Below are 280963 nucleotides of genomic sequence, written 5' to 3'. Positions count from 1 at the left end.
CATGGTCCGTTGACCTGTTGTGGCGATAGGTGGACTGCAGTGGGTCACGGCAGCTGGGTAGACTGGATGTAACGCGTTCCATAACTAGCTTGTGAAAACATTTCATGATGGTGGATGTCAAGGTCACTATAAGATAATTGTTTAGGCATGAAGACTTGTATTACTCAGCTCTGTGATGATGGTGAGTTTCTTGAAGCAGGTGGGTACCTGAAAATGTAGTAGAGAGAGATTAAAGATGTCCGTGAATACTCCCGCTAGCTGGTCTGTGCAGCTACTAAGGGCACGGGCAGGAACAGTTGATCGATCTCCACCATGTACTGATTGCTATTTTGTGTTGAGAAGGATGTCATCTTGATATTCAGGGTTGGCAGCATAATGACTATTATGTCAGAAGTATAACACAGACACTAACAGTTCTGAAGCCATGAGAGACCCAGTGGCATTGTTGAATTTGAAACTCTTGTCTTCCCTCAGGGTATCTTCCATCATAGGCCACTCTATGCCCCCTATAAGACCACAGGCAACACTTTAATCTTAATAAATCAAATAAACCCTCTGGATGAAGTTGCTTTTATGGTCAACCTGAACACTGATAGAGTGAGTTCAGTGATTCATGAAGAACTCCAAGTTGTACAGGGAAGTCCAAAGCATTCCACAGTGGCATGGCAGGGTGACATGGTGGTGCAGCGGTAGAGTTGCTGCCATACACCACCAGAGACCCGGGTTCGATCCTGACTGCGGGTAGTGTTAATATGGAGTTTGTCCGTTCTCCCCGTGACCTGCGTGTGTTTTCCCCGGGAGCTCCAGTTTCGTCCCACATTCCAAAGACATACAGGTTGGTTGGTTAATTGTCTTGGTAAAATTGTAAATTATCCCTAGTGTGTGTAGGATAGTGTCAATGTGCAAGGATCGCTGGTCGGTACGGACTCGATGGGCCGAAGGGCCTGTTTCGCCGCTGTATCTCTAAACTAAACTAAAAAAATGTGCCATATGTTGTGCCATAACTTCAGGAAAGCAGGTAATTCTGGAAAATCCAGATGCCCCTCCTAGTTCATCTCAGTCGAGAGGCCACATCTCCATAAACATAGAATATCAATAGCTTCAGCAAATATCAAATTGAAATGTTATGCAAATCAACCTCAGATATCTGGAACTAGCTTACAGTCGAGTTCAAGAAATACCAGCAGCAGCAGCATGACACAGTAGTACATTGTGAAGGATTTACAAGTACAGAACTGGTTGTGGATGTCAGCAAAAGTCTCTGGGATGAAGAGTATTTAAAAAAAATATATATTTATAATGAAGAGGCAGAGGAATTTTCTTAGCAAGAGGGTAGATTTGGAAATATTTTGCCGAATTTTCCCTGCAATGTTTGAAGCAACATCACACAACGATTGATATCATTTGATGCATGACTGGCAGTGGAACCACTTCATCGTAGAGAACTTGCCTTTAGACTTGTTTAGGAATTGCTGAAAGGTGGCCAAACACAATAAAAACACAAGAAAAGACACAAAGTGCTGGAACAAACTCAGAGTCATGCAGCATGGAAACAGGCCCTTCGGCCCAACTTGCCCATGCTGACCAAGATGTCCCATCTACGCTAGTCTAAACCTGCCTGCGTTTAGCCCATATATCACCAAACCTTTTCTACCAATGTACCTGTCCAAATGTATTTTAATTGTCAAAAATTGTTAGAATAACTCCTTTACACTTTGCCCTATCACCTTTAAAACTATAGTTTCTAGTGTTTGATATTTTCATCGTGGGAAATGGTTCCGATTGTCTACCCAATCTATGCCTGTCATCATTTCCTATACCGTATTTCCCGGCAATGATGACGCACCTGTGTCGAAGACACACCCCCATTTTGAGTCGCTAAATTTTGAAAAGTAAAAAACAGACATTCACGGTGGTGGCGGCTATTTCCATTCGCCATGGTGGCGGTCATTTCCATTGTCAAACTCGCGTTGTCTGATCCGCGAAGGAGTCTGATCCGGCCCGCGGGGTGATTTCCCCGATGCCAGAGCGGGCATGAAGTCGCATTTTGCCCCTGACCTAAAATGAGGTAATATGAGTATGACACACCTGATATAGGCCTATGAACAGCCTAGCCTTCGGCCTCCAAGCCACAGGTAATTTTTCGGGCCTTATTTTAGGGTAAAAAATAGCGTCTCATTGCTGGGAAATACGGAACTTTTACCAAGTCTCATGTTCAGACTGATTATAGTAGAGGGAAGAAAGCATAATGCGAGCTAGGAGCAGGACAAAGCCTGGTAAGTGATAGGTGGATACAGGTGACAACAGGTTTGTTTGGCAGATGAGTGGACAAAGTCCAGAGATGAGAAGAAGACAAAAGGCAGTGAGATAAGGAGAAATAGCAAGAAGTGGCATCCAATATGAAGTCAGCGGAAGGGATATAGATGGAAGGCAATGGTGGACAAGGAAAGGGTGGTATTCGGTTATTTAGCTACAATTGGAGAATTGAATGTTCATGCCATTGGATTGTAAGCTGCCCATGCAGAATATGAGGTTACGGTCCTCCAGTTTGCATATGGTCTCAATCTGGCAATGGAAGAGGCACAAGACAGAAAGGTCCGTATGGGAAGAGGGTTAAAATAGTTAGCAACGGGAGATCCGAAAGGCCATGATGGATCGAGTGCAACTAGTCGGTAAAACAGCCGAGATTAAGCTTGGTCTCGTCGATTTAAAGGTCAGGTCAGAAGCACCAAATCCAGTAAATTAGGTAAACGGAGGTGCATGTGAAGCTCGGTTAAACCTAGAAGGGCTGCTGGGGTCCCTGGGGGAACGGCATTTAGAACAGGTGTTACGTCTCCTGCGGTAGCAAGTGAAAGTACCAGGGGAGTGGATACTTTGGGTGGGAACGGATGAGTGAAGTGTGTATGGAGGAACCAACTGCAGATGCTGGTATAAACCAAAGCTAGACAATAAATGCTGGAGTAACTCAGCGGGACAGGCAGCATCTCTGGAGAGAAGGAATGGGTGATGTTTCAGGTCGAGACCCTTCTTCAGACGCAATCTCTAGAGAGAAGGAATGGGTGACGTTTTGACTCGACCCGAAACGTCACCCATTCCTTCTCTCCAGAGATGCTGCCTGTCCCGCTGAGTTACTCCAGCATTTTGTGTCTATCTAAGGGATGGGTGAATCAAGGAGTTGCGGAGGAGGTAGTCTCTGCGGAAAGTAGAAAGGGGTGGGGATGGGAAGATGTGAATGCTGGTGGTATCATGTTGAAGATGGCGGAAAGGTCGGAGAATAATGTGTTGCTTCCGGATGCTGGTGGGTGAAAGGTTAGGAACAGTGGAACTCTACTCTCATTCCGTCAGGAGGAAGAGGAAGTAAGAGCGAGGACGCAGGACACAGAGGAGACATGTGTGAGGGATCCATCAATGATAGCGAGGGGGGGGGGGGGGGACCACTTTTACTAAAGAAAGAGGACAATTCAGATGTCCCATCTTGGGGTGGAAGTGCAGATGCGGTGGAAGTGGAGACGGTGAGAGGAGGGAATGGCATTGTTACAGGAGACCAGGTGGGAGGAGGTGTTGTCAGATACCTGTAGCAATCAGTGGGTACATGGATAGGATGGGCTTAGAGGGATATGGCCAAATGCAAGCAGGTGTAAGTGGGGCTTGTTGGTCGGTGTGGGCTAGTTGTGTACCATTGTTTCACCTCTCTGTGGAATTCTCTGCTTCAGAGGGCAGTGGAGGCAGGTTCTCTGGATGTTTTCAAGAGAGAGCTAGATAGGGCTCTTAAAATAGCGGAGTCAGGGGATATGGGGAGAAGGTAGGAACGGGGTACTGATTGGGGATGATCAGCCATGATCACATTGAATGGCGGTGCTGGCTCGAAGGGCCGAATGGCCTACTCCTGCACCTATTGTCTATTGTCTCTCCAGCATTTCACCCCATCGCAGTTTCCCCTTGTCCTCACCTGCCACCCTTGTCCTCTCCCTCTTCAACTTATATTTGACTTTTATCTTTTTATAATTCTGATGATAGGAGATTAAACCCGAAACATGAAGTCTGTTCCCTTCCCGCAGCTGCTTCCTGGTGTCAAGACTGAACTCTCAGTGTGAAGAAGGGTCTCCACCCGAAACGTCGACCATTCCTTCTCTCCAGAGATGCTGCCTGTCCCGCTGAGTTACTCCAGCATTTTGTGTCTATTTACTGTGAAAACCAGCATCTGCAGTTCCTTCCTAAGAACACCTGGTCTGCTGTGTGTTGTCAACATTGTCGGCGGTTTCAGACTTGCAGCTTTTATAACTTTCGAATGGAACCCTTTAGAATGTGACTGTACGGGCATTTCTAACAACTCGTGTTGATGGAATCGGTGTTTGAATTAACACGGTTACAATTATTTCTGACAATTAAGAGGGAAATAAACAAACAAATCTGCAGCCTGGCATCCGTTAGATCTATTATAGTTCCACTCACTCATGTGTAATAGTTGCTACAATGCCCCATGCATGTTCGGGGGGCATGGTTCTTACACCAAGCGCTTTAATTGGATGTTGTCAAGCCGACGGCTCGCTATTTATGGAGTTTTAACTAGAAAAACACAGAATTTAAATCATCCTCATCAGCCAAACGGACCTCAGGGTTGATGCAACCAATTACAACCGAGCAAGGGGATTTCAACTATAGGATCTTTGATTTGAACGGCGATGAACCTTGACGTGCAACTGTCGGGGTGAGTGGGTGAGTGGACCGGCGGAGACAGCTTGTCACACACAGCCAGGCCAGGCAAGGTGAGGGTGCCCGGGGTGCCGGCTCAGACACAGAGCTGCGGCCGCTGGACATCATTCAGCCGGAGGGCGGAGGCTGAGAGACGGCAGGAGTGTGAGTTGGGGAGACTGGAGGAGGGAGGGGGGGTAGTGTAGGTTGGAGAGACGGGAGGAGGGAGGGGGTGGAGGTTGAAGACAGAGAGACCATGACTGCAGATCGGGATAGAGGAACGGGTGCGTAGAAATGAAGAGATGGCTTGTGTAATGTTCAAGGGAATCGAAGATGTACAGTTATAACGCAAAACAACCTCCCGAAGGAAATATAAGAATAGTCTGGAGAGATATAAATGTCGAAGCAGTTGTTGTGTGGGATATCCATCGAGATCGAAAAATTTGTGTACACCAAACTAATGATAGTCCAAACGAGTTCGATGTTATGTACCAAGAAGTTAATGGAAGGAAAAAACCGCACACATATCTACTGGAGTTAGGTGAAACTTGCATACTTAAACCCTTCAGGTGTTTTTTTCAAAGTTGGGGGTGATTCCTGAGAAACAGTGACGGAAAGAACTACAGATGCGGGTCAGGCAGCATCTCTGGAGAGCAGGAATGGGAGACGTTTCGGGTGGAGACCCTTCTTCAGCCCCTCTTCAGTAAAGTGTATCGATTGATGGGCACGAATTTAAAAATAGTAGAAGCATATAGCGGTGGAATAACGAGAAAGGGATAAACACTGGGCAGTGTCAGTTCGAAATTGAATTGTAGACGCCAACTACAAGCAAGGGTGGAGGTAAAGGCAGCTGATCGTTCATGGTTGAGATATTCCAGTTTGTCCAGGCGCTTAGACGAGTTATACAGTTACAAGACGACTTTGAAACTAGTACAGTATCTAGGGTGTGGGGGGGGGGGGGGGGGGGGGGGGCGGAGAAAGAGGGGATGCAAGGGTTACTTGAAGTTAGAGAAATCAATATTCATACCGCTGGGTTGTAAACTGAGATGACTATGATTTAAGGTAGTCATGTCAATTGTATCGCGGGAGCACACGCACACGCACACACCCAGGTATTAACACGCGAGGATCATGTCAAGTTAAGGGGAGGCAAAGTTGGTCAACTTCAATGTAATTCACGGCAAAATATTCTTGTTAGAGATCTGAGGATGGGCTTCTCCCGCCCGAATTGCGGGGTTGAAAGTGACCTGGAGCGGGGCCTTACATCGCCCGAGGCGGCTTAAACAGCCGCGGGACTTGCTAGCGCCCGCCGGGGGCTCCAACATCAAGACCCGGAGCAGGGCCTTACATCGCCCGGCGCGGCTTTAAATGGCTGCGGACTTGCTAGTGCCCGCCGGGGGCTTTGACATCGGGAGAAGAATGGAGAGCAGGGGAGAGACAAGACTTTGCCTTCCATCACAGTGAGGAGGAGATTCACTGTGATGGATGTTTGTGTAAATTGTGTTGGTGTGTGTCTTGGTTCTTTTCTTGTATGACTGCAGAAACCAAATTTCGTTTGAACCTCATGTGAGGTTCAAATGACAAATAAATGGTGTTGTATTGTATATATAGTGTGTGCGTAATTACAGGGAACAGAGGAGTGGTTCAAGATTTGCTTTGTGCAGATATACGTAACATTAATCCTTTCCCTGTTCATATTAAATGCAATGATATTATGAGTGATCAAGTTGAGGAATTGAACTTGCATTTCGCACTGATTATTCGCACAGAGAGAGAGAGAGAGAGAGAAGCAAATATTGAAAACTTTTTTTGACATTTTCCCACCCATTTCTCCCAACAGACAGAGATGTCAACGCTGACTTTTAAAAACAAGCTTGTCACGTTTTTGTGTTGCAAGTTCTGTGATCATATTTTGTGTGCCCGAGGTATGAAGGCAGTCCTGCTGTCCGACTCTGACGTGGAACTCTACTCCACCGATATCCCCCCTACAAGGTAAGGATCAGACCGTGACATTGCTCCCATTGTGCTGTTGAAAACACAGTTGGAAGACACAAATTTCCTGCCCCAGGGAGTCATTAAAACAAATCGCAAATTCGATTTTAAAGGGCAACATACTGGAGGAAGGAATAGATTATTCAGAATCTACTATAATAGAGTCAGATAAAGCTGTGTGGAGAACTGTGTGTAGTATTTTAAAAACAACATAGACTGGTTAAGCCTTATGGCCTGTTATCTCTGCTCTAAATTCTATGTAATTATTTCTTCATCTTTTTATGCTTAATAATTTGATCAGCATGGATCAGAAATTTATAGTGTTAACATTATTAGTCCCAGGGTCATACAGCACAGAAATAGACCCATCAGCCCTACCTGTCCGTGCCAACCACGGTGCCCAATCTATGCCAGTTCCACCTGCTACATTTGACCCATGTCCTTCAAAACCTTTTCTACCCATTCTCCTGTCCAAATGTATTTTAAATGATGTATTAGTACCAGCAGTGTGTCCCTTGTAGCCACCACTCTTTATGAAAAAATTGCCACTTCGGATTCTGAAAAAAATGTCCCCTCTCATACAGCGTGGAATCAGACCCTAAGGTCCAACTTGCCCACACCGACCAACATGTCCCATCTATGCTCACCCTACCTACTTGTGTTTGTCCCATATCCCCCTCAACCAGTCCCATCCATGTACCCATCTAAATGTTTTTAAACATTGGCGATAGTACCTGCCTCAACTACCTCCTCCGGTAGCTCATTCCATACATCCACCACCCTTTGCGTGAAAATGTTACCCCTCCGTTTCCTATTAAATCTTTCCCCCCCTCACCTTAAACATATGTGCTCTGGTTCTTGGTTCCCCTACACTGGGCAAGAGACTGAGTCTACCCGATCTATTCCTCTCATGATTTTGTACACATCTATAAGATCATCTCATCCTCTTGTGCTCCAAGTAGGTCGGGTCCTAGCCTGCTCAACCCCTCCCTAAACCTCAGAGGTGCCTGAGCTGAACACAATACTCTAAATGCGGCCTCACCACTGTCTTATATAACTGCAACATGACCTCCCAACTTCTATACTCAATACTCTGATTGATGAAGACCAAAGTGCCACCAGGTATTTGACCACCCTAAATACCTGTGGTGCCACTTTCAAGGAACTATGCACCTGCACTCCTAGATCCCTCTGCTCCACAACACAACCCATAGCCCTGCCATTCACCGTGTATGTCCTGCTCCTGTTAGACTTCCCAAAATGCAACACTGCACATTTTTCTGTATTAAATTCCTTCAACTATTCCTCAGCCCACCTGCCAAATCGATCAAGATCCTGCTGCAATTTTTGACAACCATCTTTACTATCGACAAAACAAACACTTCTGTGTCATCTGCAAACTTGCTAATCTTGCCCTGTACGTTCTCATTGATATAGATGACAAACAGTAACAGGCCCAGCACCGAGCCCTGAGGCACACCACTAGTCACAGACCTCCAGTCTGAAGAGCAACCTTCCACCATCACCCTCTGCTTCCTTCCATGAAGCCAATGTTCTATCCAGTCAGCTATCTCTCCTTGGACCTCATGCAATCCAACCTTCCAGAGCAGCTTACCATGTGGAACCTTGTTGAACGCCTTACTGAAATCTATACATACAACATCTACAGCTGTGCCTTCATCAATCTTTTTGGTCACATCATCAAAAGTCAGATTCATGAGATATGACCTTCCACGTACAAAACCATGCTGACTATCCCTAATCAGCCCTTGTCCATCTTGGTGAATGTATATCCTATCCCTACGAATACTCTCTAGTAACTTTCCAACTACAGATGTTAAGTTCACTGGCTTGTAGTTCTGAGCATTTTCCCTGCAGTCCTTCTTGAAGAGAGGCACAACATTTGCCTCCCTCCAGCCTTTATTTAACGATGACTCGTAAATCTCAGCCGGCGCTCCTGCAATTTCCTCTCTAGTTTCCAACAGTGTCCGCGGATATATCTGATCAGGACAGGGAGATTTGTCTACCTTCATACACGTCAGGACCTTCAGCAACTCCTCAACCATGATACTGACTGTGATTCACTTACCTTTTAATGGTGGTTTATTGTTACACGTGCGAAGTGCAAACGTCCAACAAAATTTTTTCCTTATCAGTCCAGTAGAGTATCACCATGCCACTCCAGATTAGCAGTTGTAGTGACATAGTCCAGTGAGCCCGCATGCAAGAAGTGCCATGTACGGCGCCATTTTCCAAGTCCAAGTCCAATCCAGTTGTTTAGAACGGTGCCCGATTCAGGCAAGCCCCAGGCTGCTGTAGGCCTCCAGTCATCGCCTTGCCTTGGTCAACCAGCAACCAAAGTCCTCTCCTCGCCCGTCCACCTTTGTTCCCTGAGCTGACCTCGAGGGCGCAGTAGGCTCGACCCTGGTTCCCTCTCCTCCCGACCTCTCTCCTCTCCCATCCCTGTGCATTCACCCTATCTATTCCCCTCTTTATTTTATATTTCATTAGTAATAGTCAGAGAGCGATATAACACAATATCAGCCCATTGGTCCCACTCCAATGTGACCAAGTTGCCTAACCGAGCTAGTCCTGCACCTGAAGAAAGACACAAAGCTGGAGTAACTCGGCAGGCAGCATCTCTGGATCGATGATGTTTTGGGTCGAGACTGATCCCTGGGATGGCAGGACTGTCATATGAGGAAAGATTCAAAAGACTAGGCTTGTATTCACTGTAGTTTAGAAGGATGAGGGGGATGATCTTATAGAAACATAAAATTATCAAAGGACTGGACAAGCTAGATGCAGGAAAAATGTTCCCAATGTTGGGCGAGTCCAGAACCAGGGGCCACAGTCTTAGAATAAAGGGGAGGTCATTTAAGACTGAGGTGAGAAAAAACATTTTCACCCAGAGAGTTGTGAATTTGTGGAATTCCCATGCCACAGAGGGCAGTGGAGGCCAAATCACTGGATGGATTTAAGAGAGATTTAGATAGAGCTCTAGGGGCTAGTGGAATCAAGAGATATGGGGAGAAGGCAGGCATGGGTTATTGATTGGGGACGATCACCCATGATCGTAATGAATGGCGATGCCTGCACCTATTTTCTATGTTTCTATGAGACCCTTCTTCAGACTAGTCCTCCACTTGGTCCATGGCCCTGCAAACCATTTATTTCTATGTACCTGTCCAAGTGTCTTTTGAATGCCACAACTGTACCCACTTCTGTTACTCCTTTGACAGCTTGTTCCTCATCCACACCACATCCTGTGTGAAAACGTTGCCCCTCAGCTTCCTTTAAAATCTTTCCTCTCTCACCTTAAACATGTGCATTCTAGTTTTACATTTCCCTACCCTGAGGAAAAGACCTTTGTCTATGTGCTCAATGTATTTCGGGTTGGGCAAAAAGTCACTCAAAACAAGGATAAGTGTTGTGGGAGTTAAGAGCCATAACTGGCCTCCTCATCCAGCATCAGAATGGAACTAAATGCTTTGGATGTCTTGACATTTCTTAAGCATACCCAAGAGAGTTTAATTATCATATGTCCCAACAGAACAATTCAATTCCTACTTGTCACATCTTAACAGGTCTGAAAAATGCAATTCACACAGACAAATATAATAATTTAAAAAATCAATACATTAATAATTGTAATAGTAGTGCCAAAAAAGTCGGTAGAGCAACCAAAGGCACAGTTCATAGTAGCTGAGGTTAATGTTGTGTGGAGTTCAATAGTCTGATGGTTGCTGGGAAGAAGCTATTCTTGAACTTGGTAGCCATGGTTTTCAGGCTCCTGTACCATCTTCCCATGGTAGAACCTAACCTGCAAAGTAACCTGGAAGGTAGAAAATTGTTGGTTTTAAGTTGCAAAGCAGGTGGGATAGAGAGGACAATGGAGATATCTGTGACAGGTTAAGGCAAAAGTTGCACTAGGAATAAGTTGTAGAAGTCCTCTGGTCAATGGATTTATGGAAACAGATCGAGTTATAATGCATAGTATTGTGAAATGCACACCGCAGAACATGGCTAGCATATCAGGCTGAGCTAATGAAGTAAAACAAAAACTGACCAATATCATGGATGGATATCTTGCTGCAGAACTAGGCCATTCTGATAGATAATGACAAGATGAGCTACCTGAATGCGCAATATTCAATAATGAAACCAGGAGGCTGTGATGTGCCCTTGTGGAAGATGAGGAGCTGGTCCCTTAGGTTTGGTTTTGGCCTCGTCACAACAGTTCAGTAAACAATGTCTGTTTGAACTCCACACCCCTCTCCCAGACCATAGGTATAGCTATGGGAGCTTGCATGGGCCTGAGATACATCCATCTTTTTGTGGGTATGTGGAACAGTTTTTGCTTCAGTTCTATGTGGGCCTTTCCTCACAGCTCTATGTCAATGACTACGTAAATGCCGCTTCCTGCAGATCTGAAAAATGTCATTACTCTTATTCCCAATTTCCATCCTGTTCTCATCTTAACATGATCCATCTCTGCCCATTATAGATCTCTCTGCCTCCAGCTCAGAACACCAACAATAATTTTACTGACCATTTCTGCCGTAAATTATCCATCTATGATATTGGTTCCATTTTCCTATCTCCATCAGGACAGCCACAGCCTTGGAATTCATAACATTTTACGGTTCTTAGTTTGTTTTATCACCTTCTTGCTGTTCCTATTAACCCAATGACCAAAGAACCTTTACAACCTGTCCCTGTGAGTACTATGGCCTCAACCTGTCACATTGTCCTATTCACCCCATCCATTCCTCCTCCACCCAACTCTGCAACGTAAAACTAACTTGTTCTTTTCTCTTTCCCACTTCTGAAAAAGGTTCCTACACACAAAACATTAAGTCTATTTATTGTTTCAGACACATTTCCTGACCTGCTGAGTTTCCAGCATTTTCTATTTAATCAAAATATTAAGGATCTTTGGGCGCAGAATTAAAACTGTAGATTGATGGTGCATGTGAGCCAATCACACACAAGCCAGCACCACTAACTCCACCCCTCCATAACACTTATACTAAGCCCCATTCCCGGCACTTCAGTTCGAGCAGCCAGAATGTATTGATAACCTGTTGTACTAAGTGCTGCTAAGTGCTCATTAAAGATGTGTTTAAATCACACAATGACTTTGGCTCATGTTTACAAAAACGTCCTGAGTTTGTACTATTACTAAAATGCAAATGACTTCCATTTTGTTCTGCTCTCCTCACTGGATGTGTTTCTATCTACACCTGCAAATCCTGGGCTTCGATCCAAACCCTCTACTCTTTGCATATGCTCCAAAGTGAGTGTCACACCTATTGTCAACCCACCAGGAAATACTGTTGGATGCTAATTGGGAATCCCAGGAACAGTATAAAAGCACACCGGCCCAGGACAAATTGGAGAACCAGCACCTCATATTTAGCTGGGGTAGCTTACACCCCAGCGGTATGAACATTGCCTTCTCTAACTTCAAGTAACCCTTGCTTTCCCTGTCTCTGCTTTCCTAGTACTCCAATCAGTCTGACTGTCCCCTGAATTAAATGTTATCTCTATATGCCTCATTTAATGTACATAAATGTGAAGTTATCCACTTTGGTGGCAAGAACAGGAAGGCAGATTATTATCTGAATGGTGTCAAGTTAGGAAAAGGGGAAGTACAATGAGATCTGGGTGTCCTTGTACATCAGTCACTGAAAGTAAGCATGCAGGTACAGCAGGCAGTGAAGAAAGCAAATGGCATGTTGGCCTTCATAACAAGAGGAGTTGAGTATAGGAGCAAAGAGGTCCTTCTGCAGTTGTACAGGGCCCCGGTGAGACCACACCTGGAGTATTGTGTGCAGTTTTGGTCTCCAAATTTGAGGCAGGACATTCTTGCTATTGAGAGAGTGCAGCATAGGTTCACGAGGTTAATTCCCGGGATGGCGGGACTGTCATATGTTGAAAGAATGGAGTGACTTGGCTTGTGTACACTGGAATTTAGGATGAGAAGGGATCTTATTGAAACATATAAGATTATTTAGGGATTGGACACGCTAGAGGCAGGAAACATGTTCCCGATGTTGGGGGAGTCCAGAACCAGGGGCTACAGTTTAAGAATAAGGGGTAGGCCATTTAGAACGGAGATGAGGAAAAACTTTTTCACCCAAAGAGTTGTGAATCTGTGGAATTCTCTGCCACAGAAGGCAGTGGAGGCCGATTCTCTGGATCCTTTCAAGAGAGAGTTAGATAGCGTTCTTAAAGATAGCGGAGTCAAGGGATATGGGGAGAAGACATGAACGGGTGGATGATCAGCCATGATCACAGTGAATGGCGGTGCTGCTAACAATCTTCCTTGAGCAGTGTCCTCTTTGATGTCTCGTTCTCACACTTCCTTATGTCTGTGTCTCCCTCTCCCCTGACTCTCAGGCTGAAGAAGGGTTTCGCCCTGAAACGTCACCCATTCCTCCTACCCAGAGATGCTGCCTGTTCCGCTGAGTTACTCCAGCATTTTGTGCCTATCACCGGTACTATTATCCTCCTTGACACAACTGAAATTATTTACAGCAGATATCCACAGTGTGGATGTAGTTGTTATTTTGGTGTGAATACTGGTGGAATGAACTAGAGGCGTGGTGGGCATGTCCCACTGACTGACACAGATTGCGGCTGTTACTTTATGCTGACTTGTTCTAAATTATAGGGCTGTGGACTTTATTGGAAATTGCTACTCCACAGAAAGCTGCAAGTGTAAAATAAAGGATATTGCATGTTTAAAATGGTAAGTCTGTTTTTATCTGCAATTTAAAATCTCATATGAATAGCCCTGGAGGAATAATGTCTGGATTCTGATGTTGCCACATGACAAGAATAACTAAATTGCTTCATCCTCAAGTAAAGTCACAGTAATTCCACCAGATTTATCAATGCTATCTGGATCCTGAAGGGATTTAGAGGTACACCATGGATACAGGCCCTGTGTACCACCGTCCATGCCAATATATACAACAGTTCAATGTTATCCCACTTTTGCATCCTACACACTGCGGGCGATTTACAGAAGCCAATTAACCTGCTCATCTTTGGGATGTGGGAGGAAACTGTAGCACCTGGTGAAAACACACATGGTCACGGGGAGAACGTACAAACTCCATACATACAGCACACATGGTCAGGTTAGGATCAAACCCAGGTCTCTGTTGGTGTGAGGCAGCAACTCTACCGCTGTGCTGATATTTCAGGCAGGTCCAATATTTCAATTAGGTCATAGCTGATCCACATTTAATCCATCTAGTTTTCTCTGTTCCATTACTCCTAATTCCATAGCATAAGAGAGATCAGCTCATTTGTCTTTTACTTTCATTTAAAAAAACAATTTGGCCCATTGTCTACGCCATTCAATCATGGCTGATCTATCTCTCCCTCCTAACCCCATTCTCCTGCCTTCTTCCTATAACCCCTGTCCCCCATACTAATCAAGAATCTGTATATCTGCCTTAAAAATATCCATTGACCTGGCCTCCACAGCCGCCTATGGCAATGAATTCCAAAGTCTCACCACTCTCTGACTAAAGAAATTCCTCCTCATCTCGTTCCTAAAGAAACGTCCTATTATTTTAAGGCTCTGGTCTTAGTGGAAACATCCTCTCCACATCCACTCTATCAAGGCCTTTCACTATTCAATAAGTTTCAATGAGGCCCCCTCTTCCTTTTAAACTCCAGTGAGTACAGGCCCAATGCTGTAAAACATTAATCATATGTTAACCCACTCATTCGTGGGATCGTTCTCGTAAATCTCCTCTGGACCCTCTCCAGCGCCAGCACATCCTTCCTCAGAAATGCGGACCCAAAATTGCTCACAATACTCCAAATTGTACAATATTCCAAATTCCCTTTCTAGTGAGAAGGAAGTCCATGTTTGGGGCACTATCCTTTATTGTCAGTGAGCATGTGAGGAAATACTGACAATCTCAGGCATGTCCGAGCAGCTTCGTCCTTGTCTCAAGGGAGGAGGCACGACGAACTCGGGCTGTTCACGCTTGGCTCAAGAGGAGGTGCTGGTGGTTTCAGGCCCGCCCTGGCAGCCCAGCTTATGGGCTTCAAGGAGCTGGCTCTGAAATCTCAGGCTTATCCCTGCAGTGCACTCTTGATTCAGGAGGAGGTGATGGCGGTCTCAGGCTTAACCTGGCAGCTCAGTCTTTGCCTCTGTGTGTGGGCGCGGTTCTTCGTGGGCATGTAAAAGACAATGATGGTCTCGGGCGTGCCCCTGCTGCTTAGACTTGGTCTCAGTGGAGGCTCTGGTCATCTAAGGCTTCTCTCCGCAGCTCAGTCTTGTCCAGACAACAGCGGCACTAGTGGCCTGGGGTTTGTCCCAGTGGCTCAGCCAGGGGTGGCACAGCGGTAGTTGTTACCTTAGAGCACGAGAGACCCGGGTTTGATTCGGAATATGGGTGCTGCCTATAGAGGGTTTGCACGTTCTCCCTGTGACCGTGTGGGTTTTATCCGGTGCTTCGGTTTCCTCCCACATTCTAAAGACATACAGGTTTGTAGGTTAATCTGCTTCTGCCAATTACAAATGTCCCTAGTGTGTAGGATAGTGTTCGTTTATGGGGTGATCACTGGATGGTGCAAACTCAGTGGGCCGAAGAGCCTGTTTCCAGGCTGTATACCTCCTTTTGGGAGCAGATGCGGCGTAGTCAGAAGGATTGAGATTAGTGGATAGCTATTCAGTTATGCATAGCGGCACAAATTGCTCTTATTCTCTTAGCAAACTGAGCAGTCAGGCATAACTTGATAGTGAATCATATCTTAATTAACTGTATGGAGTTCTTTGCAAAGTTCAGGAATATTTCACTTCCTTGTGATTTAGCTTTTAGCGATACAACATGGAAATAGGCCCTTCAGACCACCAGCGCCACGCTGACCATTGATTATCCATTCACATTAGAACTGTTATCCCACTTTCCCTACATATTGGAGGCAATTTACAGAGGCCAATTAACTTGCACTCCCGCACGTCCTTGGGATGTGGGAGGAAACTGGAGCAACACAGGGAGAACGTGCAAACTCCACACAAACACAACTCAAGGCCAGGATTGAATGTGAGTCTCTGGCGCTGTGCGGCAGTGGCTCAACCAGCATAGTTTAGTTCAGATATACAGCATAGAAACAGGCCCTTCGGCCCATTGAGACCTTGCCGACCAACATCACCCGCACACTAGTTCTCTATCCTACGCACTAAGGCCAATTTACAAAGGGCAATTAACTTACAAGCCTACACATCTTTGGAATGTGGGAGGAAACCGGAGCACATGGAGGAAACCCAGGCAGTCACAGTGAGAATGTACAAACTGTATGGACAGCACCTGAGGTCAGAATTGAATTGAGGTCTCTGGTGCTGTAGGACAGCAGCTCATTCACTGCACCACTGTGCCGCCTTAATTTAGTATTATCCAGTACAAGCCTGTGAGGTTATAAATTAAGGCAAAGATTCCTGAGCATTTTAAGAAAAAATCTAGTTTTCCTTTGTGCGTGCTTTAATATTCTGCTTGCAGTATGTAGTGAATATATGCTCTGCATTGATTTTCAATTTGTTGCTGACAAGAAGGTCATGATTCATCTTTCTGTAAATGTAAATGGACATTATTGCAGTATCTTTTGCACCACCATTGAAACAAATCTTGCATGCTCAACATGCTCTTCTTACTTTCAGTGGCAATGCCGTTGGCTACCATGTGGTCGTTCCATGCAAGTCTTGTTTGCTCTCCTGTAACAATGGGCATTTCTGGATGTTTCACAGCCAGGTGATCTATGCTGTCAATAGACTGGATTCTTCTGGTAAGCACATTGTCAGACTAAGGGTGGAAAACTGCAGAATAGTGCCTTTATTGTTCAGCCAGCTCGTGCTGTACCCGTGCAGGGAGATGGCAGCCTAGTTATTGTTTATCAAAATATGAAATATTATTTTGTCTGTCACCACGACTTTAAATATTATTGCATTGCAGAGATTTAAATGTTTGCACACTATTGTTTTCTGCGTTCCTAGTTATCTTGAGAAGCCATCTGCTTTAGCAATGATTGCTTCCACTGACATAGCATCACATTCCTGAGACTTTCATGAACTTTTATCTTTGTGGATATTTATAGGAATGTAAATGTGTGATGGTATCACGACATCTCAGATGTTTGTAATTCTATTTCTGAGTAATGGACGTCTGGCTGACCATGAAGAGCTCCCACTTTCAGGATTCCAAGATGAAGTAAACTACTTACTGCTGGGGCTACTCCTTGGAGTATATTTTATTTTACTGGTTGGTCTATTGCTGATGGAGAGCAGGCAGTAAATCATTTGGCAAAAATGATTAATGAACGGGAAACCAAGTGAAAAACCTGTTGAATATCAAAGGTTCTAAGGTTCAAAGGTCAGTTTATTGTCACGTATCAGTTAAGGTACAGTGAAACTCAAGTTACCAGACAGCCATACTAAAAATAAGCAACAAGACACACAACTACATAAAAGTTAACATAAACATCCACCACAGCGGAGTCCCCACATTCCTCACTGTAATGGAAGGCAATAAAGTCTAACTGTACCTTAGCTGGTTAAGTGACAATAAACGCCAACTTGAACTTTATTGTCCCGTGGTCGGGGCAGTCGAACCATCCGCAGTCGGGGCGATCGAAGCTCCCGCAGCCAGCGAGCGAAGTCCTCGCGTCTGGGCGAACGAAGCTCGTGCGGCTTGGAGCTCCCGAAGTCAGTCCCTAACGGCGAGCTCCACGATGTTAAAGTTCGCAGGCTCCCGCAGTTGGAGCTCCAGTCTGCAGTTTGTGCTATTGGTGCTTTGAGCAGGGAGAGTCGGGGCACTATAATTGATAGCAATGTTTATGGGGGCAAAATGTTTAAAAATAATAATTCCCAATTCTAGATGGAAGGAGATAATTCGCCTTGGTTATAATGCCTTCCACTGTCATCTTGTCTTCCAACACACAGTGTCATCTTGTCTTCCAACACACAGTATTCCTGTTTACCCAGTTGCCTACCGTTACTGGTGAAGTGATATCTTTGAGACAGACACAAAATGCTGGAGGAACTCAGCGGGTCAGACAGCATCTCTTGAGAAAAGGAACAGGTGACGTTTTGGGCCGAGACCCTCCTTCAGACAGAAGACATTTAGTGACCCAAAACATCTCCTAGTCCTATTCTCCAGAGATGCTGTCTGTCCCGCTGAGTTACTTCAGCTTTTTGTGTCTATCTTCAGTTTAAACCAGCATCTGCAGTTCCTGCCTGCAAATGATATCCTTGCATGAGTAAACATCTTTAGTCAAGGGTGGAGTGTATCATGGGTTTTAAAGCTCAACGGTTTCCATGCGCAGTTAAGGCATTCAATAATGAGATAAGAGGCAAAGTTGCGAATGGAACTCAGTGAAGCAGAAAAAATAATATTTTATTTCATCCAATCAAACCCATAAATGTACTACCTGTAAGAACACAAGAGCAGCTTTTCTCAATTTGCAGGCAATTGAATGGGAACATAATGTTTGTTTGGAGCAAATGGAAATGGAATGATCCTGCAAATGTTTTTCATTGAAATCTGGACATATTCCAGATATTTACAATGTTGCAACATTTGGATGTTGGATAACATTTCCACTTATTTTAATCACCATTTCACAATGGTTCAGTTCCAAGTGTAAACTGCTTATTCGTCCAAAATTCCTCAACTTGAATATTTCAATTTGAATGTTAGTATAAAATGTGCATAGGAGAAGGAATGAACAGCAGATGTTGGTTTATACCAAAGATAGACACAAAATGCAAGAGTAACTCAGGGGGATAGGCAGCATCTCTAGATAATAGGAATAGGTGAGGTTTCAGATCATTCTTCAATAGACAATGGGTGCAGGAGTAGGCCATTCGGCCCTTCGTGCCAGCACCACCATCCAAAGTGATCATGGCTGATTCAGATTCAGTTGGATTTAACCTCATGATTTTGTAGTACTGAATGTAACATGGGGTGGGGTGATGAGGGGGGGGGGGGGGGCCGGGACAATGACATGTTATAGAGGCATGATGGCTGAAGGACAGCAGGACGCACCAATAATCAAAGGAAGAACACTGGATGCGAGTGGTGATGGAGATTTGCGTCCAGCTGCGGTATGAGAGTGAAATATAGAATTAAAATATATATAATAGTGTAGATAGACACAAAGTGCTGGAGTAACGCAACAGGTCAGGCAGCATCTGTAGAGAAAAAGGACGTGTGGTGTTTCAGATTGGAACCCTTCTTCAGACTGAGAGTAAAGGGGAGGGAACTGGAGGTATGATAAGGCCAGAATGACCAAGGAAGGGTGGAGCCCATAATGGCCCATTGTTGGCTGAGGAAAAGGTGATAACGAAAGGACTGAAGGGTGCGAACAGTGGAAATAGTATGATGACCAGGGTGGGGGAGGGGGGGAGAGAAAATTATGCAAGAGTTACTTGAAATTAGAGAAAGTTCATACCCTGAGCTGCCCAAGCAGAATATGAGGTGCTATTCCTCCAATTTGCTTGTGGTCTCACTCTGACAGTGGAAGAGGCCCAGGACAGAAAGGTCGTTATGGGAATGGGAAGGAGAGTTAAAGTGTTTGGAAACTGGAAGATTGTGTAGGCCAAGGCAGATTGAGCATGTGTTCGGCGAAATGATCGCCCATTCTGCGCTTGGTCCCACCAATATGTTGGAGCCCACACCTGGAATAGAGGTACAGTCGCTGAGGATGGAGGAGGTGCATGCGAACCTCTGCCTCACCTGGAAGAACTGACAGCGATCCTGGATGGAGTCGAGGGAGGACAGGCCCGTACGAAGCTTTCCAAAAAAGGGGGGTGGCATTACAGGATTACAAAAAACTTAATGTGAAATAGTGTACATCATGAGCGCAAAGTGTGAAGTCCCTCGATGCCGGGATCCAGGGCCCGCTTAAGGGTCCTGGAAGCTCAGGGGTTTTAGATGCTCTCTGATGCATTCTGAGCCTTATTTTGGAGCATTTTTGCACCAAATGTATGACCAATATTTCTGAAATTAACAGGAATCTGAGAGGTAGCTTTTTCACACAAAGGGTTACTGGGTGTATGGAACGAGCTGCCAGAGGAGTTAGTTAAGGCTGGGACTATCCTAATGTTTAAGAGACATTTGGACACGTACATGGATAGGACAGATTTAGATGGATATATGGGCCAAACGCGTGTGATTGGGACTAGTTTAGATGGGACATGTTGGTCCGTGTGGGCAAGTTGGGCTGAAGGGTCTGTTTCCACACTGCATCATTCTATGACTAAAATGTGAAGAAGAAAAATGAATGTAGATAAGTAGAGCAGATTTAAAAGAGGAGTGAAATGTAAAGGCAGAGAGAGATTTATGAGTGGAAAGGAACATAGGAAAGGAGAGGGGAGAGTGGGCTTGGGCAGATGGGTGAAAGGAAAATAGACACAAAGTGCTGGAGTAACTCAGTGGGTCAGGCAGCATTTCTGGAGATTATATTTCGGGTCAAGACCGTTTTTCAGTAATATTCATGATGCGGCATGCATAGACATTCGCGAATGTTACCTAAACCATCGTGAGCTACTTTGTTACGGTGCTTGCCCTCTCCTATAATGTCTCTGCTGCCTTGGGTGATGCAGGACAGGACACGAGCTTTGGGACATGGTGTGAAGCTGTTGCAGTCTGTCCCAGCCTGGTAAAAACCTGGATGGAGTGGATGTGGAGAGGATGTTTCCACTAGTGGGAGAGTCTAGGACCAGTGGCCACAGCCTCGGAATTAAAAGACATTCCGTTAGGAAGGAGATGAGCAGGAATTTCTTGTCAGAGGGTGGTGAACTGTGGAACTCATTGCCACAGACAGCTGTGGAGGTCAAGTCAATGGACATTTTTCAGGAGGAGATTGATAGATTCTTGATTGATACGGGTGTCAGAGGTAATGGGGAGAAGGCAAGAGAATGTGTTTGAGAGGGAAAGATAGATGGAGCCATAGAGTGATACAGTGTGGAAACAGGCCCTTCGGCCCTGCATCTGCACTAGTCCCACCTGCCCACGTTTGATCCATATCCCTCCGAACCTGTCCTATCCATGTACCTGTCTAACTGTTTCTTAAATGTTGCGATAGTACCCGCCTCAACTACCTCCTCTGGCAGCTTGTTCCATACACCTACCACCCTTTGTGTGAAAAACATACCCCTCAGATTCCTATTAAATCTTTTGCCGTTCATCTTAAACTTATGTCCTCTGCTCCTCGATTCACCTACTCTGGGCAAAAGACTCAAACATATCTATTCAAATCATGATTTTATACACCTCTATTAGATCATCCCTCATCCTCCTGTGCTCCATGAAATAGAGTCCCAGCCTACTCAACCTCTCCCTATAGCTCTGGCCCTCTAGTGCTGGCAACATCCGCGTAAATCTTCACTGTACCCTTTCCAGTTTGATGACATATTTCATATAACATGGTGCCCAGAACTGAATACAATACTCTGAATGCGGCCTCACCACCTTCTTATGCAACTGCAACATGACCTCCCATACTCCATACTCAGTCCCGCTGAGTTACTCCAGCACTCTGTGAAACGTCACAGAACAGGTCAAGATTAGCAAGTTTGCTGATGATACAGATGTGAGTGGTTTTGCAAATAGTGAAGATGGTTGTGAAAGATTGCAGCAGGATCTGGATCAATTAGCCAGGTGGGCAGAGGAATGGTTGATGGTTGCATGGTTCCTTGAAGGTCGTTTCGCAGGTACATATATCAGGTGGTCAAAACGTATTTTGGCACTTTGGCCTTCACAGGTCAGAGTATTGAGTATAGAAGTTGTGAGGTCGTGTTGCAGTTGTTTAAGACGTTGGTGAGACCGCATTTAGAATATTGTGTTCAGTTCTGGGCACCATGTTATAGGAAAGATGTCAAATTGAAAAGAGTACAGAGATCCCCATCCTGGATCAGTCCAATCAGGGTTGCGTCGTCCGCAAACTTGAGAAGCTTGACAGAGGTATCTGTGGAGGTGCAGTCATTGGTGTGGCGAGAGGAGAGGGGAGAGTACGCATCTTGCGGTGCTCCTATGCTGAGCGTTTGCGGGTCCAAGATATGCTTTCCCGTCTCACATGCTGCTTCCTGTCTGTCGGAAAGCTAGTGATCCACCGACAGAGGGGTTCAGGCACAGTCAACTCAGAAAGTTTGGAGCGTAGTAGCTCTGGCACAATGGTGTTGAACGCAGAGCTAAAATCAACAAACAAAATCCTCGCATAGGTCCCCTAGCGGTCTAGGTGCTGGAGGATGAAGTGCAGGCCCAGATTGACTGCATCATCCACAGATCTATTGGCCCAATATGCAAAATGCAGAGGGTCCAGCAGAGGGATTGTGATATTTTTCAGCTTGGCCAGCACAAGCCTTTCAACTGTCTCCATGACTACAGAGGTCAGTGCGACATGCCTGTAGTCATTAAGACAAGTAATCCTTACCTTTTTGGGTGCAGGGACAATAGTGGAGACTTTGAAGCAGGCAGGGACAGTACATCTTTGCAGGGACTGGTTGAAAATGAGTAATTGGGTGTGAAGTGTTGGTGGGGGTGGGAAAGGGTCCATTCATTTCATTACTGGAGTCTTGCCTTAAGTAGGTGTGAGGTGGTGAATGGGAAGGAGAGGGTGCAGGGTCCATTCTTTGCAGAATGGGGTCTGGCTGTGTTTGTTGGGGAGGGGGTATAGGGTTATGTTTCTGATTTTCAAACCTGCAGTAAAACTCATTCAGGTAGTTCGTCAGCTGACGATTGTCCAAAGAGCGGGGGGCTTTCCTCTTATAGCTGGTGATTTCTTGCATGCCCTTCCAAACTGAAGAAGAGTCACTAGCTGAGAACTTGCTCTTCAACTTCTCAGAGTACCTTTCCTTGGCAGCTCCGATTCCTCTTCTCCGCTCTTTATCGATTAGGCTATCTTTTAACTCTTTAACGATTAGGCTATCGGCTTGATGCATATTTGACCCCACCCCCCTCCCCCTCCCCCCCCCGCCCGATCTCGAAATGGAAATGTTACATGTGTATATAATGATCCCATTAAAATGTGTATTTATGTCACAAACTATGGAATTCATATTTTTCAGTATTATTATCAAGGAAAAGAAAGCAGTTCCAATTGTTTGATATTATTTGATATTGTTTTAAATTATTCATATGGAGGAGAAAATATAATAGCTCTAAAACCTACCTTAATTTTGCAATCTCACTAGAGAAAATCCCCCTTTCCCTCTCCCATCTCACTCTCCCCTTCCCCGCTCTCTCTCCCCCTCCCACATCCCCCCCATGGGCCAAGCGGGGGTGGCGTGGGCCCAGTGGGGGGTCAGCGAGGTGGCGTGGGGTCAGCGGGGGTGGCTTGGGCCCAGCGAGGGTGGCGTGGGCCCAGCGGGGGTGGCGTGGGCCCAGCGGGGGTGGCGTGGGCCCAGCGGGAGAGGCTTGGGCCCAGTGGGGGTGGCTTGGACCCAGCGGCGGTGGTGTGGGCTGAGCGGGGGTGGCGTGGGCCCAGCGGGGGTCAGCAGGGGTGGCGTAGGCCCAGCGGGGGTCAGCAGGGGTGGCGTAGGCCCAGCGGGGGTGGTGTGGGCCCAGCGGGGGTGGTGTGGGCCCAGTGGGGGTGGCTTGGGCCCAGCGGGGGTGGTGTGGGCCGAGCAGGGGTCAGCGGGGTTGGCGTGGGCCCATCGGGGGTGGCGTGGGCCCATCGGGGGGTGGCGTGGGCCCAGCGGTGGTTGCGTGGGCCCAGCGGGGGTGGTGTGGGCCCAGCGGGGGTGGTGTGGGCCGAGCAGGGGTCAGCGGGGTTGGCGTGGGCCCAGCAGGGGTGGTGTGGTCCCAGTGGGGGTGGCTTAGGCCAGTGGGGGTGGTGTGGGGCCAGCGGGGGTGGCTTGGGCCCAGTGGTGGTGGCTTGGGCCCAGCGGGGGTGGCTTGGGCCCAGCGGGGGTGGTGTGAGCCCAGCGGGGGTGGTGTAAGCCCAGCGGGGGTGGTGTGGGCCCAGCGGGGGTGGTGTGGGCCCAGCGGGGGTGGTGTGGGCCCAGCGGGGGTGGTGTGGGCCCAGCGGGGGTGGTGTGGGCCCAGTGGGGGTGGTGTGGGCCCAGCGGGGGTGGTGTGGGTCCAGCGGGGGTGGTGTGGGCCCAGCGAGGGTGGTGTGGGCCCAGCGGGGGTGGTGTGGGCCCAGCGGGGGTGGCTTGGGCCCAGCGGGGGTGGCTTGGGCCCAGCGGGGGTGGTGTGGGCCCAGTGGGGGTGGCTTGGGCCCAGCGGTGGTGGTGTGGGCCGAGCAGGGGTCAGGGGGGGTGGCGTGGGCCCAGCGGGGGTGGCGTGGGCCCAGTGGGGGTCAGCGGGGGAGGCGGGGGTGTGGTGGCCCAGTGGTGGTCAGCGGGGGTGGCGTGGGCCCAGCGGGGGTGGCGTGGGCCCAGCGGGGGTGGCGTGGGCCCAGCGGGGGCCAGCAGGAGTGGTGTGGGCCCAGCGGGGGTGGCATGGGCCCAGCAGGGGTGGCGTGGGCCCAGCGGGGGCCAGCAGGAGTGGTGTGGGCCCAGCGGGGGTGGTGTGGGGGGAAGATGGCTTGGGTCCAGATTCAGCCACTCCCGCCCGGCGATGGGAGGACAGTCTCCTGGTCATCAGGCAAGCCGTTGGTGAGGCTCCGATGCCGCGGATGGAGTCGCTGGACCGGACGGGCAGACACCGCACACCTCCTCCCCCCCCCCGGGCCCGGAGAAATGGGCACTCCCTTGTCCCACGGGCCAGAATTTCTTTCCGATTTTTTTTTTGCTTCTTCTTTTTTTTTTTTTTTCCCCTCTGGATTTTTTCTTACTCTGGGGGGGAAAGGGGGGTGCGGTCGCACCCAAAGCACCCCCCCTTCGGACGGCCATGGAGGAGGTATAGGGACAGGTGTTGCATCTCCTGTGGTTGCAGGGGAAGGTACCTGGGGATGGAGGTGATTTCAGTAGGAAGGGACAAGTTAACCAGGGAGTTGCGGAGGGAGAGGTCTCTGTGGAAAGCAGATAATCGTGGGGATAGGAAGATGTGACTAGTGGTGGGATCACTTTTATCTTGATGTATGAAATAAATACTGAAGGGAAAATTAATGTCACTACTAACTGTGCAACTCATTTGATTTCAGGTGTTGATTTCCTTCTGTGGGGGAACTTACCCGATACAGAGGATGATGAGGATGAATATAATCTATCTGAAGAGGAATTCATCAGATAATGAACTGAGAAGTCAAGACATTTCAATTTCGGTGCTTTCCAAATATTCTGTATAAGGTACCTTGACGTTACCTCAAAGTTCCTAAGTGCGTTGAATCCACTGTAGTGGGGAACTGCAGTTAGTGGACCAGTGTGAGCTTGTTTGATACTCTCTTCGCCAGGAATATATGTGCTTGTGCATAGACTGATGAGGAACAAGTGTGCACCAAGCCTATTTGCTAAGTTGTGGAAATTTTGCAAATCTGTTGGGAGAAAGCAAGCATAGAACTTTGCTTTTGATAGTAGGTTAACTTTGGTTGGACTTACCACTGGACACGAACATGAATGACAAGCGAAGAACCTTGTGATTGCTGGAATCGGGAAAATACCCTGCCGCTTCTCCATAATGTTTCAATGATTTTATGCAATGTAATATAATAGCTCTTTAAAAATATTCTATTTGCACTGAGAAAACATCTGAGATGGAGAATTTATTTTCATAGGGATTTATTTATTTTGAGACCAACTTTTTCAGAGATAACTTTATCAGATTCATCATGAAATTCGCAATTGTTGCCCCTCATTCAAGAGTTATGGCTGTGCCGAAGAAAGAACTCCATTAAAAAAAAATTGCTCCACGACACAGGGACAGTGCGGAATTTTCTCATCATATTTTCAATGGAAGAAGCAATGTAAACCTGCAAAACAATGGATTCATGATTAAATAATAAATTTGGACAGTTTGAAATGCTGCATAATCTTGTCCATCCAGATCGCAACCCAAACCTGTTTTGGCTACTTGATTTCTGGCTTTGAAAGTCACTTTGGGCACCATGACAATAATGTGAAGGACATGTAAAAGCGGTAAATATTCAGCAGATGAGGCAACATCTGTGTAGGGAAAGCAGCGTTAATATTTCCTTGCATCATATATCCAGTAATCTATTTTATAATGGAATAGAAATTGCTGATCAACCCAAGAAGGACCATAGCAACAGCATTTAACTGCTGTGTCTACACTGGAGATGCAATAGAAATGTATTTTCTATTCTCAAACCTGGTATTCAGGTTTGAATTTTTCGACACATTACCCGTTTATGTGGGTATTAGATTTGCAAATGACACTTCAGCTTCAATGAGACGATTACTGACAATGGTGAATGAAGGACAACTCGATACACTTTACTGTATTTCATCTTGTTATTTTACCAAAAAATACATAAAGGGAAAAATACAGAGAAATAAACATTGAGAAACGCTTGCCCAGACTAGGTGAATCGAGGACCAGAGGATGTAGGTTTAATGTGAAAGGGAAAAGATGTAATAGGAATCTGAGGGGTAACCTTTTCACACATGGTGTGATGGGGGTATGGAACATGCTGCCAAAGGAGGTAGTTAAAGCAGGTACTATCCCAATGTTTAAAAATCAGTTAGACAGGTACATGGATAGGACAGGTTTGGAGGGATATGGGCCAAACGTGGTCCAGGTGGGGCTAGTGTAGCTGGCTGGTGTGGGCAAGTTGGGCCGAAAGACCTGTTTCAACGTTGTATCACTCCATGACAGTTATTACCTAGTTTTCTTTGTTATATGAAATGTAATTAGCCACACATGTTTTTTATATTTAATATTAATGGCAGCAATGCAAACCGGAAAGAGAATTAGCTTGGAACTTTTCTGAAAGCTAGCTTTCTTTATGTTAGCTTTACATACACTTTCTGTGGCAGGCAAGTTTTATGTATGTGCCTTATGTACATAGCTTATGACAAAATGGTCACTCACCAATTTATCATTTTGACTAAGTCATGTACCTGGCCCATGCAAAAATGTTTTCCACTAAGGGCTAAAATGATTTCATTTATTGTATGAATGAATAATGTCTGTGTGTAAAGTCCAATATACCTATCCCATGAATATGGGAATGGAATATGTGATTAGTTTGAAACTGTAAAGATTACAATTATTTGTACAAAGATCTATCAGGCAATACTCTTGCATTATTCACAGTGTAATCAGAACAGTTTTGCTGTCAAACCAATTTTCTTTAGTTGTTGCATTGCTTCACAATTTACACAAGATCTCCATCTGTATGTAAACCAATCAAATACCGTAGAATACTGCACACAATCCTCTGGGTTTTGTAATCTCACCTCAGCTCTTTGGAGGATGCCTGTGCCTGTCAGACCGACTTCTGTCCTTTCAAACCATTAGTAAAGCTGGGACAGCTTGTTGATTAGTTTAGCTCAGAGATATAGCGCGGACACAAGTCCTTCGGCCCACTGAGTCCGCACTGACTAGCGATCCCTGCACATTAACACTATCCTACACACATTAGGGACAATTTAACACTCATACCAAGCCAATTAACCTACAAACCTACAAACCAGTATGTCTTTGGAGTGTGGGAGAAAACTTGGAGAAAACCCATGCCGTCACGGGGAGAACATACAAACTCTGTACAGACAGCACCCGTAGTCAGGATCAAACCCGGGTCTCTGGCGCTGTAAGTGCTGCAAGGCAGCAACTCTACTGCTGCGCCACCATGCTGCCCGATGCTCATAAAGAACAAAGTGCCTTTATCTGAAGTTACTTTTGGGAAATCTGATATAAATTAAAAGCTGAATGCTTTGTGTCGATAAAAATTCATTTGTGTTTAATAGAGCAATGAACAATCTGCTGGAGGAAGTTAATGTTACAGGTCGAAACTCTGAATCAGGGCCAGATTCCAGGATTCCTAGTCTCTGGTTTCTCCAATAAAGTTAACTAATTTAAGACAAGAAAAGTTGTGAAAGAAATCGGCAAAAGATATGGACCAGCGGTTCCAGGTTTGTTTCCCAATTTGTGTTAAACCAGGTCACTAGTAGATATGTTATCAGTGTCACAGACATAGACATAGAAAATAGGTGCAGGAGGCAGGGCTGCCAACATTGGGTGAGAGTTGAGAGTGAGAAATTACGAGGTAGCATTGCGACCGGGGGGGGGGGGGGGGGGGGGGGGGGGGGGGGGGGGGGGGGTGTGGATGGGAGGAGGGTGTTCAGGTTTTTTGGGTTACGGCCCGTGTGCCTTAGGTTGCCGCACCCTGTCCTAGATGTTTGGCCTCATTGTGGTCCTCCCCATGTTTTACAACCGATTCACCTGGTTAGTTTTATCTCCGGCTGCTTCTTGTTGTCGGCGGCTGCAGATCCAACCAAGTAAGAAGAGAAGAGAAGAGATGCGACGTCGCTCACAGCCGCCATCAGACGCGCTTCCACAGACCGCACAGATCGTTGTGATATGTCGCAAAAAGACAAACTGTGCAGGGACTGAAGACAGCGTGAGAATTCTGTCATCAGCGTGAGAATTGGCTGAAATGCGTGACTCTCACGCTCAAAGCGCTCAAAGCGTGAGTTGGCAGCCCTGTCTAAGGCTAGGATGTGACAACAGATGCACAGGGAGACACATACACAAAGGAAGACACACACACACACACACACAGGGAGACAGACGCACACACACAGGGAGACAGACACACACACACACAGGGAGACAGACGCACACACACACAGGGAGACAGACACACAAACACACAGGGAGACAGACACACACACACAGGGAGACAGACACACACACACACAGGGAGACAGACACACACACACACACAGGGAGACAGACACACACAGGGAGACAGGCACACACACACACACACACAGGGAGACAGACACACACACACACACACACACACGGAGACAGACACACACACACAGGGAGACAGACACACACACACAGGGAGACACACACACACACACACAGGGACACACACACACACCTTTCCTTCCCCCCTCCATCCTCCCCCTCCCTCTCTTTCCCCCCCTCCCTCTTTCCTCCCTCCTCCCTCTTTCCTCCCCCTCCCTCTTTTTCCTCATGCTTCCTCTTTCTCCCTTTTCTCCTTCCCTTCTTTCATCCCCTTTCTACATTCCCTCCCCTGTCTCTCTTTGCCTCCATCCCTCCCTTTTTTTTCTCTCCGTCTCTCTCTCTTTCTCCCCTCCCTCTCTTTCCCCCCTCCCTCTCTTTCCCCGGCCGCCCAATGGAATTCTGGCGGGCACGGTGTTGCGTGGATTGGCGGCGCTGGCGCTGCCGTGTGAGTTGAAGGGCAGGAGGGAGGGAGGGAGCGAGGTTGCCGCGGCAGCCGGAAGCGCAGCGCTCGCAGACGGCTCACAAAAGCGCTGGCACCCGCTGCCCGGGACCGACGCGCTTCCCCAATCCGTGCAGATCGCTGTCATGTGGCGCAAACTTGAGACAAACTGTGCAGCAAAGATCCTATAGCTCCGCTACAGCTCCGCTATAGGATCTTTGCTGTGCAGGGACTGAAGACAGCCTGTCAGCGTGAGAATTCTGTCTTCAGCGTGTGGGCATGAGAATTGGCTCAAATGCGTGAGTGTCACGCTCAAAGCGTGAGAGTTGGCAGCCCTGAGGAGGATACCTTCGAGCCAGCACCGCCATTCATTGTGATCATGGCTGATCGTCCCCAATCAATAACCCGTGCCTGCCTTCTCCCCATATCCCTTGACTCCACTAGCCCCTAGAGCTCTATCTAACTCTCTTGTAAATCCATCCAGTGACTTGGCCTCCACTGCCCTCTGTGGCAGGGAATTCCATAAATTCACAACTCTCTGGGTGAAAAAGTTTTTTCTCACCCCAGTCTTAAATAACCTCCCCTTTATTCTAAGACTGTGGGCCCTGGTTCTGGACTCACCCAACATTGGAAACATTATTCCTGCAACTAGCTTGTCCAGTCCTTTTATAATTTTATATGTTTCTATAAGATCGCCCCTCATCCTTCTGAATTCCAGTGAATACAAGCCTACAGAATGATGAAATGGAAGTAGAGACTCTGAAAAAGGGTCTCGACCCGAAATGTCACCCATTCTTCCTCTCCAGAGATGGTGTCAGTCCCGCTGAGTTACTCCAGCATTTTGTGTCTCAATGATGAAATAGAATATTGTCCAAGTCCCTGCAGCTGCTTTCTAGTTTGCACATAACATAAATGAGTACACTGAGTTCCCCTGTATACCTGCTCACACCCACCCCCAGTGCAGTGCAGTGGACAAGGTGCCAGGGCATGATGAACAATAGTGACAGAATGGTAAGGACGGCAAAGTGGCGCAGCTGGTAGAACAGACTCAGGTTCAATCCTAGCCTCAGATGCTGTCGGTGTGGAGTTTGCACGTTCTCCTGACCACCTGGGTTTCCTCCATATGCTCCAGTTTTCTCTCACATCCCAAAGACGAGCGGGTTTATGGTCAATGGATCTCTGTTATTTGCTCCTCATGTGTTGGGAGTGGATGCAAGAGTGGGATAACATGGAACTAGTGTCAATGGGTGGTTGATGGTCAGTGTGGACTCAGTAGGCCGCACTGTCAGTTTTCATGCTGTATCTCCACATTAAACTAAACTAACAACTGAATAACTATGAATTTGGAATGGAACCTAGATTATTATAAAGACAGGATGGGCCCACAAGTTGAATTTATGAATTGTAGCAAGGCTAGCTTTGATGGTATTAGACAGGAACTTGCTCCAGTTGATTGGAGCGAGTGGGTTGTTTGCTGGCAAAGGATTGTGTGGAAAGTGGGATTCTTTAAACAGTGTGATATCAAGAGGTCAGTGCATGCATGTTCCTGTTAGAGTGAAGGGCAAGGAAGAAGGGCGTATGGAAGCTTGGAAGATGAGAGAAATTGAGCCTTTGGTCAGGAAAAAGGAGGCACGGGACAGGTATAGGCAGATACAATCTAATGTATCCTTGGAAGAGTTTTGGGAAGTCCCCATGGACACCGTGTGTTCCCTCTCGCGGGCACAGACGTAGGCCCGGAAAAGGGGCAGGCAGCCGACCCTGTTGCGGCCGTCGACTACCCGCTGCCTGGACCCGTGAATGGCCATCTTGGCCAGGCCCAGGAGCAGACCGACAGGGAGACCCCCTCCCCCTCCCTCTCTCCCGACCCTCCCCCCTCTGTACCGGGTGCCCAAATATCAGGAATGTGGGCTTAAATGTAGCCAAAACTTGGGGTGCAGCCCCTTCAGAGTCGAACAGGGGCTGCAACCTCTCACACTCCATGTAGACATGGAACACGGTCTCTTCCTCGTCGCAGAAGTGATTGGAAGTGGTAATTGTATTGTGCAATATCCGACACGAAGATTCTCCTGCAGGACTAGTTGAACTAATAATAGTCAACTGGTCATGCAAGACAATACAATCACCACCTCCAAATATGTGCCACATTTATTTTAATAAAAATAAAATTACTAACGGAGTGGATAGGGAAACAAAGAGCAAATGTAGATTTATATTCACAATCTAAAGGGCCTGTTTCCATGATGTATAGCTCTATATGAGCATGCATCCACTCACATCTATATCAGCCAGGACATTCAATTAGAAGTCTTGCTTTGCCTCACAACTTAAAACATTGAGAAAATAAACCAAATGAACAACAGCTCATCTAATTCTACTCCATTGCTGATATAAAATGGTCTCTTGCATCTTTCTGCATTCAAAATAATTCTCACACTTTGGGAAGTAAGAGAAAATTCGGGAGAGAATGCTCTAGTTACTAGACAGTAATGTTCATTTATGTCACATTTTAATGTGAAAAAAAGTCCAAAGGAAATTTGCAACACAATTTGGAACATTTAACTGAGGTTTGGGATATCTTTGTCAATGAGACGGTTTTTAATTAGTGCTTAAGAAGGGACTTTGAAGAGAGAATTCCAGAGTTTGGGCCCTGAGCAGTTGAAGGCCCGTGGAACTCCCAGGAACAATCCAGATGGCAGAACTGGATCAAAGAAATCAAAGAAAGGCCCGAAGGGTGAATGTTTCAAACTGGAATTTCCGTGCTGAACTAGAAGCTAATTTAGATCAGGAAGAACAGGCTGCCAAATGGTCGGAGAGTTTCGGGGACAAGGCCCCAGGCAGATTTACTCAATGTACGCACACCAGAAGCAAGATTAATTTTTTTTACGTGACATAGAAACATATGAAACAGGAAAAAAAATTGTAAGTAGAAGCTGCAGCTAAGAATGTCCAGTGGCTGGAACCAGTGAGCAGAGACACTGCCGGTTAGCAGCAATAGTCCCGGTGAGCAGTGGGCGTCCTAGGTCCCTTCCCGAGAGCTGGCCCCACGCAAAAAGAGCCGCCTTCCCGAGATGCCCGGCGTGCTGTTCCGTGATGCGGAGAGACGTTCACTGTACAGGCTGCTCCTGCACACTCTACACTTCCTCGCCCTAGTCGTCCGTCCAGACACGCCCTGGCGGTCTCTCTATAAGGAAGTCCTCCCCCTTTACACCGGGGATCTGAGGTGGAGAGTGTTACACATGGCTGTGGCCTGTAACAGATACTTGAGCCGGTTCACGGACTCGCCAGCCGTATCAACCAGGAACAATTAGAATACCCAGAGAAGACAGCCCTGGGTGGGCAAATTCCACATATGCCCCCAAAATACACAAACACTCAGGCATGTGGACAGTGCCAGGAGAAATACCTCCATTAAAGCCCATTGTGTCTGAATGCAGCAGAGAATCTTACAGGGGCTGCAGAATACATTGACTACTTTTGCAACCCACTTGCTCCATCTGCAAAGATACATAGCTCTTCACATGAACTCCCAACTGTACCCACTGATGCTGTTCTCTTTACCATGGGACATCAATCCCTGTACACTAACAGAAATAGTCAGGGACATACAAGTGGCACATAATATCTTGAAAAAACACAAATGTGACAGATCAAATAAATGAGACTTCCAAGCAAACTGAGGGGAATGTTTGCCTCAATTTACGCCAACATTTGGCAATATTGGAAGAGACTCACCTTTGCAGACACTTCCGGCAGCATTGGACCCAATTGTGAGATCCTGGCTGGAGGGGAGAGGGGAATAAATTGATTGTGGCAATGCAAACAAACTAAACCAAATGTACACTTAGACCAACTCCAAATACAACATTCATTGAATGAATGGGGCTAGATTTGTAAACCGTCATGCAACTTAAAGTGCTATGAATATTAAACTCTACATTCCCTTGTAACATGAGCCAACTATGATCACTTTAACCAGGGAATATAACTAGGTCCAAAATAAAAGTGCTGGATGTACTCAGCAGGACAGGCACCATCTGACTGATTACAATGGAATGATCAGATTACATTTTGGCCCAGGACCCTTCTGACTGATTAAATAAGGTGGAGAAAGCTGGAAAAGAGATGGTGGGTCAAATCCTAACAACTGTAGGTGTTTATAGGAGATGGGATTATTGGGAGGGGGATGGAGTTGGTCACAAAGACTAGAGGTGAGAATGAGACAAAGAGATGTCAATTTAAAATGCAAAGTCAGAGTGAGGGATGTCGGTGGAAGGTGAACGCGGGAAATAGAAGGTGTATGAAGGAGGGTAAAGGAGCAGGGTGACTGGGATGGTGGTGGGGAAGTGTGCACATCAGGGTGGAGAGGGTGAAGGGAGAGAGGGCGATTCCTGTGAGAGACACAAAATGCTGGAGTAATTCAACGGGCGGGACAGGCAGCATCTCTGGAAAGAAGGAATGGGTGACGTTTCAGGTCGACACCCTTCTTCCGTTCCTTCCGACACAGGGCGATTCCTGCCATTGACACACTCAACCCCCCTCTTCTAGTTCCACATTTTGCAATTATCAGTGTTCCTACCCATCCCCTGTGCCATTACATCCAGATACCTCCGTTTTCACATTTCACTCTCGTTTTATCTGCAGGGCCAGATTTAGATGAAGAGAGGCCCTAAGCTGTTCCACTTGTGAGGCCCCCTCCCTCCGCGTTGGTTTTCAGCGCTGGCGGCGAGGCAGCGACCGGACAGCCATGGCGGCCAAATCTCCCACAATTCAAAGCGGGGGAGAAAGTGCCCAGCGCCGACCAGTTGCTGTTGCAGTGCGCATGTGCAGGGCGGCCGATGATGTGCTGGCCGTGGTTGTGCGCATGTGCAGGGGGAGGACGTGCAGGCCGCAGCAATGCGCATGTGCAAGGCGGCCGGCCGTGCCGGCAGATGAGGAGCGAGCAAAGCCCGGCGGGCAGCGGGGTGAGATGTAGAGAGAGAGATAGAGTTGAACGGTAGGTGTCCTACCTTGGCCGGAGGCCCCCCTAGACCTCGAGGCCCTAAGCTTAAACTTGTCTAGCTTATAGGTAAATCCAGCCCTGCTTATCTGGCATCTTATTTTTCTCTTTTAGCCTTTGTCACATACCCCAATCATCCCAGCACAAAACCACAAACAGCATACAATAAACCCTCATTTTAACAGACCATGGACAAGGAATGGTGTCCGTTATCGCTGATTCAAGTCGTCAAGTCACAGGCGAATGGTATGTTAGCATTCATAGCAAAAGGATTTGAGTCTAGGAGCAGGGAGGTTCTACTGCAGTTGTACAGGGTCTTGGTGAGACCACACCTGGAGTATTGCGTACAGTTTTGGTCTCCTAATCTGAGGAAAGACATTCTTGCCATAGAGGGAGTACAGAGAAGGTTCACCAGACTGATTCCTGGGATGTCAGGACTTTCATATGAAGAAAGACTGGATAGACTCGGATTGTACTCGCTAGAATTTAGAAGATTGAGGTGGGATCTTATAGAAACTTACAAAATTCTTAAGGGGTTGGACAGGCTAGATGCAGGAAGATTGTTCCCGATGTTGGGGAAGTATAGAACAAGGGGTCACAGTTTAAGGCTAAAGGGGAAATCTTTTAGGACCGAGATGAGGAAAACTTTTTTCACACAGAGAGTGGTGAATCTGTGGAATTCTCTCCCGCAGAAGGTAGTTGAGGCCAGTTCATTGGCTATATTTAAGAGGGAGTTAGATGTGGCCCTTGTGGCTAAAGGGATCAGGGGGTATGGAGAGAAGGCAGGTACAGGATACTGAGTTGGATGATCAGCCATGATCATATTGAATGGTGCAGGCTCGAAGGGCCGAATGGCCTACTCCTGCACCTATTTTCTATGTTTCTATGTTTCTATTTATATAGCACATTTAAAAAAACAACTCTCGTTGGCCAAAGTGCTTTACATTTATTATAAGAATAGTATAAACAAACAAACTACATACACATATACATATAGCCCTCGCTCAGTGGACGTCAGGAAAGGCTTGGGAGTATAGATAAGTTTTTAGTCTTGACTTAAAGGAGTCGATGGTTGTCCACTAAAACCAAGCAAGAGATTATCATTGTACAAGTAGTAGAAACAAGGAACTGCAGATGCTGGTGACTGCACAAAAGGATAAAGTGCTGGAGTAACTGAGCTAGTCAGGTAGCATCTCTGGAGAACTCAGATAGGTGATGTTTTGGGTCAAGACCCTTCTTTAGACTGTTGGTCTGGAAGTACAGTAGGTCTGGAATCCAGGTGAGGTGGCGAGGATGGGCTGGATCATGGAGGCCCGCAGGTGAAGGTCAGCGGATGCAGGCATGGCTTGGAAGCAGCTCAGGAAGCCTTGCGGGTTGGGCATGGTGATGGCAGCCCAGCCTAGTGGTGAATGTCAGGAGGTCTGTCTGCTATAACCAAAATCACACACAAAATCTGTAAAAATGTGGGATTTTTGTATTTAAGTAAGTAAATAAGTAAGTAAGTTTATTGGCCAAGTATTCACATACAAGGAATTTGCCTTGGTGCTCCGCCCACAAGTAACAACATGACATACAGTGACAGTTACGAATGACTCAGAAAACACTGAACATGAATAATAATAAAACATTATTGATAAAACACCATTGATCAAGCATGTGAACCAACAAAATACCAGATCAATGGGAGGCTAAGAACACCAAATTGACAGAGTGCATCTATCATGAGACCAAGGAGATTAGAGACATTTTTAGGAGGCCTGCAAAGATCTCGGTGCACCAACTAAAAACAATTAAATCAACTGGGATGGACAACCCCGTGTGAGGAAATGCTACACTCCAAGGTAAACACAAGGGCCTGGAGAAATGACTCCAAGAAACTCTATGTTTAAGAAAGAACTGCAGATGCTGGAAAAATCGAAGGTAGGCAAAAATGCTGGAGAAACTCAGCGGGTGAGGCAGCATCTATAGAGCGAGGGAATAGGTGACGTTACGGGTCTCGACCCGAAACGTCACCTATTCCTTCGCTCTATAGATGCTGCCTCACCCGCTGCGTTTCTCCAGCATTTTTGTCTACCCAAGAAACTCTGCTGTCTTTTTTTATGCAGCAGAGAATCCTACAGGGTAGCAGAAAACATTGATTTTACTTCGGAGTCACGTGAGTGACTACGTGAAGAACCCGCCAGGACGCATGCGTGTCATATCGCTACACGCATTGCGAAACGACAGGCGGGGTGGAACGACGTTCCCCCGCAGCGGCAAGTTTAAAAGCCGGGACCGACAGGTAAGTGGTTACTCTCTTGTGGTCATTATTGTTCCCATACTGTTTCACAGGTGGGGAAACGATGGACAAATCGAAAAAGTCAACCAGAGCTGCGACAAAGCTGGAGGGGGAGGACCGCGGAGTTGCGGGCAGCCAGCAGCGGCCGGCGGCACAGGAATCACCCGTAATGGGATCAGCTGTGCCCGACTTAGCCCCCGCACCGGCCAGATCAACACCGCGGCCGGGCGGGAAGGCAAAAAGAAAAACAAACAGAGCCGTTGACTCTGATGAGTCCGACTTTGAGGAGCCGCGAGCGGCCAGCGACCTTGCGCGCTGGAGCCGGATGGAGCGGCTCATGGAGCAAATGCTCCAACGTGACAGACTCCGGGAGATGGAGTCTAGTCACCGTGGGTCATATATAACACCCACAGCAGCACCTTACGTAGGGCTGCACAGTGCATCTCCCTCGTCAGAGGGGAATACTGGAGGTCAATTCTGGGCTGACCCCGAAGAGGGGTTTGCTGAACAAACTACAAGTATGCAGGGGGTGCAGGAAGGTGAAAATCTACTGGACATGGTGTCCAACTACATACAGCCGGATCAGACTGGACGAAACCTAGAACAGAAACTAGCTGCCAGCATTGATGTCCTGTCATTCAAGCAACTACAGGAACAGGCTGTGATGGACACCACTGCCAAATATCTGGCACCAGGAAATTGCATATCCCTGAATGTTCCAGTCGTGAATAATTGTATCTGGAAACACGTTGGAGCAGCAGTTAGAAGCATGGATGTCAAGCTCCAGAGAATACTAAAACTACTAACAGCAGGGATCACAGCATTCGCTCGCACAGTGGATGGGAAGGAAATGTCGCAAGAACAACAGGATGCACTGGCACTATTCTGCAATACGCAGTATGAAATCAATAGTATCAGAAAGAGTGCCATCCGACCTGCCTTAAATCCAAAATTTGCAGGCCTGTGCAAACCTGGAGACACTAAGCCACTAATATTATTATTTGGTGGAAACCTGCCCAAGCAGGTTAAGGAGCTCGATGAGGAGGCAAAAACCCTGGGGCTCATAAAGGTGACAACAGCAAGGACCTCCCACAGCCACAGACAGCACCCTTACGCACCCACCAGCAGAACAGGAGAAGCTGGTGAAAGCTCAAAGGCCGGGCGTACAGGACAGCGGTCTTTTTTAGGCCATGGCCCAGACCGGCCTTCGTGGAAAATGCGCAAACCCAAACCCAAACCGGACACGGCGCCTCAACCTCCTCGAAGACCACACAGGAAGAAGTAAACCTTCCACAAATAACCATGGAGGTAGGTGGGTCTGGTCCCTTACAAATTATAGGAAGTGTGGATAATACACATATTGGTGGGAGATTACACTTCTTTTGGGAGGCATGGAGTGCATTGACAACAGACACTTATATCCTAAACAGTATCCAGGGATATACCATTGAATTTGTGCACAGAAATAGCCCCCCAGTTCAGCATGTACCGAACCGAATGTTCGTACTTTCACGAAAAGAAAAATTAGAAGCACATGCTGAACTGGTGGGACTTCACGCAAAGGGGGTAATTGAAAAAACCCAACACGATTCTCTGGAATTTGTGTCTAATATCTTTACCAAAAACAAAAAAGATGGTGGTTGTCGCATCATCATAGATTTGACCAACTTGAATACATATGTGTAATATATTCATTTCAAAATGGAAACCTTTGTTACTGCCAAACAATTGATTTCCAAAGGCTACTTCATAGCTAGCATCGACTTAAAAGATGCTTACTATTCAGTGCCTATACGGACTGACCACAGACGTTATTTAAAATTCAACTGGATGGGGCAGCGCTGGCAGTATAGAGCTCTACCAAATGGATTAACATCAGCCCTCAGGCTGTTTACAAAAATCTTGAAACCAGCCCTAGCGTTTCTTCGGAAACAAAAACATATGATCATGGCCTATCTAGATGACATATTGATTGTGGGCAAAACTTTGGAATTAGTCAAACTAGCTGTATCAGCCACCAAACAATTGTTTGTGAAACTGGGGTTTATCATCCATCGAGTTAAATCTAAACTAACGCCTTCCACCATAATGGATTATTTGGGGTTCACTATTAACTCAGTTCACATGTCGGTGACTTTACCAAAGGACAAGGCTACAATCTTAACTGAGGCCTGCAACAACCTCATTGACATCATTGATAAATTGAGCGGTGGGCGGCGCGACTCTCGTCAGCAGCGGCCTCTGCAGTCCGTCTGCGTTTTTATTATTTTATGTCTATGTTTTTATGTAGTTTTTGTTATTTTTTGTTGGGGTATGTGTGTGGGGGGTGGGGGTGGGGTGGGAGGGAGGGGGTAACTTTTAAATCTCTCCCTGCACGGGAGACCCGACCTTTTCTTTGTCGGGTCTCCATTGTCGTTGGGGCTGCAACGAGGAGCGGCCTCCAACAGGAAGACCGGGGGCTCTGGTGCCGACTACTCACCTCACCGTCGCGGAGCTGGCCGAGTCCAGAGCGGGTGGAGCGGTGGTGGAGTGCTGCTGCGGCCCGACCTCCGGAGGTTCGGAGGCTGCAACTGCGGGTCTGGCGGACGGCGGCACCGGGAGCCCGCGGGTCCCTGGTGGGAGACCGCTTTTCAGGGCTCCCGCAACGGCGACTTCTCCCGCCCGAATTGCGGGGTTGAAGAGCCCCTGGAGCGGGGCCTTACATCATCGCCCCGCGCGGCTTGGAATGGCCGCGGGACTCTGCGAGCACCCACCGGGGGCTCTAACATCAAGAACCCGGTGTGCGACCTTGCATCACCCGGCGTGGCTTTAATGGCCGCGGGACAATTCGCCATCGCCCCCAGGGGGCTTTGACTTTGACTCTGACATCGGGGGGGAGAGTGCAGTGGAGAGATAAGTTTTTTTGGCCTTCCATCACAGCAATGTGATGGATGTTTATGTAAATTATGTTGTGTCTTGGGTCTATTTGTTTGTAATGTATGGCTGCAGAAACGACATTTCGTTTGGACCTCAAGGGGTCCAAATGACAAATAAATTGTATCGTATCATATCGTATCAGTGAACCATCTATCAGATTGGTAGCAAGGGTGATTGACAAAATAGTGGCTGCTTTTCCAGCCACACAATTTGGACCTTTGTATTATCAAAATTTACAAAGGGCAAAAATACAAGCACTCAAAATTAATGCTGGTCATTTCGACAGACCAATGAAGCTACCAATCAAAGCAATTATGGAATTAAAATGGTGGAGGGATAACATTCGGCATTGTTCTAGCCCTATTATTATCAGCAACCCCTCAGTGGTGCTACAAACTGATGCCAGTGCGCTTGGTTGGGGTGCAACCAATTCCATCTCCAGCTGTGGAGGTAGATGGAATGCACAGGAGGCATCATTACTACAGACATTTGGCATAAACTACCTGGAAATGTTGGGTGCGTTCTATGGCCTAAAGTCATACTGTTCTGGAATATATCACCAGCATGTTAGACTACAGATTGACAATACCACCGTGGTGGCATATATTAGCCATATGAGTGGAATCAAATCGACATCATGTGACAATCTGGCTAATACAATTTGGCAATGGTGTATCCAGAGAAATATTTGGATATCAGCTACTTACCTACCAGGTAACCTAAATTCAGTGGCAGACACCAGGTCACGCAAATTCAATGAAAACATTGAATGGATGTTGGATATAAAACTATTTGCTGAAATTGTAGCACGGTATGGAACACCAGATATCAATCTATTTGCATCTAGACTCAATCACCAGTTACCAAACTATGTTTCTTGGGATCCAGACCCTGGGGCATCTGCGATAGATGCTTTTTCGCTGCATTGGGGGAAATTGTTTTTCTATGCATTCCCTCCTTTCTGCCTCATCAGTCGGGTATTACGCAAAATACAACAAGACTCGGCGTCTGGTATTTTGGTAGTGGCCGATTGGCCTACTCAACCATGGTTCCCTGTGATACTCGACATGGTCTTAGAACCATGTATCACCATCCTGAAACGACCAGATTTGTTGGTTCATCCCGTAACTGGGGATAGCCATCCATGTCAGAAAACGACAAACTTATTAATTTGTAGAGTCTAAAGAAACCTCTACTGGAACTGGGACTGACGGACCAAACATTGAACATTATCTCAGCGGCTCACAGGCAGTCCACCAAAAAACAATATCTGGTATACATCAGGAAATGGGAGATATATTGTCACAGAAACAACATCACCTACAGCTCGATGAACATAACGTCTGTTCTGGAATTCCTGGCAGGCCTCCATTATGATGAGGGGCTCAGTTACAGTGCCATTAACTGCGCCAGAAGTGCCCTTTCAGCATATCTATGGCGAGGATCAGAGCGTCATTCTGTTGGGACTCACCCCCTGGTAACCAAACCTATGAGGGAAATTTTTAATATCAATCCCCCAAGAACCAGGTACTCTCAAATATGGGATGTGAGTATTGTCCTAACGTTGCTAAGGAACTGGTCTCCAGCAACAGCTCCATCCCTGCAAAAACTGACGCATAAAACAGTCATGCTGATGGCTTTGGTCACAGCACAAAGGGTACAGTCTTTACATAAGTTAAGGCTGAACAATATGACTTCTTCAACAAGAAATATAACTTTTCATATTCACGAATTAGTCAAACAGAACAGACCGGGATCATCAGGCCTCAAAATAGAATTTAGGGCCTACCCTATAGATGATCGTCTCTGTATAATAAGACATTTATTGTTATGTATGGAGAACACCAAAAACATCAGAGGCAATGAGATGGCACTACTAATCATCCACAAGGAACCTCACAAAAAAGTGTCGGTTCAAACTATTTCCAGATGGCTGAAACAGGTTTTAACAACAGCTGGGGTGGATACTAACATATTCAAATCTCATTCCACCAGGGCTGCAGCTACATCAGCAGCTATGGAGTTGGACGTACCGGTGGACCAAATCCTGGAGACAGCAGGATGGTCAAGGGAAAAAACATTACAACAATTCTACCATAAACCAGTGGTTAAACCTGGAACTTTTGCAGAATCAATTTAAAGTTTTGTAATATGATTTCACCCCATAAAATAGGGGCTATAATTTGTTGTTAATAAATTTATCATGGATTTCAATGTCGGATTCATGTTTAAACATGTTAACACAATTCCTCCTTTAGTCAATTAAGGCAGATGTGATGCATGGACTCGTTTCCACGGCATGAAATCACAGAGCTTTGAAATCTTCACGTAGTCACTCACGTGACTCCGAAGTAAAATAGTAAGATTAAACGAGAACTTACCAGTTCGAAGTTTGATCATTATTTTATGAGGAATAACGTTGAGGGATTACGTGCCCTCCGCTCCCACCCTTGATCATAAAGTTCAACTGGTAACCTCTTCTCTAATCTTACTATGTTCAGTCATTCCTGTCATCTGTGATTTCACACCGCTGCTTTGAAGAATGACACGCATGCGTCCTGGCGGGTTCTTCACGTAATCCCTCAATGTTACTCCTCATAAAATAATGATCAAACTTCGAACTGGTATGTTCTCGTTTAATCTTACTATTAGACTTTACTTTTAGAGTAGAGTTCGAGCACAAACAGACCCTTCGACCCGCCGAGTCCACGCCGACCAATGATCACCACATACACTAGCACTATATTACACACTGGGGACAATTTAACCAAACGCAATTAACCTACAGCAAGTCATTATAGTGTGGGAGGAAACCAGAGCACAGGGAGGAAACCCCTGCCGTCATGGGGAGCGTTGTGTTCGAGGGCTAAATAATTCACAAACTACACTTGGTGTACAGAACCCGAAGTGGATTTATGACAAGCCAAACATGGCTGCCACTAAAACCCTCCAGATCAAAGATCCCAGTATCTTTGCTCCAGATCCCCCAGGGACCCTCCCTGAGGAAACATTCATTTCGAGACAGAGCCCTCTAGTGGTGACTCCAGAACACAACAGGGAGGAAGTATAAATTCTGTAGAGACAGCATCTGTAGTCAAGTTTGAACCCGAGTCTCTGATTTGATTTGATTTGATTTGATTTAATTTATTGTCATTGTCTTCAATGAAGAGACAACGAGATTATTTTTCCCTTACAGTCATACAAAAAAAAGTAAATAAAAAAAACACAAAACACAGAACACAGTAGTCCACAACACAAACATCACCACAGCAGCACCAAAGTTCCCCACTGTGAGGGAAGGAACCAAAGTCCAGTCAACCTCCTCGCCGATGTTCCCCAATGTTCACCCGTGGTCGGGGCCTCCCAAGCACCCCGCAGTCGCCGCTATGGGCGGCCCGATGTTCAGGCCCCTCTCGCCGGCCACCTTCCACCGGAGTCAGCGACTCCCGATGTACACAGGCCGCGCTGGGCGGAGATTCGTGCTGGCGACCCCCGGCAACTCTACCGCTGCACCACCATGCCGCCCAGATTACTTTCTTCAACTGACACACTAATACACACAGCTACAAAGATACAAGCCACTTCATAGAAATACTGAACTCCCTGCCTGTTTGCTGTAGTCTTTACCATGGACAAAGAATCCTGTACACAGACAGCTGGGAACATAAGTTCAAGATTAAGTACAAGCAGTACAAGATATTTTGGTGAGGAAACCTGACCATGACAGATCATATGCTATTTTAACCAAAATGACAAAGAATTGCTTTGAATTGAATGAATCTGGCTGACAAATTGAAGGAAAAGTGATGGAGAATGGACAGTCCAGCCCTCATACATATCTAGCAGCACAGGAAATATCAGCCCTTCAGAGGAAGTAGATTCAGCAGTGCAGACATGTAAACAGACTAGAACAATTCGAGGATCTGAACTATAGGGAGAGGTTGAGTAGGCTGGGACTCTATTCCTTGGTGCGCAGGGGGATGGGAGATCATCTTATAAAGGTGTATAAAATCATTAGTGGAATAGATCGAGTAGATGCCCAGCGTGGCGGAATCGAGGACCAGAGGACATAGGTTTAAAGTGAAGGGGAAAAGATTTAATAGGAATCTGAGGGGTAACTTTTTCAGGCAACTGAATCATCTTCTTCTTGCGTATGGCGTGCACAGCCTAAAGTTGCGGGACAACTTGTTCTATTTGATCTTATTTGATTGTGCTCGCCAGGCTGATTGCATTTGTTGAAACAGGGCGTACCACGTGAAGGTTGCAATCTCCCACCCCAGGCAACTGAATAAACCGACCACAACCACAGAGCAGTACTATCCACCTCTTTGGTGACTCTCGGACTATCCTTGATGGGACTTTGCCTTGCACTAAACATTATTCCCTTATGAATCTATACACTGTAAATGGCTTGATACAAATATAGACTGAGATAGACGCCGAAAAACTACAATAGGCTGAATGGAAGTGACACAATTAATAAATTGCAATGAGACTAAAACAAGGCTCACAAATATGAAACTCTGTTTTCTGTTGCAGTTCAGTTCGATGTCACGTGTATCGAGGTACAGTGAAAAGCTTTTGTTGCGTGCTATCCAGTCAGCAGAAAGACAATACACGATTACAATCGAGTTCTGCAACACCCTCTCTTGCAGCTCCCCCTCTGTGATTCCTCCTGCATTCCGGCTCTGCGACCACATTTTAACCCAGACCCGCCATTCTACATTTCCTTGATCACCATCTGCTTGGATCTGTTATTTATACACCTTGCCCTTCCATATCTCCAGTTTCCCTCTCTCTGAACTCTGACTCTCAGTCAGAAGAAGGGTCTCGACCCGAAACGTCACCCATTCCTTCTCTCCAGAGATCCTGCCTGACTCGCTGGGTTATTCCAGTATTTTGTGTCTATCTTTAATCCAGTGAGCATCTGCTGTGTCAATAATTATGTTAATCCACCAGAGGGCAACCTCAGCTCTGATAAAATGGAAACGTTTAAAATGGGCAATGAAGTGTTAGATATTTAAAAGTGTTATTTGTAGATGATAACATTGAAACATAGTGAAGTTAATGTCCTGAAGAAGGGTCTCGACCCGAAACGTCACCCATTCCTTCTCTCCAGAGATGCTGAGTTACTCCAGCTTTATGTATCCATTTATAATTTCCTGTGGTCCTGCAGCACTGGTGACAGTCCGTCCTAGCCTACATTTAGAGAAGATGCCTGGACCATTCTGATCATCGCTTCTAAACATAGGAAGTATAATCCATGTGGCAACATGCTGCACAGTAGAGGGCCCAATAATTGCTGGCCTAATTTAAATATAATGAAAATATTTGTTTTTGCTGCCTCTTAACCTGCCACTCCACATTGCCACACCTATAACACACCTGTCCACCATGGCACTGGTAGCAGTGACAAATGCACAGTGAACTGATCGCCATGGGGTTAGAGGGGCCAGTGTGATGGCTAGTGACAAGTTTTATGTGAACATATAGTTGTTGTACTCAACCACCCCAACCCCAAGACATTGGTGCAGGATCTCGTTGGGACAAATTCATGGGCTCAACCATCTTCAGATGCTTCAACAGTGATCTTCCTTCATTCCCAACATCGGAAGTTTGATGCCCTGGCATCCTAGCGAGTTTCATTGTCTGTATCACATTTCCCCCTAGCCCATAGCTAACAATGGAACATTTCCTTGATCATCTTTTTTACATATCGTTAATTCCTTTGTTCTATATCTCTTTATCGCTGTCTATATCTCTCGTTTCCCTCTCCCCTGACTCTCAGTCTGAAATAGGGTCTCGACCCGAAACGTCACTCATTCCTCCTCTCCAGAGTTGCTACCTGTCCTGCTGGAGTGACTCCAGCGGTTCTTTTTGTCTATCAGCAGCAGTGTGAATGTTCGCTAATCATTGCTCATTGTTCATTTCCATTTACCCCTTCTCAGTAAATGAAGCATTCCGCAAGGCAACATTCAGGCACAGGCTGGAAGGTAGCAAGTAATGTTTACACCATAACATGTGTCACTCAATGACAATTTCCAACAAGGAAGACCCTGACCACATCCCATTGATGTCCAATAGCATTACCAGAGCCAATTCCACCACCATCAACATCCTCAGCGTGGCGATGAAGCAGGATCTCGACTGGACCAGTTATGTATGTACTGTGGCTACTAGAGTGTGGCTACTACTGTAGTGTAGTGACTCACTTCTTGACTTGCCAAAGCCTCTCCACCATCCACAGACACATTTAAAACACAATGCAATCATTTCCACTTGCCCAAAAGAGTGCAACTTCAATAACAATCAGGGATCGCAATCTAATACAGGACAAGTCAACCTACTTGATCAGTACCCAAACCACCCCAAATATTCATCCACACCGACGCTGTTCATAAGGGATAGGAGCAGAATTAGGCCATTCAGCCCATCAAGTCTACTCCGCCACTCAACCATGGCTGATCGCTCTCCCTCCTCAACTCATTCTCCTGCCTTCTCCCCCTAACCCCTGACACGTGTAATAAACAAGAATCCATCTATCTTCGCCTTAATCCACTGACTTGGCCTCCACAGCCTTCTGTGATAATTAATTCCACAGTTTCACCACCCTCTGACTAAAGAGATTCTTCGTCATCTCCTTTAAAGGAACGTCCTTTTATTCTGAGGCTGTGACCTCTGGTCCTCGACTCTCCCACTAGTGGAAACATCCACTCCACATCCATTCTATCCAAGGCCCTCACTGTTGTAAGGTTATTGTCGGGTATACCATCAGCACGATGCTTGATGGAGCTACACCAGAAAAGCTGCTGTGATGGAAGAGGATGGTTTCCCACAACCTCAAGGGTGAGTACGGACGGCAATAAGTGCCCTTTAATCTTGATAAAAATGTAAACAAATAAATAAAATCGTAAAAAAGCCTCCCCTGTTCGGGGATTAAAAGGTAGAAACAAATACCAGTGATGTCCGCATTCTAAGAACGCGTTAAAAAGGACCATCTGTAAAGTCCTGGGGTAAGCATGAAGAGCTAAGTGACGTGTAGGGAGGAACTGCAGATGCTGGTTTACACGGGACAGGCAGCATCTCTGGATAGAAGGAATGGGTGATGTTTTGTGTCGAGACCGCTCCTCAGTCTGAAGAAGGGTTACTTCAGCATTTTGTGTCTATCTTAAGAGCTGCGTGATCTCGTCTTGGGATTGCAGAGAACAGATCCTGCAGCAATTAGCAAGCTGCGATTAGAGATCGTCATTTGCGCCTCATTTACGCGTCATATGTAAAATAGGTCGACGCGTCGTAATGCGCGATGATGCGCGCAAATCACACGTCATCACAGCCGTCTGGTGTGCGTGACGTCATTAGAATACCCTGCGGCACGCGGCAGGACGTTGACGCAAGGACGTAAGGACGATGACACACGGTGACGTAACCAACGTGAGACGTTGGGATGCCAGCGTACGACGCCAATGCATCATACGTCACGCAGGTGGCGCGCGAGGATTTTGTTCCTGTACTAAATCCTGGGGCGCCATGCGATGCCGTGCGCCACCGCATACGATTCCACACCTCACCATGCGCAACGCATGCGCACCCCACGCATCACGACGTGTCAACCTAATTTACATATAATGCGTAAATGAGGCGCGAATGACGGCCGAGTGGGACAGGCCCTTAAGTTGTGTAAAATGTGCATGGAACACTTGTCATTTGTCCCTATCACTGTAAAAGTGATTCGTTAGGACCAGTATTTCCAAAGTAGATTCAAATCATTGTCTTGTAGCTCTTTAGCAATGTAAGCAAATTTGAAATAAAAAAAACTAGTCCGCTTGATATGTGGATCCCACAGGTAGGTGATACCTCTGCAGTTTACTTCCTAATTTGGGAGTGGCAGCACGGTGGCGCAGCGGTAGAGTTGCTGCCTTACAGTGCCAGGGACCCAGGTTTCATCCTGACTATGGGGCAATGGGCTAAGTGTTCGGCTGGCAACCGGAAGGTAGCCGGTTCGAATCCCGCTTGGAGTGCATACTGTCGTTGTGTCCTTGGGCAAGACACTTCACCCACCTTTGCCTGTGTGTGAATGTGTGTGAGTGATTGGTGGTGGTCGGAGGGGCCGTAGGCGCAGATTGGCAGCCTCGCTTCCGTCAGTCTGCCCCAGGGCAGCTGTGGCTACAGAAGTAGCTTACCACCACCGAGTGTGACTGAGGAGTGAATGAATAATGCGATGTAAAGCACCTTGAGTATTAGAAAGGCACTATATAAATCCCATCCATTATTTATTATTATTATGGGTGATATCTGTACGGAGTTTGTACGTTCTCCCCGTGACCTACATGGGTTTTCTCCGGGATCTTTGGTTTCCTCCCACACTCTGAAGACGTACAGGATTGTAGGTTAATTGGCTTGGTATTAATGTAAATCGTCCCTAGTGTGTGTAGGATAGTGTTAATGTGCGGAGATCGCTGGTTAGTGCGGACATGGTGGGCTGATCGGCCTGCTTCCATGCTGTATCTCTAAACTAAAATAAACTAAACTAAACTAAACTAAACTCAATTTGCAAATAATTTTTCATTAGGGCTAACACTAACACTAATTTTCACCCTCACATCAATACTATAAAACCTCAGTGGGAATTTCAGTGGATTGCTAAAGAAAAAAAGATTAATTGGTGGTTTAATTAGTTAGCGACGTCTAAAGATCAGAATGGTTATAGGTTTGACTAGTTTGCATGTAATACTTTGATCGATGTCGCCACATGTGGTATTGACCAACACTGTGAAGGATTAAGCAGCTAATCTCGCCACGTTGTGTAATCTTTGCCATGGGAACACTTTGTCATTTTCAGCACACTGTGTGCAACAACAACCACAACCACTTCCACTTATATAACATCTTTACTGAAGAAACACGTCCCATGCCAATTCACAGGCACATTATCAAAGCAACATTGACACCGATCTACGAAGGAAATACCGGGGTCAATGACCAACAGTTTAGATAAAGAAGGGTCTGAAAGGAGTTACACAGCTAGACGTCTAGAGGTTCAGTGGTGGTAATGTTGAATTTTCCAAATAAGCCTTAATCCATCATCAATGGAATCATAGAGTTCCACAACACAGAAACAGGCCCTTCAATGCCCATTGTCCATTTTGTCTCTTTTGTCCATTTACACAAATACCATTTTTCTGCATTAGAATTGTATTTTCAAATGCCTTGCCTATTTATCTTTTGTTCTAAATCCTATGTCAATTGAAAGACCACTAAGTATATATATCACACACCATTTCTGATATTATTACTTCCGGCTCTATGCCCTCTAAAGCCTCCAACCTTGTTGTTACCCGGCACCGAACCGCCCGATTTTATCTTCACCCCAAAATCCACAAACAGAACTGTCTTGGCAGACCCATTGTTTCTGCTTGTTCATCCCACCAAATTAATTTCCACATTCCTTGGCTCCATTCTTTTCCCCTTGGTCCAATCCCTCCCTACCTATGTCCAAGGCACCTCACATGCTCTTCGTCTCTTCAATGACTTCCGTTTTCCAGGCCCCCACTCCTTCATGTTTACTATGGATGCCCAGTTACTCTACACATCCAGCTCCCACCAGGAAAGTCTTAAAGACTTCCGTTTCTTCCTAGACTGCAGAACCAGCCAATTTCCGTCTACCAATACTCTTCTCCACCTAGTGGAGCTGGTCCTTACCCTCAACAACTTCTCCTTCGACTCCTCCCACATCTTCTAAATCCAAGGAGTGGCTATGGGCACTCGCATGGGCCCCAGCTATGCCTGCCTCTTTGTAGGGTACATCGAAGAATCCCTGTTCCACGTGTACACTAGCCCTAGCCCCGGAACTCTGTTTTTCAACAGAGGAATAGGCTAGTAAGATCATGCTCTTCCACCTGAACAACATTTTTCTCTCCTATAATCATCTCTCAGGCCTTTTTATATGTACATAAAGACAAGGTATATATACACACATACACACATACACACATACTCCCTTGCCTCGCCCAACTTATTGGAAGAGGCAAGGGAGGAGATTACAGGGACTTGATGAAGATCATCTCTAACCATAGGCGAGGTCCCAGCGGACTGGACCTCTGTGTTGTTCATTTGTTTAAGAAGGGAAATAGAGATAATCCAGGAAACGATAGGCTGGTGAACCTCATGTCAGTGGCAAGGAAGCTATTGGAGAGGATTATCCGGGATAGGACTTACTTGCATTTGGAAGAGAATGGCCTTATTGGGGACAGCTAAGATGGATCTGTATGTGCTCGGCTGTGTCTTACTAACTTTTGAGGAGGTGACGAAGGTGATCGATGAGGATAGGGCGGTGGATGTTGTCTATGTGGATTTTAGTAACACATTTGATAACATCGCACATGGTTGACTGATCCAGAAGATTAAGATACATGGGATCCATGATGACCTGGCCATTGGATTCAGAACTGACTTACTCATAGAAGACAGAGGGTTGTGGTGGAAGGACAATATTCAGGCTGGAGGTCTGGGACAAGTAGAGTTCTGCAAGGATCTGTAGTTGCGATGTATATAAATGACTTGGACGTACATGTAGATCTGTTGGTTAACAAGTTTGCACACGACACAGGCTGTCAAACTACACATCAGGATATAGATCAACTACAGAAATACAGGAGAAATAGCAGATGGAGTTCATTCATGATTAAGTGTGAGGTATTGGACTTCAGGAGGTTGAATGTGAATGGAATGTACTCTGTTAATGTAAAGACCCTTAACAGCATTGATGTACAGAGGGAGCTTGGGAACCAAGTCCATAACTCACTGATAGCGGTGATGCAAGTAGATAGAGTGGTAAAGAAGGCATGTGGTATGCTTGCCTTCATTGGTCGGGGCACTGAGTATAAGAGCCAGGAAGTCATGTTGCAACTATAGTCTGAAGAAGGGTTTCAGCCCGAAACGTTGCCTATTTCCTTCGCTCCATAGATGCTGCCACACCCGTTGATTTTCTCCAGCACTTTTGTCCACCTGCAACTTTATAGGATTTTGGTCAGGCTGCATTTGGACTATTACATGTCATTCTGTTTACCCCACAGGAAGGATGTGGAGGCTTTGGAGAGAGTGCAGAAGAGGTTTATCAGAATACTGCCTGGGTCAGATGGTATTAGCTAGTGAGAGCTTGGACAGACTTGGGTTGTTTTCACTGGAATGTTGTCAAAGGCAAAAGGTTTAGTTCAGCTTTAGACAGACACAAAATGCTGGAGTTACTCAGCGGGACAGGCAGCATCTCGGGAGAGAAGGAATGGGTGATGTTTCGGGTTGAGACCCTTCTTCAGGCTGAAAGTCAGGGGAGGGGGAGGTTGAGATAAGGAAGTGTAAGGTGTGAGAACGAGGGGGTGGAGATGGAAGATGAGTTTATCTCTGGTTTAAACCAGCATCTGCAGTTCCTTCCTACACATTCAATTTAGTTTAGTTCAGTTTATTATCGTCACATACCAAGTAGAGTCAAAACCTTTGTTTGCATGTTATCCAGCACTAGTATGGGTGCTGTGGGCTGAAGGGACTGGTTTCCTGAGGGCTAGTATGGACATTGTGGGCCAAATGGATTCTTGGGCTGGCGGCTCAGTCACTCAAGCCTGTTGTGCTGGCAGTTGACTCACTCGCGGCTGGTGGGCTGGCAGTTGACTCACGGCTATTCCTTGAAATTCCATTTCAAGCAGGGTGCAAGGCCACCAAATTCAAGTGCAGTTTCATACCATTTCAAGCAGGGTGCAAGGCCACCAAATTCATGTGCAGTTTCATACTATTTCAACCAGGATGCAAGGCCACCAAAGACAGCGAGTCATGACCTCTCTCTCCCCCATCTAACAGAGACTGAGCCACGCTCACACTGCCGGGTTTTATAGCCCCTCCCACTCTCCCACCAGAAGGGGCGTGGCCTTCATGGCATGATTGACAGGAGGGAGAATCTCAACATTTTTTAAACACTAATAACTTTTATTTTTCACCGATGGGAAAAATCCTCGGCACCTGATGAGCGGTGGGGGTCTCTGAGTAAGATGGCCAAAAATCACAGCCGTACCTGGTAGCGTTTTTTCTAAAATCAATATAAAGTGCAAACAGGAAGTGGTCAAGATTAGACTTTTAATTATATAGAAGGCAAGGCAACTTTAATTGGGCTAGGCAGCTTTAGCATTTTCAAACCAAAGGCAAGGCAGCTTTAGCATTTTCAAACCAAAGGCAAGGCAGCTTTAGCATTTTCAAACCAAAGGCAAGGCAGCTTTAAGGGCCTGTCCCACTATACGAGTTTACCCAAGAGCTCTCCCGAGTTAAAAAAAAAAAAATCAAACTCGTGGTAAGTACGTAGAATGTATGTAGCAGGTACGTTAGAGCTCGGGACGTCTCTTAGCGGCTCGTAACGGCAGGTACTCGGGAAACGCGACAAGCTCGTGAAGTTTTTTCACATGTTGAAAAATGTCCGCAAGAGCCCCGAGTACCTACGAGCGGTTAGTACCGTAATTCTACGAGTTTTAATCAGGGGAAACCCGGGAGAACTCTTGAATTACCTCGTACAGTGGGACAGGCCCTTTAGCATTTTCAAACCAAACGCAAGGCAGCTTTAGCATTTTCACACCAAAGGCAAGGCAGCTTTAGCATTTTCATACCAAAGGCAATGCAGCTTTAGCATTTTCAAACCACAGGCAACACAGCTTTAGCATTTTCAAACCACAGGCAACACAGCTTTGGCATTTCCAAACCACATTAAGGGCACCGACAGGTCAGTAAAACCACTCACAGTTTAGTAGACATGTGTTCAGTGTTATTCACAGCTCAGACTGAGAATTGCGACCTCTTGCTCCCCCATCTTGCAGAGACTGACTGAGGCACCTCCACACTTCCGGGTTTTATAGTCCCTCTGGAAGGGGCATGGCCTTCAGGAGAGAGAATCTCAATATTTTAAAAACATTAATAAGTCTTTTATTTTTCATTGATGGGAAAAATCCTCTTGTCCTGACCAGCTGAGGGGGACTCTGAGTAAGATGGCCAAAAATCACAGCCGTAAGTGGCAGTGTTTTTTCTAAAATCAATATGCAGTGCAACAGGAAGTGGTCAAGAACAGCCTTTTAGTAATATAGATAATGTCTGATTAAAGATAGTCCTGTATGTAGATGGGAGGTCAGGACCACACTCTAACTGACAAGAGGGCACAGCTTTAAGGTGAGGGGGAGGGTAGTTTAAAGGAGATGTGTGAAGATTTTTACACAGATGGTGGTGGGTGCCTGGAATGTGCTGCAAGAGGTGGTGGTCGATGCGGATGTGACAATGGCATTTAAGAGCCTTTTGGACAGGCAAATGAATATGCAGGGAATGGGGAGATATAGATCACATGCAGGCTGAAGAATTTAGTTTAACTTGGAATCATCTTTGGCATGGATATTGTGGGCTGAAGGGCCTGTCTTGTGCTGTACTGTTCTGTCCCCCTCCCCCCCCCCACCCACCTCCATCTCTTGAGTAAGTTAAACTATTATTGTTTTTGGATTACAGCTGTTTTTTTCCCAGTTGGAGCATTATCACACCCTAAGTTGGACAATAAAACCAACTTGTTATCTTATGCACTGAAGGAAGTTAAATGTTATTTATTTGCTGACATGCTCATGTTTCTAACGTATCTCACCTAAATCAAAGCAAAGTGCATGTTGCAATACCGACTTTGTGTATGCTCTTCGACAAAAGTTTACTGTGTTTAGCCTTTGACTGATAATTCAGATAAGGGCTTCTGGTTTAATTAATGAAGATGTATAAGTAAGTAAGTTTATTGGCCAAGTATTCACATACAAAGAATTTGCCTTGGTGCTCTGCCCACAAGTAACAACATGACATACAGCGACAGTTACGAATGACTGAGAAAACACTAAACATTAATAATAATAAACCATTAATGATAATCGTCATCTAAGATCAACTTGGTGGTTTTGGTTATTTGGAGTGATCGAATGTATATGTGGTGATGTTTACTGTACAACTGGCTGGTAGGCACTCACTTGCCTTCTTGCATTCCCATTCATCCCGTTTAGTTTAGTTTAGAGAAACAAGCCATTCTGCCCACCGAGTCTGTGGTCCCCGCACATTAACACTACCCTACACACACTAGGGCCAATATTACATTTATACCAAGCCAATTAACCTCCAAACCTGTACGTCTTTGGAGTGTGGGCAGAAACCGAAGATCTCGTAGAAAACCCATGCGGGTCATGGGGAGAACGTACAAACTCCGTACAGACAGCACCCGTAGTCAGGTTGAACCCGGGTCTCTGGCGCTGTGAGGAGTAGCTCTACCGCTGCGCCAGCGTGCTGCCCGTGGAGTCAGGGCGTCATCAACACTGGGTTCTTGCCCCAATTCTGCAGTTACCTAGCGTGACCTTTTATGTCTCGTCTCCATGGGTTTACTATCTATGTGGCTCCCCTTGGGAAACCTGCCCAGGTGCAGCTCACTTTCCACTTTGACGTTAACGACAAGTGCTTCCACCTCACCATTAGCTCTCTTGACCCTCTTCCTGTTTCTAAATTGTCAGATAACTCGTCTCACACGAAGCACCAGAAATGTTCACCAACTGAAGGTCATTTTCCTCATTTATGGTTCCCAACTCACTCCACCAGTCCGCCTGGGCCTACATGATCTCCTGGTTGCCAAACGCTTTAACTCCCCTTCCCATTCCCACACTGACCTTTCTGTCCTGGGCCTCCACCATTGACAGAGTGAGGCCAAACGCAAATTGGAAAAACAGCATCTCATGTTTCGCTTGGGCAGCTTACACCCCAGCGGTATGATTTTTGATTTCTCTAACTTCAAGTAACCCTTGCATCCCCTCCTCCTCTCTCCGTCCCTCCCCCACCCTACTAGTTGTACTAGTTTCAAAGTCATCTTGTTGAGTCTCATTGTCTGTAACTCGTTTTCACCTAACCCACAGCTAACAATGGCCTGTTATCATCCTTTCTCATCGTTACTATTTTGCATATTATATCATAAGTGATAGGAGTAAAATTAGGCAATTCGTCCCATCAAGTCTACTCAGCCATTCAATCATGGCTGATCTTTCTCTCCCTCCTAACCCCATTCTTCTGCTTTCTCCCCATAATCCCTGACATTCTTTCATTCATTTGTTCTATGTCTCTACATCACCATCTATCTTTTGTTTCCTTTTCCCCTGACTCTCAGCCTGAGGAAGGGTCTCGACCCGAATCGTCACCTACTCCTTTTTGCCAGAGATGCTGCCTCACCGGCTGAGTTATGGGCCTGTCCCACTTAGGTGATTTTTTCGGAGACTGCCAGCAACTGTCATAGTCATTGCAGGTCACTGACAAAACGGTGACTGGACCCTCCTTACGACAATGTCTACGACAATGTCTACAACCATCTACCTCCTAGTCGACGTCAAGCTACCGCCAACCGGCGACCCATTAGGATGTCCACCTACGACAACTTACGTCCACAAGCTACGACAAGGTAAGACAATAAACAATAGACAATAGGAGCAGGAGTAGGCAATTCGACCCTTCGAGCCAGCACTGACATTCAAAGTGATCATGACTGATCATCTCCAATCAGTATCCCATTCCTGCCTTCTCCCCATATCCCCTGACTCCGCTATTTTTAAGAGCCCTATCTAGCTCTCTCTTGAAAGCATCCAGAGAACCTGCCTCTGCCTGAGGCAGAGAATTCCACAGACCCACCACTCTCTGTGAGAAAAAAGTGTTTCCTTGTCTCCGTTCTAAATGGCTTACTCCTTATTCTTAAACTGTGGCCCCTGGTTCTGGACTCCCCCAACATCGGGAACATTTTTCCTGCCTCTAGCGTGTCCAAACCCATAACAATCTTATATGTTTCAATGAGATTCCCTCTCTTCCTTCTAAACTCCAGAGTGTACAAGCCTAGCTGCTCCATTCTCTCAGCATATGACATTCCCACCATCCCGGGAATTAACCTAGGGAATTAACCTATGCTGCACTCCCTCAATAGCTCTCTATCCATGTCAGCACTCTACCCCCAATGCCATGTGCCTTAATTTTGCCTGCTAATCTCCTATGCGGACCTTATCAAATGCAGTTTTGCCGACAATTCAGTTGCCGGTGCCTGTCGCCGGTTGACGTAGGTAGTCACCAATGGAATTCACCGAAGCCAGCACCGGCGACAACCTACGTCAGGCTACGATTGTTGGCGTCAAGCCCACGTGCGCCGACTGTCGCCGAAAAGTCATGAACATTTCAAAATCCAGCGGTGACCAGAAAAAAGGTACGTCTCTTTGGGCGACTGAGGAGACCATACAGGCGACACCCCAGCGACCATGTGGCGACATCCTAGTCGCCTAAAAAATCGCTTAAGTGGGACAGGGGGCATGACCCCAGCATTTTATGTCTATCCACCATTCGGATGCCGGTTTTCTAAACCTAAACTCAGGAAGTGGGCCTGTTCTGTGCTGCATGGTGTATATTTTATTATTATTATCATCATATATATACAGATTCAGATTCAGATTCAACTTTAATTGTCATTGTCAGTGTACATTAGAGACAACGAAATGCAGTTAGCATCTCCCTGGAAGAGCGACATAGAATATGATTTCAATAATATATATATATATATATATATATAACACTGCACAGATCAGGCCCAATTCCAGAGCATATATATAGACATAAAAAGCTGGAGTAACTCAGCGGGTCAGGCAGCATCTTTGGAGAGAAGGAATGGGTGACGTTTCGGGTCGAGACCCTTCTTCAGACCTATATACTGTATACATAATAATACATATGTGTGTCTACGTTCCATCATTGCTTCCTTTAATATTTGCACCTTTATCTTTTCCCACGTGCTTGGCTACGTTGAGGTGAGAATGATGCCTGCAATTATATTGCTGGGTCAAAGACGCCATCTGACTGTGACCTGTAGTAACTGTGTCTTACACGGCGCCTTCCTCCCCGGACTACAATCCCCAACAACCTTCGCCCGGGCTCGCTGTCAGTGGCGAGTGCAGGTGGTGATCAGCTGGAGGGGGTGAAATCTGCGCCAGTTTCACTAGAAATCCACTGTGCCCGGCGGGTTAGTTTCCGAGTTGAAACCCCGGGCGTTTAGTGTGCGGCGCGCTAGGAGCTTCTGACTTCAGTGGGTAAGTGAGTGATCGCTGAATGGTTACAATTCATGAAGTGTCCCCGGAACAGAAACGGATAGACTGCAAGCGGCCACATTTGTAGCGACGCCGTTACCATATTGCCAGTGCGAGTAGCATTGATGTTTACACCACTTTACTTCTGCCCTACACTGTTTCGCAACATTCAGCTGAAGTTATAAATTAGATACAACTCTCGGGGAGGGAGACCGATTGTAGAAACGATGGGAATCTTTGGCATAGCGGGGGTAAAGAGTTCCCAAACAATCACAAAGGGGAGTTGGAGCCGCAGATCGAGGAACGACTCCTTTTGTTGTTTCATCTGCTGCTGTGTACAGATCGGAAATTTGCAAAGGCGACTATTTATATTCCACAAGATGGCTCGCATCATGCAGACTATTAAAGGCAGCGACCTCTAGAGATTGTGTAGGAAGGAGCTGCAGATGCTAGTTTACACCGAAGATAGACACAAAAAGCTGGAGTAACTCTGCGGGACAGGCAGGCAGCATCTCTGGAGACAAGGAATGGGTGACAGTTCGGGGCGAGACCCGTTTCGGGTTTGAAGAAGGGTCTCGACCCGAAATGTCACCCATTCCTTCTCTCCAGAGATGCTGCCTGCCTGTCCCGCAGAGTTACTCCAGCATTTTGCGTCTCTCTTCGACCTCTAGAGATTGTTACACGAAGCAGGCAATCTTTGATAGAAGTCAAGGGCAGGCAACTAGCAGAATCTGTCAGTGGGTGCATTCCTCCACGCCCGCTCCGCTTCACAAGATTCACAAAGTGTATTGTCATTATAGTTGCGGCTGCAGCGACGTATTTTAAGTTTAGGCCCGAACCCTCCTGTCGGAAGTTACGAGACGCCCAGTTATGTTGTAGACTGCGCGGATAATGAGATCAAGATCCTGCTTCAGGCAGCAGCGTTCACCATTTGAGAAATCTTCAACGCTGTTCAGACACTTCTAAAAGCTGGGGAAAGAGCAACATCACATTTGCACACACATGGCCCCCCCACATAAAGGACAGATAGTTCGATTTCTTTCAGAAAAACAAATGTTCTGGGGGAAAATGTATGCATTGTTTGACTCATACCTGAAATCTGGGAATGTTTTAGACCAGGATATCTCTTTCCAAGTGTTTTTTATTTCACACACTGCCTGCAGATCAAGTGGTATCTGTGGTTGCAGATAAGTTCATTATTATCTGATTGCCAGAATGGTAAGCAGTGAACTAGATGGGGAGTTCTGGTAAAACACTGCAATCTACATTCCTATAATTTGATTTTAGAGCAATTTGTTAAATATTGACCTGGACAATGATGAGAGCTCCCCGCACATGGAATCATTACATCGTTTAAAGACCATGCTAAAATAATTATGCTCACTGTTTCCATTTTAACCTGGACAAAGGAGTAACGACAAGGACAAGACTGATATCAGGTCTTCTTTACCGAATCTGTCAAATGGTTGCAGATTTGAGACGTTGATTGTTCTTCCACAGCTGTTGCCTGGGTTTTTCCAGCTTTTTCTGTTTGAATTACTGCGATCAGATGGCTCATCTTCATGGGATGGACTTCACCGTGTGAGATGTGTTGGGATGCTGGTTTAAACCGAAGACAGACACATAATAACTCAGCGGGACAGGCAGCATCTCTAGAGATAAGGAATAGGTGACGTTTCAGGCCGTTGGTGGTTCAGGTCGATGATGTTTCATCAGTTATTGATTTGAAACAGTGACTGTTTCTCTCTCTCTTGCCAGAAGTGGCCTGACCTTTAGTTTTAACATTGGTGTTAACATTGCTGTAAGCCTGCACCATAGGATTTGGTTTTGCCTGTTGCTCTCCCTTGATTCTGGCTTGTAGATGTTTGTCGTTTGAGGCTCCAAGTGCTGCCTGTTCTCAGATCATCCACACATGGTTGCAAGCAGCATCACATAGCTTCCTCGTATCCCTTTCCTACACAAGGAGGCCTTATCAAGGCTAGCTCTTGGACCAACTGCATCAGTCCCATTCCCCATTGAAAGTTACCACTGCATAGGTTCCCTGCAGCCTGTTTGTTCTCTTTCTGTGCCCATCCACTTTGTCTTGATCTCACTGCACTAGAGGTTATTTATGGTAGGCAGCAAACCTGGATCTCGAGGGAAACCAGAGCATCCTCCCAAAGCCCACATGGTCACTGGGAAATGTGTAATCTCCACACAGTCAGCACCAGTCAGGATCAAATCTGGGCCGTTGGAGCAGTGTGGCAGTAACACCATCTTTGCTATTTAGAATTTGGGGCAAGTAAACTGGATAATAATGTAGAAAAATGCTGTCGAATGCTAACAAGAAATATGTACAACTGTTTAAAATTTTCAGGAAAATATAGCATGCTAAAGGAAAGAATGAATTCAATCTTAGTGAAACATCAGGGATAAATAAAGAATTGGAAACAAAACAGAGATTAATAAAACACTGCATAGACCTAGCATTTAATAATAATAATAATAATAAATTTTATTTAATGGGCGCCTTTCAGACATCTCAAGGACACCTTACATAGTAATCGGAATAAAAACATATAATCGGAATATAACAAGTAATAAAGACATCACAGAGACACAAATTAAAAACAGAATTCAATCCAAAAACAGAAAATCAAAAACACAGTGTGAAGAGAGAGCAGCGGCAGCCAAAGCGCGCCAGCGTCCACTCTCCCTTCACGGCAGCCATCTTGGACACAGACCTACAGGACTACAATTAGACAAAAAATTTAGACAGCAGGGGTAAGACAAGGAGGAGTACAAAACCATTCTATGTCAAGCCATTTTATGAATTCATATGATTAATGAATACTGAACAAAATAGAACGTTCCACAAGCACGTTAAAATTAAGACTCAAGCTGGGAATTGGACAACTGAAAGATGGGCAATAAAATATCACAAACATTGATAAAGAAATGGCAGAAATACTTAATAATTCCTCCCGTTACCAGAGAGATGTTTAATTGGACACTGAACTGAAGGCAGAATTTAAATGAACATATAAAACATTTAACACAAAATGCAGATAAATATTTAATGAACTGGTCTAACATGAAGGAGAATATGAGTCTAATCCAGTAGAAGTTACAACCATTCAGTTGAAAAAGAAGGAGTCGGCCCAGGCATCCCTGTACATCAGGATCACTTCATTCCAAAAAGGAAGAAAGATTCTAATGGGAGTTAAAGGCAACCATGGCTGACAAGAGAAGTTAGCGATAGAATAAAACTAAAATAAAAGATGTATAACACAGCAAAGAGTAGCCGGAAGCCAGAGGATTGGGAAACTTTCATAGGACAACATAAGGAAACAAAAGGAGCAATACGGCTGAAAAGATGAAGTACGAGGGGAAGCTGGCCCGGAATATAAAGAAGGACAGTAAAAGCTTCTTTAGATATGTTAAGGGGAAAAGAATAGCAAAGTCAAATGTGGGTCCCTTGAAGGCAGACAAGGGTGAAATTATTATGGGGAACAAGGAAATGGCAGAAGAGTTGAACAGGTACTTCGGATCTGTCTTCACTAAGGAAGCCACAAATAATCTCCCAGAAGTACTGGAGGACAGAGGATCTAAGGGGGTAGAGGAACTGAAAGAAATGTTCATTAGGCGAGAAATAGTATTGGGTAGGCTAATGGGACTGAAGGATGATAAATCCCCTGGGCCTGATGGACTGCATCCCAGGGTCCTCAGGGAGGTGGCTCTAGAAATAGTGGATGCATTGGTGATCTTTTTCCAATGTTCAATAGATTCAGGATCAGTTCCTGTGGATTGGAGGATAGCTAATGTTATCCCACTTTTCAAGAAAGGAGCGAGAGAGAAAACGGGGAATTACAGACCAGTTAGCCTGACTTCGGTGGAGGGAAACATGCTGGGGTCAATTATTAAAGATGTAATAATGGGGCATTTGGATAGCAGTAAAAGGATTAGTCCAAGTCAGCATGGATTTATGAAAGGAAAATCATGCTTGACAAATCTTCTGGAATTTTATGGGGATGTGACAAGTAAAATGGATGAAGGGGAGCCAGTGGATGTAGTGTATCTAGACTTTCAGAAAGCCTTTGATAAGGTCCCGCACGGGAGACTGGTGACTAAAATTAGAGCACATGGTATTGGGGGTAGGGTGTTGACGTGGATAGAAAATTGGTTGGCAGACAGGAAGCAAAGAGTAGGAGTGAACGGGTCCTTTTCAGAATGGCAGGCAGTGGCGAGTGGAGTGCCGCAAGGCTCGGTGTTGGGGCCGCAATTGTTTACCATATATATTAATGATTTGGAAGAGGGAAGTAGGAGCAACACTAGCAAGTTTGCGGATGACACAAAGCTGGGTGGCAGTGTGAACTGTGAAGAGGATGTTAGGAGGTTGCAGGGTGACCTGGACAGGTTGAGTGAGTGGGCAGATGCGTGGCAGATGCAATATAATATAGATAAATCTGAGTTTATCCACTTTGGCGGCAAAAACAAAGGGGCAGATTATTATCTCAATGAGGTTAGGTTAGGTAAGAGGGAGGTACAGCGAGACCTGGGTGTCCTTGTACACCGGTCACTGATGTACGCAGGTACTGCAGGCAGTGAAGAAAGCTAATGGAATGTTGGCCTTCATAACAAGAGGATTTCAGTATAGGAGTAAAGAGGTTCTTCTGCAGTTGTATAGGGCTCTGGTAAGACCACATCTGGAATATTGTGTACAGTTTTGGTCTCCTAATTTTAGGAAGGACATCTTTGTGATTGAGGCAGTACAGCGTAGGTTCACTAGATTGATCCCTGGGATGGCGGGACTGTCATATGAGGAAAGATTGAAAAGACTAGGCTTGTATTCACTGGAGTTTAGAAGGATGAGGGGGATCTTATAGAAACATATAACATTATAAAAGGACTGGACAAGCTAGATGCAGGAAAAATGTTCCCAATGTTGGGCGAGTCCAGAACCAGGGGCCACAGTCTTAGAATAAAGGAAAGGCCATTTAAGACTGAGGTGAGAAAAAACTTTTTCACCCAGAGAGTTGTGAATTTGTGGAATTTCCTGCCACAGAGGGCAGTGGAGGCCAAATCACTGGATGGATTTAAGAGAGAGTTAGATAGAGCTCTAGGGGCTAGTGGAATCAAGGGATATGGGGAGAAAGCAGGCACGGGGATTGATTGGGGACGATCAGCCATGATCACAATGAATGGCGGTGCTGACTCGAAGGGCCGAATGGCCTCCTCCTGCACCTATTTTCTATGTTTCTATGTTTCTATAACGATTCATTCGAGAACAGTACAATGCTAGATGCTGGAGAGGCACTGCAATACAATGCTTAAGAAGTGAGATGGACCATGTCCACAAAACTACCAAGTAGGAAGTTTAATATAGGTTGTTGGAAAAGTGTTCCCATTTTTAATCAGATGAGAAAATACAATATTAAGATGAGCAGCAAAAAAGGAAATGGGGGAAAAAAGACACATTTAACTTTATCTGAAAAACAAGTCTCCATTTGATTTTTAACTGTTTATTATGATACGATATGATATGATACAATAGATATGATATGATACAATAGAACTTTATTTATCCCAGGAGGGAAATTGGTCTGCCAAATTGGTCTTTATAAAACACAACAAGATACATGAAAGATGAAATCTAAGTGATGAGTGGAAAAGTCCAGGATTGGGGATGCGCATAGTTTAGGGGGGGGGGGGGGGGGGGGGGGGGGGTCAGTCTACCCCATGACAGAAGGGGGAGGAGTTGTACAGTTTAATAGCCACAGGGAAAAGGGATCTCCTGTGGCATTCTGTGCTGTAGCTTGGTGGAACCAGTCTGTTGCTGAAGGTGCTCCTCAGGTTGATATTCTGGTTTCCTTCCCATTTACCCACCTTTATTCTATTCCATTACATTTTAATCTCACTCACCACATTATCATTGTTTTTGTTTAATTGTTTCACCACTAATCTCTCTTTTGGCAGCACTGAGTTAATTAAAAAAAAAACTGCATTTGTGTAGCACCTTCCTTGGACTGCTGAGGAAGTAGAAGCATTATGTGCTTTCTTGGCTGTCACCAGTTTGGTTGGTCCACCACAGGTTGTAGGTAATATTCATGCCTAGGAATTTAAACCTCTCAGCCATTTCTACTTCAGAACCATTGATGTACTCCACAACACTTCCTGATGTCAATATCTAGCTCCTTCATCTTGCCAACATTGCGGGAGAGGGTATTGTCCTGACGCCCTTCAGACCACTGAGTCCATGATGACCAGCAATCACCCATCCGCTAGTTCTATCCTACATACTAAGTACAATTTACAGAAGCCAATTAAAGGGCCTGTCCCACTTTCACGACCTAATTCACGACCTCTGCCGAGTTTGCCCTTGACTCATACTCGCAACATGGTCGTCACGAGATCGTAGAAGGTCGTAGGAGGTTGTAGGTAGGTCGTAGCAGGCCGTGATGCTAGTCGTAGGTACTCGTGGCATCAAGTAGGTTGTGGTGGTTTTTCTAGCCTGATGAAAAATGTCCACGAGTAAAGAATTAGGTCGTGAATGAGGTGAAAGTGGGACAGGCCCTTAACACAAACCTTACACATCTTTGGAATGTGGAAGGAAACTGGGGCACCCAGAGAAAACCCATGTGGTCACAGGGAGAACATGCAAACCCCATACAGGCAGCACCCATAGTCAGGATGAACGTGGGTCTCTAGCTTTGTAAAGCAGCAACTCTACCACAGTGCTCCCCCCTGTATTATATATGCTTCTTCCTATACACTAAAGATTGGAGATAGAATGAGAAAACTGATGTCTTTGCCCCAGAACTGGGGACTCTTCAGTATTTTTGAGAAATATCTATTTATCTAAATATCCCGTCTCTTATCTGGAATGGGTCCCTCTCACCGACTCATGGTGATTCCTGGCCAATGACAACTCAAAGTGGAGAAGGAGCATTTGGGACAGAATTGAGCAGCAGGAGCGTGGCAGAGTCACATATAAACTGTAGAAGGAGCGCACCACCTCCCAAAGAGCTGAGCTTCCTGCCCCTTCAAACATCACAAGTTCCACCAGTGTAAGGGTTTGTCGTTGCCGCGGCAGCCTCACCAATCTTCTCAGAGTCAAAGCAGGTCATCCTTGACACTGAAGATAGACACAAAATGCTGGAGTAACTCAGCGGAACAAGCAGCATCTATGGAGAGAAGGAATGGGTGACCTTTCGGGTCGGGACCCTTCTTCAGACTGAGAGTCAAGGGAGGGGGAAACGTGTATGGAAGGGTACAAAACATTGGACCCTTGGGCGGCACGGTGGTGCAATGGTAGAGTTGCTGCCTTACAGCGCTTGCACATGATAACCAGACCCGGGTTCGATACCCGACTACGGGTGCTGTCTGTATGGAGTTTGTACGGTCTCCCCGTGACCGCGTGGGTTTTCTCCGAGATCGTCACTTTCCTCCCACACTCCAAAGACGTACAGGTTTGTAGGTTAATTAGCTTGGTATAAATGTAAATTGTCCCTAGTGTATGTAGGATAGTGTTAATGTGCAGGGATTGCTGGTCGGTGCGGACTCGATGGGCCAAAGGGTCTGTTTCTGCGCCATATCTCTAAACTAAACTAACTAAAGGTTGGGTCTACAGTTCCTTCCTGCAAATTTCATTCTTGATACTGAGGGACTGACTAGTTTATCACTAAAATGAAAGCTGTAAGGTTAAGAAAATCTAAGAACTAGCTATTTGAATTGAAATCATACCCTTCCTCAGCAAGTAGGCAGCCGACAGTGTTGTTGTGTGCACCAGGAGCTGAGAGAAAGTACAACAAGTACAGAGGATGTTGTTCACACTGGAAGAACGTTGTTTATGACGAAGGTTGAGATGAAAGGGAACATCGATTATGGCGTTGGCAAAACGCCATGGTTGCGGATGAGGACAAGTTTTCACAACAGTACAATCTTATTAAACTGGAATGTGCTGCCTGAAAAAGTGCTAGCTTCAAAATGGAAGCAAATGTTACAGAGCTCTGCGGATAAAATAAGCAGTGTGGTGTAATGGAGGCAATGGGACAAATGGCCTCTAATACTGTACCATTCTATGGTCTGCCAGCAGAGTAATGAGTATTAATTGCTGCAATTGATCTGGACAACGTGCAGACAGTTGAGCCTCCATTTACACAGAGGTGACATTCTTGGAAAAACACTATGTAAATAGAAACTGTAAAATGATACAAGGGTCAAAGGGGAAAAAACCTGCTTTACTAGATGGATCCGTGTAACTTGGTGACCAAGCTGGACTGATTGAAAACTCAATGAACTCATAAAGTAAAGGGACACAATTAATGCTGGTCTGGCTATCACGTAAGATTCAGGAAGTCATGATTCAGCATTAAAGGGACTTTGTCCAAATCACATTTAGAATATTGTGTGCAGTTCTGGTCACCCCATTACAGGAAGGATGTTCAGTTTAGCTTATTGTCACATGTAGCGAGGTACAGTGTCAGACTGGGTCTAAAAATATTGGTTGCCAGGTGACAAAGGGGGCCCACTTCATCAGGGGCCCACTTGATATAGGAGGCCCACTTCATCAGGGGCCCACTTGTCATCGGGCAAGCTGACACCCTGGCCAGTCCGCCACTGGCGAGGTACAGTAAAAAGCTTTTGTTGCGTGGTCTCCGGGAAGCAGAAAAGCAATACATGATTACAATCGATCCATTTACAGCACATATAGATACATGATAAGGGATTTGAATATGGTTTAGTGCAAGGTAAAGCCAGCAAACCAGCATGTAGAGGCTTTGGAGAGGGTGCAGAGAAGGTTTACCAGAATGCTGCCAGAATGTCGTTTGGATTGGTGGGTATTAGCAAAAAGGAGAGTTTGGACAATCTGCGTTGTTTTTTCTGAACCCCAGAAGTTGAGGAAAGACCTCCATAAATTGAAGAAGTCAACACACTTTGGTGGGGTATTGGTGGCTGTGGAATGTGGCTGAGAATGAGAATACTGCTCAATGCCTTGGTTCAATTGCAAAACATAATTTTTGGCATTACGTAATTGTAAACCAAATTCATTTCCTGAAATAAGTGACCGCTTCTGTGTCGTTTCATGTTAGTCGGAAAATTTGGGAGGGCACATCCTGACATGAGTGGGCCCATCCTGACCGAGCCTTATCTGGTGTTGCCTTACACTGACGTGAATTGTGAAGTTGGGGGGTGAGGGGAGTGGCTTTGTGGCTGGCTCATGTACTTCTTGGACACGGAGGAAGGCTGTGGCAAATTGTGTGTGTATGATTCTTGGCAACAGTGGTGAGCTGCTGTTTTTATTGTCTATCAGGCTATTAAACACTACAATAAGCTCTGAACTTCAATTGACTTTTATTATTATTATTATTGCACTACTATTGTTTGTTTTTTGAGTATATGTGTGTATGTATACATATATATACATATGTATGTGGATATATATATATGTGTATGTGTATTTGTGGGTATGTGTACATATACACACTGAACTTTTTTTCTCTCTATCTCGTTTATCATATTATTTACAGTGTACTATGTTTACATATTCTGTTGTGCTGCAGCAAGTAAGAATTTCATTGTTCTATCTGGGACACATGACAATAAAACACTCTCTCTACTGGTCTCTTTCACCTTGAGAAATGATTCTTTCCTAAAAGAAAACAACATGTCAAATACCTGCAGGATATCTGAGGCATGCTGACTGATGCAGGCCTTCACGCAGTGTAAACCTGCCTCGTGTTAAAGGGGGATTGTGGTTAGTTGAAGACATCCATGTAGTTCCCTATGTATTGATTTTGTGCAGGAGGGCGGGATTTAGAGTTTTCACAGCCGATCTGTGCTCACTGCCTTTATCCAATGTATCCAATGTATCCACCAACCAAATTGTTGTAGTATAAATGTATTCATAAACTATAAGAGTCCTAGAGTCATAGAGTGATACAGTGTGGAAACAGGCCCTTCGGCCCAACTTGCCCACACTGGCCAACATGTCCCAGCTACTCTAGTCCTACCTGCCAGCGTTTGGTCCATATCCCACCAAACCTGCCCAATCCATGTGCCTGTCTAACTGTTTCTTAAATGAGGGAGAAAGTTTGAGATCTTTATCATTCTTTTTTAAATAGGACTTCCTGATTTCATTTGATATTGCAATGCAATTATCCAGAATTCTTGCCACTTTAATTAAGAGCATGAAAATCGCCAATGTTTTGCAGTTTGGATGAAAGGTCAGCAATTTGAAACGCTGACTGTTCCTCTGCCCACATCATGTAGTCCATCATGCTCAGACCCTCTCACATTTATCTGGCATTTCTTTGGTTTGCTGTTTGAGGAACTTTGCAAAGCAGAACACAGTTGCCACAACTAGGACTACATTTCAAAATGCTGAAATAAGCGGAGTGCTATCCTGAGATTTTGAAAGGCAAAGTGTACATGCTAGTGGTTCTTTCATTTGTATATCAAATAAAATATAGTGAGGCAAGAATGGGAGTAAAGCAGAGGATAAGAATAAAGTAGGCAATGTTCCGCTGAATCAGGAGAAAGTTCAGAATGTGGAAACAAAGAACTGAAGATGCTGGTTTATACCAAAGATAGAACAGTGGGTCAAGAAGCATCTCTGGAGAACAAGGTTGGGTGACGTTTCCAGTCACCCATCTTTTTTCTCCAGAGATGTTGCTTAACCCACTGAATTACTCCAGCACTTTATGTCTATTTCTGAGACAGTTTGGCAGAGTAGATACTAAAATGAAGAACCTTACATTAAGGGGCATAGTTTAAGAACAAATGGTCAGCCACGGAAGACTGAAGTGAAGAGACATTTCCTCTTCTCGGAGGGCTGTGAATTCTTGGAATTTTGTGTCCTAGGACAATACAAGGTGAAGCTTAAGATTGATACACAAAGCTGGAGTAACTCAGCGGGTCAGGCAGCATCTCTGGAGAAAACGAATAGGTGACCTATCGGGTCGAGCCCCTTCTTCAGACCATCCAGAAACATCACCTATTCCTTCTCTCCAGAGATGCCGTTTGTCCTGCTGAGTTACTCCAACATTTTGTGTCTATCTTCGGTGTAAACCAGCATCTGCGGTTCCTTCTTACACAAGGTGATGCTTATTGGAAAGTGAAATAGGTAGGGCATATAGTGTAAATGGTAGAGTGGTAAGGAATGTTGGTGAACAGGGAGACTTAGGAGGCTGTCCATCATTTCCTGAGATTGGCTAACCTGTAGAAAGAGTGGTGAAGAAGGGAGATGCATGCTTGCCTTCACATGTTGGGTCACAGAGCACAAGATTCGTGACATCAGGTTGCAACTTGGCAAAATAATGCTTTGGATGCACAGTGCGGATATGGAGGATTATCACTATACACTACACACACTATAGGGAGGGTGCAAGAGCACAGACGGAAGTCACCAGGATAGACACAACAAGCCGGAGATGCTGTCTGACCTCAGTGGGTCAGGCAGCATATCTGGAGAAAAGGAATAGGTGACGTATCGGGTCGAGACCCTTCTACAGGATTCACCAGGACGCTGCCTGGATTGGAGGGCTTCAGTTATGGGGAGAGATTGGGTAGGCTGGGCTTATTTACTCAGGAGTGGAGGCTGAGGGTTGACTTGACGGAGATATGAGATGACAAATGGGGTAGATAGAATATTTTTCCCATGAGTGGTGACAATAGACAATAGGCAATAGGTGCAGGAGTAGGCCATTTGGCTCTTCGAGCCAGCACCACCATTCAATGTGATCATGACTTATCATCCACAATCAGTACCCCGTTCCTATCTTCTCTCCACATCCCTTAACTCCGCTATCTTTAAGAGCTCTATCTAACTCTCTCTTGAAAGCATCCAGAGAACCAGCCTCCACCGCCCTCTGAGGCAGAGAATTCCACACACTCACAACTCTCTGCGTGAAAAGGTTTTTCTTCATCTTCGTTCTAAATGACTTATTCTTAAACAATGACCCCTGGTTCTGGACTCCCCCAACATTGAGAACATGTTTCCTGCCTCTAGAGTGTCCAAACCCTTAATAATCTTATATGTTTCAATAAGATTCCCTCTCATCCTTCTAAATTCCAGAGTGTACAAGCCAGCCGCTCCAATCCATCAAAATATGACAGTCCCGCCATCCCGGGAATTAATCTTGTGAACCTACGCTGCACTCCCTCAATAGCAAGAATGTCCTTCCTCAAGTTTGGAGACCAAAACTGCACACAATACTCCAGGTGTGGTCTCACTAGGGCTCTGTACAACTGCAGGAGGACCTCTTTGCTCTTATACTCAACTACTCTTGTTATGAAGGCCAACATACCATTCGCTTTCTTCACTGCCTGCTGTACCTGCATGCTTACTTTCAGTGACTGATGAACAAGGACCCCCCAGATCTCTTTGTACTTCCCTTTTTCGCAACCTGACAACATTTAGTGGAGCGGCTGGGCTTGTACACTCTGGAATTAAGAGGGATGAGAGGGAATCTTATTGAAACATATAAGATTATTAAGGGTTTGGACACTCTGAAGAAGGGTTTCGGCCCGAAACGTCGCCTATTTCCTTCGCTCCATAGATGCTGCTGCACCCGCTGAGTTTCCCCAGCAATTTTGTGTACCATTTAGATAATAATCTGCCTTCCTGTTTTTGCTACCAAAGTGGATAACCTCACATTTATCCACATTAAACTGCATCTGCCATGCATCTGCCCACTCACCCAACCTGTCCAAGTCACCCTGCATTCTCATAGCATCCTCCTCACAGTTCACACTACTACCCAGCTTTGTGTCATCTGCAAATTTGCTAATGTTACTTTTATTTCCTTCATCCAAATCATTAATATATATTGTAAATAGCTGCGGACCCAGCACTGAGCCTTGCGGTACGCCACTAGTTACTGCCTGCCATTCTGAAAGGGACCTGTTAATTCCTACCCTTTGTTTCCTGTTTCCAAACCAATTTTCTATCCATGTCAGCACTCTACCCCCAATACCATGTGCCCTAATTTTGCCCACTATCTCCTATGTGGGACCTTATCAAATGCTTTCTGAAAGACCAGGTACACTACATCCACTGGCTCTCCCTTGTCCATTATCCTGGTTACATCCTCAAAAAATTCCAGATGATTAGTCAAGCATGATTTACTCTTCGTAAATCCATGCTGACTCGGACCGATCCTGCTACTGCTATCCAAATGTGCTGCTATTTCATCTTTTATAATTGACTCCAGCATCTTCCCCACCACCGATGTCAGGCTAACTGGTCTATAATTCCCTGTTTTCTCTCTCCCGCCTTCCTTAAAGATTTGAACAACATTAGCTACCCTCCAATCCACAAGAACTGATCCTGAATCTATAGAACATTGGAAAATGATCACCAATGCATCTACAATTTCTAGAGCCACTTCCTTAAGTACCCTAGGATGCAGACCATCAGGCCCTGGGGATTTATCAGCCTTCAGTCCCATCAGTCTACCCAACAGCATTTCCTGCCTAATGTGAATCTCCTTTAGTTCCTCCGTCACCCCAGATCCTCTGGCCACGAGTACACCAGGGAAATTGTTTGTGTCCTCCTTAGTGAAGATAGATCCAAAGTACATGTTCTACTCATCTGTCATTTCCTTGTTCTCCAAAATAAATTCATCTTTTTCAGTCATTAAGGGTCCAACTTTGGCCTTAACTATTTTTTTCCTCTTCACATACTTAAAGAAGCTGTCCTCCTTTATATTCTTGGTTAACGTACCTTCATACCTCATCGTTTCTCCCTGTATTGTCTTTTTAGTTATCTTCTGTTGCTCTTTAAACATTACCCAATCCTCTGGCTTCACGCTCATCTTTGCTACGTTGTACTTCTTCTCTTTTATTTCTATACTCTCCCTGACTTCCCTTGTCAGCCACGGCCACCCCTTACTCCCCTTGGAATCTTTCTTCCTCTTTGGAATGAACCGATCCTGCACCTTCTGTATTATTCCCAGAAATACCTGTTATTCCTGCCAGGGTATCTTTCCAATCAACTTTGTCCAACTCTTCCCTCATGCCTCCATAGTCACTACCTCCTAAATGCTCCTTTACGTCTAGTTCCATTATCAAATCCGGTTCATTGCACAACACTAAATCCAGAATTGCCTTCTCCCTGGTAGGCTCCAGTACAAGCTGCTCTAGGAATCCATCATGGAGGCACTCCACAAACTCCCTTTCTTGGGGTCCAGTTCCAACCTGATTTGCCCAGTCTACCTGCATGCTGAAATCTTCCATAACAACTGTAGCATTACCTTTTTGAACTCTTGATTCATGAATTGTAACTCTTGTTTCAACTCCTGATTAAACTTGCACCCTATATCCAGGCTACTGTTTGGGGGCCTGTAGATAAGTCCCATTAGGGTCCTCTTACTGTTACAATTCCTCAGTTCTATCCATACCTTGTGTCTAAAACTAGAGAGCATAGATTAATGGTGAGAGGATGTAGCTTTACAAGAAACATGAGGTTATGTTTTTTTTTTACAGAAAGTGTGGTTGATATCTGGAACTGGCTGCCAAAAGAGATGGAGGAGACTGATATAATTACTATGTTAATTGGACATTTAAAGAGACACTTACATGGATAGGACAGGTTTGGAGGGATATGAACCAAGCGCAGGCAGGTGGGACTAGTGTAGCTGGGACTAATGTTGGCCATTGTGGGCAAGTTGGGCCGAAGGGTCTGTTTCCACACTGTATCGCTCTATGACTCTATAACTATGACTTACATAGGCCGGGTGTAGATTAATACAGACCTAATGTGGGCACATGGGATTGGAGAGGAAGGCCAAAAATGTCGGCATGGATATGATGGGCTGAAGGGTCCGTTTCTCTGTTGGATGATAACGCCATGATGCTGAGTTAATGAGCGTTTCCAAGGGTGTGATACCAGATTGAGTTTTGAACCAGAAAGGACTCAAGGATGGTAGGAATCAGGGAGCCCGGCCTCAGATCACATCTGGCAGCATTGCTAGGTTGGGGAGTAAGTGAGTTACAATTTCTCCTTATATCTGCCATGGAGATTCGAATAATCAAAGATAAAGGGATGAAATAATTGAGAATAAGTGACTAATTTCATTTGGGCAAAGTTCACAAACAGATTAAAGGCATGATGTGGACACTTCCATCACTTCACAGAGGTTTTGGTCCTAGAGTATTTATTGGTGATTATGATTAAATTAATTCAAATCCTCCCACCAATTACTGTGGTATTTTCTTCGCTATGAACCATGATATCTTTGTTCAAAAGTATTGGTCCAGTAAATCATCTGCACAGTGCCAGAAAAAAAATGTTTTGTTTTGCTGAAACATTAATGCAGCCTTAAACCCCTGTCCCACGGTACGAGTTCATTCCAAGAGTTCTCCCGAGTTTGCCATGATTCGAACTCGGAGATTTACGGTAATGGCCGCTCGTCGGTACTCGGGGCTCTCGTGGACATTTTTCATCAAGTTGAAAAATTGTCACGAGTCTTCCCGTGCTTACCTGCCGTTAGCGAGTCTTCCCGAGTACCTGCCGTTAGCGCTAAGAGACGTCCCCGAGCTCCGATGTACCCGCTACGTTCATTCTCCGTGCTTACCACGAGTTAGATTTTTTTTAAACTCGGGAGAGCACTTGGAATGAACTCGCACCGTGGGACAGGGCTATAAACCAATGTTATGGATGTTTCTGAGGGAGTTAATGCCTGTCACTAATTGTGTAGGAACAGTTTGGAGCGATATTTTTATTTATCGATCGCCTAATGACATTCTGCCTCAAGTACCCTTTGAACAAGGAAATGAGCCCCTGTGCAATGGGCATCCTGAATACCAGCTCACACACTGCCAACTCTCTGCAAAATTAATCTCAAATCAACTGACCCAAACTGGACCTCAGTCTTTAATCTCAGCCGGCTGCCCTTCAAAACTGCAGGACCAGAAACACAAGTAGTTCTGTAGAATGGGAAATGGTTCCCTGATCATTAGATGAGAAAGGATTCTCATCATTTGGTGGAAGAGGTGATACCAAAAACCTCCAGCCAATCTCTTAACAATAAGCAATCTCTGATCAAAATCTGCTGCAGCAGCAAAGTCTACCAGTCTACCAAGGTTAATTCCCGGGATGGCGGGACTGTTATATGCTGAGAGAATGGAGCGGCTGGGCTTGTACGCTCTGGATAGCATTGGTCTAACATCGGTAGTGGGGAAAATGCTAGAGTCAGTTATTAAAGATGGGATAGCAGCACATTTGGAAAGTGGTGAAATCATTGGACAAAGTCAGCATGGATTTATGAAAGGTAAATCATGTCTGACGAATCTTATAGAATTTTTCGAGGATGTAACTAGTAGAGTGGATAAGGGAGAACCAGTGGATGTGTTATATCTGGACTTTCAGAAGGCTTTCGACAAGGTCCCACATAAGAGATTAGTATGCAAACTTAAAGCACACAGTATTGGGGGTTCAGTATTGATGTGGATAGAGAACTGGCTGGCAGACAGGAAGCAAAGAGTAGGATTAAACGGGTCCTTTTCAGAATGGCAGGCAGTGACTAGTGGGGTACCGCAAGGCTCAGTGCTGGGACCCCAGCTATTTACAATATATATTAATGATTTGGACGAGGGAATTGAACGCAACATCTCCAAGTTTGCGGATGACACGAAGCTGGGGGGCAGTGTTAGCTGTGAGGAGGATGCTAGGAGGCTGCAAGGTGACTTGGATAGGTTGGGTGAGTGGGCAAATGCATGGCAGATGCAGTATAATGTGGATAAATGTGAGGTTATCCACTTTGGTGGCAAGAACAGGAAAGTAGACTATTATCTGAATGGTGGCCAATTAGGAAAAGGGGAGATGCAACGAGTCCTGGGTGTCATGGTACACCAGTCATTGAATGTAGGCATGCAGGTGCAGCAGGCAGTGAAGAAAGCGAATGGTATGTTAGCATTCATAGTAAAAGGATTTGAGTATAGGAGCAGGGAGGTTCTACTGTAGTTGTACAGGGCCTTGGAGAGACCACACCTGGAGTATCGCGTACAGTTTTGGTCTCCTAATCTGAGGAAAGACATTCTTGCCATAGCGGGAGTATAGAGAAGGTTCACCAGACTGATTCCTGGGATGGCAGGACTTTCATATGAAGAAAGACTGGATAGACTCGGCTTGTACTCGCTAGAATTTAGAAGATTGAGAGGGGATCTTATAGAAACTTACAAAATTCTTAAGGGGTTGAACAGGCTAGATGCAGGAAGATTGTTCCCAATGTTGTGGATGTCCAGAACAAGGGGTCACAGTTTAAGGATAAGGGGGAAGTCTTTTAGGATCGAGATGGAATTTTTTTTTCCACACAGATAGCGGTGAATCTGTGGAATTCTCTGCCACAGAAAGTAGTTGAGGCCAGTTCATTGGCTATATTTAAGAGAGAGTTAGATGTGGCCCTTGTGGCTAAAGGGATCAGGGGGTATGGAGAGAAGGCAGGTACAGGATACTGATTTGGATGATCAGCCATGATCATATTGAATGGCGGTGCAGGCTCGAAGGGCCGAATGGCCTTCTCCTGCACCTATTTTCTATGTCTATGTTTCTATGATTTTAGAAGGATGAGAGGGTATCTTATTGAAACATATAAGATTATTAAGTGTTTGGACACGCTAGAGGCAGGAAACATGTTCCCGAAGTTGGTGGAGTCCAGAACCAGGGGCCACAGTTTAAGAATAAGGAGTAAGTCATTTAGAACGGAAACGAGGAAACACTTTTTTTCACAGAGAGTTGTGAGTCAGTGAAATTCTCTGCCTCAGAGGACGGTGGAGGCTGGTTCTCTGGATACATTCAAGAGAGAGCTAGATAGGGCTCTTAAAGATAGTGGAGTCAGGGGATTTGGGGAGAAGGCAGGAACGGGGTACTGATTGGGGATGATCAGCCATGATCACATTGAATGGCGGTGCTGGCTCGAAGGGCCGAATGGCCTACTCCTGCACCTATTGTCTATTGTCCCTCCCACATGGTCCCCTCACTCACAATACAATACGGTTGAATGAATGAATGAATGAACAAATGAATGAATGAATGAATGAATACCTTATTGTCACATGTGACAAGTCACAGTGAAATTCTTTTCTTGTATACTCAACGTATGCAAATAGTCGCCAATAATGGCCCTTACAAAGTTACAAAGTTACAAAGTACCCCCGCGTCAGGTCCCCTTTTGTACTTCCCTCCCCCCTCCCTCATGGTGGTCCCCCCACGCTGGGTCCTCCTTTGTTCCTTCCCCTGACAGCGGCGTCCGCACTCCCACGTGGCCCGTCCTCTTCCGTCCATCAGGTCGGCGTCATCATCGACCGTCGCACCGACCTCTCCACTATCGCCGCCGGGTCCTCTCCGGACGCCTCCGTGGCGCTGACCCCGGCCCCAGCCGCGTGTGCCGCAGACTTAGTTGGTCGCGGGTTTCGTCGACTCGTGAGGCTCCACATCCGACCCGCGAGGCTCCGACGTAGGCTTCTCAGCGGCTTCTCGGATACGATACGATACCACTTTATTTATCCCAGAGGGAAATTAGTCGACCACCAGTCAAAAGATACAATTAATAGGATGTTGCATTATAATAATAATGAAATTTAAGTGACCAGATGCAGCACAGCACTTATATAATATGTGGATGACATGTATATGACTTAATTCTGTCACTGATGACAATCTCAGATGAAGTTCACACAAACATCTGGTTGCATCTCAAAGTCAAAGGATCAGAACATTTGCCTCAAGACCTGCGTAAGTTTCCTCTTCTGACACCAAAGACACTTTGTTGCTTATGGGCCTGCGATTTTTTAGGCGACTACAGGCAACTAGTCTGTGCCACATGGCCGCCGGCCGGTGTGTAGCCACATGGTCTCCTCAGTCGCCCAAAGAGTCGTAGCATTTTTATGGTCGCCGCTGGATTTTGAAATGTTCAGAAATTTCGGCGACAGTCGGCGCCCGTACGCTTGATGCCAACGTTGCCTGACATATCCTGACGTAGGTGCTATCGTCAGGATGACGTGGCTTGTCACCAGGATGACGTAGGTTATCACCGGTGCTGACTTCGGTGAATTCCGTTGGCGACTACCTACGTCAACTACGTCAACCGGCGACAGGTACCAGCGGCTGAATTGTCCTAAGGTGTCCCGTTGTCGCTGACAAGGTCGTACCTTGTCGTAGCTTGTCGCCGGTGGACGTAGGTTGTCGTAGGAGTGGTGGTAGGTAGGTAATAGGTCGCCGGTTGTCGGTAGCTTGCCGTAGGTTGACGACGTCTAGGTGGTAGGTTGTCGTAGACATTGTCATAGACATTGTCATAGGGGCGTCCAATCACCGGTTTTTCGGCAACCTGCTACGACTAAGACAGTCGTCGGCAGTCGCCGAAAAACTTGCCTAAGTGGGACAGGCCCCTGACTTTGTTGTCTGTACCATCCTTTCAACCTTAAAGCAGCATTGACAGCTCACTGACGCTGTTTTAGAAAGACCTTCAACAACAAATAAAATCATAAAATGCATTAGCACCAGTTGTGAAACAGCACCACTGCGCTTCCTTGTGTAACACGACTCCATTTCAGGAGCAGTAAGCATTAGAGTTTACACGTTCGAGTGCCTATCAACACAGCTCTGATTTCAGGAAGTGCTCATTCAAAGACTCTCCAGAATACACCAGTCCTGTGGTTACTGCTTGATGAGTGAGCGCATGCTACAATGGTGGCAAGTAGGGGTGCCAGACTCTCCCAGGGAGAAAATACACCAGGACACCATGTAAAGGACACTTGGCCATGAAAGCAGCAGAGAGGACTTGAGACCCTGGATCAATGTCCTTTGAAGAACCCTCTAATGCAGGGTGCGAACACAAAGAATTAAAATTGACTAAAAATGGTGTTCCCCCACTCTGCCTGCAGAGTTCTTTATTGACTTCTGCAATTCAGTAGTAAGCAGTAAAGAAAAAATGTAGGAAGGTCCTGGGATGGAAGGCATGAGAGATTAAATGACAGTAGCTGATGGTGCAAAGCAAAGGAGGGCGGTAATGGAACATGTGATCTGGGTCAAAAAGAGGTGTAAATGCAATGGTAAAATAAGGTCATAAGTGATAGGAAGAGAATTAGGCCATTAGGCCCATCAATTCTAACCCACCATGTAATCATGGCTGATTATCTCTCTCCCTCCTAACCCCATTCTTCTGCCTTCTCCCCATAACCCCTGACACCCATACCAATCAGGAATCTATCTATCTCTGCCTCACAATATCCATTGACTTGGCCTCCACAGCCTTCTGTGGCAAAGAATTCCGCAGATTCACCACCCTCTGACTAAAGAAATTCCTCCTCATCTTCTTAAAGGAACGGCCTTTAATTCTGAGGCTATGACCTCTAGTCCCAGACTCTCTCACTAGTGGAAACATCCTCTCCACATCCACTCTATCCAGGCCTTTCACTATTCGGTCAATGAGGTCCCCCCCTCATCCTTCTAAACTCCGGTGAGTACAGGCCCAGTGCCGTCAAACGCTCATCATATGTTAATCAAAATGATTCTGCGCAGCTACTGTTTGAATGTGGTTATTGTCTGAACATGTTGAATTTTTCCAGACTCCAGCTGTAACGTGCCTCGTCAAGAGAGTCGTTGCTGTTCCTTGTGTTTTTGCAGGGAACCTGTTGGAAGTGAAGTGGGTGGTTTTGCAGATAGTGAAGATGGTGGTGAAAGATTGCAGCAGGATCTTGATCGATTGGCCAGGTGGGCTGAGGAATGGTTGATGGAATTTAATACAGAGAAATGTGAGGTGTTGCATTTTGGGACGTCTAACAAGGGCAGGGCCTACACAGTGAACGATAGGCCTCTGGGTAGTGTTGTAGAGCAGAGGGATCCAGGAGTACAGGTGCATGGTTCCTTGAAGGTCGAGTCGCAGGTAGATAAGGTGGTCAAAAAGGCTTTAGGCACTTTGGCCTTCATCCGTCAGAGTATTGAGTATAGAAGTGCGATCTCCCGCACATTAAAACTACCCTACACACATTTACATTTACAAAGCCAATTAACCTACAAACCTGTGCGTCTTTGGAGTGTGGGAGGAAACTGAAGATTTTGGAGAAAACCCATGCAGGTCACGGGGAGAATGTACAGACTCCATACAGACAGCACCTGTAGTCACGATCAAACCCGGGTCTCTGGTGCTGTAAGGCTCTATCGCTACGCCTCCGTGCCGTCCTAAATACTAATTTCACCAAAGAGATTGTTTGTGGCCCTGAAGGCTGGAAGAGGACAGGTGTTGTAATCCTTCACTGGAATCTGAGAGCTTTTGGGGTTGATTGAAGAGCAGGGCAATGTGTCATTGAAAGATCGGGTCCATCCAGGCTGCTGAAAGAGGAGGAAAGTGTGGCAGCACCTCACTGAAGTTGATAGAAATACAATGAATGAATGTGAAGTCTACACTGTACCCACATATCTCTCTGTAAGGCTACCTTTATACATCAGTAAACATTCGCACATCTTTATCACAGCACAACTGTAGCACTTACTTTCCTGCTAGTCACTTACATCTTTCTCATTGGAGTTCAATGCATTAACTGCACAATAGGAAGACAAGATAAGCCATTGGATGAGCTAAGATAGACACAAAAAGTTGGAGTAACTCAGCGGGACAGGCAGCATCTCTGGAGTGAAGGAATGGGTGATGTTTCGGGTCGAGACCCTTCTTCAGACATGAGCTATTTGCCCACCTCCTTGATTCAATCTATTAGTGTGATGCTGAACCTCGAATTGTTTGTTTGTTTATTTGTTATTTGTTTATTTGTTTCTTTAATTATCTAACCACCCCCCCCCCCCCCCCTCTATTCCTGTTCTGGTCCTTTCATCTTCGCCCATCTAATTATTCTTCTCCAATGAAGTGTGAAGAACAAGGTTTCATCTGCTAATGGGGAATGGTCACAGCCTTGCAGGTTAAATGTTGCTTCCTGCAATTGACAATTACAACAGCAACTGTTAGACTCTGAGACTTGGGCCGACTTGGGGTTACTGACCATCCCGCGGTCTAGGCATAAACTCACTTTTGCGGTTGCAGCAACTAGACTATGGAACAGCATCCCTCTTCCCATCAGAACTGCCCCTTCCATCGACTCTTTTAAGTCTAGACTTAAAACTTGTGTTTCTTGTGGTCCTCTGAGGGAGTGCTGTATGTATGCATCTATGTATGTGTTTATGTATGTATTGTTAGATCTATGTACCGCTGTTTGTAGCACGTTAGTACCTGCACTGGTGTAAAGCACTTTGGTCATCGAGAGTTGTTTTTAAATGTGCTATAGAAATAAAATTGATTTAGCGACTTACAGTGTCAGACCAAGGTTCCATCTTGACTACGGGTGCTGTCTGTACGGAGTTTGGACGTTCTCCCTGTAACTTGCGCGGGTTTCCTCCACGATCTTCGGTTTCCTCCCACACTCCGAAGTTGTACAGGTTTGTAGGTTAATTGGCTTGGTATAAAATGTAAAATTGTCCATAGTATTTGTAGGGTAGTGTTAATATGCAGGGAGTGCTGGTCAATGCGATGGGCCGAAGGGCCTGCTTCAGCGCTGTATCTCTAAACTAAACTAAACTAAACTAAACTAATGCTTCATTGCATGTGAGGAAGCCTGGATTTTCCAGGAGTGATCAGGGTTTACAAAATGTTTTACCCATTTAATCAGTTGCTAGGATCACAAACCTCCAGCAAAATTGGAGAAAATTAAGATTGAGCTCAAAACAGTGTTAAAGGGTGAAGTGTGAGAATAATCTTGGTCAAAATGAACATGACCTTCCACATTTTAAAATGAATGAATGTCACTGAACATATTTTGGAAGCTGGGCAGTTGCGGTCTCTCTGCTATAATAATAGATAATAGACAATAGACAAGAGTGCAGGAGTAGGCCATTCGGCCCGTCGAGTCAGCACCGCCATTCAATGTGATCATGGCTGATCGCACACAATCAGTACCCCGTTCCTGCCTTCTCCCCATATCCCCTGACTCCGCTATCTTTAAGAGCCCTATCTAGCTCTCTCTTGAAATCATCCAGAGAACCTGCCTCCTGAGGCAGATAATTCCACAGACTCACCACTCTCTGTGAGAAAAAGTGTTTCCTCGTCTCCGTTCTGAATGGCTTACTCCTTATTCTTAAAGCCCTGTCCCATTGTACGAGCTGCTACATGATGAAGCATGAAGTTCCCAGTCTTGCTACTGCGCAGGCTGAGTGATCATAAGGTCATAAGGAATAGGAGTAGAATTAGGCCATTTGTCCATCAAGTCTACTCTGCCATTCAATCATGGCTGACCTATCTCTCCTTTCAAACCCCATACTCCTGCCTTCTCCCCATAACCTCTGACACCTGTACTAATCAAGAATCTATCTATAAAAATAGTCTTAAAAATATCCACTGACTTGGCCTCCACAGCCTTCTGTGGCAAAGAATTCCACAGATTCACCACCCTCTGACTAAAGAAATTTCTCCTCAACTCCTTCCTAAAAGAACGTCCTTTAATCCTGAGGCTATGACCACTGGTCTTAGCCTCTCCCACTAGTGGACACATCCTCCCTACATCCACTCTATCCAAGCCTTTAACTATTCTGTACATTTCAATGAGGTCCCCCCTCATTCGTCTAAACCCCAGCGACTACAGGCCCAGTGACGACAAACGCTCATCATATGTTAACCTACTCATTGTTGGGATCATTCTTGTAAACCTCCTCTGGACCCTCTCCAGAGCCAGCACATCCTTCCTCAGATATGGTGCCAAAAATTGCTCACAATCTTCCAAATGCGGCCTTACCAGCGCCTCAGCATTCTTGTTTTTGTATACAAGCCATCTTGAGTTTGCTTTCTTTACTACCTGATCAGCTTTACCTGCACAAACTTTACCTACACAAACCCTGATCAGCTTTACATGTGCCGTTTCAGTTTATCTGAGACCCCCTTTCCTCTTTCTTACATTTTTCTCCCATTACTGACAGTGGGTGTGACTGCTTGCATCTGAGGAGTTCCACAGCCAAACAAACAGCCCTTCTTCATTGTAGACACAAAATGCTGGAGTAACTCAGCGGGTCAGGCAGCCTCTCTGGAGGGAAGGAATGGATGACCTTTCAGGTCGAGACCCCTCTTCAGACTGAGAGTCAGGTGAGAGGGAAACAAAAGATATGGAAGGTTAAGGTGTGAAAATGAGAAATCAAAGGGGGCGAAGTTCAAGGCAAATGTAAAACAGATAATTGTTAGCTCGGGCTTCCCGTTCGTATCTCTCTTTTCCCTCTCCCCTGATTCTCAGTCTGCAGAAGGGTCCCGACTAGAAACGTCACCCTTTCCCTCTATCCCGGGGCGCTGCCTGTCCCGCTGAGTTACTTCAGCTTTTCATTCGATCTTTGATGTAAACCAGCATCTGCAGTTCCTTCTTACACTCACAGCCTTTCTTCATTTGTGAGTTTGACATTTGAAAGGTCAGTTTTAATTTTGGGATCATTCTATAGAGGGTGACAGGCAGAAGCAACAGTGGAAAATATCTCCAGTTTCTACAGCGTCTTTCTAAAGAAGGGATCCTCAAAACCCTAATCCATGAAAATGTGTGGGTAACTTTGAACAGCGATGTGGGTGGATTTATTTTCCACCTCTTTCTATACTCCCTATACAGGAGAGTACATTGAAGCTATACAGGGCTGCGTGGCCTGGTTCTGCAGGACTGTCATATGCTGAGAGAATGGAGCAGCTGGGCTTGTACACTCTGGAGTTTAGAAGGATGATAGTGGATCTTATTGAAACATATAAGATTGTTAAGGGTTTGGACACGCTAGATGCAGGAAACATGTTCCCGATGTTGGGGGAGTCCAGAACCAGGGGCCACAGTTTAAGAATAAGGGGTAAGCCATTTAGAACGGACACGAGGTAACACTTTTTCTCACAGAGAGTTGTGGGTCTGTGGAATTCTCTGCCTCAGATGGCGGTGGAGGCCGGTTCTCTGGATACTTTCAAGAGAGAGCTAGATAGGGCTCTTAAAGATAGTGGAGTCAGGGGATATGGGGAGAAGGCATGAACGGTGTACTGATTGGGGATGATCAGCCATGATCACATTGAATGGCGGTGCTGGCTCGAAGGGTTGAATGGCCTACTCCTGCACCTATTGTCTATTGCTGTAACTCCATTTACAAATATGCCAATGACATCACCATAGAATCATAGAAACGTAGAAAATAGGTGCAGGAGTAGGCCATTCTGCCCTTCGAGCCTGCGATATGATCATGGCTGATCATCCAAAATCAGTATCCCGTTCCTGCTTTCTCCCCATATCTCTTGATTCCGTTAGCCCTAAGAGTTAAATCTAATTCTCTCTTGAAAACATCCAGTGAATTGGTCCCCCACTGCCTTCTGTGACAGAGAATTCCACAGATTCACAATTCTCTGGTTAAAATTTGTGAATTTTTTCCTGCATCTTGCCTGTCTAATCCCTTAAGAATTTTATATGTTACCATAAGACCCCTCTCATCCTTCTATGGTATGGTCTGACTGGATAGCACGCAAACGAAGATTTTCACTGTATCTTGGTATACTTGGCAACAACAAAATACATTTTATTAAGAAGTGACAGGAACAGATAAACACCTGTAGGTGGATATTTCCCAATGGAGTTCCCTGGGGAAGATTGGGAGCGCACCAGTTAGCCTCACCTCACCACTTGTTTTTGATGAGGCTACAAACAGTTGATAAATGCTTTTTAACATTTGCGTTTTAATGCTTTAATAACCAGATCTTTGAGGTTATAAGTTTTGGCACTTTTTCATTTGATAATACTTTTACGAGAAAGCTCATTAGATGGATTTCTATGTAAAAGTCACATAAATGTGTTTACTACCGTTTATATTCTAGAATGCGTCCTCAACAAGTTGTGCCTGTGGGACCTGACAGTGCCAGCTTGGCACATGCCCTGCAGACTACCAGGAAATCACTGCGTGAAAGGATTTCAAACCCTAGTGTGACATGATTGCACTGAGACAAAAAAAAATAGGGAAGTGGGAGGAAGATTTAGCTGCACTGGCCAATGTGAAGGAGAATCCTGTAAGAGTGACTCAGGACATAGCAGTAGATGAAACAACCAGAATAATTAGGAAGGGTGGGCGGCACGGTGGCGCAGCGGTACAGTTGCTGCTACGGGACGACAGATGGCACAATGGGCTAAGTGTTCGGCTGGCAACCGGAAGGTAGCCGGTTCGAATCCCGCTTGGAGTGCATACTATCGTTGTGTCCTTGGGCAAGACACTTCACCCACCTTTGCCTGTGTGTGAATGTGTGTGAGTGATTGGTGGTGGTCGGAGGGGCCGTAGGCGCAGATTGGCAGCCACGCTTCCGTCAGTCTGCCCCAGGGCAGCTGTGGCTACAGAAGTAGCTTACCACCACCGAGTGTGACTGAGGAGTGAATGAATAATGCGATGTAAAGCGCCTTGAGTATTAGAAAGGCGCTATATAAATCCCATCCATTATTATTATTATTACAGTGCTTGCAGCACCAGAAACCCGGGTTCGATCCCGGCTATCGGTGCTGTCTGTACGGAGTTTGTAGGTTCACCCCGTGACCGCGTGGGTTTTCTCTGAGATCTTCGGTTTCTTTCAACACTCCAAAGACGTACAGGTTCGTAGGTTAATTGGTTTGGTATACAGTGGCTTGCAAAAGTATTCATACCCCTTGAACTTTTCCACATTTTGTCACGTTACAACCACAAATGTAAATGTATTTTATTGGGATTTTATGTGATAGACCAACACAAAGTGGCGCATAATTGTGAAGTGGAAGGAAAATGACACATGGTTTTCAAATTTTTTTACAAATAAAAAACTGAAAAGTGTGGCGTGCAAAAGTATTCAGCCCCCCTGAGTCAATACTTTGTAGAACCACCTTTCGCTGCAATTACAGCTGCAAGTCTTTTGGGGTATGTCTCTACCAGCTTTGCACATCTAGAGACTGAAATTTTTGCCCATTCTTCTTTGCAAAATAGCTCAAGCTCAGTCAGATTGGATGGAGAGCGTCTGTGAACAGCAATTTTCAAGTCTTGCCAGAGATTCTCAATTGGATTTAGGTCTGGACTTTGACTGGGCCATTCTAACACATGCATATGCTTTGATCTAAACCATTCCATTGTAGCTCTGGCTGTATGTTTAGGGTCGTTGTCCTACTGGAAGGTGAACCTCCGCCCCAGTCTCAAGTCTTTTGCAGACTCTAACAGGTTTTCTTCCAAGATTGCCCTGTATTTGGCTCCATCCATCTTCCCATCAACTCTGACCAGCTTCCCTGTCCCTACTGAAGAAAAGCATCCCCACAGCATGATGCTGCCACCACCATGTTTCACAGTGGGGATGGTGTGTTCAGGGTGATGTGCAGTGTTAGTTTTCCGCCACACATAGCGTTTTGCACTTAGGCCAAAAACTTCAATTTTGGTCTCATCTGACCAGAGCACCTTCCTCCACATGTTTGCTGTGTCCCCCACATGGCTTGTGGCAAACTGCAAACAGGACTTCTTATGGCTTTTTTTCAACAATGGCTTTCTTCTTGCCACTCTTCCATAAAGGCCCGATTTGTGGAGTGCACGACTAATAGTTGTCCTGTGGACAGATTCTCCCACCTGAGCTGTGGATCTCTGCAGCTCCTCCAGAGTTACCATGGCTGCTTCTCTGATCAATGCTCTCCTTGCCCGGCCTGTCAGTTTAGGTGGACGGCCATGTCTTGGTAGGTTTGCAGTTGTGCCATACTCTTTCCATTTTCGGATGATGGATTGAACAGTGCTCCGTGAGATGTTCAAAGCTTGGGATATTTTTTTATAACCTAACCCTGCTTTAAACTTCTCCACAACTTTATCCCTGACCTGTCTGGTGTGTTCCTTGGGCTTCATGATGCTGTTTGTTCACTAATGTTCTCTAACAAACCTCTGAGGCCTTCACAGAACAGCTGTATTTATACTGAGATTAGATTACACACAAGTGGACTCTATTTACTAATTAGGTGACTTCTGAAGGCAATTGGTTGCACTGGATTTTATTTAGAGGTATCAGAGTAAAGGGGGCTGAATACTTTTGCACGCCACACTTTTCAGTTTTTTATTTGTAAAAAAATTTGAAAACCATGTATCATTTTCCTTCCACTTCACAATTATGCGCCACTTTGTGTTGGTCTACCACAGAAAATCCCAATAAAATACATTTACGTTTGTGGTTGTAACGTGACAAAATGTGGAAAAGTTCAAGGGGTATGAATACTTTTGCAAGCCACTGTAAATGTAAATTGTCCCTAGTGTGTGTAGGGTAGTGTTAATGTGCCAGTATCGCTGGGTCGGTGTGGACTCGTTGAGCCGAAAGGCCTGTTTCCGCGCTGTAAACCTAAACTAATCTAGGAAAGGTTTTTACTTCAATCAAATCTATTGCCTTTGAAAAAAATCGCCTACTCATCTCTACCTTCGCGCCTCACCATGTTCCTAATCCGAGTTTCTCATCTTTATCCCTATTATCCACTTTCTCACCTAGTCGTCATATCTTTCATTTCCATAAAATATTCCCTGGCCACTCCCTCTTCTCCCCTCTCCCATCAGGCACATGGTATGGAAGTGTGAAAACACACACCTCCAGATTCAGGGACAGTTTCTTTCCAGCTGTTACCAGGCAACTGAATCATCCCACAACAACCAGAGAGCAGTGCTGAACTACCTCATCGATGACCCTCAGACTATCCTTGACCGGACTTTGCTGGTTTTACCTTGCACTAAACGTTATTCCCTTATCATGTATCTGAACACTGTAAATGGATCCATTGTAATAATGTATTGTCTTTCTGCTGACTGGTTAACATGCCACAAAATGTTTTTCACTGTACCTCGGTACACGTGACAATAAACTAAACTGAACTGAAGCTCCCTCTCTGCTCTGGGCTGCAAGGCTCTGCTGCTGATGGAAGTCACGTGAAAATCTTGCTAATTAATCTACTGATTAATGAAAGCTGCAGACACCAGAGACTGCAGATGTTAGAACTGTGAGCAAACGTAAGCTGTTGGGGGAACTCAGTGGGTCAGGTGGCATCTGTGGAGGGAATGAACAGGTGACATCTCGGACGGGAACACTCTTCAGACTAAATGTGTAGGAAGGAACTGCAGATGCTGGTTTAAACTGAAGATAGACACCATAAACTGGAGTAACCTAAATAGATCAGACAGCATCTGATCCATTTAAGAGACCCTTCTTCAGACTGAGAGTCAGGGGAAAGGCAAACGAGAGATATAGATGGTGGTGTAGAGAGATATGGAACAAATGAATGAATGATTTGCAAAAATGTAAAGGCCCTGTCCCACGATGCGAGTTCACCCAAGAGCTCTACCGAGTTTAAAAAAAAAATCAAACTCGTGGTAAGTACGTAGAATGTACGTAGCGGGTACGTCGGAGCTCGGGACGTCTCGTAGCGGCTCGTAACGCTAACGGCAGGTACTCGGGAAATACGGAAACTCATGATGTTTTTTCAACACTGTGAAAAATTTCCAAGAGTTAAAAAGTACTCGTGATGAAGTACCATGAGTTTCATTTTTTTTAAACTCGGGAGAGCTCTTGGGTGAACTCGCATAGTGGGACAGGGGCTTAACAATGATAAAGGGAATAAGACCATTGTTAGCTGTGGGCTGGGTACGGACAATGAGACTCAACAAGACACTCTTCAGTGATGTAGTAGAGTGGAGATAGCTGGAAGAAGGAGGTGAAGGGTAGGAATGGGGAAAATGCTGGCTAGTGATAGGATCCAGTTGAAGAGCGGTTGAATGGCAGCTGTGTCTGGCGGGAGAAAGAAGAATGGATATGGTGATGATGAGCGTCAAGGGAAAGGTGGGGGAGAAGGAAAACCTTTTCTGCTTGGAGGAGACTGAAGAGGGGAGAGGAAGTGGATGATGTGGGGAGGGGAATGGAAAGAAAGGTACGTGTGAAGAGGGGGATGCTGGACAGTTATTGGGGGGGGGGGGGCTAAATTGATGATGTTCCATGTTCATGTTGTTGGGGAGGAAGCCACTCATGTAGAATATCAGGTGTTGTTCCTCCAGTTTCACGTGGCCTCACATTGGCAGTGAAGGAGTTCCCAGACAGACAATCCGGTGTGGGAATGGGATGGGGAATTAAAATGGCCTGCAAGCAGGAGATGCAGACAGCCCTGGCGGACAGACGCAACTGTCGGAGGAAGGGTTGCCTTGTTCATGTTGGTGTTGACGGTGTGATTAAGGCCGGCGCTCACTAGCAGACAAGGTGGAAGAGTCTGACTCGTTTTCTTAAGCAAATAAATGCTTTTACCATTTGCCTTATCATTTGGAAACTCCTGAATAGCAAGCTGTTCCACTCTACAGAGTGGGTGGAACTGATAGATGAGCTTGCGGCTGCTGAGAAGAATCTCTGAGTTTGTTTTATTCTGCTTGCCTTTGTCCTGAGTAGAAATACTTGGCGTCAAGTCTCTGTGGCAACACACTTGCAACTAGAGCAATATCTGCTGTATTTGCTCCACGTAAACTTGTGGAAGAGTAGTCCACAATTTGATTTCTCATGACATAACTACCAGCTCCAAGCTGGTTCTCAGAACAATCGCATTCTCCCACCCATTCCTGGGTACCTATCCACTCTTGTATGTCCATTAACTCCAGCCCAACACCCCCCATCTAACTGGCATGGGTAGTTTACAATAGCCAATTAAATCACCAACCTGAATGCTTTTTGTGACGCCCAGTCAGGGCCTTTTGCAGCCTGCCTATCCTCGTAGCAAGTTCAGCCATCGCCTGTGCTGATGCAGACATTAATAACATTGGAGTGATGGATGAATGGGCCTTTGTTGGCGTTAGGATACTAGCAGAACTTGGTATGCTTCTGAATTTATTCAGACTGTACGATACACTGAAAATTCACTTCGATGTGCTTCCTGAATGGTGTTTATTTCAACATTTACCCCACTTCTGATTTTTTATCTTCCAGTCTGGCTAATTATGACTAGGATAGGCGCAGAATGCTGGAGTAACTCAGCGGGACGGGCATCATCTGTGGAGAGAGAATGGGTGATGTTTCGGGTCGAGACCCTTCTTCAGACTCTTGTTATGACTCTTATCCCACGTCTAATCCCAGGCCAAGCAATTGCACTCTGTGACCAAACTGCCCAGCGGGTTAAGCCCAGTGAGTGCAAACTGGGAGAAATGTAGTGAGTCAGCAATTGAAATCAATTGGAGGGATGAAATGAGTGAGCAATGTTATGATTGGATTTTGATTATCGCACAGGGGAGAATGGAGAATGGAGAGATATTGTGTTGTTGCATACTTGGAATTTTATGCTGAGTTTACAGCAATTAGGTGTTTGGACAGATACATGGATAGGAAAGGTTTAGAGGGATACGGGACAACATGGGCGTGGCTAGTGTAGATGGGACATCTTTGTCGGCGTGGAAAAGTTGGGCCGAAGGGCCTGTTTCCGTGCTGCATAGCCTCTAATAAAACGATGACTGTTATCATTTGATGAAAGTGGAGACAAGAAAGCATTTATGTTGTGAAGTTAATCGCCCAGCTGCTTTCTGAATAAGTGACAGTATGCTGATGTACAATAGGAGTTTGTTGACTTATGGAACGTAGAAGTGTGGGCGCTGAATTCTAAAAGGATGTCATGAGGCTGACCAATAACAAGGACAGCTCAGCCCCTGTGAATTATTTTGCGAAGAAATATGATTTATTTTGTAATTTGAACCAAGCAATTTAAATACTTCCCCAAGGTAGAGGATCTGAGAACAGAAGGTAAGGTCAAGAACAGAGGATATAGGTTAAAGGTGAGGAGCAAGAGGGAGTCCGAGAAATACATTTTCACCTAGAGACGGATTGAAATCTGGAACATGGTACACACAAGGTCATAAAGTAAATGATGGGAGCTGAATTAGGCCATTCAGCCCATCAAGTCTGCCCCGCCAATCAATCATGGCTGATCTATCTCTCCCTCCTAACCCCATTCTTCTGCCTTCTCCCCATAAGCCCTGAAAAGTTGATGAATGTAGGTATTTGCAACATATAAGATGCATCTGGTAAATGACATTACTATCAACAAGTTGAGCCATAGATTCATACCGCACGGAAACAGGCCCTTCGGCCCAATTTGCCCAAGTCGACAAAGATGTCCCACCTACACAAGTCCACCTGCCCGCGTTTGGCCTTGATACCCCTAAACCTTTCCTATCCATATACTTGTGCAAATGTATTTTAAATATTGTTGATAGTACCTCCCTCATCTACCTCATCAGGTACCTCATTCCATTTGCCCATCACTGTCTGTGTGAAACGCAATGGCAGCGTAGCCACGGTGGGCTGAAGGGACTGTTTTTATGCCGTGTGACTTTATAACAAGAGGCCGCCTTTGTATGAATCCCATTTGACTCAACGGATCAATATTGCAGCCACCTACTAGTGGGGCATCTAAGGTGGATAATATGCCATAAAGTGCTGTAATTAAAGACATCTATCTCTGGCCCGCACTTCATTGAAGGACTTCTCTTAATAAGGGTTGCAAGGTCATCAGATTTAATCAATGTTCAGTTTGAAATGAAGGGTAAACCCAGGAATGAATGGAGTTATGGTACGGTGACTGATTTCCTGCATGTGATCACCCACCAATCAGTGACTGAGGGTTTTGCCCAGAGGGGCTGGTCTTGTGTGTACCAGCGTGTGGCAGATATACACTCAAGCATTGAATTCAAACATCATCCATAAATATTTCAGCCTCTGGGAAAGTACTTTCGACTTGGCTTGTGTTTATTTTACAATGAATGGAATTTCCACCAGGGGGCAGTATTTTATATTTTTCAACAAGGCTGAAGTTGGTCAAGAGATTGCCAAATAATGGGGAATTCCACAAGCCCTGTGTGTGTGTAGCCAACCTGCAAATGTCTACATTAGTGTTCGCAGGCTTGGCTTTCGTGCGCCTGGCCTTGCTTCTGAATAGGGTGATTTCACGAAAGGTCACTGGAGCGTAAATCCCCACTCACGTGACCGAAATTTTTAACTGGGGGACAAGCGTCACTTCCGGTACATGTTAGTGGATGGGAAAACACGCACTTTCACACCCGTTAAAAACATCGAAAACGGCCCAAAAAAAAGATAGAAACTAAGGTAAATACAAGAGGGAGCTGAAGGGGCCAAAAAGGCAGAAATTGATAGCGGACATTTTTCGTGGAGATTTAAAGATCCAAAATATCGGGAATTATCGCGTTTGCTCGCTGTATTTCATCAAAAGTAAGGCATTATTGACTTTGTTATCTTTTTCATTTGTTAGATGAAAAGTATTAAAAGTTAGAAATCCGTCAGTAAAATTGCAAAATCGCCCATGGTTCTTGGGTGGGTTTTAACATGCAAAATGAAAACGCTTCTGAAGCTCCATTTACCATTTAAATAATCGTAAACTATCAATGCGTTTGGAAATCAATTTTACTCAGATGCAAGCTAAGGAATGGGATAATTCTCAGCTGTTGGGAAATATATTCTGGCAAATAATAAAATCTCCTGATTTTGTCCAACAGCTGAGAATTATCCCATTCCTTAGCTTGCATCTGAGTAAAATTGATTTCCAAACGCATTGATAGTTTACGATTATTTAAATGGTAAATGTAGCTTCAGAAGCGTTTTCATTTTGCATGTTAAAACCCACCCGAGAACCATGGGCGATTTTGCAATTTTACTGACGGATTTCTAACTTTTAATAGTTTTCATCTAACAAATGAATAAAGATAACAAAGTCAATAATGCCTTACTTTTGATGAAATGCAGCGAGCAAACGCGATAATTCCCGATATTTTGGATCTTTAAATCTCCACGAAAAATGTCCGTAATCAACTTCTGCCTTTTTGGCCCCTTCAGCTCCCTCTTGTATTTACCTTAGTTTCTATCTTTTTTTTGGACTGTAAATTTAGGTAGCTGTTCCTCACGGTCACCCCGACTGGCTCACTTAATTGCAGCTCAAAAACGGGCCGTTTTCGATGTTTTTAACGGGTGTGAAAGTGCGTGTTTTCCCATTCACTAACATGTACCGGAAGTGACGCTTGTCCCCCAGTTAAAAATTTCGGTCACGTGAGTGGGGATTTACACTCCAGTGACCTTTCGTGAAATCACCCTATAAAGCAAGTTTTCATCAGAGCATGTTTTCATTTAGTGAAGCAGGCACTTGGGAGTGATGGAGGTGAGGGTTTGGACACATTGGAGAAATTTTATGTTCAAATGACATAGAAGCAGAATTAATCCACTCGACCCATAAAGACTCCTCCACCATCAATCATGCCTGATCTATCTTTCTTTCTCATCTCCATTCTCCTGCCTTCTACCCGTATCCTTTGACACCCTAACTAATCAAGAACCTATCAACCTCTGCTTTAAAAAGACCCAATGACTAGGCCTCCAGAGCCTATGCAGATGAATGTTTGATGGCTCTGGGCCTCTTCTCACTGGAGTTTAGAAGATTGAGGGTGGACCTCATTGAAACTTAACGAATAGTGAAAGGCCTGGATAGAGTGAATGCGGAGAGGATGTTTCCACTAGTGGGAGAGTCTAGGACCAGAGGGCACAGATTCAGAATAAAAGGATACGAAGATTTATCGATAATATGACTGACTATTCCGTCTTGGTAAGAGGTGTTTACAGATCATTTTCAGTGTTCAACCTCATCACTTCATGAGATATATTAATGCTAAAATCTCACTTTTCTCCAAATGATTGAATTTGAAAGCACTGTGTCTGCATGGGTTTGTGGCTGTTTTACATTCAGCTTTTCATCACATTCAAATGCTTGGATTGGACCAAGTGAACAAGATAAAACATTCTAAACCTCATGCACCCTGGAACAGTGCCCCCCTCCCCCCCTCCCCCCCCACGCCAACTTCCCGCAGTGAGGTGCACCCTCTAGAACATTCACTGTGGAGAGCTGCACCCTCTAGAACAGTCCCCTGTGGCGAGATGCACCCTCTAGAACATTCCCTGTGGAGAGATGCACCATCTAGAACAGTCCCCCGTGGGGAGGTGCATGCTCTAGAACATTCCCTGTGGAGAGATGCACCATCTAGAACAGTCCCCCGTGGGGAGGTGCATGCTCTAGAACAGTCCCTGTGGGGAGGTGCATGCTCTAGAACATTCCCTGGAGAGAAGTGCACCCTCTAGAACAGTCCCTGTGGAGAGATGCACCCTCTAGAACAGTCCCTGTGGAGAGGTGCACCCTCTAGAACATTCCCTGTGGAGAGATGCACCCTCTAGAACAGTCCCTGTGGAGAGGTGCACCCTCTAGAACATTCCCTGTGGGGAGATGCACCCTCTAGAACAGTCCCTGTGGAGAGATGCACCCTCTAGAACAGTCCCTGTGGAGAGGTGCACCCTCTAGAACAGTCCCTGTGGCGAGATGCACCCTCTAGAACAGTCCCTGTGGAGAGATGCACCCTCTAGAACAGTCCCTGTGGAGAGGTGCACCCTCTAGAACAGTCCCTGTGGAGAGATGCACCCTCTAGAACAGTCCCTGTGGAGAGGTGCACCCTCTAGAACATTCCCTGTGGAGAGATGCACCATCTAGAACAGTCCCTGTGGGGAGGTGCATGCTCTAGAACATTCCCTGGAGAGAAGTGCACCCTCTAGAACAGTCCCTGTGGAGAGATGCACCCTCTAGAACAGTCCCTGTGGAGAGATGCACCCTCTAGAACAGTCCCTGTGGAGAGGTGCACCCTCTAGAACAGTCCCTGTGGAGAGGTGCACCCTCTGCAACTTAGAGACGGCACTGCTTGGAATCAGCTGGCCAATGTGTCTGTCGCGTGTTGAGTGTATTTTGTGCCTGAACTGAGTTGGCACAAAGATAATTTCAAACAGTGAGCTGGCTCCACTGCCAGTGTGTGAGGCTGTCAGCTGCAGTGGGTGTCAGGTTTGCTGAGTGTCTGATCGGGTAGCACTGAAGCACTGATCCCCGCATTGTGCCCCATGGTCTTTGGCAGTGCGGAGCTGGGCACCACTTTGAGCGGGAACGAGTTGACCCCATTGTCCCACGGACAGCTGCAGATGTAAATTCATCAAGGACCCCTTTAGTCTACAGCAAAGAGCAGCATTCAGGCGGTGGCTGCTTTGACTGCTGCTTTGACTGCTGCTTTGTGAGAAAGCATTTCCAGTTAATGTGCGCCCTGCCGACACTCCCACTGACTTCCCGCTGATGTGTCCACTCACCGACACTCACTTCTAGATAACTTGTAAATGGTCCTAGAGTCTCTCGGTATTGGCAGAAAAAAATAGAGGCAGGTTACAACTGGAGGGAATATCTTCCCTCTCCCGGGCCCAATGAACCCGTGAGGAGTCTCAAGATGATTTTTAAACATGTCTTTCTCTGTTCCCGTGCACCGTCTCTGCGAGAGACACGGCCTGGTGCTGGGATGGGAATACGCCAAGGTGAAGCAGCAGGGTCGGGGCCTGACACACACAGGCTCACCGTTCTCACACAGTGCAGCAACACAGTGACTGGCCCTCACTCTTCATGGCGTCTCGGGTTGAGACCCTTCTGATATGGTTCGATTGTAATCACTTCCTCGATCTGGAGGTTCTGGTCAGGATAAGAAGGCAGCTATTTAAGACTGAGTTGCAGAAAATAATTTTTTACTTGAATAATGAATCTTTAGAATTGTAAACACCAGAGGGCTGCAGATGTTCTATTGCTGTACATTTCTAAGACTCAGATGGGGTGGGTTTCAGACATGACGTGCTTGGAGGGGGAAAGTGGTACTACAGTAAATTCCACGATTGTCATCGATGGAAGAGGAGGCTTGTGGAGCTTTTGTGTGGAAGGAACTGCAGATGCTGGTTTACAGCAAAGATAGACACAAAAAGCTGGAATAACTCAGCGGGACAGGCAGCATCTCGAGAAAAGGAAACTCTTTGGGTCGAGACCCTTCTTCAGATCCGAATCTTATGGGACGTCTGAGGGTCTTCAGGTCTGAAACCTGAAACGTCACCTATTCCTTATCTCCAGAGATGCTCTCTGTCCCGTTGTGTTTCTCCAGCTTTTGGTGTCTATCTTCGGTTTAAACCGGCATCCTACCTACATATTCATTCTTCATGTCTCATTTCTCACTGCCTCCCGTTGTCCTTCTCTCTGGCCTTTTCCTCCTCGACAACTCTATTTCTCATTTCCTTCATTCTGAACTCTTGTTTCTTCCTTCTCTCTCCGTCTTTGCTCCTGCATCAGTTTTTCCTCAGGCCCACCTGTCCTTCTCAGCAACAGTTCCTCTGGGTTGCGTCTCCCTGGATTTTGTACTTTTTGCCACTTTTTATCCTTTATGTCCTGGACTTCCAGAAAGCATTTGATAAGGCCCCACATAGGAGATTAGTGGCACATGGTATTGGGGGTAGAGTACTGACATGGATAGAGAAGTGGTTGGCAGACAGGAAACAAAGAGTAGGGATTAACGGGTCCCTTTCAGAATGGCAGGCAGTAACTAGTGGGGTGCCGCAAGGCTCGGTGCTGGGACATTTTTCTTTTTGTAGGCATGATTATTCTTTCATCTCTTCATCACCGGAGTCCCCTCTTCGCTCCATCTAATTTACTATTCGTCTATTCCAGTCTTGGTTTCACATCTCTCTGTTTATATGGCTCTATGTCTCCCGTTCCTTTCAATGTGTCAAGTAAGATGACTGTCCGTGAAGACATGGAATTAGTTCTTGCGATGGTTTCCCAGGGTGAAATCATAAAGGGGCAGGGGACGAGAATGTGTCTAGGGGAACATTCCTGTGGACTCGTGGTATCTAGTGTTGTCTGCTGGTTCCCCTCTCACCCATCCTGTAACTCCCCATCCCTCCCATACCCACCCCCCTCACTCACCCACCCCCCTCCGCCCCTGTGCCCCCTCTCTCCCCTGCCATAATCATCCCCTCTCTCATTCCACCTGTACCCATTGCCCTCTCACACACATCCTGCACCCATCCCCTCTTACGCTCCACCCATCCGCCTCTGTCGCCATTCGCTGTGCCTGCCCTTTCACCACCTATACCTGCCCCCTCTCTCGCCCTCCCCTCCCCTGCACCCTTCTCCCTCACGCTCCCCCTCTGTAGCCATTGCTAGCCTGCCCCTACTAATCATTCTCTCTGCATCTCATTCGTCACAATAAACTGTGCCAGTTGTCAGTGCTTAGAGTTTGCAGTGAGGGAAGGAGAAGGATTGTTGTTTTCCCATTGCTGTTAATTACCAGCAAGATTTTGGTTTGTCATAAAGATGGAACTTGGTTAAACAGCATGCTGAAGGACAACGATGTAATATTCATTGTATCGACTTGGGCTCCATGTGACTCTGATGGCCTGGACCATTCACTTCCCTCTAAAGTTGCTGAACATGTCATTTGGTTGCTTCAGAAATCCCGTAAAGAATGACTGGCGGACCGCAGCAATTCTAGAATGATGCCATTGTTTTCCCCGCGGTGACCAGTGATGTCAAGGAATCGCCGGTCTTGCAAATCGATGAGAAAACCTGAAATCAAAACGGAAAGTGCTGACAATACTCAGCGCGGTACACAGCATCCCTGAAGAGTTTGAACTGGTTAACTTCAGAGATCAATGACTTCACCTTAAAACTGTACAAAGCTGGAAATGTAACTAATTTTAAGGAAGCAGAGAGACTGGGAAATGTGGAACGGGGCATTAGTATTATCTCCCTGAAAGCTGGAATAATGTCAAGAGGATAAATGGCCACTGTGAAAGAACAAAACGTGAACTCTGTAATAGGGTGGAGCAGGCGTGAGTATCAAAAAATAATAGAACACGTGTCATATAGTCAGTGACCATTTGGCCCATTCAGTCTGCACCAGTCATGATGGGCAATGAAGCTGATTCTGGCTTCTCAAATGAACACCATAATCCTACAGGTCGAAGTGCTTTTGATCAATACCCTGTTTCATGATCATGCCCTGTTTCATGATCAATGGCCTGTTTTTAACCTGTATCCTGTATGAAGTATGACCCATGTCTAGTATGACGTATGATCAGTGCCCTGTATGATGCATGACACATGTCCTGTATGAATTATGACCCTTGTGTATGTGTGTGTGTGTGTGTGTGTGTGTGTGTGTGTGTGTGTGTGTGTGTGTGTGTGTGTGTGTGTGTGTGTGTGTGTGTGTGTGTGTGTGTGTGTGTATGTATATCTATCTATATAACGGAAAGTCTCATCTTGACCACTTCCTGTCTGCGCTGTATATTGATTTTAGAAAAAACGCTACCATATATCGCTATAATTTTTGGCCAACTTACTCACAGTCCTCCTTCACTGAGGCAGCCCTGAGGATTTTTCCGATCGATGAAAAATGTAAAAGTTATGAGTATTAAAAAAATCTTGAGATCAGCTGTTTGGTCCTCTCGCCTGCCAATCATCACGATTAAGGTAGGGGGAGGGGCAGGACTATAGAACCCCGGATGCCTGGACGTGAGTCAGTTACCCTGGAAGATCGCGAGGGAGAGTCCACAACTGTGATTCTAAGCTGTGAATCAACTGAACTGTGAGCCTGCAATATACTTGCAATAAATGATTTGTTAGCCCTTAATGATAATGCAATGAGTTGTTTGGAAATTTGGTGGCCTGCACTCTGCTTGAAATGCTATGAAATTGAATTTGGTGGCCTGCGCTCTGCCTGAAATGGAATTTCAAGGAATAGCCGTGAGTGAACTGCCAGCCCACCAGCTCTGAGTGACTGAGCTGCCAGCCCACCAGGCCTGAGTGACTGAGCTGCCAGCCCAAGAATCCATCCGACCCACAATGTCCATACTAGCCCTCTGGAAAGCAGGCCTTTTGGCCCACAACACCCATATTAGTGCTCCAGAAAGCCCCTCCCCCCTCCCCCCCCCCCACCTGGCCACCAATATTGAAATTTTTGCCCAACTAAACTCGTTGAAAAGCGACATAATGTTTTTGCAGGAAACACACATGAAACAGCAAACACAAATGAGATTAAAGGCGAATTGGATAGGCCAGACATACTACTCCTCATTTACTTCTAAATCTAGGGGTACGGCTATTTTTATTAGAAAAGGTATTCCTTTTAAATTAAAGAATACTATATCAGATAAAGAGGGAAGGTATATTATAGTTTCGGGAGAAATTTATGCAACCCCACTAACTTTGATAAATATTTATGCTCCGAATTTTGACAACCCCCAATTTTTTGATAAAATTATAGACATAATATCAGAGTTTAATGTGATAATAGGGGGGGACTTTAACTGTGTTTTAGATTCATATCTAGATAAATCAGCAAAACAAAGGAAGAGTAATTTAAAATCTAAGACTAGCGAACTTCTAAATACATATATAAAAAAAACTAATATAATAGATGTATGGAGATCTGCTAATCCAGTTGGAAGGGAATACTCATTTTACTCTTCGGTACATAAAACTTATTCAAGAATTGATTATTTTTGAGTGGATATGAAATTATACCCAACATACCACATTAGTAGTATCTCAGATCACTCTCCGTTGACATTTTCAGTAAAATTTGAGGGAATGCCGGGTAAAAAATTTTTTTGGAGGTTTAATACACATATTTTAAATGACGTGCAAGGTTATCAATATTTAAAACAACAAATGAAACGTTTTTTCGATACAAATGATACACCAGGTACTTTGCCTTCTTTATTATGGGAAACTTTTAAGGCATTTATGAGAGGAATTATAATTTCATATCAAAATTTTCAAAATAAAAAGAATAAGACAGAACAAATGTTGTTAGAACAAGAAATCAGGGAGTTAGAGTTAGATAATGCTAAAGATTCCACGACAGATAAACACAATAAGATAATATTACTGAAATTTAAACTTAATCGAATTTTATCGGCAAGAGTAATAAGACTATTCCAAATGACAAAACAGGAATATTTTGAGTTTGGTGACAAACCACATAAGCTTTTAGCTCGCCAATTGAAAAAACAAGAAAAGGAAAATACTATAACCAAAATTAAATCAGAGAAAGGTGATTTACTAATACTACCTAAAGATATTAATAATAGATTTGCTCAATTTTACCAAAACTTATATACATCTAAAATTAAAATAAAAGATAGTAAAATAAAAAAAATTCTAGATAACTGTACTCTTCCAATACTGGACCTTTTGGAAAAAGAGGAACTAGGAGCTCAAATTACAATCAAAGAAAAATCAACGACCCCTTATTTATTTAATTTATACTCCCATGCTTTTAAAGAAAACAAACTACCTGAAACACTATCAGAATCAACTATTACGCTTATTCCAAAAAGAGATAAAGATTTAGAAGATCCGGGCTCATACAGAGGTATCACTTTTAAATACAGATCAGAAAATTTTAGCAAAGATTTTAGCAAGAAAATTAAGCAAATATATTAGTAAATTGATAAACCCTGATCAAACGGGGTTTATACCTAAAAGATACTCATTTAATTATCTGAGACGTCTGTTTAATATAATGTACTCGCATAAAGTAGAGGAAGAAGATATATCAATTATTTCATTGGATGCAGAGAAAGCATTTGATCAGGTAGAGTGGCAATACTTATATAAAGTACTACAAAAATTTAATATGGGAGAGAATTTTATAACATGTTGACATGTTAACACAACACCCATATTAGTGCTCCAGAAAGCCCCCCCCCCCCACTGGCCACCAATATTGGAATTGGTGGAGAGGTGGAATATTGCGTTGAGGGACCAGCCCTCCCAACGGGTCCCACTTAGGCGAGTATTATTATAAAACTCTGATCTTGGATGTTTATTTGTTTGCTTGTGAATCACATCTTCTAGAAAACCCGACGCGCTAATGGTGAAATTTTTACATATTCTGGTAGAGATTTACCTCATGATGTCGAAAATTGCCTCATGTGAAAATTGGATTCTTTATTTCCCGACTTTTTACGGAAATTGTTCACCAATCTGCGATCTTTTTTGAAGTTAACGAGCTGAAGAAAGCTGGATGACGTCACAAGTGCCTCTGTGCTCATCGCGGCCAGCTGCGCAGAGTTTTCAATGCGCAGAAACTGCGAGTTACATAAACTCCCCCCCCCCCCCCGCATAACTCGGACTTGGCCGGGCGTCTACGAGCCAGCACCACCATGCAATGTGTTCATGGCTGATCATCCACAATCAGGTGGATTGTTCCTGCCTTCTCCCCATATCCCTTGATTCCGCTTGCCCCAAGAGCTCTCTCTAACTCTGTATTGAATGCATCCACTGCCTTCTGAGGCAGAGAATTCCACAAATTCACAACTCTCTGGGTGAAAAGGCTTTTCATCATCTCGATTATTGAATGGCCTACCCCTTATTCTTAAACTGTGGCCCCTGTTCTGGACTCTTCTAATATCGGAAACATTTTTCCTGCATCTATCATGTCCAATCTCTTAATAATTTTATGATTCTATAAGATTCCCTCTCATCCTAAATTCCAGTGAATACAAGCCTATTCACTGGCACTCTTTCTTGGCCAACCTGCGCAAGATTTTCTCTCAGTTGTTCTTGCATCCAACTCCCATCGACACTACACACGGTCCAGTTATGCATTCATTGTTTATTGCATGGCTGTCCAGGACTTTCACCCTTGCCAGAACTTGCTTGACTTGCTGAGTTAAGTCTCTCAGTTTGCTATCTTGATTTTCCAGATCAAGGGCATTGACAGTGGACATTCCAGCACTGTAGGCTGTGCCTACATCATTAATTATACCTCTCCTCATATGGGCCTTAGCTTTAAGCTCCCTCTTTTTGTTCTTCCCCACTTCTTGCTCAAGCAATGTTTGTATCATTGGAATATAGATATATATATATCTCGGATTGGAATTGGACACCATTCATTCAGGTAACTGTCTACCTGTGATATCCAACACAGTGGGTACCAGTTTGTGTTGTATGTTGTCGTATAGGACTTTACCTGCTCCTTTCAAGATTAACCTATGTTGTGGTCCATCTTTTGTATTGGGACATATTTTGAGGTTAGCAGGGGTGATTGAAAAGGTAGATGGGATGGCTGAAGGTTCAGCTGGGGTTGAGAGGGGGAACATAAAACAGACATCCACTTGCCTATCGGGTGTCCCAGTCTTCATGGTAGCTCTGCATACCCCATACCATTTTCTGTACCATGGGCAGGCCCATTATGCCAGGGCCAGAAGTACCCTATAAAGGAAACAACAGCTATATTGGTGTTTCCCTGTCCACAATGTGATCCTACAATTGTCATTCCAACCTTCTCTCCACCATCGCTGACCTAACTTTGGATTTTTCACACGTTGGATTGTGTCTTCATTAATGCATTTACCACATAGTGTATCCGGACCAGAATAGGCCAGAATGGTCCCGCCTCTGAGACGCAACGCCTGGATTAAATTATATATCAGTCCGACATCGAGCTGTTCCGCCCTTGATCAGTATCACGCGTGTTATCACCACAATCAACGACTTCACTTTGCAGAACATCATTTAGCTGTAAAGCAAGAGCAATTTCTGCTTGTATTTACAGTTCTTGGAATGGGCTAATGAGACAATATTCTAATACTTCTTGCACATTGCCTTCTGTGGGCAGGTTGTGTGATGGGGATGTGTGGCCATCCTCCCTAGTTTGTTCCACTTGGGGTACGTGTGACGGTGGTGAATGGACGGGAGATGCGGACAATGTCTCACAGGCAGCACCCAGCAGGATGTGGTACTGGTGATTATAGGATTAAAATCAATGAATGATTTTAATTGATTCACATGATACCATCCCTCTTTCACTTGATTCCCTTGATTCACATAATACCGTCCCTGCAATACAACCTTGCGCACTGAGGGGCTTGCTTTATCCACTACAGATTGGAGTCCAGAATATTTGAGGTACCTGGCTGATAAATCCTCATAACATTCTGTCTTGCGTTGTATTCGACAGGCTTCACCTTGCCATTGAAATATACTTCATTACACTTCTTTCTCCGTCCCATATTGACTGCTGCTGTTATTTGTGCAGCCTGGATGTTGTCTCACAGCTGCTCCTCAGCCTTTTCATGACCAATGACCATAAAGTCTGCTTCTGAGTCCCAGGAACTCAATTCCTCAAAAAAATTATTCAATTATTAAAAAATGATCCCAGCAAAGGTGGCTGATGGGACCAATGTGGCTAATCTGTACCAAAGCATGGAGGCCACGAGTTGGTTAATGACCTGCAGGAAAGTTTACATAAAAATGGAAATCAACCAGTTGTTTTAGTTGCTATATTGGTTTGAACTTGCAACAAGTGAGTAATCCTCAGACTTGGATGGAGGTTAGATCTTGCTACACGTTACATAGGCAGAAAAACTGACATTCTCCACTCTGCCAAATAAGTTTATAAGGAAAAAAATTGATAAATAAAAACAAACATTGACAGAGTCTTACACCCTGTAGGAAAGCACTCTGAGGGGGGACCCGCCCAGCGCCCCAGCCGGGTGACGACTTTCACCTCCAGCTCCTGACAGTTCGCCAGACGGGTCCCCACACCGGGACTCAGGTAGACTCCCAGTCAATTCCTCTCATGGGTTGTCCTGTCATCAAAATACATTGTCAGTGTCAGTTGTCAGTGCTTAGAGTTTGCAGTGAGGGAAGGAGAAGGATTGTTGTTTTCCCATTGCTGTTAATTACCAGCACGATTTTGGTTTGTTATAAAGATGGAACTTGGTTAAGCCGCATGCTGAAGGACGACAATGTAATACTCATTGTACCGACTTGGGCTCCATGTGACTCTGCTGGCCTGGACCATTCACTTCCCTCTAAAGTTGCTGAACATGTCATTTGGTTGCTTCAGAAATCCCGTAAATACAATACAATACAATACAATACCGTTTATTTGTCATTTGAACGTCACATGAAGTTCAAACCAAATTTGGTTTCTGCAGTCATACAAGAAAAGAACCAAGACACACACCAACACAATTTACACAAACATCCATCACAGCGAATCTCCTCCTCAATGTGATGGAAGGCAAAGTCTTGTCTCTCCCCTGCTCTCCATTCCTCTCCTGAAGAATGACTGGCGGACCGCAGCAATTCTAGAATGATGCCATTGTTTTCCCCGCGGTGACCAGTGATCTCAAGGAATCGCCGGTCTTGCAAATCGATGAGAAAACCTGAAATCAAAACGGAAAGTGCTGACAATACTCAGCGCAGTACACAGCATCCCTGAAGAGTTTGAACTGGTTAACTTCAGAGATCAATGACTTCACCATAAAACTGTACAAAGCTGGGAATGTAACTAATTTTAAGGAAGCAGAGAGACTGGGAAATGTGGAACGGGGCATTAGTATTATCTCCCTGGTGCAGGGAGCAAGGATTTAGATTAATACACCACTGGGATCTCTGGGGTAGGGGTGACCTGTACAAAAGGGACGGGTTACACCTTAACTGGAGGGGGACCGACATTCTGGCAGGCAGATTTGCTCGGGCTACACGTGTGGGTTTGAACTAAATAGTGGGGAGCAGGGATTGACAAATTGGGAATATAAAGATGGAGTTGAAGGGGAAGTGTGTACAGGAAAAATTACAACAGATTCTCGAATTAATGGGAAGGAATGTTCGAGAAGGGATAAAAGAGTAAGGTTAGGGCCAATTGCGAGCGGTGTGAGAGGGGATGTGAATATGGAGGTCATAGTGTTGTATATGGATGCGCGAAGTATAAGAAATACAGTGGACGAGCTTGAAGCTCAGTTAGAAATTGGCAAGTATGATGTTGTGGGAATTACAGAGATATGGCTGCAAGAGGGCCAGGGCTGGGAACTGAATATTCAAGGTTATACCTCCTATCGAAAAGACAGACAGATGGGCAGAGGGGGTGGGGTAGCTCTGTTGGTGAGGAATGAAATTCAGTCCCCTGCAAGGGGTGACATTGAAACAGGAGATGTGGAGTCAGTATGGATAGAACTAAGGAATTGTTAGGGCTAAAAGACCCTAATGGGACTTATCTACAGGCCCCCAAACAGTAGCCTGGACATAGGGTGCAAGTTGAATCAGGAGTTAAAATTGGCTCGAAGGGCTGAATGGCCTACTCCTGCACCTATTGTCCATTGTCTAAGGGCAACTTGGTCCTTATGAACATTAACATGTGCCAATACATCATCGGTTGGAACAGCACCTCATGTTTCTTACACCCCAGCGGTATGAATATTGACTTCTCTAACTTCAAGTAAAGCTTGCTTTCCCTTTCTCTCCATCCCTCCCCCTTCCCAGTTCTCCAACCAGTCTGACTGTCTCCATCTACATTTTATCTCTGTTTACTTTGTGGTTACCTTCTCCCAGCCAACAATGATCTATGTATCTCCATCTCCCGTGTCATCAGTCTGAAGAAGGGTCTCGACCCAAAACGTCACCCATTTGTTCTCTCCAGAGATGTTGCCTGTCCCGCTGAGTTACTCCAGCATTTTGTGTCTATCTTCGGTTTAAACCAGCATCTGCAGTTCCTTCCTGCACACATCATTGGTTAAATCAGTCTCGGCCTCCCTGCTTTTTCCGTTGGTGGATGAGTTCCCACATATCATTGCTGTCTGTGTCTGCCATGGATTTCAATGCCCCTCATTCAACTAGCCTAAAATACTTTGAAACTTCCTTGAATCCTCCCCTCAATGCTCACTTGCATCTTGCCTGCAGGTTTAGAAACGTTACTTAAATCTAATAGCTCCAGATGCTGGAAATCTGAAATAAAAACAGGAAAAAAATGCTGGAATGTGTCAGCAGGTCAAATAACTAGTACCTCTTGGATGGCACAGTCATGGTGGGCCGAAGGGCCTATTTCTGTGCCCTATGACTCTGGAGTTAAAAATTCTTCATTGGAAATATTACATTTGATACCCTCATCCAAGGGCGTCATGGTGGCGCAGCGGTAGAGTTTCTGCCTTACAGCGACAGAGACCCGGGTTCAATCCTGACTACGGGTGCTGTCTGTATGGAGTTTGCACGTTCTCCCCATGTGTGTGCTGTCTGTACGGCCACGTTTCCTCCCTCACTTCAAAGCCATACATGTTTGTAGATGATGGGCATGTGTCTGTGCTGTATCTCTAAACTAAAGAACAATACAGTATGAATGTAATCTAGAATTGTTAACTTGATCTGAGTCCAGCAGGGTCCTTTTTAGCAAAGGATTGCAGTGCACTTACCCGAGCTGCCATTGGGCTACCAACTGCTGGCAAGCGTGTGATTCATTGAAGCTGTTGCGGAGATGAATGAGTTTGCTTTTGGTTCAATTATAATCACTTCCTAGACCTGGAGGTTCTGGTTAGGATAAGAAGGCGGCTATTTAAGACTAGAGTTGCAGAAAATCAAATTTTACTTGAATAATGAATCTTTAGAATTGAAAACACCTGAGGGCTGCAGATGTTCTATTGCTGTATACGTCTAAGACTCAGATGGGGTGGGTTTCAGACATGACGTGCTTGGAGAGGGAAAGTGGCACTCCAGTAAATTCCATGATTGTTACGATGGAAGAGGAGGCTTGTGGATCGTTTGTGTGGATGGAACTGCAAACCCAAGATAGACACAAAAAACTGGAGTAACTCAGTAGAACAGGCAGCATCTCTGGAAAGAATGAATAGGTGACCTTTCAGGTCGAGACCCTTCTTCAGACCCGACTTATGGGAATTCAGAAGGAATATGTGACGTTTCATATCCGTGGGTTAGGGGCTAGTGGAGTCAAGGGATATGGGGAGAAGGCAGGCACGGGTTATTGATAGGGGACGGTCATCCATGATCACAATGAATGGCGGTGCTGGCTCGACGGGCCGAATGGCCTCCTGCACCTATTTTCTATGTTTCTATATCTGAAGAAGGGCCTTGACCTGAATCAGAGAGCAGTGCTGAACTACTATCCACCTCTTTGGTGACCCTCGGACTATCCTTCATTGGATTTTGCTGGCTTTACCTTGCACTAAACGTTACTCCCTTATCATGCATCTATACTCTGTAAATGGATCGATTGTAATCATGTATTGTCTTTCTGCTGACTGGACAGCATGCAAAAAAAGCTTTTCACTGTACCTCGGTACACGTGACAACAAACTAAACTAAACTAAACTGAACTGAAACGTCACCCATTCATTCCCTTTCTCCAGAGATGCTATCTGACTCACTGAGTTACTCCAGCTTTTTGTGTCTATCTTGTAGACCTTATGTCTTGCTGCTTCTGGATTCCTTATTAAACCGATTACTCCTTGTCTTGTCATTGCCACCACGCAGCGGCTTTAGCTCGCTCCCATGGCTGACTGAATGTGGACACGAGTTTTTGTGAAGGTCGAAATGGCACTGACTCATTCTGTGGGATGATGATACGTAACTTTTTTTTAAAGTCATCAGCAGATTTTAGATTTTGGAAACTAGGAAATAAAACCTCAAAATAGATGACTGGAAATGCCTGAAGCTTCTTCCCTCACCTATTAACTTGGGGGAGTTTCCCACCCTAGATTTATATTGCTATGTCATATTTAAAAAAAAAAAATCATTGTTTAATCCTAAAGATAGCTTTTTTGGGGAACAATTTCCGTCAAGTTAATCAGAAATTCGTGATTATAAAGCAGATCTGACCTGTGGCGGCGTTGTCACATCGGGGTCAGGAGGCTGTGTGTGCATTTAGTCCAAGCAACAAAGGTTTGAGCATGAAATGTGGGCTCACACTTCCCAGACAATGATGAGCGATTACCACACTGTTAAAGGAGCATTTCTAATGGAGTAACAGGCAGCATCCCTGGATAGAAGGAATGGGTGACATATCGGGTCAAGACCCTTCAAACCCGTAACATCGCCCATTCCTTCTCTCCAAAGATGCTGCCTGTCCCACTGAGTTACTCCAGCTTTTTGGGACTATCTTCGGTGTGAACCAGTATTTGCAGTTCGGTCCTACACATTTCTGATGTAGTGCTCCTAGCTTGGTTGAAGATGCCAAGGGAGTGTGCCACTGCGAGCACCACTATAATGAGGCAACTGAATCATCCCTCCATAGAAACATAGAAAATAGGTGCAGGAGTAGGCCATTCGGCCCTTCGATCCTGCACCGCAATTTAATATGATCATGGCTGATCATCCAACTCAGTATCCTGTACCTGCCTTCTCTCCATACCCCCTGATCCCTTTAGCCACAAGGGCCACATCTAACTCCCTCTTAAATATAGCCAATGAACTGGCCTCAACTACCTTCTGTGGCAGAGAATTCCAGAGATTCACCACTCTCTGTGTGAAAAATGTTTTTCTCATCTAGGTCCTAAAAGACTTCCCTCTTATCCTTAAACTGTGACCCCTTGTTCTGGACGTCCCCAACATCGGGAACAAACTTCCTGCATCTAGCCTGTCCAACCCCTTAAGAATTTTGTAAGTTTCTATAAGATCCCCCCTCAATCTTCTAAATTCTAGCGAGTACAAGCCAAGTCTATCCAGCTCTAACCAGAGAGCTGTGTTGAACTACTAACTACCTCTTTGGTGACCCTCAGACTATCCTTGATCAGACTTTGCTGGCTTTACCTTGCACTAAACGTTATCATGTATCTATACACTGTAAATGGCTAAGCTTTTCACTGTACCTCGGTACACGTGACAATAAACTAAACTGAACTGCTCAAAAAGCCAATAGCAAAATAATGTGTAGGAAGGAACTGCAGATGTTGGTTACACGGAAGATAGACACAAAAAAGTGGAGTAACTCAGCGGGACTGGCAGCATCTCTGGAGAGAAGGAATGGATTTAAGAAGGAACTGCAGATGCTGGAAAATCGAAGGTAGACGAAAGTGCTGGAGAAACTCAGCGGGTGCAGCAGCAGCATCCGCTGAGTTACTCCAGCACTTTTGTCTACCTTAGAAGGAATGGGTGACGTTTCGGTCGAGACCCTACCTCTAATCCTAAAAGGCCGTTGCTTTTTGGAAGTCTGAAACAGGGGGCATTGCACTGGCAGTGAGCGGCTCAGTCAGAGGAGCTACAATTACATTGCACCACGCAGCAAAGGTGTTGAGCTGAGCCTCTCGCCTTTAGTCTTAGAAGGACATAAAACTTTACAAGATGGGAAGGATGCTTGCTGAATTTGTTCCGCCTCAACACGAGATCACACAGTTCGGATCATGTGGCATTAAGGCATGGATTGAACTGGAAGTGAACTTATTCCAAAACCACCAGGAACGATGAATAAATGGAAGATTGTTTTTGAATCGAGTGTGCTATGAATCTCAGCAAACAGTGTCTGCTTTCTTCATTATGCAGTTTCACCAGGTCAGCGTTGACATCAGTCGGTCTACATAGTAAATACAGTTCAGGATAAAAATAGATTCTTAAAAAGCCTAAAAGAATCCTGCGATGTACCATAATAACTCTGTCCTGGCAGTCGTTCCTTGGGTCCTGCCGCCTTCAAAACACCCAGCATGTGGCTTGATAGGCAGAACATGCCAGCTGTGGTTTCCACTGACTCCACCTTCTCAAGCACTTCACCCAAACGAGCCTAGTGGCCACAGGATTTGTGTGAAGGAGTACAGCCGTCTCCCCCGGCACACAGTGAGTTAACTGCGATCTTGGGCTTCCTTTATTGTGCGGCGGAGCGTTGCCTGTTCTTGTTGAGGCATTTTCAAGAAGTGGGAAGGTCCTGAGCAATATCATAACTTTTGTTGACCTTGCTGAGTGTGTCAGCTGCGCAGTTTATGGGAACGATCCAGAGTGGAGGCAGCAGGCGGACCTCTTCTCCCCCGGCTCCGTGAATTATCCCCACCAAACCTTTCTTTTGCAGCCTTTGGGAGATTTCAGAAAGTCTGATTTATATGAAGGAGGAACGTCGACAGGGGTGCAGCACTGAAGCGTCAGGTCTGCAGCATAAAGGAGGTAATTGTTTCAAGTCTTTTAAACCGGCTTCTCTTTATTTGCGAATGCAAAGCTGCAGTGTGTGTGTGTGTGTGTGTGGAAGCCGCTCTTCTCATTGGGGAAGAACAAGCTTCAATTTGTAATGTCACTTTTAGAATCGCGCAATCATAAAGTGCTTAAGAGCCAATGCTGCTGAAATGTGATATAACCAGAAACCTTCAGCAGGGCAGGCAGCAGCTATGGTAAGAGAAACACGTTTGACGTTCAGGTTCAGTTTTGAAATGTGATCACTGCGGCAACGTAGGAACTATGGTGTTGAATGGCAAGTTCCCACAGACAACTATCTGGTAACGACCAACAGGTCAAGTTTTGTGATGTCTTTTGAGGAATGGGTCAGGGCCAAGACACAGAGGGCGGGAGCTCTGTTATTTTACTTTAACGTCCTGCAATGGGACAGTCTGCTTCCACCTGACACACACTGACTGTAATTTCTACAATGTGGCACTCCCTATGAAATATAGTTTCAGTTTTTACTTTTAGTTTGGAGCGACAGCATGGAAACAGGCCCCTTGGCCTACTGAGTCCTGTGGACCAATGATCATCTGTACACAGGATTGTTTTCCAGCAACATGTGTGTGGACTGGGGCTTCTATCCACAGCATATAAACTCTGGAGAAGTTCTTGCAACTCCTCCAGCCCTAGCTGGTTCTATGGATGTTGGATGAAGGAACTTGATGGTTCAGTGGTTCAGTTGAACAGCTGATTGAGTAATGTGTCGGATGGAACTGCAGATGCAGGGTCTGAAGAAGGGTCTCGACCCGAAACGTCACCCGTTCCTTCTCTCCAGAGTCTCGCTGAGTTATTCCAGAATTTGTGTCTAGCTGATTGAGTAACCCAGGCTCGACTGACTCATAAAGATCACCCACTTAAGAATGGCATGGAGGACCATTCACACTGGGATGTTATCAGTCAGTTAACTCTCTAACATCATGCTAGTTTGCACACCTTGGGAATTAGATCTAGAGATCTAGAGCCTTATGAGTGTCGCTTTATTTGGGAGAGGTAGCCATGAGCAAGTTGATCATTATCTTTTCTTGGATCCAATTAATTACTATATGCCAGAATAAAACAAAATAATTGATATGAACCGTGTTTTGCAACGTTCTGAAGTTAAGACTGAGAACCTTTCTTCCCCCAGTGTTGAGATAAATCTTGCTGACGGAATAATTGGCCAAGGCAGGAAAGATGCAATTTGCTGCATTAGTGTAATAGGGATTAGCGGAATGAAATGTTGTGGTTGCTTTTGGTTTAAGATGCTCTTTGTGCACAGTCTGGAATGTGGTGCAAACTCTTTTACTGGCAAACATTTAACATGAAGCTCTGCATTTGTGAACTGTTACTTCTGATGTACCTTTATGTTGCAGGTACTGCTCTGGTAAGATATAGAGCTTGTTTTACATTGCTTCCAACATTTGCCTTGATCTTGCTGATGTTGAGTGCAAGGTTGTTGTTCTGGCAGCATTCAATGAGGTTTTCACTCTCCTTGCTGGACACGGACTCTGTCTCCCTGTTATTTGTCCACAACGGCAGTATCATCTGCAAATTTAATGATGACATTGGAACAGTGTCTGGTTACCTGATTGGCAACTAACTTGATTGAGTTTTTTTGAGGAGGTGACAAAGGATGATGAAGGTAGGGTGGAGGATGTTGTCTACAAGGATTTCAGTAAGGCTTTCGACAAGATACCCCATGAGAGGCTGATCCAGAAGTTTAAGATGTACCGGATTCACGATGACTTGGTCGTGTGGATTCAGAACTGCCTTATTCATTGAAGACAGAGGGAAGAAAGATTCTGGCGGGAAGTCTGTGACCAGTGGAGTTCCCCAGTGATCTGTGCTGGGAACTCTGCTGTTTGTGATATATATATATATATATATATATATATATATATATATATATATATATATATATATTAAAATGGCCCTGAGCAATGAAGGCAAGCATACCTTCTACACCACCCTATATATTTGTGCTGCCACACTATATACTTGAGCTTTAAACTTGGACTCCAAGATCTCTCTGGACATCAACACTATTAAGTTGTCTTGCCATGTACAGTATATTTTCCCCCTAACATTCAACACCTCACACTTGCTGGGGTTAAACTCCATCTGCCATTTCTCTGCCCATTTCTGCAGCTGATTTATATCCCGCTGAATCTTCCGGCAGTCTACCTCACTGTTGGCAACTCCTCCAATTTTGGTGTCATCAGCAAACTTACTGAGTAACCAATCTGCATTTATGTCCATGTTATATATATGGCAAGACAACTTAATAGTGTTGATGTCCAGAGAGATCTTGGAGTCCAAGTTTAAAGCTCAAGTATATAGTGTGGCAGCACAAATATAAAGGGTGGTGTAGAAGGTATGCTTGCCTTCATTGCTCAGGGCATTGAGTGTAAGAGTCAAGAAGTCATGATGCAGCTCTGTAGGACTTTGGTCAGGCTGCATTTGGGGTGTTGAGTGTAGTTCTGGTCGCCCCTTTACAGGAAAGATGTGGAGGCTTTGGAGAGCATGAAGAGGAGGTTTACCGGAATGCTTTCTGGATTTGTGGGTTTCAGCTACAGGGAGAGGTTGGATAGACTTGGATTGTTTTCTCCGTAACATTGGAGGTTGCGGGGAGACTTAATAGAAGTATATAAAATGATGAGAGGCATAGATAGGGTAGACAGTCAGAACATTTTTCCCATGGTGGAAATGTCCAACACAACATCATGGAAATGTGCAAGTCTTTTACACAGAGGGTGGCGCGGGGTTGGAACGCATTGCCTGGGGTGGTGGTGGAGGCAGACACAAGAGTGGTGTTTGTGGATTTTAGATAGGCACATGGAAGTGTACAGAAGGCACATATACAGGCAGATGAGAGCAGTTTAACTTGGCATCATGTTGGACACAAACATTTGGGAGCGGAAGGACCCATTCCTGTGCTGTACTGTTCTATGTTCTATGTTCCAAACAATTGGAGTGCATAGAGTAGGAGACCCAGTACACAACCTTGAGGTGCCCCTATGCTGATTGCTATCAAGGAGGGAGTGATGTTGCCAATTTGTACTGATTGTGATGAGGAAGTCAAGGATCCAATGGCATAGGGATGAGCATAGACTCAGTTGCCTGAGTTTGATAACACATTTGTTGATGTTGAAGATGTTGAACGTTGAGCTCTAGTCGATGAACAATAACCTGATTTACGTGTTCTGATTGTCCAAGTGGTCCACTGCAGAGTGGACAGTCAATAAGATTGCATCCCTTACTGATCTATTGCAGCTGTAGGCAAGTTATAGTGGTCCAATTCCCTGCTGAGGAGGGAGTGCTATGAACATCATCATGGACGTCAATGCCACCGGCCAGTGATGATTGAGGCATGTCACGGTCCTCTTTTTGGGCATATTATTTGATGCCATTTTAATGCAGGTGAGAATCTCAGACCTCACTAATTGAAGATGAAGTTGAAGATGCCTGCAAAAACTTCAGCCAGTTAGTTCATGCAGGTTGAAACACGAGGCCAAGTATATCATTAGGGCTGGATGAGTTCCGAGAGTTCATCCTCAAAGAATCATCTGACATAGACCTCGATGACAGATTGCAATGCCATCAGGGTTATAAGGTCCCCCCAAGCCCCTTATCTTGGAGACATCTCACCATCCACTCAATTCATGCCCCTCATATTTTTTGTGTACCTCAAAATGCCCTCCCCTCAGTCTTCTTGGCTCTGAGGAGAAGAAATCCAGCCTATGCAATGTTGCTGAAATATTCAATCTCTGGCAATATTTAAACAAATCTGTTCAGCATCCTCTGCAGTGCAAGAGCTCCCGTAAAACTTTGTACCAAACTCTTTTCAGGAGCATTAACAGGTATGTTTGACATCAGGCAACACGCGGAGTACTCAGGGGCAGGTGACCAGAATTTGTCCCACTTGGAAAAGGAGGAAAGTGATGGAGGGCATTACAATTTAGGGAGGGAATTCCAGCGATTGTGTCGTGGGTGGTTGAATATGCAGGGCTGCATTGATTACAGTTCAGGGACGTTTGTCTCTGCCAGTGCCCGGCATCTCCTTCTTGCGAATGAAACATAAACCAAAGGAATAGTTAGATGTCAAGCCGGGTGTTGAGAAGCCAGGTTGTTGTCTCTGCGTCAATGTCTGCCAGGCCATGAGCTCCATTTGGCGGGTGGTAGAGCGGGCACCCAGAGATGACATGGTTGGCTGTCTGTTGTTCTGCTCCGCATTCACAGGCTGGGCTCTGGCGGAGCCCCCATCTTCACCCAACTCCAGTACCAAGTCTGTTGAGCTTCACCCATGTTCCACTGGTGCCCAGCAGAGCCGCTCCCTTCTCCGTCTCACTTTCCTTCAACCTTGCAACTTATTTCCCCTCACCTGCCTACTAACTCCCTTTAAGCTCTTTTGCCTTTTATCTACAGTCGGGGTTTTCCTGCCAGTGATATTGTGAGGCGGGAGGAAACCAGATCTGCGTGACGGGAAGTTTGCTCTTACAGAGAGAATTGTGTAAACACAGCAGATACAGAACCTTAGGCCAGGATCAAGCCTAGGCAGCTGTGGCGTAAGATACAAAATGCTGGAGTAACTCAGCGGGACAGGCAGCATCTCTGAAGAGAAGGAATAGGTGACGTTTCAGGTCAAGACCTTCCTTCAAGACCTTCCTTCAGTCCTTCTGGCTACGGCGGGGACTTTAAATCTTCGACCGCCGGCCTGCGGCCTACACCAACCTAAAGCCGTGGTCTCCGGTGGGGAAGAGCCGATCCTGGACTGACGCTGGTGCCAAATTTTGTGCCTTCCACCACAGTGATGAATGCTGTGGTGGATGTTTGTGTTAAATGTTTATTGTGTGTTGTGTGTTCTTTATCATTGTACCGCTGCTGACAAATTCATTTCACTTGCACTTTAAGTGCAATGTGACGAATAAAACTGATTGATTGATTGTATTGTATAAGAAGGGACTCGACCTGAAATGTCACCCATTCCTTCTCTCCAGAGATGCTGCCTTTCCACGCTGAGTTACTCCAGCATTTTGTGTCTATTCTCAGTGTAAACCAGCATCTGCAGTTCCTTCCTACGCACCAGGAAGCTGTGAGACAGCACTAACCACTGCACCACTGTAAACTTACATTTACCCTGGCCTTTCAAGCAGAGTTTCACAAAACCAGAACCTTGGTCATCTTTTTACCTCAGTGATTGATAAATCAGAATTATAACCCCAAGACCCATTGAGGATTACGGCTGAGAAATGTGGAAAGATTGGCAATGGGATCAATGCCTTTTTCCTTGTTCTCCTGGCTCCGTGATGTGTTGGAGGCACACTTCATCTGCAGTTCTCCCCCATCTATATCCAAAATCTGATGGTTTTAGGATTCAGAAGGTTTGTTTCTGTATGCAGTGAGTCAGACTAATTGTCCTCAGAGCGTGCTGTTTTCTTATACAGGTGCACCTGCCACTGTTTTAGTTTACAAAGATTGATTTTCCGGCTACCTAGCTGACTATGCAGCTTATCTCTGCAACACAGCTTCCTCTCTTGTCTATTATGAGCTAAAAAAAATAAGCTCCACTGATTTTGAAAAGAGGAACTGTTGCATGAACCCAATGGGCCATAAACTACAGTAGTTAGTGTTTAGAACTGTGTAGGAAGGAACTGCAGATGCTGCTTTACACCGAAGATAGAAGCAAAACGTTGCAGTAACTTAGTGGGACAGGCAGCATCTCTATAGAGAAGGTATGGGTGACGTTTCGGGTCGAGACCCTTCTGCAGAAGAGCGTCTATCCACAGATGCTGCCTGTCCCGCTGAGTTACTGCAGCATTTTTGTGTCTATCTTTAGTTTAGAACTATTTGGGAGTATTTACTGTCTAACCTAATCCTGCTGATTTATTTTTTACCATGTTAATATATTTATTAATTTACACCTTTTATCCCAAAGTTCCATTTTCTTATTGTTAGCAAATGTTCTCTGGTTTATCCATTCCACCATGGTCAGTGTGGCTGTATGGGAGTGAGCCCCTCTGCCTGAAGATGAAGTCCTGCAGCCTACGCTGTCCTCTCTTGCCCTCTGTGCTGAAAGCCTCTTATGTTTTCTTCTTGGCCATATTTCACTAGATTACAAAACTGCAGATTCCTTGCATTCTTTCTTACTACAGTGTAGATTTTAAACTGGATATCACCAAACTCGCACAGTTGGTCCACTTCAAAACTTTTTTTTTTATCAGGATGTATCACAGCAGGGTTTGGGAACAGCACCATCCATGACTGCACGAAATTGCAGGGAATTGAGGGTACAGCCCAAATCATCATACATTGACATCTAAAGTTCATGCTGCATAGAAACATAAAATAGGTGCAGGAGTTGGCCATTTGGCCCTCTGAACCAGCCCTTCGATTCATTATCATCATGGCTGATCATCTAAAATCAGTACCCATTCCTGCTTTCTCCCCATATCCCTCGATTCTGTTAGCCCTAAGAGCTATATCTAACTCTCTTTTGAAAACATCCAGTGAATTGGCCTCCACAGCCTTCTGTGGCAGAGAATTCCACAGCAATTACATCGGCAAGGCACTACCAGTACCAATATCATGATATTGACTGAATTACAATAGACAATAGACAATAGGTGCAGGAGTAGGCCATTCGGCCCTTCGAGTCAGCACCGCCATTCAATGTGATCATGGCTGATCATCCACAATCAGTACCCCGTTCCTGCCTTCTCCCCATATCCCCTGACTCCGCTATCTTTAAGAGTCCTATCAAGCTCTCTCTTGAAAGTATCCAGAGAACTGGCCTCCACCGCCCTCTGAGGCAGATAATTCCACAAACTCACAATTCTGTGTGTGAAAAAGTGTTTCCTCATCTCCGTTCTAAATGCCTTACCCCTTATTCTTAAACAGTGGCCCCTGGTTCTGCACTCCCACAACATCGGGAACATGTTTCCTGCCTTTAGCGTGTCCAAACCCTTAATAACCTTATATGTTTCAATAAGATACCCTCTCATCCTTCTAAATTCCAGAGTATGTAAGCTCAACCGCTCCAATCTATCAACATATGACAGTCCCGCCATCCCGGGAATTAACCTGTGAACCTATGCTGCACTCCCTCAATAGCAAGAATACCCTTCCTCAAATTCGGGGACCAAAACTGCACACAATACTCCAGGTGTGGTCTCACTAGGGCCCTGTACAACTGCAGAAGGACCTCTTTGCTCCTATACTCAACTCCTCTTGTTATGAAGGCCAACATGCCATTTGCTTTCTTCACTGCCTGCTGTACCTGCATGCTTACTTTCATTGACTGATGAACAAGGACCCCCAGATCCCGCTGTACTTCCCCTTTTACCAACTTGACACCATTTAGATAATAATCTGCCTTCCTGTTTTTGCTACCAAAGTGGACAACCTCACATTTATACACATTAAACTGCATTTGCCATGCATCTGCCCACTCACCCAACCTGTCCAAGTCACCCTGTATTCTCATAGCATCCTCCTCACAGTTTACACTGCCACCCAGCTTTGTGTCATCTGCAAATTTGCTAATGTTACTTTTAATCCCTTCATCTAAATCATTGATGTATATTGTAAAAGGCTGCGGTCCCAGCACTGAGCCTTGCGGTACCCCACTAGTCACTGCCTGCCATTCTGAAAGGGACCTGTTAATCCCTACTGTTTGTTTCCTGTCTGCCAACGTCAGCACTCTACCCCCAATACCATGTGCCCTAATTTTGCCCACTAATCTCCTATTTGGGACCTTATCAAATGCTTTCTGAAAGTCCAGGTACACTACATCCACTGGCTCTCCCTTGTCAATTTTTCTGGTTACATCCTCAAAAAATTCCAGAAGATTAGTCAAGCATGATTTCCCCTTTGTAAATCCATGCTGACTCGGACCGATCCTGTTACTGCTATCCAAATGTTCCGCTATTTCATCGTTTAGGATTGACTCCAGCAGCTTCCCCACCACCGATGTCAGGCTAACTGGTCTATAATTCCCTGTTTTCTCTCTCCCGCCTTTCTTAAAAAGTGAGATAACATTAGCTACTCTCCAATCCACAGGAACTGATCCTGAATCTATAGAACATTGGAAAATTATCACCAATGCATCCACGATTTCTAAAGCCACTTCCTTAAAGTACCCTGGGATGCAGACCATCAGGCCCTGGGGATTTATCAGCCTTCAGTCCCATCAGTCTACCCAACACCATTTCCTGCCTAATGTGGATTTCCTTCAGTTCCTCCGTCACCCCAGATCCTCTGGCCACTAGTATATCAGGAAGCTTGTTTGTGTCCTCCTTAGTGAAGACGGATCCAAAGTACCTGTTCAACTCATCTGCCATTTCCTTGTTCCCCATAATAAATTCACCCTTTTTCAGTCTTCAAGGATCCACCTTTGGTAATAACTAATTGTTTTCCTCTTCACATACCTAAAGAATGCCTGTGGAATTCTCTGCCTCAGGCAGGTGGTGGCAGGTTCTCTGGATGCTTTCAAGAGAGAGCTAGAAAAAAATAGCGGAGTCAGGGGATATGGGGAGAAGGCAGGAACGGGGTACTGATTGGGGATGATCAGCCATGATCACATTGAATGGCGGTGCTGGCTTGAATGGCCTACTCCTACACCTATTGTCTATTGTCTATAAAGAAGCTTTTACTATCCTCCTTTATATTCTTGGCTAGCTTACCTTTGTACCTCATCTTTTCTCCCCGTATTGCCTTTTTAATTATCTTCTGCTGCTCTTTAAACATTACCCAACCTCTTGCTTCCCGCTCACAGACGGCCATGATCTGAGACCATTGAAGACACCAAAAAACAACTTTGTTTGCTTTTGCACAGCAATGGAGGGTGGATATTTTCCTCTTGCTACACCCACTGGTAACAAGGGCAGATAGGTTGATCAGCTCAATGCAGATGGGATGGAGCCAGTGGACCTCGAGCTTCTCTCAGCCCACTTGCTCCCTGAATGTACAAACCATCCCATTGCTGGGCGAGAACTCATTGGAGATGTGGGAGACACCAACAAGGCCTGCATTTGTTTAGGTCCCTGGAGAGAAGATGGTGGTGAGCTTCCTCCTTGAAATATCATGTTGTCAGACAGCGATTTCCAACATCATGACCCCACCGATGAGGGAAAAGATTGAATGGTGAATAAACATCAGAGTGAGGAGCTTAATCGTGTGATCCTCAAGGTGAAGCCAGTATCTTGCTCATTTTATTCTCGAGCTCATTGCTCTGATGTTCTGGGTCAGCACAAGAGAACATCATTCTGAAGAAGGGTCTTGACCCAAAACGTCACCCAAAGGTATAGTTGAGGCTGGGACTATCCCAACATTTAAGAAACAGTTAGACAGGTACATGGATAAGACAGATTTGGAGGGATATGGACCAAGCGCAGGCAGGTGGGACTAGTGTAGGCCGTAGTGGGCAATTTGGGCCGAAGGGCCAGTTTCCGCACACGGTCACTCTATGACTCTGTATTAAAACAAGAGGCTAACCAGGAAGAGGATAGCACCACTGAAGCATAAAGGAGGGCATTTGTGCTTGGAGTTTGGGCATGTAGACGACATACCAAACAAGTACTTTGCATTTGTTTTCACCAAGGAGAAGAACATAGAGGACAGGGAGACCAGTGCACTGAATACTAGTATACAAGGGCAGTTTGAGATTAAGAAGTGTTCAAGAAGGAACTGCAGATGCTGGAAAATCGAAGGTACACAAAAATGCTGGAGAAACTCAGCGGGTGCAGCAGCATCTATGGAGCGAAGGAGATTATAAGTAGTGTTGGGCTCTTGAAGAGCATTAAGGATTCAGAACTGGCTTATGGATAGAATCAGAGGACGGTGGTGGAAGGACAATGCTGAGGTTGAAGGTCTGTAACTTCTGGAGTTCCGCAGGGCTCTGTGCTGGGAACACTGCTGTTGGTCATATATATAAATGACTTGGATGTTTCTCGACCCGAAACTTCGCCAATTCCTTCTCTGCATAGATGCTGCCTCACCCGCTGAGTTTCTCCAGCATTTTTGTCGACCTTGGATGTAAACTTAGTCGGGTTGGTTAGTAAGTTTGTAGATGACACCAAGATTTCTGGGGTGGTGGACGGTGGGGATGGCTGTCAACCTGCACAGCAGACTATAGATCAGCTACAGAAATGGGCAGAGAAATGGCAGTTGAAGTTTAATCCGTGCAAGTGCGAGGTGTGAACTTTGGGATGTCGAAGGTAAGGGAAAAATATACAATTAATGGCATGACCCCTAGCAGTATTGATGTACAGAGGGATCTTGGGGTCCAAGCCCATAACTCACTGAAAGCAGCAACACGGAGATAGAGTGGTAAAGAAAACCTATGGTATGTTGAGTGCTTGAAACATGCTGCTGGGGTTGGTGACTTTTGGATAGCATATCCAGGGAATAGAGGGATATGGATTATGTGCTGGTAGATAAAAGATGGTCTTGACATCATGTTTGGCACAAGCATAGTGGGTTAAAGGGCCTGTTCTTATGCTGTACTGCTCTATGTTCTAAACTAGTATGTTGACATGGTTGGGAATGATAACAAACCACCAAAATCAATGCCATCGATTCACTTCATCGTGTCTGCACAGTAGCAACCTTTTAAGTTAATTCTTCTTTCAATATGAAGGATGACAATGAATGGCGGTGCTGGCTCGAAGGGCCGAATGGCCACCTCCTGCACCTATTTTGTATGTTTCTATGACTCGTTCGAACTGTACCTGATACAGTTATGCTCAGGTACAAACTTCAGAGACAAACTTCATTGGCAAACAATTTTAAAACAGGGTAATGAAATTGAACTGCTGGATTGAATAATTTCAGATGAACACTGCAAATAGTAATGTGTTTGGTTTGATGCATGCACATGATGGAGGGCTTAAACATAGAAAGGCAGAAATGTTAATAAATGTGATACTCCAGTAAAAGAATCCTTAATTGAGAGGCAGATATCAAGAATTTCATGTGTAAGTTTGCATTTCTGAGGAGCTTGATATTGGACTTGTTTTGGGCTTTCTGCCATTGATTCATTGGTCAGAGGTTTCAAAGAATGCTTCTGAGAATCTCCATCGTTGGGGAAATTTGCAGAGAGGAGGATTGTAATCCAGACTTTATACAATTAGTCACACAGAATTTATTTAAGTTTATTGTGGAGAAGATCTTCAAGAGCAAACCAGTTAAAACAGGGAGTTGCATTAATTGAAAAGGAAGAACTTGCACCTTTCGCAATCTCAAAATATCCTGACGTATGGAAAGACTTGGGATGGGTGCATTATAAATAGGCCCGATACAAGGCTATTGCTACCAGCTCCACCCCAATCCTGAACATGTCCGCCCATCCTTCACAATCACAGCTAATCTTCTGCCTCCACCCCATTTCCATGCACTAACCCTGCCCCTAGATGAACTTTTATGGAACTGTGTCGATTTCTGTATGGAATAAATCACTGCTCTCTATTCTCTGCAGAATTGGGGAATGTGTTGTATTACGTATATTGTGCACCCCTTACATCTTCATCACTTGAGGCATGGGCCTTGGACATCACCGCAATTGGTGTGAACTCAACCTTGTCTAACTTCTGGCACAAACTGTATTTGCAGTGTGATTGAGAATTTGTTTTGTTTAGTTTTAGTTGAGAGAAACAATGCGTAAACAGCACTTCAGCCCACCGAGTCCACACCGACCAGCGATCCCCCGGATAATTTACATTTATACCAAGCCAATTAACCTACACACCCGTATGTCTTTACAGTGGGGGAGGAAATCGAAGATCTCAGCGAAAACCCACACAGGTCAGGGGGAGAACGTACAAACTCCAAACAGACAGCACACGTAGTCAGGATCGAACCCGGGTCTGTGGGGGTGTAAGGCAGCAACTCTACCGCTAATTCCCCCCCCCCTATTCTCTTCTTGTAACTCTTCATGAGCAGCTGAGAATGGGGCAGATTGTCAAAACGTGTTCATCGGTGGCTCTCGGCCTTGCCACTCACTGACATTAATCACAGCCAAAGGAGGGAAGTATTCATAGTCGTTTGAGACATAAATAATCATTAATATTGAAAGCAGTTTCTAGAGAAAGTAAAACAAGCAAGTGGAGATCATGGGTAATGTCTGGAAATACCCCTTGGAGATCAGAATGAATACTGAAGAAGTGTCTGGACCCGAAACGTCACCCATTCCTTCTCTCCAGAGATGCTGGCTGTTCCGCTGAGTTACTCCAGTATTTTGTGTCTATCTAAGCCAGCATCTGCAGTTCCTTCCTACACTGAATGAATACTGCACTGTTCCTGCAAAATAACTCAATTCGGCTTCCCTTTCCGGCGCGTGGACATACCATGGATTCTGGTGCAAAGGCCTGAGGTTAATGCGCATTGTAATTCATCAGCACAAGGACCGCACTGTTGGGCTCTGATTCACATGCTAAGCACTCCCTTCTCCTACTTTGATCTCCAGCCAATTCCGAGTGTGCAGATTCTTGAGGCTTCAAACCAACTATTCCAAACATTCTGCAGAATCCGATGGCCCAAAGATTAGGCCCATTAGACCCATCTTGCTTCTGCCAGCCCTTCGTAAGAACATCCAATAGCTCCTTCCCCACAGCCATGTTGGTGTTCGTCCAATTTTTCATTCTGAAGTTACTTGTAAAATGTAAACAGAAAATGCTGAAAATACTCAGCTGGTGCTCGGAAAAAATCCAAGAAAGATGCTGACGATGAACGATTATGTTCCTGTGTTTTCACGTAGCTGATGTCCCTCAACCCTGGTGCCAGTCCAGTGAAAGTCTGGCTCAAGGCCTTGATAAGGGTGCAGCTGGGATCTCGTGCCACCCCGCTCCAGCAGCTTGTCCCTGTTAGGTCGAGACCTGGTGTCCATGACTCCTTTCTCAGCATAGCACATCGGGCAATGCTGCCTCAGGATCAGCTTGCCCTTCAGACCAGAGTTGTGCTGCCCTGCTCATGTACTTTGGCTATGTAGGTATAAAATGGACATTGAGACCATGAATGATGGCCAAAATAAATGTTGTGTCTATCTTCGGTTTAAACCAGCATCTGCAGATCCTTGCTACACATTTTGTCTGCTCCACTGCGAAATCTCCACAATGTATGTCTACTTTTATAGAGGTTCTCCTCCTCTCTCCGACGAGAGTTCTGCCACATTATCTCTTGCTGCTCCCCCTCTGCGGTTCATTGTGCTCTCCGACTCATTCATTTGTTCTTTATCACAGTCGAAATCTCACGTTTACCTTTCCCCTTACTCTCAATCTGAATCGAAGGGTCTCGACCCAAAATGCTATCTATTCCTTCTCTCCAGAGATGCTGCCTAACCCGCTGAATCACTTCATCTTTTGGTGTGTATCTTCCGTTTAAAACCAGCATCTGCAGCTCCTTCCTACACAAGATGCAATACTCCAGGCCCAATCGAACCGAGGATTATAAACGTTTAATTCAACTGGGAGAGTGATGCTCGAATGTGGGCAACGTTTGGTGTTCACTCCAAGGGTGGAGACCACAGATTGACATGAAACAGCAGAAAATTACCAACAATTGTTTGAGAAAGCATATCTCAAACACAGTAAAGGCTTTGCCAGCATTTCCTCATATTATGACTATTTTGCCACAAGCACTGGGCCATGAGATGATGATGCTCAGAAAACACATCCTACCTACGGCACACATCACTGCCGTCTCTGATCGGAGGCAGATTTGGAACTGAGGCTTGGGAAACATTCACCAGGACTGGACAGCATTCTCCGTGCAATGTGTAGGAAGGAACTGCAGGTGCTGGTTTAAGCCGAAGATAGACACAAACAGCTGGAGTAACACAGCGGGACAAGCAGCATGTCTGGAGAGAAGGAAGGGGTGACGTTTTGGGTCGAGACCCTTCTTCAGACAGTCACTGGGTCAGTGACTTGGCCTCCGCAGCCTTCTGCAGCACAGAATTCCACAGATTCACCACCCTCTGAATAAAGAAATTCCTCCTCATCTCCTTCCTAATGGAATGTCCTTTAATTCTTAGGCTATGACCTCTGGCCCTTTACATCACAGGCCCGGGACACTTTGTCAGACCTGAAACAGCTCTGTGTCTCTATGGGTGCCAACTAGGAATTATTTTTATGTTGCTTCAGTTTGCAGGTATTGATCTCTCGAGCCACTGATCCAGAAATGCATTTGTTTAGTTCCAGGATGGTATATTGTTAATAAGCCATAGCTGACGTTACATTGGCAGAGCCATAGACAAGGAGCAAGGCATTGGTATTAACTGTATAGTTCTTCCATAAATCTGCCATTAGCAATCCATTAGATCTGCCAATCTCCCCCCCCCCATCCCTCCCTCCCCTCCCCCCCCTTCCTCCCTCCCTCCCTCCCCCCCCCCCCCCTTCCTCCCCCCTCCTCCCCCCCCCCCCCCCTCCCCAATGTTTGCACATCCCCAAATCCTTTCCACTCATCACTTTAATTTCATGTTTCATGTATTTTGTGGTTTTATGACAGTTTGCAGATCAATTTTCCTTCTGGGATAAATAAAGTTCTATCGTATCGTAAAGTCTCTTAATTTATACAAACCAACAATTCGCTCCTGGATTGAAGATACGAGTTGCGTTTAGGTTGTGGTGCAGCCTATAGATGATTGATAACTAGGCACATAAAGTTGGATTCACTGCCTTTTTTAGCAACACTGACTCATTCCTTGAATTGATTGCTGAAAATCCTGGATAAAGCAGCACTTTGCTAGATGATGGATGTTTGCAGGAACGAAGCTCAAACTAAACGTGTCGGAAGGGACTGCAGATGCTGGTTGAAACTGACCTACTTATACCCAAGGGCTTTCCACCATTGCAAGGCACAAGTCAGGAATACTCTGCTGACCAAGATGAGGACTCTCTGGATGGTATCTAGCATAATGGACCAGCACCATCAGGCACCTTTCCCAGTTGCACACCAGTCCAACCTGGAAAATTATTGCTGTTCTTTGAACATTGTTGGGTCTAAATCTTGGAATAACATAAAGATAGCCACAAAAAGCTGGAGTAACTCAGCGGGTCAGGGAGCATCTCTGGTGAAAAGGAATGGGTGATGTTTCAGGTCTAGACCCTTCTTCATACAAATCTGTTGTGAACAAGTTGTATCTGCATATCTATCAGAATCAGCATGCATGAAGAATAACTCCATTTTAAATTGGTTCTGGTCCTGCGCTGGTTTTATTTGCCTTGTATGCTGCAGCTGTGCTGTCCTTTTATTAAACCTCGGTGGATTTGAATGAGTAATTATATTTCCTCAGATCTTCTCACTTCTTGCTCTTGAACTCCCCGTTTCACCTCTTTGTATCGAGCATTTTCTTACGCTTGATGCCTTCAGGACCCCACTCGTATGCCACCCCCCTCGTATATTATATGCCTCCTGATAGAAGCATATGCAGTTATGAGAGGCATAGATATGGTGGACAGTTAGAACCTTTTCCTCAGAGTGGAAATTTCAAAGACTAGAGGGCATAACTTTAAGGGAAGTCGGAGCAGAGTTTAAAGGAGGTGTACGTGGCAAGTTTTTTACACAGAGAGCAGTGGGTGCCTGGAATGCATTGCCAGGGGTGGTGATAAAGGCAGATACAATGGTGGCATTTAAGAGACTTTTAGATAGACACATGGATATGCAAGGAATGGAGGGATAGGGAGAGAGTGTAGGCACAGAGGATTAGTTTAACTTGGCAACACGTTTGGCACGGATATTGTGAGCAAAAGAGTCTGTTCCTGTGCTGTACTGTTCTATGCTCTAAGAGGGCGACTGACAGTAAAGGGCCTGTCCCACTGTACGAGGTAATTCAAGAGTTCTCCCGAGTTCTCCCTTGATTCGAGCTCGTGTAATGTACGTAGCGGGTACGTAGGAGGTCGTGGATGTCACGTAGCGGCTCGTACGGGTAACGGTAGGTACTCGGGAAATCCGGAAAACTCGTGACGTTTTTTCAACACTGAAAAATGTGCGCGAGTAAACAAATACTTGTGATTAAAAAATGTTTTACTTTTTACTCGTACGAGCCCCTACGTACAGCGGGACAGGCCCTTAAAGGGATTGCTCTGAGAGATGGCATGGACTCAAGAAGCTGAATGGCCTCCACTCTGTCACGGGGAGGTCTGAGAAACATAAGGGCTAACATGGTAAACCACCATGCCGTATTTACCTGTTGTTTCAGATTACTGATGTCATGCTAATCCCTATAGCTGCACACACACCTACAACCTCTCGTATTCAAGAGAGAGCGAGATATGGCTCTTAGGGCTAACGGTATGTTAGATATAGTTCTTTGGGCTAATGGAATCAAAAGAATCAAGGCATCAAGGGAATCAAGGGATATGGGGAGAAAGCAGGAACGGGGGTACCAGGATCATATTACATGGCGGTGCTGACTCGAAGGGCCGTATGGCCTGCTCTTGCACGTATTTTCTATGTTTCTATGTTTCTAATCTCTTTGTAACTCAACTTTGACTCAAATAGTCCACAATCTGGTGCTGGGGCACCAGCTCTCCCTTCTGTTCTTGGTTTCTTGGTCCTCCAAAATATTCCAAATGGAATTTAAACTGGAGGTGGTGTAACACTGTGTTCAAATGCAGAGTATGTGAGACAGTGTGCTGCAGAGTGCAGTGTGCGGGGAGAGAGAGTGTAAACACAAGCATTTGAGAATGAGGTAGGCTAAATAATGATTTTTTTTTGGTAAATAGTTTACCTTGCCTTTAAATATTGTGCAATGATTTTTGTGGTTTTGTTGCAGGAGCTAGTCAGTGCTGTTGAATAAAATCAAAAAGGGGAATAAGGTGTTATGAGTTATAGAAAAAATATACCCTGTGGCTTACTTGGCATTTCCCCAAGTGTAACAACCCATTGGCTGGATCAATCTACTTGCTGCACACTGAAGGGCCTGTCCCACTTACGCGACCTTTACAGGCGACTGCCGGCACCCGTCATAGGTCACCGAAATTTTCAACATGTTGAAAATTCAGCGGCGATCAGAAAGACGCTACGACTCTTTGGCGGACCACTCACGACCATAGGAGACCTCTCACGACCATTGAGACGACCCTTTGACGACATGTTGCGGGTGGCTTCTCACGACCATAGGAGACCTCTCACCACCATAAAGCCTATGGTCTTGAGAGGTCTCCAACGTGTCGTAGCGTCTTTCTGGTCGCCGCTGAATTTTCAACATGCTGAAAATTTTGGCGACCTATGACGTGTGCCGGCAGTCGCTTGTAAAGGTCGCGTAAGTGGGACAGGCCCTTGATTAAACACTGACTGCCCACTCACACTTACCACAGTAAGATCCATGTACATCTCGCACATCCCCTGTATCTTGAAGGTGCTGGAGAGAAGATTTACGAGGATGGTGCCAGGACTGGAGGGTCTGAGCTCCAGGGAGAGGTTGAGCAGGCTGGGTCTCTATTCCTTGGAGCTGTAGGGGTTTTGTTTTTCCCTTTACTCCACAAAAGGATTCCCCTAGGTTCTAGACCTCGGAATTATGGTGGGATATGATAAAAGGTTGAATTGACCAGAGTGTGCCGATGAGAGAAAACAGAAACCAAGATGGACTCAAAGCAAGTCTAAAATTTACAGGCTTTATTAAACAATGAGAAATCGAATCTCACCAACACTACACAATGCGTGGCTAAACTTATGCTTTAAACTAAAACTATGGACGAAAACTATCGGGCACGTCGTAAAACTTACTTTAACACAAGTTACTTGCAAGCATACTCCCCCTTGACCTTTCTCCCCTCAACCTCCTATTTCGGGAAATTCACCAGGTCACCAGGATACTCACAGCGAAGTCGATGCAGGCCCACGAGCTGTCCAGCAGAGCAGGAAGAGCAGGAAGAGAGAGAGAGTTCTGGCTTGACTTCGGCTTTTATACCTGAGCTTCCTTTGAAACCCCCAGGTGGTCCTCTGGATAGAAGGGGTTCTTTTGATGTTTCCCAGTTTCGATCTGGCATGAACAATAGGCTTCCGATGATAAGGGGTTTGCTGATGTCATGATCCCTCAGCCTGATCGTTATCATCCCCGATGGTGATTGTGCTTGTGCTGGCCTGTTTACCACCGTCTGCTGAAGCTTGGTTCCTCCCTTTGTGTATCCAAGAGAATCTCGTTATCTCCGTCTCAGCCTTCCCTGTTCACACCGTTGTGTGATGTCCAAGTCCACAGGCCAGACGGGTTTGATTCTTGATGTGTATTGGAGGGGGTTTTTTTTTCCGTTGCAGCCAGCAAATTTGTCTTTTAAGATATCCATGTGCTTATTCAATTTCTTCCATAATTTTGGAGGATTTGCCCAAATAACTTACATGCCCCTACGACACGTCCAGGCTCGCACGGACCGTGTCGATTGACAAAGTTAGTGGGCAATCCTCCAGCCTCAAGAGCTGTAAACACTCCTGGTGAGAAGGTGAAATTATGTACCCCGAAAGCCCCCTTAATCGCTAAACTAGGCCCTCGAAGCACATTAACTTACACTATACACCTTTTACTTTACATCAATCCCACAAACCATACAGTACCCTCACGACCATTCCCTGAAAATGCAGGGATTACAACTTATGTACAAAAACTATTGCACTAGAGTACAGACATTTTACAGTGATGGGGTGTCGTTATGGTGACGTCGGGCGGCTCGATTTACCAGCTGTTGTAATTTGGCCATCCTCCTCCGCCTTTTAAATTTGCAATTAATGCATAGCAAATACACCACAATTATCATCTGGCAGATGATCAGAACATGGGACACGATGCGGACCCATGCTGGTACTATGATCCAGGACTCCAGGTCCCACCAACTTGGAGACTTGATCTCTTCGATCTCCCTGGCGATATCCAGAGTCTTTTGTTCCAGGGAGAAGAAGTGTTTGTGCGACAACTCGACCGCCACCAGCAACTCTTTTAATTTTTCATTCACTGGGGGAATATCATACCCAAAATGGGCAACATAGTCAAATAAGTCAGTTACATTTTCTCGTACCGAGAGGTGAACCGAAGAAGGTTCCGGGATGGGTAATATTCGCTGCTGTGCCACATGGACTTCTGCCCTGGGTTTAAAGCAGAAGCTGCTGTGCGGTATCGGGCACCACAGCTGTGATCCGTGCTGATACCGCTGGGCACTTGTGGTGACACAGTACGTCCCACTGCCTATATACGCCACCTGTGGAGGGACATGGTCTGCCGCCATCGCCTCCATGGTGCAGTTTATAGGCTGTGCCCCAACAGTCCTGAACCCACACTGAGGCCTAGCCTCAGCGCCCATGTGCTGGGGACACAGGATTACCTGTGCTCCCCGGCTCCGACAACCCAAAAGGTCAATGCCTGTCACAGCTTGCTCCCTCACTATGACATAGGGCGGGACCTTCCCGTAGCGAATATGCACCCCCCCACGAACAACTCCCACGTTCTCCACTCGGTACAGAGGAGCTGGTCGTGCCGAGGTTCCCATTACCGGGATTCGTACGACCACTCCCATTATGGTGTGATTGGATTTTCCGCAATCCACCGGTACCGGGTAGGCCTCGGAGGCCACACGAAGCTGACAAGGACTCAAAGTGCTGTTATAAGGGTGTAGCGCTGCTAGGTGCTGGTTGCTTATCCAGGAGGGGACCCGACCTTGCCTCAGGTCTTCCAGGTTGCTCCTCCCCTCCCCCAACAACCACGCACCATACAGCCCACACACCTCATTCTGTGCAGCCTGATCGGACGCATTCCGGTCCTCTTTAATCAAAGCGTTTATCGTTTTTGCATGTGTCTCCAATTGTGCTATGATTTCTTTTAGATGTAGAGTCATTGCCACCTCTTCGTGCAGTCCCGATCCTACCACCGCATTTTCCTCCCCCAGAACCTTTCTTAACTGGCCCTTCAACTGATTGATCTGCAAGGCCAGTTCTACGTTGTCCATGCTATTAATAATAGACGTCCCCGTGTTAAATGCTGTAAACCCGTCATTAACCACCCCTCGTCTTTGCCTACCGGACCCCAAAGTGAAATCCCCTCCCCCGCGGTACATCTCTTCTATGTCTATGTCCCCAAAATCCAGGTTGTGGAATTTCTGGGACATGTCTTTTAACAGGGCCTGATATAATAATTCCGTCTCGCGGGGGCACCATGCGGGTACTCCTCCGTGTCCCCGCGACGCGCCACGCACATCCGGAGGCACATCATTGCCATCATCCATTGCCATCATCCATCTGGAAAACAAAGCAAAACACCTCCTTGCCTCCACAAAGCTATCCGCCTAAAATGGCATTTGGGGTTTTGTTTTGTCTGTTGTGGTCTACTTTTCCACAGCACATCCCTTTGATCCCGTACTGTCTGTCCTGTCCCTGTACTCCCCTGTAGCTATACAAAACCCTATATCTAATTACGCTAACTACATCTACTTACACACAAACCAATGCTATATACAACGCCACCCGTCTCCGGGTGGCCAACTTATAACTGGTCCCCGTCACGCTGGGGCCACCCCTCTGGTGGGCCCTCCCGTGCAGGCCAGAACTCCTCCTGTCGAGGGGCCTGACTGCCCCTCACCTCCCTTTGCACTACGGGGTTTTGAGTTACCCCTACGTTCCCTGTGGAGACTGGGCTCCCTCCAGCCGCACTCCGTAGTGCCCTGTTTCGGCCACTCTCCTTCCCGGCCCTCCTGTGGCCGGCCCTAGCCCTAGGTTTAATTAGGGATGGGGACCACCTTACTGGGGGTTTAAGGACCCTGTCACTCCTACGTCTGACCGGGGGTTCCCACACCAGTGGTGATACCTCCATCTCCTCTGCTTCTGCTAGTTCTGCCTCTCTTAGGCAGTCTACTGTACCTGCCTGCGGAGGGCTGGAGTCAGCCTCCTTCTCCGCTGCTTCCAGTCCTTGCCCTGGAACACAGCCGGCTACTTCAGGCTGACTACCTGTGGACTCGCCTGGCTCCCCTACGGTTTCCACATCAACCCGGGTCTGTTCCTGATCTTTACCCCCATACGGTCCCTCTATCTTCTCCTGCCTGCAAATGGCTGCTGAGGCAGCCTTTAAAATGGGGTCTTGTGCCTGGACCATGGTCAGGTCCGGTGCCAAAACCACTCCCGCACTCTCCTTTTCTCGAGGCTGCTCCCTGGCTGCAGCTACCTGTCCTTCCTCATGGGGATCTAATGCTTTCCCACTCCTGGCTCCTTCCCTGGCCAAGCAATCCGCCCTCTGATTTCCCTCGCCTCGTGGACTATAGGGTGCCCTACTAGATAGAGGGGATGTACGGGGATTGTCCATGTGGACAATAGTACTGGAAGCACCTGTGTCCAGCAGGTAACTCCCGACCACATCCTGGACCTCCATCTTGACCCAGGGTCTCCCACATGGGCCATACTCTAATGGGCATAGGAATGTGGGCTGTTTCGCTGGCAGTCATAAAGGTGCCGGGGGTGCGGATATGGGCGTGCCATGGCCTGTTGCCATGGCTACCTGTCCGGATCCTCCCGCCTTTGACTGCAAATAGGTAATTAGATCTCTTACATCTATTGTTACCTCCGGGGCTGGGTTGGCCGTTACCGGGGTCCTATCCCCCACTGCTCTACTTGGGTTTCTGCACTCCCTCTTGTAGTGCCCGGGCTTCCCACACCCATAGCACACCGGCCTCATCTCGGAAGAGGTCTGGCTGCCTTCCTGTTTCCACTGCCTCCTTTTGGGGGGTGCCGGTACTATTTCGTGCACCTTGCCCTTAAAGGGCTTCTCCTCACTTCTCACCCCATTGCGATACGCAAGGGTGAGCTTCCTGATCACCTCCGCCTCGTTAAGGTTTGGGTCAGCTGGGTCGAACCAGTGCTCGGCCCTTGCCCTAACTCGCGGGAGGCAATTCGCCACCAGAGTCTTCAGCCAGTGAGCTGTTCTCCCATCTAAATTCTGCCTATCTAAAGGCATCCCACACGCTCCCTCATATACTGCCCACAGCCTGTCTGCGAACATGTCCGGGGACTCAGCTACCTGCTGCTCCGTCTCCCCCACCCTTGTGAAAGGACTACCCTGATTCAACCCCATGGCCTCCAGAACCGCTGTCTGTGCCGCTACCCATGTTTCAGGTCTTCCCCCTTCCCTGGAGGTCACTGCCTTGCATAGGTATGAATCTAGGGTCATCAGTAGCAGCTTTACCCGTTCTACCTCATCGCAATCGTTTATTTCGGCTGCCTGCTGCACCTCCATAAAATGCAATGACGGGTCTCCTGCCCTGGTTAACTTGGGAACCTGAGCCACCATCCCCCTCAGCACATGTGCCCCATGGGGAATGATGATATCACTCTCTATGGGCCCCCTATCTGCCTGCCCTACCGGGGGACCATATTTCCTTTGCCGTGCCGGGCACATCTGCCCTACTCTGGGCTGTTGCCCCTTTACCCCTGGCTCTCCCACCATGATCGGTAACCCCACCACCTCGTGGTGTGCTACACATGGCGCGGAAGCCGCTAACTGAGGGTGCTCTCCCGCCCCTCCTTGGGCCTGTCCCTCCCCGGACAACCCGAACCCCACCTGCCGACCCGGACCTATCCCCGGCGCCTCAGGAGGCGGTCTATTCCCCTTTGCCACTGGGGAATCATCTGCTGAGGGAAGCCCTCTGCCCCCGGGGGACCCCCCTGGTCCTACCAGGTGAACCCGTCCCCTAGTCTTGGACAGAGTCTCCTCCAGCTGCGCTATCCTCGCCTGGCAAGGCCCGTGATCACTATTGCCTAGCTCGCTACGGGCCACCCTGTATGCTGCTTGTATATCCTGGAACTTTCCCTCCAGCTCCCTGCACTTCTGTGTACTCTGAGCCAGGAGTTCCTGGGCGTTCCTTTCCCTCTCCTTTGCCTCTACCACCTGGCATTGGAGGAATTCCTGGGCATTTCTGTGGGACTCCCTCGCCTGCAAGATACACTGCCTGGCTTTACTGCATTCCTCAGATAGCCCTTCCCCTTCTCTAGCGCTTTCTTCAGCGCTGGCCCTAGCTTCTCTCTGTTGCTCTTCCAGTCTATCTATCTGTCTCTGCATATTGGCTACCTGCTGTGATAGGCACGCTAGCCAAACTGCCTTTTCCTGCCCTTTATTATACAGTTTGCTTTCCGTCCATTGAGCTGCAGCTTCTGCGGGCTGCTCAGCTCTCAACAGTGCTATCACCCATTGTTTGGTGAGATTGATCTTTTTAAACAGATAAGAGGAGATTCTCTCCTCCATCTTGCTACGTTCTCTCACCCCCTCTGACAAATCACATATCCCAAACCACCGAGGTCCTGCCGCGGTCGCCATTCTGTAGGGGTTTTGTTTTTCCCTTTACTCCACAAAAGGATTCCCCTAGGTTCTAGACCTCGGAATTATGGTGGGATATGATAAAAGGTTGAATTGACCAGAGTGTGCCGATGAGAGAAAACAGAAACCAAGATGGACTCAAAGCAAGTCTAAAATTTACAGGCTTTATTAAACAATGAGAAATCGAATCTCACCAACACTACACAATGCGTGGCTAAACTTATGCTTTAAACTAAAACTATGGACGAAAACTATCGGGCACGTCGTAAAACTTACTTTAACACAAGTTACTTGCAAGCATACTCCCCCTTGACCTTTCTCCCCTCAACCTCCTATTTCGGGAAATTCACCAGGTCACCAGGATACTCACAGCGAAGTCGATGCAGGCCCACGAGCTGTCCAGCAGAGCAGGAAGAGCAGGAAGAGAGAGAGAGTTCTGGCTTGACTTCGGCTTTTATACCTGAGCTTCCTTTGAAACCCCCAGGTGGTCCTCTGGATAGAAGGGGTTCTTTTGATGTTTCCCAGTTTCGATCTGGCATGAACAATAGGCTTCCGATGATAAGGGGTTTGCTGATGTCATGATCCCTCAGCCTGATCGTTATCATCCCCGATGGTGATTGTGCTTGTGCTGGCCTGTTTACCACCGTCTGCTGAAGCTTGGTTCCTCCCTTTGTGTATCCAAGAGAATCTCGTTATCTCCGTCTCAGCCTTCCCTGTTCACACCGTTGTGTGATGTCCAAGTCCACAGGCCAGACGGGTTTGATTCTTGATGTGTATTGGAGGGGGTTTTTTTTCCGTTGCAGCCAGCAAATTTGTCTTTTAAGATATCCATGTGCTTATTCAATTTCTTCCATAATTTTGGAGGATTTGCCCAAATAACTTACAGAGCGCAGGAGGATGAGTGGTGATCTTATAGAGGTGTATAGAAATCCTGAGAGGTATAGATCATGTAGATGCACAGAGTAGGTGAATCAAGGACCAGAGGACATGGGCTTAAGGTGAAGGGGAAAAGATTTAATGAGAACTTGAGGGCTAACACATAGGGTGGTGTGTGTATGGAACCAGCCGCCAGAGGATATGCTTGAAGCAGGTTCTATCGCAATGTTTAAGAGACATTTGGACAGGTATGTGGATAGGACAGGTTTAGAGGGATATGGAGCAAACGTGAGCAGTAGATGGGACATGTTGGCCAGTGTGGGCAAGTTAGGTCCAAGGGCCTGTTTCTATGCTGTATCACTCTATGACTCTATGACTTTGTGACTCGACTGTGTGCTAATCTAATAACAATACAAAGTAAAAGATGAGCTTACTTCTGAGTATTCATCCAGTACCTAGATTGTTTTGGTTTCCTGAGAATTGGCTGATCGTCTGTTCCCCTGAAGAGTGCCGGATATTGTTTTAGTTTAGTTTAGAGATACAGTGCGGAAACAGGCCCTTCCACCCACCGAGTCTGCACTGACCAGCGATCCCTGCAAATTAACACTATCCTTCACACACTCGGGACAATTTACACTTATACTAAGCCAATCAACCCATAAAGCTATACTTCTTTGGAGTGTGGGAGGAAAAAGGTACAGGTTTGTGGGTTAATTGGCTTGGTATAAGTGTAAATTGTCCCGAGTGTGTGTAGGATAGTGTATAGTATAATCTTTTTCCAAGACATGTATAGTCCTTTCTTTGACTGGATAGCAGGCAACAAAAGGCTTTTCACTCCCTCGATGCACATGACAATAATCACAAACTAACCAAAGGCCACCGGCATTCTCGCTGTGAGGACTTCACTGTCAAGTACAACTTTGCTTACCCCACTTCCCCTTCACCCCTGCTCTATCTGTTTCTCACTGCCTCCCTCAAAACACTAAACCCTCAGGGTTTCAACTCACTGATGGTCCCAGTGTGAATGTTTATCCTGAGCAAGGTGGGAGAACTGGCAAAGATTTCACAGCATGTTTAGCCGTCAGTTTTAATAAATTCTTTCACTGGAACAAGAATGGAATTTAATGCTATTCAAGTCTACTTCTTCTTTCGTGTCCATCTTCCATGTTTCAAATGTTGACATTGCTGTCATCGCCCGTCCCGACAAGGACGCAAGCTTCCGGGCGACAATCAGTGGGAGCCATCACTTGTTGTGATATATGATGTTGGTGGCAGAATTAGCTCGGGATACTTCCAGTTTCCAGCCCCGCGACATGGAGGCTTCTGCTATGGGTTCATGCAATTCCGGTCATTATATTTGGAGGATAATTTATTCTGGAATGTAGCTGAAAGATGGGATGTAGCGAGCAATTAGGAAAATGGTATGTTGGGCCTTATTGCATGAGGGTTGAGTACCGGGCTAAAGATGTCTTACTGCAAACATTGGAGGCTCAGGAGCGCATTGACGATGACCAGACGGATTGCTGAGATGCACGTTTGTCATATGAGGAGGCATTGAAGATGTTAGCACCCAGTGGCGACCTCATTGAAGCACACAGAACTCGGAGAGAACTGAACAGAATAGGCACAAAAAGCTGGAGTAACTCAGCGGGTCAGGGCAGCATCTTTGGAGAAAAGGAATAGGTGACCTTTCGGGTCGAGGCCCTGCTTGTTCCCAGACTCTCAATCCGAAGAAGGGTCTCGACCAAAAACGTAACCTATTCCTTCTCTCCAGAGATGCTGCCTGTCCTGCTGTTACTCCAGTTTTTTGTGTCTCTCTTCGATTTAAACCAGCATCTGTAGTTCCTTCCTACATAACAGGATAGGTATGTGGCTGAATAGTTTAGAACTGAGGTTCATTTATTCAAAATAAGGGATGGGCCCCTTAATCTCTATGCCTATTAGAACTTCACCCAAACACGTCCAAGCCAACCAAAATGTCCCATCTAAGCTATTCCCATTTACCCACATTTGGCCCCTATCCTTCTAAAACTTTTCCGATGTTCCTATCTATGTACCTGTCCACGTGTCTTTTAAATGCTGTTATACTACCTCCCTGAAGAGAATTTAATTCCTTGTGTTATGGATGGTTTTCATCCCTTCAGTCATCAATTGTATTCAAACTCAAGGATGGTTTAGTTTAATTTAGTTTAGTTTAGAGTTACAGCACGGCAACAAGCCTTTCGGCCCACCGAGTCCACACCGACCAGCGATCCCCACACTGTAACACTATCCAATACACACTAGGGACAATTTACACTTTTACCAAGCCAATTTACCTACATACCTGTACGTCTTTGGAGTGTGGGAGGAAACCGAAGATCGCGGAGAAAACCCACGCGGTCATGGGGAGAACGTACAAACTCAGCACAGACAGCGCCCGTAGTCGGGATCGAACCTGGGTCTCCGGCGCTGCCCGCGCTGTAAGGCGACAACTCTACCGCCGTGCTGCAAGACCTGATCCTCGAGTAATGGAAAAACTAGATCATAGCAAAATCAAAGGAAGTGGGGATGTGGACCTGAGGTGGAACGTTGGTGGTGATCTTGTTGGATGGCAGAGCTGAATAGATTTATGCTGTATCGTTTTGGTACAGAACTATTACAGTTTGACATGGTGCAGTTCAGGGTATAGGTGTCTCCTTGAGAACAGCAGTGCACAATATGATCTCATTCACTGTCATAAAAAAAGATGGAAAGAAAACGATATAAATACTTGGTTCACTTGCACCTCCTCCAGCCTCGTCTATTGTGTCTGTTATTCAAGGTGTGGACTCTTATACATCGGCGAGACCAAACGTAGACTGGCCGATCGTTTCGCTGAGCACCTTCGCTCAGTCTGCCTGAACCTACCTGATCTCCCGGTTGCTAAACACTTTAATTCTCCTTCCCATTCCCACACGGACCTTGTTGTCCTGGGGTAGAGTGAGGGTAAATGCAAATTGGAGGAACAGCATTTCATATTTCGCTTGGGCAGCTTAGAGCCCAGTGGTATGAATATTGATTTCTCTCACTTCAAGTAGCCCCGGCATTCCCTCTCTCTCCATCCCTCCCCCACCCAAGTTGCACCAGCTTCTCGTTTTCACCCAACAAACAGCTAACAGCTCTTTCCTTTATTCTCCTTACTTTTTTGCACATCTTTCATTCATTGTTCTTTATCTCTCTACATCATCGTCTATATCTCTCGTTTCCCTTATCCCCAAGTAGTCTGAAGAAGGGTCTCGACCCAAAACATCACCTATTCCATCTCTCCAGAGATGCTGCTTGTCCCGCTGAGTGACTCCAGATTTTTGTGTCTATCTATAATATAAATATTGGTGGGTACAGATCTGAGAACAAGAATTGAGCAAATTAACTTGATTTAATATTAATTAAAAATTGATAATGGAAAAAATAACGAAACTACAACTAAACAAACCACCTGAAAGTATGTTATCACCTCAGTGCCTTGCAAGCAGTAGTTGAGGAAATTATGGATGTTATAATCACAATCTTCCCAGAGTCATTAGGTCCATTCCTTCTCTCCAGAGATGCTGCCTCACCCGCTGAGTTACTCCAGCATTTTGTGTCTACCTTCGATTTAAACCAGCATCTGCAGTTCTTTCTTACACAAGAATTCTCTTGTTGGTCTGGAAACTTCCCCATGTTTCTCCATGACTCGAGGACAGTGGAAATTAGACGTGAAAGATAAGCGAGTCTAAAAACAGTTTTGAGGAAATGACTTGCATCGGTTATGAAGAACAGTGCGAGCTTTGAGACCAGCATGAAGTAGTCAGAGAGGGAGCGGGGACTGGGAAAAGACACAGCATCTTCAATCAACCTCATTGAATGTTATGAAACTGTAACTAATGTGATTGAATGAGTACCATAGAAGCTATTTGTACAGGCTTTTGGAAGGCATTCGATAAAAATACACATAAATATCTTCTATCAAAACTGAGGGGAGATGGAATTGAACTCTACTTCCTGACTTAAACAACAAATTTGTTCAAAGGCTGAAGATTAAGGAACCCATATTAGAACTGTTTGTTAATGAGAATACTCGTGTTCTTGGCATCTCTAACTTCAGTAACCCTTGCTTTCCCTCTCTCTCCATCCCTCCCTCTTCCTAGTTCTCCCACCAGTCTGACTGTCCCTTGATTCAATTTTACCTCTGAATGCTTCGGTATTGCCGCCTACTAGCTAACAATGATCTCTTCTACATTTTCTTGGAACCCCATCGCCTTTGATGTCTCGATTTCACACCTTATCCTTCCTTACCTCTGTGTCTCCCTCCGCCTGACTCTGTCTGAAGAAGGGTCTCGACCCGATACTTCACCCATTCCTTCCATCCAGAGATGCTGGCCTGTCCTGCTGAGTTACTCCAGCATTTTGTGTGTATCTTTGGTGTAAACCAGCATCTGCAGTTCCTTCCAACACAGTAAGTCGTTTAGATTAGTGCAGAAAGTGAGGCAGGCGTGAGGATTGGGCAGGAGTTAGTGAACAAACCCAGATGATGCAGTTCAATGTGGGGTGCACCCAATTTAATGAACAACAGATAGGTCAAAGGTGAGAGGGCAGGAACACAGGAGCTGAGATACTGGAGTTGATATCGACAGATAAAACATTTACAAACGACAATGGATTGATTGTGTTTGATGCAGATCTGATTACTCTTTCCATACGCTGTCTTCATTTCTTCGTGTATCACCTTAGGATGGGTCGGCATATTGGTTTGGCTGAGCAGATTCGTCAGTGGCACTTAAACATAAAGGGTCACATTTTGAGGACAGTTATCAAAAATCTAGTTTATGTCTTTCCGAGATACAGCGCGGGAACAGGCCCTTTGGCCCACCGGGTCCGCACATTGACACAAGCCTACACACACTAGGGGAAATTTAAACTTATACCGAGTATACAAACCCAAGCCATTAACTTACAAACCTGTACGTCTTTGGCGTGTGGGAGGAAACCAAAGATCTCGGAGAAAACCCACGCAGGTCACGGGGGGAACGTACAAACTCCGTGGTCGGGATTGGACCCGGGTCTCCAGCGCTGCAAGCGCTAAAAGGCAGCAACTCTACTGCTGCGCCACCATGCCGCTCAAGTTCAATAACAGGATCAGACGTCCAGGGCCGGCCTTAGGAGGTGCGGGTCCAATTGGGAACAATTTTGGTGAGCCCCAGGTTCCCAGCCAAGGTCTGTAGAATCATAGAAATATAAATAAAGTCTATTATAAACTTTATATCTCTATGGTAGAATGGAAAGTAATCAAAATGTGCGCTTAAAAAGTGCATGCGAGTTAATGGACCAACCAGATCTAAGCTCCATTTTAATATAAAATTGCACACATGTAAGCCTACAAGTAACAAACAAAATGTGTAGATCACCTCTGAAAAGTACATAGAGAGTAGATTACTCTAGCACGGGGCCCAATTGGGAGCAATTGGTCCAATTGGCTTAAGGCCAGCCCTGCAGACGTCTCAAACGATGAACCAATTTTAAGATATTAAGAAATAGACTTGTTAGGAAAGAAAATGTGAAAATATTTCACAGAAACGGGGGCACGGCAAAATTCCACTGAGGCCAATTGAGGGAATGTCAGGCAACACTTCCTCTTCACGGATAATGAGCCTGTAATGCTCTTCCGACTGATGTTGTGGAATGGGATGACTCAGAACTGAGATTCATAGATTTTTGTCTTGTGTTGAGACGTTTGAAACCATGATAAATTGAGGTACAGATCAGGCTTGATATAACGGATTAAATAAACAGGTTCAAGTTTGTGACTGGCTTATTTCTCATCCTGTTTTTCTCCCAACAGTGCTATGCAGGGACGACAGATGGCACAATGGGCTAAGTGTTCGGCTGGCGACCGGAAGGCAGCCGGTTCGAATCCCGCTTGGAGTGCATACTGTCGTTGTGTCCTTGGGCAAGACACTTCACCCACCTTTGCCTGTGTGTGAATGTGTGTGAATGTGTGTGAATGTGTGTGAGTGATCGGTGGTGGTCGGAGGGGCCGTAGGCGCAGATTGGTAGCCACGCTTCCGTCAGTCTGCCCCAGGGCAGCTGTGGCTACAGAAGTAGCTTACCACCACCGAGTGTGACTGAGGAGTGAATGAATAATGCGATGTAAAGCGCCTTGAGTATTAGAAAGGCGGTATATAAATCCCATCCATTATTATTATTATTATGCATAACTGTATAAGATTGAGGGACGGGATTGGAAGGCACAGGGATTTCTGTTCTGCTTCCCCGAGAGCCAGCTTCCATGATTAGGATTGACTAGTTTAGACTTTAGACTGTAGAGGCACAGGGTGGAAACAGGGCCTTTGGCCCAGTGAGTCTGCATTGACCAGCGATCACCCCATACTACACTAACACTATCCGACACACTCGCGACAATTTACAATTTTATCGAAGACAATTAACCTACAAACCTGCACGTCTTTGGAGTGTGGGGGGAAACTGGAGCACCCAGAGAAATGCCATGCGGTCACAGGGAGAACATACAAACTCTGTACAAACAGTACCCATTGTCAGGATCGAACTTGTGTCTCTGGCGCTGTGAGGCATCAACTCTGCCACTGCGCCACCGTGCTGCACTGTGTTTCGAAAATTGGCAGGTGATGGAACCAATGACAGTGGATATCACAAGTGATCTCCAGTTGCCATTGACTTTAGAGTCATACAACATGGAAACAGGCCCTTCGGCCCAACTCATTTATACTGACCAATTAACCGAGCTAGTCCCACTTGCAGTTCCTGGCCCATGTCACTCTAAACTTTTTCTATCCATGTATCTCTCTTTTAAATGTTAAACACAAAATGCTCGAGTAACTCGTGGGACAGGGTGACGTTTCGGCGCGCAAAGATTTAGTGTAGCATGTCCCACTTGGCCGTCATTTACACGACAGGCCGGTAGTGACTGTCGCACGCGTCATCATGCGTCCGCACAGACGTCTGGAGCGCGTGACGTCATTTGAATACCCAGTTTATGATATTTACCCAGTTTATGATATTTACCCAGTTTATGATATTTACCCAGTTTATGATATTTACCCAGTTTATGATATTTACCCAGTTCATGATATTTACCCAGTTTATGATATTTACCCAGTTTATGATATTTACCCAGTTTATGATATTTACCCAGTTTATGATATTTACCCAGTTTATGATATTTACCCAGTTCATGATATTTACCCAGTTTATGATATTTACCCAGTTTATGATATTTACCCAGTTCATGATATTTACCCAGTTTATGATATTTACCCAGTTCATGATATTTACCCAGTTTATGATATTTATGGTGATTTTCTAAAATGTTCCAATTTCTTGAATGGTGCTAGCAATTGGAAAAACTGCAGATGTAATGCCCCTATTCAAAAAAAGTGGTGAATGAAAAGTAGCAAGCTGCAGACCAAATTCATCTGTGGGAAGGAACTGCAGATGCTGGTTTAAATTGAAGATAGACACAAAATGCAGGAGTAACTGAGCGGGACCGACAGCATCTCAGGAGAGAAGGAATGGATGATGTTTCAGTCTGAAGAAGGGTCTCGACCCGAAACGTCACCCTATCACACTTGGCCATCATTTACGCGATAGGCTGGTGGCGCGCAAAGATTTAGTGCAGCACGAAATCCTGGCGCACTGCACGCAACTCCACACTCCTCCATACCAGTCCATGCACCCGTCCCGCACTACCCACACGCTACCCACACGCTACCCACATGCTACCCACACGCCACCGGATTGCGTAAATGGCGCGCAAATGACGGCCAAGTGGGACAGGCCCTTAAGGCTCTAGCTCTGGAACCAGGACTAGACCACTTGGACGCTGGGACTCTGGTCTGGTACAGTGGGTCTCTGCCTTACAATCCGTTCCTATACACTCACCCTGACGCCGCGGGCATTCGATTTAAGCAGCAGCCTCCCACGTGACACCTGGTCAAATGCCTCTTTGAAATCTAAATCTGCACCACTTACAAGTTCACCTCTACTAACTCTTCCTGTGAAACCCTCAAAGAATAGACCTATTCTGTAAACATGGTTTACTTTTCATAAAACCACGCTGGCTAAGTTTAATTATGTTCTACCAAAAACAAAGTGCTGGAGGAACTCAATGGGTCAGGCAACTTTTGTGGAGGGAATGGACAGAAGGTGTTTCGTGTCAGGACCCTTCTTTAGATGTGAATGTTATCTGTCCATTACCCAGCCTGAGGACAGAAATTGGGAGCAAAAGTTCTGGCTTCCTCCTCCTATAGTTAGTGCCGTGATGCTATTCCCACATTTCTCAATTTTTAGTTACTGACTTCTGGTGAGATCTCGGCCTGTATTGGTTGCAGCACATGGACAAGCCAGTCACTAATGGAGCTTTGTGAGCTCTGGGTATCTCCCGGCAAGGTGCAGTCTGGTATGTCGTGAGGTCAAGATGCCGGGATGGTCTCTGGGATTGGCCTCAGTCAGGCCCTGCTGTATTGGGTTCCCAGCCATGGCTCACGAATGGTTGATCTTATCAATGTGATCGACTGCCTCAGAAGAGGAAGGAGGGGGCAGAGGTGGAGAGGGCAAAGGAAGAGGAGGAATAGGCCGAGGAGGTGGGGAGAGGGGAAGGAAGGAGGAGGCAAGGAAAGAGGGGGAGAGGAGCAGACGGGAAAGAGAGGAAAAAGTAGGAGGGATAGGGGGCGTGAGGAGGAGAGGAGGGATGAGAAACAAGGGCCAGAGAAGATCAGGGGAGAGGAAAGTGTAATAGAAAGGGATAAAGGTGAGGGAGACATGGGTTGGGAAAGAGGGAGAGTGGAGAAGGAGAAAAAGCTGAGGAGAGGACAAGGAGTTTTGGAGGATGGAAGGGAATGAATGAATGAATAGGTTTATTGGCCAAACATTCACATACAAGGAATTTGCCTTGGTGCTCCGCCCGCAAGTGACAACATGACATACAGTGACAGTTAGGAATGACATATAAAACATTAACCATTAATAATAAAACATTATTGATTAAACAAGTGAGGAGGAGATTTAGTCACTTGATGAACAAACTGGTCTTGACGAGACTTCTGTCTGAATGTTTTGCAGTGATTAATTTTGACGAAGGATTTCAAGAGGGGCCTCGATCTTCCGCCATGGCGTCCCGCACCAATATGCGGATGATGCTCATGCGGGAGCAGCTGCAGAAGGAGGAGCAGCGGGAGAAAGAGCAGCAACAACAGGCAGCTATGCATTTAATGCAACAGCGCATGCCGATCAATACCACACCTGCTATCAACGTCAGCAACTCCATCCAGTACCCGACGCGCCCGGAGGTTCCTCGAGAGATTCTAAAGGTACGTTTAATTCTTCTTTTACCTCAGGCATTCATCTCCATCCCCACAGGGCAGGGTTGACTGTGGCCAGTGGACTAATGGGGTGGCAGTGTCCAAACTCCCAGCGGCTGGGTCGACACCTGGACATTAAGTCAGAGAGCTATGCAGCATGGAAACAGACCCATTGGCCCATGTTGTCCAGACCGACAAAGTTGCTTCCCCGGGCTAGTCCCACTTACCTGCAACTGGTCCACATCCCTCACAAGATGGCGCCCTTTTGCTTCCAAGATGGCGCCCACCCCAGGCGACTATTTATGTGCTAGCCACAGAAGTAGATCTACAATCACATATTACAATCGCTCTACACCCTTAAATCTCTACTCCTACAGCAACATTTCTTACTTTAACTATAATTTTAGAAACATAGAAAATAGGTGCAGGAGGAGGCCATTCAGCCCTTCGAGCCAGCACCGCCATTCATTGTGATCATGGCTGATCGTCCCCTGTCAATAACCCGTGCCTGCCTTCATCCCATATCCCTTGACTCCACTAGCCCCTGGAGCTCTATCTAACTCTCTCTTAAATCCATCCAGTCACTTGGCCTCCACTGCCCTCAGTGGCAGGTAATTCCATAAATTCACAACTCTCTGGGTGAAAATTTTTTTTCTCACCTCAGTCTTAAATGACCTCCCCTTTATTCTAAGACTGTGGCCTCTGGTTCTGGACTCGCCCAACATTGGGAACATTTTTCCTGCATCTAGGCTTGTCCAGTCCTTTTATAATGTTATATCCCCCTCATCCTTCTAAACTCCAGTGAATACAAGCCTAGTCTTTTCAATCTTTCCTCATATGACAGTCCCGCCATCCCAGGGATCAATCTCGGGAACCTACGCTGCACTGCCTCAATCACAAGGATGTCCTTCCTCAAATTAAGAGACCAAAACTGTACACAACACTCCAGATGTGGTCTCACCAAGGCACTAATAAACTGCAGAAGAACCTCTTTACTCCTATACTGAAATCCTCTTGTTATGAAGGCCAACATTCCATTAGCTTTCTTCACTGCCTGCTGTACCTGCACGCCAACTTTCAGTGACCGGTGTACAAGGACACCCAGGTCTCGCTGTATCTTCCCTTTACCTACCCTAACCCCATTGAGATAATAATTCTTAATCTTAATAATAATTTTCTTGGATATCTATACACTGTAAATGGCTCGATTGTAATCATGGATTGTCTTTCTGCGGACTGGTTAGCATGCAACAAAAGCTTTTCACCGTACCTTGGTGCAAGTGACAATAAACTAAACTGAACTGAGCTGAACTGAACCTTTCCTATTTATGTTCCTATCTAAATATCTATTAAATGTCATATATTTATATCTGCCTCCATCACTTCCTCTGGCAGCTTGCTCAAGATAAGCACCACCCTTTGTGTGATTCAGGACCATTTCAAATCTGCCCCCTCTCACCTTAAGCCTGGAGCCTCTTGCTTTAGACTGCCTCTTCTGGGGAAAACACTGTGGCTATTCATTTTATCTGTGCTCCTTGTGATAAGGTACCTGTTATAAGGTCTCCCACCCCCTCAGCTTATCCTATCCTTAATAGAAGATTAATTACATTTTAATTTGTGACCGGATCTTTGAAGGACATGACAATGTAATTTGGGTCCAACTGCATTTTTAAAGGGGAAGCTCGGATTTCACCAACAAACAGAAGCAGGGGAAAAGGGATCAGGAACAGGGAGAGCTCATGGCAGCTCCGTTGTGAGCGGGACGGCAGGTGGATGGGCAGAAGGCTGTGGGAGAGGGAGTGGGAACAGAGATCTGGAGTGGTCGTTGGGTTATGTTGGTGGATGGGAGAGGAAGGCAGGTTGGGACCAGGGAGGGCTGGGTTCAAAGGGCAATCCTGGGATTTTCCCGTCCTTTTCCAACCCTTTTTCCAGTGATTCCATCCATTTCCCATGAGTTTCCTGTGTGGACCAGATGCACGACTCAATACGTGAAATAGTTTCAATATCATAACTTTCACTACAACCAAGTTTCTAACGATGGAATAATCACTTTATATTGTTACAGGCAGGAGAAGATGGTCATAAGGTTATAAGTGATAGTAGAATTAGGCCATTTGGCCCATCAAGTCTACTCTGCCATTCAATCATGGCTGATCGATCTCTCCCTCCTAACCCCATTCTCCTGCCTTCTCCCCATAACCTCTGACAACTGTACCAATCAAAAATCTATCTGTCTCTGACTTTAAAATATCCACTAACTTGGCCTCCACAGCCTTCTGTGGCAAAGAATTCCACAGATTCACCACCCTCTGACTGAAGAAATTTTTCCCCATCTACTTTCTAAAAGAATGTCCTTTATGAGCTGGGTTAGAAACTGAGATGAGTCAAACATCCCCGACCCTGAAGAATCAGACATTCCCATGTGCAGCCTGAGGTAAATATAGCATTGAGCTTCTTCTCACTGCCCCATGGAGGACTCCCAGTGCAGGTATGAACCAGGGGCTCAAAATCTATCCTCCTCACTTTCATAATCAGCCCCTGTTCCCCATTGTCTCAGGACTGGCTCCCCTTCCCCAGGCAAGATGAAAAGTGATGGCCCCTCTGTATTGTCGGCATATACGGAGTGAGTTAGAGGCAAAGGACTCTGCCCTGCCTCAGCAAGCTATGTCCAACTAGGAATGAGAGTGGGGGATGGAGAGATGGGAAGGGAGCTGAGGTGAACGATAACTGGGACACTGACTTCTGGCTGGGGGGACATTTGCTTCACTGTTCCGGTTTGATGTGTAAAACATAGTCACTGAATCCCTGCGTGAAGCACCGTCCATTTTATTGAGAACAAGCCGCCACTTTCCACGTTTGGCTCCTTTATATAAAGCATTGGATCAGATGTCAGCTTGCTGCGTAATAGGTCGGTGTTGGAGTGGGATGCAGAAGCACGAGTTCCTGAAACAGGACAAAGACAGATTTCATGTCTTAATCGCAGTGACATTTTGATTTGAAAACAAGGAACTTCAACGGCCGCAGTCGTGACTAGGGTGGGGGAAGGGTGCACGGCATGCAAGGAAGGAAGTCTTGAAGAGCATAAGAATTGATCTTCCAGATCAACCCATATTTTGGCTGATCCACAAGATTAAGATGCAGGGTGACTTTAGTTTAGAGATACAGTGCGGAAACAGGCCACCGAGTCCGCACCGACCAGCGATCCCCGCACACTAACACTATCCTACACACAATCGGGACAATTTACATTTATACCAAGCCAATTAACTTACAAACTTGTATGTCTTTGGAGTGTGAGAGGAAACCGAGGATCTCGAAGGAAACACACGCAGGTCACGGGGAGAACGTACAAATTCTGTACAGACAAGCACCCGTGGTCAGGATCGAACCCGGGTCTCTGGCACTGTAAGGTAGTCGCTCTACCGCCAGGCCACCTTGGTTAAAGCCCTGTCCCACGGTACGAGTTCATTCCAAGAGCTCTCCCGGGTTTGCCCTGATTCAAACTTAGAGATTTACGGTAATGGCCACTCATCGGTACTTGGGGCTCTAGTGGACATTTTTCGACATGTTGAAAAATCTTCACGAGTCTTCCCGAGCTTACCTGCCGTTAGCGAGTCTTCCCGAGTACCTGCTGTTAGTGTTACGAGCCGCTAAGAGACGTCCCCGAGCTCCGACGTACCCGCTACGTTCATTCTCCATCCTTACCACGAGTTTGATTTTTTTTAAACTCCGGAGAGCTCTTGGAATGAACTTGTACCGTGAGCCAGGGCTATAATATGAGTGCGGAACTGGCAAACTGAGAGAAGACAGAGGGCTGTGGTGGAAGGACAATATTCAGGCTGGAGGTCTGTGACAAGTGGAGTTCCGCAGAGATCTGTGCAGGGACCTCTGCTGTCAGTGATATATATATATATATATCACTAACTATATATATATAAATAACTTGGATGTAAATGTAGACGGGTTGGTTAGTACGTTTGCAGAGGATACCAAGTTTGCTGGAGTCACGGGCTGTCCAAGCATACAGCGGGATATAGAAGAGCTACAGAAATGGGCAGAGAATTGTCGTTTAATGGGATTTAATCCTAGCAAATATGAGGAGTTGCATTTTGGGAGGTCAAATGTAAGGGGAAAATATACAATTAATGCATGACCCCTAAAAGCATTAATTTACAGAAGGATCCACTGGTTTGGAATATCTGATACACATTGTCTATAAAGAAACAATCTTAAATCCCACAGCCCATCTAGCTGGGAAGAGGAGGCACGAACTTCAGATAAATAGAGAAGAGGAAGTGGGAAATGTCACGGCAAAGGCAGAGAATGCCTGTAGTGCATCATGTGATTTTAGTCATGTTTCCATTCACATGTGATTCAGAGCTGGTCCATTGCTGAATGACTGTCACAAGGTGGACTGCCAGAAATTGACCCTTTCAATTCAATCACATATCTAGTGCGCAAGTTGCTGCTGTATATTTGCAATGTTGAGGTGATTAGCAGAACACATGAGGGTGGCACGGTGGCGCAGCGGTAGAGTTGCTGCCTCACAGCGCCAGAGACCCAGGTTCGATCCTGACCACAGGTGCTATCAGTACGGGGTTTGGATGTTCTCCCGGTGACCTGTGTAGGTTTTCTACCGGAGCTCCGGTTTCCTCCCACACTCCAAAGACGTACAAGTTTGTAGGTTGATTGGCTTTGGTAAAACTGTCAATTGTCCCTAGTCTGCAAGATAGTGCTGGTGTACAGGCTAATGGCTGACTTTGGGCCGAAGGGCCTGTTTCCATGCTGCTTGTCTATAGTCAAGCAGAACTTGTGAAATTTAACCGTTTTGCAGGATCAGATGGGATGCCCCTTTTTGAGATTGAGCATCTCCAGTGCTGATTGGGGTGGGTGGGTGGTTGACAGACCCACTCTCCAGGTTACAGGGCACCCATTTAACTATTCTGATGCACGCTGATATATTCCTTCTGCCACCTTTAATGGTTAGTGGGACACCTGGACCTTGGGGAACCTGCTGCTAGAGAGGCGATGTGGCAAAGGCAAGTGCAGCCACCGTGCTGATCTAGAGCTTTGAGAATGTGCGTGCCACTGCCTAGCACCCTGATGATATCCTATCCCATGCAACATGTTGTCTGACCCCTTGGTCAGATCAATTCTTGCTATTGAGTGCAGCGTAGGTTTACAAGGTTAATTCCCGGGATGGCAGGACTGTCATATGCTGAGAGAATGGAGCAGCTGGGCTTGTACATTCTGGAGTTTAGAAAGATGAGAGGGTAGCTCATTGAAAGATATAAGATTGTTAAGGGTTTGGACACGCTAGAGGCAGGAAACATGTTCCCGACGTTTGGGGAGTCCAGAACCAGCTGGCCACAGTTTAAGAATAAGGAGTAAGCCATTTAGAACGGAGACGAGGAAACACTTTTTCTCACAGAGAGTGGTGAGTCTGTGGAATTCTCTGCCTCAGAGGGCGGTGGAAGCAGGTTCTCTGGATGCTTTCAAGAGAGAGCTAGATGGGGAGAAGGCAGGAACGGGGTGCTGATTGGGGATGATTAGCCATGATCACATTGAATGGCGGTGCTGGCTCGAAGGGCCGAATGGCCTACTCCTGCACCTATTGTCTATTGTCTATCAGATCACCTTTCAGTGTGGACTCTCACTTTCATCATAGACAGCGCTTGAGAACAGGTGGAGAGAGCCGCTCGGAGCTTTCCTCATTCCCTTCTTGTGTTCTTCCCAGCTTTCTTTATATTCCTCAAAGACTCAAGTCAAGAATATTTTATTGTCATATGTCCCAGGTAGAATAATGAAATTCTTACTGATAGCAGCACAACAGAATAGAATACATAGTACACTGTGAACAATATAATAAACAAGAAAAAAAGTTTGTGTGTATATATACACATACCCACATGTACACATATATTTGTGCAGGAAAGAACTACAGATGCTGGTTTAAATCGAAGATAGACACAAAATGCTGGAGTAACTCTGCGGGACAGGCAGCATCTCTGGAGGGAAGGAATGGGTGACGTTTCGGGTCGTGACCCTTCCTCACATATATATATATACACACATATATGTGTCTGATTTCTTCTTCCTATACCATACATACGCTGCCTTTTTCTTTTTGACCAAATTTAAGTATAACCTCTCTTGTCATTCAAAGTTGTCTTATCTTACCAGCTTTGTCCCTCCTCCTAACTGGAACATGCCAGTCCCGACCTCCGATCAGCTGGCCTTTGAACAACTCCCACATGCCAGATGTGGACTTACCCACTAACAGCTAATCCCATTTTACTCACCCTAGCTCCTGCCGAATAATTCGCCCACCTACAATGTAGCATCTTCTGCCATGCTCCACATTTATCCTTATTCACAATTATCTTAAACCTTGAGGAAATGGCGGTCGTATCCCCGCTGAAACACTGGTCTCCTGGCCAGGACTGTTTACCAATACATGGTCAATTTAGTCCTTCCTTTGGTTGAACTGTCCACATGCTGCTTCAAGAAATCCTCCAGGATGCACCTGATAAATGATGTCCTGTTTAAACCTTTTGCACTAAGGAAGTTCCTGTCAAATTTGGGGAGTTAGTCACCCACTGTGACACACTGTTGCTTTGACATCTTTCCATAATCTGTCTGTTTATCTGTTCCTTTATCTCCCGCTGTCTATTGCACCTTTTGGATTTTTAAACTCTAAACATATTGCCTCATTTGATGAACAGTTATGCAAATCCTTCACAGCTTTTAACTCCATATCATGTCTGAAACAACAAAACCCTGGAACTTTGTCTTGCCAGCCCCGTCCCTCACACAACCAAATGTCTGTAATGGCCACAGTACAGAGAGATAGAGACATATAGCATGGAACCAGGCCCCTCGGCCCAACTTGCCCATTCTGATCAAGATGCCCCATCTACAGATTCAGATTCAGATTCAGATTCAAACGTTATTGTCATTGTGCAGTGTACAGTACAGAGACAACAAAATTCAGTTAGCATCTCCCTAGAAGAGCGACATAGAATATGAGCAATAAATATATATACGTACATACAGTCATAGAAGAAGCTGTTCCTGGACCTGCTGGTCCGGCAACGGAGAGACCTGTAGCGCCTCCCGGATGGTAGGAGGGTAAACAGTCCATGGTTGGGGTGAGAGCAGTCCTTGACGATGCTCAGCGCCCTTCGCAGACATCGCTTGCTTTGGACAGACTCAATGGAGGGGAGTGAGGAACCGGTGATGCGTTGGGCAGTTTTCACCACCCTCTGCAGTGCTTTCCGGTCGGAGACAGAGCAGTTGACATACCATACTGTGATACAGTTGGTAAGGATGCTCTCGATGGTGCAGCGGTAGAAGTTCACCAGAATCTGAGGAGACAGATGGACCTTCTTTAGTCTCCTCAGGAAGAAGAGACGCTGGTGAGCCTTCTTGACCAGAGTTGAGGTATTGTGGGTCCAAGAGAGGTCATCGGAGATGTTGACACTGGTCCCATCTACCTGTGTTTGGCCCATATCCCTCTAAACCTATCCTATCCATGCACCTGTCTAAAAGGTCCTTAAACATTGCCTCAACTACTTCCTCCAGCAGCTCGTTCCATACACCCACCACCCTTTGTGTAAAATAGTTACCCCTCAGGTTCCTATTAAATCTTACTCCCCTCATTTTAAAGCTATGTCCTCTGGTTCTCGATTCCCCTAATCTAGGGAAAAGCCTCTGTGCATTTACCCGATCTATTCCTCTCATGATTTTGTACACCTCTATAAGATCACCCCTCACCCATCTGTGCTCCAGGAATAGCCCTAGCCTGTTCAATCTCTCCCGACAGCTTTGGCCCTTGAGTCTTGGCAACATCCTCAAACCTTCTCCACACCTTTTCCAGCTTGACAACATCTTTCCTATAACACGGTGACTGAAACGGAACTCAATACTTTAAATATGACCTCACCATTGTCTCACTGTATGTAACTGTAACATGACCTCCCACCTTCTATGCTCAGTACTCTGACTAATGGTAGTCAATGTGCTGGAAGCCTTTTGACCGCCCTATCTGCCAATGATGCAAGGAGGTATGTACCTGCACACCTAGATCCCTCTGCTCTACAACATTCCCCAGAGCCCTATCATTCACTGTGTAGGTCCTGCCCTTATTAGACTTCCCAAAATGCAACACCTCACATTTCTCTGTATTACATTGCATCAACCATTCCTCAGCCCACCTGCCCAACCGATCAAGATCCTGCTGCAATTTATGACAATCATCTTCACTGTCGACAAACCAACCACTTTAGTGTCATCTGCAAACATCATGCAATGTACGTTCTCATCCAAATCATCGATATAGACAAGGTTCTGCAAGGTAGGCTGCTCTGGAAGGTTCGATCCCATGGGATCCAAGGAGAGATAGCTGAATGGATAGCAAATTGGCTTCATGGTAGGATGCAGAGGGTGATGGTGGAAGGTTGCTTTTCAGACTGGAGCCCTGTGACTAGTGGTGTGCCTCAGGGTCCCGTGCTGGGCCCATTATTGTTTGTCATCTACATCAATGATTTGGATGAGAACATACAGGGCAAGTTTGCAGATGATACAAAAGTAGGTGGTTTTACAAAAAGATGGTTGTACAAAACACTGCTGACTCTCCCTAATCACCCCTTGTCCATTTAAATGCGTGTATATCTTATCCCTCAGAATACTCTGTGGTAACTTTCCAACCACAATGCCAGGCTCACTGGCCTGTAGTTCCCAGCCTTTTCCCTGCAGCCCTTCTTAAATAGAAGCACAACATTTGCCTCCGTCCAGTCTTCCGTCACCTCAGCGTAATTAATGACCTCAAACATCTCAGCCCGGGCACCGGCAATTTCCCCTGCTGCTTCCCCCAATATCCTCGGATTTATCTGATTAGGCTCGGGAGATTTGTCCACCTTCATGCACCTTTCGACCATAATACTGACTGCTTCCATGACACTTCCACTGATTGCCCCAAGTTCCCCAGTCCTCATGCCTTTCTCAACAGTAAAGACAGAGGAGAAATACTCATTGAGGACCTTGCCCATCTCCTGTGGCTCCACACAGAGGTGACTGCTTTGATTGCTGAAGGGTCCTATTCCCTCTCTGCTTCCCCTTTTCCCCTTTATGAATAAAATCTCTTAATAATAATAATGGATGGGATTTATATAGCGCCTTTCTAATACTCAACGCGCTTTACATCGCATTATTCATTCACTCCTCAGTCACACTCGGTGGTGGTAAGCTACTTCTGTAGCCACAGCTGCCCTGGGGCAGACTGACGGAAGCGTGGCTGCCAATCTGCGCCTACGGCCCCTCCGACCACCACCAATCACTCACACACATTCACACACATTCACACACAGGCAAAGGTGGGTGAAGTGTCTTGCCCAAGGACACAACGACAGTGTGCACTCCAAGCGGGATTCGAACCGGCTACCTTCCGGTTGCCAGCCGAACACTTAGCCCATTGTGCCATCTGTCATCCCAAACATGGACTCTTGGACTTATCCTTAAGGGCCTGTCCCACATGCGATTTTTTCGGAGACTTGCCGGCACCCGTCATAGTCACTGCAGGTCGCCGAAAAGTTTCAACATGTTGAAAATCCAGTGGCGACCAGAAAAAAGTACGACTCTTTGGGACATGTCGCGGGGTGGCGCCTGTTTAGTCGCCCAAACGGTCGTACCTTTTTCTGGTCGCCGCTGGGTTTTCAACATTTTTAAAATTTTCGGTGACCTGCTGCGACTATGACGGGTGCCGGCAAGTCACCGAAAAAATCGCGTAAGTGGGACAGGCCCTTTAATGTTACCTGCCAGAACCATTTCCTTTGCCCTTTTTGCCCTCCTGCCATCGTTTTTTAGCTTGCGCCTCAGTTCCGGGAACTACTCCAGGGATGCACGTGATCCCAGCTGCTTATACCTGTCGCAAGCCTCCTTCTTCGGCGGGCATCATAGTTGCAAGCACGGATCCAGGCTCTAGGTATCTCTGAATTACCATAATACGCAGTGCCGTGAGATAAACGCACTTCATCCCATGGGTCTCAGCATGGTCATTAGCCTGTCCCTGTGTGACCTTGTTTTAGTCTCCCTTATCATTACCTCTATAGTCACACCAGTCCCTCCTCCCAGGAATAGCTACTTCCCCACAGCCATCAGGCTATTAAACTTGGCTCGGACAAAACTCTGAACATTAATAGCCCATTATCTCTTATTTGCACTTCATCAGTTTATTTATTCATGTGTGTATATATTTATATAATGGTATATGGACACACTGATCTGTTTTGTAGTCAATGCCTACTATGTTCTGTTGTGCTGAAGCAAAGCAAGAATTTCATTGTCCTATCAGGGGCACACGACAATAAACTCTCTTGAATCTTGACCTGATGCTCTGGCTCCAAGTCAGTCTAGATAACCACTCGGTTAATATGTGTGACTATAGGTGCAGTTGGTACTCCTTTCCTTGCGGGATATGGTTTCCCCTCAACTTCACGTACTAACTGTACCTCTTGTACAGGACCCACCTTAGTTTTAGTTTGGCTTTAGAGATACAGTGAGAAACAGGCCCTTCGGCCCACCGAGCCCTCGTCGACCAGCAATCCCTGCAGATTAACACTATCCTACACACACTGGGGAAAATTCACATTATACCAAGCCAATTAACCTGCAAACCTGTACGTCTTTGGAGTGTGGGAGGAAACCGAAGATCTCGGAGGAAACTCATGCAGGGCACGGGGAGAACGTACAAACTCCGTACAGACAGCACCTGTAGTCAGGATCGAACCCGGGTCTCTGGCGCTCTAAGCACTGTAAGGCAGCAACTCTACCGCTGCTTGGAAGAGAGCCCAATGATCACCTACCTGATCAGATACCCAAATGATCTCTTCACTTTCTCTGCAATGTCCTCATTTTTAGACTATCATTAAAGTTGTGTTCTGGCAGACTGTTTATCCTGGACAGCTGTGCATTTAGCAGGATTCAAACATGCTAACAAAACTCTTCTCCTCCTTGCCTGTAGGTCGAGACTCACCTGGAGAATCCGACCAAGTACCACATCCAGCAGTCACAGAAGCAGCAGTTGAAGCAGTTCCTCTCCACCAACTTTGGCACCAAGTTAGCCATGCAGTCTCTGGGACACGCGCACTCCCCTCAGCCTTCAAATATCTCGCCTGGCTTGAGGAACGACCATGGACTGTCTGGATCCACAGGAAACAGCGCCCCGAACAGCCCCATGGCCTTGTTGAACATTGGCTGCAACATGGAACGAGAGGTACACACAACATGATATCAAAGAGTGTAGGAAGGAACTGCAGATGCTGGTTTACACCGAAGATAGACACTAAATGCTGGAGTAACTCTGCCGGGAAGGGCAGCATCTCTGCAGAGAAGGAATGGGTGACGTTTCGCGTGTGAGATGAGGAGAAAAGATGAGGAGACCTTTCTTCAGACTGAGAGTCAGGGGAGAGGGAATCGAGATATGGAAGGGTACAAAGAACATGTAATGTGAAGAAAAGTCTCGACCCGAAACGTCACCCATTCCTTTTCTCCAGAGGTGCTGCCAGTCCCGATGAGTTATTCCAGCATTTTGTGTCTATCTATGATATCAAACAGGTTTCCCAAGTAAAAAAAAGTGGAATGATGGCACCTCCCTCCGTTCTGATCATGGAATGAATCTGCCCTGCCTCACCCATCCTTTAACTCTTGCCCACATAATCATCTTTTACAGCCCATCTGTATGCTTCCCAGTTAAGGACTCTGCCCTGCCATAGTTTGATTTTGACAGGATTTCGCTGTTAAACTGAATCCAGTTGTTATCTGAACAGAAAAGGTGTTTGCTGCAGAGGCATTTACCGATTTATTAATTCTCTCTTTTCTAGATGGATGATGTAATTGATGATATAATTAGCCTGGAATCCAGCTATAATGATGATGTCCTTGGCTACAGAGACCCCATTGTTCAGATGCCAAACACCGTAAGTTTCTGACAAGTTAATCACTCCATTGAGGACTGGGAGAGGTGAACTTGAGGATAAAATCCCCCCCAAAATGGTCCTTTTTAGATGGTCATCCAAAATACGACTCAGCCTGTGACGTTGAAATGACTGCAATGTCTATTTCTGTCATGGCGATTGGTTATAGCGTTGAGCTAAATTTTGTGAATGAATGGAAATAGATTCATTCTTTTGAGCCTGTCCTCCAACCAAGGTGGATATTGATCAATTAGTTGACTTGAGTTGAAAATATCGGTATTGGTTTTTTATTGTCACCTCTGCCAAGATATGGTGAAAAATGTTGTTGTCAGGCTATCCAGGCACATCATACCATACTTGAGTGCTATAAAATCACACAGGCATGTCACTTGGGAGCTTACAGCCCAATGGTATGGCATTGAATGCTCCAATTTTAGGTAACCTATAGCACCTCCCCACCTCCCCTTTCTTCCCCTGCCCATGTCCCACATAGACTCACACCTATTCACCCCCTTCCCCCACCACCTACATCCCCTCCTCTGACTTCACAATTTACATCTCATCAATCCTTTTAAATTCACACCTTTTTTCTCTTGTTGGTCTTTGCCTAACCATCTGCCTATCACCCCCCCTCCCCCCTCGCCCCCTCCCCCCCCACTTGCCAGTGTTCACCTTTTACCTGTTACACTCTGTCTCCCCCTCCTCTCCTCTAGCTTTCTCCTTCGCCCCCCAACCCCCCAACAATCAGTCTGAAGAAGGGTCCCGATCCAAAACGTCACCTGTCCATGTTCTCCGGGGTTGCTGCCGGGACCCGCTGAGTTACTCCAGCACTTTGTGTCTTTTTGTTGTTGTTGTAAACCAGCACCTGCAGTTCCTTGTTTCCACACAGGAACAGGTAGTACAATAGGTGATGCAGGGGAAATGGAGTGCAGAATATTAGTGTTACAGGTACCAAGAAAGTGCAGGTTAAAAAAAGTGAAAGGGCCACAAAGAGAGAGATCAGGAAAACACCCTCAGCTTACAGGTGGAACGTTCAGAATGCTATTAGCAGTGGGAAAGAAGTTGTTGATGACGTGGTGGTAAGTGCTTTCAGGCTCTTGTATCTCTGCCCAACACTTTTACCATCATCCTGTATCTGTATGCTGTAAATGGCTCAATTGTAATCATGCATCGTCTTTCCACTGACTGGTTAGCACGCAACAAAAGCTTTTCACTGTACCTCGATACACGTGACAATAACTACAACTGAACTGAACTGATGGTAGAGGGCATGGGTGTGAGTGGTCCTTGATTACGTTGGTGCCTTTCCTAAGGCAATGTGAAGTGTACACGGAGCCCATGGTGGATAGGTTGGTTTAATGATGGACTGGACTACATCCACAACTCTCTGTAATTTCTTGCGATCTTGGGCAAAACCGTGCATGCTGCGATGCATCCCGATAGGATGCGTTCTGCACTGTTGTTGGACACATGCTGAACTACCTTAAAGTTACCGTTGTGGCTGAAGGGTGATTTGCTTGTGTTTACCCTGGTAAATGTCCGTGAAAATGAACCCGCCGAGAGAAAGTGGAGACTAATGTCTTTATCTCTAGTTAATGATTTTGGTTTGAAACATTGCTGCTCATTGGCAGATTTCCCAACCATTTAGTTGGCAATTGGCGCAGCTTTATGAAGAAGGTATTTGTGCCACTTATGAGCAAGTGACCTTTGTGCAGCAAACACACTGGGTCGACACATAACGGGACAGACGGCATCTCTAGAGAGAAGGGATGGGCAATGTTTCAGGTCGAGACCCTTCTTAAGACTCGACCCGAAACGTCACCCATTCCTTCTCTCCAGAGATGCTGCTTGTCACGCTGTTACCCCAGCTTTTTGTGTCAATCTTTGGTTTAAACCAGCAACTACAGTACCCTCACCCAGCAGCTCCACCCTTGCTCCCCCTCCCCCTAGTTGCAACGGAGCCAGAGTCCCCCTAGTCCTTACTTTTTCCCCATTAGCCGTCGCATACAACACACAATCCTCCAAATTTTTCGCCACCTCCAACGTGATCCCAACACTAGTCACATCTTCCCATCTCCACCCCTTTTTGCCTTCTGCAGGGACCGTTCCCTCCGCAACTCTCTGGTTAACTCATCCTTTCCCACCCAAACCACCCCCTACCCAGGTACCTTTGGTAGAAGATGCAGCACCTGTCCCCTATACCTCCTCCCTCGACTGTCCAGGGACCCCGACAGTCCTTTCAGGTTAGGCAGAGGTTCACTTGTTCCTCCTCCAACCTCATCTACTGTATCCGTTGTTGAAGATGTGGACTCTTACACATCGACGAGACCAAACATAGACTGGGCGATCTTTTCGCTGAACACCTTCGCTCAGCCCGCCTAAACATACCTGCTCTCCCGGTTGCTGGACTCTTTAACTCTCTTTCCCATTCCTACACGGACCTTTCTGTCCTCAGTCTCCTCCATTGTCAGAGTGAGGCGAAGCGCACATTGGAGGAACAGCATCTCATATTTCGCTTGGGCAGCTTACAGCCCAGTATGAATATTGATTTCTCTCACTTCAGGTAGCCCCGGCATTCCGCCTCTCTCTATCCCTCCCCCTGAGGTGTGTAGGGTGAGAATCAAAGCATCCCACCTTTGTGCCTCGGCCCCGGGATACTGCAACATCAGGTCGCTCATCTGGATTCCAGAAAAGGATTAATTATATCATTAGGTACACAAAAATGCTGGAGAAACTCCCGCAACATTGCCTATTTCCTTCGCTCCATAGATGCTGCTGCACCCGCTGAGTTTCTCCAGCATTTTTGTGTAACTTCAATTTTCCAGCATCTGCAGTTCCTTCTTAAACAATTCATTATATCATTAATTCATCATCGTTGCAAACATTAGCGACGCAGTGGTGCTGGTTTCCAACGGGAACGGTGACGGACGCACCGCACATCTCTGTCCTCCAGTTCCTGCGGACTTCCGCCGCTGGAAGTATAGAGATTTGGTGCGTGTGTGCTTTATCATCATTCCTTACAATGCTGTGTACGACAGCGATGGCAACTTCTACTGAAGTGTGGATGGCTGTGGGCTCGCTAAGAGCTCATCTGCCCTTTGACAGGTCTTGTTTTTGGTCCTGCTGGGGGTCCACAGCCCCCTCCTCACCTGGCAAACCAGGTGGGGGAGACGGTTTAGTCGCCGACTATCCGACCATGGAGCAGGTAGCACAGGATGACATGGTACCCGTGGCGGGGGGAACTCCTCTCCCGACCTGAAATGAGCTCATTGTATGCTTTTATCAATATTGGTTCGAATATACATAGAACATAGAATGTGTGGGAAGGAACTGCAGATGCTGGTTTACACCGAAGGTAGACACAAAATACCAGAGTGAATCAGCAGGACAGGCAGCATCTCTGGAAAGAAGGAATGAGTGACGTTTTGGGTCGAGACCCTTCTTCAGACCGTTCTTCAGAACATAGAATATTGTGGGTCTGAAGAAGGGTCTCGACCCGAAACGTCACCCATTCCTTTTCTCCAGAGATGCTGTCCGACCCACTGAGTTACTCCAGCTTTTTGTGTCTATCTTCAGTGTAAACCAGCATCTGCAGTTGCTTCTTACACAAATGTTGTTTGTTGGTGGATGCGCTGCTCAGACCTTGTAGAGTTGTCTGTGGATAGTTCAGCTCACCCCCAACATTGCTATTCTGCAGCCCGAAACACATCACGGGATCCCAGTGATCAAAAACATCAACCTTCCTGCAGATCTGAAGACGTAGCAGTTCCCAGAGGGAAGCCTTTGGGATCACCATCACTGGACTGCCCCTTCCAGGGTAACACTATGTCCAGCTTTTCTCATTCCCAGAAATCTCTAGCCGATTATAGGTGGCAGGCCTCTGAGAATGATGAGAATAACCACTGAGAGATGAACGTAAAAACAACCACCGTAATCTACTGCTCCCGCTCCGGACTTCTCCACAATCCAGTATCGTCAACATGGCCTCGACCGACACCTACCCTTTTCATTCTGCTGAATAAATGTGCAATTGATGAGCTATAAATTGGCAGTTTTAATTGCTGTGTTGCCTTAGAGTCGACCGATTGTGTAGAATGAAGGAGCTTGTCCGAAATGGTTAAGAGCTGAGCCAAGTTTATACACAATGTCAGTATAAGGCAGTGAGTGCCTCAATGTGCAGTCAGTCCCCAGCTGGCAGCAGTCATCACTTGTTACTGCTGTCTGAACTTCTCACTGCTGCCAAGCTGAACAGTTCATTAATTTGGGCCGGGCTCTGCAGTGGAAAGATGTCAGACCTGTCGGGTCACAATTACATGTAGTCAGTGGAAGCATCAAGTCAAGTCAAGTCATGTTTATTTGTTACATACACATACGAGATGTGCAGTGAAATGAAAGTGGCAATGCTCGCGGACTTTTGTGCAAAAAGACAAACAACCAAACAAACTATAAACACAATCATAACACACATATACCTTTACATAATAAATAATGGAAGGACATTCAGTAGAGTTAGTCCCTGGTGAGATAGGCGTTTACAGTCCGAATGGCCTCTGGGAAGAAACTCCTTCTCAACCTCTCTGTTCTCACCGCATGGCAACGGAGGGGTTTGCCTGACCGTAGCAGCTGGAACAGTCCGTTGCAGGGGTGGAAGGGGTCTCTCATGATATTGTTGGCTCTGGAGTTGCACCTCCTGATGTATAGTTCCTGCAGGGGGGCAAGTGAAGTTCCCATAGTGCGTTCGGCCGAACGCACTACTCTCTGCAGAGCCTTCTTATCCTGGGCAGAGCAATTCCCAAACCAGATGGTAATGTTCCCGGACAAGATGCTTTCCACCGCCGCTGCGTAGAAGCACTGGAGGATCCTCGGAGACACTCTGAATTTCCTCAATTGCCTGAGGTGGTAAAGGCACTGCCTTGCCTTACTCACGGGTGCTGAGGCCTGTGATGCCCATGTCATATTCTCGGAGATGTGGACTCCCAGATATTTAAAACAGTTCACCCTATCCACAGGATCCCCATTTATCCTCAATGGAGTGTACGTCCTCGGATGATGTGCCCTCCTAAAGTCCATGATCAGCTCCTTTGTTTTTTTGATGTTCAAGAGGAGGCCGTTGTCCTGGCACCAGAGTGCTAGACCAGCCACCTCCTCCCGGTAGGCCTTCTCATCGTTGTCTGAGATCAGGCCCACCACCACAGTGTCATCAGCAAACTTAATTATTGAGTTGGAGCTGAACCTAGCCACACAGTCATGTGTGTACAGGGAGTACAATAGGGGGCTGAGGACGCAACCCTGGGGCGATCCTGTGCTCAGGGTGAGGGACTTCAATGTATTCCCTCCCATCTTGACTACCTGGGGCCTGGCGGTGAGAAAGTCCAGGACCCAGGCACACAGGGAGGTGTTGAGCCCCAATTCCATTAGCTTCCCGGCCAGCCTGGTGGGGACTATCGTGTTGAAGGCTGAACTGTAGTCTATGAACAGCATCCTCACGTAGCCCCCCTTCTGGCTGTCCATCAGATGGTCAGTAGAAGGCATGGGTTTGGGGGAAAGAGGCAACTTTGCTGATGTTTTGTGACTGCTTTCCTGGTAAACTAGGCATTACCATCCACCACAAATTCTCAGCTGATTGTGTTTGTCTCCTGTTAGGCTCAGCCTCTCTCTTATCTAGTTCAGCCCAAATATGTTTTCCAATGACATTTCTTCCTACTTCTACAATAGCCTGACAAACCCCAGCTCAGCCTCCCACCCACGCCTACCTCTCCACGACCCACTCACCCCTCTGGTACCCGCCCTCCCCTCTAGTACCCGCCCACCCTTCCCATACCCCACACCCTTCCCCCGCCCATCCCTCCCCTACCCTTCCCCGCCCACCTCACCCCTCCCCTACCCCTCACCCCTCCCCTACCCCTCACCCCTCTAATACACGCTCACCCCTCCCCCGCCCACCCCTCCCCTACCCCCCACCCCTCCCCTACCCCTCACCCCTCTAATACACGCTCACCCCTCCCCCGCCCTCCCCTACCCCTCACCCCTCTAATACACGCTCACCCCTCTAATACACGCTCACCCCTCCCCCGCCCGCCCTTCCACTACCCCCCACCCCCCCCATCCCCGCCCACCCCTCCACTAACCCCCACCCCTCCCCCGCCCATCCCTCCCCTACCCCCCCCACCCACCCCTCCACTAACCCCCGCCCATCCCTCCCCTACCCCTCCCCCGCCCATCCCTCCCCTACCCCCCCCACCCACCCCTCCACTAACCCCCGCCCATCCCTCCCCTACCCCTCCCCCGCCCATCCCTCTCCTACCCCTCCCCCGCCCACCTCACCCCTCCCCTACCCCTCACCCCTCTAATACACGCTCACCCTCCTCCGCCCACCCCTCCCGTACCCCTCACCCCTCCTCTGCTCACCCCTCCAACCCCCTGCTCACCCCACGATACCTGCTCAAACACTGCACTACCTCTGTGTCATCTGTCGGATTAACGTATTTCTGTTGGAGTGACTCAGTGGGTCAGGTCAGGCAGCACTTTGTATCGTTCTTTTGTCAATTAGCAGCTGCAGTTCTTTGTATCCACATCGCACGTCGCTAACGCTGCCCCCACATATCCTGTGTGGCCACTCTCTCAGACTGAACCAGACATCAATCAACGGGACAGTGGAGTGAAGGAGTGGGCCAGGCAGAGTTACTCCAGCACTTTGTGCCTTTCTCTTGTCGGTGAGACAGTGCGGGGGCAAGATGATGGCAGCAGAGTCCTGAAGCTTTTGAAACAGAATCTAAGTGGAACAAATGTAGGAGAGGAGGAATGTGTTGGACCTATGACCACTGTGGCAAAGTTTAATCTACAAAATATGATCTGATGTTCTCTCACTAATTTTAGCCTGCAATGAGTACACAAGCCAGATACTGCCAGCTATACATATATTGTAGTCTACCCAGTCGTCCAATGTTGCTCACTATTTCATTATTTAATATGAATAATTCTGGAGACTTTCCAAAGTCTGCTGATCAGGAAATATTCTCATCTCGGCACTTGGCCAATACGTATGTATATTATTGGAGGTTCACTTGTACCTCCTCCAACCTCATCTACTGTATCTGTTGTTCAAGATGTGGACTCTTATACATGGGCGAGACCAAACGCAGACTGGACGATCGTTTCGCTGAACACCTTCGCTCAGTCTGCCTGAACCAACCTGATCTCCCGGTTGCCAAACACTTTAATCTTCCCATTCCCACACTGACCTTTCTGTCCTAGGTCTCCTCCGTTGTCAGTGAGACTAAACACAAATAGGAGGAACAGCATCTCATATTTCGCTTGGGCAGCTTACAGCCCAGTGGTATGAATATTGATTTCTCTAACTTCAGGTAGCCCCGGCATTCCCTCTCTATCTCTCTATCCCTCCCCCACCCAAGTCACACTAGCTTCTCGTTTTCACCCAACAAACAGCTAACAATGTCCTGTTTCCTTAATCATTGTTACTTATCATATCTTTCATTCATTGTTCTTTATCTCTCCACATCATCGTCCATATATCTCCTGTTTCCCTTATCCCTAACTAGTCTGAAGAAGAAACGTCACCCATTCCTTCTCCCCAGAGTTGCTGCCTGTCCCGCTGAGTTACTCCAGGTCTATTATTGGAGGCAATGTTGTTCTGACCTGCAGCAGAAGACATGAAACGATGGGTCAACACCTTCATGTCACCATCCACTGACCAGGGCCCTGAGGGGGTCACTAAAGTGACAGCCTTCCAGAAAGCTTTCAGTGTGATTACAATTAATCTGCTCGCTGAATGCACCTCTAATTCTCTGTCATTCACCACCACAGAAGGCTGTGGAGGCCAAGTCAGTGGATATTTTTAAGGCAGAGATTGATAGATTCTTGATTAGTACAGATGTCAGGGGTTATGGGGAGAAGGCAGGAGAATGGGGTTAGGAGGGAGAGATAGATCAGCCATGATTGAATGGTGGAGTAGACTTGATAGGCCGAATGGCCTAATTCTGCTCCTATCACTTCTGACCTTCTGACCTTATTCCACACAGGACACTCATGAAGCACTAAAATTTGGCATAGGCCAAAGTTAATACAGTTTCCAGATTGCTAGCTCGTGATAGTCTGGAGAATGTGTGCCAAACATATACAAAAAATGATCTTATATGGTGCCGAGCAGGTGGGATAGGTATTGAATTGAATTGAATTGAATTGAATCCTTTATTTGTCATTCAGACCTTTCGGTCTGAACGAAATGCTGTTGCCTGCAGCCATACATGTAATAATAACAGAACACAATAAACACAAATTAACATCCACCACAGTGAGTTCACCAAACACCTCCTCACTGTGATGGAGGCAAAAGTCTTAGAGTTACTGTCTCTTCCTTCCTCTTCTCCCTCTGCGCCGAGGCGATACCCCACCGGGCGATGGTAAGTCAGTCCCGCGGTTCAAGCTCCGCGGCCCGGGGGTGGTCGAAGCTGCCGCCCTCCAGTCCAGCGGACGCAGCTGTTGCAACTGGTGCTCCGGAAAACAGGCACCAGCCTGTGACCTGCGAGCTCCCGACATTGTCCTCCACTGGCCCGCGGCCGAGCCCCGGATCCAGGTCGCCGCCGCCAGAACGCCGCCTCAGCCGCCGTAGCACCGTCTCCGCCCCGCACCGGGCCGCCCACAAGGCAGCGTCTCAGCCCCGCACCGGGCTGCCCCCACGGGAGCACCTTCCAGCCGGGAGCCGGTCCGCCCACACGGCAGCGTCTCAGCCCCGCACCGGGCTGCTCACACGGGAGCGCCTTCCAGCCAGTAGCCGTGCCGGCCGCACGGGAGTGTCTCAGCCCCGCGCCGTCCGCCCTCACCGGAGCGCCGAGTCGTGCCGCTACCCGGACGTCGCCACAGCTCGAAGACGGCCAGCCTCGCGTTGGTGAGTCCTGGCTGGCTCTACCTCCGGACCCTCGAGGTCGGTCGCAGGTTGGAGGCCGCCAGCTCCGCCATTAGGCCTCAGCGCACAAGAGACTCAAGGCTTCCGAGCAAAATTCTTACTTTGGACCACCTAGTTGAAGTTTATTACAGAGAAAAGAATTGGTATAAATTGGGAAGACTGCATTTCTCACTGAGCCACACACAAACTGCTGTGGTAACTCAGCGGGACAGGCAGTATCTCTGGAGAGAAGGAATGGGTGACGTTTTGGGTCGAGACCCTTCTTCAGGCTGCCTGACCCGCTGAGTTACTCCAGCATTTAGTGTCTATCTTTGATTTAAACCAGCATCTGCAGTTCCTTCCTACGCATTTTCTCACAGAGCTCCTTGCTTCTAACCTCATTAACTCCGCACAATCTTTGACCCGTTGCAAACAAGGGAACTTGCTTAATCTCAGATTTTGTTTTGAAAGCCTCTGATGTAAACATTAACGACGTTGCTTCCAGAGGTTAGTGATCAAACTGCTGGGAGCAACTAAAAGCTAACTGCGGCCGGCCCTTGCCCAGCGAAGGGGGAGAGGGGAGGGGACTACACGAGGTGGTGAGCAATGCAGGTGGTAGCGGGGAGGTGGTGAAGGTTAGTTCCTCCCCTCCTTTGCCCAAGGTTAGTTGTCTCCTCCGGCCACTCCTTCCGGTCACCCAGCAATGCCGGTCTTTGAAGACAACAGGCTCATGAAGGGCCAGGGCGGAACTGCCGCAATCCTCGAGGTTCCTCACCCTCAGAAGTTCCAGCAGGTAAGGCCTTTGTCAGCTCGTTGCAAACACAAGCGGAGCGTGTAGAGGCATTGGATGACCGGTCACTCAGTACAGTCTTGATCCGACCGTTTGTATCTGACTGGCACGTAGTGCAGGTGCTCCCACTTCTGCCAAATAGATAACAGATATCACACTCTCTGTCTTTAACTGTACAATTCCAACTTCACCTTTACTCTGAAGCTTCTGACCGTGTCTGAGAGCCACAGTTTAATTCCTCCATGTTTTTCACTGCACCAGCACCTTACCTCAGTGTCTCTCTGTGCCTCTTTTACTGTTTCTGCAGCTCTCTCTCTCTTTCTGTGATCAGATTCTCATATCTTTTTCCTTCACCCACAGCTCTGTCCATCATTTTTTCTCATGCTCTCCCCCCCCCCATTTCATCCTTTACTTTGTGAGAACAAACAAAATCTCCTCGGTCCTTCGTCGCCCTACAGGAGTTGTCCCACTTGGGTGACCTAATCCGCGAGTTCTGGCGAGCTTGCCCTCGACTCATACTCGCAGCATGGTCGACACAAGGTCGTGGGAGGTCTTTGTGACTCTCCTTCATGCTCGAGAGTAGTCCCCGCATATTCGAGGTCTCAGCTAGGTCGTGCCGTATTTTTAAACATGCTGTAAAATGCCCGCGAGTAAAAAAAGGTCGTCATGGAAAGAAATCGATACTTTATCTACTCGTAGGTTTAGTCGTAGTAGGTCGGCATGTTAGTCGTAGGTAATCGAGGGTAGTCGAAGGTAGTCGTAGATAGTCTTCATCATAGTCGAAGGGAGGTCGAAGGAGGTCGTCTTCACTCTCCACTATTCTGTATCCAATTTTCCCCGAAGTTAGTCATAGCTAGTCGTAGCTAGTCGAAGCTGGTCTTCAACATAGTCAAAGGAGGTTGGAGGAGGTCTTCTACATAGTCGAAGGAGGTCTTCAACATGACATTTTTTCAAACGCTCTTAAATTCTTCTAAACTCGCCAATTAGGTCGCCGCAGTGGGACAGCCCCTTTTGGGCGGACCAGAGTTCACTGATTGAAATACAACTTTAACTCTTCAACACCTGTGGAAGGCCACAGAATGCCCACTTCCTTTCTCAGTGCTGTGAAATGTTTAACAGTTGCTCTGCAGCTTTGTTGAATGCAGCCAACCCTTGCATTGAATCTTCTGTACAAGCAGCATCAGTTCTGTAAGCGACGTACATGGCATTATTGGGTGTAACTGGTCGAACCTTAATCAGCATAGCACAGCTTGGAAAACACACATGCTGAGGTCACAACTTAGCAGTAGGCTTCACAATAGATCCTTTACCTGGTTAAGTTCCATATCCTCATTTTTAGGGTTGTGAGCCATTGTTCACAAGTTCATAAGTGATAAGGAGCAGAATTATACCATTCGGCCCATCAAGTCTACTCTGCCGTTCACTCATGTCTGATCTACCTTTCCCTCTCAACCCCATTCTCCTGCCTTCTACCCATAATCCCTGACTATCTATCAAGTCTATCTATCTCTGCCTTAAAAATATCCATTGACTTGGCCTCCACACTCTTTTGTGGCAATGAATTCCACAGACTCACCACCCTATGACTAAAGAAATTCATCCTTATCTCCTTCCTAAAGAAACCTCCTTTTTTTCTGAGGCTATGACCTATGGTCCCAGACTCTCCCATTAGTGGAAACATCCTCTCCACATCCACTCTACCCAAGCCATTCACTATTCTGTAAGTTTCAATGAGGTTCCCTCGCATCCTTCTGAACAGCAGCAAGTGTAGGCCCAGTGCCGACAAATGATGAATGTAATCATGAAATGTTAGATCACATTGTCCTCGCATACGAATGTAATGTATTCCATTGCATTATTTTGAAAAAGAGAAGCATAGATTACCTTGGTGCCTGGCTGACTAAATAGTTTATCTGGTCATTGTCATTACAGTGCGTGTACAATCTTGTAACATGCAAACCCGCTACTGAATTTTCTACATTTTATCGGTCGGAAAGTGAAATTATTTGCAGATGTGAAGTTGAAATTGAAGTTGATATGCCTGTAGAGGCAGAGATAATGAGGGGGGAAAGATAGGTAGAGAAGGGAAGGGAGGTTGATCATTATGGTGAGACAAAATGAAATAAAGAGACTTAAATGAAAATGGAGAGACTGTGAGAAAGAGATGTCCAAAGACATCCAGAGATGTACAGGTATATGGGTTAATTGGCTTGGTAAAAGTGTAAATTGTCCCTAGTGTGTGTAGGATAGTGTTAATGTACGGGGATCACTGGTCGGTGCAGACTCAGTGGGCTGAAGGGCCTGTTTCTGCCCTGTATCTCTAAACTAAACTAAACTTAATAGAGTGAAGGTATAAATGCATGATAAGAAATGGGCAGTGAGAGAGAGAGAGAGAGAGAGAGAGAGAGAGAGAGAGAGAGAGACAGAGAGAGAGAGCGAGACAGAGAGAGAGAGACAGAGAGAGACAGAGAGAGAGAGCGAGAGAGAGAGAGAGAGAGAGAGAGAGAGAGCGAGAGAGAGAGAGACAAGAATGGATGAGAAACTGAGAGGGAGAGACCCTTACACCTACAGTTTACCACATTCAAATACAGTCGCACAAACCACACATGTTTTTCATATAAAAAGGGCTCCAACAGAAAAGAGAGATTTGTTGCTTTCCAGTCCAATCAACAAACAGTAAATATTCTTGTGCACATGTTCTTGCCATTGACCTGACAGTTTACAATGATATTAGCTGAGTTGTGAGAAATCGAGTAGTTATCTGAGAACATAGTTATATTCAAATTCATACAACATGGACTCAGGCCCTTCAGCCCAACTTGTCCAGTCCATGCCGAAATGTGTAGGAGGGAACTGCAGATGCTAGTTTACATTGAAGATAGACCCAAAATGCTGGAGTAACTCAGCGGGACAGGCAGCATCTCTGCAGAGAAGGAATGGGTAACGTTTCGGGTCGAGGCCTTTCTTCAGACTAAGAGTCAGGGGAGAGGGAGACACAGAGATAAGGAAGTGTAAGGTGTGAAAACAAGACATCAAAGGGGACGAGGTTCAACAAAAATGTGGAACAGATGATCGTTAGCTAAAGGAAGGAGACAAAGAAGCATACAAAGATAAAAATGTAATCAAGTGGACAGCCAGATCTGTCGGAGAACTCGGATGGGGGAGGGATGTTAAGAGAGGGAAAGCAAGAGTTACTTGAAGTTAGAGAAGTCAATGTTCATACCACTGGGGTGTAAGCTGCCCAAGCGAAATATGAGGTGCTGCTCCTCCAATTTGTATTGGGCCTCACTCTGACAATGGAGGAGGCCCAGAACAGAAAGGTCAGTGTGGGGATGGGAGGGGGAGTTGAAGTGTTTAGCAACCGGGAGATCAGGTAGGTTTAGGCCGACAGAGCGGAGGTGTTCAGCGAAATGATTACTGAACCAAGCGCAGGCTTGGCGATCGTTTCACTGAAGGCAGCGGCTGCTATCTGAACACCTGAATACTGTGCATATCTATTCCCCTGGTGATTTCATACATCTCTCTAAGATCATCCATCATTCTCCTGCGCTCCAAGGAATAACGCCCTAGCCTGCCCAACCTCTCCCTTTAGCTTAGGCCCTCGTGCCCTGGCAACATCCTCATATTTATCTCTCTCTGCACTCTTTAAAGATGAATTACATTCTTCCTATCGCATGGTAATCACAACCCAACATAGTTCTGCAAATGTGGTGTCGCCAAAGTCGTAACATCACAACCTCAATACACAATACACTTACCGACGAAGGCCCATGTCCTGAAAGCCTTCTTGACCAGTGTCACTTATCTACCTGTGACATCACTTTCAAGGAGCTCTGTATGTGTGATCCTGTATCCCTCTGTTCTACGACATTCCCCAGAGACCTGCCATTCACTGTGAAGGTTGCTGGCCTGCGCTTGTGAGGCCCTATTAAGGTGGGAAGATGAGATGTGAAGATTTGATTGACCCTGCAAAAGCTTGAATATCATTTCTGGCACGGTAACCTGGCCTTTACCATGGATATTATCCTCCGAGTCCATCCTGGCCTATTCTGTGCTTCCTCAGCCACTCCCCCAGCACATCTATACCACTCAACTCTCAGATAGACACTTCTTCCTCTTGCGTATGACGTGCGCAGCCTAAAGTTGTAGGTCAAGAAAGATAGAGAGAGATAGAAAGAGATAGAGAGAGACAGAGAGAGACAGAGAGAGACAGAGAGACAGAGAGAGACAGAGAGAGACAGAGAGACAGAGAGAGACAGAGAGACAGAGAGAGACAGAGAGAGAGACAGAGAGAGACAGAGAGAGACAGAGCGACAGAGAGAGAGAGAGAGAGACAGAGAGAGACAGAGAGAGACAGAGAGAGACAGAGCGAGACAGAGCGACAGAGAGAGAGATAGAGATAGAAAGAGATAGATAGAGGGAGAAACAGAGACAGAGAGAGAGACAGAGAGAGATTGTGCACATTGTGTTGATTGCATTAGTCGAAACAGGGTGGACCACGTGAAGGTTGCAATCTCCCACCTCAGATAGATACTGAAGTGGCTGAAAAAGGTTAGATAGTCTGATGAAGGGTCTCGACCCATACCGTCACCCATTCCTCTCCAGAGATGCTGCCTGTCCTGCTGAGTTACTCCAACATTTTGTGTCTATTGCAGTTTAAACCAGCATCTGCCGTTCCTCCTGCACCATTCAGTTCAGTTCAGTTTATGGTCACAAATTGCTGGAGTAACTCAGTGGGACAGACAGCATCTCTGGATAGGAGACGTTTCGGGTCGAGACCCTTCTTCAGTCTGAAGTAGTCTGAAGATGGGTCTCGACCTGAAACATCACCCACTCCTTCTATCCAGAGATGCTGCCTGTGCCTCTGAGTTACTCCATCATTGTGTGTCTATCATTGATGTAAACCAGTTCCTTCCTACAATATTAGTTTTGTGTAACAAGGTACAATGAAAAGCTCTGTGCTAGTGCGTTCCAACAGGAAGGGTTTTTTCCCTGAATAACGTGGATTTATTAGTGACCGTTTTGATCTACAAACCCCTCCTCCTTCCAGAAGTGGATCATCATCACTGTGAAGGATTCTACATGTCTCTGCAGCCGCCACATCAAATCAAACTTCACTTTCCCATTGAAAAATGCCCCAATCTGTTTATCTTTCTATGATTGATAATGTCAGAGGGTTATAAATGCATGTAAATCATTTATGTACCTTTACCAGCATCTCTATTATCACTTTGGGGGTTTATCTAGCTTGTAGAAGTGATGGGAAGAAAGTTTTGCAGTTTTGGGAAAAGTAAGTAGGGTTCAGAGGTTCATAGGTGATAGGAGCAGAATTAGGCCATCAAGTCTACTCCACCATGGCTGATCTAACTCTCCCCCTCAACCTCATTCTCCTGCCTTCTCCCCATTACCCCTGACATCCGTACTATTCAAAAATCTATCTATCTCTGCCTTAAAAATATTCATTGACGCCCCCACAGCCTTTTGTGGTAAAGAATTCCATAGATTCATCATCCCCTGACTAAAGAAATTCCTCATCATCTCCTTCCTAAAGGAACATCCTTTAATTCTGAGATTATGATCTCTAGTCCGAGACTCTCCCACTAATGGAAACATCCTCTCCACATCCACTCTATCCAAGCCTTTCACTATTCTGTACATTTCAATGAGGTCCCCCTCATTCTTCTAAACTCCAGTGAGTACAGGCCCAGTGCCGTCAAACCCTCATCATATGTTAACCCACTAATTCCTGGGATCATTCTTGTAAACCTTCTCTGGACCCTCTCAAGAGCCAGCGCATCCTTCCTCAGATATGGGGCCTAAAATTGCTCAAAATACTCCAAATATGGCCTGCAATGCCTTATAGAGAGAGCCTCAGCATTACATTCTCTTCACAACATAGCAAATCTGGATGCTTTCTTGTCTCCATAGGAAGAACATTTAAGCAAAGAGCAAAATATTAGGAATAATTCAGTTAGATTGGGATGGGCCTAAAATGTTGGGAGTAAATTCATATCCATTCAGAACAAGAGTAAGGGCAAGAAATATACTAATTATTACTTTCTGCATTGGGTTTGGGTTGTGTGGTGTTTGGGATTGCAGTGAGTGAAACCTGGGAGATCACTGATCAACTGGCAAAGTCTGCACATTAGATCCATCCTACATTCCAGCAACTTCTCCATGAAACTATCATAAATCCAGATAGACACTAAAAGCTGGAGTAACTCAGCGGGACAGGCAGCATCTCTGGAGAGAAGGAGTGGGTGATGTTTCAGGTCGAGACCCTTCTTCAGACTGGAAACATATAATCCAGTCTCCAGTCCAGTCTCCAGCCTCTGTGAATTTCCCTGGGGTGCTAAATGGGTAGGAAGAGAGCTAACTAGCTCCTCTGACACCAAAACATTTCTGAAAACATTTAGACTAATTACTTGAATTTGTGAAGAGACGTACATTTGCCATGGAGTTTCACAGAAGCAAGGAGCATTGAGCCATCTAAAGGGATGTTTGGGTAGGTGACCAAAAGCTTGGAGAAAGGATTGGATTTTGAAGGAACTCTAATGTTTGCCATGTATCTAATGAAAATAAAGCACAGGCTAACATCCTGTGTTGATTGTGTTTCTCCTCTAGTTGCCTCTATCCAGCAGCCACATGGAAGTCTACACAACTCATGCCATTGCAGCACCCACTAGCAACTCGTGTCCTGCCAACATTGCCATTAAAAGGGAAATATCAGGTAAAGTGTCCTGTGCCAGCCAATGTAAATGAAGATTATTTAAATTGTATTGCACCTGTTTGAAGTGTTTGATTCTTTCATCTATGCATTAGGTGATTTTTCTTACCCCTACATCATTCTTAAATTCCATTTTTGCCATATATTCATCAACCATTATTATCATGAGCCTCGAGTCCACATCTGAGTTTCTTGTATCTCTCTACTACTCCTCTCCCATCTCTCAACTACTCCTCTGGGCTGGCTTTATCTTGCACTAAACGTTATTTCCTCATCATGTATCTGTGAATGGCTCGATTGTAATTGTGTATTGTCTTTCCGCTGACTGGTTAGCACGCAACAAAAGCTTTTCACTGTACCTCAGTACATGTGACAATAGGTTAAACGAAACAATAAGACAGTTACATGGATAGGACAGGTTTAGAGGCATATGGGCCAAATACAGATGTGGGACTAGTGTAGATGGAGCATGTTGGTCGGTGTGGGCAAGTTGGGCCAAAGGGCCTGTTTCCATGCTGACTCAATAGACAATAGGTGCAGGAGTAGGCCATTTGGCCATTCGAGCCAGCACCACCATTCAATGTGATCATGGCTGATCATCCCAAATCAGTACCCCGTTACTGCCTTCTCCCCATATCGCCTGACTCCGCTATTTTTAAGAGCCCTATCTAGCTCTCTCTTGAAAGCATCCAGAGAACCGGCCTCCACTGCCCTCTGAGGCAGAGAATTCTACAGACTCACCACTCTCTGCGAGATACAGACTCCATGACTGTATCCCAGAACTGCAGCTCTTTCCCTCATTGTCCTCTTCCCAGCCTGTTGGTCATAGCTGCTTGTTGGATCCATTTTCCTGACTAACATGTTGCTGATGACCTCATCCAATACTCTGGCACGCCTGCGTCGGCGACCTTCACCAAACTTCTCTTTTAATTCCTCACTTCCTCATTTTTTGTTTGTGTTTTACGGCCTCAGAATCACGGGAACCATTCAACCTCTGATCTTTTCAAAAAAGCAAGCCTGGTTTTTAGTTTAGCTTATTGTCACGTGTGCCGAGGTACAGTGAAAAGCTTTTGTTGCGCGCTTACCAGTCAGTGGAAAGACAATACATGATTACAATCAAGCTGTCCGCACTGTGTATAGATACAGGATAAAGGGAATAATAATAATAATAATAATGGATGGGATTTATATAGCGCCTTTCTAATACTCAAGGCGCTTTACATCGCATTATTCATTCACTCCTCAGTCACACTCGGTGGTGGTAAGCTACTTCTGTAGCCACAGCTGCCCTGGGGCAGACTGACGGAAGCGTGGCTGCCAATCTGCGCCTACGGCCCCTCCGACCACCACCAATCACTCACACACATTCACACACAGGCAAAGGTGGGTGAAGTGTCTTGCCCAAGGACACAACGACAGTATGCACTCCAAGCGGGATTCGAACCGGCTACCTTCCGAAGGGATAAAGGGATTTTTGAAACCTTTGCTATTAATCTCAATTCCCGATATTGCTGAGAAAATTGCATCCTAAAAGTAGTGGCCAGAACCTCCAATTTCCCTAACACTGTTGTGATCATAGATTCATACAGCACAGAGGAGGCTCCAACCTTCTTGTTCGCCAGCCCCACACAGCCCGGTTTTATCTTCTCTCCACAATCCATAAGCAGAACTGCCCAGGTAGACCCATTGTTTCTGCTTGCTCCTGTCCCATTGAATTAATTTCCACGTACCTTAACTCCATCCTACCCCACCCCCCCATCTGTGTCCAAGACACCTCACACGTCCCTCGTCTCTTCAATGACTTACGTTTTCCAGCCCCTACTCTCTCATCCTTACTATGGATGTTGGTCTGAAGAAGGGTCTTGAACCGAAACGTCACCCACTCCTTCTCTCCAGAAATGCTGCCTGTCCCGCTGAGCTACTCCAGCGTTTCGTGTCTATCTCCGGTGTAAACCAGCATCTGCAGTTCCTTCCTTCTGCAAATTCTCAGCGATAAGTCAAATGCATCCACCTTTGTGACCAGTGATCTTAACTTTTATCCCTTATTCTCTTTATCCTGTATCTGTCCACTGTGGACGGCTTGGTTATAATCGCGTATTGGCTTTCCGCTGACCGGATAGCACGTCTCCACTACCCCCGCTCCATCAATCCACGGTCAGAGCTCACAAACCTGGAGCAGCAGTGCCCCCCCATGGAGGATTTTCCTCCAGTCTCTAGTCAGGGTTTCCAGTGGCCGGCAGAATGAGTTCCCTTCTTGATCCTCAGCCCCACATATTATACACAGAGGTTGCCGTGGTGAAGCGTTGAGCCTAGGCCGGACAGGGCCCGTTGCCAGGGAGACGGCACTCTAACCAGCTCCAGGCCTCGGCGGCTGAAGTCACGTACAATAATACAATACAATACATTACCTTTTATTATTATTTGAACCTCACATGAGGTTCAAACGAAATTTGGTTTCTGCAGCCATACAAAAAAAGAACCAAGACACACACCAACACAATTCAATTCACATAAACATCCATCACAGTGAGTCTCCTCCTCACTGTGATGGAAGGCAAAACTTAAACATATCTCTCCCCTGCTCTCCCCCTCTCCCCCCCATGTCAGAGTCAAAGACAGAGTCAAAGCCCCCGGCGGGCGATGTTAAATGTCCCGCAGCCATTAAAGCCACGCCGGGCGATGCAAGGCCTCGGGTCTTGGTGTTGGAGCCCCGGCGGGCTTTTGGTGTTGGAGCCCCGACGGGCGCTCACAAAGTCCCGCGGCCATTCCAAGCCGCGCGGGGCGGTGATGTAGGCCCCGCTCCAGGTAATCTTCAACCCCGCAACTCGGGCGGGAGAAGTCGCCGTTGCGGAAGCCCCGAAAAGCGGTCTCCCACCAGGGACCCGTGGGCTCCCGGCATTACCGTCCACAGACCTGCGGTAGGAGCTTCCGAGTCTCCGGGTGTCGGGTCACAGCAGCGCTCCACCACAGCTCCACCCGCTCCGGACTCGGCCAGCTCCGTGATGGTGAGTAAATCCGCAGCTCCATGACTGGAGCCCCAGGTCATTCCTGTTGGAGGCCGCTCCACGTTGCAGCCCCAACGACAACGGAGACCCGACAAAGAAAAGGTTGGGTCTCCCGTGCAGGGGAAAGACCTTAAAGTTCCCCCACCCCACCCCACCCCCACACATAAAAAAACAATAAAAACTACATAGAACAAGACAGAAAACAATAAAAAGACAGACGGACTGCAGAGGCCGCTGCTGACAAGAGTCGTGCCGCCCACATGGTGTTGTGACTGAGCCGGGCCTGCACCCATGTTGTGAGATTTCCCAACGCTTGGGCTAAGGCTACAGCTGCTACTCCTCTGCTTTGGCAAACACAATTTTTGCAAACTCTTAAATTATCAATGCAAAACAGGCCGCAGTCTGCAGAATGATTCACCTCCACCCTCACACTGCTCGCAGATGTTTCCTGCAACAGCCACAACACACACCCAACTTCCCTCACTGCATACACTCCTCACAACACTCTTCCCACACCTCTGTCCACACTGCTCACGGTTTCCTCAGTCAACTCTTCCTTTCCCTCATCACCCCCCCCTCCCTTCACCGTCCCCTTGCCCCCTTCTCCCCTCATTGTCCTCTCACTCTCACCGCCCTCTCTCCGCTCACTGTCCCCTCTCCCCTCATCACCCCCTCTCTCCCCTCATCACCCCTCCCCTCTCCACACCCTCTCCCCTCACCGCCACCTCCCCTCACACCCCTCCTCTCACCTCCCCCCCCAATCCCTCACACTGCCCCCTCTCCTGTCACCCACCCCACCTCAGTGCTCTCTCGCCTCTCTCTGCCTCCTCTTGTTTCTCTTTTTTAAAAGACAGTCGGTCAGATGCAAGGAGAGGAAGGTTTTGGAGGGATATGGGACAAATGCAGACTATTGGGAGTAGCCCAGTATGCTGACATAATTGATATAGACCAGGTGGGCTGAAGGGTGTGTTTCCATGCTGTGCAGCTCTATGTCACTATGACTCGGACCCTTCACACAAGTGCGGCACAGTGGTAGAGCTAATGCCTTACAGCACCAGCGTTTGATCCTGACTGCAGTTGCTTGTTTGTACGTTCTCCCCGTGACCTGCGTGGGTTTTCTCCGAGATCTTTAGTTTCCTCCCACACTCCAAAGACGTACAGGTTTGTAGGTTAATTGACTTGGTATAAATGTAAAACCGGCCCCAGTGTATGTAGGTTAGTGTTAGTGTGCGGGGATCGCTAGACGGCATGGACTCGGTGGGCCGAAGGGCCTGTTTCCACGCTGTATCTCTACACTAAAACTAAACTAAAAATGCTGCCTGACCTGCTGAGTGTTTCCAGCATTTTGATTTATTTTACCCAAGATGTAGGCAGTACTCTAGTCCAGCCATCCTCAGACTAGGGGGAAAAAGCAGGAACGGGGTACTGATTTTGGATGATCAGCCATGATCATATTGAATGGCGGTGCTGGTTCGAAGGACTGAATGGCCTACTCCTGCACCTGTTTTCTATGTTTCTGTGTAACAGTTGGTAAATCAGGTTGTGGGTTCTGTCACTCTCTACTTTTCTCCTAAATAAGTTTTGATTCCTGCTGATATCAGCCTGTGGGTGAATAGTGTATTCAGTAATTGTGAATCTAAGCCTCTTTTGGGACATCACTAACAGAGAGAGTCTTTGTGTCCCAGAGTACTTGCATGTATTGCGGTGGGAGGCATGACCGGATAGAAGGCCTGGAGTAGGTTGGGAGTCAGTCAGCTGAGCTGACCTTCGAAGTATGTGGCACATGCAAGGATAATGGAACTGAAAGTAGCCCCGCAAGAGCCTTTCCTTCCTCCTTTCATAGAATCGTAGGGCAGAGAACGAGACCATACACCCTTGTCAGCTGTTCGAAATAACTCAAAATAGTCCCATTTTGCTTCAGCTTTCCCCCCCGATATACTTGTAATATTTTGCAGTGGCAAGCAAAATGTTTGTTCAACTGCGCGTACCAATGACAACAGGTCAAAGTTCTATACTTGGGAAACCCATAATTAATGCACTTGAGGATCGCAGTATTTATGGGCCTTGCACAAATAGCATGAGAGGGCCTCCAACGTTGCTCAGATGCAATTGAAAGGCAGTGAAGCAATTTCAGTGTCTGGACTCTTATTTCTCCAACTGCCTTTTGCAAGTTACACTTTGGTCTGATTGCACCATATTTTCACTGATTTTCCAGATCACAACTTGCCACGCGCAGAAAGAATCGAGTGGTCAACTCCCATTTTAATATTTGTCTTCATTACCGTAAATTTGTGTCCTCTGGTTGTTCATGTTTATTCATTTGTTGTCGCTGGCAACAGCTCCGATTCACTCCAACAACGCATTCCATGGCTTTGAACTTTTTGCTGTGCCTCTCCCGATTAGGGGGGGTTTCTCCCGACACACGGGGTCTTGAATTGACTCTGGGGGCCACTGTCGCTGTGTATTTGTAGCCTTCACTGATTGGGCATCTCTGTATTTTGGCTAGATACAGAAGCCCGAGCATTGGCTAAAGAGCGACAGAAGAAAGACAATCACAACCTGAGTGAGTATAACCGTTCGTTCACTGTGTCAACCTGCTCCCACCCGTGCTCTGTGGCTTTGATTTGCATTCCTTTTAGTCCCGTCTCGCACAGTGCAGGAAGCTGGGCTGAACATTTGATGAGTCCACCTGTAATTTTGAGCCTAGGCAGATGGGCCATCATTTTAACAAGGTTGTAACTTCTGGTTGGAGTCAGCGCTGTACAGTTTTAGGAAAGCCCAGGGAATGATCGTTCAGGGAAGTGAAACCCCGTTACTCTGGCAGCAGTGTCTTGAGGAACTGAGGGGAATAACGTCTTATTGTTGGGGATTACTCAAGAGACAGGCCCCCACTTGCTTCAAAGCCTGCTTTGTCAATTATCAAATTATATACGCACAGTGGCGCGGCGGTGGAGTTGCTGCCTTACAGCGCCAGAGACCCGGGTTCGATCCTGACTACGGGTGCTGTCTGTATGGAGTTTGCACATTCTCCCCGTGACCTGCGTGGGTTTTTGCCAGGAATCTCCGGTTTCCACCCACATTCCAAAGGCGTGTGGGTTTGTAGGTTAATCGGCTTAGTATAAATGTAAATTGTCCCTAGTGTGTATAAGATAGTCATAGTGTGTGGGGGATGCTGGTCAGCACAGGCTCGGTGGGCTGAAGGGCCTGTGTCCGGACTTTATCTCTAAACCAAACTCCAAGGTGCAAGCACATTAGGTGGGTGCAACAGAGAGGGAGATTAGTCGTACAATTGCTCGTTGCTTTGATGCCCTCGTTGCTGGCTATCAGCTGGAGACAATGTCAGATGTTTAAAGTTATCTTAGACTGGAGAACTTTCTGACTTCCAGATGTGCTTGTTGCTGATGTTGTACACAGTTTTATTCAACTTGTTTATTGTTGTGCTGCAGTTTGATACGTTTATTCTGAGTTTTAGTTGGGGCAATGACTTTGCATGAGTGTGAATCTGAGAATTTGATTTGGGATGGAGAGAATGGGACAAACTGTGGCTCAGTCGAATGAGTGTGGAGGAACAGATCGCCAGCTTGTGGTATCGCTAATCCCCGCTGAGGGCCACACCAACTGGAAAGTGGGACGTTCTGGAAGGAGGAAATAGCTTCTGGCTTCCCACTTTCTGTGGTACAGAACACGTGTGGGGCAGAAAACGTGTGGTGCGGAACACATGTGGCGCGGAACACATGTGGCGCGGAACACTTGTGGCGCGGAACATGTGTGTAATGCAGAACATGTGTGGTGCAGAACGTGTGGTACTGACATAGTGCAGAACACGTGTGTTGCAGAACACATGTAATGCAGAACACACATGGTGCGAAACATGTATGGTGCAGAACACGTGTGATGCAGAACACGTGAGGTGGTGACCACGTGTGAAGTGGTTTTCTGTCCCTTCAGCTCCTACGGATGGTGCCGGAGTCTCGGCCGGTGTACGAGGACATGGGAAATATTGAGCGTATGTGCCAACATCACTAAACATGCTGCTTTGTTGTAAATTGTCTTCACGTTCACCTTGGCTTCAATTTTTCCACCAGTTGAACGCAGGCGGAGGTTCAATATCAACGATCGGATCAAAGAGTTGGGACTGATGATCCCCAAATCCAGTGACCTGTGAGTGAACCTTATACAGCAATTCTCACTACCAATGTCTCTCTCTGCTGCACCCTGATGCACCGGCATCTGCAGTTGGATGCTTTATACAAATGCCCCATTCAAGGATGTCCCACTTTTTCCCATTCACCAACCTTCAGCCGAACCGTGACGTCCCATTGACATCTTGTCCCATCGTACATTCCTGCACATTCTGGCAATGACTCAATTGATTCTGCCCTGTCGTAACCCATTGTCCAGTTACAGCTGTTACCGGCTCTGCTCCACATATGGTCCCCACACCATTGTCCCAATGCTTTGTTGGTCATTTTTCCTTGAGTCTTGTCATTTTGGAGAGTTAAGGGCCTGTCCCACTTACGTGTCCTCGGCACGCAAATTACGCGACCTCGTGGTCGCGTAGTTTGCGAGCCAAGGACAAGTAAGTGGGACAGGCCCTTTATCCTGCCTGCAGGGATTCTGCTTTCCTCCTCCCTGCCATTATATCAATGCGTAAAAGAAGATGTAGAAACAAGGAACTGCAGACGCTGGTTTACCAAAAAAGACACAAAATGCTGGAGTAACTCGGTGGGCCAGGCAGCATTTGTGGAGAACATGGATAGATGATGTTTTGGATTGTGTCCTTCGTCAGACTGATTGTACCAGGGGGGGGAGAAAACTGATAATCGTATTCAGGAGGTAGACAAAAATGCTGGAGAAACTCAGCGGGTGAGGCAGCATCTAGGGAACGAAGGAAATAGGCGCCGTTTCAGGTCGAGACCCTTCTTCAGACTCTTATTAAGGAGGGTTCTTACTGTATACATGGCTAAAGTAACTCTTAGTGAATCCTGCAGAGGGCGCCAGAGACCGCGGGTTCGATCCCGACTACGGGTGCTGTCTGTACAGAGTTTGTACATGCTCCCCGTGACCTGCTTGGGTTTCATCCGAGATCTTCAGTTTCCTCCCACACTCCAAAGACATACAGGTTTGTAGGTTAATTGGCTTTCTATAAATGTAAATAGTCCCTAGGGTGTGTAGGATAGTGTTAGTGTGCGGGGATTGATAGTCAGTGTGGACTCTGTGGGCCAAAGTGCCTGTTTCCACACTGTATCTCTAAACTAAACTAAAAAAAAGTAGATAGACACCAAAAGCTGGAGTAACTCAGTGGGACAGGCAGCATCTCTGGAGAGAAGCAATGTGTGACGTTTCGGGTCGAAACCCTTCTTCAGACTGGTTAGGGATAAGGGAAACGAGAGATATAGACAGCGATGTGGAGTTTTAAAGAACAATGAATGAATGATATGCAAAAAAGTAACGATGATACAGAAAACAAGCCATTGTAAGCTGTTTGTAGGGTGAAAATGAGAAGCTAATGCGACTTGGGTGAGGGAGGGATAGAGAGAGAGGCAATGAAGGGGCACCAATGGAGGTGTTGCATTGCTTATCAGGGAAGATATTACAGCAGTGCTTTGGCAGGATAGATTAGAGGGCTCATCTAGGGAGGCTATTTGGGTGGAACTGAGAAGTGGGAAAGGTGTAGCAACACTTATAGGGGTGTATTATAGACCGCCAAATGGGGAGCGAGAATTGGAAGAGCAAATATGTAAGGAGATAGCAGATATTAGTAGTAAGCACAAGGTTGTGATTGTGGGAGATTTCAACTTTCCACACATAGACTGGGAAACACATTCTGTAAATGGGCTGGATGGTTTGGAGTTTGTAAAATGTGTGCAGGATAGTTTTTTGCAGCAATACATAGAGGTACCTACTAGAGGAGGGGCAGTGCTGGACCTCCTGTTAGGAAACGAGACGGAGGTATGCGTTGGGGAGCACTTCGGGTCCAGTGATCACAATATCATTAGTTTCAATATAATTATGGAGAGGGTCAGAACTGGACCTAGGGTTGAGATTTTTGATTGGAGAAAGGCTAACTTTGATGAGATGCAAAAGGATTTAAAAGGAGTGAATTGGGACATTTTGTTTTATGGGAAGGATGTAGAAGAGAAATGGAGGACATTTAAAGGGGAAATTTTAAGAGTACAGAATCTTTATGTCCCTGTTCGGTTGAAAGGAAATAGTAAAAATTGGAAAGAGCCATGGTTTTCAAGGGAAATTGGACACTTGGTTCGGAAAAAGAGAGAGATCTACAATAATTATAGGGAGCATGGAGTGAATGAGGTGCTTGAGGAGTATAAAGAATGTAAAAAGAATCTTAAGAAAGAAATTAGAAAAGCTAAAAGAAGATATGAGGTTGCTTTGGCAAGTAAGGTGAAAGTAAATCCAAAGGGTTTCTACAGCTATATTAATAGCAAAAGGATAACGAGGGATAAAATTGGTCCATTAGAGAGAGAGTGGACAGCTATCTGCAGAGCCAAAAGAGATGGGGGAGATATTGAACAATTCACCAAGGAGAAGGATATTGAATTATGTGAGGTAAGGGAAACTAGTAGAGTAGCTATGGATACTATGAGTTTCAAAGAAAAAGAAGTACTGACACTTTTGAAAAATATAAAAGTGGATAAGTCTCCAGGCCCTGACAGGATATTCCCTAGGACATTGAGGGAAGTTAGTGTAGAAATAGCCGGGGCTATGACAGAAATATTTCAAATGTCATTAGAAACGGGAATAGTACCCGAGGATTGGCGTACTGCGCATGTTGTTCCATTGTTTAAAAAGGGTTCTAAGAGTAAACCTAGCAATTATAGACCTGTTAGTTTGACTTCAGTGGTGGTCAAATTAATGGAAAAGATACTTAGAGATAATATATATAAGCATCTGAATAAACAGGGTCTGATTAGGAACAGTCAACATGGATTTGTGCCTGGAAGGTCATGTTTGACTAATCTTCTTAAATTCTTTGGTTACTAGGGAAATTGATGAGGGTAAAGCAGTGGATGTTGTCTATATGGACTTTAGTAAGGCCTTTGACAAGGTTCCTCATGGAAGGTTGGTTAAGAAGGTTCAATTGTTGGGTATAAATGCAGGAGTAGCAAGATGGATTCAACAGTAGCTGAATGGGAGACGCCAGAGAGTAATGGTGGATGGCTGTTTGTCAGGTTGGAGGCAGGTGACTAGTGGGGTGCCTCAGGGATCTGTGTTGGGTCCACTGTTGTTTGTCATGTACATCAATGATCTGGATGAAGGTGTGGTAAATTGGTTTAGTAAGTATGCAGATGATACTAAGATAGGTGGTGTTGTGGATAATGAAGTAGATTTCCAAAGTCTACAGAGAGATTTAGGCCATTTGGCAGAATGGGCTGAAAGATGGCAGATGGAGTTTAATGCTGATAAGTGTGAGGTGCTACATCTTGGCAGGACAAATCAAAATAGGACATACATGGTAAATGGTAGCGAATTGAGGAATGCAGTTGAACAGAGGGATCTAGGAATAACTGTGCATAGTTCCCTGAAGGTGGAATCTCATGTAGATAGGGTGGTAAAAAAAGCTTTTGGTATGCTAGCCTTTATAAATCAGAGCATTGAGTATAGAAGTTGGGATGTAATGTTAAAATTGTACAAGGCATTGGTGAGACCAATTCTGGAGTATGGTGTACAATTTTGGTTGCCCAATTATAGGAAGGATGTCAACAAAATAGAGAGAGTACAGAGGAGATTTACTAGAATCTTGCCTGGGTTTCAGCAACTAAGTTACAGAGAAAGGTTGAACAAGTTAGGGCTTTATTCTCTGGAGCGCAGAAGGTTAAGGGGGGACTTGATAGAGGTCTTTAAAATGATGAGAGGGATAGACAGTGTTGACGTGGATAAGCTTTTCCCACTGAGAGTAGGGAAGATTCAAACAAGAGGACATGACTTCAGAATTAAGGGACAGAAGTTTAGGGGTAACATGAGGGGGAACTTCTTTACTCAGAGAGTGGTAGCTGTGTGGAATGAGCTTCCAGTGGAAGTGGTGGAGGCAGGTTCGATATGATCATTTAAAAATAAATTGGATAGGTATATGGATGGGAAAGGAATGGAGGGTTATGGTCTGAGTGCAGGTAGATGGGACTAGGTGAAAATAATTGTTCGGCATGGACTTGTAGGGCCGAGATGGCCTGTTTCCGTGCTGTAATTGTTATATGGTTATATGGTTATACCTGACGTGAGATAAATCAATATTCATACCACTGGGCTGCATGTAAAAGCAACAAGACATTGCCCAGACTGGGTAAATGTGCTGTATCTGTGGGATCAGAGAATAAGTTATGGGATTGATGCAGTAAATTGAAATAAAACAACATTTTGGATGTTGGAAATTGGAAATAGAAACAAAACACGAAGGAAATGCGCAGCAAGTCAGGCAGTATCTGTGGAGAGTGAAACCAAGTTACGCTTTCAGATAAATAACCGATTTGTCAGATTTAGGATAGGGCATTAATCTGAAATGTTTACTCTGCTCTCCCTCCACAGATGCTGCCTGATCTGCTGACTATTTGTGATGGTCTCTGTTGCTATTTAATACAGAGTAGTGGGCTTGCATGCAGTCAGCTCTTCACATAAAACAGAGAACAGTACAGCACAAGAACAGACCCTTCAGTCTACAGTCTTTGTGGCGTATATGATGACAAGACCACTCATGTCTCCCTGCACACAATCCATATCCCTCCATTCCCTGCATACTCATGTCTGAAGTAGGGTGTCGACCCAAAACGTCACCCATTCCTTCTCTCCAGAGATGCTGCCTGTCCCGCTGAGTTACTCCAGCTTTTTGTGCCTATCGTCCAAAAGACTGTTCACGTTCCACACCTAAAGAGTAATTACTTTAAATCACAAGATCAGCTTGTCTCCCAGCTTCTGCACTTCACCTCCTCCCATCCTAGTTCACCTTTAAGCCAGCAATGTACCAGGATCGAGTTCTTGAATAACTGCGCCTCTTCAACTCAGCAGGGTGATGTGTGAATCCATAAATGGGACTGGGGTGGTCCTCTCACCAAGTGCAGTATCTCTGTGTGGCCTGTATTTGTTTTTATCAAACGGAATAGCCCAAGGACTTGTATTACTTCTTTCCCATCATTATCCTGTGTTTTGTAACAACGGTCACTGTGTTTGTGTCGCTGTCGTGTCCATTGTTGTGCATTTCTTTCACTTTCATTGAGGTCCTGTTCGTTGCTGCACAGGGATGTCCGCTGGAATAAGGGGACGATACTAAAAGCCTCGGTCGAGTATATCAAACGACTGCAGAAGGATCAGCAGAGAACCAGGGAGATGGAAGGCCAATCGAAGAGGCTGGAAATGGCCAACAACCACTTGCGGTTTCGCATTCAGGTGAGGAACGGAAGGTGGTGCATTCTCACCTGTGGGCCAGTCACCATGAGCTCAGGTGTCAACCAACATCACTCAGAGTGTTTAGTTATTATGTCACAGTCATTGAGTTATACAACAGGCCCTTCGGCCCAATTCATCCATCCTCTCCAAGGTGCATTCCACAGCTAAGCCCGCTTGCTGGAATTTGGCTCATATCCCTTTAATCCATTCCTGTCTATAAGCAGTCCTTTAAAAGTTATAATTGTGCCAGCATCTACGGCCTCCTCTGGCAGCTCATTCAATATACCCACCATCCTCTGTGATCAGGGAAGAAACATGCCCTTCAAACCTCCTTTAAATCTTTCCCCCTTCACATTCAACCTATGTCCTTAGTTTCAGACTTAACTATCCGAGGAAAAAGTGTGACTGTCCATTATTTTCACGATTTTATAAACCCTTATGCCGGTCACCTGGTGCGGCGGTAGAGTTGCTGCCTTACAGTGGATGCAGCGCCGGAGACCCGGGTTCGATCCCGACTACGGGTGCTGTCTGTACGGAGTTTGTATGTTCTCCCCGTGACCTGCGTGGGTTTTTTCCGTGATCTTCAGTTTCCTCCCAAATTCCAAAGACGTACAGGTTTGTAGGTTAATTGGCTTGGTAAATGTAAAAATTGTCCCTAGTGGGTGGAGGATCGCGTTAATGAGCGGGGATCGCTGGTCGGAGTGGACCCAGTAGGCTGTAGGGCCTGTTTCCGCACTGTATATCTCAACTAAACTAAACTAAACTAAACCACTCATCCTCCTTTGCTCCAATGAAAACTGTCTCAGTATCTCCTTCTCACCCAACTCCTCCAAACTATCCTGTACACTCTCTCGCACCATTCCTATACTATGTTGACCAGAACTGCGCACAATATCCCAAATGTGGTACTGACAACATCTTGCACAGCTGTGACATGATGTCCCAACTCATGTACTCAATGCCCCGTCTGAAGAACATAAGTGTGCCGTATGCCTGCTTTACCACCTTGTCTGCCTCTCGTGTCTGAGTGCAAATATGGTGGCGCCATATCCCACAGTACTTAGAAAGAAGCCAAAGATAGACAGACACAAAATGCTGAAGTAACTCAGCGGAACAGGCAGCATGGTCATAAGGAATAGGAGTAGAATTAGACCATTCGGCCCAACAAGTCTACTCCGCCATTCAATCATGGCTGGTTTATCTCTCCCCTCTAACCCCATTCTCCTGCTTCGCCCCATAACCTCTGACACCCGTACTAAGCAAGAATCTATCCATCTATGCCTTAAAATTATCCAGACTTGGCCTCCACAGCCGTCTGTGGCAAATAATTCCACAGATTCACTACCCTCTGACTAAATAAAATTCTCCCCTCCTTCCTAAAAGAACATGCTTTAATTCTGAGGCTATGACCTCTTGTCCTAGACTCTTCAACTAGTGGAAACATCCTCTCCACATCCACTCTATCCAAGCCTTTCCGCATCCACTCCACCTCCACTCACTCCAAGCCATCTCTGGAGAGATGGAATTGGTGACGTCTCGGGTCGAGACCTTTCTTCAAAGATGCTGTCAGTCTTAAACTCAAACTATGGTCTAGGGCAGTGGTTCCCAACCTTTTTTAGCTCATGGCCCCCTTGGAATCTTTTAATTTTTCTGTGGCCCCCCCTGACATTATTAGTGGAAAAAAAGTACTTCAATTTTATAAAACCTTCCATAAAAATATCAGTGTCTATTAATTGCACATATATTCTCTTTTATTCTATTCCACAAACATCAAAAATTATTTCAACTACATAGATTTAAATTTATTAGAACTGAAATTTACAAGGCAACAGGTAGCTCTGTTGAACCTGTGGCCCCCTAAATCCCAAAATGTTTCTGTGGCCCTCCTGAAATTTGCCATGGATATGGCCCCAGGTTGGGAATCACTGGTCTAGGGTCAACTAGGGGGAAGCTAGCAATGTAGGGTTTTCTTCTCCAATATTAATCAGAATCATTTTTCTTCTCGTATGTAGGAACTGGAAATGCAAGCGCAGGCTCATGGACTCTCCACTGTCTCACCCTCGGGGCTAAACACACCGGAGCAACTCGGTTCTTGCCTGAAAGACGAGGAGAACCCCATGGATGCACTTCAACAGCAGCAGCAGCTGAACCGGCACCACCAGCAACCTCCTCAAAGCCAAGCGGATTTTGCTCAGTCCTTTGGCTTCTGTGACAGCTCGCTGGGCTATGCTGACCCCATGGGCCAGTTTACTGACCTCTCCTTCAGCGTCCCCACCAAAGCAGATTACCAGCTGGACGACATGCTGATGATGGACGATACGCTCTCCCCCCTGGGGAAGGACCCCTTGCTCTCATCCGTGTCCCCAGAGGCCTCGAAAGCAAGCAGCCGAAGAAGCAGCCTCAGCATAGATGACGGTGACATGCTGTGATGTTGGCCTCAGCTGAAACCACCATGCAAGGTGCGGAGATGCCAGCTTTTTGAGCTACACGAATTTCCTGAACTCGTATGGAATTTTAAGAAGTTGCTGTCTTTTTTTTTACTGACTTAATTGGGTTTTGAAGATTTCCATGTCCTTTTGCAGACCATATTTTACAGTGATTTTGTGGAGGTTGCCTTCCCTACCTTCAGTGTGGCCCGAGTGGTCCGTGCCACACCATGTCCATATGAGCACCTGCACCATCCCTTCCTCTCCCAGCAGGGAATAGCATATGCCCCACACCCAGGTAAATGGCTGACCACCAAGGAACGAACCATCGTCTAAGGAAGGCATTTGGTTTAAGGTTGTAAAAATGCATCGGTGTTATTGCGTCACTGAGCTGGAGTTGAGGTTGGGGGCTGAGAGGCTGGGAGTTGAAGCTGGGGGTTGTGTTAAGTTGGGGCTGGGGGTTAGTGGAGGGTTCTGATAAGCTGGAGTGGGGGTTTATAGGGGGTTCTGTTAACAGTTGGGGCTGGGGATTAGGCGGGGGGGGGGGGAGGGAGGGGTGGATTCTGTTACCAACTAAGGTTTCAAAAGCCTTACTTTGATCTAGACGAAAAAAATACCCACAATCTCTTGCACAAAACTCAAAATGCTGGAGTTACTCAGTGGGTCAGGCAGCTTCCATGGGGCGAATGCACAATTGACATTTAAGGGTCAGGATCCTCTTCAGATAGAAGAGTGCTGACCTGAAACGTTGTTAGTCCACTCTCTCCACAGATGTTGCCTGACCTGCTGGGCTACTCCGACAAGTTTATGTTTTGCTGAAGATTTTGGGCATCTGCAGTTCCTTGTGTTTCTCAAGATCCCAAACTGGTTCACTGGGCGGACAAAGTTGTTACTGCCATCACCAAATGGACGGACTCAGAATAATCGAAGATCTGATTCCTTAACACCACTGCTATGGATGATCTGTGTTGGGGGTACAGTTAGTCTCAAACAATCTCATCTTTGATTAATCTGAGCATATGTGAACATTGAAGGCTCCAATTTTAGGTAAATAACCTACAGACAAGCTCTGAGCCCCTTTGTTTCTTTCCTGCTCTTTTCCCTGTGCCCCACCTGGACTCACCCTACCCCTCCCCTACCCCTCCTCTGGCTTCGCCTATCAGCCTATCAAACAACCTCCTTTCCTGTATCCACCTATCACTCACCAGACTTTGTCCTGTCCCTACCTCTCATCTAGCTGTCCTCCCCTTTCCCACCACAATTAGTCTGCAGTGGAGTCCCAACCTAAACCCTCACCTACCCATGTTCTCCAGAAATACGGCCTGATTCGCTGAGTTACTCCAATACTTTGTGTCTTTCTCTGTGTCCGTGTAAGCCTGGGTCAGACTCGGATCTCATTGCCTCTGTTCCTGCTTTCACTGTTTCCCCCAACTTAGATAACTTGCAAGGCGTGTTGGCCTGCGCTCACAAATGAACTAGCTCTGTCAGCAGAGCAGAGGCACTAACTAGATTAGGAAAATAGATACAAAAAGCTGCAGTAACTCAGCGGCTCAGACAGCATCTCTGGAGAAAAGGAATTAGTGACGTTTGGGTCGAGACCCTTCTAGAAGGGTCAGCACCTGAAACATCACCCTTTTCTCCAGAGATGCTGTCTGACCCACCGAGTTACTCCAGCTTTTTGTGTCTATGGTTTAAGCTGGCACCAGTCAGATGAATTCACCAATCGCTGGGGTTAAGGTTCATGATGGATTTGTGTGGGAATTAAAAAAGGTGGGATGAGATCACCTTGCATTTCTGAATAGTACCTTTTTAACGGGTAAATTCAGCCACAGGAAGGTATTCACTTGAGTGCGGGTTCTAATTTTGATGACAGAGTTACGTCAGGATGTCATCATCTGATGTCCAGTTTTGAACACAGGTCCCTGCAGCCTCCATCCATTGAGCACCCTGGCCAGGGAAGGGGTTAAAACCTGTGGTCCAGAAGAACCAGGAGTGACTGCCCTGCCCCTCAAAAACTGCTTCATGCCTCCCCTCCCGTGCTTTAGTGGGCCCGACAGCATTCTGGAGAAAATCAGTGGAGGAATGGAGGAATCGGTGACGTTTTGGGTCGAGACCTTTCTTCAGACTGAGAATCGGGAGTAAGGGAAACAAAAGATACAGAGGGCGATGTAGAGAGAGATGTAGAACAAATGAATGAAAGACAATAGGCAATAGACAATAGGTGCAGGAGTAGGCCATTTGGCCCTTCGAGCCAGCACCGCCATTCAATCTGATCATGGCTGATCATTCCCAATCAGTACCCCGTTCCTGCCTTCTCCCCATATCCCCTATTTTTAAGAGCCCTATCTAGCTCTTTCTTGAAAGCATCCAGAGAACCTGCCTCCACTGCCCTCTGAGGCAGAGAATTCCACAGACTCACCACTCTCTGTGAGAAAAAATGTTTCCTCGTCTCCGTTCTAAATGGCTTACTCCTTATTTTTTTGCATACGTTGGGTGTACAAGCTAAGACTTTCACTGTGACTTCCCACATGTGACAATAAAGTATCCAATTCAATGTCTGGACATTTCAAAGCACCGTGCAGGAGCTTACAACTGTCTAGGACCAAGATCCACAACCTGCTCGACCCACACCAGGTAGACAAAAATGCTGGAGAAACTCAGCGGGTGCAGCAGCATCTATGGAGCAAAGGAAATAGGCAACGTTTCAGGCCGAAACCCAAAGGCCCCTTGTTCTGGACTCCCCCAACATTGGGAACATGTTTCCTGCCTCTAAGCCCTTAACAATCCAAGCCCTTAACAATCTTATATGTTTCAATGAGATAGCCTCTCATCCTTCTAAACTCCAGAGTGTACAAGACCAGCTGCTCCATTCTCTCAGCATATGACAGTCCCGCCATCCCGGGAATTAACCTTGTAAACCCACGCTGCACTCCCTCAATAGCAAGAATGTCCTTCCCCAAATTAGGGGACCAAAACTGCACACAATACTCCAGGTGTGGTCTCACTAGGGCTCTGTACAACTGCAGAAGGACCTCTTTGCTCCTATATTCGAATCCTCTTGTTATAAAGGCCAACATGCAATTCACTTTCTTCACTGTCTGCTGTACCTGTATGCTTACTTTCATAGACTGATGTACAAGGACCCCCAGATCCCGTTGTACTTCCCCTTTTCCCAACTTGACGGCATTTAGATAGTAATCTGCCTTCCTGTTTTTGCTACCAAAGTGGATAACCTCACATTTATCCGCATTAAACTTCATCTGCCATGCATCTGCCCACTCCCCCAACCTGTCCAAGTCACCCTACATTCTCATAGCATCCTCCTCACAGTTCACACAAGATATGCAAAAATGTAACAATGATAAAGGAGACAGGACATTGTCAGCTGTGGCCTAGGTGAGAACAATGAGACTCAACAAGATGACTTTGAAGCTGGTATGACTTGGGTGGGGGAGGGATGGAGAGAGAGGGAATGCAAGGGTTACTTGCAGTTAGATAAATCAATATTCATACTACTGGGTTGTAAGCTGCCCAAGCAATATATGAAGATAAATCAATATGGTATGAATACCTGGTGAGGAGGCATTTGCCAAGGCCATGATGGCAGCCGATCGGATCTGGTTCAGAGATACGGAAACCTCCAATTCCCCATCGTTCCAAACCCTTGCAAAGTGAACTGCAGCCTCTGCTCATCTTTTAGTCTGCGCTTTACATTCTTCTTATTCAAAGCCAGAAAATAATAATAACTGCAAAAGTTGCAGCAAGACTAAATGGGACACCAACTGTACTGGATCCAGTGGACGAGACATTCTTAAGCTGTGTAGGCTCTGACAAGCTACCGTGTGATCTGGACACTGATTAATTCTGAAGAAGTCTGAAGAAGGGTCTCGACCCAATATGTCACCTATTCCTTTTTTCCAGAGATGCTGTCTAACCCCCTGAGTTACTCCAGGAGCTGACTATGCTTAAAGTTTCTTTAAATAAATGAAGATTTTATTGATCGTGACTGAGGTCTTCCATGAATGGAGCTCAGCCCAGGATGAATTACTTTGTTAAGTTCCATTTACAGAGACTAGACCATTTAGTCTTTAATGTCTGTTCTGCCCCTCTGAATGAGCTCGTCCAAATAGTTCCTCTCCCCGAGACAGACACAAATATCTGGAGTAACTCAGGGGGTCAGAGAGCATCTCAGGAGAAAAGGAATAGGTGACATTTCGGGTCGAGACAGTCTGAAGAAGGGTTTCGACCCGAAACTTCACATATTTCTTTTCTCCAGAGATATTGTCTGTCCCGCTGAGTTACTCCAGCTTTTTGTGTCTATAGGGCCTGTCTCACTTGGCCGTCATTTGCGTGTCACGCAGATGGCGCGCGAAGATTTTGTACATCACAAAACCTGCGACGCTGCGCGCAGCCGCGCGTCACTGCCTATGTCATCACGCACTATGCGCGCGTAATGCGCACCATGCACGCATCACGTGCGTGTCACGCCGCGCGCGTCGTGCATCATGACGCGTAAATGATGTCGCGTAAATTACGCGCAAATGATGGCCAAGTGGGACAGGCCCATCTTTGGTTTCCCAGCATCTGCAGTTCCTTCCTACACAGTTCCTCCCCCCTGCTCCCATTCCCAGAGGAATGCAAACATTTCCTTTTGAAGTATTTATATCAACAATACTCACCCAGTTTGTGGTTCCATGTGACTAGAGCGGTGACTATGTGATATATATGACTATATATATCACATATATGTGACTACGGCAACATATGATCTGAAATGCTCTCCACTTTTCAACTGTTTTATGGCTATTGCCATGATGGCCTCTTGAAGCAATCTTCCCAAGAGTTTTGATCTTGTTTAAAGATTCACATTAGTTTATTATCATATACACTAGAGTGCAATGGAGTTCTTCATTCACATGAAGCGCACAGAGTAAACAGTGTACATGCAATAATGATAAATATAGCAATAAACACAATGAGTGAAAACCAGCAACATTGGCGGAAGTTTTTGGTGCAAAATACTTCAATTCTTTAAATCTCTTCAAAGCCATTTATAGAAACATAGAAACATAGAAATTAGGTGCAGGAGTAGGCCATTCGGCCCTTCGAGCCTGCACCGCCATTCAATATGATCATGGCTGATCATCCAACTCAGTATCCCGTACCTGCCTTCTCTCCATACCCTCTGATCCCCTTAGCCACAAGGGCCACATCTAACTCCCTCTTAAATATAGCTAATGAACTGGCCTCGACTACCCTCTGTGGCAGGGAGTTCCAGAGATTCACCACTCTCTGTGTGAAAAAAGTTCTTCTCATCTCGGTATGTTGCTCGGCATCCCATTCATGTATGGGATATGCGGTTCTTTGTCCCATAGGGAAAGCAAACACCTTGAGATACACACAAAATGTTGGAGTAACTCAGCGGGTCAGACACATCTATGGAGAAAAGGAATAGGTGACGTTTCGGGTCGAGACCATTCTTCAGACTGAGAGTCGGGAAACAGAAATGAGAAATATAGATGGTGATGTAGAGAGATATAGAACAAATGAATGAAATAATAATAATAATAATGATGAAGGAAACAGGCCATTGTTAGCTGTGGGCTAGGAGAAAACGAGTTACAGACAATGAGACTCATCAAGATGACTTTGAAGCTGGTATAACTAGGGTGGGAGAGGGATGGAGGGAAAGCATTTTTTTGAATAAAGCTTGAATTTAGAGAAATCAATATTCATACCGCTGGGTTGTAAAGTGGCCAAGTGAAATATGAGGTGCTGTTCCACCAATTTGCTCCAATTTGCATTGGGCAATAACAGTGGGGGAGGCCCAGGACAGAAAGGTATCTGGATCTTTGTCCCATAGGGACAGCAGACACATTGGAAGCTTTAGTTCTAAAACCTCCTGGGTACAGGCTGAGGGAGCAAGTTATCCACCACATCACTGAAGGAAACGTGGGAACCAGGCCCCTCCACTTCTCAACATGATACTTGTTATACATCATGACATGTTGGAGTTACACAGCAGTTTGTGCATCTCAGACATCTCTTGGAGTGCCCATCTTGGAGAAGTTCTGCTTTTCTATTCAGCACCAATGTTTGTCTCTTCCTTGTTCACCATCTTTATCTGCAGTTTCTCTTGACTTTGACCAGGTTTCTACCAACGTTTGCTTCACAGTCATATATTCTTTCCTGAGCAACTTCAGCATTTGTTGGGTTTTTCCCCCAGATTTCCAGCAGGGATGTACTGGGGTGGGGAGAGAGGTAGCGTGGAGTGCTTGACAAAACAAGTTGTCTGAAGAAGGGCCTCGACCCGAAATGTCACCTTTGCCTTTTCTCCAGAGCAAAGCAGGACTAGGCTAGTTGGCTGGTGTGGGCGAGTTGGGCCGAAGGGCCAGTTTCCACACAGTATTACTCTATGACTCTATGCTGCCTGACCCACTGAGTTACATCAGCTTTTTGTGTCTATCTTGTGTAATCTGTTTGCAGGCTATCAAACATCTCACTGCCCTTGCCATGAGGGGTTGAGGTGGCAAGTCTGAGAGATGCTGTCACAGGGTCCACCAAGGTCATAAGGGATAGGAGTATAATTAGGCCATTCAACCCATCAAGTCACCACTAATCAAGAATCTATCTATCACTGCCTTAAAAATATCCATTGACTTGGCCTCTACAGCCTTCTGTGGCAAAGAATTCCACAGAATCACCACTCGCTGACTAAAGAAATTTCTCCTCTTCTCCTTCCTAAAATAACTTCCTTTAATTCTGAATGCAGAGTGGATGATTGTATTGCCTGTGCCTGGTGTGGGTTGTTTAAGAAGGAACTGCAGATGCTGGAAAATCGAAGGTAGACAGAAATGTTGGAGAAACTCAGCGGGTGCAGCAGCATCTATGGAGCAAAGGAAATAGGCAACGTTTCAGGCCGAAACCCGAAACGTTGCCTATTTCCTTTGCTCCATAGATGCTGCTGCACCCGCTGAGTTTCTCCAGCATTTTTGTCTACCTGGTGTGGGTCGAGCAGGTTGTGTATCTTGGTCCTAGACAGTTGTAAGCTCCTGCACGGTGCTTTGAAATGTCCAGACATTGAGTTGGATACTTTATTGTCACATGTGGGAAGTCACAGTGAAAGTCTTTGCTTGTACACCCAACGTACCCAAAGTCAGGTCCTCCTTTGTTCCCAGCGGCTCCCACGTGGTACGTCATCGACCAGCGGGCCCTCATCGTCAGACACGATGACCTCCTCCATGATCTCCGCCAGGTCCCCTCCTGATGGAATTAAATCTAATGACTACATTTAAGAGGCATTTAGAATAGGCAAGGTGTAGAGAATGTGTACACCTAATGTGCACAAATGGGATTAGTACAGATGGGTGAAAAGAGTCAATTGGATTTATGAAGTGCCTCCAATTTTAGTGATCTGTGGCAAGGTACTTTGGCAGAGTACTAACAAACACAAAGTTGACACTGAGCTTGTGGATATATGCTAGGGCAGGCAATAACAAACATGATTGAATACACTGGTGTCACAATCAACAAGGAAATAAACAGATTCAGGAGGGAGTGCGATGGTTTTGGACAAAGCTGGTTGAAGACAGAGTTCCCATCGTTGTGCACTGATTTTCTTGATGGAGAACAGGCCCGGAATTGAAGGAAGCACATTGATAATTGATGGTTAGGGCTAGAGCAGTTCATGGAGATGTCAGAATGTGGCCATGGAGGGTGAGGATCAGTTTAGAACTAAGCTATTGCAGGACCGAGAGCAAGTGTATGTTCGTGAGCACAGGTGTGAGACTAAGCAGAATGATGCAGGCTGGGGTACAGTTGAGCAGAGGTCTGGGCAGGTTACAAAGGATGCTTTGAAAATATGAGCCGAATAACAAATTGATTGTTTTCAGAGAATGATCGAAACTACAATTCTGTTGAAATAGAAATGGAAAATTCTGGAAATATTCCGAGGGTTTGGCAGAACTAATGTTGGGAGAGAGGGGTGACATTTCAGGAGTGGATGCTCCCAGGCTCTGCACCTTTTGTCCTTTCCTGGAGGCTGATGAGGACAATAGATGCTGCGATGTGAATACGGTGAAGCAAGACCCATCGGTGCTCCGGCAATCATACATTCCTGGCAGCCTGTAGCTGAGAATGGAGTGGACTACTTGATTGTCACATGTGACAAGTCACAATGAAACTCTTTGCTTGCATTCCCAAGGTATGCAAATAGTGGCCACATAAAGGGTGCTGAAAAAATTACAAAGTATCCCGCGCCAGCTCTTCCTTTCTTCTCCCCTCTTCCCCCCCCCCCCACTTTCACAGCAGTCCCCCCACGCTGGAGTGAATAGAATCCCGGAACGCTAGCGTCACATTCTTAGCAGTAGAGTCATACAGCATGGAAACAGGCCCTTCAGCCCAACTCGTCCATGCTAACCAAGATGCCCCATCTAAGTTAGTCCTATTTGTCTGTGTTTGGCCCCATCCCTCTTGACTCTTCCTAACCATCTTCGACATTCACGATGCCACCAACTTTTGTGTCATCTGCAAACTTGCTGATCATGCCAGTACGTTCCCATCCAAATCGCTGATATAAAGCACAAACAGCATTGTTCCCATACACAAGGAGGTTGTAAAACTTGGGAAGGAAAAACTAACTGCAGCCATGGTGGCACAGCGGTAGAGTTGCTGCCTTACAGCCAAATGCAGCGCCAGAGACCCGGGTTCGATCCCGACTACGGGTGCTGTCTGTATGGAGTTTGTACGATCTCCCTGTGATCTTCGTGGGTTTTCTCCGAGATCTTCGGTTTCCTCCCACACTCCAAAGACATACAGGTTTGTAGGTTAATTGGCTTGATAAAATGTTAAATTGTCCAAGTTGGCGATATGTAGAGTACTGCCCTGCCGACTACAACATTCAGAAGGTTCAGAACTGCCTTTATACACACTTGTGAAAGGTTCCCACCAATCATCTAAAGATATGCTGCTGGCCCAATCTTAAGTCTTACCTTAATTTACCAAATCAATGTCAACTGAGATAGCTGTTTACAACCCAGTCAATTGAAGGTTTCCTTGAATTCACTGTGAAGTAAAATTTGACTTCACGTGCTGGGTCCTGTTTTGGAATAAATTCCTTCTATCTAGACTGTAATGAAGAGGAAAGCCGACATATGCAGTGGCTGAGCTGTGAAATTCATCGTCATGAAGCTGCCCATCAGGTTTTGATCTTGTGGTCCATCTAGTAAAATACTGATCCTTTGGATGAAATATTGAACAAAGATGCATTTAATATTGAGCTGCATGGATCAGGGCAAGAGGCAAAATACAAAGAGGTAAGAAAGGGAGAAGGATGAAGATTTAAAGGGATTGGATAGCTCCGTGGACCAACAGAGGGGCTCTGTGGAACCAGTGTCTATCTTTGACCCTTTGAGAATTCAGGGAACTTCAGTCATCTCATCTTCACAGGGGTTATGGGGAGAAGGCAGGAGAATGGGGTTAGGAGGGAGAGCTGGATCAGCCATGATTGAATGGTGGAGTAGACTTGATGGGCCGAATGGCCTAATTCTGCTCCTATTACCTATGACCTTATGCACCTACCACAGGACATAACATTGAATTCAGCAATTTCAGATAACCAGCCTTCCAGTTTAAATCAGAACCGGCCAGTCCTGGTGGAAGCTCCTCGTCCCGTAATGCTAAAGGGCCTGTCTCACTTTCACGACCTAATTCACGACCTCTGCCGAGTTTGCCCTTGACTCATACTCGCAGCATGGGCGTCACAAGGTCGTAGGTAGGTCGTAGCAGGCCGTGATGCTAGTCGTAGGTACTCGTGGCATCAAGTAGGTCAGGCCGTTTTTCTAGCCTGATGAAAAATGTCCACGAGTAAAAAAGGTTGTGAATTAAGTGGTGAAAGTGGGACAGGCCCTTTACTCTGCTTTTCTCTCTTCACGGGCGCTCTCTGGCTTGCACAGTATTTCCACCATTCCCTTTAGTTTCAGACTTCCACCAACCTCAGTGTTTAGTGTTTAGCGTTTGTCCCAGCATCACTTCTTTATGTCGCTCCCTCCTTGAATGTATTTCTCCTTCAGTCTGAAGAAGGGTCTCGATCCGAAACGTCACCACATACGTCTCTCCAGAGATGCTGCCTGTCCCGCTGAATTACTCCAGCATTTTGTATCTATCTCCTTCAGATACATCAACCATGATTAAGAATCCTTTACCTGCCCCTCTGCACCAAACGTGTCGCCCAATCGCTCTTGTTCTCCATCCTCTCTGTCCCTCTCCCTCTCCCCTCATCAATCTTCAATTTGTAACACTTTTCATTCGTAACAGCACCAAGCCTTAATCCCATTGATACTTTGGGATCCTGCTGTGTACGAAACAACTTTCAGAACTGCCTGTTTGTTAATTCAAAGCAATTTATTGAGAGGTGCGGTTTTGAAATGCTACAAATATTAAGTGCCGCCGGATCAGAGATACAGCAGAGGTAAAACAAAAGTCAATGCGGGATGGAAAGGAATGTGTTTAGTATGATTGTGAACTGGAAGCATGCCAGGGGATGGGAGGGACTCTCTGGTGACCCGGGTTCACCAGCTCCACACCTATCCTGTAAGCTTTATCACCTGAAGCGCTGCCTCCAACTGGCCTGGCCCTTGGTAATGTGTCCATCCCTTGCAAAGCCTATTCAAACACAGAGGACAGACTGCGCGCTTGAATGACTCCTGACGGTCAGTCACGTATTGCTTTCCACCATCTTACACATAATTTTTATCACCCATAAGCAAAGATATTCAAAGGGTAACATTTAACAGTGTATTGCTTCAGACCCAGGGATATTTAGAGTCATGGAGCAATACAGTGTGGAAACAGGCCCTTCGGCCCAACTTGCCCACAACGGCCAACATGTCCCAGCTACATTAGTCCCACCTGCCCGCGTTTGGTCCATATCCCTCCAAACCTGTCCTATACATGTACCTGTCTAACATTGCGTTGGGATAGTTTCAGCCTCAACCACCTCCTCCGGCAGATTGTTCCATACACCCACTGTCCTTTGTGTGAAGAAGGTACCCCTAAGATTTCTATTAAATCTTTTCCCCTTCACCTTAAACCTGTGTCCTCTGGTCCTCGATTCACCTACTCTGGATAAGAGACACTGTGTATCTCCCCGATCTATTCCTCTTATGTTTTTTTCCCCTGGTTTTGCTCACAGGTGTGTCTTGGAGATTAACATGTAATATCTGTGGACTCCAGGGCACTCCTGGAGTTTTGGCAAAGCCCCATGTTTGGGTCGGGTGTATGCCCCAGTTTTGTGATGGGGAAATTGTGATGGGTGATGTTACACGCTGTTCTGACTCAGAGCTGAGCATGGATGCAGCACATTCACAGATCCAAGTGGAGACTGCAGTGGATGTGGGGCAACATGTACATCAGTTGGGTAAGTTAGATTAAAACCTGGGCTCGTTGGACTACCAGAGCAGAATGCATTGCGGGACCCAATTTCATCTCTGACTTCTCAAATTAAGAAGTTGACATAAGATATTGGGTAGGAAGGAACTGCAGATGCTGGTTTAATCCGAAGATAGACATAAAAAGCTGGAGTAATTCAGCATCTCTGGAGGAAAGGAATAGGTGACGCTTTGGATTGGGACCCTTCTTCAAACTGCCAGTAAATCCTACCCAGTTCTTGGCATCCCCTGAAAACCTCTGCAATGCAGAATTTGCTGTAAGATCAGTGATAGGTGACAGTGGAAATCCTATCAGTGTGGTAGAATTGGAAATGGATTTCCCAGCCTGTGAATGAATTTGCTCCTGCCAGCTCGCAAGCTAGTGTAATGTGTAATACATGCAAAAGGAATTTGTCTGTGAGGTTGCATAAGTGACAAATAAAGTGACTATTGCAGCTAATCTGCAATTAGAATCATTGATCATTTTCTCAGAATGGTAAAATAAAATCATTTTTGCTGAATAGGTGGCTCTGAAGTTTTGTAAAGCAACTAAATGAGTTGGAGGCTGACACAGTTCCCCATGGAAGTCTTCTTCATTCCACCGTCACTGTTAACCTTTCAATATTCTTTTCTGCATGGTTTGTACGCATCTTGAATTTGTTCCGAAATCAACGTGCACTCTGGTCTTTCAGTCCAGTTGGCAAGTAAAATGACCCATGATATTTTCAAAGCTGTGTTCTTTTTGTAATGCAGAGGAACGGAAAACCTACAGTGGTGAATGTTAATACAAAAAGTATGTTGCTACTGAGAGAATTTACTTCTTTATAAAATATACAGATTGTTTTATTTGAACTATTTTTGAGTTCTGTGTGCTTTTTTGGGACGACGTTGAGCTCTGGTGGGGGGGGGGGGGTGTGGGGGGGGGGGGGGGGAGGGGGTGGGGGGGGGAGGTGTGGGGGGGAAGGACAGTGATTTATATTATGCAGTTTGCTTTGCCCAGTGAGTGGCTGAACTAACAGTGCGAGCTCCCTGTCACGGGAATGGCTCTGCTGATTTGGGGGAAACACCAGTCCCAGACCCACTCCCCACCATCATACTCTCTGCTCTCATGAGCACGTTTTCTCCTGAGGTGGGGGAAGTGAACCAGCGGCCTGGGCGCGAGGCCCGCTGAGCCGCCGCTGGAGACCAGAGACCGGGAGGATGGAGCTGGTGGCAGGGTGGGGCCAGGGGGAGGGGAGAGGGAAGCGGGGTCAGGCCTACCACGCCCTCGAGGTTGGCTGCGGGAGGCTCCCACACCCCGAAGAGCAAAGGAGAGGAATGTGGCTTTCAAGGAAGGCGAAGGCTGGAGGCCTGCAGTAGCCTGGGGCTTCTCCGAATCGGGCAACGTTCACGACAACAGGAGCATGGACTTGACTTGTAAAATGGCGCCATGAAATGGCACCTCTTACATGTGGGCTTAGTGGACCACTTCTGTACAATTGTTAATCAGGGGTGGTATGGTGATACTCTATTGTACTGTTAGTAAGAAATGGATCTCACTATGCATTTGCACTTTGCACATGTCACAATAAAGCACCAATGAACCTTAGTGAGGTTGTGAACAGCTTCATTTCCTCTCTGAAGACAGACACACAGTGCGGGACAGGCAGCATCTCTGGAGAGAAGGAATGGGGGATGTTTCGGGTCGAGACCTTTCTTCAGACTGAGAGTCAGTGGTGACGGAGACACAGAGATAAGGAAGGGTGAGGTGTGAAAACGAGACAACGGACTGAGAACAAGGAAAATGAAGAATAAATCATTGCTAACTCGGGGAAGGTGACTGTGGCGATGAGTTATGAACTTATGAACTAGGAGTTAGCAACTCGGGGAGGTTCAGTGTGATGCGCTCCATCTTTAAATGGCCATTCCACGTTTTTGCTGGTATTCTGATTGATGATCGGAGCACCTGGGGTAGTGTTTTAGACGCAAGTCACTGCTTCCATCACCCAGGTTGCAAACCTTCTCATTGACTGCATTATTGCATGCATCATCTGGGAAACACAAATCCCCAAATCCCACTGCAAATGTCATTTCACTTTTAAACCAAGTTTGTACATTGGAAACTAGTAACAACAAAGCTGGACATGAAGCTGCCCATGGTGCACAGTAGGTTGGCAAGTTGCTGAGAGAACGGGAGGCTACTGGTGAACCCAAGCACGACACCCATCCCCACTGGCCACTCCCACTCCCATCACTTCCGCAGCTCTGCACCAATCTTTGGGTAATGAGTTTTGATCTTGGAGACAACATCCAAAGAATAAATTAAAAAATAGCTCAAGGGTGGCACGGTAGTGTTGCTGCCTCGTAGCGCCGGAGACCCGGGTTCGATCCTGACCACCAGGTGCTGTCTGTGTGGAGTTTGGACGTTCTTCCTGTGACTGTGTAGGTTTCCTCCAGGTGCTCCGGTTTCCTCCCACACTCCAAAGAAACATAGAAAATAGGTGCAGGAGGAGGCCATTCGGCCCTTCTAGCCAGCACCGCCATTCATTGTGATCATGGCTGATCGTCCCCAATCAGTACCCCATTCCTATCTTCTCCCCATATCCCCTGACTCCGTTATTTTTAAGAGCTCTATCGAACTCTCTCTTGAAAGCATCCAGTGACTTGGCTTCCACTGCCCTCTGTGGCAGGGAATTCCACAAATTCACAACTCTCTGGGTGAAAAGTGTTTTTTCTCACCTCAGTCTTAAATAATAATAATAATAATAAATACTTTATTCATCCCCTCAGGGAAATTCAGATGTCCAGAAGCCCCCAACCAACCAACCCACAGATTCAAAACGAACGCAGACAGAAAATACATAGAATACAATGTGGACACTACCTGAGAGCAATAAATACTTAAAAAGACCAATAATTAACAGTTAAAAATTAAAAATTGCAAAATGCATCCCCCTACAGCCTAGCGGTCCGAATTATAAAATCTAATGGCTGCTGGGGTGAAGGAGCTCCTGAACCGCTCCGTTCTACAGGGCAGGGAGAGGAGCCGGTTGTTGTTCCAAGTGCTCTTTTGACTCTCCAGAATTACATGGAGGGGATGCCCGGGGTTTTTCAGGATGACCTGCACCTTGTGCCTCATACGCCTCTCAAGCACCTCCATCCCAGAGTCTACTCTCCCCTCCAGCACTGAGCTAGCTCGTTTAACCAGTTTGACCAGCTTCTTATTGTTTTTTGCACTAATGCTGTTGCCCCAGCAGACAACAGCGTAGAAAATAACACTTGCAACCACAGTGTTGTAAAACATGTGCAGCATCTCATTACACACATTGAAGGATTTGAGCCTTCTGAGGAAAAAGAGTCTGCTCTGGCCTTTTTTGTAGAAAATGACCTCCCCTTTATTCTAAGACTGTGGCCCTACAGGCGTACAGGTTTCTAGGTCACTCTCGGCGAGTTACTCCAGCATTTTGTGTCTATCTTCGCTTTAAACAAGCATCTGCAGTTCCTTCTTACGGGTTCGTAGTAGGTTCATTGGCTTGATATAATTATAAATCATCCCTAGTGTGTGTAGGATATTGTAAGTGTGCAGGGATCACTGGTCGGTGGGCCTGTTTCCGCACTGTATCTCTAAACTAACACTAAACCAAACTAAATTTCAACGTACAATTGTGTTGGAAGGAACTGCAGATGCTGGATAAACCGAAGATAGACACAAAAAGTTGGAGTAACTCAGCGGGACAGGTTGTGTCTATCTTCCACACAATAATTGCTGCTTTAAGAAGATGAGAGCCGCCCTTGCAGCGTGGTCTCGCTGCCTGTAGGTGGCGATGCCGCCCCACAGACGGCAGTGGCCGGGGATCTACAGCAGGTCCTGGCTGTGACCGATTATCCACAAAATGGTTCGCAAATTGATTGCCTAAAACTACCAGGCTTACCCACCAAACTGCAAAACTACCTTACACTGACTCCACATTGCGTTTGCTTGGGACAGGATTTTGTAAACAAAATCCTGTCCCAAGCAAACACAATGTGGTGTCAGTGTAAGGCGATCCAAGGCAGTCTGCAGGCGAGTGCCAAGTGTGGCCACAGTTGCAGCCTGGTCACATTGGTCAGGTTAGAAATTGTTCAAGTTCAAGTTCAAGTGAGTTTATTGTCATGTGTCCCCAGATAGGACAATGAAATTCTTGCTTTGCTTCAGCACAACAGAACATAGTAGGCATTGACTACAGAACAGATAAGTGTGTCCATATACCGTAATATAAATATATACACACATGAATAAATAAAATGATAAAGTGGAAAATACAGATAATTGGTTATTAATAATCAAAGTTTTGTCCGAACCAGGTTTAATAGGCTGATGGCTGTGGGGAAGTAGCTATTCCTGAACCTGGTTTTGTCTGAGCCAGGTTTAATAGCCTGATGGCTGTGGGGAAGTAGCTATTCCTGAACCTGGTTGTTACTATCTCTTACTACCTGTTTTTCATGCACAGTTGCACATACAAGAGACATGACGTTAGATCCTGATAGCTGCCATTTTTTGGGGTGGGGGAAATTGGACCTATGCTGAGATTGTGTAGGAAGGAACTGCAGATGCTGGTTTAAACCGAAGGTAGACACAAACTGCTGGAGTAACTCAGTGGGATAGGCGGCATCTCTGGAGAGAAGGAATGGGTGGCGTTTCGGGTCGAGACCCTTCATCAGATTGAAGATGTCTGGAGCTATTGTCTCCAGCTTTTAGTGTCTATCTCCCATTCTGAGTTATCTCCTGCTGCAATTCACTTTAGGACATCTCCATTGCAGGATACAGATCATCATTGCGGGCTCCCTCCTCACCCGCGTGAACATGAGTTTCAGGTGCAATCCGCAACTTGTATGGGACAGGCACAAATGCTACATTGAGGTCAGATCACCAATGAGTTCCTAATGAATTCTGGCAGGGATGTCTTGCATACAACCACAGTTATGCCCCTGTCCCACTTAGGAAACCTGCACGGAAACCTCTGGAGACTTTGCTCCCCACCCAAGGTTTTTGTGCGGTTCCCGGAGGTTGCAGGTGGTTGCCGGAGGTTGCGGGTAGTGGCAGCAGGTAGGGAGACTGACAAAAACCTCCGGAAACCGCACGGAAACCTTGGGTGGGGCGCAAAGTCACCAGAGGTATCCGTTCAGGGTTCCTAAGTGGGACAGGGGCATTACAGTGTTTCACTGTATCTCGGTACACGTGACAATAATAAACCAGTCTTGGTTATAAAAACCATGAGAGGAATAGATTGGGTAGATGCACAAGGTCTCTTGCCCAGAGAATGTGAATCGAGGACCAGAGGACATACAGCAGGTTTAAGGTGAGGGGGAAAAGATTTAATAGGAATCTGAGGGGTAACCTTTTCGCACAAAGGGCAGGAGAATGTGGTTAGGAGGGAGAGATTGATCAGCCATGATTGAATGGCAGAGTAGACTTGATGGGCCAAATGGCCCAATTCTGCTCCTATCACATGAACATGCAGAGAAAATTTATTTTGTTACTCACAACCCTCGATATTTGCCACTGATTCCAAGACTTGCATACCCAATATAACACAATTCCCAAACTGTTGTCCAAGTCTAATCTGTGCTCATGTCTGTCCCATTGTTGGGGGAAGGTCATTATGTGGTGTTCTGTCCCCTTGTGGCCAATGGTCCCCTCTGGTACGCATTCCATTTCAGCCCCTTTGGCACAATCCAACGCAATGTCTTTCCCTCCCTGCGTTGCACTTTCTGACCTCTCGCTGCGATAGGATTCAGATCTCACCTCCTCCCCACTGACCAGCAGCACAGGAGCACCGCAGTGAACAAGGGAGGAATGGCTGCAAAATATACCGCAGTAATGCATGATCTTTCTCTTTGTTTGGGACTTCTGCCAAGTGCTGATCCGTAATTGACCACGTTTTTGTGTATGCATGTGTGTATTCATGTGTGTATGCGTGAGTGTATGCATGAGTGTGTTCGTGTGTGCATGCGTGTGTATGTTCTTGTGTGTATGTGTGTGTGTGTGTATGCGTGTGTGTGTTCTTGTGTGTATGCGTGAGTGTGTGCGTGTGTGTATGCATGTGTGTTCATGTGTGTGTTCGTGTGTGTATGCGTGTGTGTGTGCGTTTGTGTATGCGTGTTTGTGCGTGTGCATGTGTGTGTGTGCGTGTGTGTATGCGTGTGTGTGTACGTGTGCGTGTGTGTGTGCGTGTGTGTATGCGTGTGTGTGTTCTTGTGTAGGCGTGTGTGTGCGTGTGTGTATGCATGTGTGTGTTCGTGTGTGTGTTCGTGTGTGTATGCGTGTGTGTGTGCATGTGTGTATGCGTGTGTGTGTTCTTGTGTGTATGCGTGTGTGTTTGTGTGTGTACGCGCATGTGTGTATATGTATATATGTGTGTGTGTGTGTGTGTGTGTGTGTGTGTGAGCATATGCATATTGTATATATGTATATATTTAAATTATGTAAATATGTGTATTTGTGAGTATCTGTATATATACACACTGAACTTTTTTATTCTCTCTCGTTTATGACATTGTTTACAGTGTACTATGTTTACACTTCTGTCGTGCTGCTGCAAGTAAGAATGTCATTGTTCAGTCTGGGATATATGACAATAAAACACTCTTGACCCTTGACTCTCTTGAGCAGGCTAGCACATGCAAGTCCACTATTTATGAGGTCTGACCAGAGACACAAAATGCTGGAGTAACTCATTGGGACAGGCAGCGTCTCTGGATAGAAGCGATGGGTGACCTTTTGGGTCGAGACCCTTCTTCGGACTGCGAGTCAGGATAGAGGGAGACCCAGAGATATGGAGGGGTAAGGTGTGAAAATGAGACATCAAGTGGGAACGAAGGTCAAGGAAAATGTAGAAGTGATCATTGTTAGCTCGGGGAAGGTGACAACGAAGTATACAGAGAAAAAAATTAATCACAGGACAGTCAGACTGGTCGGAGAACCAGGATGGGGGAGGGGATGGAGAGAGAGGGAAAGCAAGGGTCACTTGAAGTTAGAGAAGTCAATGTTCATACCGCAGGGGGTGTAAGCTGGCCAAGCGAAATTTGAGAAACTGTTCTTCCAATTTGCATTGGGCCTCACTCTGACAATGGAGGAGGCCCAGGACAGAAAAGTCACTGTGGGAATGGGAGAAGGAGTTAAAGTGTTTAGCCACCGAAAGAACAGGTAGGTTTAGGTGGACTGAGCGGAGGTGTATCGGACCTTGAGGTGCATATCCCAGTGAGCAATGAATCTCCCTGCTACATCCGAATATCTCGTGGCTTAATCATTGTATGGCTCATACATCATGGTCAAAGCTCTTTGTACCAGTGTAATGGATTGAAGCCAACTAAAGGCTTCAGTCACAGCTCTTGAAGTTATGGTGTCATTGTATCATTTACTCTGCTGGCAGCCATTTTCCCAAGAAATTTCTGAGAATCGCAGTAAAAATTTAAGATCGGAGTGAAACAAGTGCAAACAATGGAGGAAAGGCTGGTCTGAAGAAGGGTCTCGACTCGAAACGTCACCCGTTCCTTCTCTCCAGAGATTCTGCCTGTCCAGCTGAGTCACTCCAGCATTTGTGTCTAGAAATTCTAACATTCTGGACATTTCTCCTGCTTCTTTAAGATCCTCTTTATCTTAATGAGATTATGAAAATTTGAGTTTGCGACCATTACTTATGCCCATTAAACACAGTGAAGGAAGTGCAATTATCTTTTCTCTTTTTAATGTAAATGATTATAATCCCATAAAATATTCAAAGAACCGGAACATGCAGTGCAGTTTTCAATAAAGAGAAATAAACGAAATGGTTGAAAAAAATAACTTATTTTCAACACCTGTGATTTTTGAGCCTTATCATCCATCAAACTTTGAGCCGTAACATTTGGCCAGACATCGATGCGGTTTGGATGGCATGTAATTGTTTATAATTTGCCATGAGGCACGGGAGGAAAAATGTTCCTGGCAACCTGAAACATTACATGGTTCTCTATTCACAAACGCTGCCTGACCCACTGAGTGTCTCAAGCATTATCATCTTTATTGTAGATGAAGTGTTATCTGGGATGGGGTGGGATCAAGTGTGATGCCTGCTTTTACAGAAGGTTTGCATCGTAGGCCATCTGCAAGTGAATGAGCATGCATTACAGATTTGACTTTCGTGCTGCCAATTTAGAATTAGAGAGATTGTCTCAATCAAAAATCATGAGAGGAATAGATCAGGTAGATGCACAGAGTCTCTTGCCCAGAGTAGGCGAATCGAGGACCAGAGGACATTGGTTTAAGATGAAGGGGAAAGGATTTAATAGGAATCTGGGCGGGTAATGTTTTCACACAAAGGTTGGTGGGTGTATGGAACAAACTGCCAGAGGAGGTAGTTGAGGCAGGGACTATCTCAACGTTTAAGAAACAATTAGACAGGTACATGGATAGGACAGGTTTGGAGGGATATGGATCACACGTGGGCTGGTGGGACTAGTTTAGCTGGGTCATGTTGGCCGGTGTGAGCAAGTTGGGCCGAAGGGTCTGTTTCCACACTGTATCACTCTATAGCCCTAAGACAAATTGGCACTCAGTGTAGGAAATTGTGCGATGACTCCAAATGATGATTCCAGTAAGTCAAGTCAAGTTGATTGTCATGTGCACAAATACAGTGCGGCACAAACATTGGTTGCAGCATCATCACAGACACATAGACTCAGACACAGACACAAACAGAAATTATACATGAATTACAGATAAATTCTACAAGACGGTAAAGGTAAAAAAAAAAAGACATTAGTACAAAAATACACAAGTCCACAGTAGCGCAAGAGATGGTTCATGGATTTATGTGGCCGAGGTAGGATTAGGCTTGTGCGGGTCGGTTCAAGAACCTGATGGTTGTTGGAAAGTAGCTGTTCCTGAACTTGGTGGTGTGGGACTTGAGGCTCCTGTACCTCCTGCCCGGCGCTTGTGGCCAGAATAGGGCACGGCGCATATGGTGGGGACTCTTGATGATGGATGCAGCCTTCTCGAGGCATCTCCTCACGTAGATGCTTTTGACGGTGGAGAGGGCTGTACATGTGATGGACCGGGCTGAGATCACCACTCTCTGTTTTCAGACATGTCAATTACAGGGAAAGAATTGTCACTATCAACCTTATCCGTGCCCTTCATAATTTTGTTTACCTCTATCAAGTCGCCATTGCCACCCCAAGATTCTCCTTATTGCTGAAACGCTCCACCCTAGGCAGCCTTCTGGTAAATTTCATCTGCACTCTCTCCAGTCCTTAATCCTTTATGTTGAATGTGGATGGCCGCATGTATTCTCTGGTCAAGGTGAGTGGAGTTAAATGGTAGTGAGTGGATCTGTTGGGAGAGGTCAGCCCACTCGTCCTACTGCAAGTCCACCGGCGTTATACCCCAGCTGAGCTAACTCTGCAGGAAGGATTGCTGCTACAAACTCCGTGGGAAGCCTCCATAGTACATCATGACAGCAATCTGAGCTTCTCCAAAAACACTCTGAGATTCCACTGTATTAGCCATTGTGTGCATTCTGCTTGAGTGGAAAGTGTTAACATGTCTGCTTCTAGGGACGCCTTGTGGCTGGCTCTGCAAGTGCTGTAATGGAAATGGGTTAAAAAAACAAATTCCAAGCCCTGTGCGAGGTCAAGGAAGGAATTCCTCATGCCCAATGGAAGGTCATGACACCAACCAGTTTGTTGTTAACTCATCTGTCTTCACATGCTACACAGTGGCACGGTGGCTCCTTGCAGCGCCGGAGACCCGGGTTCGATCCTGGCCACGGGTGCTGTCTGTACGGAGTTTGCATGTTCTCCTTGTGACAGTGTGGGTTTCTCCGAGATCTTCGGTTTCCTCCCACACTCCAAATACGTACAGGTATGTAGGTTAATTGGCTTGATTTATGTGCAAATTGTCCCTAGTGTGTGTAGGATAGTGTCAATGTGCGGGGATCGGTGGTCGGTGCGGACTCGGTGGGCCAAAGGGCCTGTTTCCGTGCTGTATCTCTAAACAATACTAAACTATATGTTGGCGACCCCATTAGAGTCTTAATTCCAGTCTAATGCAATAAAATTGGTGTGGAGCTGGTGAGTTTAAACCTTTTCCATCTGCCTTGGTTACAACCTATTCATGCTCAACAATTTCCCACATGTAGATACAACGTGGAGCATTTGTGACTGAGCTGGTGTTTGCGGCTGTCAGAGTGAGGGTGTCTTCACTTTCTCTTTGTCCTCTAGTGCCACCTCTCATAGCAAACCACAGCCAGCTCTAGAATTAGAATGTCTTGTGTTCAACTCCCCCATTAGAGAAAATAGTTTCCTCTTATCAATTTCTCCCAATGCCTCAATTAAATCACCCTATAATTTTCTACACTTGAAGAAGCACAAAGCGATACTTCTTGTTCTGTGTTTAACGTTTCACGTTAGTACTAACCTGGAGATGCCAAGCTTCTATCCATTGAAGTCCAGGAGCTCGGAGTTAACAAAGCGATTGTTTGAAGATCACACCAAATGATTTATTATTTTCCGAAGCTTTATTCAATTTCCAAAAGTCTCGAAGATTCAAGGCTCAGAATTCTGAAAACATTGCACATCTTAGTCACACGAGGAGTTCAGAATCTAAATGAAGAAACATTTCTAACACATGAGTTTCCCTCTGTGCTGTGAAGGGCAAGACTGAGAACCTTTTCATGTCGGCAGAATACTGAATATGATATTGTTCCATTAACTCTCTATCAATGTAAGATCAAATTCCATTCTCAGAGAGTGCCCCTCCCCCCAACCAAGCCTCGCTGGACTCGGAAGACTTCAATGAGCCTAATTAGGTAACTGGAATGAAAATGGGAAAATAAGGTGCCAATTTACAGCGCAGAGAATTGGAAGATCAAATCAAGTTAAGAGCAATTAATATGGGCAAGGATAGAATGAGGAAAAAAACAGAGGAGAAAGAATCTTCACTAGTTCATTGTGAAACCTTTCATTTAAATCCTGCCGCTTAGTGTCAGCAAAATAGATTATATTCAAGGGCATGTGTAGGGAGAGATGACCTTGTGATTTTTTTTTCTAACATAAAGAGATAGTACATAATACAATAATCTAGAACTGCTCAAAATCATGCTCTGAAAGTTATTTTCTGCAGCAGGATTGAAACGTATACAATGCTCAGTGGCTGCATCTAACTCTGATTCAGTCAGTCAGGATGCACGCTGCCTGGTTGTTTGTTAGTTATATTAGATGGTAAAAGAGAGGCAGTTCTGATTTACTGTACAGCCTGCTCCGTATATGAAGAACAGGAGCATCCCTCCCCCTCCCCCCCCCCCCCCCCAATTAAACCGGGGAGCTGATGCTAAGTCAGCACACTGAATAGCAGGGAGTCATGGCCTCATTAATCAGTGAGTGTAGAAATTAAGAAGGATTCATTTTTGACAAGAATAAATTGCTGCCAAGCAATGGGTTGAAACATTACCTAAAATAATGATGCTGCTTTTATGATTTGAATGCAACATTTATAAACCCATTTCCCTGGTGGCTGAAGCAGTCTCATTATGACCAGAGCCTTGATTTTATTGGCATTGATAGCTGTAAAATAAAAATGATTACAACATTTAAAGATTAGTTTTATTTATAAAATTAGTAAGGGCATAAAAAATATTGTGTTTCCGTATTTCTACTTTACCCAATAGAAATCATGAAAGTGGCTTGGCCTCAAACTCTGGTATGTTGTATTAGTTGGTCGCCATGGCAACCAATCTCAGTGGCCTAAACCAAATCTGGGAAAACACCAGGGTCAAGGTTGATGAAGGGTCTCAACCAGAAACGTCACCCATTCCTTCTCTCCAGAGATGCTGCCTGTCCTGCTGAGTTAAGCGCCTGTCCCACTGTACGAGCTAATTCAAGAGTTCTCCCGAGTTTCCCCTGATTCGAACTCGGAGAATTACGGTAATGGCCGCTCGTAGGTACTCGGGGCTCTCGTGGACATTTTTCAACATGTTGACAAATCTTCACGAGTCTTCACGAGCTTACTGCGTTTCCCGAGTACCTGCTGTTAGTGTTACGAGCCGCTAAGAGACGTCCCGAGCTCCGACGTACCCGCTACGTACATTCTACGTGCTTACCACGAGTTTGATTTTTTTTAAACTCGGGAGAGCTCTTGAATTACCTCGTACATTGGGACAGGGCCCTTTACTCCAGCATTTTGTATCTATCTTCGTTTTGGACCAGCCATCTGCAGTTCCTTCTTACACAGCAGGTCAAACTCCCTGTATTGCAGTGAATTACCAGGACCACAGCAATCTCTGCAGGTATTTTGATTGTATGCGATGGTTGGAAAGCAAGTTCCCAGCCTTTACCCCACTAAAGTGGAGAATTAACAACAAATAGTCTTTCAACCAGCCAGCAAGTGGACAAAAGGGCCAAAGAATAGAATACGTGGCTCAACTTAAAATGGTTTCAATTGCTCAATGCTGGTGTTTGAACAGAAATTAATCATTTAAAAATAACCTTGTTGAATAAAAGACTCGGTTGTTGGGGAAAATCAGGAAAGCATTAAAACACAGCTGCATATAACAAAAAACAGCAATAGGAATTTGAAAATGGCGTTGGAAAAACACAGAGTACAGATTCTGATTCCAGCATCAATAATAAGATTGTTTCTCTAATGTTGAAAGTCAAAATACAATTAAAGACCTGGTTGTTCATGCCAATGATTTAAGGTTATGAGGTATAGTATAAAGTTTAAAGATTCGTTTTTGAGCTTTGTATTTGATGTTTGGGGTGTAAGTGGTAGAGATGGGATGTTGTTTGTTGCAGGAGCTGATTGTAGGAGGCGTGTGCAGGGTTTGATGTCAGGTTTGAAATAATAGATACCTGTTTAGGACAGGTAGTGTCTCTGCCTCACAGCTCCAGTGGCCCATGTTCAACCCTGAGCTCTGGTGCTGCCTTTGTGAACTTCTCCCAGGGAAATAAGTGTGAGAATGGGATGAATCTAGCAGGTAACATCAGCTCAAATGGATGGATGACATTACTGTATGTTGTGATGGATTATGGTGATGTGCAATGATAGAATGACTGGGGCATATTTAACCCATCGTGAAGGGGTATATGTGAACGAGGACACAGGAGGGTGGGTGGAGAGAGCAGTGAGAGGAGGAAGCAGGAGTGTTGTGGATTGAAGCCTTTGCAAAGCTTGTATGTTAGTCTCTTCTGGGCTGAGAATTGTGTGTTTTGTAAAGAAAATGTACACAGCTTGAAGTAGGAGTGATTGAATTATTTACAGGAGATGGGAAACTGTAAGGAGTGTAAACGTTTGGTTTAATACAACTCATTCTCAAGAGAGTTAATAATTCAGGCACGCAGTTTAATACTGCTGCAAGAGACATATTGAAGCTTTCAATGGCACATTTCAAAACTCAGATTTTCAAATGCCTATTTTTTTGGAGACTTAAATCCATCAGCAGGGACATTTGCCATTGTGCTGAAAGACAGTTTTAATCTGATGCTTAATATTACTGTAGGTATAAACTTTTGTTATTCGCGATTTCTTGGACAAATAACTGTTGATGCAGACACTCACCCACATTAGTGACACCAGGGACTTCTGAAGAGGAGGTGTTGCACCTGGCACAGAGGGGCAGGGGGTAGACACATCGACTGGAGCTGAGGGAGAAAGCACCAAACTTGACAAAAGCTTTAAATAGACACAAAATGCTGGGGTAACTCAGGCAGCATCTCTGGAGAGAAGGAATAGGTGACGTTTTGGCTCGGGACCCTTCTTCAGACTGAGAGTCAGAGTAGTCTTGAGATATGGAAGGGCAAGGTGTGAAAATGGCAGGTCAAAGCGGACAATGATTTGGAAATGTACAACGGTTCATTGTTAGCTGAGGGGAAGGTGACAACGAGGCATACAATCATAAAAATTAATCAGAAGGACAATGAAACTAGGAGAACTATGATGGGGAGGGACAGAGAGAGAGGGAATCCAAGGGTTACTTGAAGTTAGAGAAATCAATATTCACACCGCTGGGGTGGAAGCTGCCCAAGCAAAATATGAGGTTCCTGCAATTTGCGTTGGGCCTCACTCTGACAGTGGAGCAGGCCCTGGACAGAAAGGCCAGTGTGAGAATGGGAGGGGGAGTTAAAGTGGTAGGCAACCGGGAGATCACGTAGGTTTAGGCGGACTGAGCGGAGGTGTTCTGCGAAATGATCGCTGAGCCTGCGTTTGGCCTTGCCAACATAGGAGATCATCACAGCCAAAAGCTCTAGTCACCTATTCAAAAATCATAGAGTCAGAGTCATCGATTGAAGTGGTGTTGGAAGGTAACTGCAGGTGATGGTTTACACCGAAAGATAGACACAGGATGCAGGAGCAACTCAGCGGGACAGGCAGCACCACTGGAGAGAAGGAATTGGTGATGTTTCGGGTTGAGGCCCTTCTTCAGACTGAGCATCTGACCAGGTGTAGGGTGGTGGACACCCCAGGCCCAACAATCTCTGGTTGACCCTTCAGTCCCCCTCACCTGCTCTTTGGCCCCGGTTCAGAAGGTTATCAAAGTTGATTGGAGAAATACTTGAATAAGGAATGTGAATACTAATTCTGTTCCCACCTAGTTCAGCCAGGATTTTGAATTTCTCAACTCGCTAGGTAAAATGTTTCATCTCTGGCTCTTTTACCAAATGAAATGGTTCCACTGGGTATCAACCCAGATGCAAACGTTTCCCTATATTTACTCAATGAGTTTACACCAAACTCAAAGTAAACTCAATGTAAACTCAATGTGACTCTCATCCCAAGCCATGAATAAATAAAATCCATGCAGTATCAGAGGAGACCAGCAGAATACCCAATCTCAATGTGCTGCCCGGCATATTCATAAATTCATAAGTTAATTGTATTAAAGTATTATATTGTATTATTAATATCCCAATTAAGCAGACTGTGATGTAATATGTAATACATATACTTTCTTATACAGTGACGGGCTTTGTGTGGGTGCGGCTGGTAACGGAATCCATCATGTTCTCCCTCCACAAGCAAGACTTTGTTGAGTGTGCGATGGGTCTCCTTGGGAACCGGGACTATCCCTCTCTGCAATCAATGAAGGCCTGGACTCAGTCTGTGAAATACCTGTCTACCTGTGATCCACTGGGCTAATTATTCTTTGTTAAACTCAATAAGCTACATTCACAGGTTAGAGATAGACTTGAAATTGGACCTGTGGGACAAACCCTGTTTGAAATATTCTAATGTAAAAGGCAGGCTTCAAACTTGGCATTGCTAATTAGATGAAAGTATATTTCTGGAGCAAACTCTGACATGGTATTAGACAGCAGATCTGACTACAAATCAGCTGGTTGAGAGTTCCACGCTGAAAGGAGAGACAGATAGTCCATGTTGACACTTTCAGTACTTCATAAGTTCTAGGAGCAGAATTAGGCCATTCGGCCCATCAAGTCTACTCTGCCGTTCAATCATGGTTGATCTATCTCTCCCTCTCAGCCCATTCTCCTGCCTTCTCTCCATAACCCCTGACACCCATACTAATCAAGAACTACCTTGTACAACTGGAGGTTCAGCCTTCCAGCTCAGAGTTGACTCAAGGGCTGCCTGAATCTCAGGTGGAGGATACATGGGATGATTCTGAAAAATGGATGGATTTTGACCAGATGTCCTGTTAATGTTTATTCATAAACCATCATCACCAAACAAGGGCTGGCCACCTCCAGCATTGCAGCTGCATACATAGGCATGGTTGCCGGCAGTACTGTGGCAGAGGTCTGCAGAACTCCGGGGGCAGTACTCCCAAGCACAGCTCTGTCGCTATATAATACAGGGATACAGTGCAGGTAAGCATGGTAGTGTGTGTGTGTGTCTGTATAAAGTAAGGTGTTTTCACCAGTCATTTATCCTCATGTGACAAACAGTGTCAAACATTAGTTAGTTGAAATAGCTTCAATCAGCTGCAGCCATCATGTGGATTTTCCATGTTCTCAGAAATGGCCACTACCTGAGATATGATGGGGAGCTATTCTCACTCAGGTGTGGTTATTACCTGAGAAATCAGGTACCTCTCCCATCAGGCAAAAGGTATAGAAGTGTGAAAACGCACACCTCTAGATTCAGGGACAGTTTCTTCCCAGCTGTTATCAGGCAACTGAATCATCCTACCACAACCAGAGAGCGGTCATGAACTACTACCCACCTCATTGGCGACCCTCAGACTATCCTTGATCAGACCTTTACAGGCTTTACCTTGCACTAAACGTTATTCCCTTATCATGTATCTATACACTGTAAATAGCTCGAATGTGATCATGTATAGTCTTTCCGCTGACTGGATAGCACGCAACAAAAGCTGTTCGCTGTACCTCAGTACACGTGGCAATAATCTAAACTGAACTGAACAAAGTGGAGGAAGCAATTAAGAATGGCCTATGGTTTGGTGACTGTGGATTGAGTGCTGGGAGATAGCATTAGTATGGATGGATGAGCATGGGTCTGCATGATCATGGTGAACCAAATGGCTTGTTTCCATGGAGTAAGACTCTGTAACTTTCTAAGACTATGCGTAAGTGCATCTGAATTAACATCCTTCAGAGCTTGATATAGCCTCTCATTCATAATCCATTCAGTTTGGTTTTACTGGACAGCAACAGTGATCTTTTTTCTCAATCATTTTCCAAGTTAGTGGAGGATAGCTGATAGTTTATAAAAAGAAAATACATTTTGCTATTTAAAGAATTCACAGCCTGTGTAGCAACATTCAGCCACAGAGCCATTTTGAATATTACTGCAACATACAGAGTTATAGGCCTGTCCCACTTAGGTGAATTTTTAGGTGACTGCAGGCGACTAGGCTGTTGCCACATGGTCACTGGGGTGTCGCATGTATGGTCGTGTGTAGTCTCCTCAGTCGCCCAAAGAGTGGTAGCGTTTTTCTGGTCGCCGCTGGATTTTGAAATGTTCAAAAAATTTCGGCCACAGTGGGCTTGACGCCAATGAGTGTTGCTTGACTTCTGACGTAGATGCTGTCGTAGGTTGTCGCCAGGTGACGTTGGTTGTCGCCGGTGCTGACTGCCATTGCTGACTTCCATCGTTGAATTCCATTGGCGACTACCGACATCAACCGGCGACAGGTACCAGTGACTGAAGTGTCTTAAGTTGTCTTCAGTTGTTGCCGACAGGGTCGTAGCTTGTCTTAGTTTTTCCTGGGTGGACGTAGGGTGTCGTAGGTGTGGTCGTAGGTAGACGTCCTAATGGGTCGCCGGTTATCGGTAGCTTGCCGTATCTTGACGTTGACTAGGTAGTAGGTTGTTGTAGCTTGTTGTAGACATTGTCATAGACATTGTCATAGACATTGTCCAATCGCTGGCAGTTGCCGAAAAAATCACCTAAGTGGGACAGGCCCTTTAATTGAAGGCTGCCTTTCCTAAATTGGTACCAACCAATGGTGCATAAATTGTTGGCAAAAAGCACACTTTAAAGTACCTGTAATATATATAGTGCAGAGAAGGACCATTCAGCCCAATTCCCAGGATGCCGAGCTCTCACTTCAAGGTCCCATCCAATACAGGTTGAATCTCCCACCCTGCCGTTACATCAAACACTCTCAGAGTGATACAGAACTAACCTCTCTCTAACTTCTTCCATCAAATGTTTCCAGGACAAGCTAGATACAAAACAAAATGCCTTTTCTCCAGAACAATGCCCCCAATTATCTTAGAGTGTCACTTTGCTATTGGCCATCTAGACATCATCTGAGGGAAGGTGCAGATTTACCTTCTAGTAAGGGGCAGAAAATAATTTTGGAAAATAATTTCCTGCCTGGTCTGACTCAGACTTCTATATTTCCCATTGGTCTCTTGGGCCTTTTGTGCCCTGTGTTTAATTTGAAACTAGCTGAACTAGATGAGAAACTATGTCTTAGGGCAAACAGCCCCATCCCTTGCTGTTTGTTGATTTAGTTGGTTATGGAAAGGGCCAATATAAAAAGGAAAACAGTGCTATTTAACCTCCTTTCGGTGTGAACATTCCAAAGGGTGAACTGAGTCTCCTTCCATTCAGTTGTAGCTTGACCCAGGGTGAGGATCAGGAGCAACACACTAACCGTGTGGTTAGCTCTGATAGTGAATATTTCGAGATACAGCGCGGAAACAGGCCCTTTGGCCCACCGAGTCCACACCGACAACCGATCCCCGCACACTGACGCTATCTGTGCCTGTTCCTATTCTGCTGAGTCTGTTGATTTACAGTTGACAGACAGATGTGCGGGAAGCAACTGCAGATGCTGGTTTAAACCGAAGATAGACACAAAAAGCTGGAGTAACTCAGCATCTCTGGAGAAAAAGGACAGGTGACGTTTCAGGTCGAGACCCTTCTTCAGACATAGATGTGCACCCAGCCCCAACTTATCATTGATTCTGTATCTGAAGCTTATGAGAGAATGGGCCTTATGCTACACATCTGGAAGGCAATGGTCCCTGCTACACAATGGCTAACACCAAGGTCCACGATGAGACTTTGTGAAATATGGGTCGATCCCCACATTTTGAGGCCACGTTTAAGCAATGGCAGCGATCGATGATGAAATTCATCGCGGTATCCACCTACAGTCAGCTCAGGCTGGAAGACCATGTACTGAGCACATTAGCTACTAGGCAGTGGTCATCCCCGGTTTCTGCAATCTTTGCCCAACCTATGGGTGCATCTTGGAGCCCTGAGCAAATTCCATCAGCACCATCTCTGGAAAATGTTCCAAATTCATTGTCAGGAGAGTTAAATCAGTCAGAGTGGCCCAGCTGACCCCCATTCTCAACCGTGAGAATGTCTCTGCTCACTGTCAACCAGCTCTAGTGACTAGGACACATTGCGCACATTGGCGCAGTGGTAGAGTTGCTGACAGTGGAAGACAGGAGGGTGCTGACAGTGGAAGACTGGAGGGTATGGAATTGAGGGGGGCGTACCTGGGACGCCAGGTATCACAGTTGAGCCCTCTGGAGACGTTGTGGGCTTATCAATGAAACGTCAAAGAAGGAGGGTGCCCACCTGATTACCCCGATGACGTCCCTACCCTACCTTTCACCACTCCAATCCTGCTGCCAATATCAAGAGTGCCGACTTACCACACGTATTGAAACATCAAGCCCTATTAGCTCTACTACTGCCTTATTCCGCCAGAGTCCTGGGTTCGATGCTGAGTTTAAAGTTTGATGGAGTATGTACGTTCTCCCCGTGACCGCGTGGATTTTCTCCGGGTGCTCCGGTTTCCTCAGACACTCCAAAGATGTACAGGTTATTAGGTTAATTTGGTTTCGGTAAAAATAGTAAATTGTCCCTCGTGTGCAGATAATGCTGGTGTTATGGGGGGATCGCTGGTCGGTGCGGACTCCGTGGGCTGAAGGACCTGTTTCCACGCTGTATCTCTAAACTAAACTAAACTAAACTAAACTAAACTTAATGGTAAACTCCTGAAACAAGCATTTGACTTTGAGTTAGATCATGACAAGAAAACTCTGAAAGGAGGGAGCAAATGCTTCAAAGATGTTCTTGAAAATATGAAATACCTTCATCAACACAAGAATGGGGATCGTGACAGAGCCTCCTCGTGGCGATCCCTGGAAGCAACGACGTGACACGTCGGCCGACAATTCTGTCAACATGTTGGATGACGACAGAAGCAATGAACAGTGAGCTACATTGTCTGACACACGAGCGAACAAGCGAACAATAGAATAACTGCCCGGAGCTCTTGAACATGGAGAAGGAACATTTGGGAAGGCCCAGAACTTCTTGATACTCTATGATGGAATATGTTATGCATGGGCAGCAGAAGGATCACACATCTTTCCCAAAGTACCTACTTGCCAGCCAAGTAGTGCTTGCTCCATCTGTGGTAAACTGTGTGGGTTCCACCTAAACAGCTACATCAGAATGCATTGAACTGGGCTGGATGCACCTCATACCTGACAACCAGGAACCGCTTAAGAAAAAGTAAATTTCCACCCTTGATGAATTTCTGCAAAGAAGGTCGATAAGAAAGAATGGAGGAGTGAAATGAGTATAATAATCGCAAGTAGATGAACCAGAAGGATTGGTGTTCAGGAGGACTCAGAACAAATGGGCATCAATTCTTTTGATACCTACGGTGCTGGATATATTAATTCTGGTAATGTTTCCGCTGAACCTTCCACTGAAAGGCTTGGATGGAGTGGATGTGGAGAGGATGTTTCCACTAGTGGGAGAATCTAGGACAAGAGGTCATAACCTCAGAATTAAAGGACGTTCCTTTAGGAAGGGGATGAGGAGGAATTTATTCAGTCAGAGGGTGGTGGATCTGTGGAATTCTTTTCCACAGAAGGGTGTGGAGTCCGTCAATTGATATTTTTAAGGCAAAGATAGATCGATTCTTGATTAGTATGGGTGTCGGGGGTTATGGGGAGAAGGCAGGAAAATGGGGTTAGGAGGGAGAGATAGATCAGCCATGATTGAATGGTGAAGCAGACGATGGGCCAAATGGCCTAATTCTGCTCCTATCACTTATGGAAACAGAGAAAATAGGTGCAAGAGTAGGCCATTCGGCCCATCGAGCCATTTAATATGATCAGGGCTGATCATACAAAATCTGTACCCCGTTCTGGCTTTATCCCCATGTCCCTTGATTCCCGTAGCTCCAAGAGATAAATCTAACTCTCACATGACTTTATAACATTATAAGCTGCCTTGTCTGTTGTGTATTTCCGACATTTTCTGTTTTTATTTAGAAATTCCTTAACATTGGAATCGATCCTCAATCCTATCTCTACATCAGTTTAGTGTGAACACTCAGATACTGATGGCTCTGGTGAAGGATCCTCAGTTAAATGTAACACACCACAGGGATTGAAGCGGTTTTCGGCAAGTTATACATTGCGAGTAAAATCATTAGGCATTTAGATAGTTCCTGACGTGTACTTTTAAACAGAATTATATACCTCCGAATAATGAAAGCCCAAAATAATAAAGGAATTCAGTGAAACTGACAAAAACGAATATACTTTCATAGTGTGGAAATGAAATTTTTTTTTTTGCTCCTTTGTGTCATCAGTTATAGAGATTCCAGTTTGACCCAAGATTAGCACCTCACTGTGGCATTATTAATCAGAGATGGTTAGGATTTAAATGCATGCGAACTTGGGAAGAATTCAGCAGCTATTTCCTAAAGGTCATTGCATTTGAGTAATACCCTGAGGGAGGAAAATTAATACCTTTTTACTGAATTAATTAATTATATAATTTATCAGCATGGGTCCCTTCGAGATCTTACTCACAGGTAATTGAGTGGAGGAATGGCTGGCGAGAAATCTCCTCATTGTATTCAAATGCTTAGGCTATGCATTCAACGAAGAAATTACTTTTTTTTCCCTTTCTTTTCTCTCTGAGTGTCTGAATGTTTTTCTTAAGTATGTCCCACCTGGGTATAAGGACTGTCACTCAGAAGTGACTTAAAGTGATTTTTTGATAAGACAGAATCTCATCAGTGAGTTTCTGTACAATTTAAATTTGACCCCTTTTTATAACCAGGCTATTGTGGTGACATTCTTTTCTTCAAAAAAAAAAAAGGATTTAATAAGCTTCCGTTCTGGTAATTATATCAAGCACTGTTTCATGTGGACTTGAGCTGAGAACTTGTGCTGGGCATGGCCAATTGCCGGGGGGTGAGATTTCAGCACACTGCTAAATCACTCACGTGCCTGCATTTCCCAAACAGCTGACCGCTTTCTTTTATTTTCTTGGAAAGGAGGAAAAGGAGAACAAAAAAAAGAATGTGCAAAGGGCCGAACAAAAGGTTCACATTTCTACAGCAGCTTCTGTTACCGACGAATTCCTCCTCAAGTCTAATCGCTGACTGGTTCGCACGCAACAAAAGCTTTTCACTGTACCTCGGTACGCGTGACAATAAAGTAAACTAACTAAGCTCAGTTGTTGGAAGGAGGGAAACACACAGCTGACATTTGCACAGAAAGAGCCCACTATAAGAACATTGATAAATGACCATTTAATACACACTAGACTAAGTGGGGCACGTTAGGTCCCAGTCACACGGGTGGCCTGGTCCCCAACCCAACCCATTCCACGATGCAATATTCCACCACTCACCCATAGCCCCTAACTGCGCAGGGCGGCTCATTTCCCCTCATCCCCGAGCACTCCCTCCCTCCTCTTCATGTGTGGGAGGGGAGGAGGGGAAGGGGGGAGGGACGTGGGGTGTGAGGGGAGGAGGGATGTGTGTGGACGGGGAGGGGGCGGGGTGTGTGGCGGAGGGGGGGGGGGGGGGGGTGTGTGGAGGAGGGGGGGGGTGTGGAGGAGGAGGGTGTGTGGCGGGGGGAGGTGTGTATGTGGGTGGGAGGGGCGGAGGAGGGGTTTGGGAGGAGGAGGAGGGAAATGTGGGGGAGGGTGTGCGTGTAGGATGGGTTTGTGTGGGAGGGCAGTTCGTGTGGGAGGGGTGTGTGTGGGGGGGGGGGTGTGGGTGGGGGGAGGGGTGTGTGGGGAGGGAGGGGTGTGTAGGCGGGGGAGCAGTGTGAGCGGGGTGTTTGTGGGGGCGGGGTTGTGGGGGCGGGGGGGATTGTGGGGACAGAGGGGTTGTAGAAACAAAGAAACATAGAAATTAGGTGCAGGAGTAGGCCATTCGTCCCTTCGAGCCTGCACCGCCATTCAATATGATCATGGCTGATCATCCAACAGTATCCCGTACCTACTTCTCTCCATACCCTCTGATCCCTTTAGCCACAAGGGCCACATCTAACTCCCTCTTAAATATAGCCAATGAACTGGCCTCAACTACCCTCTGTGGCAGAAAGTTCCAAAGAATTTCCACTCTCTGTGTGAAAAAAGTTTTTCTCATCTCTGTTTTATAGGATTTCCCCCTTATCCTTAAGCTGTGACCCCTTGTCCTGGACTTCCCCAACATCGGGAACAATCTTCCTGCAATCTAGCCTTTGCAATCCCTTAAGAATTTTGTAAGTTTCCATAAGATCCCCTCTCAATCTCCTAAATTCTAGAGAGTACAAACCAAGTCTATCCAGTCTTTCTTCATAAGACAATCCTGACATCCCAGAAATCAGTCTGGTGAACCTTCTCTGCACTCCCTCTATGGCAATAATGTCCTTCCTCAGATTTGCAGACCAAAACTGTACGCAATACTCCAGGTGTGGTCTCACCAAGACCCTGTACAACTGCAGTAGAACCTCCCTGCTCCTATACTCAAATCCTTTTGCTATGAAAGCTAACATACCATTCGCTTTCGCAGGGGGGGGGGGGGATGTGGGGGGGTTGTGGGGGCGGGGGAGTTGTGGGTTCGGGGTGTGTGTGTTAGGGGTGTGTAGGCGGGGGGGGGGGGTGTTGTTAGGGGAAGGGGGGTGTTGGCGGGGGAGGAGGGGGGGAGTGAGCTCGGAGAAAAGACGGGGAAGAACCATGGGAGAGAGGGAGGTATCATAGGGGAGGGGGAGCGAAGTCAGCGAGGGGGACCAGAGGGGTAGTGGCTGGAATTGGCGGTGCGATGGGGACTCACAGCGGGCGCTGGTCGTTCTCCTCCGCCGGGCTGGGCTGGTTCTCCGACGCTGGGCTGCTTGATGCTGGGCTGCTTGGGGCTGGGCTGCTTGGTGCTGGGCTGCTTGGGGCTGGGCTGCTTGGGGCTGGGCTGCTTGGTGCTGGGCTGCTTGGGGCTGGGCTGCTTGGGGCTGGGCTGCTTGGGGCTGGGCTGCTTGGGGCTGGGCTGCAGGTGCTGGGCTGCTTGGGGCTGGGCTGCTTGAGGCTGGGCTGCTTGGGGCTGGGCTGCTTGGTGCTGGGCTGCTTGGGGCTGGGCTGCTTGGTGCCTGGCTGCTTAGGGCTGGGCTGCTTGGTGCTGGGCTGCTTGGGGCTGGGCTGCTTGGGGCTGGGCTGCTTGGGGCTGGGCTGCTTGCCGCTGGGCTGCTTCGGCCACCGGCCATCCTCAGCTCCAGTAAAGACGAGATACCGCAGGAAGGGGGCGGACTGTCTCTGGGAGTGACAGAGGAAGAGACTAATCCACGCAGTGCTGAATGGCAGAAGAGATCGATCTGTTCACGCGCGGTTTTTAAGATTTTTTAAACCTCGCTAACTTTTACGACATTTAACTGATCGGAACGAAACTTGTTGTACTTGCAGCACAGGAGAACGGTGAGTGAACTGGCAAAAAATTGTAGCACTATCGTGAACCGTATTTGCGCAAATAGAAAGATTGCACAAACCGGAAGATAACAAGATCAGAGTTTTAATTATCTATAGATTAAGATAGATAGATAGATAGATAGATAGATAGATAGATAGATAGATAGATAGATAGATAGATAGATAGATAGATAGATAGACAGACAGACGGACAGACGGACAGACGGACAGACGGACGGACAGGGACAGACGGACAGACAGACGGACAGACGGACAGACGGACAGACGGACAGACGGACGGACAGGGACAGACAGACAGACAGACAGACAGACAGACAGACAGACAGACAGACAGACAGACAGACAGACAGACAGACAGACAGACAGACAGACAGACAGACAGATAGATAGATAGATTAAAGATGTTAGTTGAGGAATTTTGGGCAGAGCAAATGGGGAAACTATCCAGTGGTTTTCTTTAAATTATGCCCTATCATTCGCACAGCCAGTAGCAAGGGGAGTTTTCAATTTCCTTTGTCACACAGAAGGTTATGCTGCTGTACTGTAGAGCCTCACAGGTGGAAAAAAAGAACACGCCAAATTTCGGATAGAAGTCTTATGTTGAAACCACGTTGAGAACGGTTGCAGTTCTCCTGAAATGAGGATGAGAATCGGGGTTAAGGTGGCGGAAACTAGACCAACCTTTTGTAATGGTCCATAAATTGTAGTGCAAAGCTCAAGTGCATCGTCAATGCCAGCAATGCGTGGACCCACCGTCAGGAATTTGCTTCACAATAAGATCCTAAAGCACCTTTTTTTATAAGCAAAATGTAGACAAACTGTGTTGCTTATGTTTTAATATGACTGTGCCATTTTCAGTTGAATTCCCATCTGTGTGAATTTGGACCAGGAAGTTCCTTCATCTTACATAGAAACATAGAAACATAGAAATTAGGTGCAGGAGTAGGCCATTCGGCCCTTCGAGCCTGCACCGCCATTCAATATGATCATGGCTGATCATCCAACTCAGTATCCCGTACCTGCCTTCTCTCCATACCCTCTGATCCCCTTAGCCACAAGGGCCACATCTAACTCCCTCTTAAATATAGCCAATGAACTGGCCTCGACTACCCTCTGTGGCAGGGAGTTCCAGAGATTCACCACTCTCTGTGTGAAAGAATCTTGGACACCAAACTTTAGAAGGGATTAAAGAACATATATTAGAGATTTCCTAGCTGGTGACACAAGGAACTGCAGATGCTGCTTTGCAAAAAAAGGACCCAAATGCTGGAGTAACTCTGCGGGCAGGGCTGCATCTCTGGAGAACATGGATAGGTGATGTTTCGGGTCAGTGGGTGAGTCTGAAGAAGGGTCCTGACCTGAAATGTCACCTGTCCAAGTTCTCTAGAGATGCTGCTTGACCTGCTGAGTTACTCCAGCACTTTGTGTCTTTTTTTTTTTCTCAGTGTGGTACATGCGATAAGGATCCAGTTGCAGATATTGGAGTGGCAATATCTCCTTGGGGCTGAAAGGTAAAGACGACAAATGTCTTCAAAATAAAGAATGGTTTTGATGGAGTTAATATGACAAAACTGTTTCCAGTAGCAGAAGGGCCACTGATCAAAGGACAAAAGGAATAAAGGTGAGATGAGGACATATTTTCACACATGAGCACACAACCTGGAATGCACCATGGATGGGCATTCAACAGTAACGTTCTCATCGGAACTGAATAAATATTAGAGAGAGAAAGAATGTCAAGACTTCTTGGAATGAGAAGAGTGGGACCAATTGAATAAATTGGCATGATGGTTGGAATGACCTTTTTCTGTGCCTTAGGAGCCCGTGATTCCAGTCCCGGAGGCACGACTTTTGGGAGTGAATGTAAAGTTGAAAGCAAGAGAAATAAATGCCGTGAATATTTATTTTTCTTTAAACAGTTGCTGTTCAATGTCAAGAACCTAAATGCTTCTTGGAAACATTTACAGTGCTGTAACAGTTAGCTGTGTAATTTATGATTAAAAATAGTAAAGTCAACCAGAATCCCCCCTTAAGTAAACTGGACAATGTTTATTTATAGGAAACAGAAATATATAAACAGTGAGATACGTTAAAATATATTACATTTCGAAACCAAGCTGAAGAAATCTCATCCCAAGTGAGTGACCTTCATGGACCTGGCCTTGGCTGAGTCAACAAATGCCTGGTGCAAGGTCCTGAAGCCTAAATCCTTTCATCACGTTAAGATGCTTCTTTCACCAGATGGTAAACAGATGAGCTGATGCGAGGGTGGTCCCTGACCTGTAACCTCTCAGGATGGCCTCATCCACACACTCTGTGTGGAGATTTGGAAACGTTACTTGACAAAAGCCGACATGTTTGCCAGTTTCATTTCCAGTTCCCTGCAGGTTGGTGAAAGCTCGCGAGGAAACAAGTTCATGAGGTATGTCACCTTACCTCACTTTAACTGCACCTCTTCCAGGCAATGAAGGTTGTTTCTTAAAGACGTTTCATCACAGCATATCCTAAGAGTCAAAATAAACAACAGAAACCACTAGGTCATCATTGAAATAAATAATTCCGCCCCCTTTTCATTCCCACTACACTGTTATTCCAAAAAAACAGCCCAGTAATTCTGCATGGGGTCATATCAAAGGTTCAGTGTTTCTGGTTTGTTTCACTCTGTCCCGCCAGAAAGAGGCGAAATGAAACATTAAACTTTAATGTTCAACTCACTGTTTAACTCACTGTTTTCACCCTTGCTTTGAAATCCCACCCACACACCCACTGCGCTTCTCCAGAGGCAAAGCACCTTCCGCTGGGTCACCCCAACAGATTGCATTCGGTGCCCTGGTGAGAAGTGACTTCAAGCCTTGTCCCACTGTATGAGTTCATTCAAGAACTCTCCCAAGTTGAAAAAAAAAATCAAACTCGTGGTAAGCACGTAGAATGAACGTAGCGGGTACGTTGGAGCTCGGGAACGTCTCTTAGCGGCTCGTAACGCTAACAGAAGGTACTCGGGAAACACAGTAAGCTCGGGAAGACTCGTGAAGATTTTTCAACATGTTGAAAAATGTCCACGAGAGCCCCGAGTACCTGCCGAGTGGCCATTACCCGTAAATCTCCAAGTTGTAATCAGGGCAAACTCGGGAGAACTCTTGAATGAACACGTAGAGTGGGACAGGGCTATTAGCCGTTGATGTTACCGGTTGCTGACACCGTTGTTACAACCTACAGCTGGGGAGCTTGTGAGAGGGTTGGGGACAGATATGGTGAGATGGAGAGGGGAATTGTAAGGCTGAGGGTGGAGTGGAGAAGAATGTGGGAAGGGTTTGAGACAGACTGCAGGGTGGCACGGTGGTGTAGCAGTAGAGCTACTGCATAACAGCGCCAGAGACCCGAGTTTGATCCTGACTACAAGAGTTTGTACGTTCTCCCCGTGATCTGCGTGGGTTTTCTCCGAGATCTTCGGTTTTCTCTCACACTCCAAAGACATACAAGTTTGTAGTTTAATTGGCTTGGTATGAATGTATACATGTAAAATTGTCCCCAGTGTGTGTAGGCTAGTGTTAATGTGCGGGGATCGCTGGTTGGTGTGGACTCGTTGGGCCGAAGGGCCTTTTTCCTCGCTGAATTTTTTAAAGCTCTAAACTTAACTCTAAATTACAGAACAGGGAGTGGACGAGTAATTGCTGAGTTAGAGGAAGAAGGAGAGAGAATGTGTTAGAGTTGAATGGTAATGACTGCTGTTGACATGGGGCATTGCAGTTCAGAAAGCACTCGATTGAGTTAGAGATCTTGAGATCATGTGATTGAAACACAGCATGCTAAAGTCGTAATGTTGGGATCTCATGTGGTGCCGTCATAAATCTTCTCCGTGGCTGTCTGTGCACCAGTCTCCCTACGTTAAACAAAGTCACACACAGTAGTCCTCCATGTAGGGAATAGCACCCTGGAGACATCCATGGTCAGTCATGACTGAAGGGGGCCTAAGAACATAAACCAGTCACCAGCATTGTAGGATTGCTGATCACCAATGGCCCTCAAGGATTGGATTGTGATACAGCCTCTCCTTTCACTGTCATCATAATAATAATAATAATAATAATAATAATAATAATAATAATAATAATAATAATAATAATAATAATAATAATAATAATAATAATAATAATAATATCTTTTATTGTCATTGCACATTCGAAAACAGTCCATTACAAGGGTGTGAGGAGTCTTTATGGATGCTGACGGCCTTCCTGAGGCACCGTGTGTGGTAGATGCCCTCCAAGGCTGGTAGCTGTGTCCCAATAATCTATCAAGTTCTCTCCCCACCCCAGCCCCCCTTCACCATCGTCCCCGCACTCTACACTATCCCAACCCCTCCAGAAACCTCCTGGGACCTCTGGGATTCATTCTACCCATACCCATTCAGTTTTAATGGAAGAGGCTATTCAGCCCCACCTGCTTGCTTTGCTATTTAGAAGACCATACTTTAAATCAATGGTAGACACAAAATGCTGGAGTAACTCAGCGGGTCAGACAACATCTCTGGAGACAAGGAATAGATGACATTTCGGGTTGAGACCCTTCTTCAATCTTAGGGGAAAGGTAAATGAGAGATATAGATGATGATCTAGAGAGATATAGAGAAATCCATGGGCATGTTTAATAGTAAAAACAGCTCTCAATTACATTTTTGAAATTGTCAATGGACACCAGTATCCTTTGTACAATTCAGCTGTTAGTCGGACAATTGTAGTTCATCGTTCCACAAGTTTATGCAGTGTAAGACACCTCATCGAGGGTGTTCATAAGGTCATGCGATAGGAGCAGAATTAGGCCATTCGGCCCATCGAGTCTACTCCACCAATCAATCATGGCTGATCTATCTCTCCCTCCTAACCCCATTCTCCTGCTTTCTCCCCATAAGACCTGACACTAATCAAGAATCCATCTATCTCTGCCTTAAAAACATCCATTGAATTGGCCCCCACAGCCTTCTGTGTTGTAGCAGGAGATGTCATTCCCAGCATTGTGTGGGTGCATGTGAGTGACAGGTCATTTCAGGGACTTGAACTAACAACCATCTGGAGTGAGAGGGAGAGTGATAAGTGTCTGAGGGATGGCATGCTCTCTGGTGCAACATCATCTGCTTCAGATTTCAGCACTTCAGGCTTGCAGAAACAATAACTTCTACAGATGGAATACAAATATCTGTACACAAGGGACTGAAATCTTGAGCAAAATCAAACTGCTGGAGGAACTAAAGGGCCTGTCCCACTTACGCAAGTTTTTCGCCGACTTGCCGGCACCCGTCATAGTCGCAGCAGGTCGCCAAGATTTTTCAACATGTTGAAAATCCTGCAGTGACCAGAAAAGGTACGACTCTTTGGGCGACTGCTCAGCACCGAACAGGCGTCATCCTGTTCTTTAGTAACTTGTCAGTTTCTTTGTTGAACTAAATTAAGGCGCATGTTGCAATCAAAAGCGCTTGAACAATTGGTTCGGAAGAAAGCCAAACATGTCGGCTGTATGGTCGTGAGTAGTCGCCCAAAGAGTCGTACCTTTTTCTGGTCGCCGTTGGATTTCCAACACGTTGAAAATTTTCGGCGAGCGGCTGCGAATATGACGGGTGCCGGCAAGTCGTCGCCAAAAATTGCGTAAGTGGGACAGGCCCTTTAGGCTACAGTTGTGGAGGTAAATGGTGAGATTCAGATCATGACCCTTCTTCAGACTGATAGAGTAGGGAGGAGATAGCTGGTAGAGAGGTGAGGGAATGGGTGGTACAAGAAGTAGATGCTTACTTTGAGGAGGTTTCTCGTCTCTCCGACGAGAGTCCTGCAACACCCTCTCTCGCTGCTCCCCCTCTGTGATTACTCCTGCACTCCGACTCTACGACCACATTTTAACCCAGGCTCGCTACCACGGCACTCTTTTCTCCAGAGATGCTCTCTGACCCGCTGAGTTGCTCCAGCTTTTTGTGTCTATCTTCGGTTTAAACCAGCATTCGCAGTTCCTTCCTGCACACAGAACTAGTACATGATAGGTAGACAAAAATGCTGGAGAAACTCAGCGGGTGCAGCAGCATCTATGGAGCAAAGGAAATAGGCAACGTTTTTTGGGCTGAAACCCTGAAGGAAATAGGTAACGTTTCGGGGCGAAACCCGGAAGGGTTTCGGCCCGAAACGTTGCCTATTTCCTTCGTTCCATAGATGCTGCTGCACCCGCTGAGTTTCTCCAGCATTTTTGTGTACCTTCGATTTTCCAGCATCTGCAGTTCCTTCTTAAACACTAGTAAGTGATAGGTGGATTCAGAGGAGATGAGGTTGATTGGAGGATGAGTCAGGTGTGGGGGGGGGGGGGGGATGGGTGAAGGTAGTAACCGAGGCTGCACGTGAATGAAGACAAACTGAGGCAGATGTGGAATCTGAGAGGGAGTAGAATGTAGAGCCAGAGGGAGGGATAGTGTGTGTAAGGGAAGACGAGGGGAGATGAAAATAGGGAACCCAGAGTGGGGAGGGGTGTGAGATGAGCGATGGAGGAGGAGAAAGGAACTGGTGGGGGGTGAGTGTAAAGGAAGGTGGGGTTTTACCTGAAATTGGGCAGGTGATGTGTTGGATGTGTAGCTAGTGGGGTTAAAGTTAAGAACCAGTTCACTGTTCCTATCACTGTTCTTTCTTGGGGGGGGGGGCATGAAGGTTGTGCGGGAATGGAGGATACACAGGTGAGGGCTCTGTCCACAACCTTGACGTGAAGGTGGGGGGGGGTGACACACACACAACATCTCAGATATCCAACGCTGGAAAGCCTCATCTTGGGAGCAGATCTGGTGGAGACAGAGAAACTATAAGGAAGGGCAAGTGAATGGGATACTATTATTTAGCCCAGATTTCTGAACTTGTTAAGATGAGTTGGCATAAATGGATTCTTTGTAGAGTTTACACACACCAACATGAGATAATCAAATCTCTTCTATCAATGGAATTCTTCCCTGCTTCCTCCCACTCTGCATTATGGACTATATCTTCATTTGTTCACTTCACACAAAAAAATCCTTAGAGCCCCTTTACCTGTCCAACAGATCATTTTACCCACTGCACCAAGCTCTGGACTGGGAGCACCCAAAGCCACACGTAAATTGAGGCTCGATGATGCAGTTTCATCATCCTCAGATACTTCTACTTCTTTGCTTTCACATATTTCTTGCATTGTTGTGTAGGTATAAAGCCCAGAGCCCGAGCCAGTGCAAGTGTCTGTGCCAATGCAAGCTGTTGTATCGATGACATTGGCCAAGGCAGGGTCAATGACAGTGCCTGCCTCATCCGTGTCAGCCCAATGTTTTTTTCAACACCAGAGTCACTGTCGTTACCATTGTGGGCTTTGGTTCCCCACTTGCATCATTTTCCAAGTTGGTGCAGTGGCAGTGTTACTCCCAGAGCTTCACCATCAACGCAAGACCCTTGTTTACCTTGGTGCCACTGCCATTTGTGCTGCTGCATTGCTGGTGCTAATGTTGGCCTCCGTAACTTAATAAAACAAAATGTGTTGCTGCACCAAGCTGATCTCCCCACCATGAACAAGCGTGTAACTGGTGGGAGTAGGGGCGGCTCTGAGCCCAGATGAAAGACACTTTGAGCTCACGTTGGCTGAAACCAGATCCTCAGCTCGAGCTGGAATGGTGCTGAGATGGCCCAGGGACAGCAATGCGCTACAGGTGGCTCTTTCATCCACCGACCCATTCTTTATTTTTTAACACAATTACAATATCCACTGTATAGGAAGAAACTGCAGATGCTGGTTTACACCGAAGATAGACACAAAAAGCTGGAGTAACTCAATGGGACGGGCAGCATCTCTGGAGAGAAGGAATGGGTGACGTTAAGTCTGAAGAAGGGTCTCGACCCGAAACGTCACCCGTTCCTTCTCTCCAGAGATGCTGCCTGTCCTGCTGAGTTACTCCAGTGTTGTCTGTCTATATATGATTCAATGACCCGGTTTGAGTAAGGCCCCTTTTTCTCAACTGTAACTCACTGTGGCATAATATTATTTACACTTTGTACAGTAATCTGTGTGTTGACGAGAGCCTTTTTCCAAATTAGTCACAGCTGAATGGAGTTGACTGGTTGGATGCTCCTGCATTATGAAGTCGCATTGCTGGAGCTGACAGGCAGACTGCCCTGTGTAGCAGCAGGAGCACCCATTGCACAGACACAGTCAAGCAATCATTTGTTCTTCTGCCTCGTCAGTCTGAAGAAAACCACCAAATAATTGCCACTAATTCTAATTAACAATTAGCAAAGGCTCTGCCTGTAATTATGTTGTTTCATTGTAATTAAGGAGCTAATTAGCAAGATGTCAATGTAGATTTAATTACAGCATGCACAATTAATCCCCTACCAATTGTTAGGCTTTTCTTCAAAGCTGCTGTATCTATGATGTTGGATATTCTTTTTTTTTGTGTGTGCACAGCTTTGAGGCATTTCTTCTCTGACCTTGCATTTGTCTTGACTGGAGTAAAGACCGTATCTCTGACTGAGGTCTCCCCCAGCAACAGCTCCTGGGAATCCCCACTCCCCTTCCTGTTCTCCCATCCCCACGCATCTCCTGGTTTCATCATTCCCCCATGGGTGGCTTTCAGTCGCTGAAGCTTCAGGCTCTGGAATTCCCTCCTTAAATCTTTCCCCCCTCTCTCCTCCGTAAACATTCCTGACGACCAAAATCGACAACCAAGCTTAGGATATCAATCCTTACATCTTCCTTCAGTTATAGACAATAGACAATAGACAATAGGTGCAGGAGTAGGCCATTTGGTCCTTCGAGCCAGCATCGCCATTCAATGTGATCATGGCTGATCATCCCCAATCAGTACCCCATACCTGCCTTCTCCCCATATCCCCCGACTCCGCTATTTTTAAGAGCCGTATCTAGCTCCCTCTTCAAAGCATCCAGAGAACCTGCCTCCACCGCCCTCTGAGGCAGAGAATTCCACACTCACCACTCTCTGTGAGAAAAAGTGTTTCCTCGTCTCCGTTCTAAGTGGCTTACTCCTTATTCTTAAACTGTGGCCCCTAGTTATGGACTCCCCCAACATCGGGAACATGTTTCCTGCCTCTAGCGTGTCCAAGCCCTTAACAATCTTATATGTTTCAAACTGTCCTCCTGATTAAATTTTACTGGTTGTACGCCTCGTTGTCAACTTCCCTTCAGTCAACAATGAAACATTCTACAATTCCCTTGATCATCGTCGACTTTGATCTGTGTTTTCCCACCTTACCCGTCCATATCTCTATGTCTTGCTCTCCCCTAACACTCAGTTTGAAGAAAGGTCTCAACCCAAAACGTCACCCAGTCCTTCTCTCCAGAGATGCTGCCTGCTGTGTCTATCTTCGGTGTAAACCAGCATCTGCAGTTCATTCTTATATATATATATTATATCTTCCTTTGTGGTATGTTTTCAGATATTATCTTAAAGTGCCACTGAGATGCACAAACATAGAAACAAGGAACTGCAGATACTGTTTTACAGAAAAAGACACAGAGTGTTGGAGTAACACAGCAGGGTCAGGCATCTTCTCTGGAGAACATGGATAGGTAACGTTTCACGTCGGGCCCCTTTGTCAGACTGTATGAGATGCTTTGAAACCACTATAAAATAGTAAGTAGGGCTGATTATGGAAGGAAGGAACTGCAGATGCTAGTTTAAACTGAAGATAGACACAAAATGCCAGAGTAACTCAGAGGGACAGGCAGCATCTCAAGAGAAAATGAAAAGGTGATGTTTCGGATTGAGACCCTTCTTGAGACAGAAGACATTTGTTCACAAGTTTTCTTCCATTCAATGTTTGCCTGTACCTCTTGGCACAGTGGCAGCACAGCAGAAGAGTTGTTGCCTTACAGCTCCAGAAACCCGGGTTTGATCCTGACTACGGGTGATGTCTGTACAGAGTTTGTATGTTCTCCCTATGACTGTGGCTTTTCACTGGGTGCTCCGGTTTCCTCCCACACTCCAAAGCCGTACAGGTGTGCCGATTAATTGGCTTCGGTAAAATTGTAAATAGTCCCTGGTGTGTAGGGCAATGCCAGTGTACGGAGATCGCTGGTCAACATGGATTCAGTGGGCTGAAGGGCCTGTTTCCACGCTGTATCCCTAAGGTGTAAAGTCCTCTCTCGATGATTGCTACTTCTACAGAGATACTTATTTCACATTCAATCCTACCTCAGCAAAAATCTGCCCATCTGTGAAGATCCTATCTCTACATGGCCTACGATGTCCACAAGGGGCACTACATCCTACCTATAATGTTAACGTTGCATATATAACTTTATAGTAAACATGGCCAAGGAACTACAATTATACCTGGGCATAATTATTGTTGGACATTATTTGTTTAAAGAGAACATATTGTATCTTCTTTGAAGATAGACACAAAATGTTGGAGTAACTCAGCGGGACAGGCAGCATCTCTGGAGAGAAGGAATGGGTGACGATTCGAGTCAAGACCCGTCATCAGACTGGTGTATTGAAGGACAATGGTTTGTGATAGGAACTGGGCTCAGTGTGGGTACAGGCTTTAAAAACCTCTGCTTTAAATCCCTGTCCCACAGTACGAGTTCATTCCAAGAGTTCTCCCGAGTTTGCCCTGATCCGAACTCGGAGATTTAATGTAATGGCCGCTCGTCGGTACTCGGGGCTCTGGTGGACATTTTTCATCATGTTGAAAAATCTTCACGAGTCTTCTCGTGCTTACCTGCCGTTAGCGAGTCTTCCCGAGTACCTGCCGTTAGTGCTAAGAGACGTCCCCGAGCTCTGACGTACCCGCTACATTCATTCTCTGTGCTTACCACGAGTTTGATTTATTTTTTAACTCGGGAGAGCTCTTGGAATGAACTCGTACCATGGGACAGGGCTTTTAGAGGCCCACTCTATGGCAGAACCAAAATTGCCTGGGATGGCGATCTTATCCCGAAACGTCACCCATTCCTTCTCTCCAGAGATGCTGCCTGACCCGCTGAGTTACTCCAGCACCTTGTGTCTAACTTCAGTGTAAACCAGCATCTGCTGTTGCTTCCTCCACATATCTTCTTCTTCAGGCTTGAGAATGACAATTCCTTCATATCTGAGGAGATAATGCCCCATGTGTTCACCGTCTTCATTTTCAGACTGTAGTCACATAGTTATATTACATTTTGTGGGAAGATCTTTGACTGCGCTCCCCTGCGCAAACCCGCCCGAAGGTTCGGCTGATGGCGTAACCGGGAGGGAGCTGGAGAAGTCGGACGGGATGAGCAAGGACCAGTAGGAGGGTGAACCGGGGTGATGCCTCCAGCGCCTTCAGGTCGGCTGCAGGAGGTGCCCCCGAGACACAAAGATGGCCGGGAGAGGAGAGGAGAGGAGAGGAGAGGGACGACGGTTTGCAGGAACTGCTCCAGTACATCGAGCGCGCGGGCCGACCGGACTTTGAACTTTGAATAATGGCACCAAAGATGGCGGCGCCCACGTGTAATATATACAAAATGGATGTCACTGTGCGGTTGTAGACGTGACAAATAAAGCTCTGTTGATTGTTGATTGTTGTCTGCACCTCTCACCATGTACATCAAGGTGACATCAATTCACAATCTCCTCGTCGTTGCATCATTCGGAGCAGCTGCAAACACTCTGCGGCTCCTCACGGCCACAGAGAGATCATTGAGACACAGTATCAATAGCGAGATGATTTTCTCTATATTCATTTCAGTGACTTCCTGGGCATTGCTAGCTTTTGGCCAAGCAGTCTTTGAATGCAGTCATATGACCACTAAAGGGCCTGTCCCACTTTCACGACCTAATTCACAACCTTTTTTACTCGTGGACATGTTTCATCAGGCTAGAAAAACGCCCCAACCTACTTGATGCCACGAGTACCTACGACTAGCATCACGGCCTACCTACGATCTCCTACGACTTCATGACGGTCATGCTGCGAGTATGACTCAAGGGCAAACTCGGCTGAGGTCGTGAATTAGGTCGTGAAAGTGGGACAGGCCCTTTAAGCTTCATAATTGCCCAGCCTTGCTCTCAACAGGATAGCTCTCCACCCCCACGATGTGTCGGTGGTAGCGCATCATCAGAAGGGTTTCCAGCGTGTGAAAGCATGGCGTTGCACTGCGAGAGTGTGAGGTTCAGCTGGGTAATATTGGTCAGGGTGAGGGTAACTGAAACAGGGAAGTGTGACGCTGAACCAGGTGTGTGGGCTGTTGGACGGGGTTGGGTGATACAGGGGTGCGGGTGAATGTCGGGTGGGATATTGGGTGCAGAAGTGGGAAATTGGATTGGGTGAATATGATGTTAGACTTGGGATGATAAAGATTGGATGAGGTGTGACATAGGTCGGGGGGGGGGGGGAACGTGATGGGCAGGGGGAGTGTGGTGCAGAGAGGGGGGAGTGTGCTGGGACAAGGGAGTGTGGTGGGGCAAGGGGAGTGTGGTGGGGAAGGGGGAGTGTGATGTTGGTCGGGGGAGTGTGATGTTGGTCTGGGGAGTGTGATGGGTGGGGGAGTGTGATGGGCAGGGGGAGTGTGATGGGTGGGGGAGTGTGATGGGTGGGGGGAGTGTGATGGGTGGGGGGAGTGTGATGGGTGGGGGAGTGTGATGTTGGTCTGGGGAGTGTGATGGGTGGGGGATTGTGATGGGCGGGGGGAGTGTGATGGGTGGGGGAGTGTGATGGGTGGGGGAGTGTGATGGGTGGGGGAGTGTGATGGGTGGGGGAGTGTGATGGGTGGGGGAGTGTGATGGGCGGGGGGAGTGTGATGGGTGGGGGAGTGTGATGGGTGGGGGAGTGTGATGTTGATCTGGGGAGTGTGATGGGTGGGGGAGTGTGATGGGTGGTGGAGTGTGATGGGCAGGGGGAGTGTGATGGGTGGGGAGTGTGATGTTGATCTGGGGAGTGTGATGGGTGGGGGAGTGTGATGGGCAGGGGGAGTGTGATGGGTGGGGGAGTGTGATGGGTGGGGAGTGTGTGGTGGGTGGGGGAGTGTGATGGGTGGGGGAGTGTGATGTTGATCTGGGGAGTGTGATGGGTGGGGGAGTGTGATGGGTGGGGGAGTGTGATGGGCAGGGGGAGTGTGATGGGTGGGGAGTGTGTGGTGGGGCAGGGGGAGTGTGATGGGTGGGGGAGTGTGATGGGTGGGGAGTGTGTGGTGGGTGGGGGAGTGTGATGGGTGGGGGAGGTGTGATGTTGATCTGGGGAAGTGTGATGGTGGGGGAGGTGATGGGTGGGGGGAGTGTGATGGGTGGGGGAGTGTGATGGGTGGGGGGAGTGTGATGGGTGGGGGAGGGTGATGGGTGGGGGGTGTGTGATGGGTGGGGGAGTGTGATGGGTGGGGGGGAGTGTGATGGGTGGGGAGTGTGATGGGCGGGGGGAGGGTGATGGTGGGGGGAGTGTGATGGGTGGGGGGAGTGTGATGGGTGGGGGAGTGTGATGGGTGGGGGGAGTGTGATGGGCGGGGGGAGTGTGATGGGTGGGGGAGTGTGATGGGCGGGGGGAGTGTGATGGGCGGGGGAGTGTAATGTTGGTCTGGGGAGTGTGATGGGCGGGGGAGTGTAATGTTGGTCTGGGGAGTGTGATGGGTGGGGGGAGTGTGATGGGTGGGGGAGTGTGATGTTGGTCTGGGGAGTGTGATGGGTGGGGGAGTGTGATGGGTGGGGGGAGTGTGATGGGTGGGGGAGTGTGATGGGTGGGGGAGTGTGATGGGCGGGGGAGTGTAATGTTGGTCTGGGGAGTGTGATGGGTGGGGGAGTGTGATGGGTGGGGGGAGTGTGATGGGTGGGGGAGTGTGATGGGTGGGGGAGTGTGATGGGCGGGGGGAGTGTGGTGGGTGGGGGAGTGTGATGGGTGGGGGGAGTGTGATGGGTGGGGGAGTGTAATGTTGGTCTGGGGAGTGTGATGTAGGATGATGAGCAAGGTTTGGGGTGTACAAGGGAGATGCTGGATTGGGCGAGAAGGGCAATATCCAATTTTCCTTTCTTTTTAAGAAAATAAGAAAATGACCATGATATAAAAGTTGAAACGACAGTGTGCGGATGGCTGGTGTGTCTGGGCCAGTCTGGTCCATTTAGGCTCAAAATCAAAATAAGTTCAATCCAGCTTTTATTCCTCCTGGGTACTAATGAAATGTATCTGCATTTTTAATTTAATGCAGCCCTTTCTTCTCTCTCTCTCTCTCTTTTCCTGCTTTTTTTAAATTGCTTTTTTTTTTTGCCATCATGGGCTGGAGGGTAACAGTTTCATCAAAGCTGCTGACAAAATACAGTGAGACAGGTTGTAATTAAACCCACTTGTGGCGGCCATTACCCAACCAGTACATTAGTCACAAGCTGACATGCGGTACATCAGGCCTTCATTCAGCTCGCTAATAAGCATCATTAGTATGTTTCCCGAAGCCTGATGTTAGGTATATATTCATTTTAAAATCACACACTTCCATCTGTGATCCAAAATAGACGTCACCTTTTGGAGCTTGCCCTGCTTCAGCTAAAGCCCTGAATACCTGAGGCGTTGCTGACTGTGAGTTGTTTTTATATCCTTCCTGCCTTCCCAAGCAGCAGCTGAACTTTCAAAGATCTATTAGCTCATAGAAGTGAGCACATCTCTGCATTTGGTCGATACACTTCCGATATCCTCATCCACGCTCATTCCTCATCACTGCTCATCCCATATCCCAACTCCTATCTTCATCCCACAACCCCACTCATCCCACACCCATACATATCCTCATTCATGCCCATCCCTCATCACTGCTCATTCCTCATTACTGCCGATATCCTCATCCCTGCTGTTGGCTTCACCAGTGGATTAAACCCAGAGCTGATGACCCTTCTGCCCCGGTCACTGCTCAGCCCTGGGCTTGCTGACCCGCACTGACACATAATGGCCGCCACATATTGTCATATACATCAATGATCTGGATGATGGTGTGGTAAATTGGATTAGTAAGTATGCAGATGATACTAAGATAGGTGGGGTTGTGGATAATGAAGTAGATTTTCAAAGTCTACAGAGAGATTTAGGCCATTTGGAAGAGTGGGCTGAAAGATGGCAGATGGAGTTTAATGCTGATAAGTGTGAGGTGCTACATCTTGGCAGGACAAATCAAAATAGGACGTACATGGTAAATGGTAGCGAATTGAGGAATGCAGTTGAACAGAGGGATCTAGGAATAACTGTGCATAGTTCCCTGAAGGTGGAATCTCATGTAGATAGGGTGGTTAAGAAAGCTTTTGGTGTGCTGGCCTTTATAAATCAGAGCATTGAGTATCGAAGTTGGGATGTAATGTTAAAATTGTACAAGGCATTGGTGAGGCCAATTCTGGAGTATGGTGTACAATTTTGGTCGCCAAATTATAGGAAAGATGTCAACTAAATAGAGAGAGTACAGAGGAGATTTACTAGAATGTTGCCTGGGTTTCAGCAACTAAGTTACAGAGAAAGGTTGAACAAATTAGGTCTTTATTCTTTGGAGCGCAGAAGATTAAGGGGGGACTTGATAGAGGTCTTTAAAATGATGAGAGGGTTAGACAGAGTTGACGTGGATAAGCTTTTTCCATTGAGAGTAGGGAAGATTCAAACAAGAGGACATGATTTGAGAATTAAGGGACAGAAGTTTAGGGGTAACATGAGGGGGAACTTCTTTACTCAGAGAGTGGTTGCTGTGTGGAATAAGCTTCCAGTGGAAGTGGTGGAGGCAGGTTCGATTTTATCATTTAAAAATAAATTGAATAGGTATATAGATGGGAAAGGAATGGAGGGTTATGGTCTGAGTGCAGGTAGATGGGACTAGGGGAGGATAAGTGTTCAGCACGGACTAGAAGGGCCGAGATGGCCTGTTTCCGTGCTGTAATTGTTATATGGTTATATGGTTATACAAACAATTAAGTTGAGTAGTATAGATGGAGCAAACGGGAAGATCCTCAATATAGTTCGTGGTTGCAGAATAGGATCATGGTTGACCTTTTACCACATTGTGATTGTCCTGTTTATTCCTATGTCCACTGATTCCTTTAAGATCCAAACCTCTATCCACTTCAGTCTTGAGTGTACTCAGCAAAGTGTCTCCTGGGTACAGAGTACCAACGGCTCTCTTCAGTCTGTGCGCACTAAAATCTTTCAGCTCAGTCCCACATGGGTTGTATCAGCGCTTGTAGCAAGTGGGGGGGATGGAGAGCAAAGGGGGACCCAGCATGGGGGAACTGCTGTGAGGTGGGGGAAGAACAAAAGGAGGAGCCAGTGTGGGGGGACCGCCTGAGGGGGTGGGGGGGGGGGGGGGGGGGGTGGGGAGAGTGGGGGGGTGGTGGGGGGGGGGGGGGAGGTGGTAGTGGAGGGGGGCGGAGGGGTCGAAAGCAAAGGAGGAGCTAGTGCGGGACACTTTGTAACTTTGTCAGCGCCCTTGATCTAGCGAATGTTTGCACACCTTGCGTATGCAAAACAAAGAATATCACTGTGACATTGATTTAATGCAATGCACAGGAACACGAGGTTGCAGATGGTGGTAGATTCAGCCCAGCCCATAATTAGCACAGCATCTGACATTCAAGGATTCCCACCATCTTCTCACTGCTATCGGCAGGCAGGAGGTACAGAAGTCCAAAGTCCCACACCACCAAGTTCAGGAACAGCTACATTCCTACGACTATCAGGTTCTTGAACCGACCTGCACAACCCTAACCCTAATCCTAACCTGAACCCTAATCCTACCTCAGCAATGAAGATCTGAATTGGAATTGCTATACCAGGCTCTGAATCAACCGTTTGGGATACTTTCACCAGTACCTCTGTAGAGGGTTGATACAATATCAGGCCCTTGTGGAATCTCCTTCGACTTCTGAACAAAGTGGAAGCGGTGGCTGCCTTCCCATAGAAAATAGGTGCAGGAGGGGGCCATTCGGCCCTTCGAGCCAACACACCGCCATTAATTGTGATCATGGCTGAAAATGATTATATCCATGTGTTGGGCCCAGCCCAGTCATCAGAGACGTTTACACCCAGGAATTTGCGGGAGCTAACTCACTCCACCGCCAACCCACCATTGAAGACTGACAGTGCCCGAGCCGCTGCCTGCCCCTTTTCCAGGGTTACATCCGCGCCCTGGTGATTTTGGAAATGGACTACACACTGTCCACGGGATCCATGGGGATTTCCGGGACCGCTGGGCACGGAGTGGGTGGAGGGTATCCTCAATAAGGACGGGGAAATAGTTATATCACATTTTAGAATATTTATTTATTTTGTATTATGGTGATGGGTTTGTTTGTGTTTTTTTGTATATTTTTTGTAAATAGTTAATTCAAATTGTTCTTTGTTTAAAAAAAATGAAACATAGAAACGTAGAAAATAGGTGCAGGAGTAGGCCATTCGGCCCTTCGAGCCTGCACCGCCATTTGATATGATCATGGCTTATCATCCAACTCAGTATCCCATCCCTGCCTTCTCTCCATACCCCCTGATCCCTTTAACCACAAGGGCCACATCTAACTCCCTCACTCCCATGAAGACTGACAATAGATACAAAAAGGGTGAGACAGCATCTCTGGAGAAAAGGAATAGGTAACGTTTCGTGTCGAGACCCTTCTTCAGACTGACATGTGAGCTCCTGACTTCTCCTTTGCGAAGTTTTGTGTTGACGTTGAGGGGGAGGTTGATGTTGATGACACGATTCAAGCAGGTGATCTACCACATACTGACTCATCACCATCTGTGATTTGGCCAATAACGGTGGCGTCATTGGTGAGTTTGTAGATGGCAATGGAGCTGAGCTCAGCCACATAGTCGTGGGTGTAAAGACAGTGGAGCAGGGGACTATGCACACAGCCCTGTTGATGGCCAGTGAGGAGGAGATGTCGGTACTGATACACACTGATTGAGGCTCGGCAATGAGGAAGTCAAGGATCCAGATGAATAGGGAGGCACAGAGGCACAAGGATGTAGAATAAGACACAAAGTGCTGGAGTAACTTAGTGGGTCAGGCAGCATTTCAGTAGATCATGGATAGGTGACCTTAATGTCGGGACTAGAGTGTGAAGAATGATCCCAATCCGAAAAGTCTCCTATCTATGTTCTCCTGAGATGCTGCCTGACCCACTGAGTTACTCCAGCACCCTGTGGCTCTTTTGTAAACCAGCATCTGCCGTTCCTTGGTTCTACAAGGGACGACAGATGGCACAATGGGCTAAGTGTTCGGCTGGCAACCGGAAGGTAGCCGGTTCGAATCCCGCTTGGAGTGCATACTGTCATTGTGTCCTTGGGCAAGACACTTCACCCACCTTTGCCTGTGTGTGAATGTGTGTGAATGTGTGTGAGTGATTGGTGGTGGTCGGAGGGGCCGTAGGCGCAGAATGGCAGCCACGCTTCCGTCAGTCTGCCCCAGGGCAGCTGTGGCTACAGAAGTAGCTTACCACCACCGAGTGTGACTGAGGAGTGAATGAATAATGCGATGTAAAGCGCCTTGAGTATTAGAAAGGCGCTATATAAATCCCATCCATTATTATTATTATTACAAGAGGACCCAGAATTGTTTCTCCCCCACTGATCCAGTCTGACCTGCTGAGTTCTCACTTTGACCTGAAACATTGACTCTGTTTCTCTTCCCACATGTTTTGTGTGATCAGCAGAGTTGTTCCAGCATTTTTTGTCTTTATTTCAGATGTGTGGCACCTGCAGATTTTTTTTCATTTTTACTTTCGACTATTTTGCTTTCGTGGTCTGGCTATTCTTCTGTGGAAGTAAGTGTGGAAAAGTTTTCGAGTCCAGCGGCCTGCCCATTTGATCTAATACAGCACTCCAGTGCTACAAAGGGTAGTGCTACGCTGCCACAGACAAGCCCTCCACAATACACATCAAGCATCTCATCGTAAAACCCACACAACTGCCAACACTTGCAGCTCCATTTTATTTTACAGACTTAAAAATCGGTCCCGAAGACACCAAATCAAAGGATTACTGAAATTCTAGAAGGTGACAGTTAAATAAAAAATAAACTTACTTTGTCAATTACTTAAAATTGTTCTCAGCTGTGTTAAGTTTATCTGAACACCCTTGCCTATTCAATGTTGACAGAAAATGCACTGTTGTTTTAACAGAAGGTAGCGAATTATTCATTTTCCTGTGGAAAAGAAAGCAATTTCAGCAATTACCTCAAATCTAAACAGTCCACTTTATTTCCTAATTGTGACTTCCAAAGTCCCAGTGCTCTAGTTTCAAGATGCCATATTTGAAAATTACAGTGAATTTCATTTATATTTATTGACATGAATACCTTCTAGTTGCCCGAAGCCTCGTCTTTGGAAACCTTCCTCGGCATCTCATCCTATTGCCTGAGATTAATGTATACGTATTGAACAGGAGAATTGGGTTGCTGGACATATGGAAGTGTAATGGGGTGGCAGAGGTTGGTGCATGAGAGATAAGTATTGGTTTCATGGAAGGTAGATGGGAGAGAGGAATCCACCATCTTATGGTGAATAGCAGTCATTTTAGTTATTTAGTTTTAGAGAAACAGCATGGAAACCGGTCCCTCCGCCAACCAAGTCCATGCCAACTATCAAGCAGCCATTGACACCAGTTTTATGTGCTGCATAGGAACTGCAGATGCTGGTCTACACCAAAGATAGACACAAAATGCTGGAGTAACTCAGCAGGGACAGGCAGCATCTCTGGATAGAAGGAATGGGTAGCCCTTCTTCAGACTGAGATGCTGCCTGTCCCGCAGAGTTACACCAGCATTTTATGTCTATCTACACACTAGTTCTATGTTATCTCATGTTTGCATGGACTCCTACACACCAGGCCAGCGTGGCCAGTATAGATATGATGTACTGAATGTTGCTCCCATGAGTTTTGATGATTTTCTGAATGTTTGTGCAAAATTACCCAGCCCAGGGCAGAGGTTATGCCGCCGGTGGGACCCTGGTTCAAACAGTCAATCGCCAACGGCAAACTGTTACCAGTCCCTATGCCAAACGCCCATGGAAGTTTGTGTAGGAAGGAACTGCAGATGCTGGTTTACACCGAAGATAGACACAAAATGCTGGAGGAACTCAGCGGGACAGGCAGCATCTCTGGAGAGAAGGGATGGATGACTTTTCGGGTCGAGACGCTTCTTCAGACCCATGAAGGTCTGACAGGCAACGGAAGCCCTGCTTCCAGCTTTGCTGACTGTTAAATCTGCGAGTGTCATTAATATTTATGTGTCTTTGACAGTCAGAGGTATTTAAGAACTATTAACAGTGAAATGAATAATTAAAAGTTTAGGGTTATTATAATCTTTAAAAAATGGTTAACTAAAAGAAGCTAAAACACATAAATAATTAAATGATAATGTTATCTCTTCTGGAGGGGCGTATGTGGGAGAATATATGTGTGGTTCAATAATCCTATGTAAGGCATATCTTGCTTCTTCTTATTGTTGCTACCACAATCCAGATGCCTCTCAGGTGTAGAGTTCTTAAGCAAAGCACTCACCTCTGGAAAAGACACAAAGTGATGGATTAACTCAGCGGGTCAGCCTGAAAAATAGTCCCAACCCGAAAACGTCACCTAACCAAACTCTGCCGAGATGCTGCCTGGCCCACTGAGTTATTCCAGCAGCTTGTGCCTTTTCTTGTAAACGAGCATCTGTGGCTCCTTGTTTCTGCAAACATTACTCTGGATTATGGTTTCAATCGCCATGAATGTGTGAGTTGTCCATCTCACTTCTGTGAGCAGTGGCCTCTACAATAACACCAGGAACACAAGGATAATCCCTGTGCTCATGGACTGGTGAACCAGGGCACTGCCTCTGCTTGTCTGACTTGAACAAGATGTGTCTGGTCCTCCATGTGTGTAATGGTGGGTTGCCAACTCCAGTAATGATGGGCCTGAAAATGACTCCTCTTCATTTTGCTTTGGGGTATTGAAGATGAAACCTGCTTGCATTTGCATTTTGTGTGGGAGGTGCGGAATATTTTACCTCATAACTAACTGATTCATCCTTTTGATGAGATCCTTGTTGTGATTTTTATCCAGTGAGGTGAGTCATTCGGGTGAATGTTCTTTAGGTATGATAATGTGCTTTGCATTAGAAGTGGCTTTGACTGCTATTGATTGTGTAAATTAAGTCAATGAGATGGCCTTTTATGGAAACCAAAGTTAAACACATCTCCTTAGTTGTTTCAAAAATAATTTGAAAGGTCGTTGAGGCTATTGTGAAGGCAGCTTTGTGCATTGCAGAGATAAAGATTGTGAGAGAGGGTTCAACAGTACCTTTTCCATTAATATATTCTCTTCAGGTATAATATTAGGAGCAGACAAACAGGTCCTCGACCCATACATGCAAGCATACCTGCTTGATTCCATCTTATCAATATAGCCATCTATTTCTCAGCAGCTTTCTCTGTAGTTTCATTATCTTACTCCTGTACACTCCAGCAAGGAAATGATTCCTAAATTCGCAGAGTTATGAGTGATCCAAAAATGTAGGCACACAACATTTCAGGATTCCCAAAGAACGATGAACAATGCAATCTGACGAAAAAAATGGCAGCCTTGGCATCTAGCCCCTGGCTGTGAACCATTGCTTGTTCATGTTTGGACGAAGTTGTGGGGAAAGTGTTGGCGGTCAATAGATAATAGACAATAGGTGCAGGAGTAGGCCATTCGGCCCTTCGAGCCAGCACCGCCATTCACTGTGATCATGGCTGATCATCCCCAATCAGTACCCCGTACCTGCCTTCTCCCCATCTCCCCTGACACCACTACTTTAAGAGCTCTGTCTAACTCTCTCTTGAAAGCATCCAGAGGAATAGCCTCCACTGCCTTCTGAGGTAGAGAATTCCACATTCACAGATTCTACAGATACTGTGGTCCTCGGTGAAAGAGCTATCAGCCCTTTCAAAAGCTGCCCGGGGGGGAATATTGGGCTTGAAATAATTAATCTACAGCTTAATTGAGCTATTGATCGGAAAATATGGAGTGAGATTTACTTTGTATCCAATCCATGGTCCATGTAGAACATAAAACATAGAACTGTACAACATGGGTTTTGTAACACGGTCACTTTGCCAACCACAAAACTAATCTCACCTGCCCTCACATGGTCTATGCCCCATTCAAGTGCTTGTTTATAGTCTTCTTAAACAAAGCTACTTCATCTGCTTCCACCATTTCCATGTGTGTTTATTGGGACAGAGAGAGTTCTGGTGTATATCTGACCATTGGTACATTTGTCCTGTACTGCGACATTACACCTATTACATGTAAACCTTGTTGTTGTCAACATAGATTTTAATAATGCATTTGATCCAGAAAATTAAGATGCATGGATTAAGAATGACTTGGTCGTATGGAATCAGAACTGGCTTACTGATGGAAGGCAGAGGTTTGCGTTGGAAGGAGAATATTCAGGCTGGAGGTCTGTGACCAGTGGGGTTCTGCAGGGAATGGTGCTGGGACCACTACTGTCTGTGATATACTGTATATAAATGACTTGGATGTAAACGTAGACAGGTTGGTTAGTAAGTCTGCAGTTGACACCAAGATTGCGGTGAGCGTGGACTGTGAGGAAGGCTGTCAAAGTATACAGCGGGATATAGATCAGCTACAGAAATGGGCTGAGAAATGGCAAATGGAGTTTAAGTGTGAGGAGTTGCACTTTGAAAGAGTGGCACAGTGGCACTGCGGGAGAGTTACTGCCTTACAGCACCCGAGACCCGGGTTCGATCCTGACTACAGGTGTTGTCTGTATGGAGTTTGTACATTCTTCCTGTCATGTTGTGGGTTTTCACCAGGTGTTACTGTTTTAGAGCCATAGAGTCATAGAGTGATACAGTGTCGAAACAGGCCCTATGGTCCAACTTGCCCACACCGGCCAACAATGTCCCAGCTACACTAGTCCCATTTGCCTGCGCTTGGTCCATACCCCTCCAAACCTGTCCTATCTATGTACCTGTATAACAGTTTATTAAACGTTGGGATAGTCCCAGCCTCAACAGCCCCGGCAGCTTGTTCCATACACCCACCTCTCTTTGTGTGCAAAATATACTGCCTCAGAATCCTATTAAATCTTTTCCCCTTCACCTTGAATCTATGCCCTTTGGTCCTCGATTCCTCTGCTCTGGGCAAGTGAATCTACCCGATCTATACCTCTCATGATTTTGTATACCTCTATAAGATCACCCCTCATCCTCCTGCACTGCATGGAATGGAGACCCAGCCTAGTTATCCTCTCCCTATAGCTCACACCCTCTAATCCTGCCAAAATCCTCATAAATATTTTCTGAACCCTTTCAAGCTTGACAATATCTTTCCTATAACATGGCGCCCAGAACTGAACACAATATTCTAAATACGGTCTCACCAACGACTTATACAACTGTAACATGACCTCCCAACTTCTATACTCAATAGGTGGAGGTGTTGCATTACTAGTCAGGGAAGATATTACAGCAGTGCTTTAGCAGGATAGATTGGAGGTCTCATCTAGGGAGGCTATTTGGGTGGAACTGAGAAGTGGGAAAGGGGTAGCAACACTTATAGGGGTGTATTATAGACCGCCAAATGGGGATCGAGAATTGGAAGAGCAAATATGTAAGGAGATAGCAGATATTAGTAGTAAGCACAAGGTAGTGATTGTGGGAGATTTCAACTTTCCACACATAGACTGGGAAACACATTCTGTAAATGGGCTGGATGGTTTGGAGTTTGTAAAATGTGTGCAGGATAGTTTTTTGCAGCAATACATAGAGGTACCTACTAGAGGAGGGGCAGTGTTGGATCTCCTGTTAGGAAATGAGACGGGACAGGTGGCGGAGGTATGCGTTGGGGAGCACTTCGGGTCCAGTGATCACAATACCATTAGTTTCAATATATTTATGGAGAGGGTCAGAACTGGACCTAGGGTTGAGATTTTTGATTGGAGAAAGGCTAACTTTGATGAGATGCGAAATGATTTAAAAGGAGTGAACTGGGACATTTTGTTTTATGGGAAGGATGTAGAAGAGAAATGGAGGACATTTAAAGGGGAAATTTTAAGAGTACAGAATCTTTATGTCCCTGTTCGGTTGAAAGGAAACAGTAAAAATTGGAAAGAGCCCTGGTTTTCAAGGGAAATTGGACATCTTGTTCGGAAAAAGAGGGAGATCTACAATAATTATAGGCAGCATGAAGTAAACGAGGTGCTTGAGGAGTATAAGGAATGTAAAAAGAATCTTAAGAAATAAATTAGAAAAGCTAAAAGAAGACATGAGGTTGCTTTGGCAAGTAAGGTGAAAGTAAATCCAAAGGGTTTCTACAGCTATATTAATAGCAAAAGGATAACGAGGGATAAAATTGGTCCATTGGAGAGACAGAGTGGACAGCTATCTGCAGAGCCAAAAGAGATGGGGGAGATATTGAACAATTTCTTTTCTTCGGTATTCACCAAGGAGAAGGATATTGAATTATGTGAGATAAGGGAAACTAGTAGAGTAGCTATGGATACTATGAGTTTCAAAGTAAAAGAAGTACTGACACTTTTGAAAAATATAAAAGTGGATAAGTCTCCAGGTCCTGACAGGATATACCCTAGGACATTGAGGGAAGTTAGTGTAGAAATAGCCGGGGCTATGACAGAAATATTTCAAATGTCATTAGAAACGGGAATAGTCCAAGAGGATTGGCGTACTGCGCATGTTGTTCCATTGTTTAAAAAGGGTTCTAAGAGTAAACCTAGCAATTATAGACCTGTTAGTTTGACTTCAGTGGTGGGCAAATTAATGGAAAAGATACTTAGAGATAATATATATAAGCATCTGGATAAACAGGGTCTGATTAGGAACAGTCAGCATGGATTTGTGCGTGGAAGGTCATGTTTGACTAATCTTCTTGAATTTTTTGAAGAGGTTACTAGGGAAATTGACGAGGGTAAAGCAGTGGATGTTGTCTATATGGACTTTAGTAAGGCCTTTGACAAGGTTCCTCATGGAAGGTTGGTTAAGAAGGTTCAACTGTTGGGTATAAATGCAGGAGTAGCAAGATGGATTCAACAGTAGCTGAATGGGAGAAGCCAGAGGGTAATGATGGATGGTTGTTTGTCGGGTTGGAGGCAGGTGACTAGTGGGGTGCCTCAGGGATCTGTGTTGGGTCCTTTGTTGTTTGTCATGTGCATCAATGATCTGGATGAAGGTGTGGTAAATTGGATTAGTAAGTATGCAGATGATACCAAGATAGGGGGTGTTGTGGATAATGAAGAGGATTTCCAAAGTCTACAGAGTGATTTAGGCCATTTGGAAGAATGGGCTGAAAGATGGCAGATGGAGTTTAATGTTGATAAATGTGAGGTGCTACACCTTGGCAGGACAAATCAAAATAGGAAGTACATGGTAAATGGTAGGGAATTGAGGAATGCAGTTGAACAGAGGGATCTGGGATTAACCGTGCATAGTTCCTTGAAGGTGGAATCTCATATAGATAGGGTGGTAAAGAAAGCTTTTGGTATGCTAGCCTTTATAAATCAGAGCATTGAGTATAGAAGCTGGGATGTAATGTTAAAATTGTACAAGGCATTGGTGAGACCAAATCTGGAGTATGGTGTACAATTTTGGTCGCCCAATTATAGGAAGGATGTCAACAAAATAGAGAGAGTACAGAGGAGATTTACTAGAATGTTGCCTGGGTTTCAACAACTAAGTTACAGAGAAAGGTTGAATAAGTTAGATCTTTATTCTCTGGAGCACAGAAGGTTAAGGGGGGACTTGATAGAGGTCTTTAAAATGATGAGAGGGATAGACAGAGTTGATGTGGATCAGCTTTTCCCTTTGAGAATAGGGAAGATTCAAACAAGAGGACATGACTTCAGAATTAAGGGACAGAAGTTTAGGGGTAACATGAGGGGGAACTTCTTTACTCAGAGAGTGGTAGCGGTGTGGAATGAGCTTACAGTGGAAGTGGTGGAGGCAGGTTCGTTGGTATCATTTAAAAATAAATTGGATAGGCATATGGATGAGAAGGGAATGGAGGGTTATGGTATGAGTGCAGGCAGGTGGGACTAAGGGAAAAAAGTTGTTCGGCACGGACTTGTAGGGCTGAGATGGCCTGTTTCCGTGCTGTAATTGTTATATGGTTATATGTTTATATGGTTAATACTCTGACTGATGAGGGCCAAAGTGTCAAAATCCTTTTTGACCCCCTCTACCTGCGACTCGACCTTCAAGGAACCATGCACCTGTACTCCTAGATCCCTCTGCTCTACAACACTACCCAGAGGCCTACCATTCACTGTGTAGGTCCTGCCCTTGTTTGATGTCCCAAAATGCAACACATCACACTTCTCTGTATTAAATTCCATCAAACATTCCTCCGCCCGCCTGGCCAATCGATCCAGATCCTGCTGCAATCGTTCAAAATCTGCAAAACCACTAACTTTTGTATCATCAGCAAACTTGCTAATCTTGCCCTGTATGTTCTCGTCCAAATCATTGATGTAGATGACAAACAGTAACGGGCCCAGCACCGAACCCTGAGGCACACCACTAATCACAAGCCTCCAGTCCGAGTAGCAACCTTCCACCATCACCCTCTGCTTCCTTCCTGGAACCAATTCTCTATCCATTCAGCTGTCTCTTCTTGGATCCCATGCGATCTAACCTTCCAGGGCAGCCTACCATGCGGAACCTTGTTAAACGCCTTACTGAAGTCCATGTACACAACATCTACAGTTCTGCCCTCATCAACCTTTTTGGTCACGTCTTCAAAAAAATCAATCAGATTTGTGAGACACGACCTCCCATGTACAAAACCATGCTGACTGTCCCTAATCAGCCCTTGCCCATCCAGATGCCTGTATATCCTATCCCTCAGAATACTCTCTAGTAACTTTCCAACTACAGATGTTAAGCTCACCGGCCTATAGTTCCAGCATTTTCCCTGCAGCCCTTCTTGAAAAGAGGCACAACATTTGCCACCCTCCAGTCTTCTGGCAACTCTCCTGTATTTAAGGACGACGTAAATCTCAACCAGGGCTCCTGAAATTTCCTCTTTAGTTTCCCGCAATGTCCTTGGATATTTCTGATCAGACCCTGGAGATTTGTCTCATTGAGGACCTTGCCCATCTCCTGTGGCTCCACACAGAGATAACCGCTTTGATTCCTGAGAGGTCCCACTCTCTCTCTAGTTATCCTTTCCCCCCTTATGCATTTACAAAATCTTTTGGATTTCTCCCGCACTCCAAAGACGTACAGATTTGTAGGTTAATTGGCTTTGGTAAGATTGTAAAATTGCCACTATTGTTAGTGTATGGGTTGATCGCCAGTCAGCGCAGACTCGGTGGGCCGAAGGGCCTGTTTCGGCGCTATATCTTTAAAGTCTAAAGTCTAAATGTAAAGGGAAAATATACAATGAATGGTATGACCCTTAACAGTATTGATGTGCAGAGGAATCTTGGAAATCAAGTCCATAACTCCCTGAAAGTGGCAACACAAGTAATGCTGGGATAAAGAAGGCATATGGTACGCTTGCTTTCATAGGTCAGGGCATCGAATATGAGCCAGGAAGTCATGATGCAGCTTTATAGGACTTTGGTCAGTCCCGATTTGGAGTATTGTGTGCAGTTCTGATCGCCCCATTACAGAATAGGTCAAGAACTGTATAGTTTGAGGGTCAGAGAGGCAAATTTAAAGGCAGCTTTTTACACAGAGGGCGGTTAGTGCCTGGCATGTGCTTTGGGGGGTGGTGGTTGAGGCAGATACATTAGTGACATGTAAAATACTTTTGGCGAGGGCTGCCCTAATCTAATGAAATTTCAAAGACGCTTCATTGACTACCGTTTAATAACTGCGAAAAAACTTATACTTAAATTCTGGAAAAAGATAACAGCCCCCACAGTGAAGATTTGGATCACAGATATGACCGAGACACTACAACTAGAAAATATAAGGCTTGTCTTGGCTGACAAACCAGATCAATTTTCAAAAATATGGTCGCCTTTTATTGAATTTCTTCAACAACATAATAGAAACATAGAAATATAGAAAATAGGTGCACGAGTAGGCCATTCGGCCCTTCGAGCCTGCACCGCCATTCAATTTAATCATGACTGATCATCCAACTCAGTATCCTGTACCTGCCTTCTCTCCATACCCCCTGATCCCTTTAGCCACAAGGGCCACATCTAACTCCCTCGTAAATATAGCCAATAAGAGAATTCCACAGATTCACCACCCTCTGTGTGAAAAAAAAAATCATCCCGGTCCTAAAAGACTTCCCTTTTATCCTTAAACTGTGACCCCTTGTTCAATAATGGTTGAACACAAACTCAAAACCGACGCTAGGGTCGGGTGAGCAGGCGTAGGGAAGGGTAGTGGGATATATCTCCGCTTCTTGTACACCTTCGTTAGTTCAGGGGTTTTTCTTTTTTGTTTTTTTTTTGTTTTTCTTGAAATCATTTCTTTTTCTTTTCTTCTTTCATTCCCTTTTTTCCTTTTTCTTTTTTTCCCGATCTAGTTATTATCTCATAAAATTTTTAAACTGAAGCAGTACGAAAATTGTATAACTGTTATGTCGACCATTTTCTTTTTGTACAATTACTTCTAACAAAATTTAAATTAAAATTAAAAAAAAAAATAAATAAAATACTTTAGGATAGGCGTATGGAAAATGCAGGGATATGGGTCATATGCCGTTGTCTTGGCATCATGCTCGGCACAGATATTGTGGGCCAAAGGGCCTGTTCCTGTGCTGTACTGTTCTACGCTCCTTATGCTCTCAGAGGGTTTAATGTGTTTCAGTGTGTCTGATATCTGAGCCTTGCAAGACATGTCCTTTTGTTTTTACCCAAACAGGACCTGTTTGGGTGTTTGATGGCACATCATAGAGGAAGCGACACTCCGTTTCTATGCCTTACTGTACCCAAAGTGAGATGGTTTTGTGAGATGATGGAAATTTAATGTGAATAGCTCTGTCTCAGCACTAACATCTGTCACACTGATGAGCACCAAAATATACATGGAAAAAGTCATAAAAAAGATTGATTACAAACTTATATATAATATATAAAAGCAATTTCTCTGGTGAAATGAGGATTGGTAATTTTTAATTCAATTTTTTATATTAAAAGTAATTAAAGTACACTACTCATTTTAATAGAATTTAAATTTATCAGCTTCTCTTAAAGTGGACACACTGTCATTTCAGAAACAAAGTGCCTACCATGGCTTTGTTCACAATTGGCGGCACTCTTCCTTCAGATTCAAAGAAAAATGCAAGCCTTTATTATTTGTTTTACAATTAAAATCATGAGGATAAGAAACAGAAAGCCACTCATGAATGCCTTTTACCTGCTCCACCATTCACTACGTCTGTGGTTGGCTCTACACCACTTTCCTGCACTAAGCCCATCTCTCTTGACTCCTCTAAGATCTAAAAGTCTACAGAGGTATCTTTAGGAATTGTAAATAATTTAGACTTCTGGCACCTACTGTAACTGAAGAAAGATCCATTCTGGACATTGTAATGGTTTTTGATTCTCCGGGATTTTCCATACTCTCCAGTAACTTGGGATTCATCTCCTGGGCACCTTGGCAGGTAAAGCACTGAAAAAAACATGCTTTTTATATACATTTATTCACATCTGTTTATTAGTTATTATACATAATACCAGAGGTCCTGACTTCCAATAAATCATTGCTCATTGATTCCTTAACTTCCAATAATGATGAGGTTTCCAATCCAATTGTCTGTGGGAGGGTGTTACAGCCAGATGTGCAGGTTGGTGGCAGTAGGAGGGTGAGTTACATACAGATGTGCATCTGGGATGTGGGAGGGTGTTAAAACAAACGTACATGCTGGGCTGTAGGAGGATGTGTTATTACAGATGTGCATGCTGGGCTGTGGGAGGGTGTTACGTACAGATGTGCATGCGGGGATGTGGGAGGGTGTAGGAAGGAACTGCAGATGCTGGTTTAAACCAAAGATAGACACAAGAAGCTGGAGTAACTCGGCGGGTCAGACAGCATCTCTGGAGAAAATGTATAGGTGTTTTTTGTGTCTATGAGTTGCATACAGATGTGCATGCTTATGGATGTTAGAGGTTGAGTTGCATATGGATGTGCATTTGGAGATGTGGGGGGGGGGTGATTATTACAGATGTGCATTTGGAGATGTGGGGGGGGTGATTATTACAGATGTGCATTTAGAGATGTGGGGGGGGTGATTATTACAGATGTGCATTTAGAGATGTGGGGGGGGTGATTATTACAGATGTGCATTTAGAGATGTGGGGGGGGTGATTATTACAGATGTGCATGCTGGTGGATGGGGAGGGTGATTATTACAGATGTGCATGCTGGTGGATGGGGAGGGTGGGCATGCTGGGCTGTGAATAAAAGGGTGTGGTACTTGGAGACAATGTGGGTTATTTTAATGCTGTCGTTTCTGGGAGATAAGGAATCACTGAAGGACAAGGAGAATCATTAAAACGTCTGCATCTTGTTTCTTCCACTCTTTCTAACTATACAGAGCCTGCATCCACACGTCATAGAAATACGTTACGCCATTCCATACTCAAGAGAACCATTTAATTTTTGGGAAAAAAAAGATTCACAACTTGACATTTTTTGTTACAGATTTGACCCATTTACAGGATTTGGCCCATTTTTGATCTTCTGAAGAGAACGTATCATCAGTATAGGAAGGAACTGCAGATGCTGGTTTACACTGAAGATAGACATTAAATGCTGGAGAAACTCAGCGGGACAGGCAGCATCTCTGGAGTGAAGGAATGGGTGACGTTTTGGGTTGAGGCCCTTCTGCAGACCGAGAGTCAGGGGAGAGGGAGACACAGAGATATGGAAGGAAAATGTAGAATAGATCATTGTTAGGTTGGGGAAAGTGACAACGAGGGCATACAAAGATAATATTTAATCAGGAGTCCTGTCAGACTGGCCCGAGAACTAGGATGGGGAGGGTTGGAGTGAGAGCGAAAGCAAGGGTTATTTGAAGTTAGAGAAGTCAATACTCATACCACTGGGTTGGTCTGAAGAAAGATCTCAACCCGAAACGTCACCCATTCTTTCTCTCCAGAGATGCTGCAGTTACTCCAGCATTTTGTGTCTATCTGCTGGGTTGTAAGCTGCCCAAGCAAAATATGTCATCAGTGTTAAACATAGAAACATACAAAATAGGGGCAAGGGTAGGCCATTTGGCCCTTCGAGCCAGCACCGCCATTCAATATGATCATGGCTGATATCCAGAATCAGTTCCCTGTTCCTGCCTTCTCCCCATATCCCTTGATTCCGTTGCATCCTCTCGGTAAAGTGAGGACGCTGCCATCTCCTGCTGCACTGCAGTAGAACCTTGTGTCATTTATTCCACAGATTCCACTGGGATCAACTACCCTCACCATCACATCACTGTTCATCTCTCACAAGAATTAAGTGATTTATGCAGCACTTCCTCTTCTATCCCCCATTTTCACAAAATATCTGGTTTTACTGCACACTGCCATGAACATTTCAACGTCACATTTCCATGCAATAGATTTTGTTCAGCAGTGTTGACACACAAGTGTTATCTATCTCTCTGCAGCTGAGTCATAACTTAGTTTCTGTTTCAGCTCCTTCCCTTCCACTCTTCCCTCACAGTTTGTTAAACTTAGCTCAGTTCTCCAAGTTTTCTGGCACCAGTAAATGTCACCTGTTGTGGAACGTGACATTGTTTTATACTTCAGTGAGAAGTTTTCTTCTTGGAGACCCTTGCAAAATGTTCATTCACTGCTTCTTTGAGCAGCTTCACTGGTCTCTGCAACAATGTTTGGTGCTGGATGATCCAGTGAAATAAGAGGCGGGAGGGGGGGGGGATAATGCAAATTGTTTTCAGAAATCACTCAAACAGCTGGCAATGAATAGTCCTTCAGAGTGGCCCAGGCCACATGGAGGGGGTCCAAGTGGGTCTGGAGATGGAGAAAGGGCCAGCGGTCTGGTGTGCAGGCTCCTGGCCAAAGAAACAAGGATGGGGTCAGATGTGGCAGCGAAGAGTTGAACATCCTCCTGGACTTGAAGATTGGATGCAGAGGCATAATGTCGAGGCCTCAGTGGACACTGATCACAGACAGAAATATCAAAAGGGATGTGAAGACACAGGAGTGGGTTTGGAATTGGAGAGGGAGAGAGGGTGAGGGTGAGGGTGAGGGTGAGGGTGAGGGTGAGGGAGAGGGGAGGGAGAGGGAAGAGGGAGAGGGGAGAGGGAGAGGGAGAGGGGAGGGAGGGAGGAGAGAGGGGAGAGAGGAGAGAGAGAGGAGAGAGAGAGAGAGGACGGAGAGGAGAGAGAGAGAGAGGAGAGAGCCAGAGAGAGAGAGAACGAGAGAGGAGAGAGAGCAGAGAGAAGAGAGAGCAGAGAGAGATGAGCGAGAGAGGAGTAGAGAAAGAGCTGAGAGAGATAGAGAGAGAGAGAGAGAGAGAGAGAGAGAGAGAGAGAAGAGAGAGAGACGAGAGAGAGATGAGAGAGAAGTGAGCTAGTAGAGAGAGAGAGGACGAGAAGAGAGAGAGACGAGAGAGAGAGAGAGAGAGAGAGAGAGAGAGAGAGAGAGAGAGAGAAAAAGGGAAGAATAGAAGGGATTAAAAATCCAGAACTGCTCAAATTCATGTTCTTTGATGCAAGAAAAGAAGGAATACGACTGTGTGTTACTACATCGAATGTAGTTAGGAATAAAGTGGGACTGTGGACCACAGCAAATGTGAGGTGGAGTGAGCGGGTGTTGCAGAGAGATGTGAAGAACGGTGTGTGCTGATGGAGGTATGGATCTGAGCATACAGTGGGAACATTGCCTCTGGAAGGGCCAGAGATTTGAACAACCCAAAGTGTGACAGTGGAATATCAGTTGGTAACGTCCCCTAATTTTGAGACTTCCCCAAGCAGGTGAAACATCATTTACACTGCCAAGCCCCAAAAAGAATTGAGTTGGTCTCAAGCATTGATTGTAGATATGACAGTGGTGTTTAAGAGGCTTTTAGATAGGCAGGTGTATATGCAGAGAATGAAGGGATATGGATCATGTGCAGACAGATGCGATTAATCTATCTTGCCATGTTCGACACGGACATTGAGGGCAGAAAGGCCTATCCCTCTGCCGTACTTTTCAATGTTCAATGTTTTATGTTCTAGCCCTGAGTTCAGCTCAAGTGATTCGCGTGTTTCCACTTTCACATTCCCCACTAACCCATCCAGGAAAGGCTTCTTTCTTGTAGGCTAGCCCTGTTGGCCTATGATATGCATGAGGACAGGACCAGGCCCTTACACCCTCAATGTCTGTGTGGAACACAGCAAGATAGGCTAATCTCATCTGCCTGCACATGTCCCATACTCCCCCATTCCCTGCATATACACATGCCTATCTAAAAGCCTCTTAAACACCACTCTCATATCTACAATCAACTCTTGAGACAAACTCAATTATTTTTGGGGCTTGTCAGTGTAACGTTGATGAAGTCACTGATCTGAAAGTAACTGGCTCCATGGTACTGATGAAATAATTGTGTGATAATAAGATAATTGAGACAAGGTGATGCCTGAGGGGAGGAGGGGGAGAGGAGAGGAGGGTGAAGTTAGGTAAAGCCAATTTGGAAAGGATAATAATATTTTTTTCTTTCTTTTCAAGTAAGAGGTGACAGAATCACCAATGTTGGGTCTGAGATCCTTTTTTCCTTTTTTTGTAAACATCAACTCATACAAATCTTGCAGTCTAGTCTCACTGATTAAAACCAGATTCCTATTCCCCTGTGCACAGTCTGTAGCTGGTAGCTGCAAGGTTCAATTGCACAATGAAAACAGTGCACACTGACTAAAGACTGAGGGGTCTCACATTGTAACAGGGAAATATCCTTCGGATGCTTTCCGCTACTGAAAGCAAAATCTCTGTGTTATGCTTTTCAGCTCCGGGGGTGATGGGAATAGATATTTTGCCGGTGATTTGCCAGACTCCAAGAGCAGTGCCTGGCTGAGTTGGGAATTATATTTGTTTAGATTCCAGGAGGAAGCAGATGTGTGTGGTTTGCAACAGGAAAAATGGCTTTATCACTACATCAGTCATAACATTTGGCAAACGTCATTGCATGAACGCACACATCTGGTCCTTATGCTAAATTCATTAAAGACAGCCTGGACACCTCCTTCACTGGCCTGAGTCTCCAAGGTAGGATTTAGCCGTGCTCCGATAACGGAGGTGTGTTTTAGATGAAAGGCAATCTATGGTAGATGGCTACAAGCAATTGATGAAGTCACTGATCAGCAAGTAAATAGCTACTCGGCATTGGTGAAATTATTGGATCTGGATGTTTTCAGATCCCCAACTTTGCACAAATTATCAAATGATTTTGAGATAAGAAATCAATATCAGTTTGGCGATATGTTCTTGCCAACAAGTGTAACTCAATGTTTCTAAGTGTGTACCAGGGAATGTGGAGGTGAGGTGGGCAAGTGGGACTTCTGTCGACTATGTTTTGGACATGCACATGACAACAAATAAATTGTATTGTATTGGTGTCACTTTGAGACTGGCTGGTGTTATCAGAGTAGCCAACTGATGTGGTTAATGCGTAACTATTCCAAGATGTGTGATACTGAGGGAGGCAGAATTGGCTTTTTTTATCCCCTTGCTTTTTATTTGTTTGCATTGGCTGTGAAGTAGTTCGGGACATTTGGGACAAAGAAAAGTACTTTATTTTATTTTGCCTTCTAGCAAGCAACATGCATGAAAGATGCACTTGCAGCCATTATCAAATAACTGCAGTGATTCACACATTGAGCGCCTTGAAATTAATTTACTCCTATCATAGAGAAACCACCTATGCAACATAGCTTGTGTATGGCGTGCACAGCATAAAGTTGTGGGACCACTTGTTCTATTTGATCTTGTGCACGCCGGGTTGATTGCATTCGTCGAAACAGGGCGGACCACATGAAGGTTGCAATCTCCCAACCCCGCTCCTAGAGTCATGCAGCTACACAGCACAAAAACATGCCCTTCGGCCCAACTCGTGTATGCCAGCCAAATTGTCCAAGCGAGCAAGTTCCAATTGCCTGCAATTGGCCCATTTCCCTCAGAACCTTTCCTAGACCTGTAGTATTCAAATGTCGTAAATGTCGTAATTGTACTCACCTCGACCACTTCCTCTGCCAGACCATTCCGTTTAGGCACCACCCTCGTATGAAATATGGAATTAATCTCTTAGCAAGTTCCATTCCAACCTGCTGACCCAAGGCAGGTCTGCAGCAACCAGTCGGCAGCTGGTATCAATTCCAAGTTAATGGATGCAGTGTTATTGCTTCAGATTCAAACTCATGAACGAAGAAACAACCCCAGGCTTTGCTTTTGCCAAAGAATGTTTTCTTAATCAATTTTCATAGCAGTAATTTACAAAAAAAATATCCTGGATCCATACCAATAAAAACAAAGCGACCTTTGATACCATCAGAAGGCAGCAATCTTTGCTGAGTCAAAACATATAAACATATGAGGTTTCCTTAATAATTGCTTCAGTTGAGATGGAGAAAGGAGGTAACACAGAACCATGAAATCTTACTGCATAGATTTTGTCGAACTTCTTCTGCTCATTCCACAAAGCTCTGTATTGCTGCTCCTTTACTCATTTGAACGTTTCCTTTGGTGAACATCCCTCACTGTTTCTTATCTCACAGTCTAGATTAGTGCAACTCAAGAGATCAGTTACAGTTTGCAGTTTAGTTTATTGTCACGTGTACCGAGGTACAGTGAAAAGCTTTGGTTGCGTGCTGTCCAGTCTGCAGAAAAACAGTATGTGACTACAATCGAGCCATTTACAGTGTACGGATACGTGATGAGGGAAAACGTTTAGTACAAGGCAAAGTCAGCAAAGTCCAATCAAGGATAGTCCCAGGGTCACCAAGGAGGTAGATAGTAGTTCCGCACTGCTCTCTGGTTGTGGTAGGATGATTCAGTTGCCTGATAACAACTGCGAAGAAACAGGCCCTGAATCTGGAGGTGTGCGTTTTCACACTTCTATACCTTTTGCCTGATGGGAGAGGGGAGAAGAGGGAGTGGCCAGGGTGCAACTCATCCTTGATCATGCTGCTGGCCTTGCCGAGGTAGCGTGAGGTATAAATGGAGTCAATGGAAGGGAGGATGGTTGGCGTGATGGTCTGATCCGTGTCCATAATTCGCTGCAATCTCTTGCGGTCTTGGATGGAGCTGGTCACGTCATCTTGGATAAAAGCCTGGCAAATTTCTCATTGGTACTTCACCAAACTAACAGCTGTGCAAAAGGAATTGCCATCCTTAAACTGCCGATTAATTCATTTTGCTCTCATCAAGGTGCAGAATGTCAACAATGATATCCAAACTGTGTACCCAGTGTCCATTGGTGCCCAGGGCAAAACAGGTTAGATGCAGAGTGTAGACACGGCATGAAATGGATATGGAGATACCGAGGTAAACTCCCTTTATGCTATCTACCCATGCAGGATACAGTGAGACATACCTGGACAATATCTATATATAACTAAACGTCTCATCTTGTATGTATGTATGTATGTATGTATGTATGTATGTATGTATGTATGTATGTATGTATGTATGTATGTATGTATGTATGTATGTATGTTCCTGAAATACAGCCAAAACGGTATATGATAGCGCGGCAATTTTAGGGGCACCTTACTCATCATTCGCCTGGTGTGTATTTCAAGTTGTGTTCGATTTGACAAAGTAATTCCCTTAAGACACTTTAATTTACTTTCTTTTTTTATCTAATAGTTCCGTGATTACTTGACTGGCGTCACAAAGGGCACCCAATGGGTCCTCATCCATGCAAACGCCGTTGGGGGAGGGTTGCCTTTGCTGATTTTCAGATCACCACTTTTTTCTAACTCCCAACGGCTCCACGGCTCGTATAGGTTTGAACGAGGAATAAAGGTATCTACTAATGGTCATATTCCAATAAGACATTTTCTGAAGACAGAACCTGTATATGTGCATCTATGGAGCGAAGGAAATAGGCAACGTTTCTGGCCAAAACCCAACCCTTGCTAGAAGGCCCAAAACGTTGCCTATTTCCTTTCCTCCAAAGATGCTGCCTCACCCGCTGAGTTTCTCCAGCACTTTTGTCTACCTTTGATTTTCCAGCATCTGCAGTTCCTTCGTGAACACCTGTATATGTGCATTTGCTAATTTTTTTAATGGGAATATTCCAGAATTGTATAAGCATAGAAAGATCATTTTTATATTAATTTATATCATTAGCTGTTGGTTGGTAAGAAGCACCAAAGATGGCAGATTTAATATTTACATAGGTTGTGAATATTTTAATCTGAAATGTTTTATGGCATCACAACGGGGTTAAACTTTAATTAACCACTTGCTGGGCCCGTCGGCCGCGTCACGATTCAAAATGGCGCTGGGCCCCAACTGCGCAGCGCGGCTGACGGGATGAGATCCCCTTTTTCAGATCGCCTTTTTGATGTTATACTTCGTGTGACGGGACCCAACGGGTCCACAGGTCGTCTAGTTCTATCTAAAACTCCCAGGGCACCCTAGCATGGATTAGGAATAGGAATACTTTATTGTCACATGTGACTAGGCACAGTGAGATTCTTTGCTTGCATACACAATGTATACAAATAGCAGTGACCTAGGGCACTGACAAAGTTACAAAGCATGCCTGCTCCCCCTTTTGTCCCCCCCTCACCCCCCCCACCCCAGCGGTTCCCCCTACTCCGGGTCCTCCATCGTTGTTTATCCACCCCCCACATTGTCCATTGTTCTTCCCCTCCTCCCCCCTCATGGTGGTTCTCCACGCTCTCATAGACTGTCAACCGTGGGTCGACCCGCGAGGCATCACCACCGTTGACGCCCCACTTGACGCCTCCGTGATGCCGACCTGGGTTCCAGCCGCGGGCTCCGTTGGCCGCTTCGCCCGACTCAGGCTTCTACCCACGAGGCCCCGGCTGGGCCCTGACCTGGGTTTCTACGCAGAGAACCGGGAGGCATCGAGACCGCGGCGCCTCGATAAAGGCCTCTGGCTGCGTTCCCAGTCCACAGCCGCGGCCCGTCGGGAAGATGAATATTTTCTCTGCAATGTCTCTTCAAACAACACCAGCGCATGGTACAGCATGGATTAGATACAGAATAACGCTGTACCTTCAGAAACAACTGGGGAATATTACAAAAGAGAGGCACAAAAGCTGGAGTAACTCAGCGGGACAGGCAGCATCTCTGGAGAAAAGGAATGGGTGACATTTGGGGTCGAGACCCTTCTTCAGACTGAGAGCCAAGGGAGAGCGAAACGAGAGATATAAACAGTGATATAGAAAGATATAGGACAAATGAATGAAAGATATGTAAAAAAGTAACAACTATTTTTAGCTGTGTACTAGGTGAAAACGAGTTACAGACAATGAGATGCAACAAGACAACTGAAGTTGGTGCAACTTAGGTGGGGGAGGGATGGAGAGAGGAAGGGATAATACAGGTTAGTTAAAGAGTAACTGTCCTTTGAAATGCCCATTTAAACACTTCAGGTACAGGGAGATTTGCATACAGAATATGTTGTGTCATTAGCAGAAGAACCCTATATTTACTGCCAAGTTAATGAGACTTGTGTGCATTGTGTCTATGTGCTTTGTATGAGAAGAGCTGATGAGGACATTGCTCCTTAAATGTGATCTTGAGTGTCCGATTACTCCTTTAATCCCTCTTCAATAAAAGTACGTTCACAGGATCAGTGAAGTGGATGGTAATTGGCTTCAGGGACATTGTGAGCTTTGCGAAACATTCCAATCCATCACAATTTAAGGGATAAAATCCAGTGACTTCTCTTCAGCTTGTAGAAAGGTTTAAGAGCCACTTTGCATTCTTAAATCACATATGTCCTACAGAAAAGTGGGACGATGGGCAGCCAATCTGCATAAATGCAGCATGTTTATAAAGACTATAACAACAGCTTTCTGTATAAAGACAAGAGCCTCAAGACAGCAAAACATCTTGGTCGAGAGCTTCAAGATCCTGGGTGTAAATATCACCAACAACTTGTCCCGTTCCAATCACATTGGTACTATGTCCAAGAAAGTATAAAAACGCCTCTAATTTCTCAGAAGGCTAAGGAAATTCAGCATATCTCCAACCATTCTTACTCTCATTTCTACAGGTGCACCATATCTTATTCGGACCAAGACAGCTTGGTTTGGCAATCACTCTGTCCAGGACCACATGAAATTGCAGAGTTGAGAATACAGCCCCGTCTATCACACAAACCAGACTCTCCCCCCTCCATCGACCCCATCTACACTTCACGTGGCGTGGAAAAGCAGCCAATATGTGCAAAGACCACGCACACCCTTGTTCTCCCATCAGCTGGAAAAGCCTGAAAGCACGTGCAAACCAGATTGAGGACAGGTTCTTCTCGCTGTTATTAGACCCTACTGCAGACCTCTCATATGCAAGGAATGTTCACCCTACTGCAGACCTCTCATATGCAAGGAATGATTTCCCAATCTTCCAATCTAACCGATTCAGGACTTACCTGGACTTTATCTGGACTTTGCCTTGTCTGTACGTCTGGACGCCCGCAGCGGCGGCTGCGGAGGGTTGAGGTCCCGACCACGGGGGATAATGGAGGAGGACTGGCCAAATGCTGTGCCTTCCACCACAGTGATGAATTGTGTTAAACAGTGGATGTTTGTGTTAAAAAAAAAATTATTGTGTTTTTGGGTCTTCTTTTTCATTGTACCGCTGCTGGCAAATTCATTTCACTTGCACTTTATGCAAGTGACGAATAAAACTGATATTGATTGATTGATATTGTTGCGGCCCTTGCACTTTTTTAATCTGCACTTCCTCTGCAGCTGTACCACGATAATTCGGTACTGTTTATTTTCTCTTTGGTGGTTTCTTTATGGTATGGTTTGCTTGGATAGTCGGCAAAACAAAGTTCTTTCACAGTGACTAGGTAGACATGACAATAATAAACCAGTACCAATACAAATAGCACTTTCTGTCCCCTTTCTTTGCGAGAATCATTTGATTGGGCTCATTGTGAAACTTCAGTCTGAAATGAGAATATAATATATGTTCCCCTGAAGGGGGACATAAATCACCATTATTTGGGATTGAGATCCTGCATCAAAACAAGTCTTGATGTAGGACCTTGACCAAAATGTTGACAGTAATTTTCCCTTCACTGATGCTGTTCGACCTGTTGAGTTCTACAGCAAATCTGTGTCTTAGCTCCAGATTTCAGCACCTTGTGTCTCCAGACATAATGAGCAGGAAGGTTCTCAGCTTGGTCTGGATGTGGGACTTCGTCAAGGACTTTGTTGAGTGGTGTGGGCTGAATCACCTGCAGCTCAACACCGACAAGACTAAGGAGTTAGTGGTGGACTTTAGGAGGAGAGGAACTTCCCTATCCCCATCTCTATCGATGGTGTGGATGTGCAGTTTATCAAGGTGTACAAACACCTCAGAGTGTACCTGGACAGTAAACTGGACTGGTCCAGGAACGCTGAGGCCCTGTGCAAGAAGGGACGGAGCCGGCTGTACTTTTTGAGAAGGCTCCGCTTCTTCAACGTCTGCAGTAAGATGCTGCAGATGTTCGTCAAATCGGTGGTGGCCAGCGCCATCTCCTTCGCTACCGTGTGCTGGGGCAGCAGGGCGAAGGCCGCGGACACCAACAGGATTAACAAACTCATCAGGAAGGCTGGTTCCATTCTGGGGGCGGAGTTGGATACATGGGAGGTGGTCTTGGAGGGGAGGATGCTCCTCAAACTGCGGAGCATCTTGGACAATACAGCTCACCCCCTCCATGACATACTGGTCAACCTGAGGAGTAAGCATAGAAACATAGAAACATAGAAAATGGGTTAATGAGTAGGCCATTTGGCCCTTTGAGGCAGCATCGCCATTCTATATGATCATGGCTGATCATCCAGAATCAGTACCCCATTCCTGCATTCTCCCCATATCCCATGATTCCGTTAGCCCTAAAAGATACATCAAGTACCTTCGGCAACAAACTGGTTCCACCAAGATGCAGTACAGAATGCCACAGTAGATCCTTTTTCCCTGCGGCTATCAAACTATTGTAGCGGCACCTGCTGGTGCCTGTAGGTAGTCGAACCCAGCGGTCGGTTACCTTGGTCATGTGACTGTGGGATGGGTTTGGTTTTCACATGTTTTCTGGGCTAGACCCATTCATTACTTTGACCACCGTTGTGGTAAGATCGTTTTGTATTAGCTGTCGTTTGATCCTTGTTGTTTTCACTGCTTTAACAATAAAGCTCGTTTGTGAAAACGACTGCCGTCTCGACTCGCTAAATTGGTGACCCCGACGCGCCCAATTGGAAATTGGTCACCGAGATGCAGGACGATACAGCTCCCGTCGCCGTTCTCGGCGCCCATCAGAGCGCCGTCAGCCTCAAGCTGCCGGTGTTTTGGCCTGAGCAGCCACAGGTGTGGTTTGCACATGTGGAAATGTAGTTCCACCTGCGCCACATCGTCGCGGACGAGACAAAGTATTTTGGGAGCCGACTTTCTCCGCACCTTCTCCCTCGTGGATTTACGGGCCGGTTGCATGACTCCGCGATCGGCCATCGGTTCATCTGCACCTACTGACCAGCAGCTCAACTCCGTTGCCGAAGTCGATGGTCCTTACTCTGCCCTGCTCGCCTATTTCCCCAAACTCCTTACACTCCATTTCAGCGGGCTGCTCCTAAACACGGGGTCATGCACCACATCCCCACGGAGGGCCCTCCGGTGCAAGCCCGTGCGCGCCGCCTCCCGCCGGACAAAATGTGCATCACCCGGGATGAATTTCGACTGATGGAGGACATGGGAATTGTCCGACGGTCCGACAGCCCGTGGGCCTCCCCACTGCACATGGTCCCGAAAGCATCTGGGGGATGGAAACCATGCGGGGATTACTGGCGCCTGAACATAATAACCACAGCGGACCGCCTCATATTCAGGACCTCGAGCGAGCCGCGTTCTTTTACAAGGCTGACCTCGTCCGGGGTTACAAGCAAATCCCTGATGATGTCACGAAAACCGCCACGATCACCCCGTTCGGCCTGTTCGAATGGCTGCGAATGTCTTTGGCTGATGGACCAGGTCGGACAGGGCCTGCCTTTCGTCTTCATTTATTTGGACGACATTCTGGTCGCCAGCGCCTCGCAAGCAGAGCAGGTCACCCACCTTCGCTCTTTGTTTCAGTGCCTTCGCGAACACGGCCTTGTCATTAACTCCGCGAAATGCCAGTTTGGCCTCCGATCCGTTTCCTTCCTGAGGCACAACGGAGTCATACTCCCCTGCTCCCCGCGAAGGTCAAGGCCATCCGGCAGTTCCCCAGGCCACTCACCATGAAGGGACTAAAGGAGTTTGTCGGCATGGTGAATTTTTATCACCATTTTCATGCCAGTTGCTGCTGCCATCATGCGTCCCCTGTTCCGGTGCCTGGCGGGTCAGCCGCAGGACCTCGTGTGATCCGAGGAGGCGGACGTGGCTTTCGAGGGTGCCAAGGCAGCCTTGGCTAACGCCACCATGTTAGTGCACCCGCGCGCTTCCGCCCTTACCGCGCTCACCGTAGACGCCTCGGATGCTGCTATAGTGGGTGTTCTAGAACAGCCGTTAGCTTTTTTCAGTCGTCAGCTGCGGCCTCCAGAATGCAACTACAGCGCTTTCACCGCGAGCTTCTGACGCTGTACTTGGCTGTCGGGGATTTTGGGTATTTCCTCGATGGCCAGGCGTTTACCGCGTTCACGGACCACAAGCCCTTTACTTTTGCCCTGGGTAAGGTCGCCGATCCGTGGTCCGCCCGCTAGCAGTGGCACCTGGCCTACATTTCGGAATTTACGGAATGTTCGCCACATCACGGGGAAACAAAACATCATTGCCAATGCCTTGTCCCGCCCCGCCATTCCCTCCATTTCGGCCCTCGACCACGGTGTCGACTACAGTGAGCTGCCAACAGGGCAGCGGGCCGACGCAGGTATGGAAGCCTACCGTACTGTGGTGTCTGGCCTTCGGCTGGCTGAGGTGCCTTCCGGAGCAGCAGGCACTATGGTCCTGTGCGACGTCTCCACCGGTCGTGCCCGCCCTATTGTCCCCGTCAGTTGGAGACGGCGGGTCTTCAACGCTGTCCATGGCCTGGCTCACCCGTCCATTCAGGCGACGCCCACTCTGGTAGCGGCCAAGTTCGTCTGGCACGGGCTCCGTAAGCAGGTGGCTGCCTGGGCTCGCGCCTGTGTCCCTTGTCAGACCTCCAAGATCCAGCAACACGTGCGGCCACCCCGTGCAGGAGTTCACGCTCCCCGAGGGCAGGTTCCTGCACGTACATGTCGACCTCGTAGGTCCCTTGCCACAGTCCCGCGGTGCCACGCACCCGCTTACCATCGTGGACCGTTTCACGCGGTGGCCAGAGGTGATCCCGCTCTCTGATGCCTCCGCCGCGGCTTGCGCTTGGGCTATGGCAGCCCACTGAATAGCCAGGTTTGGCGTGCCCTCTGACATCTCCACCAACCGGGGGCCCAGTTCACCTCTTCCTTGTGGTCTGCCCTGGCCCAGCTCTACGGTGCCCGGTTACACCATACGACCGCCTACCACCCGCAAGCCAATGGGCTTGTCGAAAGATTCCATCGGCACCTTAAGTCGGCGCTGAAAGCTCGGCTTACGGGCCCGGACTGGGTGGACCAGCTGCCCTGGGTCCTCCTTGGCATACGCACCGCACCTAAGGAGGATTTGGCTGCTTCCTTGGCCGAGCTCGTGTACGGCTCGGCCCTGCGGGAGTCCGGGAAATTTCTGCCCGTCGCCCGCGGTCAGGTCGCATCAGGTTGGCCGGCTTTCAGGAACGGGTGAGCACGTTGGCCCCTGTTCCCACGTCCAGGCACGGTTCATCCACGGTGCATATGCCCGCGGTGTTACAACAGTGTGCCTATGTTGTCATCCGCAGGGACGCTCGCTGCTCGCCATTACAACGGGTCTATGAAGGGCCTTTCCGGGTGCTGCGAGCCGGAGTCGCCACGTTCACGGTGGACGTGGGAGGCCGGGAGGAGTTCGTCTCCATCGGCCGCCTCAAACCCGCCCACGTGGATGTGGACAGCTTGGTGGTCGTGGCTGCGCCGCGACGTAGAGGTCGTCCCCCGTACGCCCGTTTCCTCCAACCCTGTTCTTTCTGTTCCTTTGCCTGCCTCCGGTTTTGTTTCGCCGGCCCCCCACGTTACGCCCGCACCGTCTTCACGGTCCCCGCGTCCTCCCGGCCCTGTTTGCCGGCCCCTTATGTTACGCCCACCTCGCCTTCGCTGACCACATGTTCTGGTCGTTCCATACGGGTCCCTGCTCGGTTCCGTACCTCGGGTTCTGGGGGGGGGGGGGCGGTCCTATAACGGCACCTGCTGATGCCTGTGGGTAGTCGAACCCTGTGGTCGGTTACCTTGGCTATGTGACTTGGTTTTTGCGCGTTTTCTGGGCTAGACCCATTCATTTCTTCGACCACCGTTGTGGTAAGATCGTTTGTGTTAGCTGTCGTTTGATCCTTGTTGTTTTCACTGCTTTGACAATAATGCTCATTTGGAAAAACAGCAACCGTCTCGACTCGCTAATCTATACACTCTTCCCCCTTCTGTCGTGGGATAGACTGACTCCCTTCCCCAATCTTTGCACATCCCCAACCCTTTCCACTCATCACTTTAATGTCATGTTTTATATATCATGTGTTTTATGACTGTTGGCAGATCAATTTCCCTCCTGGGATAAATAAAGTTCTATTGTATCGTATCATATCGTAAATGGAATGTTGGCTCCACTCTTTGTTCAGTCCCACCCAGGACAATTGCTTAGCTGGCCACAGTACCTAAAGGCAGCCGCAACCTTCAGAAATGTACTCTAAATTGGCCCCATTTAGAGGAGGTGAGGAAAAATATTTTGCCAAGAAAAAGGTGGTGCTTCCGACTGGTCTGGTTCTTTCATGGTTCTTGGCATCTCCTCAAAGTACAATTGACAAGTAGACAATATTGACAATCCTCTGATCTTCCCCGTTTGCATTGTTAACCTATTTAGCAAAAAATAAATTTACCAAAATATTAACGAGAAATGAATAAGAATAGAGAAATAAATGTTGGAGGAATCATTTTCCCAACCCATGAAAAATACTCTAATACACTGTTCTTAAATCCTGTTGCTTATTTAAAGGGTGAGACTTTAAAAAAAATCCAGGTAAAATTCAAGCTCAATGTCCAAAGAAAAAAAGATATTGGGTTCCGATCCAAAAGGATTGAGACTTGGCAAGTTTTGTGAAAGCTCTTTCAGCGAATGTTGACAAATGGCTAATTGCTCCCAGATTGTTTGGAAGAGCAAAAGTGTAATAAAGGTTGTTGTTTCAGGAGGTTGAGTCCATGTCGCTAATACTGCAAATTCACTGACACATATATATTATATATAAAAAAGCAAACTTAAATCAGCTTGGACTGACCTGGCATGGTGCCAAGGCACACACGAGCAGAGGTTTGTATTCAGTCTCCAAGCCATGCTGAGCTTGCAGTTGAGCAGAGCACAGTTGCACTCACCAAATTTGATCTCGATCCAATTACATGGTAAAGACGAGATTGGGTTGACATATGGTGCCTTCCCCATAGTCTAACACTCACTGTCCAGGCTGTCAAATAGGCCAAACACACCAGTGTGGAGACGAGCAGAATCACTAAAGAAAAAAGATGTCCAACTGTTCACAAACGGCACAATTACAGTGAGATGGGTCTCCCAATCCATCCCCTGACTTTTTTCCCCTGCAGTTGCGGCCACAACGTGTGTTGCTCAACAAGCCCATACCAGCCTTGCCAACCTCCCAATGGATGGTTGAATATTTGCATGTGGGCATCATGGCTTTGTTCTGAAGCCCCGTGACCGGACTTTGCTTTTGTTGATCAAGTTCAAGTTCAAGTGAGTTTATTGTCATGTGTCCCTGATAGGACAATGAAATTCTTGCTTTGCTTCAGCACACAGAACATAGTAGGCATTCACTACAAAACAGATAAATGTGTCCATATACCATAATATAAATATATACACACATGAATAAATAAAATGATAAAGTGCAAATAACAGATAATCTGTTATTAATAATCAGAGTTTTGTCCGAGCCAGGTTTAATAGCCTGATGGCTGTGGGGAAGTAGCTATTCCTGAACCTGGTTGTTGCAGTCTTCAGGCTCCTGTATCTTCTACCTGAAGGTAGCAGGGAGATGAGTGTGTGGCCAGGATGTTGTGGGTCTTTGATGATACTGTCAGCCTTTTTGAGGCAGCGACTGCGATAAATCCCCTCGATGGAAGGAAGGTCAGAGCCGATGATGGACTGGGCAGTGTTTACTACTTTTTGTAGTCTTTTCCTTTCCAGGGCTCTCAAGTTGCCGTACCATGCCACGATGCCACCGGTCAGCATGCTCTCTACTGTGCACCTGTAGAAGTTAGAGAGAGATGACATAACGTGCAGCATTTCACAGGAGAATCCCATGATAAAGCTTCCCAGATGCATCCACTTGATGACACTTTGCTACATTGCCTATCCACCAATAAACACCTCTTATAAGGTGCATCTTGGCTTGCTTTAGTTAATTGCGAGCAAGAGGGAATTCAAAACATCAGAGGAAAATAATTAATCCCAGCTAATACTGAAGACATTGAAGGTGGAGTCTGGTCTTTATTAATGCAGCCCACTTGGTGATTAGAAAAGAATGCCTAGAAAACCCAGTAATCTCCATATCATAAACCTCACCTCACCCCATAAATCTCTGCGCTCCTGAATCCCAGACTATAGACCAGACCCAGTTTCCCTGGAAGTCATGTTCTGCCAGGTCTCCGAAAATTGCACAGCTCAGGTGTGGTGAAAATCCCAGCGTAGCCTGGATCACCATGCTGGAGCTGTTCTGTCAGAGCAAAGGCTGTGGTTTTCCAAAGTTCCAATGAAGTTGGGCGGTGCAGTGATGAACGACCCACACGATACCAAGACATCCGCTGAGTGATCCGAGGAGCAGGTCCATGTGCCAGATAATCCACCCTAATGGAGGAAGCACAACTACCAATGTGCTCAAAATAGAGTACCATTAATAACAGTGCAATAAATCTGGATCACTTGCTATTTTTCAGTAACATTTTTCAGTAACATTGGCGAGATAGATATTGGCCAGGATATCTGAGATATTTTGGAGGCACAAGAGAGGGCAGATTCTGGAATCAGTCTGAAGGATGGTCCCATCCCAAAACATCATGTCATCAGTCAGAAGGGTCTTGACCAAAGCCTTGAATCGCTCTTTTTGGGGTCACTGGTGAGGAGGTTAGATTAACTGCAGATAAACGCCGCACTATATCTTTTGCTTCTCTGCTGGCTCGGCGAACAATCCTGCTCAGGTGGACGTAACCTACCCCGCCCACTCGTACTCAATGGCTGACAGATATTATGTCCTGCCTAAAGCTCGAGAAAATCAGGTACTCACTTCAACATTCAAATAGAAGGTTTCAGAAAGTATGGGGGCCTTTTTTAAATGCTTTCCAGACTTTATAAATGCTTGATCATCAAGCACAGTTTAACAGCTTAACAGTCTACCCATTCATTTATCGTGGAATATTGTTGTGACAGGCTGATATTTGCATATCCTCACTGGCAGTGACTGGGGAGGGATTATTTTTGGATCTCATTTTTCTTTTATTGTTGTTGTCTTGTTATATGTTAGCATAAGTAGTTTTTTATTTATTCTTTTCGTACACTCTATCTGTAACCAATAGACAACTTTGCACTTTGTTATGTCCTTCTTCTTTCGTGTGGCATGCACAGCTTAAATTGTAGGACAACTTGTTCTATTTGATCTTCTGTTTGTGCACGTCTAGTTGATTGCATTAGTCGAAAGAGGGCGGACCACGTGAAGGTTGCAATCTTCCACCCCTGTTATGTCCTGAAAACTAAATTAAAAAGATTTTGATTTAATAAAAAAAGAAGGGTCTTGATCCCAAGCATTGTTTGTCCATTTTCTCCACAGATGCTGCCTGACCCACTGAGTTCCTCCAGCATCTTGTCTTTTACCAGGGATATTTTGCATTCATCTCATTGATCTGTTCTTTATCTAGCTAAATGACTGGACTGAATCTCATCCAAGTGTCAGCAAATCCAAATGCACAACGACCCCTCAGAATTGCCATGGATGTGTCAATCTAGAATTGGTTCCCAGGTCTTAATCAGACATTGAATTGAATTGAATTGAATTGAATCCCTTTATTGTCATTCAGACCGTACGGTCTGAACGAAATTTCGTGCCTGCAGTCATACATACATCATACAATAATAAACAACAGTAAACACAAATTAACATCCACCACAGTGTATCCACCAAGCACCTCCTCACTGTGGTGGAGGCAAAAAAATCTTATGGTTACTGTCTCTTCCCTCCTCTTCTCCCTCTGCGCTGAACCATTGCTAGATAATTGGTATTGCCAAGAATGCAATGGTAAAGAGGAGGGAAAAGATGCGCTGAAAAGTGATTTCAATGAAAAAGGAACATTTTCTACAAGGTTAGATAATGAGGACGTAAAGTTTTGAAAATGATAAAGTGTTTTGCTGGAGTGCCAAACCATTTAATCTCATTGAGGACTTTGTGCCAGGGGCTCTTCAAAGTAGCATTCTCATTTAGCGTGTTTATTTATCCAAAAGGATATTAGGACATTTTTGTTATAAGGAATATTTTGTTATTTTTTAGCAGGTGATGTTATATTTAAAACTGAGAAGGACACAGGGAGAAAGGGAGAAAGTAGGCCAATGGGAATATTTTTGAATGATTGAGCAAAGAGACATTGGGTAGAATGGCCTCCTTTGATGCTGTAAGGTTCAATCCTTCTGAGGTAAGAGTTTACTAAAGGCCTGAAGGTCAACAGAAGAGGTTTAGCTGGCACTTGTGATCATTATTGTGGGGTTGGGGTAATGAGCAGTTGGAAGCCAGCATTAATTTATCTATTTTTTTACTTCCTACGGACTATCTTTTTCACACAGTGGGTGGTGGGTGTATGGAACAAGCTGCCAGAGGAGGTAGTTGAGGCAAGGACTATCCTAACATTTAAGAAACAGTTACACATGTACATGGATAGGACAAGTCTGGAGAGATATGGGGCAAACGTGGGCAGGCAGGCAGGACTAGTGTAGCTGGGGCATGTTTGCCAGTGTGGGCAGGTTGGGCTGAGGGGCCTGTTTCCACACTGTATCCCTCTATGACTCTATCTGCGCATTTGCAACAATTTGTTTTACTTTCAGGTTTGCACCGTTTATGCGGCACTGTGGCGCAACGGTAGAGTTGCTGCCTTACAGCGAATGCAGCACCAGAGACCCGGGCTCGATCCTGGCTATGGGTGCTGATGTATGGAGTTTGTACGTTTCCCCGTGACCTGCGTGGGTTTTCTCCGAGATCTTCGGTTTCCTCCCACACTCCAAAGACGTACAGGTATGTAGGTTAATTGGCTTGGTGTAAATGTAAAAATTGTCCCTAGTGTAGGATAGAGTTAATGTGCGGGGATCGCTGGTCGGCGCGGACCCGGAGGGCCGAATGGGCCTGTTTCCGCGCTGTATCTCTAGGCTAAACGGAGAAAGATGTGCGTCATTTTCTGTCACACTTTACCCTGTTTTTTGGAATGAAGCGTTTAATCTTGCAGTGGGAAGAGTTTGGGGGTTGGGGGATTCTGTGCGTATCGGAGAGGTGCAGCTCCTCAATAAAGATTGCTTTTCCTCCTGCCTTCCCCCAGGGGAACGCATCAACGAAGATGTTAAACGTCGCTTGACACCTCTGAATGAAGATTGTGAAAGCTGAGACTAATGAACAGGATCTGTCTCCTCAATTAGGACGCTGTGCTAATTTCTCAAGAGTGTCTTGCCTTTCCTGCTTTCAAACCCAATAATTTAGTTACAGGGCCGTACCTCCAATCAAGTGTCTCTCGGCAAAGAGCAGCTTGCAGTGAATAGTTTTCTGCTTCATTTAGTCCTGCACGTTTATATAGAGCTGTAATTTCACTGATAATTGCTGTTTGAAATGTCCAACTTTGATGAAATCTCCCATCTATTTTAAAAATAATAATTAGAATTTCTCTGCCCTCCTTGGTGCTGCTTCTGTGGAAATAGCCTCTGGAGATGAGCGGAGGCATTGCTACTCACTGGCCTTCGTCACTAATCTGGAGTCATTTTCCAAATCTAAAATGTTAGTTTCTCATCCCTGCTCAAAGTATTCTCGTCGCATAGTAGGTTTCGTAGTATCCCAGTTCATTCTGCGTCCAATTTTTTATATATCACAGACATGTATTTAAAGGCATCTCCAGGAACACACACTTGAAATATTCGCCCTTATGTCCGTACATATGACATTGAAGGTCACAGGAGAACAATATCAAGGAAGAGCATTTTGCACAGACCCGCAGACCCATTGTTATCCTTTAATCACTGAAAGAAGGAGATGAATCATAGAATTGTGGAACCATGCAACACTCTAGCTAATGATTTCACACTGGATACCTGGCACCCGTAATTCTCATGTTATTCTCCCCACCATTGCAGCCAGCAATAATGATCTGATCATTTTGATACTTTAAGATGGATTTGCTATTCAGAATTGGCTGCCTCATTTCCTCGTTCCACAATTGTGTTGATATTTCAGAAGGGATATTTTAGAAGGGCATTGTTGGCCTTGCCTAGTTTGGGATGTTCTGCACTTAAGTGCAGTAGTAATGCAAGTTTCTTTCTTTCTTTCTGTGATATTTCTGAGCCTTGCCATTGTCTGGCAATCCCGGCAGTCATTGTTTACCGTGAACATTTGCATTGGGTTTTAAGACCATGTTCTTGTTTTATGGAAATCCTCGTGGAGTGTGTGTCAAGAATTGGGACATAGCAATCAAAAGATTCCCACTTAATGATCTGTCCCTTTGGTGCAATGGATGGAAGTCCTTCCCTTGTGTAGGAAGGAAGTGCAGATACCGGTTTAAACCGAAAGCCTCCAAGGCCTCCTCCATTGTCAGAGTGAGGCCACATGCAAATTGGAGGAACAGCACCTCATATTTAGCTTGGGAAACTTACAACCCAGTGGTATGAATATTAACCATATAACCATATAACAATTACAGCACGGAAACAGGCCATCTCGGCCCTACAAGTCCGTGCCGAACAACTTTTTTCCCTTAGTCCCACCTGCTTGCACTCATACCATAACCCTCCATTCCCTTCTCATCCATATGCCTATCCAATTTATTTTTAAATGATACCAACGAACCTGCCGCCACCACTTCCACTGGAAGCTCATTCCACACCGCTACCACTCTCTGAGTAAAGAAGTTCCCCCTCATGTTACCCCTAAACTTCTGTCCCTTAATTTTGATTTCTCTAACTTCAAATAACCCTTGCATGCCCCCCTCTCTCCATCCCTTTCCCACCCAAGCCATACCAGCTTCATAGTCGCCTTGTTGAGTCTCATTGCCTGTACTCATTCTCACTGAACACACACGTGGCCCGTTTACTTTACCATTGTTACTTTTTTGAATATCTTTCATTCATTTGTTCGATATCTCACTTAGAGGGCGGTCACGATGGCGCAGCGGTGGAGTTGCTGCCTTACAGCGAATGCAGCGCCGGAGACCTGGGTTCGATCCCGACTACGGTTTCCTCCCACACTCCAAAGACGTACAGGTTTATAGGTTAATTGGCTTGGTAAATGTAAAAATTGTCCCTAGTGAGTGTAGGATGGTGTTACTGTGCGGGGATCGCTGGTCGGCTTTGAACAGTGCCTGTTTCCGTGCTGTATCTCTAAACTAAACTAAACTAAACTCCCCTTTCAGCGCCAGAGACCCGGGTTTGATCCTGACTATGGGTGCTGTCCGTGGGGAGTTTGTACGTTCTCCCTGTGACTGCATAGGTTTTCTCAGGGTTCTCCGCTTTCCTCACACACTCCAAAGACATACAGGTTTGTAGGTTAATTGGCTTCTGTAAATTGTCTCTAGTGCAAAGAATGGATGGGTCGACTGGGCTTGTATTCACTGGAATTCAGAAGGATGACCGGTGATCTTATAGTAACATGTACAATTCTTAAGTGATTGGACAGGCTAGATGCAGAAACATTGCTTCCGATGTTGGGGGAGTCTAGAATCAGGGATCACAGTTTAAGAAAAATGGATAGGCCATTGAGGACTGAGATGTGGAAAAACTTCTTCACCCAGAGAGTTGTGAATTTGTGGAATTCTCTGCCACAGAAGGCAGTGGAGGCCAATTCACTGGGTGTATTCAAGAGAGTTGGATAGCTACCGGAATCAAGGGATATGGGGAGAAAGCAGGAACGGGGTACTGATTCTGGATGATCAGCCATGATCATATTGAATGACGGTGCTGGATCGAAGGGCCGAATGGCCTACTCCTGCACCAATTTCTATGTTTCTATGTTTCTAGTATACAGGACAGTGCTACTGTACAGGGTGTTCACTGGTCACGTCGGACTCAGTGGGCCGAAGGACCTGTTTCCACCCTGTATTTTCCTGTCTAAAATCATTCATCAGTCAATGCCTGAATGTTGTCTCGATTATGATGCACACAAGCGTAGGCTCCATAGTCAGAGCTGTATATCAAAGAGGGTTTCTTAAAACAGTATGTGGATAGTCCAGCTTGAGGAGAGGCCATACTGGACTTTGACAGGCAATAATTCTGACAAGGTGATTGAAGTATCAGTGGAAGAGCGTTTAGAGATACAACGCTGAAACAGGTCACGGGGAGAAGGTACAAACTCCGTACAGACAGAACTCGTAGTCGGGATCGAACCCAGATCTCCGGCGCTGCATTCGCTGTAAGGCAGCAACTCTACCGCTGCGCCACCGTGACCCAGCGTTGTGGGGTTAGTGATCACAACTCCATAAGTTTTAAGATAGTTATGAATCAGGACAATTCTGGACCTATGGGGATGGTACTAAATTGGAGTAAGGCAGATTACAATGTTATTCGGTGGGAGCTAGGGACAGTAAATTGTGAGTAGCTGTTACTGGATAAATCCACATCAGGCACGTGGGAGTTGTTTAAAGGCCAGCTGATCAGAGTTCAAGACCAGCATGATCCAGTAAGAAGGGAGGATCAGAATGGCAATGTAATGGAACCTCAGGTGACCAGAAAGGTTCTATATTTGGTCATAAAGGAAAAGGAAGCATGTATAAGGTTTAGGAAGATGAAATGAAACATGTCCTTTGAGGAACATAAAGCACGCAGGAAAGAACTCAAGCAGGCAATAAGAAGGGCTAAAAGGGGCCATGAAATGTCATGGCAACTAAAAACACCAACGTTTTTTCTATGAACAGCCAAATGTGAGATCAGACCATGAATGCAAGCATTGAGTGCCAAAGAATCCGCGAGTCTACTTGAGGCCATGAATCTTTATACCTTCCCCACAAAAAGATAGGCCAGTGATTGATCTAATTTCCGCTTGTGGAGTTTATGTTCAGAAGTGATATGAGCAGAATGAGCCCATTCAGCCCATCAAGTCTACTCCGCCATTCAATCATGGCTGATCTATCTCTTCCTCCTAACCCCATTCTCCTGCCTTCTCCCCATAACCCCCGACACCTGCATTATTCAAATCTTCCAATTCAACTTTTCATTATTCAAAGCAAGTGCACAATGGTGAGTGAATATAAATGGTGATTATGGAGGCTGGGAAAGCTCTTCAGAAAGATGCAATCAGGAGCAGATTTAATAAAATTAATTGTTTTTTTATGAATTGGAAGGATGTCACTCGTTGTTTCTGCATTGACAGAGGGAGTGGCCCAAACTCTCAAACTAGAAGCCCTCATGACTGAGTTGTGTCTTGTCAACTTATTGATCCCTCATTTGAACTGTAACTTCTCTCCTCCTGACCACAGTGGTTCCATAACTCAGCATACCATGGCCCAACAAAAGTCAGCCTTTTTCAAATCTTTATTTGACCCACTCAGGGTGTCCAACTCTCACAGAATGATAGATTGATAAAGGGGAGAACAAGACCATTCAGCCCATGTTGCCTCTGCAAGCTCCTTCCTCCTTTGCCACAGGTTAAAATTAGTTATGAGTTTAGTTTAATGTCACGTATATCAAGGTACAGTGAAAAGCTTTAGTTGCATCTTAACCAGTCAGCGTAAAGCCAATACATGATTACAATAGACAATAGACGATAGGTGCAGGAGTAGGCCATTCGGCCCTTCGTGCCAGCACCGCCATTCACTGTGATCATGGCTGATCACCCCCAATCAGTACCCCGTTCCTGCCTTCTCCCCATATCCTTTGACTCTGCTATCTTTAAGAGCTCTATCTAACTCTCTCTTGAAAGCATCCAGAGAATTGGTTCCTACTGCTTCAGAAAGCAGAGAATTCCACAGTTTCACAACTCTCTGGGTGAAAAAGTTTTTCCTCATCTCTGTTCTAAATGGCCAACCCCTTATTCTTAAACTGTGGCCCCTGGTTCTGGACTCCTCCAACATCAGGAACATGTTTCCTGCATCTAGCGTGTCCAATCTCTTAATAATCTTGTATGTTTCAATAAGATCCCCTCTCAACCTTCTAAAAATTCCAGTGTATACAAGCCCAGTCGCTCCATTCTTTCAACATATGTCAGTCCCGCCATCCCGGGAATTAACCTAGTGAACCTACGCTGCACTCCCTCAATAGCAAGATGTCCATCCTCAAATTTGGAGACCAAAACTGCACACAATACTCCAGGTGTGGTCTCACTAGGGCCCTGTACAATTGCAGTAGGACCTCTTTTGTCTTATACTCAACTCCTCTTACATTTGAGTCATTCACAGTGTACAGGCACATGGTAAAGGGAATAGTGTGAATAATGTTTAATGCAAGATAAAGCCAATAAAGTCCGATCGAAGAAATGAGTTAGATAGTAGTTCAGGACTGCTCTCTAGTTGTGGTAGGTTGGTTCAGTTGCCAGATAACAGCTGGGACGAAACTGTCCCTGAATCTGGAGGTGTGCGTTTTATCTTTATTGGGCTGTGATCCAGATTCTCTGGTGATTGAATCTGTTTCTGCCGCACTCTGTGGGAAGAACAGCTTCCATAAAACCACACTCATTCCATCCAAATATTAACCTTCAATGTTCAGCACAGATACTGTGGGCCGAAGGGCCTGTTCCTGCACTGTACTGTTCTGTACATCATCCATTATTGGGAAGACAGTCCTCCCTTGGACAGGTGTCAGGGGTTATGGGGAGAAGGCAGGAGAATGGGGTTAGGAGGGAGAGATAGATCAGCCATGATTGAATGGTGGAGTAGACTTGATGGGCTGAATGGTCTAATTCTACTCCTTATGAGCTTATGACCTTATAGCAGTCAACTGATCCCACCTTGGGTTGCTGTGTGTGGATCCAGAGTAGAATGTGAGGACATTGCCTCACTGGTGTCGCATATGTGGGAGATTATGGTGTCAGATCGAGACTGAGGCAAGAGTTTCTGGGGTGAATGGTGATAATATCTTGTAGGTCAGTCCTTGCATCCGCATCGCAATGCTCTGGAGACCACTGTGTAGACAGCGACACCTTCACAGGTCATGGATCACGAATAACGATAAAAACAGGTTCCAGCTCTAAACCCGTCAAGTGACATCAATCCTAAACATCGTTATTTCCAGATTTCTGCCAGGGACTGGCCAGGCCTAGGGTTAAAGGCTACGAGTTGCAGTTACAGCTTAGTCATGGTTTAGTTAATTGTCACGTGTACCGAGGTACAGTGAAAATCATTTGTTGCGTGCTAACCAGTCAGCAGAAAGACAATACATGATTATAATCGAGCCATTCACAGTGTACAGGGAGATTTTAAAGGTCGGAGTGATGGTGAAGTGTGATTGGACGTTCACGTCTGGGACAGGCACACAGATAGTCGCATGGGTTGGCCACCATCTTGGATCAGTCACCTACACAAAGTCAGTGTTGAGATCATTGTGAAGCCACTAGTCTCCCTGTGGAAGGGTTAGCTCCTCTGGGTTTTACACTGGCAACAAGGGTTTCATTCAGTAGAACGTGCGGCAATGCTCAAGACTGTTCTGTGTAAACAAGCAAAACTTAGTCTGAAAGCCGCCTGTTGCGGTATTTGTTATATTAACTGCTGTCTGGCAGTTTCATCCATAAATCTGAAAATGTTTGCAGAGAATAATTCTCTCCCTCCTTTCTCGAGAATGCTGCCTCGTACAATGCAGGACCTGGTCCGGGGTTATCACTGGTTCTCAAGAAAACGATGTGGATATTTTAGTTTTAGGAGTTTGGGTTTGATTGTAAGTGTTGACTTTAGGGTTACCATTGGTGATGAAGTCAAAGGGTTAAGAGTTAGGGATAAATGTTAAGAGTTAAAGTTCAGGGGTAAGTGTTCAAGGTTAGAAGTTAAAGGTGAGGATTACGGGTTGGAGTTAAGGGTACAAACATGGGATGGTGTTCACAGGAATAATTAGAGTTCAGAGGTCAAGGTTATAGCACTAGGCTAAGGGTTTGTGGATCGCTGTTTGGTTTAGGTTTAGGCAATAAGTTGGAGTTAGTTTTAGTGTAAAAGGATTTGTATTGAGCTTGGATTAGTGATATGGTGAGATTTACATTCACCTTTGGTTTGGGATGGAATTAAACAGATGTATATTCTTGAGGGAAACTTAGATCCAAGATTGGGTTGGGGTAAAGGTCAGCGGGTCATGTTTAAGGTCAGTGCCAGGGTCGGCGTGTCCCTGTATCTATGGTGAATATTATTTTGTTGAACTTGTGCCTGCCACTTTTATTTCATTCTTTAAGTTCTCCACCAGGTTAAGTGTAGATTCATGGCAAAAAAATCTACCATGTCGGGGGATTCTGGTTTGGGTTCGAAACAGAGTGAAGATCTTTGTGCTTTTGCTATCTGGAGATCCTGGGAGTGGAAAGATTTGGATTGGAATGAAGTGAGAGTGAAGGGAGATGAAGGGACGTGAGGGTAATGGATGCAAGTTGTCAAAATGGATTAGAGTGGCCGAAAGTATCATTTTGATTGAGTTAATCACAGAAGGATAATCTTCTGCAGGTATACCAGTCGCAGGCCTCTCTACCATTCCCATATAAACAAAACTTCAACTATGATTTGAAACCATGTTTATTCTGAGACTCGGCTGAATTCAAGAATGTTCCTTGATTCTGTACCTTTCTTCATGTGGTTTTAAAATGTACAGATGGACAGAATATTACTTTAACAGAAGCTTTATTCAAGACTCCTAGTGTATTCAAAAATTCCAAGGAATTTCGTAACCTGTTTATTACCACTGCTTAAACCCACAAATAAATCATAGGTCACAACATATATTATGGATGGCAATCGAGTGAGAGAGAGAGATAAAGGCTGGAAGCTAATTGAGAATTCTGGGGGTGTTTGAGGAGAGAGTGACAGACATCTGGGAATGGGTTTGGACCGGAATCTAATTGAAGGGTTCAGATGGTTACAATATAAAATAATAAATACCCAGAAATGAGTTACAGTTTAAATCCAATCAACAGACTGATGGAGAATTTATACGTCGGAACACACATCCCCCAGAGTGTGTTACAGGGTGGAACCCAGTCGAGAAGTCAGATCGTTTATCCGCGGAATGCTGGGACCGAGTAGCAGGCTGGAATCTAATCAGAAGCCCGCCGTTCCTTCTGTTACGGTGAGCAGAAAGGGCCAACCTTGTGTAAAAAGGCAAATTGGCATTTCCAGCAAGGCTGTGCCTTGGCAGGTCCGGCTGTGAATCTGCAGTTTAGTTTAGAGATACAGTGCGGAAACAGGCCCTTCGGCCCACCGAGTCCGTACCGACCAGCGATCCCCGCACATTAACACTATCCTACACACGCTAGGGATAATTTACACTTGTACCAAGCCAATTAACCTACAAACCCTTTAACTCTTTGGAGTGTGGGAGGAAACCGAAGGTCTCGGAGAAACCCACGCGGTCACGGGGAGAACGTGCCAACTCCGTACAATCAGCACCCGTAGTCGGGATCGAACCTGGGTCTCTGGTGCTGTAGGCGCTTTTAGGCAGCGACTCTACCGCTGCGCCACCATGCAGCCCACACTCCACTCTGCGCAGTCTCCACTTGTCATCACTCTTTGTCCAAACTCTTTCACATTCTCCTGTTCAAAAGCTTCCCATATTCCTCTTGAACGACAGCAAGTCATCAGCAGTAAAGTACTGTGGCCGAGAAATGTTACGCTGCAAAAAAACATCAACTTGGGGAGGTGCAGTGGCTTTCTGGAGGGCATTGGGTTCTGTGTCATGGTGTCAGGACAACAGCCTAGCCCTTAATCTCAGCGGGGCGAAGGACTTGGTGGTTGAGCCAAGGAGGCGACAGGTGAACACCATCCTCATCCTCAGAGCTGCTGTAGAGAAGGTCACCAGCTTCAATTTCTAAAGCATCCACATCACGGCACCCTAACCCGGTCCCTTCACACTGATGGGACCAAGAATGCACCACGTGGTATTAACTTTCTTAAGCATCTGAGAAGATTCAGCGTGCCCGTGATGTTTCAGCTGAGTCAGGTCTAGGTTTAATGTTGTCACACATACCGAGGTACAGGAAACAAATTGTTCCGCACGCGATCCAAACAGATCAGATATACCATACATGGATACAACCAGTTCAAACTCAAGGACACCAGATAGGGCAAAGGGGAAGAAACAAAATGCAGAATATACTTCTCAGCATTGTCGCACATCAGTTCCAGAGACAAAGTCCAGTGTCCGCAATGGGGTAGAGGTGAATCGGACAGTATCCTCGCTTATGGAAGGACCATTCAGAAGCCTGATAACAGTGGGGAAGAAGTTGTTTCTTAGTCTGGTGGTGTGCGCTTTCAAGCTTCTGTACATTCTTCTGGACAGGAGCGGGAAGAAGGAGGAATGAACAGGGTGCGACAAGTCTTTGATTCTGTCGGCTGCTTTCCTGAGGCAGCGTCAAGTGTAGATGGAGTCAATAGTGGGGAGTGTGGTCTGTGTGATGGACTGGGCCACATCTACAATTCTGCAATATCTTGCACTCTTGGGCAGAGTTGTTCCCAAACAAAGCTGTGATACCAGCCGACGGTAGGCTTTCTGTATTGCACCTGGAGACGTTTATAAAAATCACCGAAGACCAATTTCCTCCGTCTCCTCAGGAAGTAAAGGCTTTGCTGTATCTTCTTGGCTGTCACATCAATGTAGTTGGTCCACGACAGATCATTGGTCATATTAACGCCAAGGAACTGGAAGCTCTCAACCATTTCCATATACGCACCATTGACGCTGACTGGGGGCATGTACTCCACTATGCTTCCTGAAGTCGATAAGTGGAGTGGCGGCGCGGCCCTGGTTGCAGCGGCTTACCGGCAGTCCCGTTTGTTTGTGTTTTTTGTGTTGTTTATTTTGTTTTGGTTAGTCTAGTTTTTGGTTCTTAGTTTGTGTTTTGGGGGGGTGGGGGGTTGAAACGGGGCTTGCTGTCTCTCCCTGCGGGGGGAATGCGACTTTTTTGTCGTATTCCCCTTCTCTGTCCTCCGTCTGCGCTGAGGCCTAATGGAGCTGATGACCTCGAGGCTCCGGAGGCAGAGCCCGTCAGGACTCGCCCTGAGCTCGCTCCCGTGAGGGTGGTCCGACTCAGGGCTGGAACAGTGCTCCCATGAGAGGTTGTGGCGCTCTCGTGAGGGCGGCCAGCCCAAGGGTGGAACGAGGCTCCTGTCGGAACGGCCGAACTCGGGGAGGTGCGGCGCTCGCAGCCCGAGGGAGGTTCGGCGCCCATGTCGGGGCGGCCCGGCCGGAGGGAGAAGCGACGCCCAAGTCGGGGCGGCCCGGCCGGAGGGAGAAGCGACGCCCATGTCGGGGCGGCCCGGCCGGAGGGAGAAGCGACGCCCATGTCGGGGCGGCCCGGCCGGAGGGAGAAGCGGCGGCGCAGCCCGAGGCTGAAGACGGCACGATACTCACGCGAGGGTGGCTGGGACGGTGTTCTGGCGGTGGTGGCCTGAGTCCGGGGTTCGGCCACGGGCCAGCGGCTGCGTCTGCAGGATGGGTGGGCGGCAGCGGGACTGATTTATAACATCGCCCGGGGGGTATCGCCTCAGCGCAGAGGGAGAAGAGGAGGGAAGAGACTGCAGACCTAAGATTTTTGCCTCCATCACAGTGAGAAGATGCTGGGTGGACTCACTGTGGTGGATGTTAATATGTGTTTATTGTTTTTTTATTGTATTATATGTATGACTGCTGCAATTTCGTTCAGACTTCGGTCTGAATGACAATAAAGGCATATCTATCTATCTATCTGTCTGTCTGTCTGTCTGTCTGTCTGTCTGTCTGTCTGTCTGTCTGTCTGTCTGTCTGTCTGTCTATCTATCTATCTATCTATCTATCTATCTATCTATCACTGGCTCCTTCATCTTGCTGACAGTGAGGAAGAGGTTGTTGTCCAGACACCATGTCACTGAGTTCTCCATCTCCTTCCAGTACCACTTCTCATCATTGTGAAGGAAAGAACTGCAGATGCTGGTTTAAACCGAAGATAGACACGAAAAGCTAGAGTCATTCGGCGGGTCAAGCAGAGAAAAAGAATAGGTGACATTTTGGGAATCCTTTCCCCTGACTCTCAGTCTGAAGAAGCGTCCAGCATTTTGTGTCTATCTTCCATCTCATCATGGTTTGTTCTCTCAAGCTCTTGTATACTCTGGAATTTAGAAGGATGAGAGGGAATCTTATTGAAACATATAAGTTTATTAAGGGTTTGGTCATGCTAGAGGCAGGAAATGTCCCCGATGTTGGGGGAGCCCAGAACCAAGGGCTACAGTTTAAGAATAAAGGGTAAGCCATTTAGAATGGAGATGAGGCAAAACGTAATCACACAGAGAGTTGTGAGTCTGTGGAATTCTCTGCATCAGAGGGCGGTGGAGGCTGGCTCTCTGGATGTTTTCAAGAGAGAGCTAGACAGAGCTCTTAAAGATAGTAGAGTCAAGGGATATGGGGAGAAGGCAGGAACGGGGTACTGATTGTGGATGATCAGCCAAGATCACATTGAATGGCGGTGCTGGCTCGAAGAGCCGAATGGCCTGCTCCTGCACCTATTGTCTATTGTCTATTGTCAACAGATGCACTATGGAAAATATTCTGGTGATATTCATGTCTGCTCTGCTTTTGACTGCCTGAAGATGCAGAGAGTGATGAACACATCCCAGTCCATCACAGGCTCGTTGCTTCATTCCATTGTGTCCACCTGCATGGTGCGTCAGGAAGTCTGGAAGTACCCTCACAGATGCCTGTCGCCCTGGTCATTGGCTTGTCTCTCTTCTACCATCTGAAGATACAGGAGCTTGAAAGCCAGGACATTCAGGCTTAAAAACAGTTTCTCCTCCATGGCGATCGAACAGTCTCCTGAGTCAGCCTCCACTTCCACACCTCATTCCTGGAGCTGTTGCCACATACTCTTAAGGGCCTATCCCACTTGGGCTTCATTTGCGCGAAGATTTTGTACATCCCAAAATCCTAGGGTGCCCCACGGACCGCGCGTCACTACCTATGTCACCATGCACCATGCGCGCGTAATGTGCACCA

The 280963-nt window shown here is 46.1% G+C and overlaps 2 protein-coding genes and 1 long non-coding RNA gene across 9 annotated transcripts; 2 read left to right on the top strand and 1 right to left on the bottom strand.

The window, feature by feature from the left end:
• Positions 1-4708: 4708 nt before the first annotated feature.
• On the top strand, positions 4709-25339 carry LOC116986698 (protein FAM72A-like). The gene is made up of 5 exons (XM_033042274.1): positions 4709-4857; positions 6533-6684; positions 13364-13441; positions 16373-16497; positions 24799-25339. The coding sequence occupies exons 2-5, from the start codon at positions 6539-6541 to the stop codon at positions 24885-24887; spliced, it is 438 nt and encodes a 145-aa protein (XP_032898165.1). The 5' UTR covers positions 4709-4857; positions 6533-6538; the 3' UTR covers positions 24888-25339.
• Positions 25340-56157: 30818 nt separating this feature from the next.
• Positions 56158-184334, top strand: LOC116986696 (transcription factor EB-like). 7 transcript variants are annotated; one of them, XM_033042272.1, is made up of 9 exons: positions 56158-56305; positions 140367-140614; positions 151626-151877; positions 152485-152580; positions 168894-168999; positions 174508-174564; positions 176087-176162; positions 181232-181400; positions 183413-184333. In XM_033042272.1, exons 2-9 carry the CDS (start codon positions 140414-140416, stop codon positions 183827-183829), a joined length of 1374 nt encoding a protein of 457 aa, XP_032898163.1. In that variant the 5' UTR covers positions 56158-56305; positions 140367-140413; the 3' UTR covers positions 183830-184333. The 7 variants fall into 7 exon arrangements, with proteins under 7 accessions (XP_032898163.1, XP_032898160.1, XP_032898162.1 ...); XM_033042266.1 differs by lacking the exon at positions 56158-56305 and adding an exon at positions 106798-107092; XM_033042267.1 differs by lacking the exon at positions 56158-56305 and adding an exon at positions 106799-107092 and having other exon boundaries at positions 174514-174564.
• Positions 143900-165585, bottom strand: LOC116986697. Its single transcript, XR_004415552.1, has 3 exons — positions 165559-165585; positions 153190-153192; positions 143900-144039 (listed from the first exon to the last, which is right to left on the bottom strand). It is a non-coding gene; the product is annotated as an uncharacterized LOC116986697 (long non-coding RNA).
• Positions 184335-280963: the final 96629 nt, after the last annotated feature.

Source organism: Amblyraja radiata, chromosome 24 (genome assembly GCF_010909765.2).
Source record: "Amblyraja radiata isolate CabotCenter1 chromosome 24, sAmbRad1.1.pri, whole genome shotgun sequence".
Classification (NCBI taxonomy): domain Eukaryota; kingdom Metazoa; phylum Chordata; class Chondrichthyes; order Rajiformes; family Rajidae; genus Amblyraja; species Amblyraja radiata.
The sequence above is the reverse complement of the archived record's forward strand: the minus strand, read 5'-3'. Positions and strand labels throughout refer to the sequence as shown.

Bases quoted from the DNA above. Each gene is read 5' to 3' on its own strand.
- LOC116986698 (XM_033042274.1), top strand. From the start codon at position 6,539: ATGTCAACGCTGACTTTTAAAAACAAGCTTGTCACGTTTTTGTGTTGC. The intron at 13,442-16,372 runs GTAAGTCTGTTT...TCTTACTTTCAG, and splicing joins GATATTGCATGTTTAAAATG to TGGCAATGCCGTTGGCTACC. The intron at 16,498-24,798 runs GTAAGCACATTG...ATTTGATTTCAG, and splicing joins CAATAGACTGGATTCTTCTG to GTGTTGATTTCCTTCTGTGG.
- LOC116986696 (XM_033042266.1), top strand. From the start codon at position 107,032: ATGAAGGAGGAACGTCGACAGGGGTGCAGCACTGAAGCGTCAGGTCTG. The intron at 107,093-140,366 runs GTAATTGTTTCA...AATGTTTTGCAG, and splicing joins AGGTCTGCAGCATAAAGGAG to TGATTAATTTTGACGAAGGA. The intron at 176,163-181,231 runs GTGAGTGAACCT...ACTTTCATTGAG, and splicing joins ATCCCCAAATCCAGTGACCT to GTCCTGTTCGTTGCTGCACA.